General features: G+C 46.7%; 12 protein-coding genes, 2 long non-coding RNA genes and 1 pseudogene across 33 annotated transcripts; 11 read left to right on the forward strand and 4 right to left on the reverse strand.

Annotated features, from left to right (window-relative positions):
- The first annotated feature begins 33,949 nt into the window (after positions 1–33,949).
- On the forward strand, positions 33,950–36,930 carry LOC138812486 (eukaryotic translation initiation factor 3 subunit J-like; annotated as a pseudogene).
- A 36,669-nt stretch (positions 36,931–73,599) lies between these two features.
- On the reverse strand, positions 73,600–83,419 carry LOC138812844 (uncharacterized protein ZSWIM9-like). Of its 5 annotated transcripts, none has more exons than XM_070001062.1 (5): positions 83,332–83,419; positions 82,615–82,756; positions 81,599–81,882; positions 79,214–79,526; positions 73,600–75,913 (listed from the first exon to the last, which is right to left on the reverse strand). In XM_070001062.1, the coding sequence occupies exons 1-5, from the start codon at positions 83,337–83,339 to the stop codon at positions 74,213–74,215; spliced, it is 2,448 nt and encodes an 815-aa protein (XP_069857163.1). In that variant the 5' UTR covers positions 83,340–83,419; the 3' UTR covers positions 73,600–74,212. The 5 variants fall into 5 exon arrangements, with proteins under 5 accessions (XP_069857163.1, XP_069857165.1, XP_069857164.1 ...); XM_070001064.1 differs by lacking the exon at positions 83,332–83,419 and adding an exon at positions 83,132–83,196; XM_070001063.1 differs by lacking the exon at positions 83,332–83,419 and adding an exon at positions 83,128–83,181.
- A 22-nt stretch (positions 83,420–83,441) lies between these two features.
- LOC138812843 (DNA ligase 1-like) lies at positions 83,442–109,211 on the forward strand. Of its 2 annotated transcripts, none has more exons than XM_070001059.1 (28): positions 83,442–83,632; positions 88,624–88,689; positions 90,600–90,698; positions 91,071–91,206; positions 92,674–92,800; positions 93,904–94,002; positions 96,911–97,009; positions 97,618–97,905; positions 98,016–98,088; positions 100,266–100,346; positions 100,566–100,622; positions 101,045–101,217; positions 101,703–101,869; positions 102,214–102,290; positions 102,892–102,983; positions 103,066–103,165; positions 103,485–103,570; positions 103,878–103,993; positions 104,133–104,228; positions 105,482–105,592; positions 106,025–106,096; positions 106,726–106,870; positions 106,948–107,030; positions 107,702–107,854; positions 108,107–108,160; positions 108,436–108,579; positions 108,873–108,965; positions 109,059–109,211. In XM_070001059.1, the coding sequence occupies exons 2-28, from the start codon at positions 88,673–88,675 to the stop codon at positions 109,140–109,142; spliced, it is 2,922 nt and encodes a 973-aa protein (XP_069857160.1). In that variant the 5' UTR covers positions 83,442–83,632; positions 88,624–88,672; the 3' UTR covers positions 109,143–109,211. The 2 variants fall into 2 exon arrangements, with proteins under 2 accessions (XP_069857160.1, XP_069857161.1); XM_070001060.1 differs by having other exon boundaries at positions 96,914–97,009.
- A 6,923-nt stretch (positions 109,212–116,134) lies between these two features.
- LOC138812559 (cytosolic phospholipase A2 gamma-like) lies at positions 116,135–134,029 on the forward strand. Of its 5 annotated transcripts, none has more exons than XM_070000522.1 (16): positions 116,135–116,227; positions 117,433–117,527; positions 118,329–118,440; positions 118,614–118,750; positions 121,846–122,035; positions 123,510–123,630; positions 124,560–124,700; positions 125,036–125,089; positions 126,270–126,317; positions 127,393–127,524; positions 128,136–128,270; positions 128,954–129,049; positions 130,533–130,696; positions 131,160–131,358; positions 131,946–132,100; positions 133,761–134,029. In XM_070000522.1, exons 2-15 carry the CDS (start codon positions 117,481–117,483, stop codon positions 132,098–132,100), a joined length of 1,731 nt encoding a protein of 576 aa, XP_069856623.1. In that variant the 5' UTR covers positions 116,135–116,227; positions 117,433–117,480; the 3' UTR covers positions 133,761–134,029. The 5 variants fall into 5 exon arrangements, with proteins under 5 accessions (XP_069856623.1, XP_069856620.1, XP_069856625.1 ...); XM_070000519.1 differs by having other exon boundaries at positions 131,946–132,096; XM_070000524.1 differs by having other exon boundaries at positions 131,187–131,358; positions 131,946–132,096.
- Positions 134,030–135,378: 1,349 nt separating this feature from the next.
- On the forward strand, positions 135,379–139,896 carry LOC138812560 (calcium-binding protein 5). Its single transcript, XM_070000525.1, has 6 exons — positions 135,379–135,447; positions 137,320–137,350; positions 137,904–138,047; positions 138,656–138,765; positions 139,004–139,151; positions 139,638–139,896. Exons 1-6 carry the CDS (start codon positions 135,385–135,387, stop codon positions 139,661–139,663), a joined length of 522 nt encoding a protein of 173 aa, XP_069856626.1. The 5' UTR covers positions 135,379–135,384; the 3' UTR covers positions 139,664–139,896.
- A 1,658-nt stretch (positions 139,897–141,554) lies between these two features.
- LOC138812561 (epididymal sperm-binding protein 1-like) lies at positions 141,555–150,429 on the reverse strand. 6 transcript variants are annotated; one of them, XM_070000530.1, is made up of 9 exons: positions 150,269–150,429; positions 149,626–149,773; positions 149,037–149,189; positions 146,596–146,685; positions 145,209–145,367; positions 143,745–143,891; positions 143,176–143,334; positions 142,383–142,569; positions 141,555–141,859 (listed from the first exon to the last, which is right to left on the reverse strand). In XM_070000530.1, exons 4-8 carry the CDS (start codon positions 146,660–146,662, stop codon positions 142,412–142,414), a joined length of 690 nt encoding a protein of 229 aa, XP_069856631.1. In that variant the 5' UTR covers positions 146,663–146,685; positions 149,037–149,189; positions 149,626–149,773; positions 150,269–150,429; the 3' UTR covers positions 141,555–141,859; positions 142,383–142,411. The 6 variants fall into 6 exon arrangements, with proteins under 6 accessions (XP_069856631.1, XP_069856628.1, XP_069856630.1 ...); XM_070000527.1 differs by having other exon boundaries at positions 149,493–149,773; XM_070000529.1 differs by lacking the exon at positions 149,037–149,189 and having other exon boundaries at positions 149,493–149,773.
- Positions 150,430–151,018: 589 nt separating this feature from the next.
- LOC138812562 (binder of sperm protein homolog 1-like) lies at positions 151,019–157,218 on the forward strand. The gene is made up of 5 exons (XM_070000534.1): positions 151,019–151,166; positions 153,774–153,794; positions 155,181–155,210; positions 155,712–155,843; positions 156,997–157,218. Exons 1-5 carry the CDS (start codon positions 151,097–151,099, stop codon positions 157,134–157,136), a joined length of 393 nt encoding a protein of 130 aa, XP_069856635.1. The 5' UTR covers positions 151,019–151,096; the 3' UTR covers positions 157,137–157,218.
- A 1,415-nt stretch (positions 157,219–158,633) lies between these two features.
- On the forward strand, positions 158,634–162,677 carry LOC138812846 (binder of sperm protein homolog 2-like). 4 transcript variants are annotated; one of them, XM_070001069.1, is made up of 5 exons: positions 158,634–158,755; positions 158,996–159,146; positions 159,998–160,156; positions 160,821–160,968; positions 162,389–162,677. In XM_070001069.1, the coding sequence occupies exons 2-5, from the start codon at positions 159,119–159,121 to the stop codon at positions 162,561–162,563; spliced, it is 510 nt and encodes a 169-aa protein (XP_069857170.1). In that variant the 5' UTR covers positions 158,634–158,755; positions 158,996–159,118; the 3' UTR covers positions 162,564–162,677. The 4 variants fall into 4 exon arrangements, with proteins under 4 accessions (XP_069857170.1, XP_069857169.1, XP_069857168.1 ...); XM_070001068.1 differs by having other exon boundaries at positions 159,058–159,146; XM_070001067.1 differs by lacking the exon at positions 158,996–159,146 and having other exon boundaries at positions 158,636–158,755.
- Positions 162,678–162,938: 261 nt separating this feature from the next.
- Positions 162,939–175,712, forward strand: LOC138812848 (3-beta-hydroxysteroid sulfotransferase-like). Of its 3 annotated transcripts, none has more exons than XM_070001072.1 (3): positions 162,939–163,983; positions 166,376–166,418; positions 167,092–167,935. In XM_070001072.1, the coding sequence occupies exons 1-3, from the start codon at positions 163,848–163,850 to the stop codon at positions 167,162–167,164; spliced, it is 252 nt and encodes an 83-aa protein (XP_069857173.1). In that variant the 5' UTR covers positions 162,939–163,847; the 3' UTR covers positions 167,165–167,935. The 3 variants fall into 3 exon arrangements, 1 of the variants encoding a protein (XP_069857173.1); XR_011367644.1 differs by lacking the exon at positions 162,939–163,983 and adding an exon at positions 175,556–175,712 and having other exon boundaries at positions 165,926–166,418; positions 167,092–167,276; XR_011367645.1 differs by lacking the exon at positions 166,376–166,418.
- On the reverse strand, positions 166,120–173,364 carry LOC138812850 (uncharacterized). The gene is made up of 3 exons (XR_011367646.1): positions 173,060–173,364; positions 168,569–168,746; positions 166,120–166,888 (listed from the first exon to the last, which is right to left on the reverse strand). It is a non-coding gene; the product is annotated as an uncharacterized lncRNA (long non-coding RNA).
- Positions 175,713–187,169: 11,457 nt separating the features above from the next.
- Positions 187,170–205,680, forward strand: LOC138812849 (sulfotransferase 2A1-like). Its single transcript, XM_070001073.1, has 8 exons — positions 187,170–187,274; positions 187,432–187,537; positions 187,831–188,044; positions 188,438–188,649; positions 194,187–194,310; positions 194,792–194,886; positions 203,487–203,664; positions 205,063–205,680. The coding sequence occupies exons 2-8, from the start codon at positions 187,442–187,444 to the stop codon at positions 205,173–205,175; spliced, it is 1,032 nt and encodes a 343-aa protein (XP_069857174.1). The 5' UTR covers positions 187,170–187,274; positions 187,432–187,441; the 3' UTR covers positions 205,176–205,680.
- Positions 205,681–211,022: 5,342 nt separating this feature from the next.
- Positions 211,023–223,821, forward strand: LOC138812847 (3-beta-hydroxysteroid sulfotransferase-like). Its single transcript, XM_070001071.1, has 7 exons — positions 211,023–211,323; positions 212,372–212,772; positions 218,948–219,074; positions 220,136–220,230; positions 220,935–221,112; positions 222,693–222,806; positions 223,449–223,821. Exons 3-6 carry the CDS (start codon positions 219,020–219,022, stop codon positions 222,803–222,805), a joined length of 441 nt encoding a protein of 146 aa, XP_069857172.1. The 5' UTR covers positions 211,023–211,323; positions 212,372–212,772; positions 218,948–219,019; the 3' UTR covers position 222,806; positions 223,449–223,821.
- A 5,307-nt stretch (positions 223,822–229,128) lies between these two features.
- Positions 229,129–237,698, reverse strand: LOC138812852 (sulfotransferase 2A1-like). Its single transcript, XM_070001074.1, has 6 exons — positions 237,510–237,698; positions 235,435–235,646; positions 233,872–233,998; positions 233,274–233,368; positions 232,021–232,198; positions 229,129–229,915 (listed from the first exon to the last, which is right to left on the reverse strand). The coding sequence occupies exons 1-6, from the start codon at positions 237,643–237,645 to the stop codon at positions 229,803–229,805; spliced, it is 861 nt and encodes a 286-aa protein (XP_069857175.1). The 5' UTR covers positions 237,646–237,698; the 3' UTR covers positions 229,129–229,802.
- Positions 237,699–238,160: 462 nt separating this feature from the next.
- Positions 238,161–245,268, forward strand: LOC138812563 (uncharacterized). The gene is made up of 4 exons (XR_011367609.1): positions 238,161–238,290; positions 239,127–239,235; positions 243,433–243,569; positions 244,844–245,268. It is a non-coding gene; the product is annotated as an uncharacterized lncRNA (long non-coding RNA).
- An 11,631-nt stretch (positions 245,269–256,899) lies between these two features.
- On the forward strand, positions 256,900–265,012 carry LOC138812853 (sulfotransferase 2A1-like). The gene is made up of 6 exons (XM_070001075.1): positions 256,900–257,085; positions 258,916–259,127; positions 260,567–260,693; positions 261,196–261,290; positions 262,364–262,541; positions 264,218–265,012. Exons 1-6 carry the CDS (start codon positions 256,953–256,955, stop codon positions 264,328–264,330), a joined length of 858 nt encoding a protein of 285 aa, XP_069857176.1. The 5' UTR covers positions 256,900–256,952; the 3' UTR covers positions 264,331–265,012.
- The last annotated feature ends 3,424 nt before the right edge of the window (positions 265,013–268,436 follow it).

Raw genomic sequence — 268,436 nt, forward strand, 5'->3', positions numbered from 1 at the left:
CTTGAAAAAAGTTCAACAAGACTTCATTTTTTTTTGTCATCATGGGGCTGAACTCCAGGCCGGGGCACTGTCCCTCAACTCTTCAGCTCAAGGCTAGTGCCCTATGACTTGACCCATAGTGCCACTTCCAGCTTTTTCTCCTTTTGTAGTACTGAGGTATCAAACACCAGGGCCTCATGAATGTGAGGCAAGCACTCTACCATTCAGCCACCTTGACAGCCCAGCAAGACTTTATTTAAAAAGCTCTGAAGGGATCAGGAAGAGAGTGGGACATGCCTCAACTTCACAAAGCTTATGTGTAATAAATCTATAGTTCACACTGTCCTAAATGGGGAAAATTGAAAGAAGTCTGCATAAGGAAGGAAGGTGAGGGAACTCAATGATCTCCACTCTCTGATGCTATGAATAGGGACTTGATCTTTCTCCCTCTATTTCTCTGAGAAGTTTGATGAGTACCAGTATTAAACTTGAAAAGTCTTGCAGAATTCAGCCATGAATCTTCTCATTCCTGGGCTTTTCCTTTTTGGAAAACTGCTGATTATTTCTTCAGTCTCATTGCATATTATGGGCCTGTTTGACTGGTTTATAATTTCCTGGTTCAGCTTTAGCAATTTGTATACATTTCTACTTGATTTTCCATCTTATATAGTTTTTGAAAGTATTCCCTCATATTCTTTTGGATTTCATGGGTGTTTTGTTTTTTTTGGGAGGGGGGTCTGGGTATGGGGTCTGAACTCTGGGCCTGGGCGCTGTCCCTCAGCTCTTCAGCTCAAGGCTAGTGCTCTACCACTTGAGACACAGCGCCACTTCTGACTTTTTTCTTTTTGCTTATGTGGTACTGAGGAGTCGAACCCAGGGACTCAGGCATGCAACGCAAGCACTCTACCAGTGAGCCAACTTCCCATTCCCTTCTTCTTTGTTTTTTGCAATATTTCTATTAGAATTTCTAATTTTGTTAATTTGAGACTCATCTTCACTGATTCATGTAGTGGTCTGTTAAGTGTATTGATTTTTTTTCAAATGTCACCTTTTGGTTTGTTGATTTTATGCAAGAGTTCTTTCTTTGCCAGTACTGTGTCTTATACTCAGGGCCTGAGCACTGTCTCTAAGCTTCTTTTGCTCAATGCTAGCATTCTACCACTTGAGCCACAGCAGCACTTCCCACTTTGTTTGTTTATGTGGTGCTGAGGAATTGAATCCAGGGTTTTATGCATGCTAGGCAAGCACTCCACCACTAAGTGACATTCCCAGCCCATATGTACAGTTCTTTTAGTCTCTAGTATATTTAGTTCTCCCCTATTCATTTTTTTTCTCATGGGGTCTGAACGCTGGGCCTAGGTGCTGTCCTTCAGCTCTTCAGCTCAAGGTTGGGGCTTTATCACTTGAACCACAGCACCACTTTTGGGTTTTTTCTGCTTATATGGTACTGAGAATCAAACACAGGGCCTCATGCAAACAAGGCTAGCACTCTACCCCTGAGCCACCTTCCCACAACCCCTATTCTTTACTGTCTCTCTCCATCTGGGAGTTTGGTTTTTGGTTTGTTCCTGTTTTTTAAGCACCATTAGTTGCATCATGAGATCATTCATTCGTACTGTCTGTCTGTTCTTTATTTGCACAATTTGTGCTATGAAGTTTCCTCTCAATGCCGCTTTTGAAGTATCTTTAAGGCCCTGGTATGGTGTGTTTTCATTCTCTTGAATTGTAAGACCTTTCTGATTTCCTCTTTTATTTCTTCAGTGACCCACCTGTTGTTCATATGTTTGAGAATTTTCTGCAGTGTTTTGTTATTGAGGAGCAGTTTCATTCCATTGTGATCACATAGGATACCAAGAGTTATCCCCATCCTTTTGGTTTTGCTCAGGCTTGCTGTGTGTCCTAGGATATGGCCAGTTTTGGAGATTGTTCCATGCACCACTGAGAATATGAATTGTGTGGTTGTTGGGTGATATACTCTGTAGATGTCTACATGGATACTGTGGTCATTTAATTCAGAAGCTTCTTTGCTGATCTTTTGTTTGGTTGACATATCATTTGGTGAGAATGAGATATTAGTCTCCCACTATTGTTGAGTTGGGGTCTGTCATGTTCTGTAAGTCTAAGAGTATTTCTCCAATGTATTTATGCCCTCCATTGTTTAGTGCATATAAGTTTTAACCATTATGATTACTTCTTTGTGGATGATGTCATTTGTTAATATGTAATGGCTTTCCTTGTCTCTTCATAGTGATGTTAATGGGAAGTCTATTTTGTCAGAAAAAAATATGGCTACATAGCCTTTTTTCCAAGATGCATTTTCATGAAATATCTTTGTCTAAGTTTTTACTCAGAATTTGTGTTTATCTTTTGACTGTGAAATGACTTTGTGGGAGACAACAAAATTGAAATGAGCTAGGTGCTGGTGGCTCACACCTGTAATCCTAGCTACTCAGTAGGCTGAGATCTGAGGATCCTGGTTCAAAGGCAGCCTGGGCAGAAAAGTCCATGAGACTCTTATCTCCAATTAACCCCCAGAAAACTGGAAGTGGCACTGTGGCTCATCTTGAGTTGAAGAGCTAAGGGATAGTGCCCAGGCACTAGTTCAAGCCCTATGACTGACAAAAATAAAAAAACCAAAACTCAGATGAATTCTTGGGTTTTGTGTTTTGGTCCAATCTACTACTCTACATCTTTTGGTTGGGGAGTTGAGCCCATTGGTGTCTATAAAGAAACGTGTCTCAATTCGGGCTCCAGTGACACATGCCTGTAACCTAAGGTACTCAGGAGGCTGAGATCTGAGGATCGAGGTTCAAAGCTATCCTGGGCAAGAAAGTCCGTGAAGCTCTCATTTCCAATAAACCACCAGAAAACCGGAAGTCGTGCTGTGGCTCTAGTGGTGGAAGGCTAGCTTTGAGCTGAAGAGCTGAGGGACAGCACTCAAGCCCAGAGTTCAAGCCCCATGACCATTAAAAAAAAAGGCTCATTTCCTGTGATTTTATTGTTTTCCTGCAGTATGCTTTCTTCTTCTTCTTGTATTTATTAGTCTTCAAGAGCTTTTTACTCAGAGCTTTGTTTCCTTGACTTTGACTATTCTTTTCAGATTGTCAGCTTTTCTTTATTACGATTTGTAGTGCTGGCTTGATGTTCATGGATTCTTGGTCTATGTTTTTCATGGGAAAAGTTTCCTTACTATTACATTCTTTGGTTACCCCAGTTTGGGTTTCCATTACTTTCCTTCAAAACTTCTAGGGGCTCTCCTTGAATTCAGAGTTGGTGTGGAGAAATCTGCAGTAATACTATCTTCTTTGCATCGTAATAATGTTCTTCCTTTGGTTTTTGCTTCATTTAAAAATAGTTCCTTGTTCTTGAAGTGCAAAGGTTTCACTCTACTTTGTATAGAGATATTCTTCTGGGATCCTGACTGCTACAAGTTCTACAAGTCTCTGTTAGGTGAGTGAGATTCTGTCTGTTGAGACAGGAGATATTTTCTGTTCTTATTTTGTTACCTAGTTTTTCAATGTGTATCCAGAGACTTTGAGGAAAAAAACTTTCTAGCATATCCTCTATGCTAGCTTATGAGCCCTGTGCTGTGGGGTCCTGGAGTCCCCGAGCCCTATGCCAGATGCTGTACCAGATGCTGTACTCTGCAGAGCCAGGGCACAGGGTCTCCCATGGTGGCAAAGTCCAGTGGGAAAGGCAGAGAGCATTCTGGGTTCTGCTCCAAGCTCAGGATGCATCCAGGGCTGTAGGAACCAACTTTTAATAACCAACTACATCCTGAATTTTACTTTCTGATGAGTTTGACTTGTATTATTCTGATCCATGAACATAATATGTTCTCTAAGCAATTCCATCTGCACTTGGGAGACTGATTGCCTCTCCTGTGGTGACATCAGATTGATGCCCCATAAACAAGGCCATCCAGACAGCAGGTGACACTGATTGAGGGCCACTGGGAGAAGCCTCATCACCCTGATATGGTACATAGATGAGGCTGAGCACAGTCAGCCTATCCACAATGCCAGACTGCCTCCAGGAAGCTATGCCCAGAGAATGAGCATTGCGAAGCTCTCAGCTTTGAGAAAGAACATGAGGTAGGAAAAAGTAAGAAGACTTCATCATCCTCTTACGCCAACCTTACAACATTGCCTGCTATACATGTTGTGATTTGAAACCGGGTTGCAATAATGTTTCCTGAATGGAACGTATAAACTTCAATGTTTTCTAGATTGACTATATCTGCAGTAATGCAGGAAAGGGCTAAACTCTATTTATAAGGTATTGATTGAACTGCAGATGTGATTTATGTATGTATGTATGCATGTATGTTTACTTGATTATCAATTGCCTGTCTTGTGGCTTGAATCAGGGCCTGGGCACTGTCCCTGAGTTTTTGTGCTCAAGGCTAGGACTCTATGACATAAGCCACAGCTCCACTTCCAGCTTCATTGGTAATTTATGAGAGATAAGAATGTCACAGACATTTGAAGTCTGTTGACTTCAAATCATGATCCTCATCTCTCAGCTTCCCGAGCACCTAGGATATAGCAGAGAGCCACTGATGCCAATTTACAGATGGTTTCTTTTCTCTTTCTTTCTTTCTTTCTTTCTTTCTTTCTTTCTTTCTTTCTTTCTTTCTTTCTTTCTTTCTTTCTTTCTTTCTTTCTTTCTTTTTTGGTCATTCATGGGCTTGAATTCTGGGCCTGGGCACTGTCTCTAAGCTCCTCTGCTCAAAGCAAGCACTCTACCACTTGAGCCACAGCACCACTTCAGGTGTCCTGGTAGTTGATTGGAGACAAGAGTCTCACAGACTTTCCTGCCCAGACTAACTTTAAACTGTGTTCCTCACATCTTAGCTTCCTGAGTAGCTAGGATTACAAATGTAATCGACTGGCGGCCTGCTCAGATATTTTTCTTATACCTTATCAACTCTGTGAAATGACAGATGTTAGAATTGCACTCTTCCAAATTTTTATCATTTTAATTGTCATTATTTTGTATTTTTATTATAAAGCTAATATACAGGATTACTATTTCATAACTCAGAACAAGAGAATAAATATCTGTCAGGTGTGAGGCTTCAACTCAGGGTGCACATGCTGTCCATGAGATTTTAAGCTCCAGGCTGCACTCTGCTACTTTGAGCCACAGTGTACCTTCTACAGTACATATCTTTTTGGGTAATGTCACCTTTACCTCTGCCCTTCCCAGTTTTCCCAATCTGTTCTAACCACAAGTTATTTAGTTCCTTTTCCATATAGTGTCTACTGAATACCACTGATGCATTTGTTCACCCTTTAACTGTCATAATGACCACCAGACTCTCCAAACAGTAAGTGACTTTATTCCTCCAATCTCAATGGAAAAATTTCAGTACCCACAGATACAATGCTAGTGAAATCATGGATTTTTTTAACATGATAATGATAACAAGATCTCTGCATGATCAAAACATTCATCGTTTATATATAGGGAATCTACTGCATGGTAGATTTCCTAGGTCTTTTGCTATATATAGCTCACTTTCAGTGATCACTGCATAGAGGAAATAGATGAGCTGAAGCCTTCTTTGAATCTTAGTCTCCTGTTCCATTGCCCCAGTGTTTTATCATACTGAAAGACTGGTTTGTGTAGATTTTTGTGTCATTTCCCTCCAGAAATACACTGGCATTTCATCTCTGAAGTCACATGATAATGATTGTATTTCATATCAAGGAATGCTAAAATAATGCCATGGTCAGTACAATGCTTCATTGAGTGTTCAGGGGGTGGGTGAAACCATTTTCACATCTGGTATATTTGGCCCAGTCCTCTTTTGAAGTTTAGTTTGTAAAGATTTTACCCAGAAATTTTCCCCACTTTGTAATTTCTCCACAGGAAGCATGCCACCTGGAAATCTTCCTGGGATGGTAAGCATTTCTTTGGGGATGCTGGAGCTTGAACTAATAGTCTGTCCCTTACCTTTCACATGCACTACTGATTAGATGTGTTTTCAAATGAGACATTTTAGCTGGACACTGGTAGCTGGTGATTGTAATCTTAGCTACTCAGGGAGTTGAGATGTGAGGATCATGATATGAAGCCAACCCAGGCAGGAATGTCTCTGAGACTTATCTCTAATTAATCAGCATAAAGATGGAAGTGAAGCTCTTAGCTCTGAAGAAGAATAAAACACCACAAGGATATCATTCAAACACTGATATCAAGCTGCAAGATTTCAAATGCACATTTGCACACACACACAGGCACAAAGCAAATTTGGAGAGCAAAGAAAATTTCTGATAATATGCCAATTTCTATGTACCACAGGCCCACAGCTCTCCTAGCAAAGGCACTAGGACCCATGGTGTCAGCCAGGGTTTGCCTCCAATAATCTCATCTGTTTCTGTACTCAAAGATCCTCTCTAACTTTTGTGATTCCATTCCAGAAGTACCACTTCTGGGCCTGAAACTGATTTTCATCGTCCTCATATTCTTCCTGAAGTACCATTTAGAATGGATCGATAATCTAGTGCACTGATTTTTCATTCTGATATCAACTGTCTGGCTGTTCTATACATCAGACCTTACAATGCCATTCACAATGTTCTCCGGTGAATCAATATGGGGCCTTTTCCTCATAGCCCAGCTGTGCATAGATGTCATGGGGAAATCCCTGCTCTCCATGCTCTATCTGTACATGTTTTCATTCCAACATCATCTGAAGAACCCCATCAATGCCATCTTCATACATCTGACTGTGGTCAACATCCTGAACCTCACCTTCACACTTGTGCCAAATATCATGGCATCCTTTGGAGTCCAATTTTTTCTGGACAATGTGGGCTGCAAGGTGGTGGTGTAACTCTTCAGAGTCACCCAAGGACTGTCCATCTGTACCACCTCACTCCTCAGTGAGTTTCAGGCCATCATCATCATCTCCAGCCGTGCCCAGTGCATGTGGCATAAATCTAAGTCTTCAGTGTGGATTTTCCCTTCTTTCTTGTTCTTCTGGGTTGTCAATATGCTCATCTATGTCCAAGTCATTAAGGTTATGAAAGCCAAAATCAATTTCATTCTTGTTGCTTCTGGGTTTTCCATACTCCGCAGCTTGAAGACAATAAATCAGGGTATTATATCTCTATCTTATTATTTCAAGATGTTGTGTTTGTAATCCTTATGTTCATCACCAGCCTCTACAGGGTGAGGCTTCCATACCAACACCACCAGATAGCTCAGCACCTACATAATTTTAGCCTTGCCACTCAGCCAGCACCCAAGATCAAGAAAGGCCACCCACACCATCCTGCTGTTGATTAGCTGTTTCGTGTGTTTCTATTGCTTCAACAACATCACCAACTTCTATTACTTTTACACAGCAGTGAAAATCCCTACCCTGGAGGTGATGATTAGTATTCAATCAGCATGCGACCCAACAGTGTTCCCTTTTTTCCTCATGAAGAATAATAAAATGCTTTCCCCATGTGCCCTGTCTCTTTCATGGAGAACTATCAGTTGTCCCAAAGCATTCAGTGGCTGATTGGAAAGCCTCATGCATGCAAGGAAAGCACTCTACCACTGAGCCACCTTCCCAGCCCCATGAAGGATCTTTTTCTCTCCTTGCACACCGTAGTTGTAGTTTTCTTTGCCTGCAAAATGAGTTTCTGGGAGACAACAAATGGTTGAGTTTGGTTCCCCGCTCTCCGCCTTTTTTTTTCTGGTTATGTGCTGCTAAGGAATCAAACCCAGGGCCTCATGCATGCAAGGCAAACACTGTACCACTGAGACACCTTCTCAGCCCTTGAGTCTTGTTTTTTGATCCATCTGTGGCTCTATATCCTTTGGTTGAGCAATTGAGCCCATCAATACTTGTTACTCTGGGTCCAGGCCTGTGAGAATCAAAGTTGAGCGAATTTGCACACTTGAAGTGAAATCATCTTGCTCATCATGTGTGAACTTTCTAATATGTTATCACATGCATTTGTGAGCCTTTCGTATGTGTGTTATCTCAGGTCCATTCATTAATCATTTTCTGAGTTTCTTGATACTCATAGTCACCTTACCATGTTTTGGTAGCTTGTTTTGCTTCTATAGGCTGAGTTCTCAAGAATTCCCTCTCTTTTATGAATTTGTTGAAGGAGCATTTTCATGGATTTGTTTTTGTTGTTGTTGCTTTTGTTTCTTTGGTTTTGTGCTGGTTCTGGGGCTTGAACTCAGGACATGGACGCTTTTCCTGAACTGTTTTTGCCATTGCTGGAGCCACAGCTCCTTATCTGGGATTGTTGCTGGTTAATTGGAAATGAGAGTCTCACCATCTTTCCTGCCCAGGCTGGCTTTGAACTGTGATCCTTCTATTTCATCCTTCAAAATCTCTGGGACTGCAGGCATGAGTCACCAGTATCCGGCTCCAATAAATTTTGTAGACATACTAGAATCTACCAAAAATGAGCAAGGAGTATACAAGTGACTTATGCAGAAGTGTAATGTGTGAGAAGACAGAGGTAGTGATTATCTCCCCAAAATGCAGAATGAACTGTGAACAAAAGCAGCAGTGAGATTCACTGCTATGTGGAAAATGAACTGTACAACTAGTGGGAAGCTTCAAGACTCATTGTCATCATGTACAATTTTTGTTTGGTTGGTTGTGGGTCTTGAACTCTGGGCTTGGGCGGTGTCCCAGGGCTTTTCAGCTCAAGGGGAGCACTCTACCACGTAAGCCACAGCACCACTTCAGGTTTTCTGGTGGTTAACTGGAGATAAGAGTCTCATGACTTTCCTTCCCTGGCTGGCTTTGAACCGTGATCCTCAGATCTCACCCTCTTGAGTAGCTAGGATTACAGGCCTGAACCACTGGCGCCAGGCCATGTACAAATTTTTTGAACAACAACTCCTCTGCACAACCAATTAAGGGTTAAAAAATAAATAAGATAAAACAAAATAAATAAGATAAAACAAAATAAATATTACAGAAATCAATTATATAGCTCTTAAAGAGACAGGATCTGAAATCAAATCCTAACATCAACTGAACCCCTCAAGAGCATTTATAAAAGAGAACAGAAATAACCTGATCATATCAATGCCTGAACAAAAGCCCTTGGACAAAAGTCAATATCACTTCATAATAAAAGCGCCAAAGAAACTAGGAAGAGAAGGGAGGGCATGCTTCAACATCAGAAAGGCTCTGTGTGATCATCTATAGTTCACCCTGTACTTAATGAGAAAATCTGAAAAAGCCTACATAAGGGAGAAAGGAGGCCATGTAGGCTCTCCATCTCTGATGCTATTTACTTTGTGCCTGGACCTTTAACCACAGCAATGTCAAAGAAACCAAAAGGACCAAAATAAACTCAAAAGAGAAATTAATCCTATTTGCAGATGTTATGATCCTGTACATAAAACATGAAAAACTCCAGTTGAATGAGGCTTTTGTGCTACATGAACTCTAATGGCAAAGCAGCAGGAAACAAGCTAAATATATACTTATTGGAAGCTTTTCTATGCACAAAGAACAAACAGTCTACTGAGTAGCAGTGATTATAACAATCTCACTGAAACTGCTCTCCAAGCTGATGTCATAATCATCAGCCCCGTGCCAGTGGCTCACAGTAGTCATCCTAGCTATTCAGGTTTCTGAGATCTAAGAATCAAGGTTCAAAGGCAGCCTATGCAGGCTTATATCCAATACGCCACCAAAAAGCCAGAATTGGAACTGTTGCTCAAGTGGTAGGAGACCAGCTTTGAGCACTAATACACAGAGAGAGCACCCAGGCCCTGAGTTGAAGCCTTAACACACACACACACACACACACACACACACACACACACACACACACACACACACACACACACACACACACACAGAGGTTTCCTACAAATGCATGTTAATTTCATTTATTTCTACTCTAGGCTAGGGCGCTGTCCCTTAGCTCTTCAGTCAAGGCAACACTCTACCACTTGAGCCACAGCACCACTTCCGGTTTTCTGGTGTTTTACTGGAGATAAGAGACTCAAGGATTTTCCTGCCCTGGCTGGCTTTGCACCATGATCCTCAGATCTCAGCCTCCTGGGTAGCTAGGATGACAGTCATGAGCCACTGGCACCCGGCAATCTCATTTCTCCTTAAAAACAGCATCTTCCAGTGATAAGTTAACCCTTAACACAGTTCTATTTCATTTTCTGTCTTTCTTTTTTTTTGTGGAGTTGGGGGTTCAAGTCATAGTGCCTGAACTCTGGGCTGGGGCGCTATCCCTCAGCTCTTCAGCTCAAGATTACTGCTCTACCACTTGAGCCACAGCACCACTTCGGGCTTTTGTCTTTTTGCTTATGTGGTGCTGAGGAATCAAACCCAGGGCCTCAGGCATGCAAGGCAAGCGCTCTACCACTGAGCCAACTTCCCAGCCCCCATTTTCTTCTTTCTGTGTTGGTCACCATTTTATACAAAGAAGAACGAATTCTGATCATGATATCCCAACTTTGGATGATCAATCAGTGAGCCAAGAAAGAGACCATATGGAGCTCAGTGCCAAGCCATGAATGCTGGGGGCTCAGTGCTTCCCAGTGGAGGGCACAGTGCTCTCTGAACTCTGCCCTGTGGTGCTCAGGTTATTTCCTCCCAGTGGTGTGAGAAGTAACTTTGAATGAGCTCTTAGCATCTCCATTTGACTTTCTTGACACTGCTGGGACTGGGAGTACAGACAGACCTGCATCAGGAGACATGCTGTGCACGTGGGACAGGGCACCTGACTGCTCTGGTCCATCACAATGACAAGAAATAAACAGGGTCAGAGTGACAGCAGCAGGGGACGAGCTGAGCAAACACCATGGGGAACCCCCCCCCCGACCTCCTCTAGCTGATAGGGGCACCCATGATCAAGCCAGGCTTCCAAAGACACTCTGTGTGTCTGCAGTCCAGACAGCCAGAAGAAGGATTCTGCAACTCTCAACCTTGGTTCAGAGCCAGGGGTGGGATGAAGGCCCAACACTGCCCATCCCAGGATGAGCTGTGGTTTGCAGATTCACTTCTCTCCCTATTCTTTTTTGGTGCCAGTCCTAGGGCTTGAAGACAAGCCCTTGGTGCTCAGATTTTTTTTGGCTGTTTTGCGTAAGATTAGTTCTCTACCACTTGAGCCACAGCTCCAATTGTGGGTTTTTTTAAACTTACTTAGTTTTTGTAAAGATAAGCATCACCTGAACTTTTCCTGCTCTCACTAAATTTGATCCCCAATCCTCACATCTCAGATTCCTGAGTTGGTAGGCTTGCAGGAGTGCATCACTGGCCTGTCTTCATTTCTCTCACTTGTGTTTGTGGTTGCATACACATCTTTCTTCTTTCTCTCAATGCTACCCTTTTTGTTCAGTTATTTGCTTGCTTTTTATTCTTTTGGGTGTGCAAACTTATGCCGCTGTGGCACAACACTGCTCAGTTCCCTCCTAATGAGTCCTGTACAACTGCCAACTCACCTGTGGTAAGTTCCATTTTCTAGGCATATTAGGAGTACTTTCAAATGTATTTACAAGGGGAATCACAAAATCATGCAGTGTGTGTGTGTGTGTGTGTGTGTGTGTGTGTGTGTGTGTGTGTGTGTGTGTGTGTGTACATGTGTGATTATGTGCCAGTCCTGGGGCTAGGACACTGTTACTAAATACTTTTGGTCAAGGCTAACACTGTACCATGTGAGCTCTAGCTCTGCTTCCAGCTTTTGGTGATTCTGTGGAGACACAAATCTCACAAACTTTCCCTTCTTGAGCTGGCTTTGAACTGGGATCCTCAGATATCAGCTACCTGAGTAGCATGTGAGCCACAAAATCTTCTTTCCACAAGGGCTTGCATTTGCTCTATTGCTATCTCTAAAATTCCCATCTTAAATTAGCTTGCCAGCTACTACTTTAATGGTGAACATTTCCCCATCTTATTGGACACTGAGTGGTGGGTGTGTGAATCGTGGGCTTGTTCACAAGGAGCTGACTTGTTCTGTGTTTTCTCCCATAAGGGCTGTCTGCTCTCCTTGTCCTCATCCCAGCACCCAGTCTGTAATGTTGGGGCTCCTTTCTGACATTGTTCTCTTGATCTTTGTGTCTGAATCATCTCTTTGATTTCTGTGGCAGAAATTTCATAGTGCATCTTCATAGTAGCAAGTTTTCACAGCAGATTTTTATCTTTTAAGTGTGTGGAGAGAGCGTTTTTCTAGGGCTGTTTTCATTCCATTTGTAAAGCACAATAATTGTGTTGGGAAATGTTGTTCTTCTAAAACAACTCTATGCCCTTGTCATTTCTCTGGGCAGTGAATTGGCTTCATCAGTGTCTGAGAGAGAATAAATGGAATTTTATTCTGACTGGGTTAAAGCTGGCATTTAAGAAAGACTGGGTGTGCAGTTTCTCACGGCACATTGGTCAAGAGTATGAACTTCCTTGATCAGGTTTTTTTATATCTTTTCCATCTTTCCTTTTTTCCCCGTTATTTCTGCGAATTGCTAAAGCCTTTGTGTAAAATAATGCATTGCAACTGTTGATTCTAGTAACGTCAGTGATAAACTGCCCAGTGGGTCATGGAATGAGAATCAGAGCAGAAAGCCTTATGGAAAATACGCAACCCAAGTCAGTTCTTTGTGAGTGAGCTGCATTTAATACTCTCACTTCACACTGATCTTCTGTCCAATAAGAAGGGAAAATATAAAATAACAAGCTTCACTGTAAAGTTCTACCAGTGGGGCTGGGAAGGTGACTCAGTGGTAGAGTATTTGCCTTGCATGCCTGAGGCCCTGGGTTCTATTCTTCAGCACCACATAATCAAAAGAAAAAAGCTGGAATTGGCGCTCTGGCTCAAGTGGTAGAGCCCTAGCCTTGAGCTCAAGAGCTGAGGGATAGCGCCCAGGCCCAGAGGTCAGGCCCCACAACCGGACGCCCCTCCCCCCCGAAAAAGAAACAAAGTTCTAGATATCATGTTAATTAAATTGAAAAGTTTAGAGATAGCATTAGAGCAAAGGCAAGCACTTGTTCAAAGATGATTTAGGTGTCTGTGGTTTACGCCTGTAATCCTAACTACTCAGGAAACTGAGATCTGAGGATAACAGTTCAAAGCCAGCCTAGGCAAGATAGTCCATGAGACACTGATCTCCAATTATGCACCATAAAGCCAAACATGGAGCTGTGGCTCATGTCATAGAGTACTGGTCTTGAGTAAAAATTTTCAGGGACCATGCTCAGACCCACAATCAAGCCCCATGACTAACACACATAGAAAAAGACAATCTGGAAAGATCCTGATTACACATATTACCAATATGAGAATATGATGGACATTTGTGAACCATAGCCAATATCACAATTCCTAAGAATTCTAATTCATAAAAGTTAAACTGTCTCTGGAAGGCACAATGGATGCTGAGGAGAGCAACACACAGAGTTGTCATGCTCAACAATTTGGCTGTTGCTTCTGGCCAGGGAATGGTGAGAATACTTCCATGTAGCAGCAAAGAGGGCCAGAGTGAAACTGTTGTGCAGGAGATTGTTCAGGAGAATGGGTTGAAAATGCTCCTACAGACTTAATCAGGAAAAATGGGATACTAATTTAATTCAGTGCAAGTTTATTGAGGAACAAAAGATTCTATGTGATGTGAGAGAAAACACAAGAACAGTAATGAGTGAGAATGATACAGGAGAAAACTCTCAAACGTACAGAAAATAAGCCAGGCGTTTGTGGCTCACCCCTGTAATCTCAGCTACTCAGGAGGCTGAGATCTGAGGGTCATGGTTCAAAGCCAACCTAGGCAAAAATGTCTGGGAGACTCTAATCTCCAAGAAACCACTACAAAACCAGAAGTGGTGCTGTAGCTTAATTAGTAGCGCTTGCCTTGAGCTGAAGAGCTCAGGGACAGCACTCAGACCCTGAGTTCAAACTCCACGACTGACAGAAAAAAAATGTACAGAATATATTGGTTAGATATTTATCTTCTAGTATCTCTACACACCATGAAAAAGGTCATATTGTACTGGGTACCAATGGCTCACAACCATAATACTAGCTATTTAGGAGGCTGAGATCTTAGGATTGAAGTTGAAAGCCAACCCGGGCAGGAAAATTCTTGAGACTTTCATCTCCAATGAACCACAGATAACCAGAAGTGGCTCTGTGGCTCAAGTGGTAGAGTGTTTACCTTGAGCTGATGAATGGATACAGCACCCAGGCCCAGAGTTCATCCCATGACCAACCAAAAAAAACAAAAGTCATGTTGTAGCTATCCCCACAGGTATTTTACATGGATGTGCTATTTGTGTAACAGGTGTACAAAAAATGAAGATTTTACAAAAAGTGAAGCCAATCAGATGAACGGGCTCCCCGAGCTCCTTGTACCATCCACTGCCAACCATGATGGAGCCCCAGGGACCACAGAAAGAGACAGCCAGTGATCTTCCTTCCTAACACCCCAGCCCAGTGTGGTGCCCTTGAATTCCCTCCTGATTCTAACAGGTGTCTCCAGAGGTCCTTCCAGGCCCTGCATCCCAGATTCAAAGGTCACAGCACATTCATGTCTGAAATACCGAGGTCAGAACACTTCTAACCCTCCAGAACTGGCAAATGGAACATTTTTCCCAGACTCCACTTATAACAATTGTATGGGCCAGCCCCTGGTGGCTCACACCTGTAATCCCACCTGCTCAGGAGGCAAAGATCTGAGGATCCAGGTTCAAAGTCAGACCAGAAAGGGAAGTCCTTGAGACTCTGATCTCCAGTGATCCACCAACAAGCCAGAAATGGAGCTGTGGTTCAACTGGGATAGCACCAGTTTTGAGTAAAAAAGCTCAGGGACAGTACCTGGACCCTGAGTTCCAATTTCATAAGCAGTATGACCCCCCCCAAAAGAAACTATTTTTAAATCATTGTTTAACACTCTATCTTTTGGCATTCATTCTAAACCTGGCTTACCTGATCAAGAAGTGGAGCACCGTGAAGATTCCCACCTGTGGGACTCACAGTGTTGTCTAGAGCTTTCTCACCTTCCTGGCTGGACAGCACTCTTGCTTTGATGCTCAGCAACACACACATACACACTCACACACACACACACACACAATCACATGCTGAAACACATTAATTCATTCTTGTACATATTCTCACAATTAAACTCGCACACTCTCAGGCACTCACACAGACACACAGACACACACACACGCACACACACACAATGACAGCCACCGCAGGCAACACCGTGTTCAGGCTCCTCCTTGTGTCTAAGGTGTGTCTGGGCGTCCTGGGGAACTGTATCCTCTTCCTGTTCTATGGGTACAGCTCCATGTGCAAGCCCCGGCTCCGGAAGCCCATCACCATGGTTTTCATGCACCTGACCCTGGTCAATGCCTTGACCATCATGTTCCATTCCATGCCTTACATCATCTCCTCATATGGAGTCCTGTGTTTCTGGGATGATGCCACGTGTAAGGCGGTTCTGTTCCTGTTCAGGGTCACTCGGGGACTGTCCACCTGCACTACCACCTTCCTGAGCGCCTTTCAGGCCCTCACCATCAGCCGCACCCCTGCCCAGTTGGCTTGGCTGAAAAGCCGATCCTCCACCTTCATCCTGACCTCGCTGCTCTCCTTCTGGATCTTGAATCCCATCATATATTTCAACGTCATCACAGATGTGGAATCCAATTGCAATTCCACAGTCATGAGCCTGGGATTTTCTCATCCCTACTGTCAAACGAAGTTTGGAAGGGAAAACTCAACGCCCATTATCAGCTCCATTGTGCTGCGAGATGCTCTATTCTTGGTCCTCATGGTGGCCCCCAGCCTCTACATGGTGACGCTCCTCTACCGACACCGCCACAGAGCCCTGCACCTCCAGAGTCCCAAACTTGCCTCCCAGCCGGCGCCCGAGAACACAGCCACCCACACCATTCTGCTGCTGGTCAGCTGCTTTGTGTTCTTCTATTGCTCCAACAACATCGTGATTGTGTATTCCTTGTACACACTGGAGAAATTGAACAAATCCAAGGGTGTGCTACTGATTTTGTCCTTCAGCTACCCCACCCTCTGCCCATTCTTGCTCATGAAGAATAACAGAATGGTTTCACGATGGATCACTCACTCATGTTATACCAAGAATGATACATTGTGAGAGGAAGTGAAGTCCAGTCCATGATGGCAATCCCACTCTGCTCACATCATCCTTGCTGTTTATAGCATGATAGAAACATCACAGAGGCCAGGAGCAGTGTCTCAGGCCTGTCATTCTACTATTCAGGATGCTAACATCGGAGGATAGAGGTTCAAAGCTAGCCCAGGCAGGAACATCCATGAGACTAGAATATCTACTTCACCACCAAAGGACCTAGAGTGGAGCTGAGGGGATCTAGCACTAGACAAGTTACTCAAATTCTGACATGCTGCAATTTTAAAACACTGACCTAGACTCCCTACCCCAACATCCGGACCACAGGACCCAGTAAACCTGGGAACTGTTCGAGAGCTCCACCAGCCCGTGGATCACACTCCGCTGGCCAGGCTACATTAGAAATGATAAAAATAATGGCATTCGCAGGGAAATGGATGGAGCTAGAAGGAATCATGTTGAGCGAGGTAAGCCAAGAGTGAAGAGACAAATGGTACATGGTCTCCATGATAAGTGGATGCTAAATCCAAAATGTTAGGTGATACGACAAAACTAAGAGGACTTAAGAAACAAAGAACTCCCACTCATCTGGTCGAACCACTACTAAATATCCCCATGCTGCTGATCACATATATGGTGTATAACATGTGAGCACCCTTATATGTTACAGACTGTGATAGACAATTTGCTCCAGGAAAGTTAGAATGAACTTGTGACTTTAAATGAGCATCATTATTCCACCATACTGTGAAATTCCGGAATTTATGTAATCACTTAATCACAATCAAAAAAAGAACCTCAGGGAAGGTAGGGAGGGAGGGGATGATAGGGGGAAAACAATGGAGGGGGTAACAATGTTTAAGAGGACGTGTACTCATTATCTCACTCATGTAACTGTAACCCTCTGTAAAATATCTTTACAATAAAAAATAAATAAATAAATTAAAACACTGAGGTTTTGAAGTCTTAGTGAATGTGCCTCTCTCTCCCTCTTCCTTTCCTTCTCCCTCTCCCTCTCCCTCTCCGATCTCTCTCTCTCTGCTCTCTCTCTCCTCTCTCTCTCTCTGTCTCTGTCTGTCTCTCTCTGTCTCTCTGTCTCTCTGTCTCTCTGTCTCTGTCTCTGTCTCTCTCTCTCTCTCTCTCTCTCTCTCTGTCTGTCTGTCTCTCTCTGTGTTTCCATCGAAGTTTTTTGGGGGTTTTGTTGCTTAAAATATACTTGTTGGGACGAAGAATGTATTTTCTGGTCTGGGAAGGTGGCTCAGTGGTAGAGTGCTTGCCGTGCATGCATGAGGCCCTGAGTTCAATTCCTCAGCACCACATAAGCAGAAAAAGCCCAAAGTGGTGCTATGGCTCAGGTGGTAAAGTGCTCGCCTTGAGCTGAAGAGCTGAGGGACAATGCCCAGGTCCAGAATTCAAGCCCCATGACCGACAAAAAAAAAAGTATTTTCTGTACATTATTAAAATTAACAAATTGATTCTATTTTTATGAAGACAATGGCTAGACATCTCATTTCTATTTCTTACATTCTATTTCTACTAACAGTGCTGTTTGTTAAAAGAAATTTTATTAAATCATCCAATGAATACTTGTATGCCAATGAAGATTCAGGAGTCAGTAGACAGCCAATGAGGGAGCAGGATACAGCCAATTAGAAAGTGGGATGCAGCCAATGAGAAAGGGTACAGCCTAGGACAAAGCAACATAGAGGCCATGAGACCAGTATTTAGATCCTACAGCCTCCATGATTCTACACTGTGACAAGCAGCATGGTACTGGGACACAATGGAGAACATCAGTGTTCAGGATTCAGGCAACAAATTGGATAGCACTGGGGAGAGTGTATGGCTCTGGGTATATAGCTGTAACCATGGGACATTCTGGAAAGTGTCCTAAGAGACAGAGCCTACTTCTCTACTTTAGAGGCTGTTGCACTTTTGTTAGTTCCTTTTCCTTTTTTTTGCTCAGAGACCAGGACTCCAACTTGGTATGTGACACAATTGCTCATTGGCTGATGCACTGCGAGCGTAGAATCCCACCACTGGACATTGAGCCTAATTGGAAGTGTATTTCCATTGCTATTTCCTGTTTATAAGGCTCTATACTGGCTGGGAAAGTGGCTTAGTAGTACAGTGCTTGCCTAGCATGCATGAAGCCCTGGGTTTGATTCCTCAGTACCACATACACAGAAAAAGCCAGAAGAGGCACTGTGGCTCACGTGGTAGAGCACTATCCTTGAGCAAAAGAAGCTCAGGGACAGTACCCAGGCCCTGAGTTCAAGCCCCAGCTTAAGCTTGGTCTTTATAAATCCTGTGCAGATCACAGTGTGGTGGTGGGATGTCCCATTCTGGAGGTCTGTTTGGGGTTCTAAAGGTTTCTTGTATCTGAGTGGACCTATCATTTGGATGTTCAGGAATTTCTCTGCTATGATTCTGAACTGAATCTGATATATTTTTAATTGGACTTCCTTTCCTTTGGTTGGAATTATGTTTTGTCTTTTTTTTTTTTTGGTGGTCATGGGGCCTGAACTCTGGGCTGGACACTGTCCCTCAGCTCTTCAGCTCAAGGTTAGCGCTCTATCACTTGGCCACAGCACCACTTCCAGCTTTTTTCTTTTTGCTTATGTGTTGCTGAGGAATCAAACTCAGGGCCTCATGCACGCTACACAAGTATCCTATCACTGAGTCACCTTCCCAGGCCTTCTGGTTGGAATTAATACAGCTTTTTTTGTGGATTCCATGAATTCCTCTATTAATCTTTGGTTAGCCTCATCATGCTCAAGTATAGCCTCATGCAGGCTTTCAGTCTTTTCATTCAGCATGTTTACAAGTACTGTTTGTAGAGCTTGAGAACTGTCCTCTAGGTTTTTCATTGAATGCTCTGTTGCCTATTTATTTTGAGTAGAGGTTGAGGTTCCTTGACTTGCCATTTTTCTTGTGTTTCTATGGCTAGTTCTGCCCATTTATAAATGAGAGCAAATCCAGTACCATACCAGGAAACATTTTTTTTTAATTTTATTTTATTTGAGAACATACTGTACAGAGGGGCTACAATTACATGGGCAGGATAATGCATACATTTCTTACCAAGCATTGCAGCCTCCTCCTTTGTTTACCCTTCACCTCCCTTCCCAGCCTCCCCCCTCCCCCCACCCAATTATACCCCCCTCCCCCCCCACACCGACATTGTAAAGTTGGTTTTGACATGACATTTTGTACTTCTCATTGTTGCAACAGGTCCACCTGAATCCTTAAACGACTTGTTTGTCCCCATCTCCTCAACATGTTATACTGACATCAAATATAGTGAAAGCGGGGGTTACACTGTGGGGGAGGGACATACAAAGCAACAAAGAAATAATCTTATAAATGCGTTAGAAACACATGCATGAAAGAAATGAAAACATTAAAATACATATTTAAGGGTTCATTTTCCTAACATCACATTATCTGACCTTTTCTGCTTGACTCATACCTATACTAGATATTGCAAATAAGGGAAACCATGGGACCTATGCTTCTTTGGGCCTGGCTTACTTCACTTAATATAATTTTTTCCAAACCTTTCCATTTCCTAACAAATGGGGAAATGTCATTCTTTCTGATGGAGGCATAGAATTCCATTGTGTATATATACCACATTTTCTTGATCCATTCATCTACTGAGGGGCATCTGGGTTGGTTCCATATCTTACCTATGGTAAATAATGCTGCAATGACCACACTAAAGCTACCAGCACAACTATGTTTATTGCAGGAAACATTTTTAAGACAACAACCAACCCAGAACCTGTAGCTGCACAGACTTTAAAAGTTAACAATCATAGGCAGGTATTTAACTCTATCTTTCCTTTTAGGATATGAAAGCATTTCCAGTCCCTCCACACAACACACTTTTAAGACAAAAACCTACCCCAATCCCAAAACTAAACAAAAGTAACTATAAAGTACTATTGTTCATGCCTTTCTGTTCAGCACCTTGCCCATATGCCCTGGTTAATGGTTAATAGGTGATAAACATCAAAACCAATTGTATTTCTTAAAAATAGAGGTAAAGCTGAAAACAAGTGCCTATCGTCATAACTTGTCATCCAAAAAACAAGATCAGGCGACCAGCTGGTGACCACCCAAGAACGAAGCCTTGCAGCAAGATTGTGTAACCTTTTGCCCTTTTTCATAGAGACTTTTGCTATAAAAGCTTGTAAACCTCTGCAATAAATCACACTCAGCATTCACTCCTCTTGTGTGTGATTTGTCTGTTTGCCATCTCCCCACCTATTCAAGTTACCTCCACTAGGTGTCCTCAGTCGTCCTGACAGAGCCAGTCCACAGCATAACTCTGGAGAACTCAGCATATAGAAGCAAAACATGCTACCAAACATTGTAGGTGACTATCAGTATCAAGGAACTAGGAAAATGATTAATAAATGTACTTGATATAACACAGATTGGTGTGTGTGCCTCTGTGTGTGTGTGTATGTGTTAAATCCTGGAGCTTGATCTCAGGGCCTAAGTGTTATCCCTGAACTTTTTTTGTGTTGTTCAGTACTAATAGGTACATTTCCATCTTTATGCTGGAGATAAGTCTCACAGACTCTTCTGAATGGGCTGGCTTTGAATCCTGATCTTCAAATCTCAACTTTCTTTTTTTGATTTCCCAGGAATATTTATTCATTTTTTTATTGTGAAAATATTGTACAGAGGGGTTACAATTACATGGGCAAGATAGTGAGTACATTTCTTATCAAGCATTGTAGCCTCCTTTGTTTACCCTTCCCATCCCTTCCCATCCTCTCACCTCCCCCACCCAATCCTCCCCCCCCCCACGTTGTAAAGTTCATTTTCGACATGACAACTTGTACTTCTCATTGTTGCAACAGGTCCACCTGTATCCTTATTTAAATGACATGTTTTTCCCCTTCCCCTCCACAAATTATACTAACATCAAATAGAGTTAAAGCAGGGGTTATGCTGTGGGGGAGGGACATACAAAACAACAAAGAAATAATCTTATAATTGTGTTAGAAACAAATGCATGAAAGAAAAAAAACACTTAAAATACATATCTTAGGGTTCATTTTCCTAACAGACGTAAATTTCCTAGCAGAAGTAAAACCAGAAATAAAATTTTCAGAAAAGAAAGAAAAATAATGGAGAAAATAAAAGAAAAAAGAAAGACAACAGAACAAAAGGCAAGAAGAAATTAGAAAGAGATGAGAAGAACCTGAAGGACCTCAAGTGCTAACACCAGAAGAACTATTAGCAAATAAACTGTGTCTACAGAAACTAGAGGAAGAGTCAGACCTTGTTCTAGCAAAAGAAACGTTTGGTGGTGTGAATGATACAGTTTGTGGGATAGATGCTATGAACCCATCTTCAAGAGATGATTTCACAGAATTTGGGAAGTTACTAAAAGGTAAAATTACACAGGATGAAAAGTCATTCTATTATGGCAGGTTTTTGAAAGCCTTAGTTTGAGATGTGTGAATTTCGTTGGAAATTGATGACTTGGAAAAGATGACTAACTCATTGACTATGCTTTGTGGTGAGAGCACAGAAGCAAGCAAAGCAAAGCCAAAAAGAAGAAGAAAGGCATGGTTCCTGCAGAGGGATTAAAGGCCACTTTGGAAAGTGATCTGGCAGATGTACCACAATGTGGGGAACGCCTTCTCGACCAGCGAGGAAAAACGACCACCACACCAGGAGTCTTCTCAGATCACACTTTATTGGAGAGCCTTTTAGTTGTAGGAGAGCTTGGGCGCGAGAGAGCGAGCACAGAAAAAATGGCCGCTTATATAGGGAATAGGGACACGTGTCGTCCTATCATTGGTCGTCTGCCTTTCACCGTCACCAAGTGCCACGGGATTGGCTGGGGACTCTACGTGGCTCGCGCATGCGCAAAGCCCAGGACCCACCGTCCCGCCAAGCACTGCCTAATATGGAGTTGTTTACCTCAACGCTGGAAGGGAGTGGGCGGTGGGCGGAGTCTAATTGCGTTCGCCCCCGCTCCCCACACCACAACTTCTTTTCCTTTCGCTTCTCCCAAAGGGAAAATCAGAAATATATATCTTTGGTGCTTGTTATTCAACCCATTGACACTTAGGTGCTAATGTGCCAATGAGGGAATTTGGATCTTGCTGCCCAGTTTGACTTCCAGCTTGTGTTATAGTTTATTGGAGATAAGAGTCTCACAGTCTTCACTACCATGTTTGGCTTCCAACCATGATCCCCATATCAAACCCTCCTGAATAACTAGGATCACAGGTGTGAGCCACCCACACCCAACTCCATATCAGATGTCTTTTTTATATCTTATAGATTCTGTGAATGATAGAAATTAGTATTGCATTCTTCCCAGTTTTTATAATTTTAATTGTCTATAGATACAGATATAGATATAAGCACTGTATCACTAAGCCACATTCCCAGGGTTTTTATTTTATATTTTCAGGGACTGTATTTTAAAATAATTATTACAACAATGCTCAACAACAAATTTACTCATTACATGACTCATGTAACCGTAACCCCTGTGTACAACATCTTTACAATAAAATAAAATTTAAAAATTATTATATAGGTCATGTGCAAAAGCTTAGGCACACAAACTTGGTCTTCCCTTCCAGCCCCAGAACCAACACAATGACAAAGAAAAGTCAAACAAAAACTCTCAAACCCTTAATGAAGAGGCTTTTCCAAAATTTCATAACAGAGAGGGGACTCTTGAGAACTTAGGTGATGAAAACAGAATTTCCCTAATATCAAAACATGGTAAGAACACTGTCAGTGTCAAGTAAAATAGAAAACAGTAAGGAAATGTAAAGATCACACATGATAATCAAATGGATTTCACTCCAAAGATCCAAATTGGCTACAGACACACAAACAGTAAATATTAAGGTCTAAACTATAATCAAGGATCAATACTTACTATCAGGAGAGCCAACTATGTATAGCAACCATGAACAGGAAGTATAACAGGGGGAATAGATTTCAAACTAGGTTGAGTGTCCAGAGGCGGGATAGGGGACTTGTGGAGCATCAGATGATGAGAGAAAGCATCAGATACTGAGTTCCAGTCCTGGTCTCTGACCAAAAAATAGAATAGAATAAAATACCCAATGTCCAGTGGGCTCCAGACTGAACAGCACCCCTTTTCCTCATGACACTTCTTCAGAAAGTCCAGTGGTGATGGATGACGGGACCTGCAGGGACTTACTCTCTCCACGACCCTATCTTGGAAGGTTTCCTTTGTTGTCTAAATCAGGAGACTGATCTCCGTTGTGCCTTTGCCACATTGCTTGTCACAGAGTACAGTCATGGAGATGACAGGATGGAAGAATTTGTGTCATCTTGTATAGACATCTCTGCGATAACTGCATCCTGATTGTCATTGGTTGCCTCCTGCTTTATTATAGGCTACAATTTTCTTTGTCATTGACTGCAAGATCCACTTTTTTTGCCTGACCTGGGGCTTGAACTCAGGTGCTGGGCACTGTTCCTGGGCTGCTTCTGCTCAAGGCTAGCATTCTACCATTGAGCCATAGCACTATTTCTGGTTTTCCTGTGATTAGTAGAAGTTAGGGTCTCACTAACTTTTCTTCCCAGAGTGCCTGAGAACCGGGGTGGCTTCTGACTAGCTAGGATTATGGGCATGAGCCACCTTTGTCTGGCTCTGGCTGTGTCCTTTGGCCACATGCTGTTTCCTCGGTGGCTAGATGCTGCTCTGTCATTGGAGAACCAGCATTCTTAGAGTGATTTAATAAAATTCCATATAACAAACAGCACTGTTATTAGGAAGGGAAAGCAAGGTAGAAATAGACTGTCTAGCTGCTGTCTTTATTAAAAAACTGAAATTATTTTTAATTTTAATAGTGTACAAGAAATGTATTTCTTTTATCCCACCAATAATCTTTTTTTTGTTGGGGGGGCCAGTTCTGGGTCTTGAACTCAGGGCCTGGACAGTGTTCTCAGCTCTTCAGCTCGCAGCAAGCATTCTGCCACTTGAGCCACAGCACCACTTATGAATTTCTTAGTGGTTTAGTGGAGATGAGTCTCACGGAGTTTCCTGCCTGGGCTGGCTTTGAACTTCCATCCTTAGATCTCAGCCTCCAGAGCATGAAGTGTTACGGCGTGAGCCACCGATGCCTGGCTTGTTCCTGAGCTTCTTTGGCTCAAGGCTAGCACTCTACCACTTGAGCCACTACACCACTTCTGGCTTTTTATGTGTATGTGATTCTGAGGAATTGAGCTCAGGGCTTCATGCATACTAGGCAAGCACTCTACCACTAAGCCACATGTCCAGCCCCCCACCCAATAGTTTAAGCAACTAAGCAATATGAACATTTTTTTTGAGTTGGGCACTGGTGGCTCACGACTGTAACCCTAGCTACTCAGTAGGCTGAGATCTAAGGATCAAGGTCAAAGCCAGCCTAGGCAGGAAAGGCTGTGAGACTCTAATCTCCAATTAACCACCAGAAAACCAGAAGTAGTGCTGTGGATCTAGTAGTAGAGCGCTTGCCATGAGCTGAAGAGCTGAGGGAGAGCACCCAGGGTCAGAGTTCAAGCCCCATGAAATGACAAAAATGAAAAAAAACTTTAAAAATTATTGTCAAGGACTGGGAAGTTGGCTAAGTGGTAGCGTGCTTGCCTTGCATGCATGAGGTCCAGAGTTTGATTCCTCAGCACCACATAAGCAGAAAAGGTAGGAAGTGGCACTGTGGCTCAAGTAGTAGAGCACTAGCCTTGAGCTGAAGAGCTAAGGGACAGCACCCAGGCCCAGAGTTCAGGCCCCACGAGCAACAAAAAAAAAAAAAAAGAAATGTATATATATTTTCAAGGTAATGTACAGAGGGGTTACAATTACTTTAGTAAGGTAATAAATACATTGTTTGACAAACTTGTTACACTTTCCCTCATTTTTCTCCTACTTTCTACTCTCCTCCCTCCTACATCCTAACCACCCAAAATTTGTACAGATCATTTCCAACATATTGTCTTCTGTATATTGATGTCCCATTGGCTCAGCCCTTGTCCTTTATCTCACCATTCTGTTGTTCCCCTTCCCTTCCCTAATTCAAATAAATGTATATGCAATATTTTGGTGCTCCATTTCTTTATCAGGTAAGCCAGGCTTAGAATGAATGCTAAAAGATAGAGTGGTAAACAATGATTTTAAAATAGTTTCTTTTTCGGGAGGTGGGTCATACCGCTTATGAAATTGGAACTCAGGGCAGGGGTACTGTCCCTGAGCTTTTTTACTCAAAGCTGGTGCTATACCACTTGAACCACAGCTCCATTTCTGGCTTGTTGGTGGATCACTGGAGATCAGAGTCCCAAGGACTTCCCTTTCCGGTCTGACTTTGAACCTGGATTCTCAGATCTTTGCCTCCTGAACAGTTGGGATTACAGGCATGAGCCACCAGGGTCTGGCCCATAATATTGTTTTAAGTGGAGTCTGGGAAAAATGTTCCATTTGCCAGTTCTGGAGGGTTGGAAGTGTTCTGACCTCGGTATTTCAGACATGAATGTGCTGTGACCTTTGAATCTGGGATGTTGGGACTGGAAGGACCTGGGGAGACACATGTTAGAATCAGGAGGGAATTCAAGGGCACCACACTGGGCTGGGGTGTTAGGAAGGAAGATCACTGGCTGTCTCTTCCTGTGGTACCTGGGGCTCCATCATGGTTGGCAGTGGATGGTACAAGGAGCTCGGGGAGCCCGTGCATCTGATTGGCTTCACTTTTTGTAGAATCTTCATTTTTTGAACACCTGTTGCACAAATAGCACATCCATGTAAAATCCCTGTGGGGATGGCTACAACATGACTTTTGTTTTTTCTGGTTGGTCATGGGATGAACTCTGGGCCTGGGCGCCATCTCCACTCATCAGCTCAAGGCAAACACTCTACCACTTGAGCCACAGAGCCACTTCTGGTTTTCTGTGATTCATTGCAGATGAAAGTCTCACGGACTTTCCTGCCCGGGTAGGCTTTGAACCTCAATCCTAAAATCTCAACCTCCTGAATAGCTAGGATTACAGGCATGAGCCACCGGTACTCAGCATAGTATGACTTTTTTCATGGTGTATAGAGATACTAGAAGGTAAATATTTAACCAATATTGTCTGTACATTTTTTCTGTCAGTTGTGGGGCTTGAGCTCAGGGTCTGGGTGCTGTCCCTGAGCTCTTCAGCTCAAGGCCAGCACTCTACCGCTTGAGTCACAGCACCACTTCTGGTTTTGTAGTGGTTTCTTGGAGATGAGAGTCTCACAGACTTTTCTGATTAGGTTGGCTTTGAACTGTGACCCTCAGATCTCAGCCTCCTGAGTAGCTGGGATTACAGGCATGAGCCACCAGCGCCTGGCTTATTTTCTGTACCTTAGAGAGTTTTCCCCCTGTATCATTCTCACTCATTACTGTTCTTGTGTTTTCTCTCACATCACATAGAATCCTTTAATCCTTAATAAATGTGCACTGAATTAAATTAGTATCCCATTTTTCCTGACCAAGTCTGTAAGAACATTTTCAACCCATTCTGAAAACTATCCTGCACAACAAAGTTTCACTCTGGCCCTATTTGCTGCTGCACAGAAGTATTCTCACCGCTTCCTGGCCAGAAGCAACAGCCAAATTGATGAGCATGACAACTCTGTGTGTTGCCCTCCTCAGCATCCATTGTGCCTTCCAGAGACAGTTTAACTTTTATGAATTAGAATTCTGAGAAATTGTAATATTGGCTATGGTTCACAAATGTTCATCATATTCTCATATTAGTAATATGTGTTATCTTTCCTATATAATCAGGATCTTTCCAGATTTTCTTTGTCTTCGTGTGTTGATCGTGGGCCTTGATTCTGGCTGGGTCTGATCATGGTCCCTGAAAATTTTTCCTTAAGATCAGTACTCTATGACTTGAGCCACAGCTTTGTGTCTGGCTTTTTGGTGCATAATTGGAGATCAGTGTGTCATGGAATATCTTGCCTAGGCTGGCTTTGAACTGTTATCCTCAGATCTCAGTTTCCTGAGTAGCTAGGATTACATGCATAAATCACACACCCAAATCATCTTTTAACAAGTGCTTGTCTTTTCTCTTCTTCTATCTTTAAACTTTTCAATTTAATTAGCATGAACTTTAGAACTTTCTTTCTTTCCTTTTCTTTTTTGGTCCCATCGTGTGGCCTGAACTCTGGGCCTTGGTGCTGTCCCTCAGCTCTTCAGCTCAAGGGGAGCGTTCTACCATTTGACCCACAGTGCCACTCCTGGCTTTTTTCATTTTGCTTATGTGGTGTTGAGGAAGCGAACCCAGGGCCTCAAGCATGCAAGGCAAACACTCTACTACTTAGCCACCTTCCCAGCCCCACCTGTAGAACTTTCTAGTGAAGCTTGTTATTTTATATTTTCCCTTCTTATTGGACAGAGGAGCATTATGAAGTAAGAGTATTAAATGCAGCTCACTCACAAAGAACTGACTTGGGCTGTATATTTTCCATAAGGCTCTCTGCTCTGATTCTCATTCCATGACCCATTGGGCAATTTTAGGACTCATGTTACTAGGATCAACCATTGCAATGCATTATTTTACACAAAGACTTTAGTAATTAGCAGAAATAACGGGGGAAAAAAGGAAAGACGGTAATGATATAAATAAACTTGATCAAGGCAGTTCATACTCTTGAGCAATGTGCCGAGAGAAACCGCACACCCAGTCTTTCTTAAGTGCAATCTTTCACCCAGTCAGAGTAAAATTCCATTTATTCTCTCTCAGACACTGATGAAGTCAATCCACTGCCCTGAGAAGCCATAAGAGTGCGGAGTTGTTTCAGCTGAACAACATTTCCCAACACAATTATTGTGCTTTACAAATGGAATGAAAACTGCCCCAGAAAAACGCTATCTCCACACACTTGAAAGAAAAAAATCTGCTGTGAAAACTTGCTACTATGAAGTTGCTTTGTGAAATTTCTGCCACAGAAATCAAAGAGATGATTCAGATACAAAGATCAAGAGAACAATGTCAGAAAGGAGCCCCAACATTACAGACTGAGTGCTGGGATGAGGACAAGGAGAACAGACAGCCCTTATGGGAGAAAACAGAGAACAAGTCAGCTCCTTGTGAACAAGCCCCTGTTTCACACACCCACCACTCACTGTCCAATAAAATGGGGAAAAGTTCACCATTAAAGTAGTAGCTGGCAAGCTAATTTAACATTGGAATTTTAGAGATAGCAATAGAGAAAATGGCAAGCCCTTGTGGAAAAAAGATTTTGTGGCTCACCTGCTACTCAGGTGCTGATATCTGAGGATCCCAGTTCTAAGCCAGCTCAAGCAAGGAAAGTTTGTGAGATTTGCGTCTCCACAGAATCACCAAATCTGGAAGCAGAGCTAGAGCTAACATGCTACAGTGTTAGCCTTAAGCAAAAGTATTTAGTGACAGTGTCCTAGCCCTAGGAAGGGCACAATATCAAACACACACACACACACACACACACACACACACACACACACACACACACACACTGCATGATTTTGTGATTCCCCTTGTAAATACATTTGAAAGTACTCCTAATATGCCTAGAAGATGGAACTTACCACGGGTGAGTTGGCAGTTGTGCAGGACTCATCTGGAGGAAAACGAGCATTGTTTTGCCACAGCGGCTGAGGTGTGCACACCCGAAAGAATAAAAATTAAGCAAATAACTGAACAAAAAGGGTAGCATTGAGAGAAACAAGAAAGATGTGTATTCAACCACAAACACAAGTGAGAGAAATGAAGACGTGACAGTGATGCACACCTGCAATCCTAGCTACTCAGGAATCTGAGATGTGAGGATTGGAGATCAAATCTAGTGAGAGCAGGAAAAGTTCAGGTGATGCTTATCTTTACAAAAACACCTAAGTAAGTTTTAAAAAACCCACAATTGGAGCTGTGGCTCAAGTGGTAGAGAACTAATCTTGGTCAAAACAGCTAAAAAAAATCTGAGCACTAAGGGTTTGTCTTCAAGCCCTAGGACTGGCACGAAAAATGAATAGGGAGAGAAGTGAATCTGCAAACCACAGCTCATCCTGGGATGGGCAGTGTTGGGCCTTCATCCCACCCCTGGCTTTGAGCCAAGGTTCAGAGTTGCAGAATCCTTCCTCTGGCTGTCTGGACTGCAGACACACAGAGTGTCTTTGGAAGCCTGGCTTGATCATGCGTGCCCATATCAGCCAGAGGAGGACAGGACGGGGGTGGTGGTGTGAGGGATTTCCCCAGGGTGTTTACTCAGCTCGTCCCTTGCTGCTGTCACTCTGACCCTGTTTATTTCTTGTCATCGTGATGGACCAGAGCAGTCAGGTGCCCTGTCCCACGTGCACAGCATGTCTCCTGATGCACGTCTGTCTGTGCTCCCAGTCCCAGCGGTGTCAAGAAAGTCAAATGGAGACCCTAAGAGCTCATTCAAAGTTACTTTTCACACCACTGGTAGGAAATAACCTGAGCACTGCAGGGGAGAGTCCAGAGAGCACTGTGCCCTCCACTGGGAAGTACTGAGCCCCAGCATTCATGGCTTGGCACTGAGCTCCATGGGGTCTCCCTCTTGGCTCACTGATTGATCACCCAAAGTTGGGATGTCATGATCACAATGTGTCCTTCTTTGTATAAAATTGTGACCAACACAGAAAGATAGAAAATGGGGGCTGGGAAGGTGGCTCAGTGGTAGAGTGCTTGCCTTGTGTGCATGAGGCCCTAGGTTCGATTCCTCAGCACCACAGAAGCAAAAAGAAAAAAAGCCGGAAGTGGCACTGTGGCTCAAATGGTAGAGTACTTGCCTTGAGCTGAAGAGCTCAGGGACAGCGCCCAGGCCCAGAGTTTAGACCCCATTCCCTGAAACTTCCGCCCCCCCCAAAAAAAGGAAGATAGAAAATGAACTAGGACTATGTTAACTTATCACTGGAAGACGCTGTCTTTAAGGGGAAATGAGATTGCGGGTCGCCAGTGGCTCACACCTGTCATCCTAGCTACTCAGGAGGCTGAGATCTGAGGATGGTGGTGCAAAGCCAGCCAGGGCAGGAAAATCTGTGAGACTTTTATCTCCAATAAAACACCAGACAACCGGACGTGGTGCTGTGGCTCAAGTAGTATATTGCTCGCCTTGAGCTGAAGAGCTGAGGGACAGCACCCAGGTTCAGAGTTCAAGCCCCATGACTGACAAAAAGAGAGAGAGAGAGAGAAATGTAATTAACATGCATTTGTATGAAACCCATGTGTGTGTGTGTGTGTGTGTGTGTGTGTGTGTGTGTGTGTGTGTGTGTGTGTGTGTGTTTCCTAAGGCTTCAACTCGGGGCCTGGGTGCTCTCTCTGAGTATTTGTGCTCAAAGCTGGTCCCCTACCACTTGAGCAACAGTTCCAATTCTGGCTTTTTGGTGGCTTACTGGATATAAGCCTGCATAGGCTGCAGGATAGCTGAATATCTAGGATGACTAGTGTGAGCCACTGGCACGGGGCTGATGATTATGATATCAGCTTGGAGAGCAGTTTCAGTGAGATTGTTATCATCACTGCTACTCAGAGTGTTTGTTCTTAGTGCACAGAAAAGCTTCCAATAAGTATATATTTAGCTTGTTTCCTGCTGCTTTGCCATTAGAGTTCATGTAGCACAAAAGTGTCATTCAACTGGAGTTTTTCATGTTTTATGTACAGGATCATAGCATCTGCAAATAGGATTAATTTCTCTTTTGACTCTATTTTGGTCCTTTTGGTTTCTTTGACATTGCTTTGGTTAAAGGTCCAGGCACTAAGTAAATGGCATCAGAGATGGAGAGCCTACATGGCCTCCTTTCTCCCTTATGTAGACGTTTTCAGTTTTCCTCATTTAATACAGGGTGAACTATAGATGTTCACACAGAGCCTTTGTGATGTTGAAGCATGCCCTCCTTTTTCTTCCTAGTTTCTTTGGCGCTTTTATTATGAAGTGATGTTGACTTTTGTGCATGCATTGATATCTTCATTTTATTTCTGTTCTCTTTAATAAATGATCATGAGGGATGCAGTTGGTGTTAGGGTTTGATTTCAGACTCTGTCTCTTTAAGAGCTATATTATTGATTTGTGTATATTTATTTTGTTGTATCTTATTTATTTTTTAACCCTTAAGTGGTTGTGCAGAGGGATTGCTGTTCAAAAAGGTGTAAATGGCCAAGCGCCAGTGGCTCAGGCCTATAATCCCAGCTACTCAGGAGGCTGAGATCTGAGGATCAAGTTCAAAGCCAGCCAGGGAAAGAAAATCGTGAGACTCTTATCTCCAGTTAACCACCAGAAAACCTGAAGTGGTGCTGTGGCTTAAGTGGTATAGTGCTCCCCTTGAGCTGAAAAGCTGAGGGACAGCGCCCAGGCCCAGAGTTCTAGAAGCACAACCGACTGAACAGAAATTGTACATGATGACAATGAGTCTTGAAGCTTCCCTCTAGTTGCATAGTTCATTTTCCACATAGCAGTGAATATCACTGCTGCTTTTGTTCACAATTCATTCTGCATTTTGGGGAGACTATCACTACCTCTTTCTTGTCACACATTACACTTCTGCATAAGTCACTAGTATACTCCTTGCTCATTTTTGGTAGGTTCTAGTATGTCTACAAAATTTATTGAAGCTGGACACTGGTGACTCATGCCTGCAGTCCCAGATATTTTGAAGGATGAAATAGGAGGATCACAATTCAAAGCCAGCCTGGGCAGGAAAGATTGTGAATCTCTCCTCTCTAATTAACCAGCAAAAATCCCAGATAAGAAGCTGTGGCTGCAACGATGGCAAAAACAGTTCAGGAAAAGCATCCATGTCCTGAGTTCAAGCCCCAGAACTAGCACAAAACTAAAGAAAGAATAGCAACAACAACTAAAAACAAATCCTTAATGAAAATGCTCCTCCAACAATTTCATAAAAGAGAGGGAACTCTTGAGAACTCAGCCTATAGAAACAAAACATGCTACCAAAACATGGTAGGTGACTATCAGTATGAAGGAACTCAGAAAATGATTAATGAATGGACTTGAGATAACACACATATGAAAGGCTCACAAATGCATGTGATAACATATTAGAAAGTTCACACATGATGAGCAAGTTGATTTCACTGCAAAGGTACAAATTGGCTCAACACAAACAAACAGGAAATCTAAAAGTTCCTGAAGACAACCAAGGATTGAAAAATACTCACAGGGGAGCCAAGGGAATATACAGATTTATAAACAGGAAAATAATAGGGGAAATAGACTTCAAACCAGGTCCAAGTCCAGTGGTAGGACAGAAGGCTTGAGAAGCATCAGTCAGTGAGCAAAAGGGTCTGTTACTGAGTTAGAGTTATATTCTCTGACCAAAACAGAATAAAACAACCAGTCCCTAGTGGTCTCCAGACTAGACAGGGCCCCTGTTCCTTAGGATATTTCTACAGAATGGGGGTACAACTGGACATTCAGTGGCTTACTCTCTACACAGCACAACCCTGGAAGGTCCAGTTTGTTCTCTCAATCAGGAGCACTGATCTTCCTAATTGTGTCCCAGTGTAAAGCTGCCTGTCACAGAGTAGCCTCCCCCTGAAGTGGGAGGACCCAGGAGTATATGTCATTGCCTAGATTCTGTTCTGTCATTGGCTATAATATCCTGCTTTGCCATTGGTGGAATCCTTTTCCATTGATTATATCCTGCTTTGCCATTGGCTGAATCCTTCTTCATTCACTAAATCTTGCTTTGTCATTGGCTGTATCCATTGATTTTTTTTTTCGCCAGTCCTGGGGAATGTACTCTGGGCCAGCACAGTGTCCCTGAGCATCTTTTGCTCAAGAGTAGCATTCTACCACTTGATCCACAGCGCCACTCCTGGTATTTTTTTGTGATTAATTGGAAATAAGACTTTCATAAACTTTCCTGCCCTGGCTGGCTTTGAATTGCAATCCTCAGATCTCACTTTCCTGAGTAGGATTACAGATTTGAGCCACCAGTGCCTAGCTCTGGCAGTATCCTTTGTCACTGGATACCTCCTGCTTTGTCATAGGTCGCATCCTGCTTCCTTATTGGCTGGATCCTGGTTTGTCATTGGATGACTAGCATTCATAGGGTGATCTACTAAAATTTCTTATAACAAACAGCACTGTTAGTAGAAATAGAATGCAAGGAAGAAATGGATTGTTCAGCAGCTGTCTTTATAAAAACAAGTCATGAATTTTAGCAGTGTACAGAAAATGTATTACATACCAACAATAATATTTTAAACAAACAATATAAAACTTTTGTGCACACACACACACACACACACACACACACACACACAGAGAGAGAGAGAGAGAGAAGGGTACATCAAGTAAGACTTCAAAGCTTCAATGTATTAAAATTCCGGCATATCTCTGGGAATGTGGCTTAGTGGTAAGAGTGCTCGCCTTGCATTCATGAAGCCTTGGGTTTTATTCCTCACTACCACCTAAAGAGAAAAAGCAAGAAGTGGTGCTATGGCTCAAGTGGTAGAGTGGTAGCCTTGAGCAAAAGGGACAGTTCCCAGGCCCAGAATTCAAGCCCCAGGATTGGCAAAAACAAAGACAACAACAACAAAAATATAATCTGGCATATCTTCATTCAAATACATTTCAAGTGCTCCATACCCACACAGTTTTTTCCCATGTACATAAGTAGAATCTTCTCTGCTTTTGAAGAAAGATTTTGGCTGTCCAATCAGCCACTGAATGCTTTCTGACAACTGGTAATTGTCATCAATGAGGGGGAGGTGCTACATTGGAAAGAATTATATTATACTTCATGAAGAAACAAGGGAACACGATTGGGTAGCATGATAAAATACAAATGATCATGTCCAACGTTGGCATTTTATCTACTGTGTAAAAAGAAAAACATTCATGATGTTGTTGGAGCAACAGAAACACAAGAAGCAGCTGACGAGCAGCAGGGTGATGTGGGTGACTTTGGCTAGGCTAGGTAGCGATGGCTAGGTGATGGCTAGGTAGCGATGCTGGGACTGTAAAGGTACATGGCTCTATTGGGGTGTCGGGAGAGGGGTGTCAACATGTGGAGGTGGGTGGTGAGCATGAAGATTACAAACATAAGGTCTCAGAATAAGAAGATGTCATGATCTATTTTCTTCTCTCTGTCAAGTATGACAATATGCATTGGAAAACCCAGAACCAACAACAGTAAAATGACTTTGGGCTTTCAGAGCCTTAATGACCGGGACCTACATGAGCATATTGGCAACCAAGAAGAAGAGAAAAGAAGGGGAAATCCACACTGAAGGTTTAGATTTAAGCCACAAGCTCTGGACACAGCTGAAGCTGATGGTGATGGCCTGAAATGCATTGAGGAGCGAGGTGGTACAGATGGAAAGCGCCTAGGTGACTCTGAAGAGGTACACCACCACCTTATAGCCCACGTTATCCAGAAAGTGCTAGACTCTGAAGGACACCATGATATCTGGCACCATTGTGAATATGGTGTTAGGCAAGTTGATCATAGTCAGATGCATGAAGATGGCATTGCTGGGCTTCTTTAGATGACGTTGGAATAAAAACATGTACAGATAGAGCATGGAGGGCAGGGAATTCCCCATGACACGATGTGGAGCTGAGCTATGAGGAAAAGACTCATATTGATTTACCCGAGAACATCACTGACAGTTTTTGTGATTTTTTTTAATTTTATTTTATTTTATTTTTTTGTGAACATACTCTACAGAGGGGTTACAATTACATGGGCAGGATAATGCGTACATTGCAGCCTCCTCCTTTGAGTTTTTGTGATGTTTTCATATATAGAGCAGCCAGACAGTTGATACAGGAGAGAAATATCAGTACACTGGTTATGGATCCATTCCAAATTGAGCTTCAGGGAGAATATGCAGAAGATGAAATTCTCTTTCAGGCCCAGGGGTGGCACTACTGGAACAGGATCCCAAGACTTCCTCAGGATCTAAGGAGACAGTAATGGCTGCGATTATGGCAACGTGGTGTTCATGATATACTTCCTAGTTCCTCAGCGAGGAGGAACTGTGAGCTTGTGTGACAAATTTGCCTGTGAAAAGGAGTTTTCTTTGTTCTTCAGATTGGTGTGTGTGCCTTTGTGTGTGTGTGTGTGTGTGGTGTGTGTGTGGGGGGGGTGAAATCCTGGGGCTTGATCTCAGAGTCTAAGTGTTATACCTGAACTTTTTTTTGTATTGTTCAGCGCTAATAGATACATGTCCATCTTTATGCTGGTTCTTTGGAGATAAGTCTCACAATTCTTCTGAATGGGCTGGCTTTGAATCCTGATCTTCAAATCTCAACTTTTTTTTTTTTTTGTCAGTCATGGGGCTTGAAGTCTGGGACTGGGCGCTGTCCCTCAGCTCCTCAGCTCAAGGTGAGCGCTCTACCACTTGAGTCACAGCAGCACTTCTGGTTTTTGTGGTGGTTAATTGGAAATAAGAGTCTTACGGACATTCCTACCTCGGCTGGCTTTGAACCATGATCCTCAGATCTCAGCCTCTTGAGTCCCTAGGACTACCGGCGCGAGCCTCTAGTGCCCAGATAGAGCCTCTCATTTTTAAAACACATCATATCCCAAATACAGGGTAAATCAACGGAACAAGTCCTGAGTTCAAACTCCAGCACTAGAAACAAAATTTAGAGCACCCTAGGAATGGTTCAAAGTGCAATAGTACCTATGGTGAAATTCCACAGTGGGGGAAATTACTGGGTAAGGAATCAAAATCTGCTTCAAAGGAGGAGTGTGCCAAACACACCAGAGGTGGAAATGCCTTCCTGCTTTTCTGAAAAGCTCCAGAGAGCCTTGCATTAACTCTGCTTTTATTTGAGACATGCCTTGATAGAAAATGCAATCAGAATAACACAGCCAAAATGATGGAAGACAAATGTATTTCTAGAGGTAAAAGACAAAACCAAAATGGACACTAAGTCAATGTACAAATGAATCTCCCACAATGATAAAACACTAAGGCAACAGAACAGGAGATTAAGATTCAAACTAGGGACGGTCCCAGCGTGCCCTTGTGGGCCAACGAGAGCCAGCCTGGTGATTGACCTCACCACCCCACCTCTTGGCGGCTCCCAGGCTATTTCATCCACAAGCTCGCCACCTGGCCGGTGGGGACCACTGGGAAGGCGAGGATAAGGACCTCAAAGGTAACTGGGATGATGATGATGATGATGATGATGATGATGATGATGATGATGATGATGATGATGATGATGATGATGATGATGATGATGAAGAAGAAGAGGAATCAAAAGAAGCAGCAGAAGTAAAACCAGAAATAAAAATTTCAGGAAAGAAAGAAAAATAGAGGAGAAAATAAAAGAACAAAGAAAGACAATAGAAGAAAAGGCAAGAAGAAATTAAAAGGAGATGAGAAGAATATGAAGAACCTCAAGTGCTAACACCAGAAGAACAATTAGCAGATAAACTGCGGCTACAGAAACTACAGGAAGAGTCAGACCTTGTACTAGCAAAAGAAACGTTTGGTGGTGTGAATGATACAGTTTGTGGGATAGATGCTATGAACCCATCTTCAAGAGATGATCTCACAAATTCGGGAAGTTAGTAAAAGATAAAATTATACAGGATGAAAAGTCATTCTATTATGGCAGGTTTTTGAAAGCCTTAGTTTGAGATGTGTGAATTTCGTTGGAAATTGATGACTTGGAAAAGATGACCAAATCATTGACTGTGCTTTGTGTTGAGAACACAGAAGCAAGAAATGCAAAGCAAAGCCAAAAAGAAGAAGAAAGGTGTGGTTCCTGGAGGGGGGTTAAAGGCCATCTTGGAAGATCATCTGGCAGATGATAGTGGTTTTGATGGAGGATATGTACAAGACAATGAAGATTTCATGTGACAGTTTCCCTCTCCTAGTGTCTTCTTTCTGTTGCCCACAATCCCTTCAACATCTAGCACAACTTCTTTTCCTTTCACTTCTGCCAAATGGGACAATCAGAAGTGCCCTATCTTTGGTGCTGGTTATTCAACCCCTTGACCCTTAGGTGCTAATGTGCCAATAAGGAAACTTGGATCTTACTGCCCAGGGGTTAAAATTGGGAACTTTAGTTGCTACTAAATCATAGTTTAAAAACAAAACAAACCTAATAATGTTGTCATTTTTGCTGTCTAATCCCATAGCAACAGTCACTAAATTGGAAACAAAGGTTGCAACATGATAATAAATTGTGTGATTTTTACCAGCACAGTTCAGTAATACAGCTGTAACCATACCTCCTTGAAGGACTTCATCCTTGTCAAGAAAAGCAGTTTGCAGCCAGGGCATGTGGTGTGCATCTCGTATTCAAATTGCATTGTCTTAGAATTGAGCGTGAGGATATTAAGTTCACTGTGAAGAAGATTATCTCAGAGTGAAGATACTGTGGCTGAAAAGTACTGGTTTGATACTTAAAATTTTAATGACCAAAACCACCTCTGAAGCTGAAGAAGGTATACCTCTCCGTTATCACAGGACAAGTTATGGAATCTCAGTGTACAGACTGTCTAAGTTTTTATTTATCAGACTATTTCTACTGAGGGAGGGAAACTACCTGTTTTTATTTGCTTGACTCAAGTGTCTGAGAAACAAATCTCTTGTCTCCTAGGCTGCAAAATCACTACTGTGAGAACTTAAAAAGAAGGTTCAAACTAGGCATAACATCACCCATTTCCCCTATTCAGTGAGGACAAGAATAAAAGTGAGGAAAATGCCAGAGCACCTCAACAGATCCAGAAAATTGATCATGCGATAGGTTCAGTCGGCATAAGTGATGAATGTTTTTATCATGAAGAAATGGTAAGGTTATCCTTGCCATGATAAAGAAAATCTCTATGATGTCCAGGTAAGAATGTCAGGTAAGTACTGAAAAACTTCCATTGTGGTTGGATGAGTACAATGACTTTCTGTTTGGACAGTTTGATTGTCCATTATGAAAATTATAATGTGAACAAATGTAACAGTGGTACTCAGTAGACTCTGTGGATAATGCAGTATGCAATTTGTGGGTGGTAATGGGATGAATAAACTTGGAGGGAAGGGATAACATTGTCAAAAAAGAAATATACTGATTACCTGAGTCGTGAAATGGTAACCCGTCTGTACATTACATGTATAATGACAATAAAAAATAATAATGAAGCCTGGCACCAGTGGCTCATGCCTGTAATCCTACTCAGGGGGCTGAGATGTGAGGAATGAGGTTCAAAGCCAGCCCAGGCATTAAAATCTGTAAGACTCTTATCTCCAATAAACCACCCAGAAAACCAGAAGTGGCCTGTGGCTCAAGTGGTAGAGTGCTTGCCTTGAGCTGAGGAGCTAAGGGACCACGCCCAGCCCCAGAGTTCAAGACCCACGACCGACTACATATATATATATATATATATATATATATATATATATATATATATATATATATATATATATATATATATATAAAATGACAATTATAAAAATTGGGAAGAATGCAATACTAATTTCTATCATTCACAGAATCCATAAGTTATAGGACAGACATCTGATATGGAGCTGGGTGTGGGTGGCTCAAACACCCGAGATTCTAGTTATTCAGGAGGGTGAGAGCTGGTGATCATGGTTGGAAGCCAAACTTGGTAGTGAAGACTGTGAAACTCTTATCTCTAATAAACTATAACACAAGCTGGAAGTGGAACTGGGGCTCATGTCATAGAGTCCAAGCTTTGAGCATGACAGCACGGAGACAGTGCCCAGGCCCTTACTTCAAGCAACAGCACCAGAATAAACAAACAAACAAACAAACAAATGACACCTGTAGATCACTCTCTAAGTTATGAGTAAAATATTTTTAGGGTTTTCTAGGTCACTGCAGAGAGTCAGTCCCAATTAGGTTTCTGTGTTCCTGGATGAAAGCATTTGTGTAACTTCATTTCAAATCACAACACATATAGCAGACAATAGCCAGGGGAAATGGAATAATGAAAAGTTTTCTGACCTCTTCCTACGTCGTGGTTTCCTCAGGGCTGAGAGCTGGTTCACAAGGCCCAGCTTCCTTGAGGCATTCTGGCATCATGGAAAGGCTGAGTCTGGCCAGGCTGGACTATAGAGAAGGCTTGGGATAAGGAGGCTTCTTGTCATTGATATCTGGATGTCAACCAGCGTCACCTGCTGCCGGGCTGGCATTGTTTACTGGGCATCCATCAAATCTTCCCACAGGAGCTGCAAACCATTCTCCCCAGGTTCAAGGAGGAAACACTAAGTTTATTAATTAGATGAACACATTTGCCATTTGAAGACGTGTTTTTTGTTTTATCCAAGTCAAACTCATCAGAAAATAAACTTCAGGGTGCAGTTGGTTATTAAACTTTGATTCTCAGAGCCCTGGACCCAGAGTAACAAGTATCGATGGGCTCAATTGCTCAACCAAAGGATATAGAGCTGCAGATGGATCAAAAAGCAAGACTCAAGGGCTTGTAAGGTGGCTCAGTGGTATAGTGCTTGCCTTGCATGCATGAGGCCCTGGGTTTGATTCCTCAGCACCACATAAACAGAAAAAAAAAAAGTTGGAGAGCGGGAAACCAAACTCAACCATTTGTTGTCTCTCAGAAACTCATTTAGCAGGCAACAAAAACTACAATTTCAGTGTGCAAGGACAGAAAAAAATCCTTCATGGGGCTGGGAAGGTGGCTCAGTGGTAGAGTGCTTGCCTTGCATGCATGAGGCCCTGGGTTCAATTCCTCAGAACCACATAAACAGAAAAAGCCAGAAGTGGCGCTGTGGCTCAAGCGGTAGAGCGCTTGCCTTGAGCTGAAGAGCTGAGAGACAACGTCTAGGCCCAGAATTCAGGTCAACGACTGGCAAAAAAAGAAGAAGGAGGAGGAGGAGGAGGAGGAGGAGGAGGAGGAGGAGGACGAGGAGGAGGAGGACGACGACGAGGAGGAGGAGGAGGAGGAGGAGGAGGAGGAGGAGGAGGAGGAGGAGGAGGAGGAGGAGGAGGAGAAGAAGAAGAAGAAGATCCTTCATGAAACTGAAAAGAAGAAGAAGAAGAAGAAGAAGAAGAAGAAGAAGAAGAAGAAGAAGAAGAAGAAGAAGAAGAAGAAGAAGAAGAAGAAGAAGAAGAAGAAGAAGAAGAAGAAGAAGAAGAAGAAGAAGAAGAAGAAGAAGAAGAAGAAGAAGAAGATCCTTCATGAAACTGAATTTTCTTCAACACTAACAGTCTACCACAGAACCATTTAGAGATTTTTCTGTGAGTAATTGAGCTAAGAGTCTCAATTACTTTCCTGCCCAGAGTGGTTTAGAATGATGGACCTCAGAGCTTAGAGCTCAGATTCCTGATCAGCTAAGATTTTAGGCATGAGCCACCCATGGCTGGCTGTGGCTCTATGCTTTCTCACGGATTACATCCTGGTTTGTCATTGGCTGTATCCCTCTTCCTCATTGGCTGGGTGCTGCATTGTCATTGTATGACCAACATTCATAGGATGTTCTAATACAATTCCTTGTAACAAACAGCACTGTTAGTAGAATTAGAATGTAAGGAAGAAATGAACAGTGTAGCATCTGTTTTTATGCAGCAGAAATACCTTTTTACTTTTAAGAGTGTACAGAAAATGTATTCATTTATCCCACCAATAGTACTTTAAGCAACTAAATAAGATAAAACTTTTTGTAACATCCCCGCACCAATACACACACCTTAGTACCTCAGTGGTTTGAAAGGTACCTCAGTGTTTGAAAGTTACAGCATATCTAAATTTGAACAGCCCTTCCAGTGCTCATACCCACACAGTTGCTTCCATGTACATTACTACACTTTACTCTTCTTTTGAACAAAAATTTCAGCTTTCCAATCACCCACTGAATGCTTTATGACAACTGAGAGTTCTCCATGAAAGAGACAGGGCACATGAGGAAAGCATTTTATTATTCTTCATGAGGAAAAAAAGGGACACAGTTGGGTAGCATGCTGACAGAATACTAATCATCACCTCCAGGGTAGGGATTCTCACTGCTGTGTAAAAGTTATAGAAGTTGGTGATGTTGTTGAAGCAATAGAAACACAGGAAACAGCTGACCAACAGCAGGATGGTGTGGGTGGCCTTGCTCTTGGGTGCTGGTTGGGTGGCAAGGCTAAAACTATGTAGGTGCTGAGCTAGGTGGTGGTGTTGGCAGAGAAGCCTCACCATGTAGAGGCTGGTGATGATCATGGGAATTACACACACAAAATCTCGAAATAATAAGATAGAGATATAATACCCTGATTTATGTCTTCAAGCTGTGGAGTATGACAATATACATTGGAAAACCCAGAACCAACAAGGGTGAAATTGATTTTGGCTTTCATAACTTTAATGACTGGGACATAGATGAGCATATAGACAACCCAGAAGAACAAGAAAGAAGGGAAAATCCACACTGAAGACTTAGATTTAAGCCACACTCACTTGGCACGGCTGGAGCTGATGGTGATGGCCTGAAACGCACTGAGGAGTGAGGTGGTATAGATGGACAATCCCCGGGTGACCTGAAGAGGTACACCAGCGCCTTGCAGCCCACATCATCATCCAGAAAACATTGGACTCCAAAGGATGCCATGATATTTGGCACAAGTGTGAAGGTGAGGTTCAGGATATTGACCACAGTCAGATGTATAAAGATGGGCTTCTTCAGATGACGCTGGAATGAAAACATGTGCAGATAGAGCATGGAGAGCAGGGAGTTCCCCATGACACCGATGCACAGCTGGGCTATGAGGAAAAGCCCCATATTGATTCACCCGAGAACATTGTGAACAGCATTGAAAGGTCTGATGTATAGAGCAGCCAGATAGTAGATACCAGAATGAAAAATCAGTGCACTAGATTATTGATCCATTCTAAATGGTTCTTCAGGAAGAATATGAGGTCGATGAAAATCAGTTTCAGGCCCAGGAATGGCACTTCCGGAATGGAATCTCAAAGGTTCCAGAGGATCGTTGAGTATAGAAACGGATGAGATTATAGGAGGGAAACCCTGGCTCTTACCACGGGTCCTAGTGCCTTTACTAGGAGAACTGTGGGCCTGTGGTATAGAAATTGGCATATTATAAGAAATTTTCTTTGCTCTCCAGATTATATTTGCTGTGTGCCTGTGTGTGTGTGTGTGTGTGTGTGTGTGTGTGCACATGCACGCACGTGTGTGCGCACGCATTTGAAATCTTGCAGCTTGATATCATTGTTTGAATGATATCCTTGTGGTGTTTTATTCTTGCTCAAAGCTAAGAGCTTCACTTCCATCTTTATGCTGATTAATTAGAGATAAGTCTCAGAGACATTCCTGCCTGGGTTGGCTTCATAGCATGATCCTCACATCTCAACTCCCTGAGTAGCTAGGATTACAGGTGCAAGCTACCAGTGTCCAGCTACAATGTGTCATTTGAAACCACATCTACTCAGTAGTGCATGAGAAAGATAAGGACAGACTATTAGTTCAAGGTCCAATATCCCCAAAGAAATGTTAACCATCCCAGGAAGTTTTACAGGTAGAATGCTTCCTATGGTGAAATTATAAACTGGGGGAAATTTCTGGGTAAAATGTTTATAAACAAAGCTTCAGAAGAGGAGTGGGCCAAATATACCAGATGTGAACATGTTTTCACACACTCCCTGAAAACTCAATGAAGCATTGTGCTGACCATGGTTCTATTTTAGCATGCCTTGATATGAAATGCAATAATTATCATGTGACTCCAGAGATGAAATGCCAATGTATTTCTGGAGGAAAATGAAACAAAAATCTACACAAACCACTCTTGCACTATGATAAAACACTGGGGCAATGGAACAGGAGACTCAGATTCAAAGTATTCTTCAGCTCACCTATTTCCTCTACACAGTGATCACTGCAGGTGAGTAATGTATAGCAAGAGACCTAGGAAAACTACCCTGCAAGAGATTCAGTATATGTAAACGATGAATATTTTGATCATGCAGAGATCTTGTTATCATTATCCTGTTAAAAATCTATGATTTCCCTAGCATTGTATCTGTGAGTACTGAAATTTTTCCATTGAGATTGGAGGAATAAAGTGACTTGCTGTTTGGAGTGTCTGTTTGTCATTATGACAGTTAAAGGGTGAACAAATGCATCAGTGGTACTCAGTAGACACTATATGGAAAAGGAGCTACATAACTTGTGGTTCAGACAGGATGGGAAAACTGGGAAAGGCAGAGGTAGGGGTAACATTACCCAAAAAGAAATGTACTGTAGAAGATACACTGTGGTTCAAAGTAGCAGAGCGCAGCCTGGGGCTTAAAATCTCAGGGACAGCATGTGCACCCTGAGTGGAAGCTTTACAACAGATAGATATTTATCCTCATTTTTTCAGTTATGAAATAGTAACCCTATATATTAGCTTTATAATAAAAATACAAAATAATAATGACAATTAAAATTATATAAACTGGGAAGAGTGCAATTCTAACATGTCATTTCACAGAATTGATAAGCTATAAGAAAAACATCTGAGCAGGCTGCCAGTGGCTTACACCTGTAATCATACCTACTCAGGATTCTCAGATCTGAGAATCATAGTTTAAAGCCAGTGTGGGCAGGAAAGTCTGTGAGACTCGTATCTCCAATTAACTACCAGGACACTGGAAGTGGTGCTGTGGCTCAAGTGGTAGAGTGCTTGCTTTGAGCGGAGGAGCTTAGAGACAGTGCCCAGCCCTAGAGTTGAAGCCCTATGACTGAAAAAAAAAAAGGCTGGATAAGCTGGATAGCCTGCCCGTGACCAGCCTTGACTATAAACCATACCAGGGTGATGAGGCTTCTCCCAGTGGACATCAATCAGTGTCACATGCTGTCTTGACGGCCTTGTTTACAGGGTGTCAATCTGATGTCCCCACAGGAGAGCCAATCAGTCTCCCAGGTGCTGAAGGAATCGCTTAGAGAACACACTATGCTTATGGAATAAAATAATACAAGTCAAACTCATAAGAAAGTAAACTTCAGGACGTAGCTGGTTATTAAAAGTTGGATGCATCCTGAGCTTGGAGCAAAACAGAATGCTCTCTGCCTTTCCCACTGGGATTTGCCACCATGGGTGACCCTGTGCCCTGGATCTGCAGAGTACAGCATCTGGTGCACCAGAGCTCGGGGACTCCAGGAACCCATAGCACAGGGGTCATAAACTAGCACATAAGATATGCTAGAAAGTTTTCTTTTCACAAGGTCTCTGGTTACACATTGAAAAACTAGGTAACAAAATAAGAACAGAAAATATCTCCTGTCTCAACACACAGAATCTCACCCACCTAACAGAGACTTGTAGAAGTTGTAGCAGTCAGGATCCCAGAAGAATATCTCTAGACACATCACAGTGAAACCTTTGCACTTCAAGAACAAGAAACTATTTTTAAATGAAGCAAAAACCAAAGGAAGAACTTTATTGCAACGGAAAGAAGATAGTATTACTGTTGATTTCTCCATACCAACTCTAAATGCAAGGAGAGCCCCTAGCAGTTTTGAAGGACAGTAATGGAAACCCAAACTGGGGTAACCAAGGAATGTAACAGTCACAATGGATGGTGTAAGGAAACTTTTCCATGAAAAACATAGACCAAGAATCCATGGACACCAAACTAGCACTACAAACCGTAATAAAGAGAAGCTGACAATCTGAAAAGAATAATCAAAGTCAAGGAAACAAAGCACTGAGGAATGGAACCCAGGGCTTCATGCATGCCAGGCAAGCACTCTATCAATAAGCCACATTCCCAGCCTGTTTATTTTATTTTTTAAGTTTCTATAATTTAATTATTACAACAATGATCAACTAGAAATTTACCCATTACCTTACCATGTTACCATAACCCCTGTGTACAACATCTTTATAATAAAATAAAGTTTAAAATTATTATATGGTTCATGTGCAAAAGCTCAGGCACACAAACTTGGTCTTCCCTTCCAGCCCCAGGATCAGCACAACGACAAAGAAAACTCAAACAAAAAACCTCAAACTCTTAATGAAGAGGCTCCTGCAACAATTTCATAACAGAGAGGAGACTCTTGAGAACTCAGGTGATGAAAACAGAATTTCCCTGCTATCAAAGCATGGTAAGAACACTGTTACTGACTAGTAAAATAGAAAACCGTAACAAATGTAAAGATCACACATGATAATCAAATGGATTTCACTCCAAAGATGCAAATTGACTAAACACACACAAACAGTAAATATTAAGGTCTAAACAATAATCAAAGATTAATACATACTATCAGGAGAGCCAACTGTGTATAGCGGCTGTGAACAGGAAGGATAACAGAGGGAGTAGACTTCAAACTAGGTTGAGTGTTCAGAGGTGGGATAGGGGACTTGTGGAGCATCAGATGATGACTGAAAGCATCAGATACTGAGTTCCAGTCCTGGTCTCTGACCAAAACATAGAATAGAATAAAATACCCAATGTCCAGTGGGCTCCAGACTGAACAGCACCTCTTTCCCTCATGACACTTCTCCAGTAAGTCCAGTGGTGATGGACGACAGGACCTGCAGGGACTTACTCTCTCCACGGCCCTATCTTGGAAGGTTTCCTTTGTTGTCTAAATCAGAACACTGATCTCCATTGTGCCTTTGCCACACTGCTTGTCACAGAGTAGAGTCATGGATATCACAAGATGGAAGAATATGTGTCATGGTGTATACACATCTCTGCATTGACTGCATCCTGATTGTCATTGGTTGCCTCCTGCTTTGGTAATGGCTACAATTTTCTTTGTCATTGGCTGCAAGCTCCACCCTTTTTTCTTTTTTGCCAGACCTGGGGCTTGAACTCAGGGCCTGGGCACTGTCCCTGGGCTTCTTTTGCTCAAGGCTAGCATTCTACCACTAGAGCCATAGAATTATTTCTGGCTTTTCCTGTGATTAGTTGAAGTAAGGGTATCACTAACTTTTCTTCCCAGGGTGCCTGAGAACCGAGGTGTCTTCTGACTAGCTAGGATTATGGGCATGAGCCACCTGTGCCTGGTTCTGGCTGTATCCTTTGACATTGGCTACATCTTGCTTCCTCATTGGCTAGATGCTGCTTTGTCACTGGATCACCAGAATTCATAGAGCCATCAAATAAAAATCCATATAACGAACAGCACTGTTATTAGGGAGGGAAAGAAGGGTAGAAATAGACTGCCTAGCTGCTGTCTTTATTAAAAAACAGAAATTATTTTTAATTTTAATAGTGTACAGGAAATGTATTTCTTTTATCCCACCAATAATCTTTTTTTGGAGGGGCAGTTTTGGGTCTTGAACTCAGGACCTGGACATTGTTCCTGAGCTCTTCAGCTCACAGCAAGCACTCTACCACTTAAGCCATGGCTCCACTTACGATTTTCTGAGTGGTTTATTGGAGATGAGTCTCATGGAGTTTCCTGCCTGGGCTGGCTATGAACTTCGATACTTAGATCTCAGCCTTCGGAATATGAAGGATTACAGGCGTGAGCCACTGACGCCTGGCTTGTTAATGAGTTCTTTGACTCCAGGCCAGCACTCTATCACTTGAGCCACTACACCACTTCTGGCTTTTTCTATGTATGTGATTTTGAGGAATTGAGCCCAGGGCTTCTTCAATGTTAGGCAAGTACTCTACCACTAGAGCACATTTCCAGCCCCCCACCAATAATAGTTTAAGAAACTAAGCAATATAAAACTTTTTTTTTGAGCTGGGCACTGGTGGCTCACGACTGTAACCCTAGCTACTCAGGAATCTGAGATATGAGGATCAAGGTTCAAAGCCAGCCCAGGCAAGAAAGGCTGTGAGACTCTAATCTCCAATTAACCACCAGAAAACCAGAAGTAGCGCTGTGGCTCAAGTGGTAGAGTGCTCGCATTGAGCTGAAGACCTGAGGGACAGAGCCCAGGGTCAGAGTTCAAGCCCCATGAAACGACAAAAATGAAAAAAAAAAAAAAAACTTAAAAAAATTATTGTCAAGGACTGGGAAGGTGGCTTAGTGGTAGAGTGCTTGCCTTGCATGCATGAGGTCCAGAGTTTGATTTCTCAGCACCATATAAGCAGAAAAAGCAGAAAGTGGCGCTGTGGCTCAAGTAGTAGTGCGCTAGCCTTGAGCTGAAGAGCTGAGGGACAGCGCCCAGGCCTAGAGTTCAGGTCCCACCACCGACAAAATATATATATATATATATATATATACATATATATATATATATACATGTATACATATATATTCTTTTCAAAGGAATATGCACAGGGATTACAGTCACATCAGTAAACAAATAAATACATTTTTGGAGGGGTCTGGTCATGGGGCCTGAACTCTGGACCTGGGTGCTGTCCCTCAGCTCTTCAGCTCAAGGCTAGAGCTCTACCACTTGAGCCACAGTGCCACCTCAGGCTATTTTTCTCTTTGTTTATTTGATGCTGGGGAATTGAACCCAGGACCTCAGGCATGCAAGGCAAGCGCTCTACCACTGAGCCACCTTCCCAGCTCAATAAATACATTTTTTGACAAACTTGTTATACTTTCCCTCCTTTTTCTCCTACTTTCTATCCCCCCCTCCTACCTCCTCACCCCCCAAAATTTGTACAGATCATTTCCAACATATTGTCTTCTGTATATTGATGTTGCATTGGCTCAGCCCTTGTCCTTTATCTCACCATTCTGTTGTTCCCCTTCGCTTCCCTAATTCAAATAAATGTATATGCAATACTATGGCACCAAACTCAAATACAGCAACAACAGGGGATATAAATATAAAATGTTTGAGAAAACATACTCCCTCAATGTTTAAGAATTACAACATGTCTAAAGTTGAATAAGACTTCAAGTGCTCAATACACATAGTTTATACACACAGTTTTATTCCCCAGGTACATTACTAAAAACTTCACTGCTTTTGAGCAAAAGATCTGGCTGTCTAATTAGCCATTGAATGCTTTATGACAACTGGTACTTCCCATCAATGAAAGGGAGAGTGTACATTTGGAAACAATTTTATTATTCTTCGTAGGGAAGAAAACAGACGTGGCTAGGTAGCCTGATGATAAAATACAAATGATCACTTCCAGTGTTGGAATTTTCATTGCTGTGTAAAAGTAATAAAAGTCCACGATGTTGTTGGAGCAATAGAAGAACATGAAACAGCTGACCAACAGCAGGATGATGTGGGTGGCTTTGTTCTCAGGTGCTGGCTGTGAGGCAAGCCTGGGACTATGGAGGTGCTGGGCTGTCTTGTGTAGGTACAGGAGGGTCACCATATAGAGGCTGGTGATGATCATGAGGATTACAAACACAAGATCTCAAAATAAGAAGATAGAGATGAAATACCATGATCTATTGTCTTCTATCTGCTGAGTATGACAATATACATTGGAAAATCCAGAACCTGCAAGAGTAAAATTGCTTTTGGCTTTCATAACCTTAATGACCAGGACATAGATGAGTGTTATTGACAACCCAGAAGAAGAGGAAAGAAGGGAAAATCTACACTGAAGACTTAGATTTAAGCCACACACACTGGAGCAAGGTGGTGCAGATGGAAAGCGCCCAGGTGACTCTGAAGAGGTACACCACGGCCTTGCAGCCCACATTGTCCAGAAAACCATGAACTCGGAAAGATGCCATGATGTCTGGCAACATTGTGAACGTGAGGTTCAGGATGTTGACCACTGTCAGGTGCATGAAGATAGCATCGATGGGCTTCTTCAGATGACGTTGGAATCAAAACATGTACAGATAGAGCATGGAGAGCAGGGAGTTACCCATGACACCGATGCACAGGTGGACTATGAGGAAAAGCCCCCATATTGATTCACCCGAGAACATTGTGAATGGCATTGTGATGTCTGATGTATACAGCAGCCAAACATTTGATACCAGAATGAAAAATCAGTGCGTTAGATTATTGATCCATTCTAAATGGTTCTTCAGGAAGAATAGGAGGAAGATGAAAATCAGTTTCAGGCCCAGTGTTGGCGCTTGTGAAATGGAATCCCAAGGGCTCCTGAGGATCTTAGAGGACAGAAATGGATGAGATTTAGAATCGTAATATCCTCCTGAAGGAGAGATCCCTTAATTAATATGTAGCAACCTTCTTTGTCTCTTCTCACAAATTTTAATTTGAAGTCTATTTTATCTAATATTAGGATTGCAACTCCCGCCTGTTTATGGGGGCCATTTCCTTGGTAGATTTTGTTCCAGCCTTTAACATTGAAAATGTGTTTGTTTTTACGGGCAAGATGTGACTCCTGAAGGCAGCAGATAGAAGGACCTTGTTTTTTAATCCAACTAGACAGTCTATGTCGCTTAATTGGAGAGTTAAGTCCGTTAATGTTAAGAGATAGGACTGAGAGGTATTTGGGAGTTCCTGCCATGTTATCTACCTTCTTGGGGGCTGCGAAAATTGGGTTCTTCCTATGGTTCTTGGATTCTCAGTTTGGGTGCAGTTTCTTGGCCTTTATTGTGGTCTTGTTGGTTTTCTATGTGTAGGACATCTTTAAGAATCTTTTGTAGGGCTGGTTTGGTGGAGATGTATTGTTTCAATTTTTCTTTGCTATGAAAGGTTTTTATTTGGCCTTCAGTTATGAAGGAGAGTTTAGCTGGGTACAGTATTCTTGGTTGATAGTTGTTTGTTTTTAGGGCATGGCATACATCATTCCAGGCTCTTCTTGCTTTGATTGCCTCTGCTGAGAAATCTGAGGTGATTCTAATTGGTTTCCCTTTATAGGTGATTAATCTTTTTTCCTTCACAGCTTTAAGGAACTTTTCCTTGGTCTGAATTGATCCTGTGTGGATTATAATGTGACAGTGGGATGTCCTATTCTGGTCTGGTCTGTTTGGAGTTCTAAAAGCCTCTTCTATGTGAATAGGCCTATATTTTTGCATGTTTGGGAAGTTCTCTGCTAGGATCCTGTTAAACAAATTTCCTAGACCATTAACTTCTGTTTCTAGCTGCTCCTCTACACCCATTATCCTTGGATTAGGCCTTCTTTTGTGTCTTCCAAGTGTTGGATAGATCTCTCATATTTCTTGGATTTGTATTGGATGGTTGTATGTTCTTTCTCTATAATATCTAGGCTGTCTTCAGTCCCTGAGATTCGATCTTCTTCATGGTCTAACCTGCTGTTAAGACTTTCTAGTTTGTTTTTATTTCTTTGCCTTCTAATTGGTCAGCTTTGATGGCTTCAAATTCTTTGTTAAAGCTTTGTTTTAGATCTTGTATGAACTTCTTTACTTCCTTAATTTGGTGTTCAGTGTTTATTCTCAAATCACTTAGTTGATTGGTTATGGTTTCCTTGGACTCCCATTCCTTCTGTTGGGTTCCATTCAGCATTCCCTTCGTGTTCTCCCTGACTTCCTTAAGCCCTTTGTTAATGGTTCCCATGAATGCCTTTAGTGATCTTTGTGTATTCTCATCCTGCTCTCTCAATTCCTGTATTACTCTTTGCTTAGCTTCCTCCCGCTCCCGTTCATGCCATTCCTGTAGTTCTCTCTGAGTGTTCTCAGCCTGTTGATTACTTAGAGAACAGAATTACAACTTCAAGATGTGTGTTTTTTCCAAGACAAACTCATAAGAAAGTAAACTTCAGGATGTTGCTGGTTATTAAAAGTTAGTTCTCACAGCCCTGGGGACATACTGAGAGGAACCCAGAGCACTCTTTGACTTCCCTGCTGGGGTCTTGGCTCTGCAGAGCTTGGAATCTGGTGGGCCAGCTATGTAGGGCTCCTGTACCCCATAGCACGGGAGTCAGGATTCTAATGCACAGGCTGTGCTACAAGGTTTTCTCCTGTCCAAAGCTCTGGACACACATTGATAAGCCATTTAACAAAATAAGAACAGAAAATTTCCCTAACTCAACGTGGAATCTCATCCACCTGGTAGAGATATGTAGAACCCATACCAGACAGGGTGACAGAAGAAATACCACTAGACACATCAAAGTGAAAACACTGAAGTCCTAAAGCAAGAAACCATTTTTAAATGCACCAAACTAAAGAAGGAACTTTATTACAACAGAAAAAAGATGAGAATGACTGCAGATTTCTCCATACCAACTAAATTCAGAGAGAGCCTGGAGTGGTATACTTCAACCCACAAATGAGAAGAATTGGCAACCCAAACTAGTGTAACCAGCCTGGCTAAAAATCACAATGGATGGTGAAACTCAAACCTTCCACGACAAACAACAACAACAAAAAGAATCCATAGAATTACATCAGAACTACAAGACATAATAAAGGAAAGTCTACAATTAGAAAAGAGAAAACAATCAAAGTAAACACAGCATTATATAAAAGCACTACACTATGAATAAATACAAGAATTCAATATATAGACTTGAATAAAGATCATTAGAAGTTTAGTAACTACCTAAGAGGAAAAAAGCACACGAAAGGAAAATAACAAGATGGCAGGAACAATGACATAGTTCTCCATAGTGACATTCAACATCAATGTGTAAACTCCCCAACCTAAAGATGTAAGCAGTATATTGGGAAAAAATACAAAACAACTATAACAACAGAAACTCATCGCACCAGGAAAAATAATTCAGAGCTATAAGATGTACAAAATTCATCATGCAAATACATCTTGCAAGAAGGGCAGAGTGGCCACATTGTCATCTGATAAAAATATATTCCTCATTAAAATCAGTACAAAGAGACAAATAAGACCATCACATCTTAACAAAGTACATGATCCACAAAGAGGAAATCATAGTGGATAATATTTGTGCACCAAACCATGGAAGACATAAAGACATTAAACAAATACTCTTAGCCTCACAGAACCTCATAGACCCCAACACAATAATAGTGGGAGATTTTAACACCCCACTTTCATCAACCAAACAAAAAACAGCAAAAAAGCTTCTGAATTAAATAACTCCATTACTCAAATGGACATAGAAGCCCTCTAGAAAGTATTTTACCCAACAAGCACACAACTCACATTCTTTTCGGCAGCACATGGAACATTTTCCAAAATTAACCATATTCTAGGACACAAAGTCAGCCTGAGCAAAAACAAAAGGATGGAAATAACTCTTGGTATCTTATCTGATCACAATTCAACTGCTCCTAAACAACAGAACACTACTGAAACACTCAAACATACAGTGACTGAATAGGTGGGAATTCACTGAAAAATATAACACTTCAAACCAGACCCTCTGGGTGCAGCAAAAGCAGTATGGAAAGGAAAGTTCTTAGTGTAATTGTATACATATAGATAAGACAAACAGTGTGAGTGAAGTTACTAGGAAAATAGCTGTACACCAAACCTCAAACAACCAGATGGAGAGAGTAGTAAGGAACAGGGGATAAATTAAGTAGAGACTAAAAATACAGTTTATATAAAATCAACAAAACAATAAGTTGCTCTTTTAGGAAAAAAACAATAAAATTTACAAATGACTACCTAAATTAATGAAGAAAAGAAGAGACTCAAATGAACAAAATCAGAGATGCTAATGCAAACATTGCAAAAAACCACCAAGAAATCCAAAAGATAATGAAGGCCTCTTTTCAAAACCTACATTCTAACAAGATGGAAAATCCAGTAGAAATGTATGTATGCAAACTGCTTGACCTCCACCAAGAAGATTAAAACAATTTGAATAGGCCCATAACACCCAATGACATTGACAGTCCAAACAAGGAAAATCCCAGGAATCAGGGGGTTCATGGCTGATTCTGTAATACTTTTCAAGTTGAACTAGCAGTGGTACTCATCAAACTCATCCATGAACTAGAAGCAGAAGGATCATGTCCAAACTCATAACATCAGAGAGTGGAGATCGCTGATTTCCCTCACCTTCCTTCCTTATGCAGACTTGTTTTCAATTTTCCCCATTCAGGACAGCTTCAACTGTAGATTTATCATGCCTAAGCTTTGTGATGGTGAGGCATGACCCACTCTCTTCCCAATGCCTTCAAAGCTTTTTTTTTTTTAAATGAAGTGATGTTGAATTCTGTCAAAGTCTTTTTGTGCATGTATCGATACAATCATGCTACTTCTATCCTCTTTTAAAAATATTTTGGAGGGGTGTAGTTAATGTCAGGGTTTAATCTCAGACTTTATTTCTTTAGTTTCTCTATTTCTGATGTGTATATTTGTTTTATTTTTGGTTTTATTTTTGATGTTTAAGTAGTTGGACAGAGGAGTTGCCTTCCCACAAAGTACTATAAGAGTGAGATAATTGACCAATGTCATCTTTCTTCTCCATTTGTCATAAGGTATTTGTAGAGTTGCTCCTCTTTGTATTTGAGGGCACTAGTGTTTGTTCCTTCTGAAAGTCCTGACCACCTTCGGTACTGAGGGTTTTTATTTTAGAGAAGACTGTCTTTTCATTTTATTTTTTAAGTGAGTATATTTATTTTATTTTATCTTTTTTGTTGTTCATGGGGATTGAACTCTGGGCCTGGTCGCTGTCCCTGAGTTTTTCAGCTCAAGGCAAGTACTTGAGCCACAGCGCCACTGCCAGTTTTCCAGTGGTTAATTCCAGATAAGAGGCTCATGAACTTTCCTGCACTGGCTGGCTTTGTACTGGGATCCTCAGATCTCAGACTCCTGAGTAGCTAGGATTATAGGCATGAGCCACTAGTGGCGCCCGACTAAAATTGTTATGTTGTAGATGATGTGCAGAGGGGTTCATGTTTCACATTACAGTTAATTAGAACAGTTCGTTTTGGATAATGTTACCCCTTCCCACAATCTCTCTCAGTTTTTTCTCCCATTTCCAACCACAAGTTGCATAGTTCAGTTCCACACATTGTCTAATGAGTACCACTGCTGGCTTTGTTCACACTTTGGAGAGACTACTATGACTTCAATCTCCTTGCACATCACAATTCGGTTGTAAGTAGTTCTTGTCCTCCTTGTTCATATTTCAGAGGTTCTATTATATATCCAAAACTTATTGAAGTTGGGTGCCAGCTTCACACTGTTATGATAGCTTCTCAGAACCTGTGATATGAGGATCACAGTTCAAAGCTAGACTGGGCACAAACACTGTTGTGAGTCTCTTACCTGCATTTAATCAGCAAAAAGCCACAGGTGGAGCTGTGGCTCAAGTGGGAGATTGCCAGCATTGATCAAAGAAAGCTCAGGCACACAGCCTTGGTCCTCAGTTCAAGCCCTAGGACCAGTACAAGAACAAAACAACTAAACAACAGCAACAAAGAAAACAAAAAATAAACAAACAATACAAAACCCAAAAACGGGGGCTGGGAAGGTGGCTCAGTGGTAGAGTGCTTGCCTTGCATGCATGAGGCCCTGGGTTAGATTCCTCAGCACCACATAAGCAGAAAAAGCTGGAAGTGGCACTTTGGCTCAAGTGGTAGGGCACTAGCCTTGAGCTGAAGAACTGAGGGACAGTGCTCAGGCCCAGAGTTCAGGCCACATGACCGACAAAAAAAAAAAAAAAAAAGAAAAGAAAAGAAAAGAAACCCTAAAACGTTCATGAAAAGGCTCCTCCAACAATTTTGGTAACAGAGAAGAAACATGTGGGAACTCAGCTGATTGAAGCAGAATTTCCCTGCTAACAAAACATGATAAGGACACTATTCTTGTCAAGCAAACTAGAAAATGGTAAAGAAATGTAGTTGAGATACTCATCCCAAAGTCTCAGAAGTACATGTGATAATATACTAGAAATATCACACATGATAATAAGGCTGATTTTATTCCAAGGATGCAAATTGGCTCAACACATACAGACAATAAATATTAAGGTCCAAAATAAAATCAAGGAAAAAACACTATCAGGAAAGCCAACTGGCCAACTGTGTATAGTGACCATGAACAGGAAGGATAACAGAGGGAGGAGACTTCAAACTAGGTTGCGTGTCCAGTGGTGGGATAGGGGACTTGTGGAGCATCAGATGATGAGCAAAAGTGTCAGATACTGAGTTCCAGGCCTAGTCTCTGACCAAAACACTAGAATAGAATAAAATACCCAATGCCCAGTGGGCTCCAGACTGAATAGCACCCCTTTTCGTCATGACACTTCTCCAGTAAGTCCAGTGGTGATGGACGACAGGACCTGCAGGGACTTACTCTCTCCACGGCCCTATCTTGGAAGGTTTCCTTTGTTGTCTAAATCAGAACACTGATCTCCATTGTGCCTTTGCCACCACACTGCTTGTCACAGAGTAGAGTCATGGATATCACAAGATGGAAGAATATGTGTCATGGTGTATACACATCTCTGCGTTGACTGCATCCTGATTGTCATTGGTTGCATCTTGTTTTGTCACTGGCTACAATTTTCTTTGTCATTGGCTGCAAGCTCCACTCTTTTTTCTTTTTTTGCCAGACCTGGGGCTTGAACTCGGGGCCTGGGCACTGTCCCTGGGCTTGTTTTGCTCAAGGCTAGCACTCTACCACTTGAGCCATAGCACTACTTCTGGCTTTTCTTGTGATTAGTTGAAGTAAGGGTCTCACTAAGTTTTCTTCCCAGGGTGCCACCTGTGCCTGGCTCTGGCTGTGTCCTTTGGCCACATGCTGTTTCTTCGGTGGCTAGATGCTACTCTGTCATTGGAGAACCAGCATTCTTAGAGTGATCTAATAAAATTCCATATAACAAACAGCACTTTTAGTAGGAAGGGAACACAAGGAAGAACTAGATTGTCTAGCCACTGTCTCATAAAAACAGAAATGCTTTTAATTTTAATAGTGTACAGATAATGTATTTCATTTGTCCCACTAATAATCTGTTAAGGAACTAAGCAACAGAAAAGTTCTGTGCAAACACACACACACACAAGTACCTCAGCATTTAAGAATTACAGTATCTCTGAACTGGAACAACACTTCATGTGTTCAATATACACAATTTCTTCTCTAGATATATTACTAGGAATTTAACTGCTTTGAAGAAAAGTTTGGCTGTCCAATCAGCCATTGAATGCTTTATGACAACCGGTACTTCCTATCAACAAGAAGGAGAGTTTACATTTGGAAAGAATTTTATTATTCTTCATTAGGAAAAAAGGACACACAGTTGGGTAGCATGATGATACAATGCAAATGATCACATCCAGCGTTGGGATTTTCACTGCTGTGTAAAAGGAATAAAAGTTTGCGATGTTGTTGAAGCAATAGAAGAACACGAAACAGCTGACTAACAGTAAGATGGTGTGGATGGCTTTGTTCTCAGGTGCTGACTGGGAAGCAAGCCTGGGACTGTGGAGGTGCCGGGCTGTCTTGTGGTGTCGGTACAGGAGGGTCACCATATAGAGGCTGGTGGTGACCATGAGGATAACAAACGCAAGATCTCGAAATAATAAGATAGAGATTAAATACCATGATCTATTGTTTTCTATCCGCGGAGCCTGACAATATGCATTGGAAAACCCAGAACCTACAAGTGTGAAATTGCTTTTGGCTCTCAGACTCTCAGTGATTGGGAAATAGATGACCATATTGATGATACAGAAGAAGAGGAAAGAAGAGAAAATCCACACTGAAGACTTAGATTTAAGCCACACCCAGTGGGCACAGTTGGAGCTGATTGTGATGGCCTGAAACGCACTGAGGAGTGAGGTGGTACAGATGGACAGTCCCCGGGTGACTCTGTAGAGGTACACCACTGCCTTGCAGCCCACATCGTCCAGAAATTGCTCAAATCTGAAGTATGCCATGATGTCTGGCAACATTGTGAAGGTGAGGTTCAAGATGTTGACCACAGTCAGGTGCATGAAGATGGTATTGATGGGATTTTTCAGATGACTTTGGAATAAAAATGTATACAGATGGAGCACGAAGAGCAGGGAGTTCCCCATGACACCAACACACAGCTGGGCTATGAGGAAAAGCCCCCATATTGATGCACCTGAGAACATAGCTAAGGTGTTTGTGATATTTGATGCATAGATCAGCAGGGAGTATACAGGAGAGAAAAATCAGCGCACTGGATTATGTATCCATTCCAAATTAAGCTTCACAAAGAATATAGAAAATCAAAGTCAGTTTCAAGCCCAGGGATGGTCCTTCTGGAGTGGGATGCCAAAGACAAAAGATCTATAGGATCTAGAGGACAGAAATGGTTGTGATTATAGAAAAGAACCCTGTCTCACACCATGGGTCCTAGCGCCTTCAGTAGGAGAACCATAGGCCTGTGGTACAAAGGAATTTGTAAATTATGTTTTCTTTGATCTCTAGATTATTATATATGCTTTGTGTGTGTGTGTTTGTGTGTGTTTGAAGTCTTGTAGCTTGATCTGAGGGCCTGAATGGTATGCTTTTGCTAAAAGCTAAGAGCTTCACCTTCATCTTTATGCTGACTAATTAGAGATAAGTCTCAGAGACATTCCTGCTTGGGTTGGCTTCATATCGTGATCCTCACATCTCAACTCCCTGAGAAGCTAGGATTACAGGTGTGAGCCACCATGTCCAGCTACAATCTCTCATTTGAAAACACATCTAATCAGTAATACGTAAGAAAGGTAAGGGACAGACCACTAGTTCAAGCTCCAGCATCCCCAAGGAAATGTTTACCACCCAGGAAGATTTCCAGGTGGAAAGTTTCCTATGAAGAATTACAAACTGGGGGAAATTTCTGGGTAAAATGTTTATAAAATAAGATTCAAAAGAGGAGTTGGCCAAATATGCCAGATGTGAAAATTGTTTCACACACTCCCTGAAATCTCAATGAAGCATTGTACTGACCATGGTTCTATTTTAGCATGCCTTGATATGAAATGCAATCATTATCATGTGACTCCAGAGATGAAATGCCAGTGTATTTCTGGAGTGAAATGACACAAAAATCTACACAAACCAGTCTTGCACTATGATAAACACTGGGGCAATGGAACAGGAGACTAAGATTCAAAGTACGCTTCAGCTCACCCATTACCCTATGCAGAGATCACCGGAGTAGAAGTGAGGAAAATATAGCAACAAATACAGGAAATCTCCTATGTGATAGATTCAGTATATGTAAGTGATGAACAATTTTATCATGCAGAGATCTTGTTACCGGTACCATGTTAAACAATATCTACAATGTCACTAGCATTGTATCTGTGGGTACTGAAATTTTTCCATTGAGGTTGGAGGAATAAAGTCACTTGCTGTTTGGAGAGTTTGATTGTCAATTATGACAATCAAAGTATGAATGAATGAATCAGTGGTACTCAGTAGACATTATGTGGAAAAGGAAATATACTGCTTGTGGTTAGGACAGGATGGGAAAACTGGGAAAGACAGAGGTAGGAGCGACATTGTCCAAAAAGAAATGCACTGTGGATCAAAGAAGCAGACCGCAGCTTGAAGCATAAAATCTCAGGGACAGCATGTACACCCTGAGTGGAAGCCTTACAACAGACAGATATTTATACTCATTACCTGACTTATGAAATAGTAACCCTTGCGTATCAGTGTTATAATAAAAATATAAAATAATAATGACAGAATTCTAAAAACTGGGAAGAATGGTTTGCTAACATCTGTCATTTCACAGAATTGACGAGTTATAAGAAAAACATCTGTAGCTTGGTGCCAGTGGCTCTCTCCTATAATCCTAGCTACTCAGGAGGCTGAGATCTGAGGATCATGGTTTGAAGCCAACAGACTTCAAAACTTTGTGAGACTCTTATCTCTTATAAATTACCAAAGAAGCTGGAAGTGGTGCTGTGGCTCATATGGTAGAGTCCTAGCCTTGAGAACAGAAACTAAGGGACAGTGCCTCAGCCCTAATTCAAGCCACAGGACAGGCAAAAATAATTAAATAAACACATACATACGTATGTACATGCATGCATGCATGCATACATACATACATACATACATACAAGACATCTGTGGGGGGATGGGAAGGTAGCTCAATGGTAGAGTGCTTGCCTTGCATGTATGAGGCCCTGGGTTCGATTCCTCAGCACCACATGAGCAGAAAAAGTTCAAAGTGTGGCACAAGTGGTAGTGTCCCAGGCCCAGAGTTCAGGTTCCACGAAAGAAGAAAAGAAAGACATCTGTAAATCAATGAATAAATTATGAATAAAAGAATTTAGGTCTGTTCCAGGTTATTGCAGATAAAGTCAATCTAGAAAACAGTGAGAGGGCTGGGAAGATGGCTCAGTGGTAGAGCGCTTGCCTTGCATGCCTGAGGCCCTGGGTTCGATTCCTCGGCACCACATAAGCAAAAAGAAAAAAGCCGGAAGTGGCGCTGTGGCTCAAGTGGTAGAGCACTAGCCTTGAGCTGAAGAGCTGAGGGACAGCACCCAGGCCCAGAGTTCAGGCCCCACGACCGGACCCAAAAAAAAAAAAAACAAAAAAAACAAAAAAAGAAAACAGTGACGTTTCTATGTTCCCTTAAGGAAACATTATTGCCACCCCGTTTCAAATTACAACATGCATAGCAGGAAATGCTGTAAGGCTGGGGGTAAAAAGGATGATGAAGTCTTCTTACCTCTTCCTACCTCATGTTCCTCTTAAGGCTGAGAGCTGCACAATGCTGGCTCACGAGGCACAGCTTCCTGGAGGCAGCCTGGCATCGTGGATAGGCTGCCCATGTCCAGCCTTGACTATGAACCATACCAGGGTGATGAGGCTTCTCCCAGTGGACATCAATCAGTGTCACCTGCTGTCTGGTTGGCCTTGTTTACAGGCTTCAATCTGATGTCCCCACAGGACATGCAAAACTCTCTCCCAGGTGCCAAGGCAATCTCTGAGAGAACATATTAAGTTGATTACTTAGAAGAACAGAATTACAACTTCAAGATGTGTGTTCTTTCTAAGTCAAACTCATCAGAAAGTAAACTTCAGGATGTTGCTGGTTATTAAAAGTTCTCACAGCCTTGGGGACATACTGAGTGGAACCCAGAGCGCTCTCTGTCTTCCCTGCTGGGGGCCGTGGCTCTGCAGAGCTCAGAATCTGGTGGGCCAGCTGTGGAGTGCTCCTGTACCCCACAGCACGGGGGTCAGGATTCTAATGCACAGGCTGTGCTACAAGGTTTTCTCCTGTCCAAAGCTCTGGACACACATTGATAAGCCATTTAACAAAATAAGAACAGAAAATTTCCCTAACTCAACAGAGGAGTCTCACCTACCTGATAGAGATATGTAGAACTCGTACCAGACAGGGTGCCCGAAAAAATACCTCAAGACACATCAAAGTGAAAACGCTGAACTTCTAAAGCAAGAAACCATTTTTAAATGCACCAAACTAAAGAAGGAACTTTATTACAACAGAAAAAAGATGAGAATGACTGCAGATTTCTCCATACCAACTGAATGCAAAGAGAGCCTGGAGTGGTATAATTCAACCCCCAAATGAGAACAATTGGAAACCCAAGCTGATGTAACTAGCCTGGCTAAAAATCACAATGGATGGTGAAACTCAAACCTTCTACGACAAACAACAACAAAAAGAATCCATAGAATTAAATCAGAACTACAAGGCATAATAAAAGAAAGACTACAATCAGAAAAAAGAAAACACAGCATTGAATAAAAATCACCAGAAGGCTGGCAAATACTAGAAGAGAAAAGAAGCACACTAAAGTTAAATAACAAGATGGCAGAAACATGATCTACCTCTCCATGGTGACGTTCAACACCAGCAGGTAAACTTTCCAACCAAAAGATGTAAAGCAGTAGACTGGAAACAAAACAAAACAACAAAAAAAAACCCAGAACCTCATCTGGGTTTTGTTGGTTCCCAGAAACTCTTCACACAAAGAAAAATAAATTCAGAGCTAAAGGATCGACAAAGCCTTCATGCAAATACACCTTGCAAGAAGGCCAGAGTAGCCACATTGTTATCTGATAAAGTACACTTTTCATTAAAATCAGTACAAAGAGACAAGTAAGACCATCATATATTAATAAAGGACACGATTTACAAAGAGGAAATAATAGTGGATAATATTTATGCACCAAACCTTGAAAGACATAAATACATTAAACAAATACTCTTAGCCTCAGGGAACCTGATAGACCTCAACACAATAGTGGGAAATTTTAACACTTTACTTTCAACAAAGCGTAGGTCAACCAAACAAAAATCAGCAAAAAACCTTCTGAATTAAATGATTCCATTATTCAAATGGACATAGAAGACATCTAGAAGCATTTCAACAACCACACCACTCACACTCTTCTCAGCAGCACATGGAACATTTTCCAAAATTAACCATATTCTAGGACACAAAGTCAGCCTGAGCAAAAACAAAAGGATGGAGATAACTCTTGGCATCTTATCTGACCACAATTAAATTAAACTGCTCCTAAACAACAGAACACTTTAGAAGACACTCAAACATACAGTGACTGTTTAACACATTACTGAACAACAGGTGGAAATTCACTGAAAAATATACCACTTCATACCAGACACTCTGGGTGCAGGAAAAGCAGTACTGAAAGTTCTTAGTGTACATTGTACACATATAGACAAGACAAACAGTGTGAGTAAATAATCTCATGCACATCAAACCCCAAACAACGAGATGGAGATAGATAGTAAAGAACAGGTGATAAATAAATTAACTAGAGACTAAAAGCACACTTCACATGAAATCAACAAAACAAAAAGCTGCTCTTTTAGAAAAAAATTAATAAATTTAACAGACCACTATTTCATTAATGAAGAAGAGACTCTAATCAACAAAATTAGAGATGCTAATCGAAACTGCAAAAATCAACCAGGAAGTCCAAAGGATAATGAAGGACTCCTTCAAAACTTACACTCTAACAATCCAGGAGAAAATGTATGCAAACTGCCTCAGCTGTACCAAGATAAAAACAATTTGAACAGGCCCATAATACCCAATTAAATTGAGGAAATAATCAGCAGATTTCCAACAAGGAAAATCCCAGGAACCAGGGGATTCATGGCTGATTCTGTAAGACTTTTCAAGTTGAACTAACAGTGGTACCCATCAAACATGTCCATAAACTAGAAGCAAAAGGATCATGTTCAACTCATAGGATCAGAGAGTGGAGATCTCTGAGTTCCCTCGCCTTCCTTCCTTATTCAGACTTGCTTTCAATTTTCCCCATTTAGGACAACGTGAACTGTAGGTTTATCATGCATAAGCTCTGTGATGTTGAGGAATGCCCCATTTTCTTCCTAATCCCTTCAAGGCTTTTTAAAAAATGAAGCGATGTTAAATTTTGTCAAAGTCTTTTTGTGCATGTATCAATATGATCATGCTACTTCTGTAGTCTTTTTTTTTTTTGCCAGTCCTGGGGCTTGAACTCAGGGCCTGAGCACTGTCCCTGAGTCTCTCTTTGCTCAAAACTAGCACTCTACTGCTTGAGCCTTAGCACCACTTCTGGCTTTTTCTGTGTATAGGGTACTGAGAAATCAAACCCGCGCTTCATGCATGCTTCGCAAGCTCTCTTCAACTAAGCTACATTCCTAGCCATACTTCTGTATTCTTCAAAAAATGTTTTTGAGGGGTGAAGTTAATGTTAGGGATCTCAGAACTTGTTTCTTTGTTTTTTTCAATTTTTTTATTGTGACTGAGTGGTTACATAATTTCCCAAATTTCACAGTATTGTGGGTTAGTGATGCTTAGTTAAAGTCACAAACACATTCTAACTTTCATGGGGCAAATTGTCTATCATGGTCTATAACATTTATGAGTTCTATGAGCTTTGCAATACAGTTATTTCTTCTGCATTGGGTGATATGTACATTTCTTTTGTTTTGCATAGCATCAGCTATTCCCTCTTTCCGACTTGTTCCCTCCCTCCCATCGCTGCCATTGTGTTGCTTAGTTCATTTTGGTCAATGACCAGTGCAGCTGATGGGTCCCGCTGTTGTATGTTTTTCCCTGATTCCCTCTAGTTCTGTGCTGTCCTCCTGTTTTCCCTCCAGTGTGCACATATATACCATATATGTGATCAGCAGCATGGGGTTACTTAGTAGTGATTCGACCAGATGAGTGGAAGTCCTTTGTTTCTTAAGTCCTGTGAATTTTGTCATATCACCTAACATTTTGGATTTAACATCCACTTATCAGGGAGACCATGTGCTGTTTGTCTCTTTGCACTTGGCTTACCTCACTCAATATGATTTCTTCTAGCTCCATCCATTTCTCTGAAAATGCCATTATTTTGTCCTTTCTAATGGCTGCATAATATTCCATTGTGTATAGATACCACAATTTTTGGATCCATTCATCTGTGGTGGGACATCTGAGTTGTTTCCATATCCTGGCTATTGTGAACAGTGCTGCAATAAACATAGAGGTGCATGTGTCCTTGTATACTGGTTCCTGTTGTTCAGGATAGATGCCTAGAAGTGGTATGACTCGGTCATAAGGGAGGTCAATCGTTAGCTTTCCAGACTGTTTTCCAAAGTGGTTGTATAACTGTACATTCCCACCAGCAGTGTAATAGGGTTCAAAACTTATACTGAAATAAGATGGAAAAATCTAGCAGAAATGTATAGAAACTGCCTAAGCTGAACCAAGATGTTATAAATGACTTAAACAGGCCCCTAAAATAGAATGAAATAGAGGAAGTATTCTGCGGTGTTCCAACAAAGAGAAGCCCAGTTCCTGAGTGATTCATGACTGAGTTCTGTAAGACTTTCAAAGTTAAACTAATACTAGCATTAAATAAACTTTTCCATGAAGTAGAAGCAGATGGATCGATTCCAAACTCACAGCATAAGATTGTGAAGAATGTGATTCCCTTACCTCCTTCCTTCCTTCTTCAGTCTTGCTGTCAATTTCTCCCCACTGAGGCCAGAATGAACTATAGATGTATCATACAGCCTTTGTGAGGTTCAGGCGTGCCCTTCTCCTAGTCCCTTCAGGGCTTTTATTACGATGTGATGTTGAATTTTGTCATAGGCTTTTTTGAACATATGTTGATATGATCGTGTTACTTCTGTTCTCTTTTTAAAATGTTTTTGTGGGGAGCAGTCAAGGTTAGGTTTGATATCAGATCATCTCTTTAGGTGTTGTATTACTGATATGTGCTTGCTTTATTTTATTTTAATTGAATTATGTGTGAGTAGTTGTACAAGGGAGTTGCTTTTCCACAAAGCAGTATATGAATACAATGAGTCTTGATTAATGTCACTACTGTCTTCAATCTCCCCCATCTGTGGTACAATATTTGTGAGTTCCTCTGCTTTTGATTTAATGAGGTTTGAGGAGCCTTAGTGTTTGTTCCTTTTTAAAGCCCTACAAGTCTTCAGCACTATGTCTGGTCTTGGGTTTTCTTTTTGGGGACATTGGTATTTTTTAATTTCTAATGAGAATATATTTTAAAATTTGTTATTACAAAGGTGAGATACAGGGACTGGGAATATAGTTTAGTGGTAAAGTGCTTGCCTAGCATGCATGAAGCCCTGAGTTTGATTCCTCAGTACCACATAAACAGAAAAAGCTAGAAGTGGTGCTGTGGCTCAAATGGTAGAGTACTAGCCGTAAGCAAAACAGACTCAGGGACAGTGCTCAGACCTTGAGTTCAAGCCCCAGGACAGGCAAAAAAAGGTGATGTTCAGAGGGGTTTCTGTTTCATCTATCAGGCAATGAGTACATTTCTTTCTGGTCAGTGTCATCCTTTCCCACACTCTCCCTGTTCATTGCTGCCTTTGTTCACCCTTTGTCCTCCATTTTGGGGAGATTATTACTATTTCAATCTCCTTGCACATTACAACTGTACAAGTTGTTTATCTTCTCCTTGTTCAATTTTTGGTAGATTTTGTTATGTATTCAAAATGTATCAAAGGTGGACACTAGTGGCTCACATCTATAATGCCACCTGCTTACAAGGTTCAGATCTGAGGATCACAGTTCAAAGCCATCCAAACAGGAATGTCCATGATATTCTGATCTCCAGTTAACCAGCAAAAGAGCCAGAAATGCAGCTGGGTTCAAGTGGTAGAGCTCCATCCTTGAACAAAAAGAAGCTCAGGGATTAACCCAGGCTATGAGTAGAAGCTCCAGGATCAGCACAGAAACAAAGAAACAAGAACATCAACAACAACAAATAAAAAAAAAACTTACAGAAAGGCTCCTGATACAATAATAATAAAAGAGAGGAAATAATAATAAAAGAGCTGAGCCTATGAAAGTAGAATTTCCCTGCTATCAAAACATGGTAAAGACACTATCAGTATCAGGAAAAATAGAAAAATAAAGAAATGTATTTGATATAACACACATCCAAAAGTCTTGAGAAATACCTATAATATATTAGAAAGATCCCACATGATGAGTAAGTTGATTTCACTCTAAGGATGAAACTAGTTCAATACCCACAAACAGTAAATATGAAAGTCCATAAATATAATGAGGATTAAAACTTATCCGGGGCTGGGAATGTGAGTTAGTGGTAGAGTGCTTGCCTAGCATGCAGGAAGCCCTGGGTTCAATTCCTCAGTACCACATAGAAAAAGTCAGAAGAGGTGCTGTGGCTCAAGGGGTAGAGCACTAGCCATAAGACAAAGAAGCTCAGGGACAGTGCTCAGGCCCTGAGTTAAAGCTCCAAGACTGGGAAAAAAAATCAACAATGGAGCCAACAACAATAGAGGTTTATGAATAGGAAAAATATCAGGAGAAATAGACTTCACGCCAAGTCAAATGTCCAGTGGTGGGATTCTAGGTTTCCAGTGCATCAGCCAATGAGTGAAATCATCAGATACTGAGTTTGAGTCCAGAAAGAAAGAACTAACCAATGTACAATGGCCTCTAATATAGACAGGGCCCTGTTCCTCAGGACACTTTTCCAGAAAGTCCAATGGTTACAGCTGTATATCCAGAGGCTTAGTCTCTCCACAACACTATCCTGGAAGGTCCAATTTGTTGTATGAATCCACAACACTGATCTTCTCTATTGTGTCTCCGTGCTAAGCTGCTTATCATGGAGTATAGTCATGGAGTTTGGAGGACCTAAGAATAAATATGTCATTGCCTATATCTTTTTGTCATTGGCATTATCCTGCTTTGTCATTGGCTGTATCCTTTGTCATTCTGTAATCCTGCTGTCATTCACTGCATACTGCTTTGTCATTGGCTATGTCCTACTTCCTCATTAGCTGTATCCTGTTTCCTCACTGGCTGTATGCTGTTTCCTCATTGGTTGTATCCTGCTCTGTCATTCATACGATAAATACCTTATAACAAACATTACTGTTTATAGAAGTAGAATGCAAGGGAGAAAACGACTGTATAGCAGGTATCTTTATAAAAACACAAACAAACTAGGCCCCAGTGGCTCATGCCTATAATCCTAGCTACCTGGGAGGCTGAGATCTGAGGATCACAGTTCAAAGCCAGCCCTGGCAGGAAAGTCCATGAGACTCTTATCTCTAAATAACCACCAGAAAACCAGAAGTGCTGCTGTGGCTCAAGTGATAGAGCACTCGCCTTGAGCTGAAGAGCTGAGGGACAGTGTCTCTTCAAGCCCCACGACGGACAAAGGCAAAAACAAAAAACACAAACAAGTGGTTAATTTTCACAGTTTACAGAAAAGACGTTCTTTTTATCCCAACAATTACATTTTAAGCAACTAAACTATAATATACAGAAAATATATTCTGAGCAAGTTAAATAAAAAATATATGCTTAGCAAAATATATTTTAGGCAACTAAACAATTTAGATAGAAATACATTCTTTTTATCCCAGCAATTATATTTTAAGTAGCTTTTATGCAAACTCACACAGAAGAGTAAATTCACTAAGACTTCAAACCTTCAATGTTTAATGGACCTAGAATAAATCATGTTAAGTGATGTAAACCAAGCTCAGAGAGACAACTGATTCATATTTTCTCTCAAATTTGGAAGCTAAATGTATAATACACTGGGACCTGATAAATTATGCAGGACTCCATGCATCCACACACAAAGAAGGATACCTTTAGGAGAGGAAACAAAAAGCTCAATGTCTGTTCACTTCTGATCATATAAAATAACATTCATCATAGCTGGGTGCTGGTGACTCACATATGTAATCTCAGGAAACTGAGATATGAGGATTACAGTTCAAAGCCAGCCCAGTCAGAAAAGTCCCTAACACTCTTATCTCCAACTAACCACCAGCAAACCAGAAGATGAGCTGTGGCTTAAGGTAATAGAGTGCTAGCCTTAGCAGAAAATGCTCAGGGACAGCACCCAGGCCCTGAGTTCAAGCTCCATAACCAAGAAAGAAAAAAATCAAAATAAATTCCAGAATATGGAAACAAGAGGAATTTTGTTGTTGTAAAACAACAATAACAAGAAGACTAGGCAGTGGTAGCTCACAACTATAATCTGGCTCCTCAGGAGGCTGAGCTCTGAGCATCATAGTTCGAACCCACCCAGACAAGAATGTCCATGAGACTATTAATTTCAATTAACCACCAGAAAGCCAGATGAGGTGCTGCGGCTCAAAGTGGGACAGTGCTGTCCTTGAGCAAAAAGACTCAGGGCCAGGCCCTGAGTTCAAGGCCTACAATCAACCAAAAAAGAAAAAGAAACGAAAGGAAAACTCATTGTTTAAAAATGACAGCATATGCTGATCACATGTATGGTGTATATGTGTACACCATTATATGTTATAGACTGTGATAGACAATTTGCTCCAGGAAAGTTAGAATGAACTTGTGACTTTAAATGAGCATCATTATTCCACAATACTGTGAAATTTGGGAAATTATGTAATCACTTAATCACAATTAAAAAAAAAAAAAAAAAGAACCTCGGGGAAGATAGGGAGGGAAGGGATGGTAGGGGGAAAACAATGGAGGGGGTAACAATGCTCAATAGGAAGTGTACTCATTACCTTGCTCATGTATCTGTAACCCTCTGTATAGTATCTTTACAATAAAAAAATTTTTTTAAATGACAGCATATATGAATTTAAACACTTCAATTATTTTTCCATGTACACTAGTAGACTCTTCCCTACTCTTGAACAAAATTGTCCACTGTCCAATAGCCACTACGTGCTTTTTTGGAATTTTTACTTTTTATTGTTATTAAAAAGTGATGTACAGAGGGGCTAAAGTTACTTAACAGGTAATGAGCACATTTTTTTTTTGTCAGTCATGGGGCTTGAACTCTAGGCCTGAATGCTGTCCCTCAGCTAAAGGCTAGCGCTCTACCACTTGAGCCACACACCATTTCCAATAAGTACATTTCTTTTAGGACAAAGTCACCTCTTCCTTAACTCTATCCCAGTTTTTCCATCCTGTCCCACTTCCCCTTCCTACCTACAAGTTGTATGGTTCATTTACAACGTAGTGTCTAGTGAGGATCACTGCTGCATTTGTTCCCGCTTTGTCCCTCTATTTCCACACCAGTGGATGCTTCCTGACCAGGGGTCATTCTCATCAAAGAAAGGGAAAGGGTTATTTGGAAAGAATGTTATTATTCTTCATGAGGAAAAAGGGGACATGGTTGGGTAGCATGATGACAAAGTACAAACTATCACCTCCAACACTGGGATTTTCACCACTGTGTAAAAGAAAGAAAAGTCCATGGTGTTGATGGAGCAAGAGAAAAACGCCAAACAGCTGACCAGCAGCAGGATGGTGTGGGTGACCTTGTTCTCAGGTGCCAGCTGGGAGGCAAGATTTGGGCCTATGGATGTGCCCGGTAGACTATGGATGTGCTGTTGGTAGAGAAGCATCACCATGTAGAGCCTGGTGGCAATCATGAGGATTACAAACACAAGATCTCAAGACCCTAAAATACACATGTAAACCAGGTACTGGTGGCTCACTCAGAAGGCTGAGATCTGAGGATCCAGGTTCAAAGCCAGAACAGGCAGGAAAGTCCGTGAGACCCTTTTCTCCAATAAACCACCAGAAAATCGGAAGTGGTGCTGTGGCTCAAGTGGCAGAGCGCTAGCCTTGAGCTGAAGAGCTGAGGGACAGCACCCAGGCCCAGAGTTCAAGCCCCACAAACGACAAGGAAAAAAGAAATCCAAACAAATCACATGTAATACCACAATTCTTCAATCTGTTGAGTAGGACAATATGCATTGGAAAACCTAGAATCAATAACACCAAAATTGCTTTTGTCTTTCATAGTTTTCATGACTGGGACATACCAAAAGAAGAAGAGGGGAAAATACACACTCAAAACTTAGATTTAAGCCACTGGGCATGGGTGGAGCTGATGGTGATGGTCTGAAATGCACTCAGGAGTGAGGTGGTACAGATGGAAAGCGCCTGGGTGGCTCTGAAGAGGTACAACACCGCCTTGCAGCCCATATCAGCCAGAAAACGCTGGACTCCATAGGATTAGAGCAGGGAGTTCTCTGTGACAGTGACGCACAGATGGGCTATGAAGAAAATACCCCACATGTATTCACCCCCAAACATCATTAATGGTGTTTGTGATGTCTGATATATAGATCAGGCAATTGGTCAGTTCAGGAAAAAATCATTGCATGAAATGATCAATTCATTTGAAATTGAGCTTCAGGAAGAATATGCAGAAGATGAAATTGTTTCAGGCCCAGCGGTAGCACCTGTGGAATGGGATCCCAAGGGTTCCCGAGGATCTTAGAAGACAGAAATGGCTGAGATTACAGGAGGGAAACTTTTCCTTATACTTTGTTCCTAGTGCCTTAACTAGGGCCTATGTGAATCACAAATTTGCATGTTACAAGGCATTTTCTTTGATCTTCAGATTTTATTGTGTGTGTGTAAGAGACAGAGAGAGAGGGAGGGAGGGAGGGAGAACTCCTGGGGCTTGATCCCAGGGCCTAAGTGCTATCCATGAGCTTTTTTTTTTTTTTTTTTTTTTGAATTGTTGTTCAAGGGTAACAGCTCCTCTTCCATCTTTATGCAGGTGGACTTGAACTGTGTTCCCTAGATCTCAACTTGCTGAGTAGCTAGAATTATCAGATGTGGAAATACCCTCCTGCACTTCCTAATGACTGGATAAAGCATTGTATTAACCTTGTTTTTATTTGAGCATGGCCCTGATCTTTTTTTTTTGTCAGTCATGGGGCCTGAACTGTGGGCCTGGGCTCTGTCCCTGAGCTCTTTAGCTCAAGGCTAGCGCTCTACCACTTGAGCCATAGCACTACTTCCAGCTTTTTCTGCTTATGTGGTGCTGAGGAATCGAACCCAGGGCCTCATGCATGCAAGACAAGCACTCTACCACTGAGCAACCTTCCCAGCCATGGCCTTGATATGAAATAAAATCAATATAGTGTGACCAAATGATGGAATGCAAGTACATTTCCGGAAGTAAATAACAAAAAGAAAACCTACACAAAATAATTGTACAAACGAATCCTACACTATGATAAAACACAGGCAATGGAACAGATTGATTCAATCTAGGTTTCATATCACACATTTTCCCTCTGCAATTATCCTAGAACTAGACAATTGAAAAATACAGGAGTATTTCAATAGTTCCAGGAAATCTACCATGAGATAGATTCAGCATGGGTAAGTGATGGACATCATTATGCAGAAATGGTAAGGTTATTGTTAAAATGATTTAAAAAACACACTACAATGTTCAGAGCATCTTATCTGTAGGTAATGAAAAATTTCCATTGAGGTTGGATGAATAAAGTCATCTGCTGTCAACTGCTATTTGGAGAGTTTGATTGTGAATAATGAGTTAACAAAGGTGAATAAATGAGCAGTGGTACTTGGTTGACACTCTGTAGAAAATGAGCTATGCAACTTGTGGGTAGCACCAGGATGGAAAAACTGGGAGAGAGTGAAAGAAGGGGTAACATTGTCCAGAAAAAAATGTACTCATTACTTGACTTAAAGAATGTTAGCCCTGCTGGGCGCCAGTGGCTCATGCCTGTAATCCTAGCTACTCAGGAGGCTGAGATCTGAAGATCACGGTTCAAAGCCAGCCCAGGCAGGAAAGTCGTGGTTTATCGCCAATAAACCACCAGAAAACCAGAAGTGGTGCTGTGGCTCAAGTGGTAGAGTACTCTCGCCTTGAGCTGAAGAGCTCAGGGACAGCGCCCAGGCCCAGAGTTCAAGTGCCACAACCAATAAAAAAAAAAGTTAGCCACATTGTACATCATCTTTATAATAACTATTTAAAAACTAAAATGAGAAAAAGTGGGACAGGGCCCAGGCCTGGAGTTCAAGCCCTATGACCAACACCAAGGGAGGGAGGGAGGGGGGGGAGGGAGGAGAGAGAGAGAGAGAGAGAGAGAGAGAGAGAGAGAGAGAGAGAGAGAGAGAAGGGAGGTGAAGGGGGTGGGGGAGAATCGCAGGAAAGTCTGTGACTTCTTATCTTTAATAAACCATAAAAAGTCTGGAAATAAAGCTGTGGCTCAAATGGTAGAGCATTAGCCATGGGCATAAAAGTGCTCAAAAAGCATGAACAGCTTTCATGCTCTTAATTCAAGCTCCAGGACCAATAAAAACATAACAAAAGATTTCAGTAGATCACTCTGTAATATCAAATTTCTTTTTTTTTTTTTTTTTGGTCTGGTCGTGGGGTCTGAACTCTGGGCCTGGGCACTGTCCCTCAGCTCTTCAGCTCAAGACTAGCGCTCTAACCACTTGAGCCACAGCCCCACTTCCAGCTTTTTTCTTTTTTGCTTATGTGGTGCTGAGGAATCGAACCCAGGGCCTCAAGCATGCAAGGCAAGCACTCTACCACTGAGCCACCTTCCCAGCCCCTGAAATAAAATTTCTTAGGGTTTTTCAGGGTTACTGTCGATAAACTCAGTCTACAAAACATTTAGGTTTCTGGACCAGGATGAAAGTATGTTTGCAACTCCATGTCAAATCACATGTTTAGCAGAAAAATATTGTAAAGTTGGTGGAAAAGGGATAATGAAAAGTATTCCAACTTCTTCCTCTCTAGGTTGGGTCCAGCCCAGCTGCATTTGCTCAGCTAGGACTGTGTAGCAGGCTCCTCATGATAGGGCCTCTCCCAGGAGACATTATGTCTCCTGCTGCCTGGCTGGCCTTGTTTACTGGGCATCACTCTGATGCCCCCACAGGAGCTGTAAACTGCTTTTCCCAGGTGCCAAAGGAAGCTCTTGGAGAGTGTATTAAGTTGATTAATTAGAGGAACAGAATTACCGTTTTAAGATGTGTTTTTTCCAAGTCAAACTCATCAGAAAGTAAACTTCAGGATGTGACTGGTTATTAAAAGTTGGTTCTCACAGCTGTGGATACATCCTGAGCTCTCTGCCTTCCCCACTGGGACCTGGAGCTACCTGTGACCCCATCTCCTGGCTTTCCAGAGAATAGGTTCTAATGGGCACAGTGTGAGGGGCTCAAGGACCCCACAGCACGGGGGTCAGTCTTAGTTCTAAGGAATAGGGTGTATTAGAATGTTTTCTCATTTCTAAATCTCTGGCAGATTTAAATGGTTATAAAGTTGTACTCCTGCATGCCTGGAATGCCCAGGAGGTGGGGATCTGAGGATCATAGTCCCTGAGATTATTATCTCCAATTAACCACCACAAAGCCAGTCTGGAGTGAAAAAACTCGGACAGTCCCCAAGCCTTGAGTTCAAGTCCAAGGTCTGGCATACACAGAAAATATGGGTATGTCTGCAATCTAAATAAAACAAACAAACAAAAAAACTAATCCTACATAATAGATTTTTTTAACTTTTAATATGCAAAAATATGTACTTCTAAGGTTAATATCCCTGTTTTCCCTGCCTAGTGAGAGCCATATGGCTTTCCTTCTTCATTTTGCCAATATGCTGGTTTGCTAACAGATGCTAAGGCTTATATATAAGCTTATGATGACCACCTTTAATCTAGATTGTAGTTGTTAGCTGGGGCCTCCTTGGTCCTCCTGTTGAGAAAAACCCCAAACTTTAAAATATTATATTTCTATTTAATTATTTGTAGAAAGGACTTGCCATTCTATCAAGCTGTTTATGAAAACAATATGTCTCCACTGATGTCCTCTTAAGATTTTGATTGACAGCTTTGGTGGGTGGGACCAAAGAGCATTTGGTCTGCCTTAGTCATCCATGTCCAGTGTAAAAGATGAAGAGGAAAACCAGGCCATCACACACGATGGGATCTTCAAGGTCAGTGGAGCTGGTCTTTGACTCCTCAAATGACTCCTCACACTTGACAGCCTCGTCTTTTACCTTGAAACCTTTTCACTGCTATTCAGTGTGCCCCACAATCAATGCTACTCTATCAGAGAACTTTCTAGAAATTCGGATCCCTACACGTATCCTCTGAATGCTACTCTACCTGGACAAGAGGCCTTTAATGTACGTGAGACTCCCCATGGATTCTCTAAGTTGCTACAGACTGAAGTCCCCTTTGTCAGGTATAACTGCAGGAAGCTCCATGGGAGCCGTGGAGATGGTTTACTCCAGAAATCTCATGGGGGCGAGGGGCCAGCCAAGCAAGGACCAGATTGCCATGTGGTCCTCACATCTGCACTGGCCCAGGTGGTTTCCATGCGAAGCCCTTTGCAACCTTGGCAGATTTCATAGGTCAGGACAAGGGTCAAGGGCACGAGCTGTGAAGTTGCCACGTTGGGCACTGGCCCAGGCAGGGACGGTGTGGCACCTCCCTCCACTCACCTGGCCCCAGGAATCCTGGCTGACGGGAAGGAGGGAATCTGAGCTGTCTCTCTTTTCCTTGGCCTGTGGTTCTTCCACCCTCCCCTAGAAGCTATGAACTCAGCACAGAGACCAAAATAATACTGATTTATTCCAATCGCGAAGCACAGTAGTTCAAAGAATTCCCTTCCCCAGAAGTCTCTGCTTCAAACAAACCGCCAGTGTCCTCTCCCTCCGCCGGGGGGAGAAAAAGGAGGCAAAATCTCAAATCACTGCTCATTCCTCCCCAGTCCGTCTCCTTTTCAAAATTTTCCCCTCTGCATTTCCCCTCAAGTGTCAGCTCCTGATTCCTGTTGCCATTGCTCTCCACCCCTTTCATCTCCAGTACTTGTCCTTCTCCCTCTTCTGGCTAGACAGCCTGTTCACCCCGCCACGCTGCACAGCCCAGTGCCCCCCATCCCGGCTCTGCCCCTTTCCTGCCTGCCTTCCTCCAGCACCACGTCGACCCTTTCTCTTTGGCCCCAGGAAGTCCTTGGAGGCATCCGGACCATCGCACTTCCCTCGGCTGGGGATCGTGGAGACCATGTGCTCTGGGGGGAGGGAGAGGTCACCGACCACCGTCTGCTCTTGTGGCCTTGGATCCGGAGGAGGTGGCTGGCTGAGAACTGGGGTCCGGCCGTTTTCTTTGGGATGGACGGACACCCTCCCTCCGCGGCGCGGGGCCGAGAGGTGGTGGGGGGGTCAGAGCGCCGGGGCCTTCCCCCAGCAATCCCTGAGCAGGTCGGCGTGGAACAAGGGTGCGCCGGTGAGCAGGCGGGCGGCGAAGAGGTGGCGGCAGGGCAGGCGGCGAGCGGCATAGATGGTGCAGCTGCAGTGCGTCAGCGCGCGGTCCAGCACGAAGTCGGAGCTGCCGTCCTTGAGGGCGAAGCCGGCGCCGGTCCAGTGGAAGCTCTGCGCGCCGTGCTGCCGGGCGAACGCCAGCTCCTCAGCCACCAGGTCGGCCAGCTCGGGCCCGCAGGCGGCTCGGAACCGGGCCAGCGGCTCCCAGTCCGTGGCCTCCTCTTCCAGGGGCTCGCCGGGCCTCTTTGGTTCCTGGCCGGCCTCGCCACTGCCGCCGCTGCCGACCTGATGCTCGTGCCCCGCGGGCCCGGGGTCCGCGTCCACACCGCCGCCGTCCTCCTCGGCCGGCTCGGCCCCTGCCGGGTCCCCGCACCCCACCGGCCCGCCGTCTCCGTTCGCCATGTCGCTTGCCTTCGTGTCTCCCAACCGCACCACGACGATGTCCTCCAGGCCTCGCCTCCTCTTTGGCCCCGGCCTCCCCCCGGCCGGCCTCCCTCCGGGCTCCTCTGCGCTCCGGAGCCCTGGCCGCTTCCGGCCCTCCACGCCCCCGGGCCTCGGCTCCCCGGGCTCCTCCTTCACGTGGACGCCACTCCCCGGACTCCCTTCCCGGCTGCCCCGTTCGCCCAGGGCGGCTTTGAGCTCGGGTCCCGCACGGGGCTCCGGCCGGGGCCCCCGCCAGTCCCTCACCTCGGGCCCCCCCTCCCTGCGGGCACCCCTCACCTGGTTCTCCAGTCGCGCCCCCTTCCAGTCTCTGGCCAGCGGCCCCTTCCCCTTGTCAGCGTCCCCGCGCGGCCGGCGGCTGGGGCCGGACTCGGGGCCCGGCGGCCCGGGTGGCTCGGCCGCCTCGGGCGCGGCGTCATCGGCCGCCTCGCGGGCCGCGTCGGCCCACTGCATGGCCACCAGGTCGCGCAGGCACTGGGCCACGCCGTGCGGGGGGCTGAGGCGGCGCAGCAGGCGGCGGCGGTGGCCGTGCACCAGCGCGAACGAGTCGAGGTCGCGCGCCGCCTCGTAGGCGCGGAAGTGCACCCACAGGTCGTGCCGTGGCGCCCAGTTGTGCTCGAAGTAGCGCACGAAGGCGGGCGGCGCCTGCGCGCGCAGCTCGGCCAGTGCCTCGCTGTAGGCGGCGTAGGACGATGCCCCCGCCAGGCGGCAGAGCAGCGGCCAGAGCCCCGGGTCCTCGCGGCTGGCGCCGCCCAGCTCCTGCGCCTTGCTGAAGAGCGTCTCCAGGCCCTGTGCGCGGCAGATCTGCACGCGGGCGCAGGGCAGGAGCTGGCGCACGGCGCGCAGCTGCCCGGCCACCTCAGGCCCCGCGATCAGGCAGCGCACGCGGCCCTTGATGTCGGGCGCGCTCTGCAGCAGCGACGCCAGCGCGAAGCGCAGCAGGCTGGGCGTGCCGGGCCGGGCCACACAGCAGGCCGCCTGCCGCGCGCGCCCCGCGCTGTCCACGCACAGCACTGACACCAGGTCCAGCGCTCCCTGCAGCCCCGGCAGCCGGTCCACCAGCAGCAGGCGTGGGAAGCGGCGCAGCAGCGCACGCGTGCGCGACGTCAGGAAAAACACGGTCTCCACGGCCGCCTGGTCCTCTACGAACACCAGCTTCACCTGTGGGCGGGGCGAAGGTCACACAGAGGTCAAGGGACACCCGAGGTCAGGGAGAGTTTTGAAACAGGGTCAGGGATGGGTCTACCTGACTGATCCCTTCCTTGGTGATCAGGACCTGAAGGGGGTAGAGGGTGCCTGCCCAAACCATCCCTGGATGGGCAGAGGTCAAACAGAAATTAGGGACGTGGGGGGTGCACATCCCTAGATGGTCAGAGGTCAAGGGGCAACCAAAGGTCCGGGTGCGCTCATCCCTGGCCTTGAGCAGTCAGACAAGGTCAGGCAAGGGTCAGGCGGTGCTCACCCTTGCAAAAATGAGCCTGCACTTTCCCCTATGACCGGCAGGGGGCAGTGTGGGCACCAGTGGCTCACATCTGAACTCCTAGCTACTCAAGACACTGAGATCTGAAGATATAGCTTCAAAGACAGCCCAGGCCGGAAAGTCTGTCAGATCCTTATCTCCAATGACGTTTGCTGTGGTTCAAGAGGTAGAACACTAGCCTTTACCACAAAAGCCCAGGGACAATGCCCAGGCCCTCAATTCAAGCCCTGGGGGCTTGTGCCCAAGCATGTATGCAGGCACACACACATGAACCCGCGCTGCTTAATCTATGGCAATTTGTCCCACAGTAATAAGAAAAATTACCCAGAGGTCATTAGGGATCCAGCCCTGCAGAAAAGCTAAGCAACAGTGAAGGCCCCAAGTTCAAGCCCCAGGGCTGACTCATATACATACTCAAACGCACACTCACACAAAGATCTGTCTCCTCACAAAAGTACTAAGCAGCCAGAGGCTGAGACTCCCAAAGCCAGACCCTGTGAGAGCTGACTCACAGTAGTGGAAACAGAATTGGAATCCGATTTAATCATAAATCTCCCCACAAAGCCTTTTGTCATAATCCAACCAAATCCTGTAACTCCATCTTAAAAGCACTGCACCATGCTGAGCTTGCAAAAAAAAAAAAAAGCAAAACAAAACACCTATTAAAAAGTCTGGTAGAATCCAGAGAGGAAAGATTTTGTCTTCCTAGCCCAGAAATCATATATTCAGTACTCCAAAGTATATTGAAACTCAATATAGGTCATGAAAACAAAAATCGGGTAAATTTATCGCTGAATGAGTTAACAATATCACCAAGCACTCACCACTGCATCACTTTCTACTAAGAGTTTAATTGAACTGACCCATCTTCAGTTGAGTTCTGGTCTGTCCTATATGGTAGTTCATTTTTCTATGTAGAATGTAAACTATGAAGGGCGTGGTAGCTTTATGCCTGTAATACTAGCTACTTAGGAGACTAAGATCCGGAGGATCATGATTTGAAATCAGCCTAGGCAGAGAAGGCCAGGGGATTTGATCTCTAAAAGAACCAGCAAAAAAGCAGAGCTGGAGGCATGGCTCAAGTGGTAGACCACAGGCCAAGCAAGCAAATGAAGGAAGTGTAAGGTCCAGAGTTCAAATCCTAGTACCGGTGAGAGAAATAAATGGGTGTAGCACATTGGTAGTCTTCATTACTAATAAATAAAAATTCACCATTTAAATATGGGAAAGTTCACATGGTTCAAAATTCAAATATGACTAAGCTGTATTAAAAGCCTTAGTCTCTTTCTTAGTATATGTGGCACCTGCTGGCCTTGACATTTATAATTCCTATTTTCTTATTTTATATGTAATACAGCATAGGATATACAGTGTTTCGCAACTCGCTTTAAGTTAAAAATGCATCTAGGATATTGGACCTCTGTGGCTCACACCTGTAATCCTAGCTGTCACACTTGTAATCCTAGGTGGAGGTAGCGATCAGGAGAATAGATTTGAGGCCAGTCTGGGGTGGTGGTGTGGGGGGGAGGTCAAGAGATCCTATTTGGACATAAAAAAGCCAGGTGTGGTGGCATCTGTCATCCAGGGCTACACAAGAATTGTAAATAGGAGGATTATGGTCCAGGCTAGCCAGAGCAAAAAGACCCTAACACAAAAATGAATTGAGTTGGGAACACTGCCATGCATGAAGAATCCAGGTACTTCCAGGTGGAGAAATAAAACCATCCTGCCTGCTAGCCAGCCTCCCTCTCCTTTTCCTCCCCTCTCTTCTTGGAGTAAAACAGCAGAGCGACATGCTAACACAACCAGCCTGCTCCAACCTCCACACCTTCTCACTGGCTGCTCACTGCGCCTGAAACTCTCCCCATCCCGACAGCAGAATGGGGTTCCCTTTCCTCCAGCTTGTCCTCTCTGCTTCACCACTAGCTCCTCACATGTTCCTTCCCGGACCACTCAAAACAGCACCCTAAACACAATACCAACATTAAATGGCAGCCTTCTATCTGCTCCTCTGGATCATACACTCCTCCCTCCATGGATCGCAGATCATGGCATCCTGGTGCTGAGGTGGGGTGGTGATGGTGTGTGGCCTTGTGCGCATTCATACATTTGTCATTTGGGCATTTTCTATTTGTGTAGGTCACTTTGGAGAAAAAAATTAGATGTTACCTTCCATCTTTATGCAGCCTATAACTTAAGAGGCCAGCTTATCTTATCTGGGTGTGGCTTCTCCCAATAGCACTGCAAGGTGGAACTGGGTATGGTAGCATACTCCTGTAACCCAAGCTATTCACACTGGTGAAGACCTGGGTAAAATTAGCTTGATTCTATTTAAAAACAAAACAAAACAAAAAACCCCAATACAAACAGAAAAGGCTGGGAGAGTGTATTATGTGGTACTGCTTGCCTAACAAATGTACGGAGGCTTTGGATTCCACCACCACTATCAAAACAAAAAACCAAACCAAAACTTAAAAGGTGGTTCCAGCAGGTATCTCTAAGGGAGCCAACTGCCATATAACAGGTGCTGGTCCTGAACACAGGGTTTGGATGCTGTCACTTAGCTTTTTCACTCAAGGCTGATGCTCTACACTGGAGCCACAGTGCCACTTTTGGTTTTCTGGTGACTCACTGGAGATAAGAGTCTCCTGGACTTTCCTGCCTGGGCTGGCTTCGAACTGTGATCCTCAGATTTCAGCCTCCTGAGTAGCTGGGATGATAGGTCCAGGGGAATTGTCTAGGGGTAAATTGCAGTTCCTTGAAAGGAATTCACTTCCTGGTGCTCATTTCCAGGCCACCCGTGCAAGAGACAAAGTATTCCCAAAGGACAAAAAGCCTGTGGGGGCAGCTGCACTGGACAGGACCAAGGGAGGGCCCATGAGGCTATGGCCCAATAGGTCCATGTTGACTGAATGATGAAGTGATAGATGGGTGGAGGAATGAATGTGAGCCAGGGACCACCTGGCTCCCTCCTCCCCTACCTTGGCCTCAGGGTCGGTGCGGAAGAGCCCCTCGAGCACATGCAAGGCATCCAGGACCCCGTGGTCAGGACCCTTGCAGTGGGACAGCAGGCGGCGCACATCGGCTGGGGCCACGAACTGCTTGGAGATCTGGTTGGTGACTCGCACGGGCAGGCAGGCGTTGCCTAGCAGGTGCCCGGGGCGGAAGTGGCAGGCAAACTCGTGTGGGCAGGGGGGGTGGGAATGCGTGAGCTGACATTCCGACACCACCAGGCGGTCCCGCAGCGGGCTCAGCTTGACGATGATAAAGGCCGGGCAGCTGGGCTGGGAGGGCCTGCAGGAAAGAATGAGCTCCATCACCCCATAACCCCGCATATGAGACCAGGGGCTCTGTACGTTATGCCAGCTGGGAAAAATAGCTGCCTCAGTTTCCCCATATCGTAATCATCAGCCCTTCTTTTGAGGGCTGTGGTAAGAATGGATACGTAAAACTTGCATGGCTGAGAAAATTCTGTACCTACCACAGCCACCTGTCAAAGTGAACAGAGCCGAGTCTAGTGGCTCCTACCTATAATCCTAGCTAGCACAGGAAGTGGAGACCCAGATGATTAGATGCCAAAAAAACAGGCCATGGGCAGGCTCCCTTCTTAGCAAGTGTGAAGTGTAAGCGCTGAGTTCACAACCTACTACAAAAAAAACCCAAAGTTAATTTTCTTCTAAAAGCGCTAGCGCTACTTCCACTGTAAAAGTTCTGGGGAAGGTGGGGCAGTCTCAGCAGGTAAAGGGAGGGGGAAGGGACAGGTGCTAGAGGTGGTACCGTGCCACCTAGAAAGGGGAAGAATGAGGGCGACACCTTTACCTATGTTCCTGGACCCCAAAACTCATCTCACCCCAAAGGACTTTCCTATCCCAGCACCCACTCTGCTCAGCAACACCCCCTAGACACAGCACCACAGGGTCCAGGCTTCAACACCATTATGGCCTCATCCTCTGCCTTCTTTTACCCTAATTCTCCAGCCTGAGATCTCAGCCTATGTGTGGCCTGTGACACTGGAGAAGCCGAAGTTGGAGCAGCTGGGAAGACTGAGTTACAAGAGCTCATTCCGGATAAAGCAGGACAGGATAGGACAGCACACGCCTGTAACCCAGCTATTCAGGAGGCTGTGATCTGAGGACCCGAGGCTGGAAGCCAGCTCAGGCAGGAAAGCCCATGAAACTCTTCTTTCCAATGAACCAGCAAAAAGCTGGAAGTGGAGCTGTAGCTCACCAGCCTTGAGTGGGAAAAATAAATGAGCCCTCAAGGCCCTGAGTTCAAGCCCCAATACTGGTGCAAAACAAAGCGACAGAAAACCCTGAGATGCTTTTATGTCCCCCCGCTAAAAATGAGGAAACTGAGGCCCAGAAGGGGGGGGTTGCCTGCTCCATACAACTGACTAGTCCAAAGGCTGAGCACCAACCAGCACGGGTTCTGTGCTCCAAGTTCCTACAACAATTACCACTTAGTTCTGGATTCAGCTATTCAGAGCTCCAGGAGCACATCCATCCTCCCAACGGCTCTGTGACAGTGTGGAAACTGAGGCAAAGACCACTGCCTAAGCTGTATTCATGTAGCCCACCTTGGCTAAGGACTACAATCAGCAGCCTCAAATTCCTACAGGAGTCAGCAAGGAGGGATGGGGAAGGGGTAGCACCCAACACGAGGAAGCAGACAGGTAGAGCCTGGGGAATGAATGGGAGCTCCAAACCTTATCTGATGGGGCGCACATGGGCAGGCACGGATGTCCTTCCCTGTTCAGAGGCAATACTGCCTGAGGAGTGAACCTTGTCTCTCTCGCATTCTCCCCCTTCTCCTCCCTGATAGCTGTAGAAGTGGTCTTATAGTTTCACCGAAAAAAGATTAAGCCTTAAAAAAATTTTTTTTTTGCTTTGGGTGGTACTGGGGTTTAAGTTGAGGAGTTGCTTAGGGGAAGGGCTCTACTAGGGTGAGCCCCACCTCCAGCCCTTTTTGCTTTGGTTAATGGTGAGATGGGCTTTTGCTCTACCCTCTTCTCTAGAAGGCTATCAGGGACAGGGGTTCCTATTTACCCTGGCTACAAGTATTATCTATGAGGGATAGTGTTTATGGGTTTTCTTTTTGGCCTTGGTTCTGTTTCACTAGTTCTGTCTCCCTCAGGGCTTCTGTCCAATCTTATTGTCTGGCAGTGTGAGCTCCTCTCCCTCTGCCTTCCAGACTCCTCTCTCATCTCCCTTTCTCAGTAAGGGTCCCCCTTCTAGACACCCAACCTCATTGTAGTGATCATTCTCAAGCAGCCTCTCTGTCCCCTACAAGTGGGTAGGTGGGGCTCACTGCCCTCCCCCGCCCTTTTTTTTCTTCCCACATCAGGGCATAGTCCCAGGGTCACGCACCACGCTGAGGACTGGTCAGGCGAACGCGCATCTTTGCACACCAGCAGCACGTAGCTGTACTTGAGCACGTGGATGAGCCGGTAGAGTGGGGGTGTGCTGGCCCAGGGGCTGCGTGCCACATGTGTGGAACTCTTCACAGAAAAGACCACCAGCCGCTGCTGGCACCATTGGTCGAAGAAGCAGCTGAACTCTGCCCAGGAGAAGAAGGCTTTGTCCAGCAGCTCTTGCTCTTCTTTACCCACCACTGTGCCTTGTGGGGGCTCCGACAACTCCAACCTGGAGTCCTGAGTGGGAAGGTGGAGAAGAGCTGGATGTCAGATCCTTCCTCACCTGGGTCTTAGTATTTGGATTCCTTGTTCTCAGCCTGCCCGATGGGTGCCAGTGCCTCTATACAGGTGGCACTGGAGGCCCACCCAGAATCTCGCCCCATCTGGCTTTTGTGCCAGTTCTGGGCCTTGAACTCAGGGTGTGGGTGCTGCCCTTGAGCTAACTTTGCTCAAGGCTATAGATCTATCACTTGAGCCACAGCTTCACTTCCCACTTTTTTGGTAGTTTCAGTTGGAGATTAGGGTCTCACAGGCTTTCCTGCCTAGATTGGCTTCAAACTGAGATCCTCAGAACTCACTCTCCAAAGTAGATAGGATTATAGGAGTGAACCAGCAGCCCCTGGCTGTTCCACCCAATCTTTGTTCTTTCAGACCCTCATTTTTCCCTTTTTTAAAGTTGGAATTTAATTCCATTTCTTGGCTACATCTCTCTTGAAGAGACCCCTAAGTACAGGTGAAGTTTCTTTGCCCCCAGATAACCCTGAAACTCAGCTGTGGTGCCTCATAACTTGTAGTGAAGACTTGCGCCCCCCTTCCCCCCCTCCCGTCCCCACCTCCGAAAACTTCCAGGGCCCAGGTTCGTCTGGAATTCCACCTTCCATGTGCCTAGGCGTGGCTGTCAGCCATCTGCGGCCGTACCCCGCAACCAAGCTGGAACCCCTCAACTCCAGGCCGGAATGCAGGGCGCACCTGTGGCTCCTCCTCTCCAGGAAGCGGCGGCTCCTCCCACATCTGCGACCCTTGGGGTTCTCCAGAATCATCGCTGGCGCCCGCTTCCGGAGAAGCGCTCATCTCCAGGGGTGCTTCCCGCGTCGGGGCGCGGGTCGTTCGCCTGCAGGTGTGGGGGGCCCACTTGTGGGAAATCCAACTCGGAAGTGTCCCCAATACTCGTCTGGGGGAGCACTTCCTCCTAGGACGCACCTCCCCGGGGCCGGGTCGAGTCGCGGCCCCCTCCTCCCGGTCGGAGCTCGCATCCTCCCGGTGCGTCTCCGCTCTAGGCGCGGTCCCGGGGCGCCCGTCAGATGGGGTTCGGCACTCCAGAGCGTGCCCCCGCCACCCCCGTCCGGCTGCACCTTCTCCTCCCTCTCTCCCTCGCGCGGCCCCTTCCGGCGCCGGCCCCCTTCCCCCGAGCTCGCCGCCCCCCCCTCGGCTCGGCCTCGGCGCCCCCCCAGCCCCGCGCCCCTCCCGCCCCCCCCAACTCACCTACCCAACCCGGAGCGGCTCCCGCCTCCCACAATGCCGTGCGCCGGGGCCAGCCCGGCCCTTGTTCCCGGGATGCTCCGCGCGGCCTCCCGCCTCTCTTCCCGCCATGCTCCGCGCGGCGGTTCCGTCAATCTTTCCTCGGTCCCCGACCAGTCTATTCCCTCTCCCCGCTTCCCCCACCCACCCTGGAACCCGCAGTCTCACCTGCTCATCCTGGGCGAGGGCCGATTCGGGCCCTCTTCCCAGCATGCTGTGCGTCAAGGCCGGCCTCAGCTCCTCCTGTTTTCAGGTTGCCGCTTGCTAGGGAAGACTACAACTCCCAGAATCCTTTGAGTGGCGGCGGCCGCCGCGGCGCGAACAACACCCTGACCCCGCCTCCGGACGGCCCCGCCCCCTGACCCCCGAAGTCTGCGCGCGAATTCCGTGGCGCGAATCTGGGACTGCCGGGTACTCGGAGCTGAGCGACTGAGGCGTCCCGGAGCAGCGGCTCGCGGGGAGGCGCGAGGCAAGTGGAGCCGCCTAATGCGAGGCTGGGGCTGGCGAGCGTGCAAAGCGTTCTGGGCCCGTGGGTTTCCCGGGTTCGCGGTGGCGGCCAAGGAACGGGCGCGGGGATGCTGAGGGGCCGAGGGCGCGCGCAGGCAGCGGGCCCCGGGCCGGCGGCCTGAGAAGGGGCTGAGGACCCGAGACCCTGGCAGCTGAACGTAGTTAAGAGGTCTAAAGAGGCTTGGAGGGGCCGGGCCGCGCGGGAGGGGGAGGGGCCAGAGGGCTGGGGGCGGGGCCACCTGGGGAATTATCCTGGCGCTGCGGGTGGGCTCGGGAGGTCATCGGGAAATTAGCATATCCTGGGGAGGCGGGGCCGACTTGGAAGCTGTGGCCGCTTTAGGGCGTGGCAGGACGCCTCACGTGAGCTGCGAGGGGCGTGTCCCTCTGGGGGTTGGGGCCTAGGCGGGTTCTGTGGTCTGCCTAGGTAAAGGCCTCCTCCTGAAGGATCCATCCTGCTGGGGAGAAGTCTGGTCTTGTCTATGGCCTGATGCATGCTGGAGCTGAGCCGATCCAAGGGAGCGCCTGACAGCCAGAAAGAGAACAGTCAAGCCATAGCTGGGGAGCACGTAGGGGAGGCTTAGGACTTATTGATGCTTTATCTTCTAGCTTTTTGATGATTAATTGGAGACCAGAGTCTCACCGACTTTTCCTGTCTGGGGCTGTCTTTGAACCTTGATCCTCAGAGCTCAGCCTCCTGAGTAGCTGGGATTACAGGTGTGAGCCACTGGCACCTGGATTCAAATGATAACCTTATTCCTAATTTTAGGTTGCTCCTTTTCTCTTGGGTCGTGAAACCTTTCAAATAAGTAACTTAGCATTATATTGCCTCCTCTCCGTTTTCCTTTTCCTTTCCCCTGCCTCGTGCCAGAGATAGAATTTAGAGCTTCCATGTGGTACTGTGTAGCCCCAGCTGTCTTTGGACTCAGAATCTTCTCGTGTCTCAGATTCTGAGAGTACCAGCCTGGTACTACCACACCCAGCTTGACTTATTTTTGTATTTTTGAGGGGGAAAGGAAAGTAAATTTTTATCATGGGACATTTGAGTAGGAAAGTAGACAGCAGTGTCAAAGCAGTATGTTCCCTAACACCCTCCCCCCTCCCTGTAGTTAACAGAATGTAACTTGAAGCAACAAAAAAACCTGGGTAACTATAAGTAGGTACCAGGTGTAAAAATATCCTTTTGTGCAAGTCAAGCAGAGTGGTTCTCAGAGCTCCCATTGAGTAACAGTGTCTCTCTTCTACATTCCCTTTTTTTTTTTTTCTTAATTTGGTTTGCTTCTTTCAGGTTTGGTTCTGGGTGGTCTGAGCCTCCACAGCTGTATAGTTTGTAGTGCTTGGCTCACTAGACCTTGAGCAAATGTAGAGCAGTACAATAGGCCTGGACTTGGCTTGGCCATTGGGCCTGGTGTTCAGCAGCCATCTCTACCTGGAACTTAGCGACCTGTTCTGTTCTTTGTGGGGCTGTATTCTGCTTCTGCAGAGGCATGCTTCTGTCTAGAGGGATGAAAGATGGGTCTTTGTTTACTCAGTGCAGACTGGAGTCAAATTACTTGGATTGAATTCCCCTGTACCATAGATGAGCTCTGAGTTCAGTGACTCAAGGCAAGCCAAGCTAGTAGTAGTAGTGTGTGTGTGTGTGTGTGTGTGTGTGTGTGTGTGTGTGTGTGTGTGTGTGTGTGTGTGTGTGTGTGTGTGTGTGTGTGTGTGTGTGTGTGTGTGTGTGTGTTCAGAATCTGGGCACTGTCCCATAGCTTTTTTACCCAAGGTTAGCACTCTACAACTTAAGCCACAGTTCACAATCCTCCTGTTTCATCTTCCTGAGTGTTGGGATCACAGGCATGTATCACTACACTTGGTGCTTCTTTCCTTGTGGGTGAAATAGGATGGAAATGAGCAGTGCCCTGTTAAGTTGTTGAGAGGCACAGGTAACATTATGGTTCTGGCTCATGTCACCTCTATAGCCCTCGGATCTAGAGCCACCTGCATCCTAATACATCCCAGTGCAGAGAGACCCTTCCTTTCCTCCTCAAGTTGGATGGTGGTCAAGGACATGGCTGCTGGAGCTCCACACCTGACTCTGCAGCCCACGAAGCTGTGTGACTTTGAACAAATTATCTAACCTGTCTGGGCCTCCATTCCTTATTTGTAAAATAGCTATAATAAACCAGAGTAGGATTTTTAAGCACGTGTAATAGTATCACCTAGTAAATAAATACCTTGGTTAGTTGTTTTTTTTTTTTTTTAAGGAGGGGGGTTGGGAAGGTGGCTTTGTGACAGAGTGTTTGCCTAGCATGCATGGTTTGATTCCTGGGTTTGATTCCTCAGTACCACATACACAGAAAAAGCAGGAAGTGGCACTGTGGCTCAAGTGATAGAATGCTAGCCTTGAGCAAAAGAATCTCAGGGACAGCGCCCAGGCCCTGAGTCCAAGCCTTAGGACTGGCAAAATAAATAAAATAATTTTTTTAAAAAGAGAGCTGGCACTGGGGCTCATGCCTATAATCCTAGCTACTCTGGAGGCTGAGATCTGAGGATGGTGGTTAGAAGCCAGTCCAGGCAGAAAAGTCCCCTTGAGACTCATCTCCAATAAACTACTCAAAGCCAGAAGTGGTACAATAGCTCAAGTGTTTAGCCTTGACAAAAGAAGCTCTTGAGTTCATGCCCCAGGACTGGGTAGGAGGAAAAAAAGAAGTTGTTTTTTTTTGTTTGTCATGGGGCTTGAACTCTGGGCTTGGGTGCTGCCCATACACTCTTCAGCTCAAGGCGAGCACTCTACCGCTTGAGTCACAGTGCCACTTCCAGTTTTCTAGTGGTTTATGGGAGATAAAGAGTCTCACGGACTTTCCTGCCTGGGCTGGCTTTGAACCGAGATCCTCAGATCTTTGCCTCTTGAGTAGCTAGGATTACAGGCATGACCGGTGCCTGGCAAAAGAAGTCTTTTATAAGAAAAGTAAGTAAAAACATTCAGGTCATGTGCAGTAGTGGTGGAAATCACCAAAGTGTTGGTGTCTGGGAAATGGGTTTGGAAGAAACAGTTGGGGGGGGGGGTGGTGAATCGGGCTCAGCCCTGTCTCTAGCATTCCATGTGCCCTTGGAAGGATGGACTCCCTGAACACTTCATCACCAGGGCACAGGGTCCCCATAAGATGGTAACGTATGGCAAGAGAAGTACAAAACTACTGCATAGATGGTCAGAAAGGGTCTTAGAGCCAGTGCCTGATGAAGCTTAGGAGGGGAGGGGAGGGATTGGACACAATACTGTGGATGGAGCGTGGGGGCTGTGGACTAGGGTGATGTCAGGCAGTCCTCAGAGGGAAGATTCAGAAGGAAGTGTGTGTGGGGGGGGGGGGGGGAATAGAAAAGTTATTTAGAGCTTAGATTTACTAGTTCTTAAAAGGTTGAACCGGTAATACAAGTGTATAGTTCACACTAAAATCCGGCCTTACCTCTATCCATAGAAAGACTGGGCCAAGCTGGGTGTTGTGGTACAGGCCTATAATCCCAGCCTTTTGGCAGGCAGAGGCAAGGGATTGATAGTTCTAGGCCAGCCTGGGCAGAGTTAGTGAGGTATTATCCAAATAGACACAAGGGCTGGAATATGGCCAAAGTGAGTTCAGTACTGAAAAGGAAGGAAGGAATGAAGGAAGGAAAAAAAGAAAAAGAAAGTTTAGGACACACCCTGTCCCTACCTGATCTGCCCTTTACACTTTCGTGGGTTTTTTTCGGTGGGTTTGCCAATGCACGCAGAATTATTTTCCCCATCTAGCAAAATTGGTAACAGATGGCCTAAATACCATCTTCTGAACTCTTGACTGTTACTTAAATTTTTAGTATGTCTGGGATTTTAGGCAATATTAGTACCCAGGGAGAATTCTTTTGTTCTGTTTTATTGTTCATCTTTTCAGGGTTTTTTCTTTGTGAGGTGTTTTTTTTTTTTTTTTTTTTTGGTCAATCTGAACTCTGGGCCTGAGCTCTATCCCTCAGCTCTTCAGCTCAAGGCAAGCGCTCTACCACTTGAGCCACAGCGCCACTTCCAGCTTTTTCTGGAATTGAAACCAGGGCCTTATGCATACAAGGCAAGCACTCTACCACTGAGCCACCTTCCCAGCCCCCTCAACTTTTCTTTTTCTCAGAGTTGCTAGGATGGAACCTAGGGCTTTGTGCATGCCAGGGAGAGCAGTCTGTCAATGCATCTCCAGCACTGTTTTTATTTTTGTCATGATTGTAGCTTATAGAAAATTGTAAAACTCTTATATCCAGCCTCCCCATCAGTGGCCTCTTATCACAACCAGGAAATCGGCACCAGTGCATTACCAGATCTGGATTCACAACTTAACTGGGCAAGCCTGTGTGTGTGTGTGTGTGTGTGTGTGTGTGTGTGTGTGTGTGTGTGTGTGTGTGTGTGTGTGTGTGTGTGTGTGTGTGTGTGTGTGTGTGTGTGTTTAACTGGGCAAGCCTGTGTGTGTGTGTGTGTGTGTGTCTTGATCCTTTGTACAGATCTGTGTAATCACAACAGTTGACCAGTGTCACAAAATTGCCATGGTTCCTGTCACTTTTAGGACTTCATATGATCACCCAAGAACAATTTTTTTTTGGCCGGTCGTGGGGCCTGAACTCTGGGCCTGGGTACTGTCCCTCAGGTATTTAGCTCAAGGCTAGCATTCTACCACTTGAGCCACAGCGCCACTCCAGAAAAACTGGATAAAAATCTTAAGAGGTCTCAATGAATCCTTCATATTGAATGAAAAGTCTGTGTATGCTAAAGGCGACATCTTCCCTTTTTCTCCCATTTGGAACTTTTACACTTCATTCTGGTTTATAAAATTGAGAGTTTCTGGTTGTAGTTTTTGTTCTTTCGGTGTTTTTTCCTTTGAGGAAGTGATTTTTTTTGTGTGTGGGGGGGGTGTCTTTGCATAATCAATATCTTCAGGGGTCTTTGGATTTGTGTTTCAGGAGAAGAAAGACCAGGAAGGAGAGAGGACGGGAGCATTTGGACGCCATCATGCAACGAACTATCAGGTAAGGACCCCACATGCCCCATGCTCACGCTCCATACTTGCACCATAGCTGTGCCTTTCCTTAGAACTTCCTGTGTCCTCACACTGGCATTTCCAGGATGACCAGCCTGGAAAAGAAGAGATGTTATGAGGAGACAGGTAGAATTGTCAGTTGTGGGGCTTGACCTCACAGCCTAGACAATACCCCTGAGCTCTTGCTCAAGGCTGGCACTCTTACTTTGAGCCATAGCACCACTTTCCAGTTTTTGGGTGATTAATTGGAGATAAGAATCTCATGAACTTTACTGCCTGAGCTGGCTTCCAACCATGATTCTCAGATTTCAGCCTTCAGACTAGCTAGGATTACAGGTATGTTCCACCAGCACCCAGCTTAAAGTATTATTAATTTTTTTTAATTTTATTTTTTGTTCTAGTTCTGGGGCTTGAACTCAGGGCCTGAGTGTTGTCCCTAAGCGCTTTTCTCTCAAGGCTAGTGCTCTACCACTTGAGCCACAGCTCTACTTCTGGCTTTTTTCTGGTTTATTGGAGATAAGAGTCCCATGGACTTTCCTGCCCTGGGCTGGCTTTGAACTTCCATCCTCAGACCTCAGCCTCCTGAGTAGCTAAGATTATAGGCATGAGCCATCAGCATCCAGCTTAGAGTATTAGTTTTAGTTACTATTTCTCATTGGGGGGGATGGAGAACTTAACTCTGGTCAGCAGTTGTTACAACCTAGGGGTGTGGGGGCTTGCTGGCGCCATCTAGTGGACAGAAGCAAGACAGAGCCTACTCAACTCCAGTGAATACCTTCCCCATGTGCACACATATGTGCACTTGGTGCGTGCGCGTGCGCACACACACACACACAGAGGATGGCCCAGCCTCCTGTCAGTTTTACCTGGGAGAACAAGCCTGGAGTCTTGGGAAGGGAATTGCTTATCATAATGGCTTCAGGCTTAGTTGGGTCTAGCTGTCAGATTTTATCACTGGAAATCTCTCTCTCTCTCTCTCTCTCTCTCTCTCTCTCTCTCTCTCTCTCTCTCTCTCTCTCTCTCTCTCTCTCTCTCTCTCTCTCTCTCTCTCTCTCTCTCTCTCTCTCTCTCTCTCTCTCTCTCTCTCTCTCTCGTCAGCCCGGTAGTCTTTGATGTTGTTACAAGTCACTCTGGCTTCCCAAAGGAGGGAGTGTCTCTTTTTCCAGCAGTATTTAAAGTCAGGTTTAGCCAGGTACTGGTGGCTCACATCTGTAATCCTAGCTACTCAGGAGGCTGACGTCTAAGGATAGTTGTTTGAAGCCAGCAGAGGGGGCGGGGAGGGCTGGGGAGTCAGCCAGCGGGGGAACGTCTGTGAGACTCTTTATCTCCAACTAACTACTGAAAAAATTAAAAATTGGTAGTGGAGTTGTGGCTCAAATAGTAGATCTCTAGCCTCGAGCATAAAAGCTCAGAAACAGTGCCCAGGCCCTGAGTTTAAGCCCTAGAACTGGCACCAAAAAAAGGGGAAAAAAAAGTAAGTAAAGTCATATTTAAACTAGGAGCGCATCCTATCCCCAAGCCAGCTGCTTTGGCCCCAGGCAGACAGTGTACTGATTGGGCCAGACTTAAGTCTTGTATCCGTGGTGGGTCATCAGTGATGTCATATGTATAGAGAGGATTCTGGAAAGGGCCATCTCAAGAGGAAAATGGAGTGTGCTAGCAGAAGGGGAAGGGGGGGCTATGCAGCTCAGGAACCTGGGAGGCAGGAGGAGCCCAGAAACCGGGGAGATAGATGAGTGGTCTGGGGACAGCTGGTCCTGGATGGCCAGTATCTTTGGCTGCCCACCAGTTCCCCATAAGAGTTGCTCTGTGTCTTTTCACACGTCGCTTCCTTATGCATGGTAACTGGGTGGCGCAATGCTGTCAGCATTTCCCTTCTGCACCCCTGTGTTTGTCCAGGTCATTTTTCCAACCTGCCAATGAAGGTAAAGTGAAGAAGCCTGAAAAAGAGGCTACAACCAAAGGCAGCAGAGAGACGGAGGCCCCTGCACCTCCCAAGTAAGGGGCCTGCAGGCAGGTGGGGGAAGGGCAAGGGCTTCTCTAACCCTTTTCTGCCTTGTGTTCTACTTAACTCACCTACTATAGAAATTAGCATCGGTAGATACTGAGGAGGTTTCCAGTTTGCTGGCATAAGGGCTCCTTGCTCTGGGGATTAAGCTGTGGCCTCTTGTGTGTGTTCTGAGAGAGATGGTATGGGGCCTCTCCCAGGCTCACAGCTGCTTCGTCTTTACACCGCAGATGGATGAATGGTACCCAGGTGCTAAAAAGGAGGGGTGGAGGCTTGGCTTAGCAAGAGCCTGCCTAACAAGTGTGAGGACCCAGATTGGACATGGTGGTGGCTATTGTCACAGCCGCCTGGCCTCCCTGCAGGGCGGCGCTGAAGGAGCAGAATGGAGTGGTATCTCCAAGTGACTCTCCAGTGAAGAGGCCGGCGAAGAAGGCAGCCCGGGTTCTGAGCAGTGAAGGGGAGGAGGAAGATGAAGCCCTCGATACCCACAAAGGCCAGGTAGGCCCCTGAGGCCCCTGCCAGCACAAACCTACTTCCTCTTTACCCCTGGAGCCCAGGGCAGCAGCTGCTCAGGACTGTGGAGACTTCCTGGAATGTGGGCAAGTCGAGTGCTTGTGCCTAGACTACAGGGTTCCAGTTCCCACTCTGCCCAGGTTGTTACATGTGTTCCCCAAACTCAAGCAATGTGTACCTCACAGTAGGAGGTCCTACAAATGCCTTGCCACTGATCCACACCCCAGCCCTTGAGCAACCTGTTACCCCTGCCCATGTAATACAATGTATCATAGATTTGAGAGACTGGAACACAGATGTTTCTAGAAGCCTAGGCTTTGCTCTGAAGATGGTAGGAAAATAAAATTATGAAGCCCATGAAAAACAGTAAGATAAGAAAAAGAGGGTGATAAGAAAGTAACAATGAACATGATCAAAATGTTTTATGTGTATGTATAGAACAAAGAGGCTCCCGTATACAGTTCATATGTGCTAATAAAAGTCTTTTAAGAAAGTATTCTGAGTAGGATCAAGGCAGGTGTAGCTTTGGTCAGGGCAGAATTCCAAATATCCCTTTGAGGCTTCCTGCCTGAGGGATCCAGATAGGAGATAGGAGCTACTCCTGTGACTAAGAAAGAGTAGAGAACTGTTGCTCAGATAGGTCACTGTTATCTAGGTGGCTGAAGGGTAAAACAAGCCTGAATGCATCCTGGAGGTAGAAATTTTTGTAGGCAGCTTCTACCTTTAGCTTGTGATCTTCCGTGCCTGGGGGTGGGAAGATCTTGGTCTCACTACCAAAGCTAAACCTAGTAGCTATCAGCATGAGGATTTGTGGGCTCTTGAGTCTTTGGCCCGGCATCCAGTGGAGAGGAGAGCAGTAGGCTTGAACTCCGCAGCTGGTCCAGGGCCCTTTGTGGTTGGTTAATAGCACACTCACAAAGAACATTGGCTTGGGAAAGATTTATTTTTCTCTCTGATGAGCACAGAAAGCTCCAGATCTGCTAGAAGCCTCAGAGTCAGAGCTTTGCAGCCTGCTGCCCCCAGATGTCTGTCTTCGGGAGTGGCAGTGTGCAGCCCCTCCTTTCCAAGTGAATGTTGTTAGAAGGAGAGAGTGCTTCATTTCCCCTCCTGCTCCATTGCATAGAACTGAAGTTCAGGACCTCCCTTAGCAGCAAGGGAGGCTGGGAAATGTAGTCCTTAGGACCAACCCCACACTAGCTGTGAGGGGAGCTGGGAAATGTAGTCTTCTGTTGGGTGATCATATGCATAGTTACACATGAAAGGTGCTGTTACTGTAGACCACAGAATTGTGACTGGGGTTCACATTGGGAAGAATCTGGAAGCAGGAAGTGACCCTGGGAGATGGAGCACTTGTGGGGGTAGGACCCTAGGGCAGGCTAGAGTTGGTGAGCTGATGAAGCCACATTGGCCCGCCCCTTTCTATTCACCCAGAACTGCTCTTTCCTTTTCTAGAAGCCTGTGCCAGCCTCCCCAAAGTCCTCACCTTCCAGCTCTGGCACAAGTCCCGAGAACAGCCCTTCTGGCCCAGATACCTCCCCCATGGACACTTCCCCATCCGGATTCCCAAAGCGGCGCACAGGTAAGGGCCTGAGCCTTCTCAGCTCCTGGACTTAGACAAGGGTGACCGGCGAAGAAGACCACCTCTAGGAGAGGAGGGAGGGTGGGTTGGGAAGGCCACTGAAGCTGAGTGGCGCTCCATGTACACGCCAAGCACTGGGTTAGGAACAAGGGGACGACAGCTCAGTCCTAGAAAGCCCACCTGTGGGGATGCCCTTGTCCTTGGATTTGGGAAGGGAAAGTTTGCTGCAGGGAAGGACAGGACGGGGTCCACATGTGACCCAGAAACCCCTGAGCCTGCCTGCCACGTGCTCACAATGGCTCCGCTATGGCTGAGGAACTGGCTTTCTCCTGTGACGTCATTTTAATTGAGCTCACATTGGAAAGTAGACCCACATGGAGCATGCCTAACCCGTGATCTGAAGTCTGTAACGCTTCGGACGCAGACACTTTTGTGAACCCCATTAGTCCGCTTGGCAACTGTGCAGCTGTTCCACAGCTATAAAGTTCTGCCCTTTTATCTCCTGGTGCTAGCATCATCCGTGCCCGCAAAGGTTCTCCCGCTTCACCCCAGGCTGCATCTGTTTGAGGTGTTTCCTCATGGCTTCTGCCACCCAGAAGCAGAGGGTCCCCGTGCCAGATTATTTCCTTGGGTGTGTTGCCATCCAACTGCTACAATGGGCAGCCAGAGCTTGCTTTGTAAGGATGCCATGGCCATGAAGCATGCCTCAGTGTCTCCACTCCCCCCCTCCAAGTTTTAGGGAGCCAGCCTGCATCAGTCATTGAGGTTTGGTTTCCGTCTGTTGGAGACCTTTCCAGGGGTGCAGCTAGGGCACAGAGAGCACCCACTGGAGTCAGGCGCCACTGAGAGAGCATGTGGCATCGTCATCAATTATTCGGGGTTACTGCCATTCTTCAGAGGCAGGGGAGATGGGCACCAAGGGCTTAAATAGCCTGCTGAGGTCACCCGGCCAGTTCCCAGCAGGGCTCGCGGGCTGAGGCTGGTGCTGGAACAGTTGGCTGGCTGAGGGCCAGGTAGGGCGCAGCCCACTCGGGAGGTGGGGGGGGTCCCCCTCAGCTTGGCCTGCCCTCTGAGCTCAGCCACCGATCCCTCTGCCTTCCCAGCTCGGAAGCAGCTCCCAAAGCGGACGATCCAGGATGTTCTGGAAGATCAGAGTGAGGAGGACAAGGACAGAGAAGCCAAGAAGAGGAAGGAGGGAGACGGTAAGGCACCAGAGGACAGGGCGCATGTGTGTGAGCGGGCACACAGGGTTTGGGCCCTGTGATTCGATGCCTGTCGGCAGTGGCTATCTCAAATCCCTATACAGCCCCCACCACCATGGAAGCGTCTGGATTCGCCTGTTGTCAGTCTCCATTCAGGGTTCATCACACAGCTTCCTGCCTTTGTCTTCTACAAGTATTTTCCTTTTTTTTTCTTCTTTTTTCGCCAATCCTGGGGCTTGAATTCAGGGCCTGGGCACTATCCCTAAGCTGCTTTTGCTCAAGGCTAGCACTCTACCACTTGAGCCACACCGTCATTTCTGGCTTTCTTTTGTGTGTATGTGGTACTGAGGAATCGAACCCAGGACTTCACGCATGCTAGGCAAGCATTCTACCACTGAGCCACCTTCTCAGCCCTTAGAAGTATTTCCTTTTAGACAGTTTCCAGTTCCTTTTTAAATAAACTTTTCCCTAGACCTGAGGATCCTGAGCGCTGTGGTCACAGGTGGGGTCGGGGAGGGGCTTAGTGTCTTGGTGAAATTTTCCTGGTGCCCCTGGTATAACACCTGGGGCACATCCCAATAGTAAGCAGTTGTGGTTGGCAACAAAATAGAAATATTATACAGGTGTATAATAGCTCCTAATGGAACTGTTAAGGTCTTACAAATCATCAGACATTCTGCCCCACGATGACATTCTGCCCCACACGAATTTGGGTTTTAAAACACACGATCTTGGGTTTTTATAACTTCTGAAGTCAGCAGAGGACCCTTCTTCGTGAGGAATATGATGGAATTGCCGGCCCCAGGACTCCCCAGGGTCTAGATTTAGGGGTGCTCAAGTCATTACGTAAATGATGCAGGACTCATGCGCCTTAGTTCTCTCTGGGTGACAAACTGTCCCTGGTGCGGTGCGGGCACTGAGGAGGTAGCTGTTGGTCTGGGCTGACTAGGGAATGGTGACCAGAAGAGAGGTCTGAAGCTAGGCTAGGTAGCTCATGATCAAAACTTGAGGTCAACATGGGTAAGGTAGATACCCTGCTTTGGAAAACCAAAATGGAAACGCTTCACACATTTAGTGCATACTATATGGTTTTGGATAACTTTCATTTGTAGTTGGTGAGACTGGGCACTGGGAACCCATGGGGACTTTGGGCTAACTGTCCTGGAAGTTTTAAGTATCTTGAGCTTGTAGTTCAGATCGTGTCCAGCAGGTGTCACTGCGTTTCCTTTGAGGAAGTAACTGTGGGCCTCTGCCCTAAAGTTTTCCTGCTTCTCCCACACGTGACAGGAGAAATAGCCATAAAGAACCAGATATGGGCGCCGGTGGCTCACGCCTATAATCCTAGCGCTTCTCCCACATGTGACAGGAGAAATAGCCATAAAGAACCAGGTATGGGTGCCCGGTGGCTCACGCCTATAATCCTAGCTACTCAGTAGGAAGTTGAGATCTGAAGATGGCAATTCAAAGTCAGCCTGGGCAGGAAATTCCGTGAGACTATTCTCTCCAATAAACTACTCAGAGAAAGCAGAAAGTAGAGCTGTGGCTCAAGTGGTAGAGCACTAGCTTTGAGCACAGAGGCTCAGGGACAGCGCCCAGGCTCTGAGTTCAAAGCAAAACCAAAACCAGATCTATTATCATTTGAGGCCTGAGATTTTTGCCATTCACAACCCTGTTGGACAACTGGGCTTTTGTTTGTTTAGTAAAAGGTTTTCAGTGAGCACAGGTTTCCCTTGGCAGGTTTTCACTGCTAGAAATTCAATTTCCTATGGCAGTTTCTGGTGAGCTACACATCACATGGGACTGTGAGTTGGGGTTCTAGGTGTTGCTGATACACAGGTGGATAGGGCAGAGTGGTTATCCTCTTTCTACCAAGGTGATTCTTTTCCCAAGTTAAGAGTTGGCAGTCTTTGCTGAGGAACTGGGGATCGAACCCATGGCCTCACACATGCTGTGCAAGAGCTCTAGTGCTGAGCCACGCGCCCAGCCCTTTGTTTGGAGGGGAAGTCTCTCAGACTTTGTCTGAGCTACCCTTTTTTTTTTTTTTGGTCGGTCGTGGGGCTTGAACTCTGGGCGTGGGCACTGTCCCTGCGCTCTTCAGCTCAAGGTGAGCATCTACCGCTTGAGCCACAGTGCCACTTCCAGTTTTCTAGTGGTTTATTGGAGATAAGAGTCTCATGGACTTCCCTGCCGGTGCTGGCTTTGAACCGCGATCCTCAGATATCAGCCTCCTGAGTAGCTAGGATTACCGGCGCCCAGCCTGGGCTACCCTTATACTCAAGGTGTCTCTGTCTCTGCCTCTCGAGTGGATGGGATTACAGGTGTGCATCACCACACTTAGCTCATTTTGCAGTTATTTCAGTTATCTTAGAGAACTTTCCAGTTTGTCTTCCTTCTATAAAGTGAAATAGTGACATGGCCAGCATGCCCTCCCATGGGTGGCTGATGTGGATTATTAGTGGTGTCTCTAGTATCTGTGCCAGGGACATACACAGAATGCTGTGTTGATTCAGCATGCTCCGTGCCAGTCCTGGGACTTGAACACGGGGCCTAGGCACCCTCCCTGACCTTTTGTTCTCAAGGCAAGTGCTCAATCACTAGAACCACAGTGCATTTCCAGCATTTTTGGTGGATAAATGGAGATGAAGAGTTTCACAGACTTTCCTGCCCAGATTGGCTTTGACCCTCAATCCTCAAATCTCAGCCTCCTGAGTAGCTGGGATTACAGGTGTGAGCACAGGCACCTGGGCAGATGACATTGTTTTTATTTAAAATCTGTCCATGGCTGCTGGAATCTGCAGGTATGGAGCCCAGAGATGTGGAAGGTCGAGCCCCCCTACAGTAGACAGAAATGCCCTAGGCTAGTGGAGTGGCCAAGTGAGTTTTTGCCCATTTTTCTCTTTATCTCCAGAAGCAGAGACCCCAAGAGACAGCCCCACAGAGACCAATGTGGTAAAACCAAAAGGAGAAGAGGAAGAGGACCAGCCCGCGACACCCCCGAAGTCCCCCAGTGAGTGCCTCACCTTGCCCCAGTCCCATGGCCCTGATTTGGTGTTCAGATGTCTTTGAGGAGGGAGGGGGGAAAGTCCTTTGAAACAAGTTCATGTTTAAGGGAGACATGGAGGCAGTGGTAGGTTAGGTTGTGAGTGTCATTTATTGCCGTGCATGGGGTCGCAGGAGAGCTGTTCACCCCGCAGCACGTTGTTTGCGACCCAGCCTGGCACTGATTGTTCAGTGGTGCCCAGGCTGAGTTCTAGAACTTGAGAGACAGTGTGGTCACCCTACATCTCACGCTGGGGTGTCTGCCACCCCTGCGTTGTCCTCACACAGGCGGCTTGGGTGCAGCCAGCAACTGCTAGAGACCTAGAGACTCTGCTCTGTGGGGAGCTTTGTTCATTAAACCAACAGTTCTAAGCGTTGAAGCCCAACGCGGCCATCACCTTGGTTAGCAGTGTGTAAGCATCCTGCTGTGGAGGCATTGTGTCTGGCTGCCCAGAGGAGAGGGCACAGCTGGCTAGGTTTCCTGCCCACAGGACATGGTTACCTCGGGGTTAAGAAAGTCTAGAGGTAGAAATAGGCCCTGTGCCTGTAGAAGCCCTGGCTGCCCTGTGCCTGTAGAAGCCCGGACTCCAACCAAGACAGAAAGCAGCCCTGCGCCCAGGGCGGCGGGCAAGCGGAAGCGGCTGGAAGAGGAGAAGCAGCAGCAGGAAGAGAAGCAGCCAGGGGAGGAGAAGCAGCCAAGAGAGGAGAAGCAGCCAGGGGAGAAGAAGCAGCAGCAGGAAGAGAAGCAGCCAGAGGAGGAGAAGCAGCAGCGGGAAAAGAAGCAGCCAGGGGAGGAGAAGCAGCGGCAGGAGGAGCCAAGCAAGCCCCTTCCCAAAGCCCCCCGCACGCTCAGCAGCTTCTTCAGTGAGTCCTCTCCCCCCCCCCCACCCCCAACTGTGCATCTAGAAGATGGGTGCTGGATGGAGAAGGGCTGTGGGGAGGAAGGACCCACCATTTCCTGGCTTCCTCCCCAGCCCCCCGGAAGCCCGTGGTCAAGGCGGAAGTAAAAGGAGAGGAGTTGGGTGCTGCGAAGAAAGCGGCCAAGGGGTGAGTGTGACCTGGTGTGCTCCCTTTTTCCGTACCTGTGTCCCACTGCCCACAGGGTTCGGCCAACTTTTTCTGTAATGGGCCCCATCGTGAGCATCTGAGTGGGAGGGGTGCAGCTGGCGGGTCTCCATCCAGGGCTGGAGTCTGGCTGATGTTCATCCCCGGCCTAACTTTCCCCTCAGCAAGGGCTGGACGACACAGACAGTCAGGTGTTTATAAGGCCTTTCTGCCATGGACCGGCTCTGTCGGGACGACGGAGGACACCTAGTGGAGGAACTGGAATAGGCGGGGAGATGGCAAACAGACAACTCACACACAAGAGGAGTGGATGCTGAGTGCGATTTATTGCAGAGGTTTACAAGCTTTTATAGCAAAAGTCTCCAGGAGAAAGGGCAAAAGGTTACACAATCTTGCTGCAGGGCTTCATTCTTGGGTGGTCACCAGCTGGTCGCCTGATAGGCATTTGTTTCCGGCTTTACCTCTATTTTTAAGAAATACAATGGGTTTCGATGTTTATCACCAATTAACCATTACTTTTTTTTTTTTTTTTTGGTCCAGTCGTGGGGCCTGAACTCTGGGCCTGGGCACTGTCCCTCAGCTCTTCAGCTCAAGGCTAGCGCTTTACCACTTGAGCCACAGCGCCACTTCCAGCTTTTTTCTTTTTGCTTATGTGGTGCTAAGGATTCGAACCCAGGGCCTCATGCATGCAAGGCAAGCGCTCTACCGCTGAGCCACCTTCCCAGCCCACCATTACTTTTTTCTATAGAGGCCTTAACTGTCCCATAAGATCTTTCCTGTTCCTTCTTTAATAGTAAGCACCAAGGAGGCCTAGATCTAGCAAGTTTCTTAGTAAATGAAAGAGAGTAACAGGAAATTCTTTTTCCTAAGTAGTTCTCCCAGCAATTGCCATACATTCTTTCTGTTCTAGCTGTGCCTACAGCTTCTTGTAAATCTCTTACAAACAATTCCTTCTGCTGAAGTGTCGTTATGAAACCCCCAATACTTTTATATTTACTTATGACTTGTCTACTAGCCTCCATAAGAGGGGCTTTCAGGGTAGCACTTAACTCTGGTGAGTTAGTCATATTTTTAAGGCACTCATCAGATGTTGGAGTCGTCAACATTCTTAAGAAAGAGCTTTGAATAAGGGAATGTTGAGCATGAGTAAGTACAATGAGCAGCAGAAACAGTAAAAGATTAATAGGCACTCTTATACACTGAAGAAAAGAAAAGCAGGGACAGAAACACATCTTTCCCAGGGGCTTGCCAGCCTTTCCAGGAGGTAGGCCTCTTTGAAGCCCCATTCTCTGAGGTACACTTTGGTGAAGTCCCATTCTCAGAGATAGGTCTCTGTGAAGCCCCATTCTCAGGTCTGAAAGCAGGTTTCCCATGCTAAGCAGACTCCACCGGAGTAGGCGTGGCACCTTTCTCCTTAGTTGGTTGAGATAAACCTATTTATTCCACTGATGACTGAGAACCATGTGGTGGTACACAGTGGCTTTAGCTGCTGGAGGTTGTACATGAGTAAGCAGCACAGAGTCCTTGTTTTCTAGAAGTAAGCGCTGGGGCAGGGAATTGTGTGGGGGAGGTGGGAAGTTGCAGGTCTCAACGAAAAGGTCCAGAGGCCTTCACTGGGTAAAGGCTGGATTTGAGTGAACAATCTAAAGCAAAGGAGGGAGGGAGTTTGGAGGAAAAGAGCAGCAAGTACAAAGGCCCTGAGGCTGGAGGACTTGGGCTGGAGGCGAGTGAGGAAGGGGGACTTTATGAGCTTGTTTGGAGGTTCTAGCAGGGGAGCGCAGCTACTCGTATACCCTTGACCGAAGACCGGTCCTCCTCTATCGGGGATGGTCGTCCTCTTCGACCAAGCGCGCAGCTTCGGGAGGGACGCACATGGAGCGGTGAGGGAGGAAGGGGACACCCGCCTAGCCAGCCAGATCAGCCGAATCAACCCTGGCGATCAATGGGGTGACATGTCGCAGCCAGATCGCCCTCACATCCGGAAGGGGGACTTTATAAGAACATGCGTGGAGTCAGAGGTGACGACACACAAGACCCAGTGCTGTCCTTGTTCCTGATCGCAGCCTGGCACTCAGTGGGTACTCAGGAAACACTTGTGGGACAATAACTTGTCTGACTCAGAGATCTACCCAGGCTCATCTCCCTTGTGCCTCCCACAGACCCCTGGACCCGATGAGCTACAATCCTGGCAAGAACAACTACCACCCCATCGAGGACGCCTGCTGGAACCCTAGCCAGAAGTGAGCTTCCTGCTTTTCACCCCGCCCTGGATACTGGGTCTCATGGGGACACCATTGTTGTGGAGGGGGGCAGGGGGAGCCGTGCTGTGTCTCACTGTTTGGGGGTGTGGCAACGTGGAAAGGGGTAGCACAGGGCAGCGTGGGGTGCAGGGAGGCCACCCCCCCAAGTGCGGGGTGCAGGGTGGTCTGTTGAAGGGCTCTGTGTGTCTCCCTTCCCAGGGTCCCTTTCCTGGCTGTGGCGCGGACATTTGAGAAGATCGAGGAGGTGTCCGCTCGGTGAGTGGCCAGGCCTGGGGCCGTGGAGTGGGCCTCACGTCTCGTGCATTCTAGGCAGGCCCCAGAAATGGTTGAATTCCCCGAGCAGCGTAGCAGTGTGTGAGTGTGTTCTCGAACCTCAGACCGAAGCCCTAGGCTGGCCCCACCATCTTTCTGTGCTTCTTTTTTTTTTTTTCTATCCATTGTGGGCCTTAATAAGGACGAGCCTTGTGGGGGGCGGGGGGGGGGGGGGATTCTCAGTGCGCATGCGTGAGCTCAGGGCCAATCCCCTGTACCTTGCTGAGAAGCTACCCCGGGGAGGGGAGTGCTCATGGCCCTGGGATGGTGCCCATGGCCCAGGCCCTTCCTGCCTTTCCCCTGCTCGCTCTGCTCCCCACTCTGCCCCTGAGGACCCCCATGGTCGCCCCCGTTCCCTCCTCCAGGCTCCGCATGGTGGAGACACTGAGCAACTTCCTGCGCTCCGTGGTGGCCCTGTCACCACCAGACCTGCTCCCGGTCCTCTACCTCAGCCTCAGCCGCCTGGGGCCTCCGCAGCAGGGCCTGGAGCTGGGCGTTGGCGACGGCGTCCTCCTCAAGGCCGTGGCCCAGGCCACAGGTGGGGGGGGGGGAGGGGCGGCGGGATGTGAAGGCTTTGAAGGGAGGTGAAACCACTGTGGGTGCACCCAGGGGCGGTGGGGGGGTGGGCAGGGGAAGGGGGGTTGAATGGGTGAGAGGCTGAGATTTGCAGGGGAAGGGGGAAGGAGGGCAGGAACAAGGACCCCGCTTCTTCTAGCTGCTAGAGTCGCTGTGGAGCCAGGTGTGAGAACAGTCGAGGCCCGGTGGAGGTTGGCAATCAGAGAGGGTGTCGGTGGCCAGCTAGGATGAGGGTCCAGTCCTCCCTGCTCCCCGCGACCCCACCTCGCCCCTGCCCTGCTGGTGATGGCCGCCACCACCTCCCCACTCACCCTCGTGTGCGCCTCACACCTGACCACAGGCATCGGACACCTGGCAACAGGAGGAGGTTCCCCCCACACACACACCAGGGAATGGACACACAGCCACCCTGCCCTACTCACCCCCACCTTGCCTTCCCCCCACCAGGCCGGCAGCTGGAGTCCATCCGTGCCGAGGCGGCCGAGAAGGGCGACGTGGGGCTGGTGGCCGAGAGCAGCCGCAGCACGCAGCGGCTCATGCTGCCTCCGCCGCCGCTCTCCGCCGCCGGCGTCTTCAACAAGTTCCATGACATCGCCAGCCTCACCGGCAGTGCTGTAAGTGGGGGGGAGACTCGTCCCGGCACCCCCATTATCTTGGGGCCTAAAGCCAGCCATGGCAGGACATCTGCTTCCTGGACTGGATCTCTGGTTCACCCCTCTCCACTCTCAACACTGGGAGCTCCAGAGATCCCAGGGCTCCATGCGCCCCTGCTGGTGTCAGGACTGGGCACATGCTCACTGGACAATGAGGGAGGGAGGGTGACAACGAATATGAATTTCTTTTATCACCCCAAGACAAAGGTCCTGGGAGTCAGGAAGCGTGGGTGGGGAGGAGGGAGGACGGGGCGCTGGACCCACAGTGAGATGACTGCCAGGTCCCCGCTCTCCCTCCTCTCCAGTCCACTGCCAAGAAGATAGACATCATCAAAGGTCTCTTCGTTGCCTGCCGCCACTCGGAAGCCCGGTACATCGCCAGGTGTGTGTGTGGGGGGGGGGGGGGGTGGCAGGTGAGGGGTGGCCTTGGGGCCGGACAGGGGCCTAGGAACCCAGCAAAGGAGAAAAATTGGGGGAAGCTCAGTCCTTTTCTTTGCCTGGAGAAGGGTCCTGTGGTGGATGGGTAACGCGTGCTGTGATTGATAGGTGACGTCTGCCCTGGCCTGAGCTAGGCAGTGGAAAGAGCATTTTTAGGTGATGTGCCCTGTGTGAAGTGGGCCATGCTATCAGTTTCCCCAGCTGCTCTGAGGTGCATTCTGTGCTCTTCACCCCCTTGCCAGAGCAGGTGAAGGCAGGGACATTAAGCCACTAGTGCAGGCCAGGTGGGGCCGTATCACCACGCCCAGTGGGGAGCCACATTTCAGTTCCTTACACCCACCCTGTCTCAGCAGCTGGTGTTAGGGGTGCCTGCGTCTACCCCCAGGAAGGCCAGTGGTCAGTTTCCACATCTGTGGAATGGGGTCACTGACCTCCAGCCCCCCCAGGATTGTTGTGATTGCTGAGTGGGTCAGGAGGGGACTGGATGGGGGGAACTAGAACAAGGCAAAGGGGCCGCCGGCCTACCTCACACTGCTCTCTCCCAGGTCCCTGAGTGGACGGCTGCGCCTTGGGCTGGCGGAGCAATCGGTGCTGGCTGCCCTCGCCCAGGCCGTGAGCCTCACGCCCCCAGGCCAAGGTGAGTCCCCTGGCTACACCTTGATGGGTCCCGGGAGCCAGGGGCAGCTGAGCCGCCCTAAGCCCTGGTGAATGTCCCTTAGGATTCCCCCCAGCTGTGGTGGATGCTGGGAAGGGCAGGACGGCGGAGGCCCGGAAGACATGGATGGAGGAGCAGGCCCTGGTCCTGAAGCAGACGTTCTGGTGAGACACAGCGGGGAGCAATGGACAACAGCTGGCCCACAGTAGTGATGCCACGGCCGGCTGGCAGAGAGCAAGAGGGCAATCTAGACAGGACTGGTACCAAGCTCAAGGCTACTGACAAGGCCTTGGCCAGGATTTGACAGTGAAGGCATGAGGGCGGCAGGGAGGGGGCAAGTGTGAAATGAAGTCACTGGGAAATGGTCTCCAGCAGCTGACAGAGGCAGGCGGGTGTCCCACAAACACCCTGGCAGTGGCCCTTGCCACGGGCACCAGCGAAGCTGTGCAGGCTCTGCAGCGTGTACCCTCCCCCTCCCCCCAGCGAGGTGCCCGACCTGGACCGCATTGTGCCCGTGCTACTGGAACATGGCCTGGAGCGGCTCCCGGAGCACTGCAAGCTGAGTCCAGGTACCCCCTCCCCCACTCACTGGGACCCTCTGAGACTCAGATGCCCCAAAAGGCAGCAGACTGGCCCATAGTAGCCTGTGACACACCATAGGTGTCCATGGCCCATTGTGCAGAGCTGTGCCCAGCCATCCCCGGGATAGGGGGCAGTGTGGATGTCTTAGATCTGCTTCCCCGAAGGTGCTGACCTTTGTCCTTCCGGGTGGAAAGCGGACACACAACACTGTGCCACCGGGCAAGGCAGGGCTGTGGGGACCGCCTACCCTTCCCCCTGCCTCAGTCTCCCCTAACTTGCCTCCCTCCCTCCCAGGGGTCCCGCTGAAACCCATGCTGGCCCACCCCACTCGAGGTGTCGCCGAGGTCCTGAAACGCTTCGACGAGGCGGCCTTCACCTGCGAGTACAAATATGACGGACAGAGGGCGCAGGTGTGCAGCAGATTCACCAGATTCCTCCTCTGGAGCATTCCAGAGCCTTTGAGCAGTGGCGGTGGGATGGAAGGGACCAAAAGGGAGCTGCATGGGGGAGTGCGCCTCTGATTCCTTCCCTCTGCCCACGCCATGGCAGATCCACTTCGAGGAAGGCGGGGAGGTGAAGATCTTCAGCAGGAACCAGGAGGACAACACGGGGAAGTACCCCGACATCATCAGCCGCATCCCCAAGGTGCGGGATCCTCCACGCCCCCGCCCCCCTCCACTGCCAGGGCAGTGCGGGATCCTCCCCCCCACACACACCTCCACATGAAGGGTGGGGTTAGCTGCAGCGTGAGCAGATGTGACTCACTCCCTACATCCGAAGGCTGGCACAGTGTGGCACCAGCGTCCCCTGCACCCAATCCGCTGTGGCCTCCACCACCCCTGGCTGACCTATCCCAGCCTGTGCTCTGGTGGGGAAGAACTCTTTCTTAGCTGTCCCCCTGCCCACGGACTCCCCACTTGGGTCCTGTGGCCAGCTGTGCAGCTGAGGCTGGGGGCCTGGATGGGACGGGACAGGACCTGGTGTCTCAGAAGCCACAGGCGGGGTGGACAGGGCTGGGCGTGGAGCCGGGGCTTTCTCTGCACCCAGAGGGCCCTGGGCCACTCTGGAAAGTTCCTGTGTCCCTTTGTCTGCCCTTAGTCAGTTAGGCAATGGCTTCCTGCACGCAAGGAATTGTGCCTGGTGCAGGCGCCACGCAGGGGGTGCAGTGGGGTGTAAGGGTTCTGATTTAGCAAGTATGGTACGTGGTTTGCTGAGTTCTGACAAGTTGAATCACCATGTGGTCTCGTCACCTAGAAGTGTCTTCTCAACCAGGTGCTGGTGCTCACGCTTGTAATGCTAGCTACTCAGGAAGCTGAGATCTGAGGATCAAGTTCAAAGCCAGCCTAGGCAGGAAAGTCCATGAGACTCTTTATCTCCAATAAAGCACCAACAAAGCTGGAGTGGAGCAGTGGCTCAAGTGGCAGAACACCAGCTGTTTGATCACAATAGTATCCAGGTCCTGGGTTGAAGCCCCAGGACTGGCACACACACACCAGTGTCTCCTGCCTCAGCCCAGCATCCTGTCCCCTCTGCCCTCCACGTACCAGAAGTGGCATATGCTTAGGCACTTGCCTGTGCAGAAATTCCTGCACGCTGTCTCGGTCAGGAATTCCCGCTGCTGCATGGGCCCGTGGAGGAAAAGCTGACTTACACAAAGGAAATAGGAAAGAGGGCAGGCACCATGAGACACAGGCTGAGGGGAGGGGGGATAGTCGAGCCAGGCCACGGTGGCACAGAGGCTCCAATGTCCAGCCCTGGGCAGGGGTGATCGTGCATGGCTCTTGACGTCACCTGCTTTGTCAGGGAATTGTGGAGATTGCAGGAGAAATGGTGGCTTCCCTTCTATCTCTCGGTCATCCTGCAACGCCCCCAGCTGGGTCTCCTCCTTCACCATGCAGATTAAACTCCCTTCGGTCACGTCTTTCATCCTGGACACCGAGGCGGTGGCTTGGGACCGGGAAAAGAAGCAGATCCAGCCATTCCAGGTGCTCACTACCCGCAAACGCAAGGTACGGTCAGCTTGTTCTCTGCCTGTCACAGCCCCACACGGTCTGTTTCGTCCAGTTCCCACGTCCTAGAAGGAGAATGTTGGTCTGCATGCAGACGTCCTTCCTTTGACAAAGTGGCTGCTAATGCTACAGCCCTCACATTCTAATCCCAGCATCCCAATGAGAAAGGGCACAGGTCTCTTCTGCATCTCTGTCCTTTTACACCCAGGAGCCCCTGCAATCTGTACCCCAGCAGGTTCCCCTTTATGTCTGAATGAAGGGGGCTGGTGAGGGAGTAAAGGTAGGATTATCAGAGCCGTCCTAATTTGTCAGGCCTAGGGCCAGCTGTGTCTCAGCTCTGCCTGGTGTACACCCTTAGCTAAGACATGGTGGGCCGGGACTCAGCAGAGCACCTCACCTCTCCACTCGTGATCTCTATTCTGCCCCATGCAGGAGGTGGAAGCGTCAGAGATTCAGGTGCAGGTGTGCTTGTACGCCTTCGACCTCATCTATCTTAATGGCGAGGTGAGCACCCAGGCTGGGGCAGGGCTGGGGGGCAGGGGGTGGAGCCAGAAGATGAGGCTCCTCCCCTGGTTTTCTGGTCTCCTCCCTTGTCTTACCGAGTGGCAGCGCTGCAACTGGGCTGGGCTGCTGTGAGCATGGACGGATGGCTTGGGAAAGGCCAGTGGCTACTGTCAGAGAAGCCGGGGCTCCGTTCCCCAGAGCTGAAGCCACAGGTGCCGAGCTTGGCACACTGGGTTTTCTGGTGGCTCATTGGAGATAAGAGTCTCATGGTCATTCCTGCCTGGGCTGGCTTTGAACCGCCATCCTCAGATCTCAGCCTCCTGAGTGGCTAGGATGACAGTCACGAGCCACCGGCGCCCGGCTTTTCTGTGGGCCTTTTTCTAGGAGGATTGGGGTGGGGGTGGGGGGCGTTTATTTGGTGGCGACAGAGTCTCACTGTGTAGCTCAGGCTGGAAGTAGAGAGCTCCCAGCCTCAGCCTCCCAATGTGCCAGGACTACAGGTGTGCACTACCCCACCTAGCCGTAGGGTTTGCTCAGAGCACAGCCCCAGAGTTGGGGCAGAGCGTGTATTCCAGCCTGGTGGTCATGGTCATCGTGTCCATCCTCCCCTCCGCCCATCCTCTCTGTAGTCCCTGGTCCGGGAGCCGCTGTCCCGGCGCCGGCAGTTGCTCCGAGACAACTTCGTGGAAATGGAGGGCGAGTTCGTCTTCGCCACCTCCTTAGACACCAAGGACACAGAGCAGATTGCTGAGTTCCTGGAGCAGTCAGTGAAAGGTGGGGAACCCCTCTGCCACTCCCCCCACCCCAACCCTGTCCCAGGGCATTGTGGGTCATGCTGCCTGTCCCTGCAGACTCGTGCGAGGGACTCATGGTGAAGACGCTGGATGTGGATGCCACCTATGAGATCGCCAAGCGCTCGCACAACTGGCTCAAGGTGACCCCATGCTGCCTGCTCACGGGACAGCGAGGGCCTAGGGTCTCTGCGTTTCCAGAAAAGTCCCCTGTGGGCCACGTCCCAGCACTAGGACAGGGCTGGCCATCAGGCTGGAAGCCAGCAGGATCTGGACCACCAGGAGACATAAGAATTTTCTAGAAGTTTTAGGGCATCAGCAGCATCCTTCACACAGGCCCTGGGTGCAGTTGTTTCTGCAGTGGCTCTCCAGTCACCCTGGAGTGAGGCGCAGGTGTCAGTGGGGACGGGCAAGGGGCGTGCAAGGCCACTGGGCCTTTGTGTTTCCCCTGTCCTGTGGACCAGAGGCCGCCGTGGGTCCATACCCTGCCTCACGTTTTTCCTTGGGCCGGTGATGGCCCCTGTAGCCTGTGCAGCTGCGCACCCACTACCCAATCTCACACCCACAGCCCCTGCCTGGCACAGTGGAGTGAGGGAGAGAGAGCATCCAGGTGATGCCCGCCAGGCACCCTGGGGTGCTCCTATAATCCCAGCACTGGAGAGGCAGAGGCTGGGAATCTCAAGTTCCAAGTCAGCCTGGGATACCAAGCAAGGCAACAAAAGCAAAACAGGGATGATTCCCCAGTCCCCCAGGGCTGTGTCCCCTCCTGGGGCAGTGCCTCTCACCCCTCCCCCATCCCCCATGCCCTTCCCAGCTGAAGAAGGACTACCTGGATGGTGTGGGGGACACCCTGGACCTCGTGGTGATTGGTGCCTACTTGGGCCGGGGGAAGCGGGCCGGCCGCTATGGGGGCTTCCTGCTGGCCGCCTACGACGAGGACAGCGAGGAACTGCAGGCCATATGCAAGGTGCTGGGGGCTGGGTGCTCCCTGCAGAAGTGGGAGGGAACGTAGTTTAGACTCCTAGGGGGACCTCCTGCCATGCAGACCGATCAGCTCCTCTCCTCCACGCAAAGGGCTCCCCTTTCCTAGTGTTGTGTCCGCAGGGGTGAGGTAAGTGAAGGATGCGTCCACCTCCCTCATCCACCCACGTCCTCCCTACCTGCCCCCTCACCCCCTGCCTCACCCAGCCACGTCCTTACCCATCTGTGCCCTCCACAGCTTGGGACCGGCTTCAGCGACGAGGAGCTAGATACACACTACCAGAGCCTCCGGGTGAGCCACCCCCCCCCCTCCACCCCCACAGGCTGGGGCTCCACAGGCACAGTGGGCTGCCAGGGTACCCAAGCCAAGTGCCAAGTATCACCGGGCAACGCCCAGGGAAGGGTGCCCTGCAGGCCCCACCACTGTATTCCTCCTCTCACCACCTCCTCTTGTGCCCAGCATTGCCACTTTAAGGCCTTTCGCCCTCTTCCCGTACCCTCCCCCTCTCCCACCCCAGACCTGGGATGTGAGACCTGCCCCTTTCCTGTGACCCCCCCTCACCACAGGAGCTGGTGCTGCCCACCCCGCGCCCCTATGTGCGCGCCGACGGCGCTGTGGCCCCTGATCACTGGCTGGACCCCCGCGCCGTGTGGGAGGTGAAGTGTGCGGACCTCTCCCTCTCCCCCATCTACCCCGCCGCCCGAGGCCTGGTGAGTGACTCGGCCCGGACCCCGGTCTAGCTTAGCGCTTGAGAGGAGGCCTCACGGATGGTTTGCTGAGGCCAACCTCGAACCACGCACGGTCCTCACTGTCTCAGCCACTAGAGTAGCTGGGATTCCAGACAAGGAGCCACTGCTCCCCACAACGCCCTCTTCAGTCCTTCCACACCCCATCGCTCAGCCCCCATGGTACAGATCAGGAAACTGAGGCTGGGGTAGACTGGGCATGAGGAGACTGGGCGGCCCCTGTGGAGCCCCCCCCCCAACACTGGCACCTCCCGCAGGTGGATAGCGAGAAGGGCATCTCCCTGCGCTTCCCTCGCTTCGTCCGTGTCCGCGAAGACAAGGAGCCTGAGCAGGCCACCACCAGCACCCAGGTGAGGGGCGGGAGGGTGGCTGGGCTGGGCTGGGGGGAGGGCCTGGCTGAACACCCCCACACATACATACCCCACCATCCCTGCACTCTGCAGGTGGCCGCCCTGTACCGAAAGCAGAGTCAGATCCAGAACCAGCTAGGCACCGACTCGGACTCTGATCCTGAGGGTTTCTACTGAGTGCGAGCTTTGCGCTGGCCTGGGCCTGGTAGGCGTTCCCTTGTGTCCTCAATAAATCACTGCTAATCACCCGCAGCGTCCCTTCACTTCTTCCAGAACCTTCCAGAACCTTCCACCTCTACTACTTTGGGAGCTTTGGGAGTGGGGCCCTGTCCTCCTGTGGGTGTGGCCTGTGAGGGCCACACACAGCCCAGTGCAGGGTGGGTGAGGTACATAAGATGGAGATGTGAGGAATCTGCCCAGTGCAGTGTGACATCGCTTGGTACAAGGGAGAGTAATCTTCTAGAAAAGCTTGTTTCCCTGTAATGGCATCTCTGGGATCTGTGCTGGCCTCTGGCCACTCGCTGGCGGGAAGATGAGCAGGAGTGAGGAGATGGGGGACTTGTGGGATTCTCCCAGCCCAGCCATCGTCTCACGCCTGTATTCTCACTCAAACACATGGGGACACTGAGGCACAGGGACAAGCTACGCTCACTGTGTCCTCAGCCTTGGCAGTGGCAAGCCAGGAGTTGGTGTGGCCACAGACGGTCACAGCTGGTTCCTTGTCCCACAGGAAGGGTCATGTCTGTTGTGTGTGGGTGATGGGCTGGGGGCCCCATTATCAGTTCTCCCCACCCTGTTAAGGTGTGCCATGATGGAGCTAGGGTTGTGGATGGGGTACCCCAGGAAATGCGCCCCCCCCCCATCACACGGCATTCTGAAATGACTCATATGATGAGGTGTCTCCCGGAGGCTCCTGGGAAATGATGGGAAGAGATGCCCATCACTTGATCAACTCTGCGCCTGATTCCTGAGAAAGCTACCCAGATCAGGAGGAACATTATCTGCTAGCATACGGCAGTGACCTCTAGTCTAGCCTGGGGTGAACTGAGATTTGGCCTTGGTTCCTAACCTTAGGGTGGGGGGGCAGGTTCTGAAGATAAAGGTGGGCGTGTGGCCACTTCCTAGAAATGTGATTCTGCAGGCTATGCTGTCATGTCCTCTCCCTAACCCTTATCAACACCTGCCAGAGGCCCAGAAAGTGCCAGAGCCACATTGGGCACTACTTCTCCTCCTCCTCCTCCTTCTTCTTCTCCTCTTCCTACCTTCCTCCTTCCTTCTTCCTCCTTCCTCTTCTTTCCTTTCTTCCTTCCTCTCTCTCTCTTTCTTTCTTTCTTTCTTTTTTTTTTTTTTATTGGTCCAGTTGCAGGGCCTGAACTCTGGGCCTGGGCGCTGTCCCTCAGCTCTTCAGCTCAAGGCTAGCACTCTACGACTTGAGCCACAGCGCCACTTCCGGCTTTTTTCTTTTTGCTTATGTAGTGCTGAGGAATCGAACCCAGGGCCCCAGGCATTCAAGGCAAGCGCTCTACCACTGAGCCACCTTCCCAGCTCTCTCTTTCTTTCTTTCTTTCTTCCTTTCTTTGTTGTGGGGCTTGAACTAGGAGCCTGGGCACTATCCCTGAGCTTTCTCCATCAAGATGAATGCTCTACCACTTTGAGCCACACCGCCACTTCCAGTTTTCTGGTGGTTCATTGGAGATCAGAGTCTCACGGACTTGCCTGCCCAGGCTGGCTTCAAACCCCAGTCCTTAGATCTCAGCCTTCTGGAGAGTTGACAGGATGTCACTCCTTGCCAGGCAGATGTCCTTGCCTGCAGTTTGCTGCCACCCAAGGCCAGGGCCTTGTGAGGAAGGAAGCAGCAACATCAGTATCTGACATAAGAAGCTGAACTATGGCTTCCAAGTGGGCAGAACACCTCCTGTGCGTTTGGGAGGAAGCAAAAGTCAGGGATGGTAGGGGGTGGCACGCAGGGGTGTCTGAGCTTGGTGGGTGAAATCCCTGGAACATGGCTGGCTTCCAGGTGCATGGCCAAAGGTGTGACACGGTATTGTGTGAGTTTAGAAGCACAGGTGGGTTTGACGGGCTCACCATTTGGATGGCCATCAGGGCTTGGACTAGTTGGTACCAAGCTTTGAAGTAATACACTAGCAGGCAGAATAAGGCCAAAGGAGAAAGGTTTAATTCACTCGAGACTATGTGTGTGTGTGTGTGTGTGTGTGTGCGTGCGTGCGTGTGTGTGTGTGTGTGTTAATTCACTCGAGACAGTGTGTGTGTGTGTGTGTGTGTGTGTGTGTGCGCGCGTGCGTGCGCACACGCGCACGTGCGCGCTGGTCCTGGGGCTTGTACTAAAGCCTAGGCACTAACCCTATACTTTTTTCCACTCAAGGCTGGCACTCTACCATTTGTGCCCCAACTCCACTTCTGGCTTTGTTTGGGTAGTTCATGGAAGATCAGAGTCTAGGGAATAAGCACAAAAACCTCCAACTTCACTTTTGCCTGTAGTTGCCTGTAAGAATCACTAGTTTCCTGGGTGGGCATGGGGATGCATGCCAGTGATGTGGAGGGTGGAGATAGGGGCATTGCAGTCTAATGCCAGCCCTGGGGGGGGGGGGAACTTATCTGAAAAATAAACTAAAACAGGATTGGGGGTGTAGCTGAGGTAGTTTGCTTTTGAGCATGACTAAGAGGCCTTGAGTTCAAGAGTTCTAGAATGGAAAAACAAGCCGGTTTTATACTTGAGTAACACCTTAAGAATGTCCCCATCAATTTTTCTGCAATCCTTTCCTGGAAAATGGTGCCACTCACATTAATCATCATGTGTTCTAAGTAAGCAGACTCCTCTAACTTTTCTCCTTACCCTTCAAGACCAACTGTGTGTGTGTGTGTGTGTGTGTGTGTGCGCACGCGCGCGCACGTGCGCGCGCCAGTCATGGGGCTTGAACTCAGGGCCTGGGCACTATGCTTGAGCTTTTTTTTTTTGCTCCAGGCTGGCAGACACTCTGCCACTTGAGTCCCACCTCCACTTACAGCATCTTTTGCTGGTTCACTGGAGATAAGAATCTCACAGACTTTCCTGCTAGGGCTGGCTTCAAACTATAATCCTCAGATCTCAGCCTCCTGAGTAGCTGGGATTACAGACGTGAGCCTGGCATCTGACGCCAAGGATGTTTTTAAATACAGGGGCATTGTGACCTGAGCCTTCAGTAGTGGTCTGACAGCTGGCAGATCATTCCAGTTTGTATCCACAGTCAGCCCCCCGGGGCTCCCTTGCTAGAGACAAGAGGAGCTGTGTGCTGAGGAGTTGTGTACAGAGAGAAGAGGGGCAGACAGATGTCAGCACTGTACTACGGCCTTACTATTAACAGCTTTCAACCCCCAATTCCTCAGCTCTCCCCAGCCCCCCACTTAGTGGTATCTGGTGGCACAAAGTTGACAACCAGACAGTTTATGGCAAAAGCATGCCGTAGATTAGGCACACATAGACACAGTCACTGTCTCTGAACACCCAAAAGGAGTCACCAGAGGTGACAAAGGGGAGACAGGAAGGTCTGGTCACCCCACCCTCACCCCAGGTTCCTCTTGGAGGTTTTATAGGAAGGGGAGCAGAGGCATGTGTTACTTGGGCCCCATTTTCTGCAGAAGACATTATTTCTGTTGCTTGGCCAACATGCCCGTGTTCAGGGCCGGCATCTGACCTTTTCTTATCTTAATGCTGGTTTTGCAATGAGTTGCTGAGAAACTCTACAGTTGAGCCTTGGGTTTGTTTAAATTACCCTGTTAGAATTTTGCAAGGATTTCTAGAGAAGTCCTTTGACGGTTGGGTATCGTTCTTCTTAGTTCTAGTTTTTGCTAGGAGCTCTTCAGAAGTCGTTGGTTTGGGGTAATCTTTTAGGTGACCTCAGCTATGGGGGCCGGGGGAGAGTGTGGAAAGGGAGGGTGTAGAAAATGGAGTTGGACCGCAGACCTCTCTCATGACAGAAATAGGAAAAAGAAAAATTATTTATTAGGCATGGCGGGAGGCCCACGGGTCATGGTGATATTTCTATACATGCATCCGTTATCCCATCATCAGGCTTCCTCATTCCCTTCCCCTTCCTTAAAATAATCCCAGCTGGACCCTGGTGACTCACACCTGTCATCCCAGCTACTCAAGAGACTGAGATCTGAGAATCATCATTCAATTCCAGCCCAGGAAGGAACGTCCATGAGACTCTCATCTCCAATGAACTGTGGAGCTGTGGCTCAAGTGGTAGAGCGCTAAAAAGTGATAGAGAAAAAAATCCCCATGACAAACAATCCACAGGTTTCATTGTCCTATTTCTATACGTGAATATAAACTAATGTGCCCCTATGTAAATATGATCTTCACTTATCCTCTCCTTTGGTCCTCTCCCTTCCCCTTCATCTCCCCCAAATAGGCCACAGTTACAATAATGTTTATAGGTTTGTAGATCTAGATAGATAGGTAGGTAGGTAGATAGATAGATAGATAGATAGATAGATAGATAGATAGATAGATAGATAGATAGATAGATAGATAGATAGATAGATATTAGTATACCTGTATATGTCTTTTAGGTCTAGATTTCACAAATGAGTGAATCTATGCAGTATTTGGCTTTATCTCATGATGATGATCTTCCACTGTATCCATCTTCCTGTCAATGATGTAACATCTTCTTTATGGCTGTATGATATTCCATGGTATAGATGTCCCATCTTGAGGCCAGCTCTTTCTCCTGTGACAAACATTTCCAAGCTGCATTTGGGCCAGAATAAGGAGGATGGAGGAAGAGAGAGGAGAGAGAAAAGGAAAGGGAGCAGAATGAAAGTCTTAAGAAGAAAGGCCAGGTGTGGTGAAGAAAAGGAGAGGGAGCAGAATGAAAGTCTTAAGAAGAAAGGCCAGGTGTGGTGATGCACTTCATTAATCCCAGCACCTAGGAGGTGGAAGCAAGAGGATTGTGAGTTCCAGGGCAGTCTTCCCTCTCCCTCCCTCTCCACCCCCCTCCAAAAAAGGAGAGAGCCCTTTGGTGAAGGGGAAGAGCACATGTGGTATTGATGTTTCTTTACCTGGTACTGGCGGCTCCTGGCTGGATTCCACGTTGTTCTGTTTGGACATCCTAATCATTTTGATCCTGTTTTCCCAATGAAGGAGTTGAACTGAAATTAGGGGGTTGGCAGTGGTTGTCCACCTATTCTCAGGGTTCCATTGAAGACAGGAAAACAAAATGGAGACATTGAAAGGATGGTGGGGAGGGAAGAGAGGGAAGAGGACAGAGGAACTGAGCAGATACTGGATGCTTCCAAAACCATAAAAGTATGCCACAGACCCTGGCAATCCATCCGTTTACACTTCCAAAGAGACGGCCATTGAAAACCAACTGCGCATGCTCAGGATGCAGATGTTTTCCGTGCAGTAATGCAGACACTTGATGGACAGTTCCCAGAATGCCACCCAGCCAGTGCTCTTCCACTTGAGCCACAGCTCTGGACTTTTGATGGTTAATTGGAGAGGCCCATGGCCTTTCCTGCCCGGGCTGGCTTTGAACTGCAATCTTCAGATCTGAGCCTTCTATATTCTAGCTTTTTATCTTCCTGTTTGGACACAGTTTTCTCCAGGGTAGGCAGATTTTAAGGCAGGAAAATGCATATCAGCTCACATGATGTAAACCAATTTCTAGTAACTCAGAACTGACACTGCACCTATGAAAATCCACAAGGTGTGGTTTTGAAATTGGATTTATTTTTAAACCACCTTGGTCAAAACTATATGTAATAAATTCCTGAAGTCTGGCAGGCTTCCTGTATCAGGAAAGAAACTTGAAGGGAAGGGGTGAAAAGATGTGACATGGAGAGACTGGGAACAGAAATAGAAAACGTGATGAGCCAGGTACCAGTAGTTCATGCCCATAATCAGCTACTCAGGAGGCTGAGATCTGAGGATCATGGTTTGAAGCCAGCTGGGGCAGGAAAGTCCATCAGACACTTATCTCCAATTAAAAAAAAAAAAAGGGGGGGGGTGCTGGGAAGGTGGCTCAGTGGTAGAGTGCTTGCCTTGCCTGCCTGAGGCCCTGGGTTCGATTCCTCAGCACCACATAAGCAGAAAAAACTGTAAGTGGGGCTGAGGCTCAAGTGGTAGAAAGCTAGTCTACAGCTGAAGAGCTGAGGGAGAGCGCCCAGGCCCAGAGTTCAGGCCCACGACTGGACTCAAAAAAAAAAAACTACTGGCGGGGGGATGGGGGGGGAGGAGGAAAGGGATGGTAGGGGAAAAACAAAGGAGGGGGTAACAATGCTTGATAGGAAATGGATATTACTTTGCTCATGTAACTGTAACCCTCTGTATAGTATCTTTACAATAAAAACATATTTTTTTTAAAAAAACCTGCCTGGTGCCTATGGCTCATGCCTGTCATCCTAGCTACTCTGGAAGCTGAGATCTGAGGAACGTGGTTCAAAGCCAGCCCAGGCAGGAAACTCCATGAGACTCTTATCTCCAAAAAGCCATTAGAAAACCGGAAGTGGCGCTGTGGCTCAAGTGGTAGAGTGCTTGCCTTGAGGTGAAGAGCAGAGGGACAATGCCCAGGCCCAGAGTTCAAACCCTATGACTGACAAAAAAGGGGAAAAAAAAAACAGAAGTAGAGCTTTGGCTCAAGTAGTATAGTGCTAGCCTTAAGCAAAAAGCTCAGGGACAGTGCCCAGGCCCTGAGTTTAAACCCCACCACTGATGGACCCCCTCCCCTCCCATAAAAACAATAAAAACAAAAGAACCCTTAGTGCCCTGAGTTCAAGCCCCAGGACCAGCACCACACACACAAACACACACACACACACACACACACACACACACACACACACACACACACAAGCAAGATCATTTTGATGCGCCATTCATTGCATGATGTTGTGGTTGGAGCTCAGAATTAAACCCAAGGCTGTGCCTGCTAAACACGCGTGTGTTTACGTCCATGTATAGGACGTAAGGTAGACACTTCCCACAAGCCACACCCAAAGGCCCAGCTTGTGCCAGAGGTGATAAAAAAAAAATAATTAAAAAATAAATTAATCTTACACCAACCTCTCCCCCTCCCCACGGGCTGAGTTCCCAGCCACTTCCTTTAAACGCCCTATATAAAGGGCACTTGACAGGACTGGCCCACACACATGAAGGGACCCACACCTTAGCGCTCCTTGAGACAGTGCTTATAGCTGTTCCTTCCTGTCTCTGCCTTCTGACCCATTCAGGACTGCAGGAGACCCCCAGCATCGTAAGTAGCCAGATCTTCTCAACCAATTCCCTCCTGTCTGGTCCTGTTCTTGGAGCTCTGATGCAGGCACAAGCTTCAGACAGTCTCCTTCCAACTTCAGACTTGTCCCCTGTTGGGGGACAAGGCAGGAGTCTGGGGGAGGGGGTGGGATCAAGAAGATACTGGGGGGTGCCATTCTAAACAGGTACTGCTGTAGGAATGGATAGGTGGATAAATAGAATAAAAGCAATCTTAGAATATGGCTTTTTTTCTTCTTCTTTTGCTTGTGCCAGTAATGGAACTTGAACTCAGAGCCTCATGGTTTCCCCCTTAAGCTCCCACCCCCTCCCCCAAGCCTGGAGCTCCATGTGAGCCACAGCTCCACTTCTGGTATTTAGGTGGCATATTGGAGATAAGAGTCTCATGGACTTTCCTGTCCGAGCTGGCTTTGAACTGTGATCCTCAGATCTCAGCCTCCTGGGTGGCTGGCCCAAGCATGAATGCCAGTACTTTACAAGATGTGTGTAGGGAGTGTGAATCGCTTTCTCCCCTGCTGCTTACCAACAATTGTAACTTCTTCCCCGGAGTTAATTCTGCCTTGCAGAATTTCAGCTCTTTTATTCCAAATCCTTGCAGAGAGGGAAGGAAGAGCAGATGTGGACTGAACACCTGGGAAGTCTGGGGATGTCCCATTGTCAGGGGGAGTCTCTCCTCCAGCCAGTCTCCTAGCAATGGCCCCAGGACATTGGGATGTCCCAAGCTCTGGCACGGATGAAGAACTTTACTATTAGAGCAGAGAAAAGATTAATCTGGGGGATCACAGCCAACCCTAGAAGAAGTCACCATTCTCCATTGCTTGGCAGCTGGTCACAGAGAGACAACCTCCCTGCACCCAGTGCCCACCCAAGAATCAGGCCTCATGGGGAGGAGGGAAAGGGCACATATCAGGGCTGGATGATATTTTCAGCGTTGGTCATTGTCCCCTGATTTGGCCTCGATCCCTGAGATGGCTATGAAACCAGAGCTAAATTTGAGGGGAGCCACGGCCTCTGGGATGGGAGGGGGAGAGGTCAGGTGAAAAGAATGACAAAGAACACAGTTGATCCAATTCCAAGAAACCAAACAGCCAGTTCTACCAATGGGTTTCCAGAAAACAAGCCCAAGGCCTTCAAGCAGGCCCCAGCTCAGGCCTGAGCTGACCCAAATAATTATCTGCTTGATTGCAGCCAGGAAGGGCAACAGTTGAAGTAGAATAAGTGGAGGAGATTTGGAAGATGAGCCACGAGCCATCCTCCAAATCACTGATGGCCGAAAACACAAAGTAAGCTAAATGTATGATTGTGTGTGTGTGTGTATGTATGTGTGTGTGTGTGCGTGCATGTGTGTGTGTGTGCGTGCGCGTGGGGCCTGAGTCTTGAACTCAGGGCCTGGATGCTATCCCTGAGCTTTTTCATTCAAGTCTAGTGCTCTACTACTTGAGCCACACCTCTACTTCTGGCTTTTTGTTGGTTAATTGGAGATAAGAGTCTCATGGATTTTCCTGCCTGGGCTGACCTGGAGCCCCTATTCTCAGATCTCAAACTCCTGACTAGCTGAGTAGCTGGGATTATAGGTGTGAGCCACCGACTTCCGGCTTGCCCAATTTTTTTTACAGGAGGTAGTGGGGTTTGAACTCAGAGCTTCATGCTTATTAGGCAGGTGCTCTTCTGCGGAGCCAAATTCCTGCCATTTTTTTGCACGGGTTACTTTGAGATACAGTCTTAGTTTCTGTCTTGGACCACAACCCACCTATTTGAAGCTCCCTATCGTAGCCGGGATGACAGGCATATACCACCATGCCCAGCTTCTCCATTGAGACAGAGTCTAATGGACTTTTCTGCTTGGGTTGGCCTGGCACCAGAGTTTCCCATGATGGAGAAGGGCTGAGGGTCTCATAGGTTTGCCTGGGCTGGCCTCCAAATGGGATCCTTCCCATCTCAGCCTCCCAAATGGCTAGGATGACAAGCATGAGCCACTAGCACCCCCTGAATGGCAGGTGCCACTGGACACATGCTGTATTTTTATTCTTCCTCTCACTCACCACCCACTGTCTGGCTTTTGTTTTATGTTCTGCCTTGGGAAGTCCTCAAGATGGCCTCACTCAGGAGGGCGTGAAACAAGAGAAGGCGTGTGTGGAAAAACGCAACCCCTGGGTGTTAAAAGCTCTGGAGGTCCAGGGCATCAAGGCCACTCAGGTGAGGGATGGCAGAAGATAACCTTGGGGGTTCCTCCATTGTACCCCAGGATCTGAAGCCTCAGCTGAGCCAGAGTGAGGGCAGGGGGCACCAGGGGCCCAAGCACTGAAGGGGAGGGCTTAGACTCCCACCTGAGTCCTTAACCTCTCACCACCTTCTGCCCCAATGCCCAGGCTCCACTTATCGCCGTGTTGGGTTCAGGTGGCGGAATGCGTGCGCACATCGGCTTTCTCGGGGTCCTGAGTGAGTTGAAAGAACTCGGCCTATTGGATGCCATCATGTACCTGGCCGGGGTCTCAGGTTCCACCTGGTAAGTACTGAGTTTCTGAATCTGAAAGTAAAGAGTTTTTTCCAACACCAAAATGACGATGAGCTGGGCATTGGTGGCTCTCGCCTGTAATCCCAGCTACTCAGGAGACTGGGATCTGAGGATCATGGTTCAAAGCCAGCCCCAGGGCAGGTAAGTAGGAGACTCCAATGAACAACCAAAACACCAGAAGTGAAGCTATGGTTCAAAAGGTAGAGTGCCAGCTTTGAGCAAAACCTCAGAGACAACACCCAGGCTCTGAGTTCAAGCCCAGGACTGGCAAAAAAAAAAAAAAAGAAAGAAAAAAGAAAAGAAAGGATATCAAATACTGATATCCTTTTTCTTTCTTCAGTGTGGGTGGGTGGGTGGGTGGTTGTGCATGTGCATGCATGCGCATGCGCACACGCACACGCACACATTTTGAGATAGGAGTCTCACAGGCTTTTCCTGCCCAGGTTGGCCTTGAACCTCAATCTTCAGATCTTGACCTTCTGAGTTGCTGGGATTACAGGCATGAGCTGCCAGTTCCAAGCAAGGCCTTCTTTCTTTCTTTTTTTTTTTTTTTTGGGGGGGGGGGTCCGGTCGTGGGGCCTGAACTCTGGGCCTGGGCGCTGTCCCTCAGCTCTTCAGCTCAAGGCTAGCGCTCTACCACTTGAGCCACAGCACCACTTCTGGCTTTTTTTCTTTTTGCTTATGTGGTGCTGAGGAATCGAACCCAGGGCCTCATGCATGCAAGGCAAGCGCTCTACCACTGAGCCACCTTCCCAGCCCAGGGCCTTCTTTCTTAACTACAGTGCAGCAGCAGGAGCAACAGAAGGGAAAGATTCAATATCCTTCCCTAATATTGGAAACTGAGCAGCCCTGCCAAGCCACATACCTCAGGAACTGCATGGGTGACTGTTCAAGAGCCACTTCACCCCTAAGGTCTGAGTTTCTGCTCTTTGTTTCATTAACTCTGTTAGCCATTAATCTCATTTTCCATCTCTGCCCAGGAAAAAGTCATGCCAAGATTGATTAGCAATGTCTGCCCTGGGTGTGGAGGTGGGTTCATAGGCACGGGTGCCTTGGCCCTGCCACCTATGGACTTTGGAATGAGAATGTCTTTAGTAGGCTGAGTACAACACACTGTCCCCAAACCAGGAAATCACAAGGCCCGGGTTCCAATCCCTGCACTGTGAACATAACATGGGGCAGGCCAAGGCTCCAAGTGGTCAGTCAGGGCTCTTGTGTTTTGTAGCAGATTTTTTTGTGACCCAAGAAACAGGGGGTATGGAGAGGTTCCCAGTTCTTGGAAGAGCTGGTTGGTGCCCTCTGATAGTGATGATGGTGGCAGGGACACACTTGGTTCTAAACTAGGGTGATATTCTTGGCTGAGGAGGTGCTACATGCTTCAGGAGGGGAGAGCTGGTCACTCAGTTGAAATCATGGCCAGACAAGATGGCAGGAGGAGCTGGTGCTGGAGTTGCCAGTGGCCAATGATTGAAGCAACTATGTCTAGGTCATAAAACCACTCAAATTGGATGCAGTAGTTTATGCCTACAATCCCAGCTACTCAGCAGGTTGAGATCTGAGGATTGTGGTTGGAAGCCAACAGGGCAGAAAAGCCTTTGAGACTCTTTATCTCCACTAAATTACCACATACAAAAAAAAAAAAGCCAGAAGTGGAGCTGTGTCTCAAGTGAGTAAAGCACCAGCCTTGAAATTCAGGGACAGTGCCCAGGCCCCAGGACTGGCGCACGCACACACACACACACACACACACACACACACACACACACACACACACACACACACACACACACACACACACACACACACACACACACACACACACACACACACACACACACACACACACACACGACAGGCCTTTCACCCAGTAGCTTTGTTCAGTTCCTAAAGCTGTCCTCTGACCCTCTGTGTGCTTTTAGAAGCCCAAAACTATTTCTGCTGCTGCTGCTGCTGCTGCTTCTAGACTGAGATTTAAACTTCGAACCTCAAACTCTCACTTCTGGATTTTTGCTGCTTAATTACAGACAAGAGTCTCAGGAACTTTCCTTCATGAGCTGGCTTTGAACCATGATCCTTCCATCTCAGCCTCCTGAGTGGCTGGGATTACAGGTGTGAGCCGAGAGCCGCTGACGCCTGGCTTTCCAGGGGTGATTTTACTGGCCAGCACAAATGTAAACAGTTAGCACTTCATACCCAGGAACAGGAACGTCAAAAGTCCCTTCTGAGTTCTTACATAGGAAGCAGCAAGCTATTCCTCTAAGAGAAAAATGCCCGGGCTTGTTCTCCGTCCCTTCGGCCTCAGCACAGCATAGAGAACTAGATGTGAAGATGGTGGATGATCTGGAAACAAACCCAGTGCAGCTTCTGTCCTGCCTGCTTGAGGTTGGGGAAGTTGCTCAACACTCTGGGCCTCGGTATCTACCTCTATACAATGCAAGATGAGCTTCCTCTTCTTTTTCTTGGTTGGCTGTGAAGACAAGGTGATGGCCACATCTCTTGTCTAGAAAAATAGCAACAAAACTTGGCTCTCAGGAGTCATTCGTTCTACCTTTGCTCTTTTTTTTTCTTTTTTTTTGTCGGTGGTGGGGGCTATCCCTTAGCTCTTCAGCTCAAGGCTAGTGCTCTACCAATTGAGCCACAGCACCACTTCCGGTTTTTTGATGGTTTATTGGAGATAAACTTGGTTCAGACTTTCCTGCCCAGTCTGGCTTTGAACCGAGATCCTCAGATCTCAGCCTCCTGAGTAGTTAGGATTACGGGCGTGAGCCACCGGCACCTGGCTTTTGCTCTCTTTTTTATTTCCTCCTGCTTATAAAATGGAAGAATCATTCCAGCAGGTGCTTAAATCCTTTCCCAAGTTTTAGCATAAATTAGTTAAGCACTTTCCCTGAGTTAATTAATGTCCTCATGTTGCTCACCTTCCCTGGCTTTCCACACTTCTGATCTCAGTCTGATAGTAAAAGAAGGCCCAAAGCACCCACACATATAAGTCTACTTCTTAGCCCAGGGAAGACATTCCTATTGGATCTGGGCACATTTTCCGTGCAGAAATCACATCTATCACCCCACACTTTCTCTCCCCACAGGGCCATGTCTTCCTTCTACAGCAACCATGGGGACATAGCCCATGTTGAGTCCGATCTGAAACAGCGATTTGAACATCCAGAGTGGACTATGTCAGTCAGCATGCAGAAAGCCATCGAATCATCCAGCTTCAAAAATTACTCTCTCACTGACTTTTGGGCCTACTTAATTGTCTCTAGACAGAGCAGAGAGGTAAGTCTGGCTGAGGTCTTCACCACATTGCCCTTATAGATGTCCCCCTAAGCATCTTGTCTAACAACTCTACCCCTCCCTACCCTGTCTCTCTCTTTCTCCAATCTCTCAGTTCCTGTCAGCTGTGGGACTTGAACTCTGGGCCTGGGCACTATCCTGGGCTTTTTAGCTCAAGGCTAGTGCTCTACCACTTTGAGCCACAGTTCCTCTTCTGGTTTTCTGGTGGTTGACTGGAGATAAAGAGTCTCACAGGGCTTTCCTGCCCAGGGTTGGCTTCGAACTGTGACCCTCAGATCTCAGCCTCCTGACTAGCCAGGATTACGGCCACTGGCACCTGGCAACTTCTCAGTTCTTTGATACTGCTTGAGAAGACAGACCCCAGTTCTAGACAGGGAACCCCCTGTTGGGAGGGGACCTGATGACATCTTTGTGCCCCCTAGAGCTCACTCTCCTTGGAAAAAGGAAAAGGCCGGACTCGGTCTCAACAGGCTAGGACTGTTTATTGAGGAACAGCAAGGGGCAACAACCTTCCCTAGGGATCAGAGGTTGTGCAAGGAGGTAGGGTTGGAGTTAGGCTTTTATGGGGTCTGAGCAAGGAGACAGAGGTTACTTGAGTTCAGTACAGAGGAGTAATTCATTACCTTATGGTTAGGGAGCAGAGGGAATCATCCTACTTCCAAGGTCTCAGGCTTTTGGTGGTGGTGGTGGTCATGGGGCTTGAACTCTGGGCCTGAGCACTGTCCCTGAGCTCTTCAGCACAAGGTGAGTGCTCTACCATTTGAGCCACAGCACCACTTCTGGTTTTCTGATGGGTCATTGAAGATGAGAGTCTCATGAACTTTTTCCTGCCTGGGCTGGCTTTGAACCATGATCTTCAGATCTCAGCCTCCTGAGTAGCTAGGAGGACAGGTGTGAGCCGCTGGCACCTGGCTTCTCAAGCTTTTTTAATGTTCAAACAGCTCCACATCTGCCTTGCCTTGATGGTTTTACTTTCTCAGGATCTAATTCTCAGCCTTCTGCCATTCTAACCTCTTAACCCATTCCTGGGCTTCAGAGTTCCCTATAGGTTAGGCCCACACTGAAAAGGTTTTGTTGTTGTTGATGGTCATGGGGCTTGAACTCTGGGCTTGGGCACTGTCCCTCAGCTCAAGGCAAGTGCTACCGCTTGAGCCACAACTCCACTTCTGGTTTTCTAATGGTTTATTGGAGGTAAGAGTCTCACCAACTTTCCTGCCCAGGCTGGCTTTGAACCTTAATCCTCAGATCTCAGCCTCTTGAGTAGCTAGGATGACAGGTGTGAGCCACCAGCACCCCGTACCACACTGAAATGTGTATAGCCAGACTCAGGTCAGATTTTCCTGCCTACATCAAACATGTCTCACCATGCATACCCGGGGTTTTGCCTGACATCAGTCCCTGTGCACCTGGGATAATAGGGTGGGGTCAGTCCTCCACTCCTCGTCTCCTGCCACAGTTCCAGGACTCCTGTCTGTCCAGCCTGAAGAAGGATGTGGAGGCCGGGGCCCTGCCCTACCCCGTATTTGCGGCCATCGACAATGACCTTCATCCTGAATGGGTAAAGAAAAAAAACAAGAGTAAGTGAAAATTTGGAGGTCTGGGGAGGGAGGGAGGGAGGGAGAAGGCAAGAAAGAGTGTGTGCTGACCTTCCTGTCAGGAAGGTGAGGAGAAGATGAGTGCCAGAAATCACCCAGGGGTACAGGCTGATGGTGTGTGCATCAAGAGAATTACAAGACAGTATGCTTGTGAGACAGTCAAAGTGGAGGCAGGGACAGGTGTGTGTGTGGTGCGTGCATGTGTGCATGCATGTGTGCATGCATGTGTGTGTGTGTGTGTGTGTGTATGTGTGTGTGTGTGTGTGCGTGCGTGTGCCAGTCCCGGGGCTTGAACTCAGAGCCTGGGCACTGTCCCTAAGCTTTTATGCTCAAGGTTAGTGCCTTACCACATTAACCACAGTGCCACTTACAGTTTTCTGGTGGTTTATTGGAGATAAGAGTCTCACAGACTTTCCTGCCTGGGCTGGCTTTGCACCAGGATCCTTAGATCTCAACCTCCGGAGTAGCTAAGATGACAGGCGTGAGCCACCAGCGCCTGCCTTACTTCCAGCTTTTTGCTGGTTCATTGACATAAAAGTCTCATAGACTTTCCTGCCTGGACTGGCCTTATACCACGATCCTTAGATCCTAGCTTCTGAGTAACTAGGATGACAGGTATGCACCTGGGTACTCTGCTCTTTTTTTATTTTTATTTTTTATAGCCATCTTCCTCTATAGCTCCATTAACCACCAAATAGCTGGGGAACCTGCTGGAAAATGGGTGAACTTTATCCAGCTGATCAAAGGGTCTCAGAAGCCCGGAGAGGAGACCCCAAGATTATTTTTGAGACCGCACAGGATGTCTCTGCTATGCCTGCGTCTTCACGCATCCCTTCCTGAGCACCTGTTGTGATTCGAGGCTCTGTGCTAGGCTCCATGCTTGCGCTTACCCTTGTGTTGCCTCCTCACAGATTCCTGGTTCGAGTTCACTCCTCACCACGCCGGCTACCCAGCTCTCAAGGCCTACATCCCCATCACCCGATTCGGAAGCCAGTTCAAGAATGGAAACCTGAGTAGGCCTCAGTCTGAACGAGACCTTTCTTTCCTGAGAGGTCAGTACTGAGGTCAGATCGGGTCCAGTGGGGGTGGGAAACAGAGGTGTCCATACCCTTCCCCTAGCCTCTACTCTCCCCCCCCCACCCCCGTCAAAGGTCCAGCTCTACACAGGTCCTGTGTTGCAGTCTACCACTTGAGCTACAGGCCCACTTTTGGAGTTTTTGGTGATTAACAGGAGATAAGAGTTTCACAGACTTTTCCTACCTGGACTGGCTTTGAACTGACGACCATGATCCTCAGATCACAGCCTCCCGAGTAGCTGGGATTTATAGGCATGAGCCATTGGCACCTAGCCAATAGAGCTTCGGTTTTATTTCTGTTTTCTCTGCAGGTTTATGGGGAAGCGCTGTGGCTAATGCAGAAGAAAATAAGAAATTTATATGGGGTGAGTCTTGGGAGACCAGAGAGAGTACTTAGAAACATCTGGTGCCAGAAAAGTCACCATCTTTAACCTCTCTGTCTCTGCAGACAGAGATAACAAAAAAAAAGTGATTCTGAGAATTTGGTGACTTAGTTCCTTCATGGCTTGCACAGGACAGAGCCCAGGAGATAAGAATACTAAATGACTGATGGGTTCTAGGTGCTTAGACTACAGCCTGGCACAAGTAATATTCCATTAAATGCTAGGCTAGTAATGATCATCACTGAACAGCTGACACACCAAGCTCTTCATTGGTTCAGTGCTGTTCTTCATTGTGTACTCTCATGTGACCCTAACCTTCCTTTCTCTTTCCTTTCCTTCCCTTCATTTTCCTTTTTTTTTTTGTCGGTTGTGGGGCTTGAAACTCTGGGCCTGGGCGCTGTCCCTCAGCTCTTCAGCTCAAGGCGAGCACTCTACCACTTGAGCCACAGAGCCACTTCCGGTTTTCTGGTAGTTCATTGGAGATAAGAGTCTCACTGACTTTCCTGCCCAGGCTGGCTTTGAACCTTGATCCTCAGGTCTCAGCCTCCTGAGTAGTTAGGATTACAGGCGTGCAACACAGGTGCCCAGCCATTTTCCTTTCTTTTCCCCTTCTCTCTTCCCTCTTCCCCTTTTCCCTTTCCTTCTCCCCTCACCTCCCCTCATCTGTTGAGACCAAATCTCACTCTTATAGCCCAGGCTGGCCTCAAATTCACCATCCTCCTGCCTCTGCCTCCTGAGTGCTGGAATTAAAGGCATGCATTATCACACTTGGCTTAACAGTGTTTTTTGGTGCCCATATTTGCCAGCTGTTGGCTAAAAAATCAATTCTAAAAGGAGAATCTGTCTCATTCCAGCCTGGCCCCCTCTTTCCCTTGTGGGTATGCTTTGTGCTCTTGCTTGGCAGTGATGGCAGATTCTCGTGGCATAAATGTGCCCACCACTGACCATCTTGAGTTCAAAATGGTAGTTCCCTCAAGGCAGGGTTGGAAGAAAAGTACAAGTTCAGATCTTAGAGCTGAAATGGGGTCATCTCCAGCCCATCCTGACATCTGTTCAGTCAGTATGACCAAAGGTGTTTGTGGTTGCTGTAGAAATACTGGGCCGGGTGACTTGGGGGCTGTACTGTGCGCATCCACACTCTCCCTCCTCTGCTGTCTTGCAGATATGATTTTGAGCCTGAAAGATAAATTGTGGCGCTCATCCAAGAGAGGTAAGCGTCCTGCTCAGGGAGATGGAGTCCAGTGTCACGGGCGGCCACTCATTCGGTGCTGCCTGCTGCCCTGCCAGTGCAGGCTGCTTCTCACACTGCATTCAGAACCACTGTGCATGTGCACCTCAGCACGCATGCGCTGCACACAGGCCGTCTTTGACAGAGGCTAGGCATGGGGGAGGCGGGGCTCTGCCTTCATGGATGGCCCTGTGCCCTCATCACAGGACTACGCTAATGATCCCAGGGGCAGCTTGGCCAAACAAAACAATAGCCTATCTGCAAGATAACTAGAGCCCAAAAAAGAAAGAAAGGAAAAGGCCAGGCAGCACGGCAGGGCGGCTGCACCGCCTCTGGGGTCTCATGCAGGGATGGGCGCTCCCACCCTCAGCCTCTTTGTGAGTTTGGGTCTTTGTGTGTGATGGTGAAAGGTGTTTGTTTGTTCAGTTTGATTTGTTTTGGACAGGTCTAGAAAGGAATGATGAAGAAGAGATATACGCTCAGTGTCCCAGATTGGGAAGGGGCCCAGGCAGTGTGGCACTCACTCTCCCTGGTGTCTGGGTCCCTGGAACGAAATGGGAAGAGAGTGAAGGGGAAGGGAGGGGTTGGGGCAGGGGTGAGAGGAAGAAGGGGAAGTTGGGCAGGGGTGGGAGGAAGAAGATATTGGGCAGGGGTGAGGGGAAGAGGGGACCCTGGACAGGGGTGAGGAGAAGAGGGAGAAATTGGGCAGGGGTGAGGGGAAGAGGGAGAAATTGGGCAGGGGTGAGGGGAAGAGGGGGGAATTGGGCAGGGGTGAGGGGAAGAGGGGGAATTGGGCAGGGGTGAGGGGAAGAGGGGGAAGCTGGGCAGGGGTGAGGGGAAGAGGGGGAACCCTGGGTAGGGGTGATTTCCCAGCCTGGTCCCTAGAGCTCTGACCTAACTGAGGGAGGTTGCTGGGCTTCTGGTCTCAGTCAAGACAATCCTGGGCAAGCTGGGCAGGGAGAGGGTGTCCCTCAGCCACCTCCCAAGGAGGGGGCCGGGGCGAGCTGGCGATGGCCTCTGGGTGTCCTCACCGGGAGAACCTCTTCCGTCTGAACAGAGGTGGCTAGAGAAGCATTAGACGTAGAAGGTTTGCTCCTGGACTTCCTGGTGACTTACAAAACAGACCCAAAGGTGCCGGGCCTTCCGGAGATGATCCAGGCTCTGAGTCAGGCCCTGAATGCCATCCCAGGTTTGTGCACTGGCTTGAGACTTCGGAGGCCCATGGGGGCAGAGATGGAGATGGCGGGGGGCAGGAAGGCATGGTCTGAGGGTGACCCAAAGGAAAAGCGTAAATAAAGGATAGGAGGACTAGGGCGGGGGGGGGGGGGGGCGGGAGAAGCGTGGCTAGCCCAAATTTGTTGAACATCCATAGTCAAAGCCATATGCAGTAGATCTGTGCATAAGATGGGCTTGTGTGCCCAACAGGGGATGGGAGGTGGTCTGTGGGTTGCTGCTTGTTGCTGTAGGTTATCTAAGGGAGGCATGTGATCTTTCTGTGCCCCCCCCCATAGTTCTCCATCCATATGATGATAAAGAATCCATAGACCCTTCTAGAAATGTGGCCTTGGTGCTAAGCACTGAGAAGTGAGTGGGGTCTCGAGGCCCAGCAGCAGGCAGAGGAAAGAGGAAAGTCAAGACTTCTGTGCTGGGGAAAAGGGGAAGGGAGCCTGAAGAAGGCCCCCATGGCAGGAGGAAGAGCTGGGGCATCATGGGAGATGAAGTAGAGCAGGCTGGGTGAGGGTTGAAGCTGGTGACCTGGACCCTAGTCTGTCCCCAATCATCTCTGTTTCTTGGGGACAGAGGATGGGCCTGAGTATGCGGAGAAGATGCTGAAGTGGGAGACCATGTCTGAGGAGGAGCAAGGCCAGTTCCTGCAGTTAGTGGTACATTCTTTGACACGGCTAGGAAGGCAGCCTTCCCAGGACATGAACCGGGGTAAGTGCCCCCCCCCATCCTCTTTCTTCCCCTCTCTCAGCCCCACAGGGGAGGGGAGCCTACTGGGGGGCAACCAACTGTCCCTTTTTGTATGTGTGGCCATATTGGGGCTTGAACTCAGGGCTTGGGCGCTGCCCCTGAGCTCTTTTGCTCCCTAACCAGGCTGGTTTCAAACCACAATTCTCAGATCCTCAGCCTCCTGAGTAGCTGGGATTATTGGCGTGAGCCACTCAGAGCCCAGCTCAGGACCACATTTTTTTTTTTTTGTCAGTCATGGGGCTTGAACTCTGCGCCTAGGCGCTGTCCCTCAGCTCTTCAGCTCAAGGCTAGTGCTCTACCACTTGAGCCACAGCACCACTTCTGGTTTTCTGAGTGGTTTATTGGAGATCAGAGTCTCACAAACTTTCCTGCCTGGGCTGGCTTTGAACTGTGACACTCAGATCTCAGTCTCCTGAGTAGCTAGGATTACCGGCATGAGCCACCAGCACTGGCTAAGACCACATTCTAAGTTAGGATCAGCCTACATTCTTCTACCAAAAGGTGTTGTGTCCACATCCAGTCCCCCTCTCCCCCCCCCCATCAGTATTTCAGAGCTTCCCCTGAGGGCCTTGGGGTTGGAGTAGGGGGTTGGGAGATATTTAATCCATGACACTCACCTTAGCCCTATCCATTTCTCTCTCTAGGATCATGGATGGACACTGTATCTTTTCTGAACAAAACCATAGCGTGCTTTTGGAATTGGGAATGGGGAACAGTTTACAACTTCCTCCATGAAGGTGGTGAGGAAGCCTTCTCCCTGTCTCTTGTTGGGTTGAGTTTAAGGGATCCAGGTAGCAGGTAGCAGGACTTCCTGGATGGGTCTGAATGGAGTGGCTTCCCTGGGGGGAGGGGGGAGGTTGGGAGGTTGAGGTGGGGTTGCTTAATAGAGACCTGAGGCTTCATTGGCATTGATTGATACCATCAAGAAAGGCCCAATCTCTGAAGGATGGGTGGTTCCTATATCTGAAAGACCCAATCCCTGAAGAGTGGGTGGTTCCTAACATTGGAAAGGCCAAATCCCTAAAGGGTGGGTGGTTCCTGACATTGGAAAGGCCCAATCCCTGAAGGGTGGGTGGTTCCTGATATTGGAAAGGACCAATCCCCGAAGGGCAGGTGGTTCCTGACATTGGAAAGGCCCAATCCCTGAAGAATGGGTGTTTTTCCTCTGTCCCCAATCTGAATTCCTTGTTGGCAAGCCCTCAAATCTGTCTTTGTAGGGTAGTTTTTCTTTCCTTAGCTGACCTGTTTGTCAGGAGAGAATTGACTCTGGTCTCTAGAGTGTCCTGAGGCCCATTTACAATCTCCATTGTTCTCATAGCTGACAACCATGCCTCTGAAGGCCTGCCAAGCCCTGCACCCTGGTTTGTGATAAGAGGAGCCTGGGCAATTTGGGTCTGGTGCCTTGTTGCTTTTATGCCACAAAGGGTGCAATGCCAAACTGTCCCACTGGGTCAAGGCTGGGCACGGCTTGAGAAACTGCATTAGTCTGCCCTGTGTTTCTATAACAAAAGACTTTGTAAAGAAAAGAGGTTTGAAAGTCTTCTTTTTTTTTCTTATTATGAAGGTGAGGTACAGAGGGGTTATAGTCACCCCTTCTCTTGCTCCCTCCCAGTTTTTCCCTCCCATCCTCACCCACAAGTTGTATAGCAGTTCATTTTCCACATAGTGTCTAGTGAGTTCCACTGTTGCATTTGTTCACCCTTTGTCCCCCCTCCTCCATTTCTTTGTGGAGGCTGAAAGTCTTAAGATTGGGTGCCCCCTGTCCGCTTGGCTTCTGGTGAGGGTCTCCTTGGATAAAACAGCAAAGCAGCGGAAAAGGAGACAGCAGTGTGCAGAAAGGGTTTGGTGGGTGGCATGAGCAGCTTGCTTTTCCAGGAGCTAATCCACTCCACCAACCAGCTCAAGTCCCTTCCAATGCAGGCTCTTCCGGTGCTTCCACCCCCTCTCCCCTTCCCTGGGGATCAAGCTTCCAGGACATGAGACTTATTTCTTTTTTTGGGGGGGTCACAGTCATGATACACCCAAACCACAGCAGGGTTGCACGCTGGCTGGACCTCAACCCTCCCCTTCCTTTCCTCCCCCGCCCCTGCTTGTCTTGTGGCATTTCTGGCTGGGCAGGAGGTTGTCTGGCTCTGTTTATGCACAAAGCTGTTCGTGTATATCCAGGCTCTGGCCTTAGCATAGATCTTGGGGGTACAGAATCACCAAGATGCTTCCTCCTAGTCTCCGCCGATGACAAGATAGCCCAGGAGATGTATAACCGGAAGCTCCTTCACCTGGTGGATGCTGGCTTGGCCATCAACAGTGCCTATCCCCTCGTCCTGCCCCCGGCACGGGACATCCAGCTCATCCTCTCCTTCGACTTCAGCGCTGGGGACCCTTTCGAGGTAACAGGGAACAGTCTGAGAAGGATCTGGGCCGGGGTAGAGGCAGAAGGCTGGTGGAGAGATGCTGGCTGAGGGCCCAGAAAGTAAATCCCCTCATCATCAGGTCTGAAGGGATCTTGATATCACCACCCCAACAGCCTAAACCTAAGTCCAGCCAACCAGGGCCTTCCTGGACCCCTCCTCCAGGCAGGAGTTCTGCCACTGTTGGGGTCCTACCTCTACACCCACAGTAGTTTGGTCTGTCTCTGCTCCATGGAGATAATCAGCCCTTGGTCCCTTGGGGTCAGGCCTGTGGACACTCAGCATCGTCCCACAGAACCTGGGGGATGTGATCTGTTGCAAGAAACATGAACCCCACTTCCTAGCCCACTCCCCCCAACTCTGCTGTGGATCTGAACTCTTTCCCTGAGGCTCCAGTGAGGGCCACAGGCCTCAGGGAACTGAAGGACCACCCCTGACTCAGGTCCTTGCGGCCGGCCCCCTCTTGCAGACTGTCCTGGCCACAGCTGACTATTGCAAGCAGCATGGGATCCCCTTTCCCCCTGTGGACAAGGCCAAGCTGAAGCAGTGTGCTGAGGCCCCTGATAGCTGCTACATCTTCAAGGGGGACACTGGACCCACTGTGATGCATTTCCCCCTCTTTAACCAATGCAACTGCAAAGGTGAGAAGGCCTTTGCTTGGCTTCTAGGGTTGTGTTATGCCTTGGGGACATCTGGTCGACCTTCAACATGTAAAGGTCAGAGAGCAGAATGCCTTCCTCCTCCACCTCATCCACATCTGGTTCCCCCATCTTATGTGTTTCTTCTGCCTGTGATTGTCTCCCCCTTCCACCTTCAACATGAGGTTCCAGGTGAACAGGTGATAGAGGCAAGTTCTTCTTCTACCTGCCCTCCCCCGCCCCATGGCCTCCTCTCCTCCAGACTCCCGAGAGACCCCCAGTAGGAGATGAGCATGTCTATGGTTGCCTTTTTTGTCATGCATCTTTCTGGGCCACCTGCTCTGTGTCCGCCCACCATGGTTAATAATTGAGTCTCAACAGACCAACATAGAAAATGGGCTCACCCGTCAGGTGGAGGCAGGCACTTTGGGTTATGAATATAGAGCTAGTCATAATGGAAGTTTGATTTGTGAAGTAGGGGCCAGATCGGTTTGGTCCTCAGAACTATATACCAGTCTCCAGTTTAAATGGACACCAGTTTAAATTATCCACCCTATTGAGGAGACATTGTCCCTCCCACTTTAATGTAGATGATATTGAGGCTTGGAGAAATAAATACGGCACGTTCAAAATCTCTGACACCTACACGCTGGAGCTGGTGCAGGATCTTCTGGACAAGGCCAAAGAAAATGTGCGGAACAGCAAGCAGAAAATCCTTGACATGATCAAGGAGATGATGGAGTAGGTATGAGTCCACAATGGCTCCTCCCCCTGTGCTTACAAGAAGTCATCTGTCAGAGGAGAACTTGGTTGGTTTTGTTTTGTGCTGGTCTTGGAGCTTGAACTCAAGGCCTGAGTGCTGTCCCTGAACTTTTTTTTTTTTTTTTAACTCAAGTCTAGCACTCTATGAGCCACAGCCCTACTTCTGGCTTTTTGCTGGTTCATTGGAGATAAAGGTTTCAAGGACTTTTCTTGCTGGTCTGGCTTTGAATCACGATCCTCAGATCTCAGCTTCTTGAGTAGCTAAAATGACAGGTGTGAGCCACTAGCACTAGGCTTTGCTTGCTATTTTGTGCCAGTACTGGGGCTTGGGGTTTGAACTCAGGGCCTTCTGCTCTCACTCGGCTTTGTGTTTTTGTTTTTTTTTTCCCCTCAAGGCAGGTGCTCTACCACTTGAGACACATCTCCACATGGGCTGCTTCTTATTTCTCCACAGTAATGGGACTTGAACTCAGAGCCTTGCACTCCACTCACTGAGCCCATTCACTGTAGTTGTGGTTTTCACATAGGATCTTGGCCCTTTGGGCTGAGTTGAGTTCACTGCCTTCAGTTCAAGCCCCAGTACCAGCATGCACACACACACTGTAATAACCCATGAGTGAGAAAACCCATGGAGGTACAGCTAAAGGTGACAAGGGAATTTTATTAGTTCATCTGCAACCCTGTCTTGAGTTACCTCAGAACTAGGAGTAGCTGCAACCTCCAAGGGGGCAAGTTTATTTTTTCCTTTTGACTCTTTCCCATAGGCCTCTGATTCTCCAACTCTGCAGGCCTCCTGGCTCTTCACAGGCCTTTCCACCTCTCTTCTGGCCCAGGTCTTTTCTCAGGCTGGCCCTGGCTTCCCTGGGCTTCTCTTCCAGCCTGGGTCTGTCCTCAGGCCAGCCTAGGTCCCAGGCCTCTCTGCCAGCAAGAGTGTCCTTGGGCCTTGCAAGCAGGCCCAGGCCTCTCCATGGGTCCAGGTCTCCTCTCAGGCCAGCCCGGGCTTCCCTAGGCCTCTTCGGGCCCAGGTCTCCCCTCAGGCTGTCCCAGGCTTCCCTGGGCCTCTCCACTGGCCTGGGTCTCCTCAGGCCTCTCTTCTGGCCCAGGCCTCTCCACTGGCCTGGGTCTCCTCAGGACTCTCTTCCAGCCGGGATCTGCCCTCGGGCCAGCCTGGATCTCCTTAGGCCTCTTGGCCGGCCCAGGTCTCCGTTCAGGCTGGCCCAGGCTCTCCTCTGGGTTGAGGAGAGTAAGGTACTGCTCAGCTCCTGGGGACTCGTCTCTCCCTACGTGTCTCTTGCTGCCTTTCTCTTCTCTACCTCCTCCCCAGAAGCCCCTTTTCCCAAGCCGCCCTTTGACGTCCAGCCCCCCAGCGGCCTGGCATGCATGGCAGTGACATCAGCATAGAGCGGGACTTCCCGCCCCACAGGTTCTCCCAATACACACACAATACAAATAGACCTGTGTGTGTGTGTGTGTGTGTGTGTGTGTGTGTGTGTGTGTGTGTGTGTGTGTGTGTGTGTGTGTGTGTGTGTGTGTGAATTAGTGTAAGTATTTGCCTGGCATTTTTGATCGACTTGGTTCCATCCCTAGTTCTGTGCCAAAAAGAAAAATGTCCAAGTCCTTTTTCTCCCTCTCTTCCTCCCCAGATCCTGCTCTAAATCATCCTAACCCCTCCCAGCAGCGCTCCAAGAACATCTGGGCCCAGGAGCTCTGATTCAGACCCCCATCCCCCTCCCAAACCCAACCCCCCCCAACCCAGCTCCCACCCACCCCAAACCCAGAGCCCTCTCCCCTCCCAAACCCCTCCCCCTCCTAAATCCAACACCCCTTGCTTCTCTCGCACAGCCCCACCTCTGCTTTCAAGATGCTGTGACAAGCTTGGTGAAAAGCTAATTAAAGCTAGTTCATAATCATCTTTCCTTTGGTGTCATGGTGTTTTTTGCTCCCCTCCCCCATCCCCCTACTCCGTTAATTCCTTTGGGTTCTCATGGATTTTTGCCCCCTTGGATTCCCCACCTGCGGGATTTGCTGCTAGCTTCATGGTGGACGGCCCCAGCACCCAGGCCCTGTGCTAGGCCAAGCACCTCCTCCCACCACTCCCCAGCAGTTGGGTAATGAAGGGGTGGAGTCAGAGTTGCACAGAACCAGGGCTACAAGCCTGGGCCCACCCTAGCCTCTGCTTCCTATTTCACCACAGAGGCCCTATCCAGTGTGGGGACCTTGGCAGTATGACTTCCCCAGAAACCAAGCAGGGATGTCCCCATGGAAGTGTATTTACCACCTCCAGGGGGCTGCATCCCTGTTGATTTCCCATTGAGCTCCACATCGCTGAGGACCAAGTTCCCAACATGGTCCTCAACACTGAAACCATGTCCAGAGCACAGCACCCTCAGGGCTGTCACCCTGAGTGGGAATATGGTTCCTCCCATGTCAGATTGCTCCCTCCACTCCACCCCCCACATTCCCCCCTGCCCCCAGTATGGACACCCTCCTCACACTTCTGTGCTTCACCCCCTATCCTCCTCTGCCACGTTGCTCTTCCCTCTAAATTATCCAGGAAGACCAGAAGAGAAGCTGGGTACCAGTAGTTCACGCCTATAATCCCAGCTACTCAGGAAACTGAGATCTGAGGATCCAGCCAGGCAGGAAAGTCCATGAGACTCTGATCTCAATGGACCACCAAAAAGTCAGAAGTGGAGCTGTGGCTCAAGTGGTAGAGCACCAGCCTTGAGTATAAAAGCTCAGGGACAACGCCCAGGCCCTGAGTTCAAGCCCCAGGATGGGAACACACCCCCCCACACACACACACACTCACAAAGCAGAAGGGAAGGGCTGGGCAGTGAAGGGAAGCACACTCACACCACTTGGCTGAGTCATGGTTCTTTGAGGCCAGAGGTCTGATCCTGTCCATCTTTTGTGGCCCAAAGTCTAGGCTGAGTGGAATGTGGCTGCTTCAGGGAGGTGGGGTGAATGGGGATGTGCCCTTACCCTCGCTCTAATCCCTATCATTTCTGTACAAGCTCCCCAATTCCATCCTGGGGATAAAAGAATCTCCTAGCCTCACACTGGCTCCCCCGCCTCCACCCCACTCCCCCGCCCCCATCCTCCTTCTAGCCAGATGGGGAGGCCAGGGCTCTGATCCCGCCCTGAGATTTCTCACCCAGCTGTCACAGCTCTGTCACACAGGGACCCACACAACCAGGCCAGCAGAGGCCAGCGGGAAGGAGGATCACCCTGGACCACAGCCTCCGCCCAGCCCGCACATCCTCCATGCAGATCCCCATGGGCCCCGCCTGCATCTTCCTGAGGAAGGGCATCGCAGAGAAGCACCGGGTAAGGAGGCCCGGGGAGGGGGCCGCAGGGGAACACCAAGGGGGGGGGGGAGGGGGCCGTGGTAGTGTCCCCGTGGAGATGTTGCCATGGTAGTGATGGCCCTGCCGCCTGGCCTGGCCCTGGGTTTTCTTTTCCTACAGAACAACTCCTGAACTTGGAGATTGTTTCACTCCCATTCTACTGGGGGCGGGGGGGGGGGGAGGGGGACTGAGTCATGAAGTCTTTGCTTTGAGCTTATGCAATGCATGAGTAGCAGGACAAGGTTGGTTTGTATCCCAGGTGAAGCTTTGAGGTCCCTGAAAAAGAGAGGAAAAGGAAGGAGGAGGGATGGGATGGTGTGGGAGACGGAAAGGCCGGAGAGCTGGGGCCAGGCTCCGAGCACAAAGGGAGTCAGTGCGAGGAGGACAGGGGCTGGCCAAGTACGGTGGGTTGGTCTGTCATCCCACCCACTCAGAAGGCAGAGATTGGGAGGATCATGGTTTGAAGCCAGCCTAGGAAAAATGTTAGGAAGATCACCTCCGCCTTCCCCCATCTCAAAGACTAAGGCAGGTGTGTTGTGAAGGCCCTAGCTGGAACAGAATCAAAGCAAAAAAAAAAGGTCTGGGGTGTGGATCATGTGGTAGAATGTTTGCATAAATGAGAAACTCTGAATTCTATCTGAGGAGGGAAGGAAGGAAGGAAAGGAGGGAAGGAGGGAGGAAGGAAAGAAGGAAGGAAGGAAGGAAGGAAGGAAGGGAAGAAGGAAGGAAGGGGGGAGGGAGGGAAAGACAGAAGAAAGGATGGAAGGAAAGGAAGGAAGGAAAGAAGGAAAGAAGGAAGGGAGGGAGGGAGGGAAGAAGGAAGAAGGGAGGGAGGAAGGAAGAAGGACAGGGAGGGAGGAAAGAAGGAAGGAAGGAAAGAAGGACAGGAAGAAGGAAGGAGGGAGGGAATGAAGTAAAGAAGGACATGGAAGGAGGGAAGGGAAGAAGGAAGGAAGGGAAAGAGGAAGGAAGGAAGGAGGGAAGGAAGGGAGGGAGGAGGGAGGGAAAGAAAGAAGAAAGGAAGGAAGGAAGGAAAGAAGAAGGGAGGGAAGAAAGAAGGAAAGAAGGACAGGAAGAAGGAAGGAAGGAGGGAATGAAGGAATGAAGGACATGGAGGGAGAGAAAGAAAGGAAGGAAAGGAAAGGAAGAAGGAAAGAAGGAGGGAGGGAGGGAAGGAAGGAAAACAGAAAGGAGACAGGAAAGAAGGAATACGGAAGGAAGGAAGGAAGGAAGGAAGGAAGGAAGGAAGGAAGGAAGGAAGGAAGGAAGGATTTATAGAATTTCTTGGGGGCAGTAGTCTGGAGGCCCAGCCATTGTGGTGCCAGAAGCAGGTAGAGCACTGATGGCTGGAAGTTGCCTGAAGTTTCTGGGTGCCATGCACACTAATCCCACTCGGGGGCTGAGGCCTGGGGAGCAGACGTAGTCTGAGGAACCCAGTGGGACACCAAGGGGACAGCGGTGGCTGGGTGTCAGGACCATGGGGTTCTCTGGCCTGGGCTTGGTCTAGGAAGAGAGCAATCTGTGGTGAGTCCCCTCAGCCCTCTACCCTGCCTTCCCTGCTGTGAGGCAGGCATAGTGGCCTTTATCAGCCCTGGGGAGGCCAGAGGGCAGAGACCGTCTGGAAGGGAGGCTCGGACTCCACCGGGCCTTTGATCCACTCAGTGCAAGGAGAGTTGTTGGCCTGGGAAAGGCAGAGGGAGGGATTGGGGACTCAAAGATGGGGGACGAGGAAATGCCAGGGAGGGGGTTGGGGAGGGGGGAGGGGGGTTGGCAGGAGGAAGAATGATAGAAGCAGGAAAAAGGTGAGCTGGGATTTCTGATTCTACATATTCCTCCCCTGCCTTCTTTCCAGGAGAGACCCCTGGGGCAAGATGAGATCGAAGGTAAACCCTCCCCGCTCAGATGTCCGCTGCTTAGTCTATCCTCTGTCTCAGTGTAAAGTCCTTCCTGGGAAAATCTCCCATCCCTCTGTCTCTCTCTTCTCACCTGCAGGTTTGTAGATCTTGTTCTACAAAACCGATTTATTTGCCAGGCACTAGTGGCTCACGCCTGTCATCCTAGCTCCCAGGAGGCTGAGATCTGAGGATCGCAATTCAAAGCCAACCCTGGGCAGGAAAACCCATGAGACTTTTATGTCCAATGAACCACTAGAAAACCGGAAGTGGCACTGTGGCTCAAGTGGTAGAGTGCTAGCCTTGAGCTGAAGAGCTGAGGGACAGTGCCCAGGCCCAGAGTTCAGGCCCCATGACTGAGAGACAATTGTTTTTCTTCTTCTGATCCTTAAGTAGTTACACTAAGGGGTTTTAATACAGCATGTCCACTGTGAAACATAATGCATCCTAGGCAATGTCACCATTTTTTTTTCAACATTGAAAAATTAAAAAATCCCCTCTGATTGTGCTTGTGACCACCCCATTCTTCTCCCTGAACCTGCAGAGCTCCGGGAAGCCTTTCTGGAGTTTGACAAGGACCGGGACGGCTTCATCTCATACAAGGACTTGGGGAATCTCATGCGGACAATGGGCTACATGCCCACCGAGATGGAGCTCACTGAGCTGGGCCAGCAAATCCGCATGAACTGTGAGGCCAGGGGCCGGGGGGGGGGGTGTCACAGAGGGTAGGATTGGAGGGCAGGCGTTGTAATCCATCCCAGCTACTCAGGAGACTGAGATCTGACAGCTGAGATTCTTCTCTCCAATGAATCACCAAAAATAAAGCCAGAAGTGGTTCTGTGGCTTAAAGTGGTAGAGCGCCAGCCTTCAGTATAAAAACTCAGGGACAGCTCCTAGGCCCTGAGTTCAAATCCCAGGACTGGTTCCTCCTCCCCCTTGAGCTACCCCCCCCAAAAAAAAAAAAACAAAATAAGAATGCCGTGACAAGAAGATGGGAGCTTTTTCTTTTTTTGCTGGTCCTGGGGCTTGAACTCAGGGCCTGGGCACTGTCCCCGAGCCTCTCTGTGCTCAAGGCTAGTGCTCTACCCCTTCAGCCACAGTGCCACTTCTGGCTTTTTCTGTGCCTGCGATACTGAGGACTCGAACCCAGGGCTTCATGCATGCTAGGCAAGCACTCTACCACTGAGCCACCTTCCCAATCCTGGGAGCTATTTCTTAAACTGCCCTGAAGGGCAGAGCGAAGGGACAGAAGACTGAGGCAAGGAACCCTTCTGACCTCACCTCTGCTGTCCCCAGTGGGTGGCCGCGTGGACTTTGAGGACTTCGTGGAGTTGATGACCCCCAAGCTGCTGGCAGAGACAGCCGGCATGATCGGCGTGCAGGAGATGCGAGACGCCTTCAAGGAAGTGAGCGAGTGGGGGTGCACACGTGTGCCCGGGTGTGTTGGGTGTGTATGCTTGTGCACACATGGGGATGTGCATGAGTGTGGTGGTATGTACATGAGTGCACACACACGTGTGTGTTACGTGCGGGTATATATGGGTGTGCACTCCTGTTTATATTGTGTGCTGGCCCTGGAGTTTGAACTCAGGGCCACCTTTGCCACCACCGCTGCTCCTGACCCAGCCCTCTGGTTGTGTCCAGTTCGATGCCAATGGAGATGGGGAGATCACACTGGGGGAGCTGCAGCAGGCCATGCAGAGGCTCCTGGGGGAGAAGCTGACCCCCCGAGAGATCGCCGAGGTGGTCCAGGAAGCTGACATCAATGGTGACGGCACCGTGGATTTTGAAGGTGATCAGAGGGTGAACCAACCTGAAATCCACTTCTAACTCCTGTGTGACTTCACAAGTCACCCTGTCCCGGTATGAGTGTGCGTGTGCATGCACATGCGTGCATACTCACCAGTCCTGGGGCTTGAACTCAGGGCCTAGGTGCTGTCCCTGAGCTTTTCTGTACAAGGCTAGTGCTCTACCACTTTGAGCCACAACACCACTTCCAGTATTCTGGTGGTTCACTGGAGATAAGTCTCATGGGCAGGAAACCATGACCCTCAGATTTCAGCCTCCTGAGTAGCTGGGATTACAGGTGTGAGCCACCGGTCCTGTCCTTGATTTTCTCCAAGTGAGCACTTGGAATTGGGAGGCAGATTTGAGAAGCATTTTCTGTATCGGTCTTGGACCTCGTCATCCCTAAGAGCTCAGTGCTGGCCATGTCAGGTTTTGTGCAAGGAAGCAACTCATCTCACCTCACACACCTCCCTGGGGGTTCTCTTTGCAGAGTTTGTGAAGATGATGTCTCGCTGAGGAGTTCCCACAAGTCCCCTCACCCGAGCAATGTGGAAAGAACACCAATGGAGGATCCCTGAAAGATGGTGGAGGGGGGCGGGGCCTGGCAGTAGTGTGGACTGAGCTTAGACTGTCAGCAGTCGCTTTGCGTGGTGGCCAGAAGGGGTGTCTTCAGGACTCGATGCAGAAGGACAAGATTGTGTGTGGAATATACGGGGTCCTCGGGCCCAGGGCCATTCCAAAACTACAAAGCTTAATGGTGTCTTTTTTTTTTTTTTTTTGCCAATCCTGGGGCTTGAACTCAGGGCCTGGGCACTGTCTCTTGATTTCTTTAGCTCAAGGCTAGCACTCTACCACTTGAACCACAGCACCACTTCTGGCATTTTCTGTGTATATGATGCTGAGGAATCGAACCCCAGCTTTATGCGTGCTAGGAAAGCATTCTACCACTAAGCCACCTTCCCAGCCCTTAATGGTGTCTTTTCCTTCAGAGTCCTAAATCCCAGACCTGCCCAAGTTGCTTTCCCTGTGGTGGGAAAGCGGGGAGAAGTCCTGTGGGGAATTTTTGGGCAAAAAAAAAAAAATCTGGCCAGAAATAGTTTCAGTCTCTCTCTCTCTCTCTCTCTCTCTCTCTCTCTCTCTCTCTCTCTCTCTCTCTCTCTCTCTCTCTCTCTCTCTCACACACACACACACACACACACACACACACACACAGAGTCTGCCCTTCTCTTGCCAGCTTCAACCTCAGATTCCTCCCCCTCAGTAAGAATGGGGGCCACATCAGCTACAGATCCAGCAATGGGAATCTTGAGAAACTGGGTAAGAGTAGGGGCCTTGGTAAGAGAGGGGGCTGCATCAGCCACAGATCCAGCAATAGGAATTGAGAAACTGGGATGTGCACAGGGCTCATGGAGTCTTCAGCTGGGCGTGGTGGCACCTACCTGTAGTTCCAGCTACTCAGGAGGCAGAAATAGGAGGATGAAGAGTTGAAAGCCTGCCCTGACACAGGTAGTAAGACTAACTCAAAAAATAACAACAATAACAACGACAAACTCTAAAGTATAAACAAAAGGAAAAAGGGCTGGGAGTGCAACTGGAATGCTGGAGGAGCATTTTCCTAGCTGTGTGTGTGAGGCCAGGGTTCAATATAGTGTCACAGAAAAACAAAAACAAAAAACAACAGGCGTTCGAGGCCATCACGCTGACTTCCAGGAAAACAATCTATGCTTTTCCCTTTTGACCTCAACATCACCCTGGTGTGAGATATTGGGGGGTGGTAGGTTGGATTAAATCACAAACCTGGATTATAAAGGCTTAGAGCAAGCCGATCCCAGGGCACTAATCCCCTACAAAATATCATGATACAGAGACAGGGGAGGGGGGGACAGACAGACAGAGACAGACAGACAGACAGATAGACATAGACAGACTTACAGAGATACATAGAGACATAGAGACATACTAGAAGAGACAGGCAGAGAATGACAGAAAGGGACAGAGACAGAGATCCCAAGAAAGTGACAAAGAGAAAGAGACAAAGAGTTAAAGAGACAAAGAAAGAAAAAGACTGAGCCGGAGAGACAGACAGAGACAGAGAGATAGACAAATGGAGACAGAAAGAGACAGAGAGAGGAGGGAGGAGGGTCTCAGATCTGGGGCCAGCAGAGCCGGTGGAAGCCCCGCCTCCCCACCCCAGCCTGTCCTTCAGACAGTCAGTCCATCCGTCTGTCCTTCTGTCTGTCCATTGGGCAGGCCACAGCCCCACCTCTGCTGTCCTGGTGTGGATGTGCGGGCATCCCCTTGGCCTCCAGCCTCTGCTGGGGCCACCCCTACTCCTGCCCAGGTTCCAGACGTGGAGACGAGGGGGACAGAAGGCCAGGGTCGCAGACGCACCCCCTCCTTGCTCACTTATTCATTGCTCATTTATTTATTCATTAGTGATCTGATTAGATGCTGACCACATGCTACCCCAGGCCTCTTCTTCCCGGGCCCTGCAGCGTCCATGCAGGGTGTAGGCAGGGTCTCCTTCAAGGAAGCGGCAAGGTGGGTATGGGTTGGCGGTGGGTTGGGAGCCGTTTTCTGGGTGTCTGTGCTCTTCTCAGAAGATGGTATGATCCCATAGGGTGATAATTTGGTGTTTCTATAGGTGACCATCTAGGCCCGGAAGGCACAGGTGCGAGCCCAGGGCAGCCTTCTCCAAAGACTGGCTTCTCTCTGAAAGGATAATAATAATAATAATAATATAATAGACTTTGAGCCTAGCACCATAGCTCATGCCTGTCATCTCAGCTACTCAGAAGGCTGAGATCTGAGGATTACAGTTCAAAGCCAGCCTAGGCAGCAGGAAAGTCCAAGAGTCTCATCTCCCATGAGCCAGCAAAAAGCCAGAAGTGGAGCTGTGGCTCAAGTGGTAGAGCATCAGCCTTGAGTGGAACAAACAAAAAAGTCAAGCCAGAGTGTGAGGCCCTGAATTCAAGCCCCATCCCCAGCACAAAAACAAAACAAACACACAAGAACCTTCCTCCCATCTTAGCCTCCCAAGTGCTGGGATTACAGGCATGGACCACTATACTCGTCTTAAGTCATTATTCTCCCTGCCCCACCTTCATAAGGCCAGACCTCCACCTGCCTCCTTGTAAGTTCCAATCTTCCCCTAGCTCCACTCCATCTTGGAAAGTGGGGTCTACCTTGCAGTGAAGCTCAGGGGGAGCAGCACCCCCACACCTGCACCCCTCACCTTCTAGGCCTCTTCTGCCCTGCTGGGCATCAGCAGTACACCCACGTGTGGTCCTGGTCGTAGTTGTAAGATGTTGCACACCACAAGCGCTTCTGTTTTGACCCTATCTTGGTGCAGTTAAAATAATTCTTGTTTTTATAGTTGAACGGGAAGTGGCAGGGGAAGCCGGGTGACAAGGCAGAAATTCCTTAGGGGGAAGAAGGGGACAGGATGAAGGCCATGATTCCCTGGGGGTGTCCGCTGGGAGATGTGTGGTAGAAAACCAGGTCGGTGCTAGTGGCTCATGCCTGTCATCCCAGCTACTTGGGAGGCTGATTATAGGACTGCGGTTCAAAGCCAATCCTGAGACGGGAAAAGTCGGTGAGACGCTTAGTTCCGATTAAGCAGCAAAAAGCCCAAAGTGGGGCTGTGGCTCAAGTGGTCGAGACCCTCACATCTCAGCCCCCCGAGTGGCTGGGATGGCAGGCGTGAGCCACCAGTGCCCGGCAATGCGTTACAATTTTCATATAACATCATGACTGTTCGCTTGCAGCGCAAAGCCAGTCGTGGTAATGCAATTCTTTTGTTTCCTTGAGACCTGAGTCTCTCCATGAAATCTAGGCTGTGGATTCCCCATCCTCCAGCCTCAGCCTCCCAGGTGCCGGGATTACAGGCATGCACTACCTCACCTGGCTGGGTGATGTGTTCTCCCCCGCCCCCCCTTCACCCCACATTCCCGGGGCTCCTACTGCGCATGGCACACAGCAAGGCCTCGGGGAGGGGGAAGCCGCCCAGGCCCTTCGTCCCCCATTACTGGTGTCGGCGCAGACGCTCCATTTGCCGTCCCTGTCCATGTTTTCCGTGGTGGGGCACCACAGCTTGCTGTCCTCGTCCTCGATGCACTCGGAGACCACGCTGTTTCTGTAGGTGGAGGGGAAGATGCACGGCTTGCTGAAGGAGTTGCCGCCGTACTCTGCGAACGACCGGGAGGGGGAGAGGGGAGGTGGTGTCAAAAAGAGGGGACAGACACGGCTGCCATCCACCACCCGTGTGCGATGCGTGCGTGCGGCTTGAGCTCTGGGCCTGGCGCGGTCCCTCAGCTCTTCAGCTCAAGGCCAGCGCTCTCCCACGCGAGCCACAGCGCCACTTCCGGTTTTCTGCTGATTCACTGGAGATCAGAGTCTCACGGTCTTTCCTGCCCGGGCTGGCTTTGAACCGCGATCGTCAGATCTCAGCCTCCTGAGGAGCTGCGATGGCAGGATGAGCCGGTGGCTGCCTGACCCTGACGGGAGGAAAGTGCTGTCCGGCGTCCTCCATGCTTCCCACCCTGGCTCCTGAGGCTGCTGGTTTCGCAGTACTTACGCCCGGCTCCGCGGTGCTTACCGTTGGTCTCGCAGTACTTCCACTGGCGCTTCTGGTCGAAGCTGGAGGTGACGGAGCACCAGGCCCGCCGCACCAGGCTCCCTTCCAGTGTGCAGCTTTCGTAAGGCCTCCCGCGGAAGACGAAGGGGAAGATGCAGCGCGGGTAATCTGTGCCGGGCGGGGTGGGGCGGGGCTGGGCCTCTGGATCCAGGACCCACCTGCCCGCCCCCCCCCCCCCCCCCCGCGTCCGCCTCCATAGGCCCCGCCCCATGCCCTCAGGCTCCGCCCCACACCCGCAGGCTCCGCCTCCACAGGCCCTGCACCACGCCCGCAGGCTCCACCCACACCCGCAGGCTCCGCCTCCACAGGCCCCTCCCCATGCCTGCAGGCTCCACCCATACCCACAGGCTCCGCCTCCACAGGCCCCTCCCCATGCCCGCAGGCTCCACCCATGCCTGCAGGTTTCCCCTCTGCAGGGCCCACCCATATCCGCAGGCTCCACCCACACCCGCAGGCTCCACCTCCACAGGCCCCGCCCCATGCCTGAAGGCTCCACCCATGCCTGCAGGCCCCGCCCATGTCCGCAGGCTCCTCCCACAGCTCCGCTCTGCAGGCCCCGCCCCCTGCCCCTGCAGGTCCCACCCTAGGCCCACAGCTCCTTCCCTCCCCCGCAACTCTTCAGGCCCCGCCCCACGTCCACAGGCCCTGTCCCATGCCCTCAGGGCCCTCCTCTCCGCAGGCTCCCCCCATGCCCACAGGCCCGCCTCCACAGGTCCCCGCCCCACATCTGCAGGCCCCTCCCCACGTCCACCCCCTGCAGGTCCTATATCTCCACATTGGGGAGCAGCACTGGGCCTCTGACCCCACCCAGGTGCCCACACTGCACATATCATCTGGTTGCGAGCATGTACATGTGCAAATGTGCATGTATATATTATGCATGTGCACGTGTATTGTGTGCACATGTTGTGTATATGTATGTGTGCAAGTGTGTGCATGCCTGTGTGTTTGTATATATGCTTGCATGTGTGGTGTGTACAAGTGTGTGCACATGTGCATGCATATACTAGTCCTAGGGCTTGAACTCAGGGCCTCATTTTCTCTTAGCTTTTTCATTCAAGGCTGGTGCTCTCCCACTTGAGCCATAGTGCCACTTCCAGCTTTTTGCGGGCTAACTGGAGATAAAAGTCTTACAGACTTTCCTTCCCCAGGATGGCTTCAAACTGCCATCCTCAGACCTCAGCCTCCTGAGTAGCTGGGATGGCAGGCGGGAGCCACCAACCCCGGGTCTCGCATTTGCACTCAGTGCTCAATGGAGCATTGTCCACACGTTCTCCTGTGTCTGTGTGCGTGGCTGTGCTGCTCATGCTAGGAAATCTACCCTGCTTTCCCAGCAGACCATGGGGGACACAGCCGAGGGGGACAATCAGGGGACAGAGACAGGGATTGGTAAAGTTCCAGTGTTCTGGTAATGTTCCCACTCACCTTCCACCTTGCAGTACTTCCACCTGCCATCATATACCGCCCTGGTTGCACACCATGGGAAGAAGCTGTTGATCTGGATGCAGGTAAAGAAGGTGGTGCCCTTGTAGGTGAAGGGGAAGACACAGGCCTCCTGGCCCTCTGAAAGACAGGTGGCCGGGGCTGAGGGCCACAATCACCAGCAATTCATGACCCGCCTGCCTCCAGAGCCAATCCTTTAGCTCTTTGTTTAATCCCATTAGAGTTGAGAGAAAGTCTCACTTTTTACCCAACTGAGCCTAGAGTATGATCCTCCAATTTATCTTTCCTCCTGGAATGACAGGCATATGTCACCAGATTGTGAATAATAGGAATAGAAAAGGCTGGGGGGTTGGGTCTAGAGTAGAGGCTCAAGGCCCTGGGTTTAGATATTTTAAAAAAACAAACAAAAAACCTAGCCAGGCCCTGGTGGCTCACGCCTGTCATCCTAGCTACTCAGGAGGCTGAGATCTGAGGATCTCAGTTCAAAGCCAATCCTGGCAGGAAAGTCCGTGAGACTCTTATCTCCAATGAACCACCAGAAAATCGGAAGTGGCTCAAGTGGTAGAAATCTCACCTTGAGCTGAAGAGCTGAGGGATAGCGCCCAGGCCCAGAGTTCAAGCCCCATGACCGACATAAACAACAAGAACAACAAAAACATAAGCTTCCAACTGGGTAGGGCCTCTGCCAGTTCACCATGCACCCTGTCCTCAGGTCTGCTCTGGGTTGGATTCTCACCCTGTGTGACCTGACATAGGTTGGGAGGTGAGGGGCCTGGCAAGCAGAGAGAGGAGAGGACAGACACTTCCCCCTCACAGCCTCACCAATGGAAAAAAAAAAAAAAATCCTTACATAGCCAGGTTCTGGTGCTCACACCTGCAATCCCAGCCACTCAAGAGGCTCCCAAGTGAGGATTGCAGTTGGAAGCCACCCCAGGCAGGAAATTCTGTATAAGATTCTGAGCTCCAAAAGCTGGAAGTGGAGCTGTAGTTCAAGTAGTAGAACCCCAGGCTTAAGCACAAGCCCTAGGACTGGCAAAAAAAATACCCAAACCCACAAACAAACAAAAAACCAAACCTCCACCATCCATACCCCTTTTGCTCGGCCTCACCCCTCTTCACTTCTTTTTGACCTTAGCGTGTATGCACTCTCGACCTTGGGCCTGCTCACGTCCTGCCCTCCCGTGGCCAAATCTATATTCCCACTCCTTGTGCCTATAACATGGCTTGGCCCAGACTTCAGATCTTGGGGTATAAACCCTGGGGAGGTCTGAGGTTTTTCCACCTCTGTGTGCCCAGAAATCTTGACTTGGGCTCCATTCCCAGTTTCCACACCTCTCAGGACTGTCTCCCACACACACCCCCAACTCACCTCCACTGGTCTGGTAAGCGTGGAGGAGGAAGGCCATCCACCCCAGCACATAGCTGCACTGCTGCATCTTTGCTGCCTCCACTCAATGCCCTGAGAGAACACAGAAACTTTGCTTCATCTAGTTCCTTTGCTTTGCCAGCTAAAAAGTAAACATTTTTGCTGGACACATACATGATGTCCTGGCTAGGTATACTATATATTATGTGATTGTGTGATTATATCATTAGATAATATATGACGTAGATATCATATCTATGACAGATGGATAGAAGGTTGGGTGGCTGAATAGATGGAAGCTTGGATAAATGGAGGATGGATGGATGGATGGATGGATGATGGATGGATGGGTGGATAGATGGATGATGGATGGATGATGGATGAGTAGACGGCTGGATGGGTGGGTGGGTGGGTGGAGGAGTGATTGGCAGGTAGATTGATGCTGGATGGACCAAATAGTAAGAATGAAGAGCATCCTTAACCATGGAAGAGGCTGCCAAAAAGCTACCATGTTCAGAGCAGTTCAGAAGACAATAAAAAACAAACATGAAAGGAGAGAAGAGAATCAGCACATTCTCAAAATACATTTGCTCTTTTTTTTTTTTGCTAGCTAGTTTAGAGCTAAGAGTCGAATGGACTTGTTTGTGCCCAGGCTGGCCTTGAACCATGATCCTCCAGACCTCAACCCTCGGAGTAGCTAGGATTATGGATGTGAGTCGCTGACACTCCATCTGCCCGTCTTTTAGAGGTAGCATTTGTATGTGAGAGAAGACGTGTGACATTTGTCGTAAGATCTGGAGATGGATTTTCTCTTTCTCTGGCGTGATGTCTGGGAAAAGCCCACCCATGTCAGATGGCAGTGCTCTCCAAAGCCACAGCTCCCCCCTTTTTCATCCACCGACAGCGCCACTTCTGGATACCCGGGCCAGGGGCCAGCCCCAGTCATCCCGAGGCTCAGGGCACAGGGTGCCTAGGCGCTTAACTGTCTCCATGCTCAAAAGAACTTGGGTCTCGCCTGCGTGTTCCAGACACGGTTGTCTGGCTGGTCTGCTCATTGACTGGAACCACCCCCAGAGATCTTCTATTAATAGCCATGACCTGATCAAAATGCTCACTAATGTTCTCCACGGTCCCTCGCCATCACCTTTTTCATGCTCACATAAACTCTCTGTATGACACAAAGGAACAAACAGTGAGGAGGATGGGAAGGGGGAGCGGGGAGAGAAGAGCAAGTGCAAAGGCCCTGTGGTGGACACAAGCTTGGTTCAATGCCCTGTGCATCCAAGGCCGAGGGAGGGAGGGCCAGAGATATAAGAAATGAGAGGATTCGTAGCCTTCCCTCCCCACTTCAGGAGCTTTTGGCTGCCCTGGGCACACAGGGAGCTGGCTTTGCAATGCTAGCTCCATTTTTATACCATGCATCCTCTGGCCTCCAGCCTGGTGTGAGCCGATGGCTTGTAGCTTCTCCAGGCTGCTTCCAATTATTTATTGAACACATCTGTTCCTTTCTACCCAATCTTTTTGCACATCAGCCACTTCTGCGAGGTGAGCCCAAGGACAATACATGATAGACATTGTTCTATTATATACATCACATAATATGTACATACGCTCCATCTATTCAGCCATCCAACCTTCTATCCATTACCCATCCATCCATTGCCCATCCATCATCCATCATCCATCCACCATCTATCCATCATTCATCCATTATCTATCTGCCCATCACCTATGCATCCAAACCTCCATCCATTTAGCCTTTCTTCCATCTCCCATTCATCCATCCATACCACTCATCTATAATTTCATCATCATCCATCCATCCATCCATCCATCCATCCAACCCTCCACCCATCAGCGTCCCTCCCACCATCACCGATCCAATGACTTCAAGAGCTCTACCGTTGACCAGACACCACGGTGAGGACCCAGAGGAACCAGCCACCGGGAGGGCGCGGCACGGCCTGAGATGGATGGCGCTGGCTGGGGCCTCATCCTCCCCGAACGATTGCCGCAGAGCAGGGAGACAGAAATGGCACTGAGTGCTCCAAGCCCGTCCTGCCCACGGTGCACCTCGATGGCGGCCTGCCATCTGCTCAGTGAGGATGACAACCCAGCCACGGATGGAGGGGTGGCCACTGCAGCCCTCAGGGGGGTTCTCCACAGTGTGGGGCCCCCTGCTGCCCGGCAGATGACTGCATGCGACACACGCATGCACACACACAAGATGACCGCACGGGACACACACATGCGCACACGCACACAATGACTGCATGGGACACACAAGATGACTGCACATGTGTGATGATTGCATGGGACGTGCATGTGCACGCACAAGATGAACACATAGGGCACACACACATGTGCACACACACAGATGACCACATGAGACACACATGTGCACACACAGGAGGATTACCTGGGACACACACGCACACACGCACCTGCGCCCCCTCTATTAGAAATGTTGGCCTCTTTGAAGCAGACAGGACAGAATCTCAGGAAGGAAGGTCTCTTGGGAATCTCAGCTCTCTTCCAACTTGGAGCCTTGTGCTTCCCTCGGGGCCACAGACAGTGAACACTCGGGCCCTGAGGATCTGACAACATGGCCATAAAATGCTAAAGGCAAATCAGTCCTCCAGCCCCTTTGCTTCTTGCCTTCCTCCCCAAACCCGAGAATCACGAAGACTCCCTCAACATGGTAATGTCCAAATAATCCACCTTCATCATCCACCCCCGGAGCATCTCAACAAGACAAGGAATCCACCCCCAACCCCTCCCCTTTCTCATTTCCCTTGATTTGTTTTGTTTTGTTTTTTAAACTCCCAGAGTCTGTGTGTCTGTCTGTCCCCATCCACTCTTGTCTCTGAGGTAGTCCAGGCTGGGTCCTAGACACTTACCCGATTCTGAAGGTGAGGTACAGCCACAGAGTCTAAATGATCTCAGGAATATTTTAAATGCATAATGTGTTTTTCTTTGAAATGGTAATAAGGCCGGGTGCTGGTGCTTGTGCCTGTAATCCCAGCTACTCACGCCTGTAATCCCAGCTGCTTGGGAGACTGAGATCTGAGGATCGAAGTTCGAAGTCAATCCTGGGCAGGAAAGTCTATGAGACTCTTATCTCCAGTGAAGTACCCAGCTGTCAGAAAGGTAGCTGTGGCTCCAACAGTAGAACACCAACCTTGAACAAAAAAACTCAAGGATAGTGCCCAAGCCCTGAGTTCAAGCCCCAGGACTAGCACATGCACAGGTGCACGCATACACACACATACACACACACACACACATATACAGGATAAGCCTGTGTATCATGGGTTCCACTAGTCATATATATATATATATAAAAATATATATAATACTCAATATTATATATATATAATACTCACTACCTGATTTATGAAATGGCTACAACACCTTAATAAAATTATATTAAAAAATCAGTTACACTGTTTTTTCCCTTTTAAATATAAACCTATTAGGAAATGTACATAGATCTATCTTAAGATACATATATATATATACACATAGCTATATAAATATATCTGTAGATGTTTATATATATATATATATATATATATATATATATATATATATTGAGTTCCATTCCTGTTATATCAGAAAGTCTGGAACCCCAGACTCCATTCCTCACAACCCCCCCATACCCAGATATCTATACCTTTAGAAGAAGAATCCTTCTTGGGCCTAGTGCATGTTCTCTCTCTCTCTCTCTCTCTCTCTCTCTCTCTCTCTCTCTCTCTCTCTTTCTTCCCCCCCCCTGCACTGATCCTCTTTGAAGTTGTGCTCACAAGATCTGCAGGTTGAGTGGGAATAGGCCAGGCCAGGCCAGGCTATGAACAAGAGGCTCATGCCCCCCACCCCCACCCCCGCTTCCCGAATGTGGCCAGGTCAGTGCAGGCTCTGAGGGCGTCACCTCAGGGCCGATCCACCATGGCCCCAGGTGAGCCACAGTCCTCCTAGGACACCATAAACCGGTCACGGTGGGTGGAGGCCCGGCGGGGGAACGTGTCCTGGAGGCCGTGGCCTCCTCCTGGCCAGGTTCTGGCTGAGTAATGACAGCCAAGTTCTCTACTTCAAAGGACCTATGTCCAGGCATCGCCCATTTGTCCCGAGGCCCCGAGGGGGACTCGATGCTTGTGTGAGCCCCCCCGGCTTGAGGTCTCCTAAAATTGAGGAAAGTAGATGGGGAGAAATGGGAGGAGGCGAAGCAGAAGGAGGAAAAGGAGGAGGTGGAGGGGAGGATGAAGAGAAAGGAGGGAAGGGGAGGAAAGAGAAGATGGAGTGGAGTGAGAAGAAGGGGGTGGAGGATTAAGAAGAAGAGATGCAAAGGGGGAGGAGAAGGAGGAGGAGGAGAAGACTTGGACCGAGGAAAGGGGAAGCTACAGGGCAGAGGCTGGAGTGGGGGCGATGGGAGGAGACAGAGGCTGAGGTCGGTGTCTAGGACTGTAAGGCATCCAGGGTGGGCGGCTGAGCACCCGGGAGGGCCATGGTGAGCGGAGGGCTCCTGCGGCTCTGGGTCTGCCTGCTCCCTTGCATGCTGGGAAAACAGTACGAAGGTGAGGACCCAGGTCAGGGGGCTGGGGGAATGGTACTGAAGGGGAGAGGCCCCCAGGGCAGGTGGTATTGTGTCAACGTCTAGTGCATTGGGGTCCCTGGGTAAGGGTCACGAAATCACCACGACACAGGGGATGCAGCGTGCAAACAGCAATTGCCACTGCATGCTGTGCTTTATTGTTAGTGGGTATTTAAAGACAAGCAAGCATGATCTTGCCAAGATTTGGTCAGAAAACATTCACACAAAAAATTTCCACAGATACATTTTTACTTAACCTATGAGACAATGTCTAGGTATATTACTATCTAAACTATTTTAGAGCAAGCTCAAACCACTTCTCCAATCTCAGGAAAATGCTTGACCAGTTGTTATCTATGCTTAAGCAAGCAGAAGAGCTACTTCCTCAGCTCCCAGGAGTCTGTGACATGTGTTTTGAGATAGGGAGAGAGAACATTTTCCCTCTCTAGCCTGGTGTTCCAAGAGCTTTCCTAATCCCAAACACAGTCCTCAGATAATCCCGAGGCTGGAGCCTGCATCATTCTGCCCACCCCCCCCCCCAGACCCGTAGTCTTCACAGTATTGGGCTTGATTGGGCCTCTATTGGAGGCTGCAGTCACCCCTACTTCAGGAGCCCCTCAAAAAGGGGAAGATGCTCCTCATCCTCAGGAAAAAAAATGGGGGAGAATCAACAAAGAAAACAGAAGGAGCCAGGATGACTAGAATGACTATTGGAATATTACACAGGCAGGAAGCAGGAGACAGGAGGGTCAATGGTCCTGGGGGCGGACACAGGGCCTTCTCTCTCACAGATGTTTTAACATCCCGATGGGGATGTCCTGTCCGTTCGTTTTTATTCCTGGACTAACGTCACATTGCCTTGAACAGTTCTCAGGGGCCATTGGAAAGTGGGGCTGAAGTCTGGATGCTTGCCTTAGTGATGTTGATAAGTACTGTGCACAGCTGTGCGAATGATTGATTGATTGATATTTTTGTCGGTTGTGGGGCTTGAACTCTGGGCCTGGGCGCTGTCCCTCAGCTCTTCAGCTCAAGGGTAGCGCTCTACCTCTTGAACCACAGCACCACTTCCGGCTTTTTCTGCTTATGTGATGCTGAGGAATTGAACCCAGGGCCTCATGCATGCAAGGCAAGCACTCTACCACTGAGCCACCTTCCCAGCCTCAGAAAAAAAACATTTTTATAAGTATATGTTATTAGCATATGTTAGTGGCACAGAGGGTTTCATTGTGATCTTGCACTAGTTTCAACAAGTTTTATTTTTCTACAATCTCATTTTTTAAAATTTGGCTATTAAGATATTCTTTCCCTCCTTCCCTCCTCTTCTCTCTCTCTTTCCTTTGCTCTCTCTCCCTCCCTCCCTCCCTCCCTCTCTCTTGGCAGTACCAGGTTTGATCTCATGGCCTTCTACCTGCTAGGCAGAGACTCTCCCTACCCCTTCAGCCTGCCTATCCCTGCAACCTGGCTTTGTGTAGGTTATTTTGGAGATGGAAGTCTAGAGAAATTTTCTGCCTGGGCTGGCCTTGAACTGAAATCCTGTGCAGCTAGGATGACAGGCTTGAGCCACCAGCACCTGACAAGCTTATTTCTCTTTTCATATGTACAGGAAAACCACAGTGTTAAGCCAGGCACCGGTAGCTCACACCGGTCATCCTAGCTACTCAGGAGGATGAGATCTGAGGACCATGGTCACAACCCAGCCCCGGCAGCAAAGTCTGTGAGACTCTTATCTCCAATTAACCACCAGAAAACTGGAAGTGGTGCTGTGGCTCAAGTGGTAGAGCTCTTGCCTTGAGCTGAAGAGCTGAGGGACAGCGCCTAGGCTCAGATCAAGTCCCACCACCAAAAAACAAAAACAAACAAACAAAAAAAACACAGTGTTTTTGAGTAAGACATCCTGGTGCCCAGTTCCGGGACTACTATGGCATTCTGTGCTTGTTCCTGGCATCATGTCTGTGTACCCAGATGTACCCAGATGATCCCACCAGATGTCTGTGTCTGCATTGTCTGTCCTGAATACTGAAAATCTCCCCATATCCTCTCACCCCTCCAGCCCCAATCCTGTCAATCAGATCAAGCTACTTTTCTTAAGAAGCTTCTTTGAGTCTCATTACAACTAGAGTGAATTAAAAGCCCTACCAAAGCGGGCACTGACTGGTAGCTCACGCCTGTAATCCTAACTACTCAGAAGGCTGAGATCTGAGGATCGTGGTTTGAAGCCAGCTCTGAGCAGGAAAGCCCATGACACTCTAAGCTCCAAACCAGGAAAAAAAAAGCTGGGGTGGTACAATGCCAGCCTTGAGTGAAAAAGCTCAGGGACAATACCTAGGCCTTGAGTTCAAGCCCCAGGACTGGCCACAAAAGGTGGGGAGGGGGCGCTTTTGCACAATTTCTTTATCAGAATGAAAGTAGGTGAGATATTTTGGTTCCTTTTACTTTATGATCATCCTTAAGTATTTGTAAAAGAGAGTTTCCATTCAACATGTCAGTTTAGGGTTTACAATGTATCTTCTATCACCTTCCCTCCCCAGTTCTTTTATTTTAAATATCAAATGTAGTGAAATAACTGCTTGTTTAACTTTGTTTCTTTCAGATGATTATCTACCGACTATAGGTGAGTTGATTTAAAAAACAACAATAAAAAACCTCTTACTTGAATTTCTTTTTAAATGTAATAAAATAGGCACTCATTGAATTAGTTCTTACCTTGATAAGAAACCATACTTCCTTATATCAGGTAAATACTGTTTCAAAACTAGTTAAATAAGATGAAGAATAAAATTATCATTTTGCTATTGGTATGTTTAGGAAAGTACTTTTCTTAGAAATTATCATCTTATTCTTGGCACAAAATTTTCATTTTGCTGCTAGTACTTTTGAAGGACTAAATGTTTGGTTACTTTAAAATGTTACTTTCTTTTCACAAAAATTGAGTGTTATAGGATAGAAAGAAACAAAAAATTAGACCAGGCACCAGTGGCTCACAGCTGTAATCCTAGCTACTCAGGAGGCTGAGATTTTAGGATTGCGGTTCAAAGCCTGCCTGGTCAGGAAAGAGTGTGGGACTCTTATCTCCCAACCAAAAATCCAGAAATACTGCTGTGGCTCAAGTGGTAGAGCTCTACCCTTGGGCACAAAGAGACTCAGGGATAGCACCCAAACCCTGAGTTCAAGCCCCAGGATTGGCACAAAAATAAAATAATGTATAAGCTGGGCACTGGTGGCTCATGCCTGTGATCCTAGCTACTCAGGAGGCTGAGATCTGAGGATCACGGTTCAAAGCCAGCCTGGGCAGGAAAGTCTGTGAGACTCATCTCTAATTAACCACCAGAAAACTGGAAATGGTGCTGTAGCTCAAGTGGTAGAGCGCTAGCCTTGAGCTGAAGAGCTGAGGGACAACACTCAGGCCCAGAGTTCAAGCCCCAGGACCGACAAAATAAATAAATAAACAAATAAAAATAAATAAAATAATGTATAAACTTTGCTTGTCTATTTCTGTGCTCATCTTTGTAACAGTATAAGAAGGAATTGGTCTGTAAACCAATTTGCTTATCAGGTAAAAATAGTTTATGATTCTAGACTTTAAAACCTATCAGAGCACCAGCAAAAATGATTTGTTTTTGTAAGACAACATAGCTTTGTGGCTAGGTATAAAATAAATACATGATGATTGCTAGTTTGTTTTTTCCTCTAGACCAAGTAACATGGGAGTGCTTGTTTAGCAAAGGTGAAAACATTCTATTTTACACAAATAGCCAAAACTCTTTTGGGATGCAAACACTCATAAATGTGTAGGGTTTATATAAAGTAATTGGCAAAACCAAATTGAAGAATACAAAACCAGTTCAGGCAAATAAAACATCATGTCATGTTCCTGGCAAAACGCAGTAACACTGGATTTTCCTGAAACTGATTTTTGGTCTGTCATTTTATTGTCAGAGCCTACTTCAGTACCTCAGACTAAACGGTAACAATTGACTTCACCAATTTTATTTTCCAGATTCTGAGATTAAATTTCCAGAGATAGAAGGCAAGTTGATCAGAAAAATTCACGGCTAATGTATGTTCTCTTTTTATTAGGTAAAGAGATGGGGAAATTAGCAACCTTCTTTCTGGTCATCTTCTCTCTCCCACCCCTTTTTATAGTTCCTCACCTGGTATAAAAATATAATATAAGTCAGGCTCTGATAGCTCATACCTATAATCCCAGCCACTCAGGAGGTTGAGATCTGAGGATCAAGGTTCAAAGACATCCTGGGGAAGGAAAGTTCATGAGACTATCTCCAATGAACCACCAAAATCCAGAAGTAGAGGTGTGGTTTGAGTGGTAGAGCACCAGCCTTGAGCCAAAGAAGCTTAGGGATGGTGCCCAGGCTCCAAGTTCAAGCCCCAGGACTGGCACAAAGCTAACTATGAATTCTAGGTGGTCCTCCTGCCATACTACACTTTGGGGTCCCCCCATGGGGGGCAGAGCCTGGGCAGCACAGGGAGGAGGCCCTGGATGTGATGCTGAGAGGTCTGTGTTCTGTAGATGGCGAGTGTGTCTTCCCATTCTGGTACAGAAAGGAAAAGTACTATGACTGTGTGAAACTCAACTCCAAGCACAAGTGGTGCTCCCTGAACACCACGTTCAGCGGGTACTGGAAGTACTGTGCTATGTCGGGTGAGTAGCCAGGGCTGCAGGGGGGTGGAGGGAGAGAGGTGACTGGGGCTTTGTCCATCTCTGCAGTGTACGGTGGTCTTCTGGGGAGAGACATGAGACATCACAAACCAGAGGCTGTTCTGTGATGCTAATAGGCCACACACAGCGTCTCCTTCAACTCATCAGGAGCAATTCGATCTTTATGTTGTTGTTGTTGTTATTGTGTGGGGGTCCTAGGGCTTGGACTCAGGGCCTGGGCGCTGTCCCTGAGCTTTTGTGTTGAGGCTGGCGTTCTACCACTTGAGCCACAGCACCACTTCTGGCTTTTGGGTGGTTCTGTGGAGAGAGGAGTCTCACAGACTTTCCTGCCCTGGCTGGCTTTGAACTGTGATCCTCAGATCTCAGCCTCCTGAGTAGCTGGGATTACAGGCGTGAGCTACCAGGTCCTTGTTTTGCATGATGGTGATGATGATGGCACTGTGAGTGAAAATGTGCAATATGTGATTTGTTGGTTTTTTGTTTGTTTGTTTGTTTTTGTTTTTTTTGGGGGGGTGTCTTGTCATGGGGACTGAACTCTGGGCCTGGGCGCTGTCCCTCAGCTCTTCAGCTCAAGGCTAGTACTCTACCACTTGAGCCACAGCGCCACTTCCGGCTTTTTTTTCTGCTTATGTGGTGCTGAGGAATCGAACCCAGGGCCTCAAGCATGCTAGGCGAGCGCTCTTCCACTGAGCCACCTTCCCAGCCCCTTGGTTTTTTTTTTTTTGAGCTTGGCTTAGTTTATTCCCATGACAAGCTCACATTCCATCTGTATTCCTGCAAAAAACTACCTAGCACATTTTATTTACTCCATTCCTCGGCACCCCATGGACAACAGGCAGCATGGGGTGGGGGGCGGTAATTGGTTCAAAGAAACCAATCAGTAGACACTGACACAGTTGGGGGAATGGCAGGCCCCCCGATAGTCTCATTGGCACAGAAGTATGTCCACGCGTGCCCATGTGTGGGTGTGCATGTACATGCGCATGTGTGTAGGTGTGATCGTTTGTACACACGTGTGTGCAGGTGTGTGCCTATGTGTGCATGCACATTCATGCATTGTGTGTGTGGGTGCGCACTGTGTACATGCGTGCTACTAAGAACCTCCCCTCCCCCACCCCGCCCCTGTCCCGTGCAGACTTTGCGCCCTGTGCCTTCCCCTTCTGGTACCGGCGCCTGATCTACCGCAAGTGCACAGAAGATGGCGAGGTGTTTGGGAGGAAGTGGTGCTCGCTGACCCCTGACTACAACCGGGACCAAGTGTGGAAGTACTGCTGAGAAGCAAGGCAGGGGGGCCGGGGTGGACGAGGCCTGGAATCAATGAACGAATGAATGAATAAATGAAGGCATCTCCTCTTGTTCTTTCTTTGTTCTTTCCGAGCAGGGTGGAGATGGTCGAGGCTGTGATCACTGGGGTTCAGCGCCAGCTGCTGGGGTTCAGTGTCTGCTTGCCTAGCAGCTAAGTGCCGGTGGGGTCACAGCTGCTGTCACCCCAGAGACTGTCACCCCGGCCACGGGTCACTTCCTGTTGCTGCCCTGGTTGTCAGCTCCCATCGGAGCCATCTAGGCTGACAGGGCGCCACAGAGGGTCGGGGAGGACCTGCACACCTTGCTGCAGACACTCAGCTCACAAAGGCAAATGAAGCTGGGCACTGGGCTCACACCTGTAAACCCCTAGCTACTGAGGAGGCTGAGATCTGAGGATCGCGATTCAAAGCCAGCCCACGCAGGAAAGTCCGTGAGACTCTTCTCTCCAATGAATCACCAGAAAACCGGAAGTGGAGCTGTGGCTCAAAGTGGTAGAGCTAAGCTAGCCTTGAGCAAAAGAGCTCAGGGACAGCACCCAGGTCCCATGTCTGGGACCAAAAAAGAAAGAAAGAAAAAAGAGCAAGGGCTGGGGTGTGGCTGAAGAGGCAGAACACCTTCCCAGCATGCACAGGCCTTGCATTCAAGCTCCACACTACAAAACAATCAGAAAACAATAATGGGGCACTGCATGGCACTCTGCTCCTGAGCATCAGGACCAGCTTTGTGACGTCACATACATGAGCAACTGTGGCATTGGCTTCACCCCAGCCCTGGCCAGGAAAACCAGGTGGCCAAATGCCAGGACCTATCCCAACTCCTGAGCCAGGCTATGAAGGAATAGAGTGTTCTCTCCCATGCCTTCTGTGATCCTTCTAGAAGGCCGTGTTCTGGCCCCTTTCACAGGGCTATGCACACAGGCTCCCCAGGGGGAAGGGAATATGCGTCTCATGAATGTTCCCACACAGCTCCCACTGCCTTGTCAAGGCGCAGCAACTAGCCGGAACATCTTTAAAGTATTCACAGGAAAAACAACAACATAAAACAAACCAAATAATACTAGATTAGTAATAATAATGATGAGGATGTTGCTGGTAGCTCACGCCTGTAATCCCAGCTATTCAGGAGGATCAAGGTTTGAAGCCAGCCCGGGCAGAAAAGTCAAGGAGACTCTTATCTCCAATGAAGCACCAAAAAGTCAGAAGTGGAGCTGTGGCTCAAAGTGGTAGAGCCCCTTGACCTTTCTGCCTGGGCTGGCTTGGAAACCACAAACCTCAGATCTCAGCCTCCTGAGTAGGTGGGATTACAGGCGTGAGCCACTGGTGCCTGGCTAGTGCTATTTTTTGGTTTTGTAGGTGGTTTTGATGTGTGCGTGCGCGTGTTTTGTTTAAGCACTCTGACACAGAAAACCAGAAGGCCTTTCTGGGGAGCAGGGATGCGTGACAGGCCAGAAGGAGGGGCAGAGAGGGGGAAGGGATTATAAATGAGCCAGAGCCAAGAATGGTTGTGGCTGGACACTTTCAGGGCCTTGGAAGTGATGAGACATTCAGTGGTCTGGATGTTGCTGGCTGGTGGCCTGTGGGGACTGGACGGTAAGTCTGCTATGGAGGCTGGAGGGAGGTTGGGAGGGAGGGAGGCCAGGATGGAGACTGGGGGGGAGAGGAATCCAGAGCAGGGTGAGACTGACCCAGTCTGGAAATCAATGATGCAGGATTTGTTCTGCAGATGGCATAGCAGAGTGTGGGGTGAGCAACCAGCTTTCAGCCCTGAGTTGCCTTCGGGGGTTTGGGGACCACGGGGACACTTGACGTCACCCCCTGACTGTGCCTCAGCCTTCACCTCAGCCTTTGAGAGCCGGACACCGCTGCTCACCCTTGTCATCCCTGCTACTCAGGAACTGAAATATGAGGGCGACAGTTTTGAAGGCAGTCTAGGCAAGAAAGTCTGTGGGAGCCATGGACCACCAAAAAACCACAAGTAGAGGTGTGTTTCAAGTGGTAGAGTGCTAGCCATGAGCACAAAAGCTCAGGGACAGTGCCTGGGCCTTTAGTTCAAACCCCAGTACTTGGAGGAGGGATGGGCGGGAGGGGGGGAAGGGGGGGAATTCTCTTCTCCATTGCCACTAACATCAGCCACCATATTAGAACATTTTCCTCTTTGTTCTTTGTTTTCTTTTGGCTGGGATTCTTACGGGCTGGGATTTGAACTCAGGTCCTTGTACTTGCTAAGCTTGAGCACTCTACCACTTGAGTCATGCTTCCAGCCTCACTGTTTTTTCTTTTTTTTTTTTTTTTTGTCAGTTGTGGGACCTGAACTCTGGGCCTTGGGCGCTGTCCCCCAGCTCTTCAGCTGTAGACCAGCACTCTACCACCTGAGCCTTAGCCCCACTTCCAGCTTTTTCTGCTTATGTAGTGCTGAAGAATCGAACTCAGGGCCTCATGCATGCAAGGCAAACACTCTACCACTGAGCCACCTTCCCTGCCCCCTCACTGTTTTTTCTTGCTGCTATCAAAGCTTGAATTCAGTGGCTTCGCACTTGTCCCGCTTGCTTGTTCCCAACTGACATTCGACAATTTGAGCCACATCTCCAACCCGGCTTATGATTATTTTTTTGCTGACTAATTAATTGATGATGGAGTCTCCTCACAGACTTTTCTGCTTGGGTCGGGCTCAGTGTCTTGATCCTGTGGTAGCTGGGATTTACAGGTGTGAGCCACCAGCACCAGGCCAAGGCCTCTTTGGGCTTAAGAACATCCAGTTGGTTGGCAAGGCTGTGTGCTATATTGGGGACATCCAGGATTGGCCTTCAGGAGTCTCATGAGTTCTCTCTGCAGTGTGCTTTGTCCTGGCAGTGCTTTCCAATACCTCCTGCATCTTCCCCTTTTCCTATTTGGATGGCATACACTTCTCCTGCACCTCCATCCACAGCGACTATGACTGGTGCTCCCTGGACAGCACCTTCCGAGGCCGGTGGCGCTACTGTACAGCCAAAGGTGAGTGTCTCCCAGATACTCGGGTGCCCAAGAGCAGGAGGATCGCAGTTCCAAACCTGCCTGGGCAGGAGAGTCCATGAGACTCTGATCTCCGATGAACCCACAAAAAGCCAGAAGTGGCACTGTGGCTCAATTGGTAGAGCACCAGCCTTGAGTGAAAAGGCTCAATGATAGCTCCCAGGCCATGAGTTCAAGCCCCAGGACATTCTTACAAAGGTATATTGGATGCCTAGAATGCTAGGGGTCAGTAGAACGCTAGATTCTGGAATTCAGGTCTCAGAAAGGTGTTGTTTTCTATTTGACATGTGTTCTCACTTGGAAAACAATGGGGTAGAAAAAGTTTGGCTATGTGTGAGTTGGGTGATGGCGTCTGAGGATGACCTTTTTTTTTTTTTTTTCATTGTGGGGCATGAACTCTGGGCCTGGGCGTTGTCCCTGCTCTCTTCAGCTCAAGACGAGTGCTCTACCGCATGAGCCACAGCACCACTTCTGGTTTTCTAGTGGTTTATTGGAGATAAGTCTCACAGACTTTTCTGCCTGGGCTGGCTTTGAACCATGATCCTCAGATCTCAGCCTCCTGAGTAGCTAGGATGACAGGAGTGAACCACCAGTGCCCAGCTGAGGATGACTTTGTACGACCTTGTGTACCCCCTCCCTCCCACAGATCCCCCAGTGTGTGTATTCCCCTTCACCTACAAAAAATGGTGCTTCCGCCAGTGCACCAAGAAAGGCTATGTCCTCGGCCGGAGCTGGTGCTCACTGACGCACAACTTCAACAAGGACAGAAAGTGGAAGCAGTGCTCTCCTCAACAGTGAGAGCTGGGAAGAGTGGAGCAGGGGCTTGAAGAATGGTGGAAATGGGGAGTGCTGTGGGTGGATGGATGGTATGTGGGTGGGTGGACTGATGGATGGATGAATGATGGATGGATGATGGATAATGGATGAATGGATAATGAGTGGATGGGTCCTGAATGGATAGTGGATGGTAGATAGATGATGCATGGATGAAAAGTGGATGGATGTTGGATAATGGATGCTGGATGGATGCTGGGTAGATGGGTGCTAGATGGTAAATAGATGATGAATGGTTGACAGGGAGATGGATTATTAATGAATGGATGGATGGAGGATGGATAAAGGGTAAATAGGTAATGAATGAATGGATGGAGGATGGATATATGGTGTATGATGTACATAAGGATGTATGAATGATGGGTGGATGGATGACAGATGATGAGTGGATATAGGGATGATGGATGGATGGATGATGGATGGTAGATCATGATGGATGCATGGATGAGTGATGGATGGATGATAGATGATGAATGGATGGATGGATGGATATAGGATGTATGGATCATAGGTGGATGGATGATGAATGGATGGATGATAGATTGATGATAGGTGGATGGATGATTAGTGAATAAATGGGCAGGTGATGAATGGATGATGGATAATGGATGGATAGACAATGAATGGAAGGATGGATGGATGGGTAGATGGATGGATGGATATAGGATGAGTGGGTGGGTGGATGGATGGATGGATAGATGGATGGGTGGGTGGATGGATGGGTGGGTGGATGGATGGGTGATTGGATGGGTGGTTGGATGGGTGGGTGGATGGATGGATGGGTGGGTGGATGGGTGGGTGGATGGGTGGATGGATGAGTGGATGGAAGTTCAAGGCTTAGACTGGTCATTTCTTAGACCAGGGGTTGACAAACATCTGAGCAGGACCTGATGTGAAATATTGCAGGCTTTGCAAGTTACTCAGTCCATGCCACACAGACTCAATGGTGCCATTGTGCCATTCATCCACATGCAGCAAATGTGTGATCACTCTTCACTTTTAATCTGCTCTTGATTTGCAAAATCCATACACTATACCATTAAAATGCAATCAGTAATAGTATATCTAATTGGAAAAGGAGACATATGTTCACTTCTGGCTGGCTGCTGATCTAGAACATTCCCCCGGCCCCTCCTTTCCCCCAGGGCCCCAGGCTAAGGAGCACCTAGGGGAACAGAGCAGCCCCCCTCCCACCAAGGATGGGGAAAGATGGCACACAGAGGAGGGACCCCTGTGGGACATCTATCCTGGAGCGTGACAGAGTCGGACCTGCTCTTCTAATCTCTCTTTCCTCCACAGTACTTAGATAATCCAGGTGGTTTAGAAGAGTCTGAAGTTGTAGATTCCTCAGCTGCCTCTCCAAATATCATCCCACCGCAGGGTACCTGTGGCTCACACCTATCCTCTCAGCTCACGCCCATCATCCCAGCTACTGCGGAGGCTGAGATCTAGAGGATCACAGTCTGAACTGAGCCTGCGGAGGAAAGTCCGTGAGACTCTTACCTCTAACAGACCAGCAAAAGAACCGCAATGGAGTTGTGGTTTCAAGCCATAGAAATGCTAACCTTGAAGGAAAAGGCTCAGGGACCCATGTCTAGGCCCTGACTTCAAGCCACAGGACCAGCACCAAAACATAAAACAAATAAATAAAAACAAATCCTTGCCAGAAGTCCTTTGTGCGAGTAGCAACATTTGCTTTTCCAGGATCCGTATCTGTCTTGATGATGTCTTTGTCCATTGTCAGAGCACTTGAGTTACTGAATTGAGGGGTAGCTGGTGAGGTCACAGGTAGAGAGCTGCTCTAGCTCTCTTCCTGTTCCTTGCGCTTTTACCGCAGTTGGTGAAGGAAGGAGCGTGTGTCTAAAGCAAAGCAGAGATTTGTTTCTCTGTTCCTAAATACACTTTCTGGTTACTGTGTGCCATACCTGTTCGTTCCTGATTCATCCGGCTTCAGTGGCCTGGGGGCCACTGACCACCATCTGTCTTTCACATGGAATGTGGACTTGTCCTAATAAGTTCGTAGTTAAGTGACAGTTAATTTTTCCTGTTGTCCTGATGTGGCCTGGAACCGGTGACTCACCCCTGTAATCCCAGCTCCCCAAGAGGCTAGGATCGAAGGATTATGGTGATCAATTCTAAGCCAGCCAGGGCAGGAAAGCCTGTGACTCATTTATCACCAATGAACTACGAGAAAACTGGAAATGGTGTTCAAAACAGTAAACCACTTAGCCATGAGCAAAAAGTGCTCAGGGACAGTGCCCTGAGTGCAAACCCTAGGATTCACATACACACACACACACACACACACACACACACACACACACACACACACACACACACACACACACACACACACACAGAGCATGGCATCTGATATTACACAAGTATTTGGTGGTTCTCAAATCTGCAAGGTCAGGACAAGGAAAGGAAGTCTGAGAAACTCTCCATGCGCCAGGAGCCTGAGGAGCCATGGAGACCATGACACCAGGGTCATGGCTGAGATCCTGGGGGAAGCAGAAGACACTGGAAGAGAAAAGCAGTGTGAGGACTCCGGGCGATCTTCTGAACCTCTACAGCCAGGCTCACAGCACCGCTAGTTACCCTCCATGCTCGCGGCTCCCTGCTGAAGCCCGGCTTCCTCTGCCAGAATTAACTCTCAGCTTGCCACAGGCACCTGGCAAGAAAGCCAGCCAGCCATGGTGGGAGAGCAGGTTACTTTCACAGTGAGATGAAGACAGTTAATGACCACCTTCAGTACCTGGATGAAAACCCAGATTCTGCCACCCCCTCCCCAGGGGCACTGGCCCATGACCAATAGCCAGGCACACAGGGATCCGCCATGGCTCAGGACTATGTGTGGTACCAGGGCATTCCTTTCCCTGCTGTGGGTTATAACCCTGAAGTCACAAAAGCAGCTTACGAGAAGCTGGTGCTGAAGGACGAGGACATCATCACGGTGACCTACCCCAAATCAGGTGAGCAGAGGGGGCTGCGGCTGTGTGGGAAAGGCCAGAGCTGCGCCCCACTCCCTCAAGCCTCCACATGGGGATGGTATAGTTGCTCATTTGTTTCTTTCCCTTCTTGGAAGAGGATCTCGCCAGCCCATTTCACAGGGATTTCTGTGTGCATGGTGTGTGAACGTACTGGAGAAATGCAGTAGCAAGGGGCCTATGGCAGAAGGTTTCCTGGGAGCAGGGGTAAGGAAGGGAGGGTGAATGCTGCAGATCTCAGAGACAATCACATCCAGTTTTGTTTTGTTTTGTTTTTTAATATGAATCTGAATGTAGTTGATTTGTTGATTTAGGCTTTTAAACATGATCTTTCAGCAGTTGTACCAAAGGTCTTTAGTGCCACGCTGCCCATTTCCCAGGGCCCAGTGCCTTGATCAATGCCACCCCTCCACGTACATTTTGGGACAAGTGTTTTACACCATCAACACGTGTGCACGCACCACCTACAGCCCAGGTGTTTTCATCAGGATTGCGTTTAATGATGGAGCTCCATTGGAGGCTGGCATAGGAGACGTCCTGGCTTTCTCAGTCCATGCATATGGGGGAGAGCTTTTTATTCTAGTATTTTATTTTTCTCAATATGTTTAAAGTCCTGTATGTAGCTCTCGTGGACATTTTTTTTTGTACATCCTAACATTTTTAATTTAGTACATGCTAAACACTATAGGATGTCACTTTTCAATTATTTACTTTGTGGGGGGGGGGGAATTTGCACTCAGGGTCTTGTACACGTTTGCCTCGCAGAACTATTTAGCTGGCACTTTACTATTTGAGCCAAATCTCTCATGTGGTACAGAGGGTGACCATTTCATAAGTCAGCCAATGAATACATTTGGTTTTGTTTGGTTTTTGAGAAGTACTCAGGCCTTGAGTTCAAGCCCCAGTACTGGCACAATAAGAAAAAAAAAAAACTCTCTTTAGGCAGTAGTTGGGAACCGGAAACTTCCAGCAAATACAAGGCAGTGGCAGAACAGGCCCTAATTGGGGGGGGGGGGGTGCGGCAAGGGGAGGAGCATCAGGATGGGGCGGAGCCAGCACGGAGCACACACTGCAAGGGAAATGCACTGAAAATCAGGCGCCAGGGCCGCACTGCAGGGATTTCAGGAACAGCCACGGGGTGGATCCATCCCAACTATCCACAGAGACTCGCTGCTTAACCCCAATAGGCCCCCAGGGGATAAATGGAGAGTGACGCCGATTACCAATGCAGAGCACTCAGACCCACACTGCCGCATGATTGGAGGACATATTGCTATTAGAAGCACACTAGGGCAGGCCGTCATGAGAAGACAGATGGTATGTGATTTGTACCATGTACAAAGCCCACAGCCGCCACAGCCTAAAGAGACAAGAGAGCTGTGGGGGCCTGGACAGGAGACAGGGGCAACTACATGTGTGTGCACAGCGTAGGTTTATAAGATGTTAAGATACTGTGGTAAGCCAGGCTCTGTGGTTCATGCCTGTCATCCCAGCTACTCAGGAGGCTGAGATCTGAGGATTGCCATTTAAAGCCAGCCTGGGTAGGAAAGTCCATGAGACTCTTCAAGAAACCACTCAGAAAACCGGAAGTGGCACTGTGGCTCAAGTGGTAGAGTACTAGCCTTGAGCTGAAGGGCTGAGGGACAGCGCCCAGGCCCAGATGGATTCAAGCCCCAAAACAACAGCAAAGAAAAATAAATAAGTTACCCGGGCATCCTGGCTCATGCCTGCAAGCTGACGAGGCTGTGCCTTTAGGGCTGGGCACAATGTTTGTCCTCATGCAAAGGGGGCATCTTTGTAGCAGTAGCCAGGGTGAAGTTTACTGATCACAGCGTTGCGGTTGGGTCTGGGCTGGAGGCAGGCTGCTACTGCAGCCAGAAGCTACCAGGCGCCTGGGTGACAGTTCACAATTGCAGTCAGGTCTGGTGTGCTCACGTGATTTCAGGGAAAGGGCTGAGGGCCTAAGATGGAGGTTGTTAAGTCACAGTGGAGGAGGACATAGTAACTTACACTCTTCGATGTTCAGTTCCTGGCAGAACACAGAACTACAACAGGAAAGAAAAGGAGATAGGCTTCCGCCCAGGTTTTTCTTGACAAGATTTTAATTTTACGAATCTTTTATGTTGAGAATAGGTGTAGATGCCACAAAACTTCAAAGAGGGCTCGAGGCCCTAAGTTCACTTCAGCAATATTGCCACCAAATCATTTCCCAAAGTACTCAATGCATTTTTGCTTCCGTTCTTTTTCTCTTTCCCCCAGGATCTCCATGCTCTAGGATTTCAGCCATGATTCTCCAGGTCATGATCTCCATGGCTCCTCAGGCTCCTGGGGGCAGGGAGAGTTTCTCAGACTTCCTTTCTTTTTCCTGACCTTGCAGATTTGAGAATCACCAGATACTTCTGTGACATCACAGGGAAAAGGTGTGTGTGTGTGTGTGTGTGTGTGTGTGTGTGTGTGTGTGTGTGTGTGTGTGTGTGTGTGTGTGTGTGTGTGTGTGTGTGTGTGTGTGCCAGTCCTTGGGAGGCCTGGGTACTGTCCCTGAACTTTTTTGCTCAAAGCTGGCACTTTACCACTCTGAATCATGGCAGCACTTCCAGTTTTCTAGTGGTTCATTGGAAATACGGATCTTGTGGACTTTCTGCCTGGGCGGTCCTCAAACCTCAATCTTCAGGTCGTAGCCTCTTGAGCAGCTTGCTTACCAGCATTAGCCACAAGCTCCTGCCTTTGTAAGATTTGTTCATAGCTGGGATGCTATAAATGGAAGAATAAGTCAGGACATAGTCCCACAGGAACAGCTCCAGAGGAAATCTTGCCATCTTCTCCTGGAATGTTTTGTCGAATTCTTCAGCCTGGGCTACGGTGAAGTGGTTTTTCCAGTCCCCTACAATGCCTAGAGGCAGTGGAGAAATGCTGAGATCAGACCATGCAATGGGTATGAATGGTGCAGGCAGGCCTCTGGCTCCCTGCTCCAGCCCTACCACGTCCTTGCTGTGGACTTTGGAGCTCAGAGAAAAGAACTCCCAGAAGAACTCTGTGTCTGTGTGTCTGTGTGTGCAGAAACAGAGGATTTCAATGTAGTTTCAAACTCTTCAGTTTCACAGGGAAATCTCTGGATCATAGAGCTACAGATTGCCTAGACTCTAACGTGTCAGCCAACAAGAAATAGAAGGAGTGAACGAATATGACTACATAAAATTAAAGAATGTCTGCTCACCAAAATCAAAAACCCAATGTGGGAGACATCGGCTTGTGTGACCCCATCTGAGCTCCTGTGTGTGGTAAGGGTGCATGTTGATATGCATTTCCTCTGGGGGAGGAAGGGGAGCCCACCCCCAGCTCCTCCAAGCCAAGGTCCAATGCCTGGCACCAGACTCAGGTGAAGGTTTGCGGGAAGTGCTATGCGTGCTCCTGCTAATTAACCCCATGGAACAACGCGTCCAGACTCCTTTCATGTTTTTTAACAGAGCGCCACCTGCACTTTGCTTCCTCTTTATTAATCTTTAATCACATGGAAATGTTCCACCTTTGACAACTCTTCCCACTCACTGATTAAAGGTTACCAACTTTTAGTATCCACATACCCCCCCCAAATTGTTTAAGGTCAACTTTCTGTCCCATGATTGTCCCGTGACTGTCTCATAACAGTCCCATGACTACAGACTTACCTTCTATGCCCCTATGCCATAGATAAGCATGTGATATTTTGTTGAAGTTGGTTTTTGTTTTTGTTTTTGGTCATGGGGGATGAACTCTAGGCCTGGGCACTGTCCCTCAGCTCTTCAGCTCAGGACTAGCACTCTACCACTTGAGCCACAGTGCCACTTCGGGCTTTTTCTGCTTATGGGGTGCTGAGGAATTCAACCCAGGGCCTCATGCATGCAAGGCAAGCACTCTATCACTGAGCCAACTTCCCAGATGGTGTATGATGTTTTAATAAACTTTGTTTATACCCACATGGTACGGTCCCTTTCTGCCTACAAGGCACGTGTTCCCACATTACTGCTGAGGAATCAGCAATAACCCAACAACAAGAAAACAAAACCAGTTTCAGTGGGGGAGAGAATCTGCAGCAACTGTTTGTTGGATGCAGGGCAATCATACAGAAAGTACAAAGAGCTTAAAGTTGTACAAGAACCAAACACTGCCCATTCTTAGATGGGCAATGGAATTGAAAAGCCTTTCTAAGACAAAGAAATAAAAAATGTCTAAAAGATACATAAAGCCAGCTGAGTGCTGGTGGCTCATCCTCGATATCCTAGTAACATAAGAGGCTGAGTTTTGAAGTGAGCTCTGGGCAGGAAAGCCCATGAGACTCTTATCTCCAATGAACTACCAAAAAGCTAGAAGTGGAATTGAGGCTCAAGCCTTGCGTAAAAATTTAAACAACAACAACAACAACAACAACAGAAAAACCCACTCAGCAATAGCATTCAGGCCTTCTGTTCAAGTCCCAGGATCAATACACACATTAAAAAAAAAACCATAAAGCCCTATTGATGGAGCAAGGGTCTGTTAAGGATTTCCTCCTTCTTGATCTCTGACAGATGTTTAAACCACAGTCATTCCATACCTCTCCCGGTCATTAGGACTGCAGCAATGTTGTAATTCTCACTCAGCAGGCTGTAATTGTACATCATGTTTTCTTTCATGGCCTGGAAATATCTGTTCTCTAGGACCAAGTTCAGCTCTTTGGGGTCCAGCTTCTTCCCCAGGAACTGACAGATCTTCTCCACAGTGCTCCTCGTGTCCTGCAAGAAGGAAAAGCAGGACAAGGAGAACACAGAGCGGCTCTCAGGAGGAGGGAGCTGTGGAGGGAGGACAAGAAGGGACAGACAGCCAAGCACTATGACAGACTCCTATGACAGAGGCTGAGCTGGGAGCAGGGAGGGAGGAAGGGATGAGAGAGGGATAGGAAGGAGGACTGGAAGGATTTGATCCAAGCACCGAGCACCGGGATGTCATTTTATGGTTTGTGGCAGCACAACCAGAGCACAGAGGCTGGAGATGTCCCAGACCTAGAGAAAAGCATCTGAAGTGGGGCCCTGGTGACTCCCATTTGTCATCCTATCTACTCAGGAGGCTGAGATCTAAAGATCCTGGTTCAAAGCCAGCCCAGGCAACATAATCTATGAGACTTTTATCTGCAATTAACCAGCAGGAAAGTGGAAGTGGAGCCATGGTTCCAAGTGGAAGAGACAAGCCTTGAACAGAAAAGCTCAGAGACACCATACAGTCCCAGAGTTCAAGCCCCAAGACTGACTGAAAAAGAAAGAAGCGAGAGAAAAGCCTAATTTGAGAAATATCAAAAGGAAGATCAATACACTAGTTACTACAGTGCCCCACAGCTAATCTCAGTACACCCCAGACTTCTCTAAAGTCTTTTGTGTTTGTCAGTTGTGGGTCTTGAACTCTGGGCCTGGATGTTGCTGTTGAGCCTTTGAGCTTAAGGCTAGCACTCTATCAACTGAGCCAGAGTTCCACATCAGCTTGTTGCTGATTCACTGGAGAGAAGAGTCTCATGCATTTGCCTGCTGGTGCTGGCTTTGAACCACAATCCTCAGATCTCAGCCTCCTGAGTAGCTAGGATGGTGAAATCTGACAGGTGGCGTGGGGTCTTTGAAGAAAGGGAGACCCATGATCAGGAGGTAATAATGGGGTGGAGTGCATGGAAAATGGATCGTTGCCTTCTTCAGTGCCTCATAGCTGAGCACCAGCACATTCTCCCTCTCCCTCGTGGACATCCAGCCTCAAACATGTGCAAACCATGACCCATACAGCACTGCAGGGTGGGTAATGAAGGACAAATAATCAACTCCTGGACGTCCAGATGTGGTCTATGATCTCCACATGTTTCCCCTTGTCCCCATAGCTTCCTCCAGGTAGAACTGACAAAAAATTCTCGTGCATATTTGTCCTGACCCGCAGGACTTCAACGAGGGCAGTGAACCTAAGCGAGAAGGAATGAAGGGACAAGAGACACGAAGAAGGACAGCAAGACAAGGATTCTGATCAAGCTGCCAAATTTTATTTTTTACACTGGGGTATTTATATGCTTAGAATAAGGAAGCTTTTTCATTGGGCGTAGCAGCTGCAGGATGCTTGCTTAGGGCAGTGAAAAGGTGGTTGTTAGCAGCTACCGGGTGTTTGTATGGGGGGTGAAAAGGTGGTCCTTAGCAGCTACTAGGGGGTGAAAAGGTGGTTGTTAGCAGCTACCGGTATTTGTATGGGGCAGGATGAAAAGACCGGATTCTGTGAACAGCCTCCTGATGTTCCAGTGAGATAGTCAAGCTTATCATGCAGATAGACTCCCTGCAGGGCTCTCGACATCTTCCCCTTTCTTATTTAGAAAACTGACCATCAATTGTTTTTTTTTTTTTTTTTTGTCAGTCATGGGGCTTGAACTCTGGGCCTGGGCGCTGTCCTTCAGCTCTTCAGGTCAAGGCGAGCGCTCTACCACTTGAGCTACAGCGCCACTTCCAGTTTTCTGGTGGTTTATTGGAGATAGGAGTCTCACGGTCTCTCCTGCCTGGGCTGGCTTTGAACCGCGATCCTCAGATCTCAGCCTCCTGAGTAGCTAGGATTACAGGCATGAGCCACCAGCGCCCGGCTGACCATCAATTGTTGGCTGCTCTTTTTAAGGGGGTGACAGAGGCTCTGTTCCTCTAAGGGGCCAGGGTTTTTCCTCCGCTCCGAGCAAGCGTCCTCACTCGGGGAGGGGAATTTTACAGGCCTTGGCATGTTTTTTGAGGAGACGGCTTGTGGGTATGCATGCCAACCGTCATGCACCAGAGCTTGCCACTCAGGGGTCTTGGGTTTTGGGATCTCGCAGATCCATCCCCCTGCAGTCTTACCTGCACCCTTGATTTGAACATTTTTTCTTCCTCCCATAGGTGCATCCTCCCCCAAGCGGAGGGGCCTATAGGAGGAGGGGCGAACCTATCCCTTATGGCAATAGGTCTTGCCCGTTGAATGGTCAGGAGTTATGAATAAGGAGGGTTTTCTAAATAAGAAAAAGAAGGGGGGCTGTTTTCCACTGGAACAAGCTCATGGCAAAAACACTAATTAAAAGCCTGGGGTAAATCCTAGATCTCAATGCCGCAGTCTGCCATATCAAGGCGATGGTGATGAACCTGTATGGGCTTAGAAACCAAGAGATTAATCTGTTATTTAATAAATTCAAACAGGAAGGTCCACGTCTGGAGTTCTAGCGGCATCTGTAAGAGAAAAGTCATCATCCTCAGGGGGAAGGTTTCCCCTGGGTTGTGGTAAGCCATTAACCTGTTTTATCAAACATTCTGGCAGCCACCTTGGGGCCGCTTGTTCTTGATCTAAAAGACAAAGAGTGGCAGGGAGTGGTCTACCTGTAGCTTGAGAGGGCATTGCCCCTTGGCTTTGTTTGCCGAAAGTATGCGAGCTGGGGACTGAACCCTGAAATGCCTTGGTAAAGGCAGCACCTATGGCGAGTCCCATGGCATGAGCAGTTCCTATTCCAGCACAAAGCCTGAGGAACTCAGAGAGGTCACCCTTGTTTTTATGTGGTTGGAGGACATCTTGAATGCCGGATTAGCATTTTCAAAGGCAAGATGTTTAACAAAGGCACTTTCACTTTTACTAGGCCCAAGAAGCCTTTCTGCAGCCAAGTTAAGCTGCAAGACAAAGTCACTGTAGGGTTCCTCTGGCCCCTGTCTAACTTTTGCCAGGGAAGTAGTAGCCGATCCCTTTTGAGGGAGATGCTTCCAAGCATGAAGGCCAGCATTTTGAATTTGTGCCAAAAGTCCGGTAGGAAAGCGCGCCTGTTTAGCATTGGTATCAAAGGGTGCATTACCCAAAAGTTTAGTATAGGTCCAGGTTTTTGAAGATGTTTTAGCCAAATTTTTTTGCGCGGTCTCTCTACATTGTTCCTTAAAGTCCGCATTCCATAAAACAAAATCACCCCCACTAAGGGTGGCACGGGCCAGGAACTTCCAATCATTAGGGGTGAGCCAGCGCGCACTTTGGTTTTCTAACAAGGCTAACGTATAAGGCGCAGTCGGGCCATATTGGGCACATGAATTTGTAAGCTTTTCAACAAACCGGAGGCTAAGCCTCTTATACTCTTGTTGGCCTTTTCCCTGAGTGAGTAGTTCCTCTTCATCCCCAGTATCCTGCTCTTCATCCTCCTTTTCCTCCTCTTCTGATTCGTCCTCCTCACTCTCTGAGATCCTATCTGTCTGGCTCCGAGTTACTGGAAAGGCGAGAACTGATTGATGGCCTGATCTAACCTCAATTTTATCAGGCGTTTTTGGCGTATCGGCCAAGGCCAGTATGCGGAGTTCATAATCAAGGGACCGCAGTTCTTTTAAAAGTTGAAGGTGTTCTCGCCTATGTTGAAGAGTCTCGCGTAAAGGTGCCAGGTTAGGTAAAGGGGGGGGAGAAAAAACATCTGGATCTGGAGGGGCAGTGGGCCCTTGAAAGGCTGGGTCACAAAAGGGAGGGGGAGCATAGGAGGAATGCGGAATATTTGAGGTAGAGGGTTTAGTCTGAGGTAGGGGGTTACTGAGTAAGGGGGGCCAATCAGGCTGATGATATTGGGCCGCCTCCTCTTCCAGGGTGGCCTCCTCCTCGGGATTTAAATTATTCTGAGGGGAATGGGCAGCCTGGGGTACAGGATAATAATGTTCATCTACCTTTTGAGAAGGAGTTTCAAGATCTAATACAACCGATGGGCAAGCCGCGGGGGGCCGAGAGGCATTTTGGAGAACCTCCTCTCCTGTTTTTACAAGTTTTAAAATTCCACTATCAAATAGAGAACCTTTTAAAACTTCATTAATCAAATTCCAATAGGAAAAGGCGGTAGCAGGAACCTTTTCCGGACCAAAGGTTTCATAAACAATCTTTTAAACAATCTCCTACTCTTTGCCATCTTTTTGCATCTATGATTCCTACAAGTCCTCTATGAATGAGAAAAATAATTTTAAATCCTTTTTCTTAACCCGCGTTCCCCGTGTCTTGAAGGCCTCCCTGAGGTCTGACAGAAATAGATCATGTGACGACATTGCTTGTCCCATGGTGGGTCACTCACCTTGCGCCATCCCCACTCTCCTCCTGGATCTGTCTCTCGGTGGGGTCTGTTGAGGCAATCTCTCGATCTCGGACTGTACTTGGCCAAGTTTTCCTGGAGGACGGCGTTCCTTCCTTAGTCAGAGGCTCGAGCCCCACGTTGGGCGCCAGTTGTCCCGACCCACAGGACTTCAACGAGGGCAGTGAACCTAAGCGAGAGGAATGAAGGGAAAAGAGACACGAAGAAGGACAGCAAGACAAGGATTCTGATCAAGCTGCCAAATTTTATTTTTTACACTGGGGTATTTATATGCTTAGAATAAGGAAGCTTTTTCATTGGGTGTAGCAGCTGCAGGATGCTTGCTTAGGGCAGTGAAAAGGTGGTTGTTAGCAGCTACCGGTATTTGTATGGGGCAGGATGAAAAGACCGGATTCTGTGAACAGCCTCCTGATGTTCCAGTGAGATAGTCAAGCCTATCATGCAGATAGACTCCCTGCAGGGCTCTCGACACATATTTACCTGGGTGCCAGTGGCTCACACCTGTCATCCTAGCTCCTGAGGAAGCTGAGTAGTGAGGACCTTGGTTCAAAACCAGCCTTGACAGAAAAGCCCCAGAATATCTCTCTGTCTCTATCTCTGTGTCTCTCTCTGTTTCTCTCTGTCACTGTCTGTCTGTCTGTCTGTCTGTCTGTCTGTCTCTCTCTCTCTCTGTCTCTCTGTGGTCATGGTGGTGCTTGAGTTCAGGGCCTAGCCCCTGTCCCTGAACATTGTACTGAAATCTAGCACTCTATGCAATGAGCCATCGCTCCACTTCCGGCTTTTTTTCTGATTCATTATAGATGAGTCTTGTGGACTTTTCCTGCCTGTGCAGACTTCAAGCCACAACTCTCGGATTGCAGTCAGCTGGCTGGGTAGCTAGGATTACATTCCTGAGCTACTGGCACTTGATTCATGAGAGTCTTATGGACAATTATTTGCCAAAAAGATGGAAGTGGAGCTGAGAATCCAGAGGTAGAACACTAGCCTTGAGAGAACAAGTAAGGGAAAATGCCCAGGCCCAGAGTTCAAGTCCCAAGACACACACACACACACAATTTTTATATCCCCTCACTTCACAACCTACTCACCACTGTCTTGGATGAACCATTCATAATACTGCTGCAGTGACTGCAGATTCTTCATGAGCTGTGATTGACCCCAGAAATGACAGCCAGACACAAGGACATCCTTTGGATTTCTTTTTTTTTTTGGGTCCGGTCATGGGGCCTGAACTCTGGGCCTGAGCGCTGTCCCTCAGCTGTTCAGCTCAAGGCTAGCGCGCTACCACTTGAGCCACAGCGCCACTTCTGGCTTTTTTCTTATGTGGTGCTGAGGAATCGAACATAGGGCCTCATGCATGCAAGGCAAGCACTCTACCACTGAGCCACCTTCCCAGCCCCCATCCTTTGGATTTCTGATGACATAGATCACCTTGAAGGGAGAAAGGAGAAGACTAAAAAATCATGACCATCTTTCCCACATGTAGGTCTTGATCTCCCCTCAGCCAAGGTCTACATGATGGGACAAGCATCAAAGGATCAACCATCTGCCAGTGTCTTACTAGAACACTAATTTATTTTTATTTGTTTGTGACAGTCCCGGGGCTTGAACTCTCAGCCTGTGCACTAAACCTGAGCTATTTAGCTCATGTTTAGGGCTCTACCACTTTGAGCCCCAGCACCACTTTCTGGTTTTCTGCCGGTTCTTTGGAGATATTAGTCTCATTCACTTTTCTGCCTGGGCTGGCTTTGAACCATGATCCTTAGATCTCAGCCTCCTGAGTAGCTAGGATGACAGGCATGAGCCATGGGGTCTGGCTTTGGCACTGGCTTTTGATGGGGTGAAGATCAAAGAAAGGACAGGCAAGTGGTTCTGCCTAAAGTTTATCTGTAAACCCTGGTTGAGCTTAAGGTAGATTTGGAAGACTCTGGCCTCCAGGTCATCTGTGAGGGCCCAACTGCACTGGTCCACATTTTGGGCCTGAGGTCTCTCCACTGGTGAATGTGATCCCAGGACCACGGTGAATGACTGCAGGTGAATGCAGCTTGCTCTCATCTCCAGGTCTCTATTATGAGGTCAAGATTGAAAAGCATCGATTGAGCCGGTGGCTCACATCTGTCATCCTAGCTACTCAGGAGGCTGAGGATTGTGGCTCAAAGCCAGCCCAAGCAGGAAAGTCTGTGAGACTCTTATCTGTACAAGTAACCACCAAAAGAGGATCAGTGGCTGAATTGGTAAAGCTCTAGACTTGAGCAATAAAGCTCAGGGATAGGTGCCCAGGCCTTGAGTTCAAGCCCCAGAACTAGAACTCCATCCTCCCCCACAAAAAAAGCATTTACTGAACATTTATTGAGCACTGAGCACTGACCTTGGCCTTGGAAGTGAAGAAAGACTTGGGGAAGAGTTGGATGGGGAGGTGGGAGGTGAGGAGCTGGGGCCCCTCCTTCCTGTCCTTAATGATTTTGGCTCTACTTTTAGCCTGGATCCATGAGGATTCATCCCAGATGGGCACAGACCAGATCCACTCCGGATCCCCTTGCTGTGAATGAGACACAGGATCTCAATCATCCAGTTGGTTCCTGGAGACAGAAGGAAAGTGAAGGTCACTCATTTCTGCCTGAATTATGTTAAAAAAAAATGACAGTAAAATATACATAAACCTTACTGTTATCAACTTTGTTCAGCATACATTCCTTTGTCCCAGAAGGCCTGTGTGTGTGTGTGTGTGTGTGTGTGTGTGTGTGTGTCCACCCATGCCAGTCCTGGTACTTGAACTCAGAACCTGTGCGCTGTCCCTGGATTTTTCTGCTTCATATTGGTGCTCTCTATACCTTGAGCCACAGTTGCACTGAACAGTTTTTCTTCATTCATTGGAGTTGAGAGTCTCACAGATTTTCATGCCAAGGCTGGCTTTGAACCTCGATTCTCAGATCACAGCCTCCTCAGTAGCTAGGATGGCAAGAGATATCCACCAGTACCTGGCCTATGCTGGTATTTTTACAGGTAATAAATGTACACTGTCCACACGTGTGTAGTTGCCCCCCCCCCCACCGTCTCCTGTCCAGGCCCCCACAGCTCTCTTGTCTCTTCTAGGCTGTGGTAGCTGTGGGCTTTGCACATGGTGCAAATCAAACACCTCTTGCCCTCTTGTGTTTCCAATCACAATATGTCCTCCAATCATGCTGTGGAGTGGGTCAGAGTGCTCTGCATTGGTAATCAGCATTAAGCTCCATTTATCCCTTGAGGCCTATTGGGGTTAAGCAGCGAGTCTCTGTGGATAGTTGGGATAGATCCACCCCGTTGGCTGTTCCTGAAATCCCTGCAGTGCGGCCCTGGCACCTGATTCTCAGCGCATTTCCCTTGCAGTATGTGCTCTGTGCTGACTCCGCCCCATCTGGTGCCCCGCCCTTCACCCCCACACACACCCAATTAGAGCCTGTTCTGCCACTGCCTTGTATTTGCTGGAAGTTTCCAGGTCCCAACTACTGCCTAAAGGGAATACTTTTCTTTCTTTTAGTGTCAGTCCTGGCACTTGAACTCAAGGTCTGGATGCTTTCCAAAAAGAATGCCCCAAACAAATGTATTCATTGGCTGACTTATGAAATGGTCACCCCTCTGGACAACAGTGCAGATTTGACTCAAGTGGTAGAGTGCCAGTTAAATAAGCAAGCCAAGCACGTCCAAGACCTTGAGTTATAATCCTAGTACTGCCTTCCACCAAATTAATGATTGAAAAGTTATATCCTTAAGCGCTTAGCATGTATTAAATAAGACATGTTAGCATTTATCTAAAAGATGTCCACAAGTGCTAGATATAGATCTGCAAAAATATTGAGACAAATACTAGAATAAAAAGCTTTCCCCCATATTCATGGACTGAGAAAGCCAGCACGTCTCTTATGCCAGCCTCCAGTGTAGCTCCAATATTAAACACAACTCCGATTAAAAACACCTGGGCTGTAGGTGGTGCGTGCACACGTGCTGATGGTGTGAAACACTTGTCCCAAAATGTATGTGGAGGGGTAGCATTGATCAAGACGCCAGGCCCTGGGAAATGGGCAGTGTGGCACTGAAGTCCTTTGGTACAACTGTTGAAAGATCATGTTTAAAAGCCTAAATCAACAACTACATTTAAAAAAATGAATGATTACAAAGGAAAAACTGGATGTGATCCTTCTATGAGATCTATAACATTTAACCTCAGACACCCACCTCTTCCCACTAGGCATTCTCGAAGGCCTAATTCTGCCATAGGCTCAACTCTACCAGTACCTTCACCAGCCCACCATGCACACGGGAGTCCCTGTGACATGGGCTGGTGAGATCCTCTTCCATGAAGGGAAAGAAACAAATGAGCTACTCTTCCATTCCCACGTGGGAGGCAAGATGGAATGGGGCACAGGCCTGGCCTTTCCCACGCAGCTGCAGCCCCTGTTTGGGGGGTAGGTCACTGTGATAATATCCTCATCCTTCAGCACAAACTGCTCATGGGCTGCTTTTATGGCTTCAGGGGTGTACATCTTGGAAGGGAAAGGAATGCCCTGTTACCACACATAGTCCTGAGCCATTGCGGAACCCTGGGTGCCTGGATCTTAGTAGCAGGTACTGTCACTGCCACTGGGGAGGGGGTGGCAGAGTCTGGGTTTTCATCCTGGGTGGTGGAAAATCATTAATCCTCTTCATTTCATTCTGCAATTAACCTGCTCACTCACCATGTCTGGCTGGCTTCATTCAAAGGTGGTCTGTGACCAACTGAGATTTAATTCAGGGGAATGAAGCCAGGCCATGGAGCCCGATGTTTGTCAAGGGTCATAGCTCTCTATTCTGAGCATGGCGACAGAGGTTAAGAAAGTTGCCAAGAGTCCTCACACTGTATTTTTCTTCCCATTTCTTCTGCTTCTTCCAGGATCTCAGCCATGACCCTAGCGTCTTGGATCTCCATGGCTCCTCAGGCTCCTGGGGGCAGGGAGAGTTTCTCAGACTTCCTTTCCTTGTCCTGACCTAGATATGTTTGAGAAACCCCAAATACTTCAGTCACATCACTCATGATGATGATGATGATGGTGGTGGTGGTGGTGGTGGTGGGTATGTGGGTGGGTATGTGTGCCAGTGCTGGGGCTTGAACTCAGGTCCTGGCTACTGTCTCTGAGCTCTCTTGCTCAAGGATAGCACTCTACCATTTCGAGCCACAGTGCCACTTCCAGTATTTTTGGTGGTTCATGGCAGATAAGATTCTCACAGACTTTCCTACCCAGACAAGTGTTTCAATCTATCAGCATCTGTGCCCCTGCCACCTACTTCAAACCACAATTCTCAGATTTCAGCCTCTGCATCGCTGAGATGACAAGTGTGAGCTCAGTACCTGGCTGTACGTGCCCATGGGCACCTTGTCAGCCTACAAGGTGCCAACCAGCAGCCACAGGTGATCACACACCACTGGAGTGACAGTCCCCAAGATGACACACTGCTGGGGGTGACAGGAGACCACAGTGGTCCTCAACCTGCTGCAGATTCAGCTAAAATCATGGGCAGATGTGGCCCTCCAAAACCAGAGGGCCCTAGAGTTACATTTTACATTTTACAATTGCTAACTGCTGGTTTTGCTTTTGTAAACTTGCTCGCCCTAGCACTAACCCCCCTCCCTTCTGGAAATAAGTAATGGAGTAAAAAGTCTCTCGGAGCCCAGATGCCGGCCCAGATGCCGGCCCCTGGGACAAGGTTTGTGGTCATAGATAAAGAACAAACAGGTATGTTTTTCTGGTTCCTGTTTGAAAATTCCCTAAGTGGCCAAATGGAACCCAAGATAGGGACCCAAGATAGGGACCCAAGATAAGGACCACCTGGCAAGTCCAGCAAACTAGGCCAAATGTTAATCAATCACAAGCCTGTAATTATGTAAACTACCTGACCCTTACCTCCCAGAGTGACTATCTCCATTTGAGCATCCATGCCAATTGTTTTATTACAAAGAGTGTTATAAACTTCCCCGTGTAGTAAAAAATGATTGCTAGGGTGTATAGTGACCTCTAATTACCAGACACCTTGTGTTATGTGTAAATCTTGGGGTTTCTGCCTTTAAAAATGCCTGTAACCGCTGCTCAGGGCTTCCTGTCTGCCCTGGACAGAGAGCCCGTTTGCGCAAACGCCAAATAAACTCCTCTTGCTTATTGCATCTCCCGGCCTGGAGTCTGAGTTTTCTGGGGCGCCCCCCCTCTTGACGAAAGTATCCCAGAAGTCTGGGGTCTTTCAGAACCCACCTTTTCTTGGGAAAAGAGTGTTGCTACTATATTAACAAGACTGGCAGAATAAAACAAAGCATAAAAGCTATAAAAAGATAGCTGCTAAACTAAGAAGCAATTGGGAATCTCAAGTGGTTGACAGCTCCTTCTTGGGATCAGTCACTCCCTGGCCTATGCTTCTCTTGGGTCCGCTGGCAGCAATTTTTTTTGTCTTTTACTACAGAATATTCTCACAGAAAAGACGAGGACCTTTACCAGTGTGTCTAGCAAATACTTCTTGGATGGTACCTGATTGAGCAACCATTTACAAACAACCTGTTGACTCCTTTGCTCCTTCTCAGCAGGAAGTAGCTCCAGAAGAAATGCCCTCCATCCTTACTCTCCACCCAGGACCCATACCTATTAAACAACAAAGGGGGGAATGTTAGTATGTCCTCTTCCATGTGGAGCTGTACTGTCTCCATCCTAGGCCCTCAGCATGAATCTCTAGCCCCCAGCTGAATCAGTGGAAGGGGCTCCAACCAGACCTGAACGCTATCCTGCCCATCCCAAAGAAAAGAGAACTCTTCCTGGGACCCCTGCAGGTTTCTTAGCCATCAGTCCACATTCCTGCTCTCTGCCCAGATCTAAACTCTGCCCTGCCTACACACTATCTTCAGTGACCTGGTGCGTACACAGAGCACCTTCCCCCTCTAGTCCTGGGACTGTATAAGGATGTCCCTGGTGGGGCTGGGAAGGTGGCTCAGTGGTAGAGCGCTTGCCTTGCATGCCTGAGGCCCTGGCTTCGATTCCTCAGCACCACATAAGCAAAAAGAAAAAAGCCGGAAGTGGTGCTGTGGCTCAAGTGGTAGAGCGCTAGCCTTGAGCTGAAGAGCTGAGGGACAGTGCCCAGGCCGAGTTCAGGCCCCACGACCGGATCCAAAAAAAAAGGATGTCCCTGGAAAAAGACAGGTGCCCTTTCTCTCTCTCCCTTGAGGGAGGTAGCCTTGTCAACACCGGCTGACAATAAACTCCTTTGTTGTATGTGACTACGTCCGTCCAAGTGATCTTCTGGGATGGGTGATTTCAGGGGTTGTGTTTAATAATGGAGTTAAAATAGAGGCTTGTATATGAGATATGTTGGCTTTCTGAGTCTGTAAGGGTCGAGAAGCTTGCCACACAAAAGGAAGACTCCAAGAGACGTTCTCTCATGCAAAAAGCAAGGGGATTTATTCACCAAGCATGCATGGGACTCACTGAACACGCAGGAGCAGAGAGCCCCGAGCATAGAATCAGCACAGTTTTTAAAGTATTGAACAAACAACTTTAAGGAACTTTTACATAAGAAATTACATGATTGGTTGACCTTTACAGAAAAATGTCCTTGGCCCATAGCTTGACCGAAAACGGTTACGAGTCACACCCGGACCAACAGAATGCATGGCATGTCTCGCCCCGGGCTCTGAAGAATGGGTTGGTTAACAACTCTTAGTCCTAGGTGGGTGGGGGGCAACACCACTTGGGGGCTAACACCTGCCTTAAGCAAACGCCATCTATGGCTCCAAGAATTGTGCATGGCTTTCTGTCATAAATTCCTAGCATTGGGGCTAAAGTGGATCACGAGTCAAGTCGCAGAACTGAGATGGAGTGTTAATGGAGTTGCTTAGGTTTCTTAAAACATTATATTTCTTCCCTAGGGCCTTACTGCCCCGGCCTTCCGGGAATGGCGTTGCAGCTGTGGGGGGATGATTCTGAGGAAAACCCATAAAATCATCTAGTGAAGAACGCAAAAAAAATCATATATATATAATATATATATATATTATATATAATATATATATATATATATATATATATATATATATATATAATGACAGCACCTAACAGCCATTTTTGCTTCTGTATGAATTGCTTTGTACTAGATGATTGTATGGTTTTTGTATGATTTTAACTGTGACTGGTTTTAGTTACTTAGTAGTGGAATGTCAGCCTGGGAGCCTAGAGTTGCTTAGTAAAAGACTTCAAAGGGTTTACAGCTCTGACCAAGGGGGCAAAGTCCTCAGAATCATCCCCCAAAGCTGCAACGCCCCTCCCAGAGGCCAAGGCAGTAAGGCCCTAGGGAAGAAATATAATGTTTTAAGAAACCTAAACAACTCCATTTTTGTTTAACACTCCATCTCAGTTCTGCGACTTGACTCGTGATCCACTTTAGCCCCAATGCTAGGAATTTATGACAGAAAGCCATGCACAATTCTTGGAGCCATAGATGGCATTTGCTTAAGGCAGGTGTTAGCCCCCAAGTGGTGTTGCCCCCCACCCACCTAGGACTAAGAGTTGTTAACCAACCCATTCTTCAGAGCCCGGGGCGAGACATGCCATGGTCCGGGTGTGACTCGTAACCTTTTTCGGTCAAGCTATGGGCCAAGGACATTTTTTCTTTTTTTTCTTTTTTTTTTTATTTTATTTTATTTGAGAACATACTGTACAGAGGGGTTACAATTACATTGGCAGGATAATGCATACATTTCTTACCAAGCATTGCAGCCTCCTCCTTTGTTTACCCTTCACCTCCCTTCCCAGCCTCCCCCCTCCCCTGCACCCAATCATACCCCCCTCCCCCCCCACACCGACATTGTAAAGCTTGCTTTGACATGACAGGACATTTTTTCTGTAAAGGTCAACCAATCATTATTTGCCCAGTTTAGCTTGCTTTAAATGTAAATGTTAACCAATCATGTAATTTCTTATGTAAAATTTCCTTAAAGTTGTTAGTTCAATATTATAAAAACTGTGCTGATTCTATGCTCAGGGCCTCTTAGCGTCACTGGTTACCATGTGCGCAGAGGACCAAGCTCGAGCTTGCAATAAAGCGGCTCTTTGTTGCTTACATTGATCGTGGTCTCTGGTGGTCTTCTGGGGGTCCCCGAATTTCGGTATAACACTAGCACAAAGTATAACACTAGTACAGAAGCAAAAATGGCTGTTAGGTGCTGTCTATATATTTTTACGTTCTTTATTTTACGTTCTTTAAAGTTCTTTATTCTAGCTTTTTATTTCTCTTAATAGTTTTAAAGTTCTATTCCTAGCACTTGTGGATATCTTTTTGATAAATTCTAATGTTTTATTTATTTAGTACATGCTAAATACTTAATGACATTACTTTTCAATTATGTACTTTTTTGTGGGTACTGCAATTTGACCTCAAGGCCTGGCACTTGCTTGGCTAGCTTATTCCACTGACAGACTACACTTGAGCTAAATCTCTCATGTTGTACAGAGAGGTTACAATTTCATAACTCAGGTAATAAGTACAATTGTGGCATCATGTTTTTGTTTTGGTGTTGTTTGTTTGTATTTTTTGAAAAGCACACAGGCCCTGAGTTCAAGCCCCAGGATTGGCTCTCTCTCTCTCTCTCTCTCTCTCTCTCTCTCTCTCTTGCTCTCGCTCTCCCTCCCTCCCTCTCCCTCTCCCTCTCCCTCTCTTTGTCTTTCTGTCTCTCTCTCACACACAAACTGACTTTTTTGACCAAAGATTGTATGATAAACTAAGTTTATATCAGTAAGGTTTATGTTATTCATATTTTACCATCATTGTTTTTACATAGTTCAGATAGAAAGGAGTGACCTTCACATTTCCTTCTGTATCCAGGAACCAACTGGCTGGTTGAGATCTTGTGTGTCATTTGCAGCAAGGGGGATCTGGAGTGGATCCGGTCTGTGCCCATCTGGGATTGATTCCCATGAGATCAAGAGTGAAAATGGATCCAAAATAACAAAAGATATGAAGGAGAGCCCCCACCTCCTCTCCTCCTACCTCCCCAGCCAACTATTCCCCAAGTCTTTCTTCCCTTCCAAGGCCAAGGTCTGTGTTCAATGCCCAATAACTGTTCAGTCAGGGCATTATCTTTTTGTTCTGGGGCTTGAACTCACAGCATAGAAACTCACCTTGAGCTTTTTAGCTCAAGGCTAGTGCTCTAACACTTGAGCCACAGCTCCCCTCCTAGTCTTTGGTGGTTAATTGGAGGCAAGGACCTTGAGCAAAAGAGCTCAGGGACAGCATAAAGGTCCTGAGTTCAAGACCATGATTGGCAACAATAAAAAAGAGAGATAGCAAAGGACTGGGGTGTGGCTGAAGAGGCAGAATGCCTTCCCAGCATGCACAGGCCTTCCATTCAATCTCCACACTATAAAACACTCAGAAAACAATAGCAGGGCATTGCATGGCACCCTGCTCCTGGGCATCAGGGCCTTGTGAGCAGCTGAGGCATTGGCTCCATCCCAGCCCTGGCCAGGAAAACTAGATGACCAAATGCCAGGAACTATCCCAACTCCTGAGCCGGGCTATGCGGGAATAGAGCGTTCTCTCTCATGTCCTCTGTGATCCTTCTAGAAGACCATGTTCTGGCCCTTTCCACAGGGCTATGCACACAGGATCCCCAGAGTGACAAGAATACGCCCTTCCTGAATGTTCCACACAGCTCCCACTGCCTCCTCAAGATGCAGCAACTAGCAGGAAAGTCTTTAAAGTATATACAGGGAAACAAACATAAAACAAGCCATTTAATACTAAATTAGTAATAATTATAATAATAACAATGTCACCGGTGGCTCAATCAATGCTTTTGAATCTTGAATCCTCATAATATAGCCCTGGAAATAAGGCCAAGCTGCATTCACCTTCAGCAGTTCACTGTGGCCCTGGGGTCACATTCACCAGCTGAGAGACCTCATACCTAAGATGTGGACCAGTGCAGATGGGCCCTCACAGATGACCCGGGTGCCAGAATCTTCAAAAACACCATTTAACTGCACTTATAAATCTCCTTTATACAGATCTACTTGCCTGTGAATTCTTTGAACTTTACTCCATCAAAAATGAATAAATAAGCTGGGTCATATGGCTCACTACTGGAATCTCAGCTAGTCACTCAGGAGGTTGAGATCTGAGGATGGTGGTTCAAAGCCAGCTTAAGCAAGAAAGTCCATGAGACTTTTATTTCCAATGAACCATCAAAGCTGGAAGTACACTTGTGGCTCAAGAGACAGAGCATTAGCCTCTCACAAAAATAGGTCAGGAATGGTGCCCAAGCTGTGAGTTTAAACCCCTGAACTGACACATACAAACACAAAAACAATTTGTGTTCTAAGCGAGACACTGAGCAGACCCTGGATCCGTCAATATTCATCCCATTGTGTAGAACTTGGCCAAGGGGAGATTAAGACCTCACGTGTGGGAAAGATGGTAATTATTTTTTATTTTTTTCCTTTCTTCCTTCAAGGTACTCTACATCGGAAGGATGTCCTTGTGTCCAGCTATTATTTCTTAAGTGGATCAAAGTTCATAAAGAATCCACAATCACTGCAGCAGTATTTGCGAGTGGCTTATAAAGTGAAGGGATCTAAACATCCTCTGTGTGTGTGTGTGTGTGTGTGCACGCACGCGTGTGTGCGTGTGTGTGTGTGTGTGTGTGTGTGTGTGTGTGTATGTCTGTGTCTGTGTTGGTCCTGGCCTTGAACTCTGGGCCTGGGCACATTCCTTTAGGTTTTGTACTCAAATCTAGCAATCTGCCACTGGAACTACAGCTCCAATTCCATCTTTTCAGTGGTTTATTGGAAATTAGAGTCTGTCAGACTGGCTTTGAACCATGATCCTCAGAAGTCAGCCTCTTGAGTAGCTAGGATGACAGGCGTGAGTCACTGGTGCCCAGCTAAATATAATCTTTTAACCTGTAAATATGCACAACATTTTTCTTTGCCATTTATACCTGGAGGAAGTTGATAGCAACAAAGGAAACATGTGGCGATCATAGACCATGTCCAGGGTTCAATGTCCATGGGGGAGAGGGAGAATGTGTTGGTGCTCAGTTATGAGGTGCTGAAGAAGGTAATGATCCATTTTCCATGCACCCCACCCCCACTGCCACCCCCCTCTCACTTCTCTAATATCCTTGATTCTTTTATTTTTTTATGTCAGTATGGGACTTGGACTCAGGGCCTGGATGCTGTCCCTGAGATTTTGGTGTTGAAGGCTGGTGCTCTACTACTTGAGCCACAGATCCACTTCTGGCTTTTTGCTGGTTCATTGGAGATAAGAGTCTCACAAACTTCCCTGCCTGAACTGGCTTCAAACTACAATCTTCAGATCTCATTCTCCAAAATAGCTAGGTTTACAGGCCTGAGGCACTGGGCTGGATCTTCCCTTCCTTCTGCTTTTTCTTACAATTTCCTCCTTCACATCTATTGTGTGTGGTCTTTCCTTTCCACATCACCTCTTTTGCTTTTCCTTTTTGCAGGACACAAGGAGCACTGTGGAGAAGATCTGTCAGTTTCTGGAGAAGAAGCTGGACCCCAAAGATCTGCTCCTTCCAGGCCATGAAAGAAAACAAGATGTCCAATTACAGCATGGCGAACAGGAATAACTCTCCTGCTGGCGTCGTAATGTCCGGAGAGGTGTGGAACGGCTGTGGTTTAAACATCTGTCAGAGACCAGGAAGGGAATTCTTAACAGATCATTGCTTTGTGAACATGGCTTTATGGTATTGTTGTTGTTTCTGAAAACAAATTTTATTTTATTCAAATAAGGGTGTATATACACTGCATAACACTAAAACCGGGAGAAGACCAAAACCCAGTCAGTTACTTCAGGTAGCACTGGGCAGCTGTTACTTAAGTTGCAAACTCTGCAGCTAGCTACATGGCAGATGACTCCAGGCTGATGCTCATTCCCTTGTTAATACTTTAATTGTTATTAGGCTGGTCTCGTATCTTTTTTCTTTTGGGCACCTGCTACCTAGGCTATGTCTGGTCAACTCAAGGTTCCCCCAAGTGGCACAGCTGCTGTTGTTGGCTGCCTTACCCCAGGCTCTCTGGAAATATCATGGGTCTTTCTTTCTTTTTTCTTTCTTTCTTTTTTCTTCCTTCCTTCCTTCCTTCCTTCCTTCCTTCCTTCCTCTCTCTCTTTCTTTCTCTCTCTCTTTCTTTCTCTCTCTTTCTTTCTCTCTCTCTCTTTCTCTCTCTCTCTCTCTCTCTTTCTTTCTCTCTTTCTTTCTTTCTCTCTTTCTCTCTTTCTCTCTTTCTCTCTTTCTCTCTTTCTCTCTTTCTCTCTCTCTCTCTCTCTCTCTTTCTCTCTTTCTCTCTTTCTTTCTTTCTTTCTTTCTTTCTTTCTTTCTTTCTTTCTTTCTTTCTCTCTTTCTTTCTTTCTTTCTTTCTGTTGGATGTGGGGCTTGAACTCTGGGCCTGGGCATTGTCCCTCAGCTCTTCAGCTTATGTGGTGCTAAGGAATTGAGCCCAAGGCCTCATGCATGCAAGGTAAGCACTCTACCACTGAGCCATCTTCCCAGCCCCTTCGTTGCCTGTACTAATGCACCTCCCCGATCCCTGAGCCCTAATGATCTGCCTTCAGTTTGACTCTCTATCAAAGGATTTTCCTCAGAGGTTTTAGGGCTGGTGGAATTCTTGGCTGGCCACTCTGGGGGATCACACGTGTAATACCAGTTACTCAGGAAACTGAGATCTGAAGATCAAGGCTGAAAACCAGCCCAGGCAGGGAAAGTCTATGAAGCTCTTAGTACCAGTTCACCAGCAAAAAGCCAGAAGTGGGGCTGTGACTCAAGTGGCAGAGCTCCAGCCTTGAGGAAAAAAGTTCAGACAGTGCCAAGGCCCAGTACCTGCACACACACATACACACACACACACACACACATACACACACACACATACACACATGCACATAAATGCACATACATCTGCACACACAGATCTCCCCCACAATTCTTCCCTCTGAGGTCCAAAGGCCATGGCAGGGCTGGCACCAAGAGTTGGTGGGCTGAGCCTTTCCTACCCATTGCTCTGTCTGATCTCAGCGTTTCTCCATGGCCTCCAGAAGAACCACATCACTGTAGCCCAGGCTGAAGCCTTCCATAAAATATCCCAGGAGAGGATGGCAGGACTTCCTCCAGAGCTGTTCCCGTGGGACTAAGGTGAGACTTATGTCTGTGTCTGTGGAGATGAACACTTATGCCCCCTTGGGGTCAAGGTGTAGATCTGTCACTTGATTCTGATGGTTAGAACGCTCATGTTGTATGTTTGATCCCTTGCCTGATACAAATCTCCATGGTGTCACTCTTCCATTTATAGCATCTCAGCTATGAACAAATCTTACCAAGCCAGAAGCCAGCTCAAGGCAAGTGCTCTCCTACTTGAGCCACAGCACCACTTCCAGTTTTCTAGTGGTTTATTGGAGGTAAGAGCCTCATGGATTTTCTTGACCAGGCTGGCTTTGAACTGCAATCCTCAGATCTCAGCCTCCGGGGTAGCTAGGATTACAGGCTTGAGCCCCCGGCAGCCTATTTCCTTCTATTTCTTCTTGTGGTTCTGTTCCCTGCCATGAGCTGAAAATTGATGAGCGCAGTTTACCTTGAATGAGTTCACAGTTGTCCAATAAAAATCCTCCAGTGATGATCACACAGTGTTCTGTTTTCCCTAAATTAGTTTCACAGTGAAAGCAAAAATGTTAATGATTGCTTCATCACCCAGGATAAAAACCCAGACTCTGCCACCTCCTCCCCATTGCCAGTGGCCTGGGACCAAGAGCCAGGCACACAGGGCTCCACCATGGCTCAGGACTATATGAGGTACCAGGGCATTCCTTTCCCCTTCCTGCATCACGACCTTGAAATCATAAAAGCAGCCCATGAGAAGTTTGTGGTGAAGGATGAGGCCATCATCACAGTGACCTACCCCAAATCAGGTGAGCAGACAGGACCGTGGCTGCATGGGAAAGGCCAGGCCTGTGCCCCACTCCCTCCAGCCTCCTGCATGGGGGTGGTGTAGTAGCTTATTATTGAAGACCTGTGGCTCAAGTGGTAGAGTGCCAATCTTGAGCAGAAAACTTCAGAGACAGCACACAGGCTCTTAGTTCCAATCCCAAGATTGGTGCATGCACAAACACACACATACACACACACACACACACACACACACACACACATACACACACACACACTACCAACATTGTGTGAACAAAGATTATATGCTAGACAAAGTTTCTATGGGTAAGGCTTGTGTTATGTATATTTTACCATCACGGTCTTTATACAATTCAGATAGTAATGAGTGACCTTCACTTTCCTTCTGTCTCCAGGAACCAACTGGATGATTGAGATCCTGTGTCTCATTCACAGCAAGGGGGATCCGGAGTGGATCCGCTCTGTGCCTATCTGGGATCGCTCCCCATGGATCGAGACTATACGTGGATCCAAAATCATTAAGGACAGGAAGGAGGGTCCCCCCCTCCTCTCCTCCCACCTCCCTATCCAAATCTTCCCCAAGTCTTTCTTTACTTCCAAGGCCAAGGTCAGTGATCAGTGCTCAATAACTGTTCATTAAATGCTTTTTTTTGGGGGGGGGATGGGGTGCTAGTTCTGGGTATTGAACTCAAGGCCTGGGCACTATCCCTGAGCTTTATTGCTCAAGTCTAAAGCTTTACCACTGCTCCCCTTCTAGCTTTTTGGTGGTTACTTGTACAGATAAGAGTCTCACAGACTCTCCTGCTTGGGCTGGCTTTGAACCACAATCCTCAGATCTCAGCCTCCTGAGTAGCTAGGATGACAGATGTGAGCTACTGGCTCAATCAATGCTTTTGAATCTTGAATCCTCATAATATAGACCTGGAGATGATAGCAAGCTGCATTCGCCTTCAGCTGTTCACCATGGTCCTGGGGTCACATTCGCCAGCTGAGAGACCTCAGACCCAAGATATGGACCAGTGCAGTTGAGCCCTCACAGATGACCTGTAGGCCAAAGTCTTTAAAACTACTTTAAGTTCAACTAGAGATCACAAATCTCCTTTATACAGAACTACTTGCCTGTCTGTTCTTTGAACTTTACTCCATCAAAAGTAAGTTCCCCAGGCACCATGGCTCATGCCTGTCATCTCAAGTAGCTGCTCAGAAGGCTGGGAGCTGAGGATCATAATTCATAGCTAGGCCAGGCAGAAAGGTCTGTGAGACCCTTATCTCCAATGAACCAGCCAAAAAGAAAAACCAGTGGTGCTGCAGCTCAAGTGTTAAGAGTTGCCAGCCTTGCTTGGAAGAACTAAAGGAGAACAATGCTCAGTCCCAGCACTGTCCTCCCAAATGAACGAATAATGAACAAATAAAAGGAAAGATAAGTTCTAGAATCATTCCCCAAAACACAAAATCGGACTCTGGAGTCCAAAGGCCAAGACATCTATCTGTGACTACCAGCTTAAGGGCAGTTCAGGGTCACTGCACCTCGGCTCTGGCTTGGAAGGCAGCTTTAGTGCATACACAGCTAAGCACTCACCGGGGCTGACAATGAGAGGATAAGTCCAGGAGTTTGTTCTCTGGAGAGAGATCCCAGTTTGGGCTCAGCAAACACTTCCTGGGTTGAACTCCAGCTCAGATTCACTGCTTCCTGGCTCTTAGTCCTGAGCCTCTGTCTATCAGGGCCACATCCTGGTGGCTTTCTATGGGTCAGCCATGTGTGTGGCTCTACCTGACTATGTTTTTCCATTTGCCTCTTGAGCTTTCTACAGAAAGGCTCAGAAATCGCACGCCAGTCTATAAATATTCCACAGTCTCTGGCAATTCTCCTTCCATTGCTTTATCCTAAGCCAAGCGATTCCTTCATAGGAACTTGGAAATGCGTTTAAAAATCGGTGTCCTGCCCGGTGCTGGTGGCTCACACCTATAATCCCAGCTACTCACTCAGGAGGATGAGTTCTTGTTTCTTTTTATTATTATTATTGTGAAAATACCGTACAAAGGGGTTACAATGACATGGGCAAGGTATTTTTTTAATATATACTAAAAAAAAAAAAAGAAAGAAATGCTTTTTTTGGAAGTGGAGCTGTGGCTCAAGTGGTAGAGGGCACACAAGCTCAGGGACAAGCCTAGGCCTTGAGTTCAAACCCCAGGACTGGCACAGAAAAAAAAGAAAGAAAAATGAAACCCTTCTTTAGGTAACAAAGTAAGATTTTTTAATTTCCTCATTATTATTATTATTTATTATCTTTAAGTAGGTGCACAAAGAAGTTCCCATTCTACAAAACAGTATATGAGTACAAAGTGTCTGACAACATTGTCACCCATCTCTCTTAACCCATCCCTTCTCTTACTTTTTGTCTTTAATTGAGATGAGGTGATTACATAAATTTCACATATTTCACAGTATTGTGGAATACTGATACTTAGAGTCACAAACACATTTTTAACTTTCACAAGGCAAATTGTCATTATCATGGTCTGTACAGTTTGTGAATTCTATGAGCTTTGATAATACAAGTTATTTTTTCTACATCAGATGATGTTGACATTTATTTCCTTTTGCTTAGTGTGGGCTGTTCCCACTTATTCTGTTCCTCCTCCTGGATTCCCTCTGTTGCGTGCATATATCTACCTCGAACATGGAGTCATTTAGCAATGATATGACAAAATGGGTGGCTGTCCTTTGTTTCTTAGTCCTGTTACTTTGCCATATCTTCTTGTATTTTAGCTTTAGCATCCACATATCAGGGAGACCATGTGCCATTTGTCTCTTTGTTCTTGGCTTACTTCACTCAAAATAATCTGCTCTAGTTCCATCCATCTCCCTGCAAATGCCATTATTTTGTCCTTTTTAGTGGCTGCATAATATTCTATTGTATATAGGTACCACAATTTTGGGATCCACTCATCAGTGGCGGGACATCTGGGTTGTTTCCAAATCATGGCTATTGTGAACAGTGCTGCAATAAACATGGAGGTGCATGTGTTCTTGTACACTAGTTCCTATTGTTCAGGATAGATGCCTAGAAGTGGTATGACTGGGTCGTAGGGAAGGTCTATATTTAGCTTTCTGAGGTATCTCCAGACTGTTTTCCAAAGTGGTTGTATTAGTATACATTCCCACCAGCAATGCAGTAGGGTTCCTCTTTCTCCACATCCCCTCCAACATTTGTCGTTGGCTGACTTTAGGAAGTGGGCCATTCTGACTGGGGTAAGGTAGTATCTCAGGGTTGTTTTTACTTGCATTTCTTTTACAGCCAGGGATGATGAACATTTCCTCATGTGTTTCTTTGCCATTTTTATCTCTTCTTCTGAGAAGTCTCTCTTTAGTTCCCTTGCCCATTTCATGATTGGTTTGTTAGATTTGTGAGGGGTTAGTTTCTTGAGTTCCCTGTGTATAATGGATATTTGACCCTTGTCTGATATTTTGCTGGTAAATATTTCCCCATTAGTTGACTGTCTTTCTAGTTTGGTTGCTATTTCTTTGTCTGTGCAGAAACTTTTTATTTTAAGGTAGTCCCATTTGTTGAGTCTCTCTCCAATTTGTTGTGATGCGGGACTCTGTTCAGGAAGTTCCTGCTTGTGCCTATAAGTTCAAGTCTCTCTCCTACTCTGTCCTGCAGTAGTTTCAGAGTATCAGGTTTGATGTTAAAGTCTTTAATCCATTTTGAGTTGATGTTGGTGCATGGTGATAGGCTGGGGTCCACTTTTAGTTTTCTGCATGTGGCCTCCCAGTTTTCCCAGCACCAGTAGTTGAAGAGGCTGTGTTCTTCCACTGTATGTCTTTGGCTCCTTTGTCAAATATCAAATGACTGTACATATGCAGTTTTATTTCTGGGTCCTCTAATCTGTTCCGTTGGTCTTCGGGTCTCTTTTTGTACCAGTACCAAGCTGTCTTTGTTATTATGGCTCTATAATAGAGCTTGAAATTCAATATTGTGATCCCTCCTCCTAGAATTGCTTTGGCTATTCTAGGTCTTTTGTTGTTCTATATGAACTTTTGGACTGTTTTCTCTATTTCAATAAAGTACTTCATTGGGATTTTAATGGGAATTGCATTGAATGTGTATATCGATTTTGACAGTATAGCCATTTTCACTATGTTAATTCTGCCTATCCAGGAACATGGGAGATCTTTCCATTTCTTGGTATTCTCTATAGTTCCTTTTTTAGCTTTTATGGTTTTCATGAAGTAGATCCTTTACATCTTTGGTAAGGTTAATTCCTAGATACTTTTTTTAGGTTATTATGAATGGGGTTTTCCTTGATTTCCCTTTCTGCTTGTACGTTGTTGGTGTACAGAAAGGCGACTTATTTTTGTGGGTTAATTTTGTATCCTGCTACTTTGCCAAAGTGGTTTATAAGTGCTAAGAGTTTGGGGATGGAGCCTTTGGGATCCTTAAGGTATAAAATCATGTCATCTGCAAAAAGAGATAGTTTAACTTCTTCCTCCCCTATGCGGATCCCTTTAATGTCTTTTTCCTGACTTATTGTTCTGGCTAAGTGTTCCAGAACTATATTGAAGAGGAGTGGAGACAGTGGGCATCCTTGCCTTCTTCCTGATTTTAGGGGAATTGATTATAGTTTTTCCCCATTAAGTATGATATTGGCTATTAGTCTGTCATATAAGGCTTTTATTGTTTTAAGGAATGTTCCTTCTATTCCAATTTTTTCCAGAGCTTTTAACATGAATGAATGTTGTATTTCATCAGAAACCTTTGCTGCATCAATGGGGATAATCATGTGATTCTTGACCTTGGATCTGTTGATGTGATGGCTTATACTTATTGACTTATGTATGTTAAACCATCCCTGCATCTCCGGGATGAAGCCTACTTGGTCATAATATATGATTTTTTTTATATGTTTCTGTATTCTGTTGGCTAGAATTTCATTGAGGAGCTTTGCATCTGTGTTCATCAAGGAGATTAGTCTGTAGTTTTCTTTTTTTGTTAGGTCTTTGCCTGGTTTGGGGATGAGTGTGATATTGGCATCATAGAATAAGTTTGGAATTACTCCCTCTGCTTCTATTTCTCTGAAGAGCTTGAGGAATATGGGTATTAGTTCCTCTTTAAAGGTCTTATAGAATGCCATAGTGAATCCACTTGGTCCTGGGCTTTTCCTTGTTGGAAGGCTTCTGATTGCTTCCTCTATCTCAATGTAGGTTATTGGCATATTTAATTGATTTATTTCTTCATGATTCAGTTTGGGCAATTGGTATTTCTCTAGGAATTCATCCATTTCTGCTAGGTTTTCCTTCTTTTGTGAGTATAGAGTCTGGCAATAGTTCTTTATAATTGTTTGGATGTCTTGGGTGTTTGTTGTAATTTTTCCTGTGGCATCTCTGATCTTATTGATTTGAGTCTCCTCTCTTTTTTTTTTAGTTAATCTTGCCAGTGGTCCATCAATTTTATTGATTTTTTTAAAAAAATCAGCTTTTTGTTTTATTAACCTATTTATAGTTTTCTTAGTCTCTATTTCATTAATTTCAGCTCTGATTTTGGTTATCTCGCTCGCTCCATCTAGCAACTTTTTCTTGTGTCTCTAACAGTTTTAGTTGCATCATGAGATTGTTTATTTGGTCTGTCTCTGTTTTCTTGATGTGAGCACTGAGAGCAATAAACTTGTCCATCAGGAATGCTTTAGCTGTGTCCCATCGGTTTCTTTGTGATGTGTCTTCATTTTCATTGAATTGTAGGAACTTTTTAATTTATTCTTTAATTTCTTCTGTGACTCATGTGTTGCTCAGCAGTGTGCTGATAGGAGGCAAAGTTCTGAGGATCCCAATCCAAAGCCAGCCTGAACAAGAAAATCCATGAGACTCTCACTTCCAATGAACCACCAAAGTTGGAAGTAGAGTTGTAGCTCAAGTGATAGAGCACTAGCTTTGAGCAAAAAGTTCAGGGATGGTGCCCAGGTCATGAGTTCAAGCTCCAGGACTGGCACATACAAACAGAAAAACAATTCATGTTCTAAGTGAGACACTGAGCAAGATTGTTGATCCTTTGATATTCGTGCCATCGTGTAGACCTTGTCTGAGGAGAGATTAAGACCTCATGCGTGGGAAAGATGGAAATTTTTTTTCTGCTTTCTCCTTCCAAGGTGATCTATGTCAGAAATCCAAAGGATGTCCTTGTGTCCGGATATCATTCTGGTAGTGGATCAAAGTACATAAAAAATCCACGGTCACTTCAGGAGTTTTTGGAATGGTTCATCGAAGGCAACTGTGAGTGGGTTTTGACATGAGACGATCTAAACATTGTGTGTGTGTGTGTGTGTGTGTGTGTGTGTGTGTGTGTGCACATGCGCACACGCCCCTGCACGCATGCACATGTGCACACACCAGTTCTGGGGCTTGAATTGGGCCTGGACACTTTCCTTCAGGTTTTTTACTCAAATCTAGCAATCTGCCACTTGAGCCACAGCTCCACTTCCATCTTTTTAGTGGTTTATGGGAAATAAGAGCCTCATGGTCTGGCTTCAAATCATGATCTTCAGATGTCAGCCTCCTGAGTAACTAGGATGACAAGCATGAGCCACTGGTGTCCAGCTGAATATGATATTTTAATCTGTAAACATGCACAAGAATTTTCTTTGTCAATTATACCTGCAGGAAGTTGATAGCGACAGAGGAAACGTGTATAGATCATAGACCACATCTGGACGTCCAGGAGTTGATTATGTATCCCTCATTACCCACCCTGCAGTGCGGTATGGGTCATGGTTTGCACATGTCCAGGGCTGGATGTCCATGAGGGAGAGAGAGAATGTGCTGGTGGTCAGTTATGAGGCTCTGAAGAAGGTAAAGATCCATTTTCCATGCACCTCACCCCACAGCCCTCTCAACACTGACACACATCTCCCTTTCTTCATAGACCCCGCTCCACCAGTCAAATTTCCCCATCCTAGCTATTAGGAGGCTGAGATCTGAGGAAGAAGGTTCAAAGCCAACCTGGGCAGGCAAATCCATAAAATAATTACCTCCAATGAAATGAAGCTATGGCTCAAGTGGTAGAGTGCTAGCTAACCTTGAGCCACAAAGGCTCAGGGATAGCACCCAACCCTGAATTCAAACAACTCACACACACACACATGCACACACGCGCACACACACAGAGAGATAGTAAAGAAATCTGTGTTGCTCAAACATAAGCTTTGGGACACTATAATACCTGATCTTTATAATTGTCAAATTATCACTTCATAATTGTACAAATGTGCCCACCCCTCTCTCTTTCTTTCTTTTTTTTTTTTTAACTGTATTTTATTTTATTTGGGAACATACTGTACAGAGGGGCTACAATTACATGGGCAGGATAATGCATACTTTTCTTACCAAGCATTGCAGCCTCCTCCTTTGTTTACCCTTCACTTCCCTTCCCCGCCTCCCCCCTCCCCCCACCCAATTTTACCCCCCTCCCCCCACCCAATTATACCCCCCTCCCCCCCCCCCCCACACCGACATTGTAAAGCTGGTTTTGACATGACATTTTGTACTTCTCATTGTTGCAACAGGTCCACCTGAATCCTTAAACGACTTGTTTGTCCCCATCTCCTCCACATGTTATACTGACATCAAATATAATGAAAGCGGGGGTTACACTGTGGGGGAGGGACATACAAAGCAACAAAGAAATAATCTTGTAAATGCGTTAGAAACACATGCATGAAAGAAACGAAAACATTAAAATACATATTTAAGGGTTCATTTTCCTAACATCACATTATCTGACCTTTTCCGCTTGACTCATACCTATACTAGATATTGCAAATAAGGGAAACCATGGGACCTATGCTTCTTTGGGCCTGGCTTACTTCACTTAATATAATTTTTTCCAAACCTTTCCATTTCCTAACAAATGGGGCAATGTCATTCTTTCTGATGGAGGCATAGAATTCCATTGTGTATATATACCACATTTTCTTCATCCATTCATCTACTGAGGGGCATCTGGGTTGGTTCCATATCTTAGCTATGGTAAATAATGCTGCAATAAACATAGTTGTGCTGGTAGCTTTAGTGTGGTCTTGTTTGTAAACATTTGGGTAAATGCCCAAAAGTGGGATTGCTGAATCATAGGGGAGATCTATGTGAAGTCTTTTGAGGAACCTCCATACTGCTTTCCAAAGTGGTTGAACAAGTTTACATTCCCACCAACAATGAAGTAAGGTTCCTTTCTGTCCACATCCCCTCCAGCATCTGTTGTTGTTAGAGTTCTTGATTTTTGCCGTTCTAACTGGAGTGAGGTGATATCTCAATGTTGTTTTGATTTGCATTTCTTTTATGGCTAGGGATGTTGAACATTTCTTCACGTGTCTATTGGCCATCCTTCTTTCTTCTTCAGAGAAGCTTCTCTTTAAGTCTTTCGCCCACTTATTTATTGGGCAGTTGTTTCTTTGAGGATTTGTTGTTGGGTGGTTTAATTTTTTGAGTTCCAAGTATATTTTAGATATGAGACCCTTGTCCGTTGTATGGCTAGTAAAGATCTTCTCCCAATCGGTGGGCTTTCTATTGATCTTGCCAGCTATGTCATTTGCCCTGCAGAAGCTCTGCAATCTTATGCAATCCCATTTGTCCAACCTTTCTTTGATTTGTTGTGCTTCCGGGTCTCTATTCAGAAAATTTCGACCTGAGCCAAGGAGACCTAGGGTTTCTCCTATTCCATCCTGTAATGTTTTCAGAGTGTCTGCCTTGACTCCAAGGTCTTTGATCCATTTGGAGTTGATTCTGGTACAGGGTGATATATAAGGATCTAGCTTTAGTTTTCTACATGTAGTTAACCAATTTTGCCAGCACCATTTACTGAAGAGGCTGTCTTTCTTCCATTCTATTGTTTTAGCTTCCTTATCGAAGATTAGATGGCTATAGGTCTGTAGGTTCATTTCTGGGTTTTCAATTCTATTCCATTGGTCCTGAGGTCTGTTCTTATGCCAATACCAAGCTGTTTTGATTACTATGGCTTTATAGTAGAGTTTGAAATTTGGTATTGATATTCCTCCAGCAGTGTTCTTTCCGTTGAGGAACGTTTTTGCTATTCGGGGTCTTTTATTGTTCCATATGAATTTTTGGATTGCCTCCTCTATTTCCTTGAAGAATGAGGGTGGAATTTTGATAGGTATCGCGTTGAATTTGTAGATAGCCTTGGGAAGTATTGCCATTTTCACGATGTTAATCTTGCCAATCCAGGAGCATGGGAGGCTTTGCCATTTTTTAAGTTCTGTGTTGATTTCCTTTTTCAAGATTTTAAAGTTTTCATCATAGAGGTCCTTCACTTCTTTGGTTAAGTTAATTCCTAGGTATTTTATTTTTTGTGGGGCTATTACAAATGGAGTTGCTTTCCTAATTTCAGCCACACTTTTCTCATTGTTGGCATATAGAAAAGCCATTGATTTTTGGGGATTAATTTTATAACCTGCTACTTTGCCAAAGTTTTGAATCAGCTTGAGTAATTTGGGAGTGGAGTCTATGGGATTCTTTAAATACAAGATCATGTCATCTGCAAAGAGGGAGAGTTTTATTTCTTCTTTCCCTATTTGGATCCCCTTTATGTCTGCATCTTGTCTTATTGCTGTAGCTAGGCATTCTAATACTAGATTGAAGAGAAGTGGAGAGAGTGGGCATCCTTGTCTTGTTCCTGAGTTAAGAGGAAATGGCTTTAGTTTTTCACCATTGAGTATAATGCTGGCTGTAGGTTTGTCATATACAGCCTTTATTGTATTGAGGAATGTTCCATGGATTCCTAATTTTTCCAGAACCTTCATCATAAAGGGGTGTTGGATCTTGTCAAATGCTTTTTCTGCATCTATTGAGATAACCATGTGGTTCTTATTCTTGCTCCTGTTGATGTGATGAATAATATTAATTGATTTGCGTATATTGAACCAGCTTTGCATCCCTGAAATGAATCCTGTTTGATCATGGTGTATGATTTTTTGGATGAATTGTTGAAGTCGATTGGCCAAAATTTTGTTGAGAAGTTTTGCATCAATGTTCATCAAAGAAATGGGTCTGTAGTTCTCTTTCTTTGATGAGTCCCTGCCTGGTTTTGGGATGAGGGTTATGATGGCTTCATAGAATGTGTTCGGTAGTGAGCTTTCTCTTTCAATTTCATTGAAGAGTTGGAGGAGTATTGGTGTGAGCTCTGCTTTGAAGGCCTTGTAAAATTCTGCTGTAAAACCATCTGGTCCTGGACTTTTCTTAGCTGGGAGGTCTCTTATTGCTGTTTCTATTTCAGTGCTTGATATGGGCCTGTTAAGCTGGTTTAACTCATCTTGGTTTAGTTTTGGCATGTCAATATTTGCTAGGAAAAGGTCCATTTCTGTCAAGTTCTCAAACTTATTAGCATAAAGTTTTGAGAAGTATTCCCTTATAATGTTCTGAATCTTGGTTGTTTCCGTGGTGATGTTTCCATTCTCATCTCTGAGTTTATTAATTTGGGTGTGTTCTCTCCTTTTTCTGATAAGGTTTGCTAAGGGTCTGTCAATTTTGTTAATTTTTTCGAAGAACCAACTCTTTGTTTTGTTGATTCTTTCTATAGTTTTTTTGGATTCTAATTCATTTAATTCTGATTTAATTTTGATTATTTCTTTCTGTCTACTGGATTGGGGTTTATCTTGCTGCTCTTTTTCAAGGAGGTTTAGATGTGTCATTAAATTGTTAGTTTCCGATCTCTCCAATTTGTTGATGTAGGAGCTCAGAGCTATAAACTTGCCTCTGAGTACTGCCTTTGCTGTGTCCCAGAGGAGCTGGTAATTTGTGTGTTCATTTTTGTTGAATAGCATGAACATTTGAATTTCCTTTCTAATCTCTTCCATGACCCACTCATGATTCAGCAGTGTGTTGTTCAGCCTCCATGTGATACTGGACTTTCTTTGGTGGCTTTTGGTGTTGAGATCTAATTTTATTCCCTTGTGGTCAGAGAGAATGCAAGGTATAACTTCAATGTTTCTGAATTTAGACAAGTTTGCTTTGTGGCCTAAAATGTGGTCTATTTTAGAAAACGTTCCATGTGCTGCTGAGAACGTGTATTCTGTTGCTGCTGGGTGAAATGTTCGGTAAATGTCTGTTAAGTCTAGTTGATCTATGCAGCTGTTTAGATCTGCGGTTTCTCTGTTGAGTTTTTGCCGGGTTGATCTATCTAGTGGGGAGAGTGGTGTGTTAAAATCCCCAACAATTAATGTCTTTGGATCTATATGGGATTTGAGGGAAAGTAGTGTTTCTTTGATAAATTTGGGTGCTCCATTTTTTGGCGAATAGATATTTAGAATTGTAATATCCTCCTGAAGGAGAGATCCTTTAATTAGTATGTAGCGACCTTCTTTATCTCTTCTCACGAATTTTAGTTTGAAGTCTATTTTATCTGATATTAGGATTGCAACTCCCGCCTGTTTATGAGGGCCGTTTGCTTGGTAGATTTTGTTCCAGCCTTTAACCTTGAAAATATGTTTGTTTTTACGGGCAAGATGTGACTCCTGCAGGCAGCAGATAGAAGGGTCTTGTTTTTTAATCCAACTAGATAGTCTATGTCGCTTAATTGGAGAGTTCAGTCCGTTAATGTTAAGAGATAGGACTGAGAGATATTTGGGAGTTCCTGCCATGTTATCCACCTTCTTGGGGGCTGTGAAAACTGGGTTCTTCCTAAGGCTCTTGGATTCTCAGTTTGGGTGCAGTTTCTTGGCCTTTGTTGCGTTCTTGTTGGTTTTCTATGTGTAGGACATCTTTAAGAATCTTTTGCAGGGCTGGTTTGGTGGAGATGTATTGTTTCAATTTTTCTTTGCTATGGAAGGTTTTTATTTGGCCTTCAGTTATGAAGGAGAGTTTAGCTGGGTACAGTATTCTTGGTTGATAGTTGTTTGTTTTTAGGGCATGGCATACGTCATTCCAGGCTCTTCTTGCTTTGATTGTCTCTGCTGAGAAATCTGAGGTAATTCTAATTGGTTTCCCTTTATAGGTGATTAACCTTTTCTCCTTGACAGCTTTAAGGATCTTTTCCTTGGTCTGGGTTGATCCTGTGTGGATTATAATGTGACGGTGGGATGTCCTATTCTGGTCTGGTCTATTTGGGGTTCTAAAAGCTTCTTGTATCTGAATAGGCCTATCTTTTTGTATGTTTGGGAAGTTCTCTGCTAAGATCCTGTTAAACAAATTTCCTAGACCATTAACTTCTGTTTCTAGGTGCTCCTCTACACCCATTATCCTTAGATTGGGCCTTCTGATGGTGTCTTCCAGGTGTTGGATAGACCTATCATATTTCTTGGACTTGTCTTGGATGGTTGTATGTTCTTTCTCTATAATATCTAGGCTGTCTTCAATCCCTGAGATTCGATCTTCTGCATGGTCTAACCTGCTGTCAAGACTCTCTACTTTGTTTTTTATCTCTTTTCCTTCTAATTGGTCAGCTTTGATGGCTTCAAGTTCTTTGTTGAAGCTCTGTTTTAGGTCTTGTATGAATTTCTTTACTTCCTTAATTTGGTGTTCAGTGTTTGTTCTCAAATCACTTAGTTGATTGGTTATGGTTTCTTTGGACTCCCATTCCTTCTGTTGGGTTCCATTCAGCATTCCCTTTGTGGTCTCCCTGACTTCCTTCAGCTCTTTGTTAATGGATTCCATGAATGCCTTTAGTGATCTTTGTGTATTCTCTACCTGGTCTCTTAATTCGTGAATTACTCTTTGATTAGTTTCCTCCCTTCTGTGGGATTCCTGCAGTTCTCTTTGAGTGTTCTCTGCCTGCTCACGCCATTCCTCCCTTTCTCTTTGGGTATTCTCAAGTTGTTCACGCAAATCCTGTATCAGTTTTTGAGAAGCTTCCTCACGCTTATGATATTCCTGTATAAACTTCTGGGATGCCTCCTCTCTCTCCCTATCACGCTCATACAGAGTCCTTTGTACATTGTCAAACTTCTCATTTATCATGTTTGCTATTAGTGTTTGTAGAGCTATTTGGGAACTCTCCTCTGGATTATTCTTTATCTGTTCTAATCCCTGATTATCAAGGTTGGGAATTGAGATACCCGAATTTGCCATTTTTCTTGTGTTTTTCCGGCTTACTCGGCCCATTTGAGATAAAGATTGCACCAGTTTTGTGCTAGAACACTATCTTAAGGCAACCATCAACCAAAGTTTGCATTTGTACAGTCAATAGTCTACAGATACAATCTAGTTCAACAGATACATCTATTCAACATCAAACGACTATATGTTAAAGGACTTCGAACCGCAGAAAAGAATTTGGAAAACCAGAAATTATTAGGATTAGGGAGAGATGTGGGTAAAAAATAGGAATAGATTGGTGTGGGGAGGCACAGGGAGAGTTAACTATGTCCTAATCACAATGCAGGAAATGAGTTGGGTAGGATGCAAGTTGAGAGAGAGAGAAAAAGAAGAGACGGAAAGGGGAATAAAGAGAGACCAGAAAAAGAATAGAAACATAAAAATTAATGTTATTATAGAGGTTAAAAGACCGTCTATTTAGAGAGGAATGTGAATATGTTCAGAGAAGGGGAGGGACATAGAGGAGATGTGAAAAGCTTTAAGGATGGGAACGGGAGAAGAAAAGATCAGAAGTTCAGTAGAGCTAGATAAAAAACAAAAAGATAATTAAGAAAGAAAGAAAAAGAGAAAGAAGACAAGAAAAGAAAGGAAAACTCTCATTCACGTATTCCTAAAATAAAAATTATAAGATGAGAAAAAAAAGTTACTGGAAAACAATTATTTTTTCAGAAGAGGCAAAAATTAAAGATTAATAAAAGTTTTAGAAGGGAAAAAAATTTATATATATATATATATATATATATATATATATATATATGGTAACAAAAAACAAAAAACAAGCAAAAAAAAGAAAAGAAGAAGAAGAAGAAAAAAAGAAAAAAAAAAAGAAAAAAAAAAGTCTTTTGATTTTTTTTTTTGGGGGGGGGGAGGAGTGGGAAGAATCCTGTATCTCCCTTTTGTCTGCAACCAGTCTCTTGTTGGAGTCTCTGGTCAGCTTGAGGTCCTGTGGCTTGATTGGTTTCTTAAGTCGGTTGGTTGGAAGAGGCAGAAAAATGCTCTGCTTTACCCAAGATTTTGATATCCCCCTCCCAGGTTAGTTTTCTGGGAGGGTGGTCTGCTTTGAGAGTCACAAAAGAGGGGGATGTGGTGATGAGGCTAGGTTCTGGGTAGAGTTGAGGCCTTTCAACAAACAGTAGCTTTTCCCTGGGGCTATTTTGTGATAAAGCTCACAGCGCCCAGCCTGGAGCCATTCTCCGGGTTTCTGTTTTTCAATTGATTGTGGGAGGGAGGGGCAGCCTCTGGCTCTGGCTCTGGTTACCCAGTGAGGGAAGGCACTCCGATGGCTGGCGCCTGAGCTGGGTGACTTTTCCCTGGATGGAGCTGAGTCTGGCAGGTCACTTCGCCGTTAAGTTCTTGTGACCTGCTAAATGACTCATTTTATTCCAAGGCCTGAGCTGGAGCTAGCAGCTCCTCCGAGCTTTGTCGGTATCCAAGATGGAGATCACTGGTGCTGGGCGGGGAGGGGTGGCCTTCCCTCCTCTGCTCCCTGAGGAGTGAGGATGTCGGGCTTGTACTCACGCCGAGTCTTGGATACTGGGTCGTCTCTGGTCTGCAAACAGCAGGATGAAGATGTTCGCTCCTTGTCGGTTCTTGTTGGTGTTGAGTAGAATCCGCTCGTCCGCTGCGTCTGGCTCCTTTGTCCCCGACTCTCTGTGTCTCAGGTATGACTCCGCGGTCGCCGCCGCGGCCCCGCCGCCGCCGGAACGGCAGCTGGTGCGTTTCCTTGGCTTCCCCTCTCTTGTCTAACTCTCTGTCCTGTGATGACACACTTGGTGTGATTCTCTGGCTTAGGACTGTTCACTGGAACTCTAAAACTCCTTTCTATGCGAGAGCTTGTTCAGATTCCAGCTTCTCCTCCGCCATCTTCCGTCACAGCACCTCTCTTTCTTTCTTGTCCATAGTAGGGCTTGAACTTTGGGCCTGTTCACTTAGATTTTTTTGCTCAAGGCTAATGCTCTACCATGGTGAACCACGGTGCCCCTTCCTGTTTCCTAGTGTTTTTTTGGAGATAAGAGTCTCTCAGACCCTCCTGCCCCCCAATAGCTTTGAACTGTAATACTCAGATCTCAGCCTCCTGAGTAGCTAGGATTATAGGAGGTAGACACCAGGTCTTGGCTCCATGCCACCAACCATAAAATGACATCCCGGTGCTCAGTGCTTGGATCAAATCCTTCCAGTCCTCCTTCCTTTCTTGCTCTCAATCCCTCCCTCCCTTCTTGCTCCCAGCTCAGCCTCTGACACACGAGTCTGTCATGGCACTTGGCTGTTTGTCCCTTTTTGTCCTCTCTCCACACCTCCTTCCTCCTGAGAGTCGCTCTGTGTTCTCCTTGTCCTGCTTTTCCTTCTTGCAGGACACGAGGAGCACTGTGGAGAAGATCTGTCAGTTCCTGGGGAAGAAGTTGGACCCTGAAGAGCTAGACTTGGTCTTGGAGAACAGCTCCTTCCAGGCCATGAAGGAAAACAAGATGTCCAATCACAGCCTGCTGAGCAAGAATTTCTCTTCTGCTGAAGTCTTAATGACCAGGAAAGGTATTGAATCGCTGGGGTTTAAAGATCTGTCAGAGACCACAAAGGAAATTTTTAGTATATCCTTGCTTTGTAAATACGGATTTATGGGCTTTTTTTTCTTCCTTTTTGGTTTGTTTTTAAGGTGTATGTCAATCCTGGTGCTTGAACTCAGGGCCTGGCTGTTGTCCCCCTTTTTAAAATATTTACTGAAGGCTGGCCCTCTACCACCTGAGCCACAACTCCACTTCTGGATTTTTGGTTGTTCATTGGAGATCAGAGTCTCATGAACTTCCCACAGCTGGCTTCAAACCTCCATCCTCCAATCTCAACCCTTTGAGTCACCAGGATGACAGGTGTAAGCCACCAGCGCCCAGCTGGCTTTATGTATCTATTAGACATTTTTATTTCTTCATCTCAAAATAGCTTTTCAATTTCATTGCCCATCTAATAATTGTCTGTACAACATTAATCTCTTTGTCCATTCTAGATATTTGCCCTCCATCCACTGAACAGCTGGTGAAGATTCTCTCCCATTCTGAAAATTGCTTTTGTTTTCCTGTTGGTATTGTTTCATCTTTGTTTTTTGAGCAGAAACGTTTTAATTTTATGCAGCCATATTCATTTATCTATTCTATTTCTTCTTGGTTGAAGCCTTAGAGTTTTTGGCAGAAAATTACCACCTGTGTCTCTATTATCCAGAGATTTCCCTGAGAAATGGAAGGGCTTGGGGACCACATTGAAATCCTCTGTTTCTGCTAGGCCTGTGTTTCTTAGGTTTGGTGTCTTCATTATGGCCCATTGTTTTGTTTTTGCTTACTCATGTTCCATTTTTACTTCTTTCTACCTTCCTGTTTCTTCATTGCCTGTTTGAATGCACCTCCCCGACCCCTAAACCATGATGTTCTATCTTCTGTTTGCTCTCCTCTATGGAAGGATTTTCCTCAGAGATTTTAGGGCTGGACAACACCAAATCCATCATTGAATTCACTGAGATCTTGGTAAACTTCTTTGTTGGTCAGGTACTAGTGGCTCATGCCTATAACCCCAGCTACTTAATATCTGAAGATCAAGGTTCAAAGCTAGGCCAGGCAAGGAAAGTCTGTGGAACTCTTAGCTCCAATTCACTAGCAAAAAGCCAGAAGTGGAGCTGTGACTCAAGTGGCAGAGCACCAGTGTTGCACAAAAATGCTCAGAAACAGCCCCCAGGCCCAGTGTTTGCACACACACACACACACACACACACGCATATGTACACACAAATGTGCGTATGCAAATGTGCACACCTACAAGCAAACACACATAATTGCATGCTTCCATGTCCATGACAGATGGAAAGCAGGGCCGGGACAGGGAGGTGGTGGGCTGGGCCCTGCATACCCAATTCTCTGTCTGATGTCAATATTTCTCCATGGCCTCCAGGCATCGTAGGGGACTGGAAGAACCACTTGACCGTAGCCCAGGCCGAAGCCTTCGACCAAATATTCCAAAAGAAGATGGAAGGATTTCTTCCAGAGATACTCCTGTGGGACTAAGTCCAGACTTCTCCCTGTGTCTGTGGAGATGAAGACTTGTGTCTCCTTGGGGTCAGGGTGTAGATCTGTCACTTAATTCTGGTGGTTAGAATGTTCACATTGTAAATTTGATCACTTGTCTGATACAAATCTCCATGGTGCTACTCTTCCATGTATAGCATCCCAGCTATTAACAAATCTTACAAAGCTGGAAGCTGGCGACTCATGTCTGTCATACTAGCTACACAGGAAGCTGAGATCTGAGGATTGAGATTCAAGGTCAGCCTGGGCATGAAAGTCCATGAGACCCATATTTCCAGAAACACAGAAGTAATGATATGGATCAAAGTGGCAGAGTGTTAGCCTTGAGCAAAAAAGTTCAGAGAAAACACCCAGGCCCTGAAATCAAACCCCAGGACTGGCAGAGACACACATATCCTCACACGCATACACATACACATAATCACTCACACACACACACACACACACACACACACACACACACACACACACACACACACACACACCACATCCCAGTGGTGTTAGAGAAGTATTTGGTTTTGCTCAAATCTGCAAGGTCAAGACAAAGAAAGGAAGTCTGAGAAACTCTCCCGGCCTCCAGGAGCCTGAAGAGCTATGGGGATCATGACACAAGGATCATGGCTGAGATTCTGGGGCATGGAGATCCTGGGGGAAACAGAAAACATGGAAGGAAAATACATTGTGTACTTTGGGCTAGGATTTTGTGGCGACATTACTGAAGTGAACTTAGGGCCTTGAGGCAGAAGTCCAGCCTCCTCCTTTGAGTTTTTGTGATATATACACCTATTCTCAACATAAAAGAGTCAAAAGTTTTCTAAAAAATTAAGAAAAACCTTTGCTAAAGCATATTTCCTTCTAATTCCTCTTGTAGTTCTGTTCCCTGCTGTGAGCTGAAAATCTACAAGCATAGATCGCCCTTGAATGATTTCACAGTTGCCCAATAAAAATCCCCAGGTGACAATCGTGTATGTTTTGTTTACTTTATCCTCATTAGCTTCACAGTAAATGAAAAATTGTAATGATTGCCTTCACCACCCAGCTGGGATGAAAATCCAGACTCTGCCAAGCCCTCCCGGGTGGTAGTGGACCGTGATCAATAACCAGACACGCAGGGCTCTGCCATGGCTCAGGACTACGTGTGGTACCAGGGCATTCGTTTCCCTGCTGCGTATTTCTACCCTGAAGTCATAAAAGCAGTCCATAAGGAGCTGGTGCTGAAGGATGAGGACATCATCACGGTGACCTACCCCAAATCAGGTAAGCAGACGGGGCCACGGCTACATGGGAAAGACCAGGCCTGTGCCCCCTCCAGCCTCTTGCATGGGAACAGTGTAGTAGCTCATTATTGAAGACCCAGTGGTAGAGCTGGGTCCGTGGTAGAGCTCCAGCCTTGAGCGTAACAGCTAGGGACAGTATCCAAGACTGGCACACACACACACACACACACACACACACACACACACACACACACACACACTGGTTTTTGAGGAGCTCTATGGTATATTAAAATGAAAAGGATGAATTTGATGTTACTTGGAGGCATGATTTCAAAGAGAAGAATTGTCATGGAACATGGCTGGGAACCAAAAAGCTTCTGGTGAATACAAGGAACTGGCAGACCAGGGGATCATGTGTCAAGGAGAACACTGGGAATGCAGAGCATGCATGTGTGCGTGTGTGTGTGTGCACAGGCATATGCTCATACACACAGCTAAGAAGCACTGCCAACCTCCATGGGCATCACGCCCTGCATCTTCCCCTTCTGGCACCGGCATGTGATCTACAGGAGTTCACTGAGGGCGACCAGGTATTCAGGAGGAAGTGGTGCTTCCCAACCCCTGGCTGCAGCCAGGACCTGGTGTAGAAGTACTGCTGAGTGGCAAGGTGGGGCAGGGACCACTCACAGTGAATGAATGAATGCTTGCATGCTTGCATGAATGTGTGCATGCATCACCTCTGGTCCTTTCTTTGTTCTTTCCTGGCAGGGTAGAGGGGGACACAGCTGCCACCCCCAGGATCAGTGCTGGCTGCAGGGATTGGGTGTGTACCCACCTGCCAGCTGGAAAATGTGCATGGGGACATGGGGTCACAGCGGCTGCCACCTCAGACTTGTCACTCCCCAGGGACAGTCACGCCAGCGGTGTGTCACTGCTTCTCCTTGCTGGTTGTCAACTCCCAGCACTCTCTAGGCTGAGTAGCCCCTCAGGAGATGGGGGGGGGAAAAGGGGGGATCTTATACAGCTCAGCTCTCAAAGGTGCCTGAAGCCAGGCAATGAGCTCACGCCTGTCATACAACAACCCGGGAGGCTGAGATCTGAGGATTGAGGTTGGAAGCCAGCCCAGGCAGGAAAGTCTGTGGGCCTCTGATCTCCAAGAAACCACCAAAAAGCCACTGTGGTTCAAAATGGTAGCGTTTTAACCTTGAGCAAAAGAGCTTAGCACAGCCGGGCGCTGGTGGCTCACGCCTATAATCCTAGCTACTCAGGAGGCTGAGATCTGAGGATCGCGGTTCAAAGCCAGCCTGGGCAAGACAGACCGTGAGACTCTTATCTCCAATAAACCACCAGAAAACCGGAAGTGGTGCTGTAGCTCAAGTGGTAGAGCGCTTGCCTGGAGCTGAAGAGCTGAGGGACAACGCCCAGGCCCAGAGTTCAAGCCCCACGACCGACAAAAAAAAAAAAAAAAAAAAAGAGCTTAGCACAGTGCTCAGGACCTGAGATCAAGCCCCAGCCCTGGCACACACACACACACACACACACACACACACACACACACACACACACACACACACACACACACACACACCATCCCATTGATGTTACACAAGTATTTGATGGTCCTCAAATCTGCAAGGTCAGGACAAAGAAAAGAAGGCTGAGAAACTCTCCATGTGCTGGAGCCTGAGGGAAGCAGATGTTCGTCTTGACCTCCGCTACCCTCCATATGCGTGGAGTTCTTTGCTGAAGCCCCACTTCCTCTGCCAGAATTAACTCTCAGCTCCTCACAGGCACCTGGCAAGGAAGCCAGCCAGCTTGGTGGCTGGTTACTGGTGGCCAGGAAGCCAGCCATGGTGAGCAAGCGGGTTACTTTCACGATGAGAAGAAGACAGTAAATGACCACCTTCAGCACCTGGATGAAACCCAGACTCTGCCACCCCCTCCTGGGTGGTTGTGGCTGTGACCTGGGACTAAGAGCCAGGCAGGCAGGGTCATCTTTTTTTTTTTTTTTGTCAGTCATGGGGCTTGAACTCTGGGCTCTACCGCTTGAGCCACAGCACCACTTCTGGTTTTCTGAGTGGTTTATTGGAGATAAAGACTCTCATGGACTATCCTGCCCTGGCTGGCTTTGAGCCACAATCCTCAGATCCCAACCTCTTGAGTAGCTAGGATTACAGGCTTGAGCCACCAGTGCCTGGCTTTTCTCAGTATTTTTAAATTTCCCTATGGAGCACTTGTGGACACCTTTCAAATTCTAACACTTTTTATTGAGTCCAGGCTAAACGCTTAAGGATGTAACTTTTCTTTTTTATTCTTTTGTTTCTTTATTGTTTGTTTGTTTCAAATTATTTATTGTGATTAAGTGGCTACATAATTTCCCAAATTTCACAGTATTGTAGGATAGTGATGCTTAGTTAAAGTCACAAACACATTCTGACTTTCATGGGGCAAATTGTCCATCGTACTCTATAACATTTATGAGTTCTATGAGCTTTGGGATACAGTTATTTCTTCCACATTGGGTAATATGTACATTTCTTCTGTTTTGCATACGGTCAGCTGTTCCCTCTTTCCTGCTTATTCCCTCCCTCCCATCACTGCCATTGTGTTGCTTGGTTTATTTTGGTCAATGTCCAGTGCAGCTGATGGGTCTGGCTGTTGTATGTTTTTCCCTGATTCCTTCTAATTCTGTGTTGTCCTCCTGGTTTCCCTCCAGTGTGCACATATATACCATATATGTGATCAGCAGCATGGGGTTATTTAGTAATGATTCTATCAGATGAGTAGAAGTCCTTTGCTTCTTACGTCTTATTAATATTGTCATATCACCTATGCTTTGTATTTAACATCCACTTATCAGGGAGACCATGTGCCGTTTGCCTCTTTGCTCTTGGCTTACCTCACTCAACATGATTTCTTCTAGCTCCATCCTTTTCCCTGCAAATGCCATTATTTTGTCCCATCTAATGGATGCATAATATTCCATTGTGTATAGATACCACAATTTTTGGGTCCATTCATCTGTGGTGAGACATCTGCATTGTTTCCATATCCTAGCTATTGTGATCAGTGCTGCAATAAATGTGGAAGTACATATGTCCTTGTATACTGGTTCCTATTGTTCAAGATAGATGCCTAGAAGTGGTATGACTGGGTCATAAGGGAGGTCAATATTTAGCTTACTGAGGACCCTCCAGATTGCTTGCCAAAGTGTTTGTATAAGCGTACATTCCCACCAGCAGTATAATAGGGTTGCTGTTTCTCCTCATCCCCTCCAGCATTTGTTGTTGGCAGACTTGTGGATATGGAACATTCTGACTGGGGTAAGGTGGTATCTCAGGGTTGTCTTTATTTGCATTTCCTTCACAACCAGGGATGGTGAACATTTCCTCATGTGTTTCTTTGTCATTTTTATTTCTTTATTTGAGAAGTCTCTCTTTAGTTCCCTTGCCCATTTAGTAATTGGTTTGTTAGGTTTGGGAGAGATTAGTTTCTTGAGTTCCTTGTGTATACTGGATATTAACCCCTTGTCTGATATATTGCTGGTAAATATTTTTTCCCCAATTAGTTGGTTGTCTTTCTAGCTTGGTTGCTATAGCTGTAGCTGTGCAAAACCTTTTTATTTTAAGGCCTTCCCATTTGTCCAGTCTCTCTCTAATTTGTTGTGGCCCTGGGACTCTGTTCAGGAATTTCCTGCGTGTGCCTATAAGTTCAAGTGAGGATGTAACTTTTCAATTATTAATTTGGTAGGGGGAACTACTGGGATTTGAACTCAGGGCCTTGTAATTGCTTGGCTTGAGTATCCAGCTGGCACACGACCACTTGAACCATATCTCCACTGTTGTATGGGGAAGGGGTGGAAGGTGTTAACATTTCCTAACTATGGAATACATTTGTTTTTGGTTCTTTTTTGTTTAATTAAAGTCCCCAGGCCCTGAGTTCAAGCCCCAGGACTGACACAAAAAGAAAGAAAATGTGGGCAGTCATTGGCAACTGGAAACCTTACAATAAACACTAGAACCTAGCAGAACAGGCCATAATCCAGGGGATTGTGTGTGACTCAGGCCTGGGATGGGAGCAGGAGGTGAGCACCCAGCACACACTCAGAGCACTGAGTAAAGGAAATGTGCTGAAAATCAAGAGACAGGAGGATGAACTGAAGGGATTTCAGGAACAGCCAAGTGGTGGAGTAGTATTCCCCAGTATCCTCAGATAAACAGCTGCATAGTCAGAATAGGCGTAGGAAATAAATAGGATATTATGCTGATTGCCAGTGAAGAAAACACAAAATTGGTAAACACACACACACACACACACACACACACTAAAGTTGAGTGACCAAAGATGTATGCCAGCCAGACAGTCTATGGGTAAGGTTTATGTTGTGTATATTTTACCATCATGGTTTTTACATAATTCAGATATAAATGAGTGACCTTCACTTTCCGTCTGTCTCCAGGAACCAACTGGATGAGTGAGATCCTGTGTCTCATTCACAGCAAGGGGGAGCCAGAGTGGATCCGGTCTGTGCCCATCTGGAATCGAACCCTGTGAATCGAGACTAATCATAGATGTAAAATAATACTAGACATGAAGGTGGGGCCCAGCCTCCTCTCCTCCCACCTCCCCATCCAACTCTTCTCCAAGTCTTTCTTCACTTCCAAGGCCAAGATCAGTGCTCAGTGCCCAATAACTGTTCAGGCAATGCTGATGTTTTGAAGCTTGAACTCAGGGCGTGGGCACTGTGCCTGAGCTTTCTGTTCAAAGCTGAATCTCTACCACTTGAGCCACAGCTCAGCTTCCAGCTTCTTGGTAGTTAATTGGAGATAAGAGTCTCACAGAATCCCTGCTCAGACTGGCTTTGAACCCCAATCCTTGGATTGCAACCTCCTGAATAGCTAGTATGACAGGTGAGAGACCTGTTGCCAGGCTCAATCAATGCTTTTTCTCTGTAATTCTAGAAATGTGCATCTCCTGAACAGCTGAAGATTCTCTCTCATCCTCAAACTGGTTTTGCTTTCTTCTTGTTGTTTGCTTTTGGTTTTTGGAGGGCAGAAACTTTTTTTCAATTTTATGCAGGCACATTCATTCATTGGTTCCATTTCTCATAGGCAGAGGCTTGATAGCCAAAGGCAGAAAAGTATTACCTATGTCTCTATTATCCAGAGATTTCCCTTCATGAAATTTTAGGATTCAAGGATACACTGAAATCCTCTTTCTGCTAGGCCTGTGTTTCTTAGGTTTGGTATTTTCATAGTGGCCAGGTGGGGTGTGTGTGTGTGTGTGTGTGTGTGTGTGTGTGTGTGTGTGTGTGTGTGTGTGTGTGTGTGTGTGTGTGTGTGTGTGTGTGTGTGTGTGTGTGTGTGTGTGTGTGTTTGTGTGTGTGTGTGTGTGTGTGTGATCCACTTTTACTTCTTTGCATTTTCCTGTTTCTTCATTGCCTATACTAATGCATATCCCTGATCCCAGAGCTGTGGTGTTCTATCTTCAGTTTTGTCTCCTCTATGAAAGGATAGTCCTCAGTGATTTGAGGCCTGAACAATACCAAATCCACCATTGAATTCACTGAGATTCTGATAAAGTTCTTGGCTGGCTAAGAACTCACCCCTGTAATCCCAGCTACTCAGGAAACTGAGATCTAAAGGATCAACTTCAAAGCCAGGACAGGCAGGAAAATATGTGAGCCTCTTACTCTAATTCAATGGTCGCCTTCAGCATAAAAGCTCAGTCCCAATGTTCAGTGTCAGTACTGGTGCATGTGCATGCGCGCACACGTGCGCGCGCACACACACGCACACGCACACACACACACACACACACACACACACACACACACACATTTCTCAGCAATTCTTCCCTCTGAGACCCAGTGGCTGTGGAAGCACCAAGATGGCGAGTCAGGTGGGGCTGGTTCCTTGGGGTGTGCTGGCTTCATATGATCTCAGAATTTCTCTCCAGCCACCAGGCATCGCCAGGAAATGGAAGAACCACTTCACCTCATCTAGAACAAAGCCTTGGAGAAAATACTCTGGGAGAAGGTGGCAGGACTTCCTCCGGAGACGTTCCCATGGAGCTAAGTCCAGATTCTTCTCTCCAATAAACCACCAGAAAACCGGAAGTGGCGCTGTGGCTCAAGTGGTAGAGGCAAGCCTTGAGATGAAGAGCTGAGGGACAGTGTCTAGGCCCAGAGTTCAAGCCCCATGACCGACAAAAAGGAAAAAGAAAAATGCCTTGAGTGCTCTTTCCAATAGCTTTTGTGTGATATGAGTAGATTGAACCTAGGACCTTAAGCCAGAAGTCCAGACCTCACTCTTGACCATTTTTGTGATATCTACACCTATCTCCAAAATTCAGCATTTGTAAGTTTCCAAATTAAATTTAACCTTGCTCTCAAGCCTGCTTCCTTCTATTTCCTCTTGTAGTTCAGGTTCCCTGCCAAGAACTGACAATCTGATGAGCACAGATCGCCCTTGAATGAGTTCACAGTTGCCCACTAAAAATTCCGTGTGACCTTAGCATTGAATTTTTCTTTATCATCTGATTTGTTTCAAAATGAAATGAAAAATGTTAATGATTGCCTTCACCACCCAGAATGAAAAACCAGACTCTGCCACCTCCTCCCTGGTGGCAGTGCCAGTGGCCTGTGACCAAGAGCCAGGCACGCAGGGCTCTGCCATGGCTCAGGACTATTTATGGTACCAGGGCATTCCTTTCCCTGCCGTGGGTAGCAACCCTGAATTCATAAAAGCAGCCCATGATAAGATGGTGCTGAAGGATGAGGACATCATCACGGTGAGCTACCCCAAATCAGGTGAGCAGATGGTGCCACAGCTGTGTGCCCTACTCCCTCCAGCCTTCCATTTGGGGATGGTATAGTAGCTCATTTGTTTCTTTCCCTTCTGAGTAGAGGATCTCTCACAGGGATTTCTGTGTGTGTGATATGTCAGTGAAGGTGTTGGAGAAATGCAGTAGAGTTGGGCCTATGGCAGAATTAGGTATCTGTGCCTGTCTGGGGCTAGGGGGTGAGTGACAGAGGAGGAAGGCTGCTGATCTCCTCGAAGAATCACATCCAGTTTTTCCCCTTTATTTTTTTCTAATTTACTTTATTGTTAGAGAGGTGATATACAGCTGGGTTACACTTACCTACATCAGGTAATAAGTACATTTCCTTTCACACAGCATCTTCTGTTCCTTCGTTCTCTCCCATTCCCTCCCTCCTCTGTCCACCAGAGAGTTGCACAGCTCACTTTCATAGTGTCTAGAGCACTCCACCACTGTACTTTTTCATCATTTGTGCTCTAGGTCTTTCTACCCTTTCCCTACCATCCAATAGATGTGGGTGTGAATACATAAGGTAAAGAATACAGATCCATCACAAAAAGAAATGCCACGTTTAAAAAAAAAAGTCATTTGTTCCCATATCTTTAGGGTTCATTTCAGTATGCATATCATTGTATATTCATATGAAGAGGGGCTTTGTGATTCTCTCCTACAGCTCTTTTGATCTCACTGTACAGGAGTATCTAGAATGTTGTGCAAACTGACATATTCCAGAGTGTTTTTGATCTAACTTCTGCATGCCAAGGAGATCATGTGTCGTTTGTCTCTCTGATCTTGGCTTCCCTCATTCAACATGATTTGTTGTGGTCCCATCCATTTCCCTGCAAGTTACATAATTTTATTCTTTCTAAAGGCTGTGTAAAATTGCATTGCACATAGCTACACATCTATGTGGGGCATCTGGGCTGTTTCCCTCTCTTGGCTATTGTGAATAGTGCGGTGATGACCATGGATGTGCAGGTGTCCTTGTCATATCCTGGCTTATGATGCTCAGGGTACCTGCCTGGGAGTAGTATGGCTGGGTCATAAGGAAGATCTATGTTTAGTTTTTGAGGAATCTCTGGACTGATCTCCAGAGTGGTTGTACTAGTTTACATTCCCACTGGTGGTGCCGGAGGGTTTCATTCCCCCATATCCCTGCCAACATTAGTTGTTGTTAGAATTCAAAATGTTGGCCAATCTAACTAGCATGAGATGGCATCTCAGGATCCTTTTGATTCGCATGTTTTTTCAGGACAGGGATGCTGAGCATTTCCGCATGTGCTTCTTTACTCTTCTTACCTCTTCTTCTGAGTAGTCTCTCCTTAATTGCCTTGAGCTCCTTGTATGTTATTGGCTATTAGGCCATTGCCTGATGTATTCCTGGAAAAGATCTTTTCCCAGTTGTTTGGCTGTCTTTCTAGTTTAGTAACTATATCCTTAGTTGGGCAGAAATGACTCACTTTCATGTCAGTTTTTCCTTTTTAAATTTAAAATTTGGTTTCCATGTGATTAATTTATTTAGGTATTTTTTTTATAAATGATCTTTCAATTTGGATGAGGTGGCACACAGCTGCAAATGGTTAAGATCTGAAGATTGCAGTTCCAAACCAGCCTAGGCAAGAAAGGCTGTGGGACTCCAATCTCCCATTAACCCCCAGAAAACTGGAGGTGGTGCTGGGGCTCAAAGTGGTAGAGAGCTAGCCTTGAGCAGAAGAGCTCAGGGATGGCACCTTGACCCTGAGTTCACACCCCACAGCAGCTGTACCAAAGGATTCAATGCCAAGCTGCCCATTTCCCAGGAGGCATCTTGATTGATGTCATCCCTCCACATACATTTTAGAACAAACATTTCAGACTATTGGCCCGTGTGCACATGCCAACTCAGTCGAAGTGGTTTTCACTGAGGCTGTTTTTAATCGTGTAGCTACATTGGAAGCTGGCATATGAAGACATGCTGGCTTTCTCTGCCCCTACATACCTGGAAAAAATTTTTTTGCCATTTTTTATTTTTTTATCTTATTTTATTTGTGAACATACTGTACAGAGGGGTTACAATTACATGGGCAGGATAATGCGTACATTTCTTACCAAGCATTGCAGCCTCCTCCTTTTGTTTACCCTTCACATCCCTTCCCAGCCTCCCCCCTTCCCCCCAATCCCAATCCTTCTCCTTCCTCCCCTTCCCCCCCCACACCGACGTTGTAAAGCTCATTTTGGACATGACAACTTGTACTTCTTATTGTTGCAACAAGTCCACCTGTATCCTTAAACAACTGGTTTTTCCCCATCTCCTCCTCAAGTTATACTGACATCAAATATAGTGAAAGCAGGGGTTATACTGTGGGGGAGGGACATACAAAGCAACAAAGAGATAATCTTATAAATGCGTTAGAAACACATGCATGAAAGAAAAAAACATTAAAATACATATCTAAGGGTTCATTTTCCTGACATCACATTATCTGACCTTTTCCGCTTGACTCATACATATACTAGATATTGCAAATAAGGGAAACCATGGGACCTATGCTTCTTTGGGCCTGGCTTACTTCACTTAATATAATTTTTTCCAAGTTTTTCCATTTCCTAACAAATGGGGCAATGTCATTCTTTCTGATGGAGGCATAGAATTCCATTGTGTATATATACCACATTTTCTTGATCCATTCATCTACTGAGGGGCATCTGGGTTGGTTCCATATCTTAGCTATGGTAAATAATGCTGCAATAAACATAGTTGTGCTGGTAGCTTTAGTGTGGTCTTGTTTGTAAACATTTGGGTAAATGCCCAAAAGTGGGATTGCTGGGTCATAGGGGAGTTCTATGTGAAGTCTTTTGAGGAACCTCCATACTGCTTTCCAAAGTGGTTGAACAAGTTTACACTCCCACCAACAATGAAGTAAGGTTCCTTTCTGTCCACATCCCCTCCAGCATCTGTTGTTGTTAGAGTTCTTGATTTTTGCCGTTCTAACTGGGGTGAGGTGATATCTCAATGTTGTTTTGATTTGCATTTCTTTTATGGCTAGGGATGTTGAACATTTCTTCATGTGTCTATTGGCCATCCTTCTTTCTTCTTCAGAGAAGTTTCTCTTTAAGTCTTTCGCCCACTTATTTATTGGGCAGTTGTTTCTTTGAGGATTTGTTGTTGGGGGGTTTAATTTTTTGAGTTCCAAGTATATTTTAGATATGAGACTGCCGCGGACCGGGTTCTGTCGGGACGACGGAGGATACCTAGGGGAGGAACCTGGAATAGGATGGGGAGATGGCAAACAGACAACTCACACACATTAAGAGTGGATGATGAGTGCTGAGTGCGATTTAATGCAGAGGATAACAAATTTTTATAACAGAAGTCTTCATAAGCAAAGGGCAAAGGTTACACAATCTTGCTGCAAGGCTTCGTTCTTGGATGGTCACCAGCTGGTTGCCTGAAAGGGCAAAAGTTTACACAATCTTGCTGCAAGGCTTCATTCTTAGTGGTCACCAGCTGGTCGCCTGAAAGACACTTGTTTCCGGCTTATCTCTAAGAAATATAATGGGTTTCGACGTTTGTCACCATCTCACCATTACCTTATTTCTATAGAGGCCTTAATTATCCCATAAGATTTTTCCTGTTCCTTCTTTAATAGTAAGGTCGCGGAGGCCTAGATCTAGCAAGTCTCTTAGTAAATGAGAGTACCAGGAAGTTCTTTCTCCTAAGTAGTTATCTCAGCAATTGCCATACATTCCTTCTGTTCTAGCCGCGCCTACAGCTCCTTGTAAATTTCTAACAATTCCTTCTGCTGGAGTGACTTTGTGAAACCCCCAATACTTTTATATTTACTTATAACTTGTCTACTAGCCTTCATAAGAGGGGTTTCAGGGTAGCACTTAACTCTGGTGAGTTAGTCATATTTTTAAGACACTCATCAGATATTGGAGTCGTCAACACTCTTAAGAAAGAGCTTTGAATAAGGGAACATTGACAATGAGTAAGTACAATGAACAGCAGAAACAGTAAAAGATTGATAGGCACTCTTATGAGGAGAAGAAAGACAGAAACACATCTTTTCCCAGGGGTTTTTCCAGCCTTTTCCCAGGAGTAGGCCTCTTAGAAGCCCTATTCTCCGAGGTAGACTTCGGTGAAGTCCCAAAACTCAGAGATAGGTCTCGAAGCCCCTATCATGGTCTGATAGATGGTTTCCCATGCTAAGCAGACTCTACTGGGGTCGGCGTGGCATGAGACCCTTGTCCGTTGTATGGCTAGTAAAGATCTTCTCCCAATCCGTGGGCTTTCTATTGATCTTGCTAGCTATGTCATTTGCCCTGCAGAAGCTCTGCAACTTTATGCAATCCCATTTGTCCAACCTTTCTTTGATTTGTTGTGTTTCCGGGTCTCTATTCAAAAAATTTCGGCCTGAGCCAAGGAGACCTAGGGTTTCTCCTATTCCATCCTGTAATGTTTTCAGAGTGTCTGCTTTGACTTCAAGGTCTTTGATCCATTTGGAGTTGATTCTGGTGCAGGGTGATATATATATCTGGAAAATTTTTTTATTCTGATATTTTTGTTTTCTCATTATTTTTAAAATTTTATATCTAGCACTCATGGACACCTTTCAAATAAAGTGTAATGCTTTTTTATTTAGTACATGATAAACATTTAAGGAGTAAATGTTCAATTATTTATTTCTGTGGGAGACAGTACTGGCATTTGAACTCAGGGCATTCTACTTTCTTGGCTTGCCTATTCAGCTAGCAATCTATGACTTGAGCCATATCTCCAGCACCTCTTTTTTGTTCATATAATTTTATTTGTTCTTATTAAGGTGTTTTACAGAAGTCAAGTAATAAGCACATTTGTTTTTGGAAAGTGTGCAAACCAAGCCCCAGGACTGGCACAAAAAGAAAACAAATATTCTCTTTAGGCAGTAGTTGGGAACTGGAAACTTCCAGCAAATACAAGGCAGTAGCACAACAGGCCCTAATGGGGGCGGCCAGGCGAGGAGCACCAGGATGGGGCAGAGCCAGCACAGAGCACACACTGCAAGGGAAATGCGCTGAGAATCAGGAGCCAGGAGCAGTGCAGGAATTTCAGGAACAGCCACAGGGTGGATCCATCCCAACTATCCACAGAGACTAGCTGCTTAACCCCAATAGGCTCTGGGAATAAATGGAGAGTGACGCTGATTACCAATGCAAATGGAAGCACACAAGGGCAGGCCTTCCTGAGAAGACAGATGTTGTTTGACTTGTACCATGTGCAGAGCCCACAGCCACCACAACCTAGAAGAGACAGGAGAACTGTGGGGGCCTGGAGAGGAGATAGGGCCAACTATGCGCATGTGGATGGCATAAGCTTATAAGATGTTAAGGTACTGTGGTGAGCCAGAATCTGTGGCTCATGCTCAGGAGTCTGAGATCTGAGGATTGCAGTTCGAAGACAGACTTGGCAATCAACAACCAAAAAGCAGGAGGTAGAGTTGTGACTCAAGTGGTAGAACACCAACCTTGAGCAGAAAAACTCAGGGATAGCCCCAGGCTTGGAGATCAAGCTCTCGGATTCACACACACACACACACACACACACACACACACACACACACACACACACAGAGCAGATCATTGATATTTCCATACTGGTCACATCATGTAGAACTTGGCTGAGGAGGGGTGAAGACCTTGTATGTGGAAAGATGGTCAAGATCTTTCGGTTTTCTTCTTTCTCCCTTCAAGGTGATCTACATCATCAGAAATCCAAAGGATGATCTTGTGTCCGGCTATCATTTCTGGAGTAGATCAAGGTACATGAAGAATCCACAGTCTCTGCAGCAGTATTATGAATGGTTCATCCAAGGCAGTGGTGAGTGGGTTGTGAAATGAGAGGATCTAAGCGTGTGTGTGTGTTGTGTGTGTGTGTTGTGTGTGTGTGTGTGTGTGTGTGTGTGTGTGTGTGTGTGTGTGTGCTGGTCCTGGGGTTTAAGTCCTTGGCCTGGGCACTTTCTCTTACTTTTTCACTCAAGGCTTTGGCTTTACCACTTGTGCGACACCGCCACTTCCATCTTTTTGTGATTAATTGAAGATAAGGATCTCATAGACTTTCCTTCCTGCAGTGGTTTAGAATCAAGAGCCTCAGGTGGCAGTTTCTTGAGTATCCTGGATGACAGGCATGAGCCACCGACGCCCAGATAACTATGAGATATATATATATATATATATATATATATATATATATATAAAATATGTATACACATATATACATATATGTATATGTATGTATGTATGTATGTATGAGTATTGTTGGTAGAGGAGGTTAAACACTGGGCGTGGGCACTATCTCTAATCTTCTTTTGCTCAAGGTTGACCACTCTCCCATCCAGGCCCCACCCAGCTTAGCTTCTGAGATCAGAGGAGATTGAACATGTTGGGTTTGGTATGGCCATAAACTCAAGGTGACCACTCTAACACTTGGAGATAAGAGTCTCACAGAGTTTCCGGCCCAGGCTGCTTTGAACGGAGATCCTCATATCTCACCTTCCTGAGTAGCTAGGCCCCTAGCTGAAATAGGAAATTTTAACCTGTAAATATGCACAAGAAGGGCTGGGAAGGTGGTTCAGTGGTAGAGTGCTTACTTCGCATGCATGAGGCCCCAGGTTCGATTCCTCAGTATCACATAAATAGAAAGAGCCAGAAATGTTGCTGTGGTTCAAGTGGTAGAGCACAAGCCCTGAGCTGAAGAGCTGAGGGGCAGCGCCCAGGCCCAGAGTTTAAGCCCCATGACCAACCAAAAAAATAAATATGCACAAGATTTTTGTCAATTATACCAGGAAGAAGTTTTGGGGACAAGAGGAAACATGTGGAAATCATAGACCACATCTGGACATCCAGGAATTGATTATGTATCCCTCATTACCCACCCTGCAGTGCCGTACGGGTCATGGTTTGCACATGTCCAGAGCTGGATGTCCATGAGGGAGAGGGAGAACATGCTGGTGCTCAGTTACGAGGAGCTGAAGAAGGTAACGATCCATTTTCCCTGCACCCCACCCCACTGCCCCCTCACACTGACACACATCTCTCCTTCTTCATAGACCCCATTCCACTGGTCAGACTACACAATACCAGCTACTCAGGAAGATGGCATCTGTGGATTACAGTTCAAAGCCAGCCTGGGCAGGAAAGTCCATGAGACTCTTATTTCCGATGAACCACCAAAGAGCCAGAGTGGAGCTGTGGCTCAAGTGGTAGAGCTAGCCTTGAGCACAAAGGCTCAAGATAGTATGCACACACTGAGTTCAACCATACAACAGACACACACAACTCTCTCTCACACACAGCCATTAACAAAATCTGTGTTGTTCAGAAACCAGCTGTGGTTCACTGTAGTACCTGGTGCATTGATCTTCCTGTGGTTAACTGTCAAATTATCACTTGATCACTGTCCAAATGCCTTGCTCTAGGTCTGGGACATCTCCAGCCTCTGTGCTCTGGTTGTGCTGCCACAAACCATAAAATGACTTCCCGGTGCTGGGTGCTTGGATCAAATCCTTCTGGTCCTCCTTTCTATTCCTCTCTCATTCCTTCCTCCCTCCCTGCTCCCAGCTCAGCCTCTGTCATAGGAGTCTGTCATGGTGCTTGGCTGTCTGTCCCTTCTTCTCCTCCCTCCACAGCTCCCTACTCCTGGGAGCCGCTCTGTGTGGTGTCCTGCTTTTCCTTCTTGCAGGACACAAGGAGCACTGTGGAGAAGATCTGTCAGTTCCTGGGGAAGAAGCTGGACCCCGAAGAGCTGGAGTTGGTCCTGGAGAACAGCTCCTACCAGGCCATGAAGGAAAACACGATGTCTAATTACAGCATGGCAAACAGGAATAACTTTCCTGCTGGCGTCCTAATGACCAGGAAAGGTGTGGAACCGCTGTGGTTTAAACATCTGTCAGAGACCCAAAAGGGAATTCTTGACAGATTGCTGCTTTCTGAATTTGGCTTTATGACTTTTCTTTTTTGTCAGTTGTAGAGCCTGAGATCGGAGCCAGGGCGCTGTCCCCGAGCTTTTTTACTCAAGGCTCACACTGTGCCACTTTGAGCCACAGCGCCACTTCGGGTTTTCTGGTGGTTCACTGGAGAAAAGAATCTCATGGACTTTCCTGGCTGGGCTGACTTTGAACCACCATCCTCAGTTCTCAGTAGCCTGAGTAGCTAGGATGACAGATGACAGCCCACCAGTGCTTGGCTGGGTTTTGAAAATGTGTAACAAGGGCTTGAACTCAGGGCCTAGGCACTGTCCCTGAGGTTTTGTCGTTTTTTTCTTTAGAAATTTTTGCTCAAAGCTGGCCCTCTACCACTACAGCCACAACTCCACTTCCGGATTTTTAGTGGTTCACTGAAGAGAACAATCTCTCCGACTTTTCTGCCCAGAGCTGACTGCAAGCCTCTATCCTCAATCTCAGCCTTTTGAGTCACCAGGATGAAAGGTGTGAGCCAACAGAGCTGAACTGGCTTTATGTATCTACTAGACATTTTTATTTCTTCATCTCAGAATAGCTTTTCAATTCCATTGCCCATCTAATAATTGAAAGATTTTTTTTCTTTGTCCATATACCTTTAAGCTCTGTGTCCATTCTGGATAATTACCCTGCATCCAATGAACACCTGCTGAAGATTCTCTCCGAGTCTGAAAATTGCATTTGTTTTCTTGTTCTTGTTTTTGTGACTAAGAACTTTTATGATTTTTTCCAGTCATATTCATCCATTTGTTGTATTTTTTATTGGCTTAGGCTTTAGAATCCCGTACATCTCTACTATCGAGACATTTCCCTGTGAAAAGGAAGGCTTGGGGACCACAATGAAATCCTCTGGTTCTGCTAGTCCTGTGTTTCTTAGGTCTGGTGTCTTGCTTACTCGTGTTCCATTCTTACTTCTTTCTACCTTCCTGTTTCTTCATTGCCTATTTGAATGCACCTCCCTGACCCCTGAACCCTGGTGTTCTGTCTTCAGTTTGATCTCCTCTATGGAAGGATTTTCTTCAGAGGTTTTATGCCTGGGGAAAGCCAACACCATTGTTAAATTCAGTGAGATCCTGGTAAACTACTTGGCTTATCAGCCTCTGGTGGATCATACCTGAAATCCCTGACACTTAAGGACTTTGAGATCTGGAGATCATGGCTCAAAGCCAGCCCAGTCAGGAAAAGTCTGTGAGACTTTTATCTCCAATTCACCAGCAAAAAGCCAGAAGAGGAGCTGTGACTCAAGTGGCAGAGTACCAGCATTGAGCAAAAAGGCTCAAAGATAGTGCTTAGACCCACTATTGGCACACAGAGACACAGACGCACACACGCATGCACACACACATGCACATACAGTTCTAGATGATTCTTCCTTCTGAGTTCTAGTGTCACAGCAGGTGCATGGCTGGGCCCAGATGGGGAGCTGGTGGGCTGCGCCATTCCTGCCCCAGCTGATCTCAGCATTTCTTCATGGCTTCCAGGCATTGTGGGAGACTGGAAGAACCACTTCACTGTAACCCAGGCTGAAGACTTTGACAAAATACTGTGGGAGAAGATGGCAGGATTTCCTCCAGCGCTGTTCCCATGGGACTAAGGTACAGACTTACCCCAGTGTCTGTGGACACAAACATTTGTGCCTCTGTGAGGTCAGGGCAGAGATCTGTCACCTGATTCTGATGGTGGTACAATTGATCCCTAGCCTATTAAAAATCATTATGGCACAACTTTTCATTTATAGCATCACAGTTATTATCAAAACTTATAAAGCCAGGAGACAGTGGCTTCTGCTTTGACATTGTAGCTACTCAGGGGGCTGAGATCTGAGGATCCAGGTTCAAAGCCAATAAAGACAGGAAAGTTAGTGGGCCTCTTATCTCCAAAGAATCAACAAAAGTCTGGGAGTAGAACTGTGGCTCAAGTGGCAGACTGCTGGCTTTGAGCAAAAAAAGCTTAAGTACAGTACCTAGCTCCTGAGTTCAAATCCCAGGACATTCTCTCTCTCTCTCTCTCTCTCTCTCTCTCTCTCTCTCTCTCTCTCTCTCTCTCTCTCTCTCTGTCTGTCTGTCTGTCTCTGTCTCTCAAACACACATGCACACACACAAACACATACATACACACACACACACACACACACACACACACACCATCGCAGTGATGTTACAGGAAATATTTGTGTTGCTCAAACCTATATCAGTCAGGACAAGGAAAGGAAGTCTGAAAAACTCTCCCTGTCCCAGGAATTTGAGGAGCAATGGAGATCCATGACCTGGGGGATCATGGCTGCCATCCTGGAGTAGAGAGAGATCCTGGGAGAAGCAGAGGAAATCAGAAGAAAAATGCAATGAGGATTCTTTGCAATGATTTTTGGTTGATATTAGTGAATTAAACATAGGCCCTTGAGCCAGAAGTCCAACCTCTCTCTGCAATTTTTGTGATATCTACACTGCTTCTCAAAATAAGTATCTGTAATTTTTTTAATTAATGAAACCTGCATTCAAGCCTATTTTTCTTGTAGTTCTGGTTTCTTGCTGTGAAGTAAAAACTAGATGAGGACAGATCACACTTTGAATGATTTCACATTTGCCGAATAAAAATCCCTGGTGACAATCACACTGTGTTGTTGTTGTTGTTGTTGTTTTTGTTAATTATCAAATTATTTTTTGCAGCAAAATGAAAAAAGTTACTGATTTCCTGAACCACACAGGATGACAACGAAGACTCTGCCACCATCTGCACAGTGGCAGTGGTCTGATACCAAGGGCTAGGCACACAGGACCTGCACCATGGCACAGGACTATGTGTGATATGAGGGCATTTTTTCTCATTTGGGGGTTTCAAACCTAAAGCCATAGAAGCAGCCCATGAGAAGTTCATGCTGAAGGATAAAGCATCATTATGGTGACCTATCCCAAATTAGGTGAGCCGATAAGGTCGCGGCTTTGTGAGAAAGGCCAGGCCTTGGCCCCTTTCCCTCCTGTTTTCCCCATGTGAACTATGTACTAGTAGCTCATTATTGAAGACCTGTGGCCCAGGTGGTAGAGTGTCAGGTTTGAGCACAAAAGCTCAAGGACAGCAGCCAAGGCCCAAGGTCAAGCCTCTGGATTGGTATGCGCACGTACACCCACACACACATACACACACACTCACATACACAAAAGTTTTAAGGAACCTCCATTGTATATTAAAATGAAAAATATGACTTTGAGGTTACTTTGAGGGATGATTTCACCTAAAAGAATCATCTTGGTCCATAGTTTGGAACTGCATAGCTTCTGGTAAATACAAGGAACTGGCAGGCCAGAGATCCTGTATGAAGGATCATTCACTTGACCACAGGCAAGTCAGTCAAACCTTGGCTTAGCTGGAAGTTCCCTCACCCCAGGTGGAGCATTCCATTGTAAGTCTGGTCAAAGAGGGAGAACAGGGGACTCCCTTGGCCCCTAAGAGATCATAGCCTGGTTTTTTTAATTATTATTTTCTGCTTCCTTGTAAGACCCATATAAGCCCAACCCCAAATCCCCCTCTCACACAACCTCCAATTCCATGGGCAGGTGGGCACAAAAAGTGTCCTGGAATTACAGTGGTGACAGATACTTCTGCCCATAGCACTATAGAATCATGTGATCAGCATTTATCAAAACTTAATCTTAAAACTGAATACTTTTGCTAACAAACAATCTCTTAGAGATAACCAAGACATAGACAATTAGACCAACTTTGATAGCAAAGCACATTAGCATACGAATGGACTGTCCAATATTTCTTAGATGGAACTCAGTCTCCAGTACCTGCTGAAGAGACAACTTTTGCTAGCAAGGCACATTAGCATATGAATGATCTTTGAATACTTTCTAGATGGCTGGAGGAGGAGAAAGCTTGGTGGAAGGGTGGAGATTACATGAAGCTAAACTCTTAACCTACCATATGGCCTTACTTTGTCACCCATTTTAAGACTAGAGCACTTTACATCCCAAATTCCAAACTACCAGGGCTAACTTGGGGTCAAAAGAGACTTGGTTTAGCCAGCCAACCCCAAATGTGAGCCACTCTACTGTACAAATTTGTTTTTAGTTTAGATTTAGAAAGTTTACCCCATAGTCCTCTGAAAATCCCAATTTAAAATTATCCAATATACACTGGAGGGATACAAGTGGAACTTTGGCTCCTACCCCCAATTAGATATATAAAGCATTAAGCCAATTCCACAGACAACAAGGATCCATATTACAAACTGGTGCCAATTCTTAAGAAAATAGAATGAGACAAGACAAAGAGAGAAACAGAAAAACACAAAATCCTCTACTGTCATCACAGCCTGAAAAGGCCCATCTGTGAGGCCTGGTCCCATCTGACCTCCTCCCACTTTACATGCAAATGGATAGATCTTCAGCAGAAACATAGACAAACAGAAAACAAGAACAGAGAAAAACAGAAACTCACTCACCTCCAGATGATTCCTGAGTGACTCCAAAAAACTGGACCCCCAAAAAGATTTAGTGGAATGTCAGACATCCATGATCCTGGCACTCAGAGTAGCAGAAGACCCATCAGGCACTAAGAAACCTTTCAGATGTTCCCTGTTCTATGGAGTCTCCCATCGTCCGGCAACCAGTATCGCTGAGGCCATTTGCCAGTGGCTTCAAGGAACCCAGCTGCCCCCATTGGCACTGAGATCTAGGTGGGAACTCCAAATGTTATAAAGGAATATGATCACGAGATAACAGAAGAGCAACATTTTTTGGGGGGTGCGGGTCCGGTTGTGGGGCCTGAACTCTGGGCCTGGGCACTGTCCCTCAGCTCTTCAGCTCAAGGATAGTGCTCTACCACTTGACCCACAGTGCCAATTCTGGCTTTTTTCTTATTGCATATGTGGTGCTGAGCAATCGAACCCAGGGCCTCAGGCATGTAAGGAAAGCACTCTACCACTAAGCCACCTTCCTAGTTCAGAAAAACCACATTTTGAGAGGTCAAATTGGGAGTCTATTATACAGCCAGCCATTGTGAGCAGACACATGTTCCCCCAAAACTTGCAGGCTCAAAACTGAGTTAAGAAACTCTGTTAGGAAACTGAGACCTGAGGGTAGTAAAAAGAGAGCAGAAAAGCTATCTCAACAAACCAGATCATATCTAATGGAGAGCTGAAGAAGAACGCCATGGTGAACTGAAGAGAGTCAAGAGACATGAGACATGGTACAAAATGGCAGCTGAACTGATCTGGGCAGAACAGGGTGATGGTTAGCATCACTGGGAGATCAAGAGTTGGAAGAGTCTTGAAGTTCATGGCCCTCTGGTGGACAAAAAGACTCCTGACAGCAGATTCTCCCTTTAGGGATGTAGACATACCACTTCCATAGAGAAATCTATTACTTTATTCATTGTGCAAGTTCTGGGGCTTGGAATCAGGGCCTGTGGGCTGATCCTGAGCTTCTCTTCCTCAAGACTAGTGCTCTAACACTTGAGTCACAGCCCCATTTCCGGAATCTACTTCTTTTATTTTTACCCAAGCTGGAAGTGAACAGCTAGCCTGTCCTTGGCTGACCTCTGGTCAGCAGCCAGGCATGGGAACACCAGATTTCCCTTCCCTCGCCTCCAGCACTTCCTCCCCCAGAGCACTTCCTTGCATGCCTTCCCTGGTGATTTTGACAGTGGCAGGAACAAGCTCCTCAGACATGTGGCTGAGATTGGACATCTAGTTCTCCTTCATCGTCTGGAAGGAACTGCTCTCCAGGACCAAGTCCAGCTCTCTGGCTTCAGCACCTTCCCCAGGAACCCCCAGATTTTCTATCATGCTCCTCGGGTACTAAGGAGAGGAAAACAGGGGCCACGGGTATGAGAGGGGACAACACGGAGCAGGTCTGAGGAGGAAAAAGCAGAAGAAGAGAGAAACAGCAGAAGGCACTGGCAGGAGAAAGGGTGACTGGAATGCAGGGTTGGAGGTGTTGGTCAGTGGGTAAAGCACCAGCCAGAAAGCAAAGCATCAGGTACTGAGTTCAAGACTCCATCTCAGAACAAAAATAAAGAAAAGGAGGCTGAATTATTTACCATAGCTAAGATATGGAACCAACCCAGATGCCCCTCAGTAGATGAATGGATCAAGAAAATGTGATATATATACACAATGGAATTCTATGCCTCCATCAGAAAGAATGACATTTCCCCATTTGTTAGGAAATGGAAAGGTTTGGAAAAAATTATATTAAGTGAAGTAAGCCAGGCCCAAAGAAGCATAGGTCCCATGGTTTCCCTTATTTGCAATATCTAGTATATGTATGAGTCAAGCGGAAAAGGTCAGATAATGTGATGTTAGGAAAATGAACCCTTAAATATGTATTTTAATGTTTTCGTTTCTTTCATGCATGTGTTTCTAACGCATTTATAAGATTATTTCTTTGTTGCTTTGTATGTCCCTCCCCCACAGTGTAACCCCCGCTTTCACTATATTTGATGTCAGTATAACATGTGGAGGAGATGGGGACAAACAAGTCGTTTAAGGATTCAGGTGGACCTGTTGCAACAATGAGAAGTACAAAATGTCATGTCAAAACCAGCTTTACAATGTCGGTGTGGGGGGGGGAGGGGAGTATAATTGGGTGGGGGGAGGGGGGTAAAATTGGGTAGGGGGAGGGGGGAGGCGGGGAAGGGAAGTGAAGGGTAAACAAAGGAGGAGGCTGCAATGCTTGGTACGAAATGTATGCATTATCCTGCCCATGTAATTGTAGCCCCCCTGTACAGTATGTTCTCAAATAAAATAAAATACAATTAAAAAAAAAAAAAAGAAAAAAAAGAAAAGGAGGCTGAGAGGAATGCAGGAAGGAATAACACACAACAGGATGTAGAAAGTTGACATAGAAGGTGGTATGGAGACTGGCGGGGGGGGGGGAGTAGTGGTAAGAAGATACTGGAGAATCAGGGGAGATGGCAGAAGGATTGAAGAGGGCCGTGGTGGGGTGCATGTAAAATCAATCATTACCTTTTTCATCTGCTCATAACTGAGGACCAGCACGTTCTCCTTTTCCCTCATGGACATCCAGCCCCGGACGTGATCAAACCATGACCCCTAAGGCACTGCAGGGGGAACAGTGTGGGCAGTGTGAATAGTCTCCACCATTCCCCATCTGCATGGTGATCTCAGCACTGTTCCCTCTGGTCCCTGTCACCTTCACCAGGGTGTAACTGAGAAATAAGTCCTGTCTCTTTATAGCCTCAAAGAGAGAGCACTGTGGAGCCAGGACATGGCTTTTCAAATAATTTTCTTTTCTGGTGGAGCTACCTTTGCCCATGTGAGGCAGGTCACCAAGGGCCGCACCAACAACTCTGACCAGGACAAGGAGTTCCGCGGGCCCTCACAGAACCCAAGCTGATGGGGAAACAACGAGGAGGCAACAATGCTTGATAAGAAATGTACTCATTATCTTGCACGTGTAATTGTAACCCCTCTGCACAGTATTCTCACAATAAAAAAAAAACCCAAGCTGAGTGCCTTCCACACCACGTTGGCCCAAATTCATCATTTGCACAACAGAGCAGAAGTCCAAGCGCAAGATCTGAGCCGTGACACACACACACACACAAACACACACACACACACACACGAGGTGCCTTCCATCCCTGCCCAGGCTCCCAAGCAGGTCAGTCTGCTGAGACTCCATGGCAGAGCCCTGCGTGCCTGGATCTGTTCCCAGGCCACTGTCATTGTGGAGGGAATGGCAGAGTTGGGTTGTCAAACTGGGTGGTGACCAATCATTGACTTGTTTCGTGTGGTTATGAAGCACGTGTAATGATAAAGAAAAACACAATGTGGTTTATTTTGGGCCACTGTGAACTGATTCAAGGGCAATCTGTGCTCGTCTGATTTTCAGTTCGTGGCAGGGAACCTGAACTACAAGAGGAAATAGAAGGAAGCAGGCTTGGGAAGAGCATTTTTAAAATGGTTTTAATTTTACAATTCTTTTATTTTTGAGAATTGGCGTGGACATCATGATTGCATAGGGGGGAGACTGGACTTCTGACTCAAGGCCCTAAGACCAATCTGCTATTATCACCCAGAACTCATTGCCCAGAGCACGCAATGCGTTTTTCTTCCAATTTCCTCTGTTGACCCCAGGATCTCTCTCCATTCTCAGCTATGACCCTGGTATCATGGATTTCCATAGCTTCTCAGGCTCCTGGGGGCAGGCAGAGTTTCTCAGACTTCCTTTCTTTGTCCTCGCCTGGCCAAGTTTGTGAAGCAACAAACACTTAAAGTAACATCAGTGGAATGATGTGTGTGTGCGTTCGAGTGCGTGCACATGCACGCTGAATCATTGACGATAACAGGCTCACAGACTTTCCTGACTGGTTGGCTTTGACTCTGGGTCCTCATTTCTCAGCCTTCTGAGAAATGTAGATAACCATTGGTGCCTGGCTTTGAAAGATTTCCGAATAGCTGTGGTGCTATAAATGCAAGGGTGATAGCATGGAGATATGTATCGAGCAAGGAATCAAATGTACAGCGTGAACATTCTAACCATCAGAATCAAGTGACAGCTCTATGCCCTGACCCCGAGGAGACACAAATCTTTGTCTCCACAGACACAGGCAGCAGTTTGGACTTAGTCCCATAAGAACAGCTCCACAGGAAGTCCCGCCATCTTCTCTTGGAATATTTTCTCAAAGGCTTCAGCCTGGGCTACGGTGAAGTGGTTCTTCCAGTCCCCTGTTATGCCTGGAAGCCAGAGAGAAATGCTGCAATCAGAGGGGGCCAGCACAGAGAGGGCCCAGCCTACAGCTCCCTCCCTGTCCCATCCCTGCTGAGCAACTGTGGAGGACCCTGGAGCTCAGAGGGGAGAATTGTCAAGACTTGTATGGTGTGTGTGTGTGTGTGTGTGTGTGTGTGTGTGTGTGTGTGTACACTCATGCATGTGTGCCTGTGCCTGCATGAGTGCACATGTGTGTACACATGTGGGTGTGTAAGGGTGTGTGCCTACCCATGTGTGGCGTGCACATGAGTGTCAGTGTGGCGTAGGTGTGGTGTTCCCTTACATTTGTGTGTGTGCATGCATGCGCACATGCCCATGTGTGTAGGTGCAGGAGGGTGTGCCATTACTGGGCCTGGGGGCTATCTCTGAGCTGTTTTCCTCAAGGCTGGTACTCTGCCATTTGTGTGACAGCTCTACTTCTGGCTTTTTGCTGGTGAATTGCAGATAAGAGTCTCATAGAATTTTCCTGCCTGGGGGACTTTGGACCATGATCCTCAGATTCCAACTCCCTGAGTAGCTGGGATGACAGGCGTGAGCCATTGGCACAAGGCCAAGCAAGAACTTCTCCAGAATATTAGTGAATTCAATGATGGATTTGGTGTTGTCCAGCCCTAAAAACAATGAGGAAAATGCCTCCATAGAGAGAACCAAACAAGACAGAACACGGAGGAGGGGGGCCGGGGACACGCTGGGAATGTGACTTAGTGCTAGATGCTTGCCTAGCATGCATAAAGCCCAGGGTTTGATTCCTCAGTACCACATAAACCGAAAAAGCCGGAAGTGGCTATGGCTCAAGTGGTAGAGTGCTGCTACCCTTGAGCACAGAAGAAAGAAGAAGAAGAAGAAGAGGAAGAAGAGGAAGAAGAGGAAGAAGAGGAAGAAGAGGAAGAAGAGGAAGAAGAAGAAGAAGAAGAAGAAGAAGAAGAAGAAGAAGAAGAAGAAGAAGAAGAAGAAGAAGAAGAAGAAGAAGAAGAAGAAGAAGAAGAAGAAGAAGAAGAAGCAGCAGCAGCAGCTGCAGGACAGTGCTCAGGCCATGAGTTCTAGCCCCAGAACCGGAAAAAAAAAAAGAAAGAAAGGAAGGAAAGAAGAAGGAAAGAAAGTAGGAAAGACAGAAAGAAAGTAGGAAAGAAAAAAAGAAAGAAAGAAGGAAAGAAAGAAAGAAAGAAGGAAGGAAAGAAAGAGAGAGAAAAGAAAAGAAAGAAAAAGAAAATAACACCAGGAATCTGAGATAGGGGAGATGCATTAGCACAGACAATGAACAAACAGAAAACAGAAGTGCAAATGGAGCACAATAAAGCTAAACAAAAACACAGGCCACAGTGAAGACACCAAAGTTAAGAAACACAAGCCTAGCAGAAACAGAGGATTTCAATGTAGTCCCCAAACCTTCCATTTCATGCCGGTATCAAGAGAAATCTCCCAAAAATAGAGACATAGTGATCATTTTCTGCCTAGGATTCTAAAGCCTCAGCCAAGAAGCAATAGAACAAATGAACAAATTTGACCGCATGTAATTAAAAAGATTCCACACACCAAAACAATAGCAATAACAACAAGAAAACAAAGTCAATTTCAGAATGGGAGAGAATTTTCCCCAGTGTTCAGTGGAGGCAGGACGATTGTTCTGAATGTACAAAGAGCTTAAATGGTACCAAGAACAAATCATTCAATGATGAGATGGGTAATGGAATTAAAAACAGCCATTCTGATATGAAGAAATAAAAATGACTAATAAATACATAAAACCCACTGGGTCCTGGTGGCTTAGAGCTGTTATCCTGGCATCTCAAAAGGTTGAGATTGGAGGGTCAGGTTTGAAGGGAAGACTGTGAGACTCTGTCTCCAAGGAACCATGCAAAAGCCAGAAGTGGAGTATGGCTCAAGTCTGGAGCACCAGCCTTCAAAATTAAAAAAAAAATTAAACACTACCCAAGCCCTGAGTTCAAGCCCTAAAACTAACAAACATTTATAAAATAACAACTATAAAGCCATGCTCATGAAACAATAATCTGTCAAGAATTCCCTTCCTGATCTCTGACAGATGTTTAAACCACAGTGAGCGATTCCACACCTTTCCTGGTAATTAAGAATCCAGGATAAAATAGATCCCCGCTCAGCAGGGTGAAATTGGACATCGTGTTTTTCTTCATGGCCTGGAAGGAGCTGTTCTCCAAGACCAACTCCAGCTCTTCGGGGTTCAACTTCTTCCCCAGGAACTGACAGATCTTCTCCACAGTGCTCCTCGTGTCCTGCAAGAAGGAAAAGCAGGACAAGGAGAACACAGAGCGACTCTCAGGAGGAAGGAGGTGTGGAGAGAGGACAAGAAGAGACAGACAGCCAAGCTCCAAGACAGACTCATGTGTCAGAGGCTGAGCTGGGAGCAGGGATGTAGGTAGCCGATGGTAAATCTCAACAGGAAAGGTCATCTGAACCCTTGTGCTTGCTCTAAGGCACATAAAAACAACTGGCTTACTTAAAAAACACTAGGTGCCCAGGATTGTTTTAGGATGTCTGTAGAGTCTGTTTTATATTTAACCAGTTTACCTTTTCATGTTCTTATTGCACTCTGTTTTTACTAAGCCTAAACATTCCTTGTTTTGCTGGACTATAGCAACCTTATGTTACTTCTTGACTTCTAACAGTATATATAGGAGGAAACTAAAAATCAATGATGCTGAGGTCTTGAGCTGAAAACCTCCCCACCCCATCCTTTGTCTTCTGTCTTTTTTTTTTGTCATCCTTGCCCCCTAAATCAGGATTCCCTTTCGATGCCAGCAGGCTCTGGCACAGGGAGGGGGAAGGGATGAAAGCAGGATAGGAAGGAGGACTGGAAGGATTTGATCCAAGCACAACCAGAGAACAGAGGCTGGAGATGTCCCAGACCTAGAGCAAGGAATTTGGACAATGATCAAGTGATAATTTGACAGTTAACCACAGGAAGATCAATGCACCAGGTACTACAGTGAACCACAGCTGGTTTCTGAACAACACAGATTTTGTTAATGGCTGTGTGTGAGAGAGAGTTGTGTGTGTCTGTTGTATGGTTGAACTCAGTGTGTGCATATTATCTTGAGCCTTTGTGCTCAAGGCTAGCTCTACCACTTGAGCCACAGCTCCACTCTGGCTCTTTGGTGGTTCATTGGAAATAAGAGTCTCATGGACTTTCCTGCCCAGGCTGGCTTTGAACTGTAATCCACAGATGCCATCTTCCTGAGTAGCTGGTATTGTGTAGTCTGACCAGTGGAATGGGGTCTATGAAGAAGGAGAGATGTGTGTCAGTGTGAGGGGGCAGTGGGGTGGGGTGCAGGGAAAATGGATCGTTACCTTCTTCAGCTCCTCGTAACTGAGCACCAGCACGTTCTCCCTCTCCCTCATGGACATCCAGCCCTGGACATGTGCAAACCATGACCCGTACGGCACTGCAGGATGGGAAATGAGGGATACATAATCAACTCCTGGACGTCCAGATGTGGTCTATATTCTCCACACGTTTCCCCTTGTCTCTGTCAGCTTCTTCCAGGTATAACTGGCAAAAATCTTGTGCATATTTACCAATTAAAATATCATATTTAGTTGGGCACTGGTAGCTTACACCTGTCATCCGAGCTACTCAGGAGGCTGAGAGCTGAAACTCTCTTTTAAGGCAGTCAAGGAAAGGAAGTCCTTGAGAACCTTATACCCAATTAATCACTAAAAAGATGGAAGTGGAGCTGAGGGTCAGCAGCAATAGAGCCCTAGCCTTGAGTGGAAAAAAAAGGGAAAGTGCCCAGGGCCAGAGTTCATGCCCCAGAACCAGCACACACATGCAGGTGAACACACACACACACACACACACACACATACACACACATACACACACACACACACACATACACACACACACATACACTGTTTATATCCCTTCACTTCACAAGCCACTCACTGCTGCCTTCAATGAACCACTCATAGTACTGCTGCAGAGACTGCGGTTTCTTCAGGAAGGTTGCTCGAGCAGAGAAATAATAGCCAGACACAAGGACATCCTTCGGATTTCTGATGACGTAGATCACCTTAAAGGGAGAAAGGCAAAAACTAAAAAATCGTTACCATCTTTCTGACATTCAAGGCCTTGATCTCTCCATATCCATGTTCTATATGATAGGATCCATATCAAAGGATAAGCCATCTATCTGTTCATTGTCTTAATTAGAACTCTAATTGATTTTGTTGTTCATGCCAGTCCTGAGGCTTGAATTCATGGACTGGGCACAGTCTCTGGGCTTGTTCACTCAAAACTGGCACTCTACCACTTGGAGCCATAGCTCCATTGACAGGTTGGCAGTGGTTCTTGGAGATAAGAGTTTTCGAACATTTCTGCCCAGGTTGGATTTGAACTCCAATCCTCAGACATCCTCCTCCTGAGTAACTAGGGTGACCGCTATTAGCCATTGGTGTCTGGCTCATTTATTCACATTTCCCTTTTTTCTTGGTCGATCATGGGGATTTAACTCTGGTCCTGGACGCTGTCCCTGAGCTTCTTTTGCTCACTCTACCACTTGGAGCCACAGCTCCACTTCTGGTTTTCTTGTGGTTAATTGGAGTCTCATAGAATATAACACCTGAGCTGACTTCGAACTACAACCCTCAGTTCTCAGCCTCCTGAGCAGCTAGCCAGGATTGCAGGTGTGAGCCATGGTACACAGGTAACATATTTGCTTTATTTTTTCCGTTCATGGAGCTTGAACGCTGGACCTGGGTGCTGTCCTTCAGCTCTTCAGCTCTTCAGCTCACACTCTACGACATGAGCTACAATGCCATTTCCGGATTTCTGGTGGTTTATTGGAGACAAGAGTTTCAGAGACTTTCCTGCTTGGGCTGGCTTTGAAACGTGATCCTCAGATCTCAGCCTCCTGAGTAGCTAGGATGACTGTCATAAGCCACTGGTGCCTGGCACGTATTCATTTTTGATGGAATAAAGCTCAAAGAACAGACAGGCAAGCAGTCGTGTATAAAGGGGATTTGTGAGTTCTGGTTGAGCTTAAATGGTGGTTTTGAAGATTCTGGCACCCAAGTCATCTGTGAGGGCCCATCTGCACTGGTCCATATCTTGGGTCTGAGGTCTCTCAGCAGATGAGCACAACTTCAGGACCATGGAAAACTGCTAAAGGCCAACACAGCTTGGCCTCATCTCCAGGTCTATATCTTTAAGAATTCAAGATTCAAAAGCATCAGTTGAGCCTGGAAACGTGGCTCATACCTGACATGCTAGCTACTCAGGAGGCCAAGATCTGAGTATTTCAGTTCAAAGCTAAGCCAAGCAGGAGATTCTGCAAGAAATTTAGTCTCCAAATAACCAACAAAAACCAAGAAGCTGAGCTCAAGTAACAGAGCTCTAACCTTGAGAAGAAAATCTCAGGAACAGGGCCCAGGCCCTGAGTTCAAGCCCCAGCACAGGCACAAAAGAAAAGGAGCATTGATGTAGCAGTTATTGAGCACTGAGCCTGACCTTGGCCTTGGAAGTGAAGAAAGACTTGGGGAAGAGTTGGATGGGGAGGTGGGAGGTGATGAGGGGGGGAGCCTCCTTCCTGTCTTTTATGGTTTGGAATCCCACTTCAGTCTCGATCCATGGGGAGCGAGTCCCGATAGGCACAGAGCGGATCCACTCAGGATCCCCCTTGCTGTGAATGAGACACAGGATCTCAATCATCCAGTTGGTTCCTGGAGACAGAAGGAAAATACAGGTCACTCATTTCTATCTGAATTGTATAAATTCCGTGACGGTAAAATATACATAACACAAACCTTACCTATATAGACTTTGTCTGTCATACAATCTTTGATCATGTAATGTTCATATCCGTGTGTGTGTGTGTGTGTGTGTGTGTGTGTGTGTGTGTGTGTGTGTGTGTGTTAACCTATACATGCATATGTGCCACTCCTAGGGCTTGAACTGCTGCCCCGGCACTGCTCCTGGCTCCTGATTCTCAGCACATTTTCCTTGCAGTGAGTGCTCCATGCTGGCTCCTCCCCATCCCAGTGCCTGGTGCTCCTCCCCTGGAGGCCTCCTACCCCCATTACAACCTGTTCTGCCAGTTCCCAACTACTGCCCACAATGAATATTCTTCCTATTGAACTCAGGGCCTGGACACGTGCTCAAAAGCCAAATATACTGTGTACCTGACCTATGAAATGGGAAGCCTTCTGAACAACACCTTATTAATAACGATGAAAATATAAGAGCAAGAAGAGGTGCTGGAGATATGGCTCAAGTAGTAGAGTGCCAGCTAAATAAGCAAGCTGAGCAAGTACAAGGCCCTGAGTTTAAATCCCAGTACTGTACCCACCACAAGAATTTCTAAAAAATGAAAAGTGTTTGGCATATACTAAATGAAAAATTTTACCATTTATCTAAAAGATGTCCATGACATTGTGGCTCAAGTTTTAGAGTGTTAGCCTTGAGCAAAAGAAGCTTATGACAGTGTCCAGGCCCTGAGCTCAAGCCCCAGAACTGGGGGGGATGGAGGGGAAGGATGTCAACAAGTTCTTGATGTAGAATTTTTTTAATATTGAAAAAACAAAATACCAGTATAAAAAGCTTTTCCCTGTATGCACGGATTGAGAAAGCCAGTATATCTCATATGACAGCCTCCAATTTAGCTCCATTGTTAAATACCACCCCAATTAACAACACCTGGGCTGTAGTTGGCACATGCACACATGCTGATAGTGTGAAACACTCATCTGAAAATGTATGCAGAGGCGTTGGTATTGATCAAGATGCCTCATTTGGGAAATGGGCAGTGTGGCCCTGAAATCTGTTGGTACACCTGCTGAAACGACTTTTAGGTTTGTTTTTTCTTTTTTGTCCATCATGGGGCTTGACCTTGGGGCCTGAGCACTGTCCCTGAGCTCTTTGCTCAAGGCTAGTGCTCTACCACTTTGAACCACAGCTCCATTTGTTAATTGGAGAGAAGAGTCTCACGGCCTTTCTTGCCAAGATGGCTTTGAACCAAGATCCTCAGTCTCCTGAGTAAGATTACAGACAGGAGTCACCATCAGACTGTTGGAAAAATCATTTTTATAACCCTAAATAAATTAATTACATTAAAACAAAGGGTAAGGGGCTGGGAAGGTGGCTCAGTGGTAAAGCGCTAGCCTTGAGCTTAAGAGCTGAGGGACAGCGCCGAGGCCTAGAGTTCAAGCCCCACAACCCAACCCAAAATAAATAAATAAATGAATAAATAAAAATAAAACAAAGGATAATATTTAAAAGTGAAATAAAACTGGATGTGATTCTTCTATGAGCTCTGCAGTGTTCACCGTCCATCATTCACCCCTGGCCCCACAGACAGTCACAAATGCCTGATTCTGCCATAGGCTCAACTCTACCACATTGTTCCAGTACATTCACCAGCCCACCTTGCACATGGCAATCCCTGTGAAATGGGCTGGGGAGATCCTCGTCCAGGCAGGGAAAGAAGCAAATGAGCCACTAAACCCCCCCCCCCCCCATGGAGGAGGCTGGAGGGAGGGAGGCACAGGCCTGGCCTTTCCCACAGAGCCGCAGCCCCAACTGCTCACCTGATTTGGGGTAGGTCACTGTGATGATGTCCTCATCCTTCAGCACAAACTGCTCGTGGATTGCTTTTATGGATTCAGGGGTGTACAACTTGGAAGGGAAAGGAATGCCCTGGTACCACATGTAGTCCTGAGCCATGGTGAAGTCCTGTGTGCCTGGTTATAGATCACAAACCACTTCCACTTGGACAGGTGGTGGTAGCCTCTGGGTTGTCATTCTGGGTGATAAAGTTAATCATTAACTTGTTGTTTCATTGCAAAACTAAGTTCTTGGTAAAGGCAAACACAGTGTGATCATCACCAGGGGATTTTGAACTGTAAAATCATTCAGGGTTGTGATTTTCAGTTCACAGCAGGGAACCTGAACTAGATGAGGAAGAAGAAGGAAGCAAGCTTGGGGGAAAATTATTGTTTTTGTCTTAAATGGACAAATCCTTTCTTTTGGGAATAGGTATAGATATCACAACAATTGCACAGGGGTAGGCTGGACTTCTGGCCCAACGTCCTAAGTCCAATTCACTAACATCACCCAAAACTCATTGCTAAGAACACTCAGTAAATTTTTCTTGTGACTTTCTGTTTCCCCCAGGATCTCTCTCGGCTGTGGGATCTCAACCACGATCTCTGGTGTCATGGATCTCCATGTCTCCTCAGGCTCCTGAGGACAGAGAGAGTTTCTCAGACTTCCTTACTTTGTGCTGACCTTGCAGGTTTAAGCAACACCAAATACTTCTGTAACATCACTGGGATGGTGTGTGCTCTGTGCATGTACCAAAATGCACAGGTGAGTTTGTACCTGTGTGTGTGTGTGTGTGTATTCGCACCATAGGAGTCCATTCCTGTGAGGTTCAGGAGCAAACAAATCTAGGTAGCATTACCCCCAGGCAACTGTGTGCATTGTGTCTGGTGTGGGCAGGCAGGGCAGTAGGGACCTCTGTCTGGAGGACAAAGGCTCCTGGTCTGACTGAACCATGAGCACCAGGTGTTTATTCACTGCACAGCATTCAATCGGACCACAGACACCAGGTCACATGACGCTGAAGCCACACAATCTCACTCTGATGTATATATATATATCTTTCTCCCCTTTCTGGAGCTTAAACTCAGGACTATGTCTTTGCACTCAAGGCTGGTGCTCTACCACTTTAGCCACAGCTCCACTTCTGACAGTTGTCTTGGTTCATTTGAGATACCAGTCTTTTGGCTTTTATTCCCTGGGCTGGCTTCAAACCTTGATTCCCCAGACCTCCAGCCTCCTGAGTAGCTAGGATTACAGACATGAGCCACTGGTGCCTGGCTCCAAAGACAGTTGTTAATCTTAAACTCTAAAAACAAAAACAAAAAACGAAAAGAGCCCTCAAGCCTATTTCCTTGTATTTCCTCTGGTAGTTGAGATTCCCTACCATGAACTAAAGTCAGAAGAGCACAGATGGCCTTGAATAATTTCACAGTTGCCCCCTGTGTTGTTTTTTTAATCATCAAATCACTTTCATAACAAAATGAAACAATTAATGATTGGCTTCAGTCAGTGGTGTCACCACCTCCCCAGTGCCAGTGGCCTGGGACCTAGAGCCAGGCACACAGGGCTCCGCCATGGCTCAGGACTCCGTGTTGTACCAGGGCATTCCTTTCCCTGCTGTGGATTGCAACTCTGAAGTCATACAAGCAGCCCATGAGGAGCTGATGCTGAAGGACGAAGACATCATCACAGTGACCTACCCCAAATCAGGTAAGCAGATGGGGCCACGGCTACATGGGAAAGACCAGGCCTGTGGCCCCTCCAGCCTCTTGGGTGGGAACAGTGTAGCAGCTCATTATTGAAGACCCAGTGGTAGAGCTGGGTCCGTGGTAGAGCTCAACCTTGAGCGCAACAGCTAGGGACAGCACACAGGACTGGTGGGCTCACACACACACACACACACACACACACACACACACACACAGAAAGAATGGTTTTTTTGAGGATCTCTATGGTATATTAAATTGAAAAGGATGACTTTGGTATTACTTGGAGGCATGATTTCAAGGAGAAGAATTGTCATGGAACATGGCTGGGAACCAAAAAGCTTCTGGTGAATACAAGGAACTGGCAGACCAGGGGGTCATGTGTCAAGGAGAACACTGGGAATGCAGAGCATGCATGTGTGCGTGTGTACGTGTGCACGGGCATGTGCTCATACACACAGCTAAGAAGCACTGCCAACCTCCATGGGCATCACGCCCTGCATCTTCCCCTTCTGGCACCGGCATGTGATCTACAGGAGTTCACTGAGGGCGACCAGGTGTTCAGGAGGAAGTGGTGCTTCCCAACCCCTGGCTGCAGCCAGGACCTGGTGTAGAAGTACTGCTGAGTGGCAAGGTGGGGCAGGGGCCACTCACAGTGAATGAATGAATGCTTGCATGCTTGCATGAATGTGTGCATGCATCACCTCTGGTCCTTTCTTTGTTCTTTCCTGGCAGGGTAGAGGGGGACACAGCTGCCACCCCCAGGATCAGTGCTAGCTGCAGGGATTGGGTGTGTACCCACCTGCCAGCTGGAAAATGTGAATGGGGACATAGTTCACAGAGGCTGCCACCTCAGAACTGTCACTCCCCAGGGACTGTCACGCCAGCGGTGTGTCACTGCTTCTCCTTGCTGGTTGTCATCTCCCAGCACTCTCTAAGCTGAGTAGCCCCTCAGGAGACCAGAGGAGGTGGGGAGCCCTTGTAGATCTCAGCTTTCAAAGGCACTTGAAGCCAGGCAATGAGCTCACACCTGTCATCCCAACTACCCGGGAGGCTGAGATCTGAGCATTGAGGTTGGAAGCCAGCCCAGGCAGGAAAGTCTGTGGGCCTCTGATCTCCAAGGAACCACCAAAAAGCCACTGTGGTTCAAAATGGTAGAGTGTTAACCTTGAGCAAAAGAGCTTAGCACAGTGCCCAGGACCTAAGACCAAGCCCCAGCCCAGGCACACACACACACACACACACACACACACACACACACACACACACACACACACACACACACACACACACACACACCATCCCATTGATGTTACACAAGTATTTGATGGTCCTCAAATCTGCAAGGTCAGGACAAACAAAAGAAGGCTGAGAAACTCTCCATGTGCAGGAGCCTGAGGGAAGCAGATGTTGGCCTTGACCACCGCTAACCTCCATATGCGTGGAGTTCTTTGCTGAACCCCAGCTTCCTCTGCCAGAATTAACTTTCAGCTCCTCACAGGCACCTGGCAAGGAAGCCAGCCAGCTTGGTGGCTGGTTACTGGTGGCCAGCAATCCAACCACAGTGAGCAAGCGGGTTACTTTCACTATGAGAAGAAGACAGTTAATGACCACCTTCAGCACCCGGATGAAACCCAGACTCTGCCACCCCCTCCCGGGTGGTTGTGGCTATGGCCTGGGACTAAGAGCCAGGCAGGCAGGGTCATCTTTTTTTTTGTCAGTCATTGGGCTTGAACTCTGGATCTGAGCGCTGTCCCTCTGCTCTACCGCTTGAGCCACAGCACCACTTCTGGTTTTCTGAGTGGTTTATTTGAGATAAAGACTCTCATGGACTTTCCTGCCTGGGCTGGCTTTGAGCCACGATCCTCAGATCTCAACCTCTTGAGTAGCTAGGATTACAGGCTTGAGCCACCAGTGCCTGGCTTTTCTCAATATTTTTAAATTTCCCTATGGAGCACTTGTGGACACCTTTCAAATTCTAACACTTTTTATTGAGTCCAGGCTAAACGCTTAAGGATGTAACTTTTCTTTTTTATTCTTTTGTTTCTTTTTTGTTTGTTTGTTTCAAATTCTTTATTGTGTTTAAGTGGCTACATAATTTCCCAAATTTCACAGTATTGTAGGATAGTGGTGCTTAGTTAAAGTCACAAGCACATTCTGACTTTCATGGGGCAAATTGTCTACCGTACTCTATAACATTTATGAGTTCTATGAGCTTTGCGATACAGTTATTTCTACCACATTGGGTTATATGTATATTTCTTCTGTTTTGCATAGCATCAGCTATTCCCTCTTTCCTGCTTGTTCCCTCCCTCCCATCACTGCCATTGTGTTGCTTAGTTTATTTTGGTCAATGTCCAGTGTAGCTGATGGGTCTGGCTGTTGTATGTTTTTCCCTGATTTCTTCTAATTCTGTGTTGTCCTCCTGGTTTCCCTCCAGTGTGCACATATATACCATATATGTGATCAGCAGCATGGGGTTATTTAGTAATGATTCTATCAGATGAGTAGAAGTCCTTTCTTTCTTACATCTTATTAATATTGTCATATCACCTACGCTTTGTATTTAACATCCACTTATCAGGGAGACCATGTGCCCTTTGTCTCTTTGCTCTTGGCTTACCTCACTCAACATGATTTCTTCTAGCTTCATCCATTTCCTTGTAAATGCCATTATTTTGTCCTTTCTAATGGATGCATAATATTCCATTGTGTATAGATACCACGATTTTTGGGTCCATTCATCTGTGGTGAGACATCTGCATTGTTTCCATATCCTAGCTATTGTGATCAGTGCTGCAATAAATGTGGAGGTACATATGTTCTTGTATACTGGTTCCTATTGTTCAAGATAGATGCCTAGAAGTGGTATGACTAGGTCATAAAGGAGGTCAATATTTAGCTTTCTGAGGACCCTCCAGATTGCTTTCCAAAGTGTTTGTATAAGTGTACATTCCCACCAGCAGTATAATAGGGTTGCTGTTTCTCCTCATCCCCTCCAGCATTTGTTGTTGGCAGACTTGTGGATATGGAACATTCTGACTGGGGTAAGGTGGTATCTCAGGGTTGTCTTTATTTGCATTTCCTTCACAACCAGGGATGGTGAACATTTCCTCATGTGTTTCTTTGTCATTTTTATTTCTTTATCTGAGAAGTCTCTCTTTAGTTCCCTTGCCCATTTAGTAATTGGTTTGTTAGGTTTAGGAGAGATTAGTTTCTTGAGTTCCTTTTGTATACTGGATATTAAACCCTTTTCTGATATATTGCTGGTAAATATTTTTCCTAGTTACTTAGTTGTCTTTCTAGCTTGGTTGCTATAGCTGTAGCTGTGCAAAACCTTTTTATTTTAAGGCCGTCCCACTTGTCCAATCTCTCTCCAATTTGTTGTGACCCTGGGACTCTGTTCAGGAATTTCCTGCGTGTGCCTATAAATTCAAGTGAGGATGTAACTTTTCAATTATTAATTTGGTAAGGGGAACTACTGGGATTTGAACTCAGGGCCTTGTAATTGCTAAGCTTGAATATCCAGCTGGCACATGACCACTTGAACCATATCTCCACTGTTGTATGGGGAAGGGGTGGAGGGTGTTAACATTTCCTAACTATGGAATACATTTGTTTTTGGTTCTTTTTTTTTTTTAATTAAAGTCCCCAGGCCCTGAGTTCAAGCCCCAGGACTGGCCCAAAAAGAAAAAAAAATGTGGGCAGTCATTGGCAACTGGAAAGCTTACAATAAACACTAGAACCTGGCAGAACAGGCCATAATCCAGGGGATTGTGTGTGACTCAGGCCTGGGATGGGAGCAGGAGGCGAGCAACCAGCACACACACAGAGCACCGAATAAAGGAAATGTGCTGAAAATCAAGAGACAGGAGGATGAACTGAAGGGATTTCAGGAACAGCCAAGTGGTGGAGTAGTAATAATCAATATATTCAGATAAACAGCTGCATAGTCAGAATAGGCGTAGGAAATAAACAGGATATTATGCTGATTGCCAGTGAAGAAAACACAAAATTGGTAAACACACACATACACACACACACACACACACACACACACACACACTAAAGTTGAGTGACCAAAGCTTGCATGCCAGCCAGACAGTCTATGGGTAAGGTTTATGTTGTGTTTATTTTACCATCATGGTTTTTACATAATTCAGATAGAAATGAGTGACCTTCACTTTCCGTCTGTCTCCAGGAACCAACTGGATGAGTGAGATCCTGTGTCTCATTCACAGCAAGGGGGAGCCAGAGTGGATCCGGTCTGTGCCCATCTGGAATCGAACCCTGTGAATCGAGACTAATCATAGATCTAAAATAATACAAGACATGAAGGTGGGGCCCAGCCTCCTCTCCTCCCACCTCACCATCCAACTCTTCCCCAAGTCTTTCTTCACTTCCAAGGCCAAGATCAGTGCTCAGTGCCCAATAACTGTTCAGGCAATGCTGATGTTTTGAAGCTTGAACTCAGGGCGTGGGCACTGTGCCTGAGCTTTTTGTTCAAAGCTGAATCTCTACCACTTGAGCCACAGCTCAGCTTCCAGCTTCTTGGTAGTTAATTGGAGATAAGAGTCTCACAGAATCCCTGCTCAGACTGGCTTTGAACCCCAATCCTCGGATTGCAACCTCCTGAATAGCTAGTATGACAGGTGAGAGACCTGTTGCCAGGCTCAATCAATGCTTTTTCTCTGTAATTCTAGAAATGTGCATCTCCTGAACAGCTGAAGATTCTCTCTCATCCTCAAACTGGTTTTGCTTTCTTCTTGTTGTTTGCTTTTGGTTTTTGGAGGGCAGAAACTTTTTTTCAATTTTATGCAGGCACATTCATTCATTGGTTCCATTTCTCATTGGCAGAGGCTTGATAGCCAAAGGCAGAAAAGTATTACCTATGTCTCTATTATCCAGAGATTTCCCTTCATGAAATTTTAGGATTCAAGGATACACTGAAATCCTCTTTCTGCTAGGCCTGTGTTTCTTAGGTTTGGTATTTTCATAGTGGCCAGGTGGGGTGTGTGTGTGTGTGTGTGTGTATGTGTGTGTGTGTGTGTGTGTGTGTGTGTGTGTGTGTGTGTGTGTGATCCACTTTTACTTCTTTGCATTTTCTTGTTTCTTCATTGCCTGTCCTAATGCATTTCCCTGATCCCAGAGCTTTGGTGTTCTGTCTTCAGTTTTGTCTCCTCTCTCAAAGGATAGTCCTCAGTGATTTGAGGCCTGAACAATACCAAATCCACCATTGAATTCACTGAGATTCTGATAAAGTTCTTGGCTGGCTAAGAACTCACCCCTGTAATTCCAGCTACTCAGGAAACTGAGATCTAAAGGATCAACTTCAAAGCCAGGACAGGAAGGAAAATATGTGAGCCTCTTACTCTAATTCAATGGTAGTCTTCAGCATAAAAGCTCAGTCCCAATGTTCAGGCTCAGTACTGGTGCATGCACGCATGCGCGCGCACCCACCCACACACACACACACACACACACACACACACATTTCTCAGCAATTCTTCCCTCTGAGACCCAGTGGCTGTTGAAGCACCAAGATGGCGAGTCAGGTAGGGCTGAGTCCTTTGAGTGTGCTGGCCTCATCTGATCTCAGCATTTCTCTCCAGCCACCAGGCATCGCCAGGAAATGGAAGAACCACTTCACCGCAGCCCAGAACAAAGCCTTGGAGCAAATACCCTGGGAGAAGGTGGCAGGAATTCCTCCGGAGATGTTCCCATGGAGCTAAGTCCAGACTCTTTTCTCCAATAAACCACCAGAAAACCGGAAGTGGCGCTGTGGCTCAAGTGGTAGAGGTGAGCCTTGAGATGAAGAGCTGAGAGACAGTGTCTAGGCCCAGAGTTCAGGCCCCATGACCGACAAAAAGAAAAAAGAAAAATGCCTTGAGTGTTCTTTCCAATAGCTTTTGTGTGATATGAGTAGAATGATCCTAGGACCTTAAGCCAGAAGTCCAGACCTCACTCTTGACCATTTTTGTGATATCTACACCTATCTCCAAAATTCAGTATTTGTAAATTTCCAAATTAAAAATAACCTTGCTCTCAAGCCTGCTTCCTTCTATTTCCTCTTGTAGTTCAGGTTCCCTGCCAAGAACTGACAATCTGATGAACACAGATCGCCCTTGAATGAGTTCACAGTTGCCCACTAAAAATTCCGTGTGACATTCGCATTGCATTTTTCTTTATCATCAAATTTGTTTCAAAATGAAATGAAAAACGTTAATGATGGCCTTCACCACCCAGAATGAAAAACCCAGACTCTGCTACCTCCTCCCTGTTGGCAATGCCAGTGGCCTGCGACCAAGAGCCAGGCACACAGGGCTCTGCCATGGCTCACAACTACTTGTGGTATCAGGGCATTCATTTCCCTGCCTTGAGTTACAACCCTGAAATCATAAAAGCAGCCCACGAGAAGATGGTGCTGAAGGACGAGGACATCATCACGGTGAGCTACCCCAAATCAGGAGAGCAGACAGGGCCGCAGCTACATGCCCTACTCCCCCCAGCCTCCAGTGTGGGGACGGTATAGTAGCTCATTTGTTTCTTTCCCTTCTGAGAAGAGGATCTCTCACCAGCCCACTTCACAGGGATTCCTGTGTGCGTGGTGGGTCAGTGAAGGTGTTGGAGAAATGCAGTAGAGTTGGGCCTATGGCAGAATTAGGTATCTGTGACTGTCTGGGGCTGGGGGGTGAGTGACAGAGGAGGAAGGCTGCTGATCTCCTAGAAGAATCACATCCAGTTTTTCCCCTTTATTTTTTTTCTAATTTACTTTATTGTTAGAGAGGTGATATACAGCCGGGTTACACTTACCTACATCTGGTAATAAGTACATTTCCTTTCACACAGCATCTTCTGTTCCCTCGTTCTCTCCCATTCCCTCCCTCCCCTGTCCACCCGTGAGTTGCACAGCTCACTTTCATAGTGTCCAGTGCACTCCACCACTGTACTTTTTCATCATTTGTGCTCTGGTTCTCTCTACCCTTTCCCTACCATCCAATAGATGTGGGTGTGAATACATAAGGTAAAGAATACAGAGCCATCAAGTATGAAGAGGGGCTTTGTGATTCTCTCCTACAGCTCTTCTGATCTCACTGTACAGGAGTATCTAGAATGTTGTGCAAACTGACATATTCCAGAGTGTTTTCGATCTAACTTCTGCATACCAAGGAGATCATGTGTTGTTTGTCTTTCTGATCTTGGCTTCCCTCACTCAACATGATTTGTTGTGGTCCCATCCATTTCCCTGCAAGTTACATAATTTTATTTTTTCTAACGGCTATGTAAAATTGCATTGCACATAGCTACACATCTATGTGGGGCATCTGGGCTGTTTCCCTCTCTTGGCTATTGTGAATAGTGCGGTGATGACCATGGATGTGCAGGTGTCCTTGTCATATCCTGGCTTATGATGCTCAGGGTACCTGCCTGGGTGTGGTATGGCTGGGTCATAAGGAAGATCTATGTTTAGTTTTTGAGGAATCTCCGGACTGCTCTCCAGAGTGGTTGTACTAGTTTATATTCCCACTGGTGGTGCCGGAGTGTTTCTTTCCCCCATATCCCTGCCAACATTAGTTGTTGTTAGAATTCAAAATGTTGGCCAATCTAACTGGCGTGAAATGGCATCTCAGGATCGTTTTGATTCGCATGTCCTTGTAGGACAGGGATGCTGAGCATTTCCACATGTGCTTCTTTACTCTTCTTACCTCTTCTTCTGAGTAGTCTCTTCTTAATTGCCTTGAGCTCCTTCTATGTTATTGGCTATTAGGCCATTGCCTGATGTATTCCTGGAAAAGATCTTTTCCCAGTTGGTTGACTGTCTTTCTAGTTTAGTAACTATATCCTTAATTGGGCAGAAATGACTTATTTTCATGTCAGTTTTTCCCTTTTAAATTTAAAATTTGATTTCCAAGTGATTAATTTTTTTAGTTTTTTTTTTAATAAATGATCTTTCATATTGGATGAGGTGGCTCACAGCGGCAAATGGTTAAGATCTGAAGATCACAGTTCCAAACCAGCCTAGGCAAGAAAGGCTGTGGGACTCCAATCTCCCATTAACCCCCAAAAAACTGGAGGCGGTGTTGGGGCTCAAAGTGGTAGAGAGCTAGCCTTGAGCAGAAGAGCTCAGGGATGGCACCTTGACCCTGAGTTCACACCCCACAGCAGCTGTACCAAAGGATTCAATGCCAAGCTGCCTATTTCCCAGGAGGCATCTTGGTCGATGTCACCCCTTCACATACATTTTAGAACAAACGTTTCATACTATCGGCATGTGTGCACATGCCAACTTGGTCGAGGTGGTTTTCATTGAGGCTGTGTTTAATCATGTAGCTACATTGGAAGCTGGCATATGAAGACATGCTGGTTTCTCTGTCCTTACATATGTGGAAAAGTATTTTATTCTGGTATTTTAGTTTTCTCAATAATTTTAAAGTTCTATATCTAGCACTCATGGACACCTTTCAGATAAAGTCTAATGCTTTTTGATTTAGTGCATGCTAAACATTGAAGGAGTAACTGTTTAATTATTTATTTCTGTGGGAGGCAGTGCTGGGATTTGAACTCAGGGCCTTCTACATTCTTGGCTTGCCTGTTCAGCCATATCTCCATCACCTCTTTTCTAATCATATCTGCAGCTGTTCAGGGGATGCAAGGCAATCATCCAGAATGGACTAAGAGCTTAACGTTGTACAGACAATTATTCAATGGTCAATGGAATCAAAAAGCCATTCTGAGATGAAAAAATAAAAATATCTAATACAGAAAGAAAGACAGCTGGGTGCTGGTGTCTTGTACTTACCCTCCAAGCTAACTAAATGGATAACATTGAAGGATGGAGGTTTGAAGTCAGTTCTTGGCAGGAAAGTCCATGAGACTCTACTCTCCAATAAAGCAACAAAAGGCTCAATGTGGAGTTGTGGCTCAAGTGGTAAAATACCAGCCTTGAGGAAAAAGTAAAATATGAGTTTAGGGACACCACCCAGGCCCTGAGTTCAGGGTGGAGTCTTGAAACCATGATCCTCAAATCTCCTCTGGAGTAGCTGGGATGACAGGTGTGAGTCTTTAACACTGGGCAGGACACTTATTTTTAAGTGTATTTTAAAGTTCCCATGAAATAGCCAGGCTCTGGTGGCTCACAACTTTCATCCTAGCTTCTCAGGAGGTTGAGATCTGAGGATTGTGGTTCAAAGCCAGCCCGGACAGGAAATTTTGTGAGATTCTTATCTTCAAGGAACCACCAGAAAACCGGAAGTGGTGCTGTAGTTCAAGTGGTAGACCACTAGCCTTCAGCTGAAGAGCTGAGGGACAGTGCCCAGGCCCAGAGTTCAAGCCCCACAACCTACCTAAAAAAACAAAAGTTCCCATGAAACAATCACTTGAATTCAAATAAAGGAAAGGAAAGAAAATGCATCACATGATGTCTATGGAATATTTATGGACCACGGAGAGGTTTCTAAGCCTTTCTGTAGAAAACATCAACAGGTGATTGGAAAAATACATCTGGGTAGAGCCACATGTGTGGCAAACAATGTAGAGGAGCTGCAGGGTCTTGGCCCTGAGTGACCATGGCTCAGGAAAAAGTGCTCACCTCTGGAGCCAAGAAGCATTGAATCCAAGCTGGAGTTGCACCCAGAAAGTGATTGCTGGACACAAAACAGGACCTCTCTTCTGAGAACAAACTCCCGGACTCATCCACTCCTTGCCAGGCATGGGGAGCCCATAGCTGTGTATTCACTAAACCTGCCTTCCAAGCCAGCGCTCTAGATGTGAGATGCAATGACCTTGAACTGTCCTTGAGCTGGTGGTCACAGCAAGATGATTTCGCAGACGCCAGAGTCTGATTCTGTGTTTTGGGGCATTACTTGGGAACTTCTCTTTCCTTTTATTCATTTATTCATTCATTCATTTTTCTTGGTGCTGGTGGTATAGCTGGGCATTGTTCATCCCTATGTTGTTTGGATCCAGGCTGGTAACGCTACCACTTGAGCCACAGTTCCACTTATATTTTTTCTGTTGGTTTATTGGAGATAAACATCAGGGGGACTTGCCCAGCTCAGCTGGCTTTGAACCACAATCTTAGATCTCAGCCTCCTGAGTAGCTAGGATGACAGATGGGAGCCTGGCTCATTTATTTACTTTGGATGGACTAAAGTTCAAAGAACGGGTGGACAAGTTGTTCTGTGTAAAGCACGTTTGTACGTTCTAGATGAGTTTAACGGTGGTTTTTGAAACTCTGGCATCCAGTTCCTCTTTGAGGGCCCATCTGTACGGGTCCACATCTTGAGTCTGAAGACTCTTACCTATCGAACACAAACCTCAGGCCAAGTTGAATTGCTGAAGGCAATTGCAGCGTGGCCTCAGCTTGAGGACTACAATTTCGAGAATTACAGATAAAAATCATTGATTGAGCCTAGCAACAGGTCTCTCACTTGTCATACTAGCTATTCAGGAGGCTGGGATCTGAGGATTGGGGTTGAAAGCCAGTCTGAGCAGGGATTCTGTGAGCCTTTTATCTCCAATTAACCACCAAGAAGCTGGAAGGTGAGCTGTGGCTTAAGTGGTAGAGATTCAGCCTTGAACAAAAAGCTCAGGCACAGTGCCCACGCCCTGAGTTCAAGCTTCAAAACGTCAGCATTGTCTGAACAGTTATTGGGCACTGAGCACTGATCTTGGCCTTGGAAGTGAAGAAAGACTTGGGGAAGAGTTGGATGGTGAGGTGGGAGGAGAGGAGGCTGGGCCCCACCTTCATGTCTTATATTATTTTAGATCCATGATTAGTCTCGATCCACAGGGTTCGATTCCAGATGGGCACAGACCAGATCCACTCTGGCTCCCCCTTGCTGTGAATGAGACACAGGATCTCACTCATCCAGTTGGTTCCTGGAGACAGACGGAAAGTGAAGGTCACTCATTTATATCTGAATTATGTAAAAACCATGATGGTAAAATATACACAACATAAACCTAACCAATAGACTCTGTGGCTGGCATGCAATCTTTGGTCACTCAACTTTAGTGTGTGTGTGTGTGTGTGTGTGTGTGTGTGTGTGTGTGTGTGTGTGTGTGTGTGTGTGTACCAATGTTGTGTTTTCCTCAGTTGTAATCAGCATAATATCCCATTTATTCCCTACAACATATTCTGACTATGCAGCTGTTTCTCTGTGGATTTTGGGGGTTACTCTGCCTCTTGGCTGTTCCTGAAATCCCTTCAGTTCATCCTCCTGTCTCTTGATTTTCAGCACATTTCCTTTACTCAGTGCTCGGTGTGTGTGCTGGGTGCTCACCGCCTGCTCCTATCCCAGGCCTGAGTCACACACAATCCCCTGGATTATGGCCTGTTCTGCCAGGTTCTAGTGTTTATTGTAAGTTTTCCAGTTGCCAATGACTGCCCACATTTTCTTTCTTTTTGTGTCAGTCCTGGGGCTTGAACTCAGGGCCTGGGGACTTTAATTTAAAAAAAAGAACCAAAAACAAATGTATTCCATAGTTAGGAAATGTTAACACCCTCCACCCCTTCCCCATACAACAGTGGAGATATGGTTCAAGTGGTCGTGTGCCAGCTGGATACTCAAGCCAAGCAAGTACAACGTCCTGAGTTCAAGTCCCAGTACTGCACCCTACCAAATTAATAATTGAAAAGTTACATCCTCACTTGAACTTATAGGCACACCCAGGAAATTCCTGAACAGAGTCCCAGGGTCACAACAAATTGGAGAGAGATTGGACAAGTGGGACGGCCTTAAAATAAAAAGGTTTTGCACAGCTACAGCTATAGCAACCAAGCTAGAAAGACAACTAAGTAACTGGGAAAAATATTTACCAGCAATATATCAGACAAGGGTTTAATATCCAGTATACACAAGGAACTCAAGAAACTAATCTCTCCCAAACCTAACAAACCAATTACTAAATGGGCAATGGAACTAAAGAGAGACTTCTCAGATGAAGAAATAAAAATGGCAAAGAAACACATGAGGAAATGTTCACCATCCCTGGTTGTGAAGGAAATGCACATACAGACAACCCTGAGATACTACCTTACCCCAGTCAGAATGTCCCACATCCTCAAGTCAGCCAACGACAAATACTGGAGGAGATGTGGAGAAAGAGGGACCCTATTACACTGCTGGTGGGAATGTACACTTATACAAACACTTTGGAAAGCAATCTGGAGGGTCCTCAGAAAGCTAAATATTGACCGCCCTTATGACCCAGTCATACCACTTCTAGGCATCTATCCTGAAAAACAGGAACCAGTATACAAGGACATATGTACCTCCATGTTTGTTGAAGCACTGTTCACAATAGCCAGGATATGGAAACAACCCAGATGTCTCACCATAGATGAATGGACCCAAAAATCGTGGTATCTATACACAATGGAATATTATGCAGCCATTAGAAAGAACAAAATAATGGCATTTACAAGGAAATGGATGGAGCTAGAAGAAATCATGTTGAGTGAGGTAAGCCAAGAGCAAAGAGACAAAGGGCACATGGTCTCCCTGATAAGTGGATGTTAAATCCAAAATGTAAGGTGATATAACATAATTAATAAGAATTAAGAAACAAAGGACTTCCACTCATCTGATCGAATCACTACTAAATAATCCAATGCTGCTGATCACATATATGGTATATATGTGCACACTGGAAGGAAACCAGGAGGACAACATAGAACTAGAAGGATTCAGGGAAAAACATACAGCAGTGGGACCCATCAGCTGCACTGGTCATTGACCAAAATAAACTAAGCAACACAATGGCAGCGATGGGAGGGAGGGAACAAGCAGGAAAGAGGAAATAGCTGATGCTATGCAAAACAAAAGAAATGTACATACCATCCAATGTGGAAGAAATAACTGTATCGCAAAGCTCATAGAACTCATAAATGTTATAGAGTACGGTAGACAATTTGCCCCATGAAAGTCAGAATGTGTTTGTGACTTTAACTAAGCATCACTAACCCACCATACTGTGAAATTTGGGAAATTATGTAACCACTTAATTACAATAAAGAATTTGAAACAAACAAACAAAAAGGAAACAAAAGAATAAAAAAGTTACATCCTTAAGTGTTTAGCCTGGACTAAATAAAGTGTTAGAATTTGAAAGGTGTCCACAAGTGCTCCATAGGGAACTTTAAAAATAGTGAGAAAAGCCAGGCACTGGTGGCTCATGCCTGTCATCCTCACTACTCAGGAGGCTGAGATCTGAGGATCGTGGCTCAAAGCCAGCCCAGGCAGGAAAGTTCATGAGAGTCTTTATCTCCAATAAACCACTCAGAAAACCAGAAGTGGTGCTGTGGCTCAGGTGATAGAGCACTTGCAATGAACTGAAGAGCTGAGGGACAGTGCCCAGGCCCAGAGTTCAAGCCCCATGAATAACAACAACAACAACAACAAAAACAAAAAACAAAAAAAAGATGACCCTGCCTGTCTGGCTCTTAGTCTCAGGCCACAGCCACAACCACCCGGGAGGGGGTGGCAGAGTCTGGGTTTCATCCGGGTGCTGAAGGTGGTCATTAACTGTCTTCTTCTCATAGTGAAAGTAATCCGCTTGCTCACTGTGGCTGGCTTCCTGGCCACCAGTAACCAGCCACCAAGCTGGCTGGCTTCCTTGCCAGGTGCCTGTGAGGAGCTGAGAGTTAATTCTGGCAGAGGAAGCGGGGCTTCAGCAAAGAACTCCACGCATATGGAGGGTAGCGGGGGTCAAGGCCAACATCTGCTTCCCTCAGGCTCAGGGGCATGGAGAGTTTCTCAGCCTTCTTTTCTTTGTCCTGACCTTGCAGATTTGAGGACCATCAAATACTTGTGTAACATCAATGGGATGGTGTGTGTGTGTTTGTGTGTGTGTGTGTGTGTGTGTGTGTGTGTGTGTGTGTGTGTGTGTGTGCCAGGGCTGGGGCTTGATCTCAGGTCCTGAGCACTGTGCTAAGCTCTTTTGCTCAAGGTTAACACTCTACCATTTTGAACCACAGTCGCTTTTTGGTGGTTCCTTGGAGATCAGAGGCCCACAGACTTTCCTGCCTGGGCTGGCTTCCAACCTCAATGCTCAGATCTCAGCCTCCCGGGTTGTTGGGCTGACAGGTGTGAGCTCATTGCCCGGCTTTACATGCTTTTGAGAGCTCAGCTGTACAAGTCCCTCTTTCCCCTAGTCTCCTGAGGGGCTACTCAGCCTAGAGAGTGCTGGGAGATGACAACCAGCAAGGAGAAGCAGGGACACAACGCTGGCGTGACTGTCCCTGGGGAGTGACAAGTCTGAGGTGGCAGCCGCTGTGACCCCATGTCCCCATGCACATTTTCCAGCTGGCAGGTGGGTACACACCCAACCCCTGCAGCCAGCACTGATCCCTGGTGGTGGCAGCTGTGTCCCCCTCTACCCTGCCAGGAAAGAACAAAGAAAGGACCAGAGGTGATGCATGCACACATTCTTGCAAGCATGCATGCATGTATGCATGCATTCATTCATTCACTCTGAGTGGCCCCTGCCCTACCTTGTCACTCAGCAGTACTTCTACACCAGGTCCTGGCTGTAGCCAGGGGTTGGGAAGCACCACTTCCTCCTGAACACCTGGTCGCCCTCAGTGAACTCCTGGCAGATCACATGCCGGTGCCGGAAGGGGAAGATGCAGGGCCTGATGCCCATGGAGTGTGGGGGTGCATCTTAGCTGCACATTCGAGCACATGCCCGCGCACACACACACGCACACTGCCATGCCAGTAGAGTCTCCTTAGCATGGGAAAACATCTATCAGACCATGATAGGGGCTTCAGAGAACTATCTCTGAGTTTTGGGACTTCACCGAAGTCTACCTAAGAGAATGAGGTTTTACAGAAACCTATCTCCAAGTTTTGGGACTTCACCGAACCTCAGAGAATAGGGCTTCTAAGAGGCCTACTCCTGGAAAAAGGCTGGCAAGCCCCTGGGAAAGATGTGTTTCTGTCTTTCTTTCCTTCATAAGAGTGCCTGTTAATCTTTTACTGCTTCTACTGCTTTATGTACGTGCTCATTGTCAACGTTCCCTTATTCAAAGGTCTTTCTTAAGAGTGTTGACAACTCCAATATCTGATGAGTGTCTTAAAAATATGACTAACTCACCAGAGTTAAGTGCTAACCTGAAACCCCTCTTATGGAGGCTAGGAGACAAGTTATAAGTAAATATAAAAGTATTGGGGGTTTCACAAAGTCACTTCAGCAGAAGGAATTATTTGTAAGGGATTTACAAGAAGCTATAGGCTCAGTTAAAACAGAAAGAATGTATGGCAATTGCTGAGATAATTATTTAGGAGAAAGAATTTCCTGATATTTACTAAGAGAATTGCTAGGTCTCCTTAAAGTTTACTATTAAAGAAGAGACAGGAAAGATCTTATGGGAAAGTTAAGGCCTCTATAAAAATTGGTAATGGTTAATTGGTGACAAACATCGAAACCCAAACCCATTGTATTCCTTAGAGATAAGCCGGAGACAAATGCCTATCAGGTGCCCAGCTGGTGACCACCCAAGAATGAAGCCATGCAGCAAGGTTGTGTAACCTTTTGCCCTTTCTCATGAAGACTTCTGTTATAAAAGTTTGCTATCCTCTGCATTAAATCACACTCAGCATCCACTCCTCTTGTGTGTGAGTTGTCTGTTTGCCATCTCCCCACCTATTCCAGGTTCCTCCCCTAGGTATCCTCCGTCGTCCCGACAGAACCCGGTCCGCGGCAGCACACATGCATGCTCTGCATTCCCAGTGTTCTCCTTGACACATGACCCCCTGGTCTGCCAGTTCCTTGTATTCACCAGAAGCTTTTCGATTCCCAGCCATGTTCCATGACAATTCTTCTCCTTGAAATCATGCCTCCAAGCAACATCAAAGTCATCCTTTTCATTTTAATATACCATAGAGCTCCCCAAAAAAACTAGTGTGTGTGTATGTGTGTGTGTGTGTGTGTGTGTGTGTGTGTGTGTGTGTGTGCCAGTCTTGGGTGCTGTCCCTAGCTGTTGCGCTCAAGGTTGAGCTCTACCACTGACCAAGCTCTACCACTGGGTCTTCAATAATGAGCTAATACACGGTTCCCACACAAGAGGTTGGAGGGGGCACATGCCTGGTCTTTCTCATGTAGCTATGGCCACATCTGCTCCCCTGATTTGGGGTAGGTCACCGTGATGATGTCCTCATCCTTCAGCATCAGCTCCTCATGGGCTTCTTTTATGACTTCAGAGTTGAAACCCCTGGCAGGGAAAGGAATGCCCTGGTACAACACGTAGTCCTGAGCCATGAATGAGCCCTGTGTGCCTGGCTCTTGGGCCCAGGCCACTGGCACTGGAGAGGTAGTGACACCACTGACTGAAGTCAATCATTAACTTGTTTCATTTTGTTATGAAAGTGATTTGATGATTAAAAAAAAAAAACACAAAGGGCAACTGTGAAATTACTCAAGGAGATCTGTGATCTTCTGACTTTAGTTCATGGTAGGGGAATCTCAACTACCAGAGGAAATACAAGGAAATAGCCTTGAGGGCTCTTTTTGGTTTTTTGTTTTTGTTTTTAGAGTTTAAGACTAAGAACTGTATTTGGAGCCAGGCACCAGTGGCTCATGTCTGTAACCCTAGCTACTCAGGAGGCTGGAGGTCTGGGGAATCAAGGTTTGAAGACAACCCAGGGAATAAAAGCCAGAAGACTGGTATCTCAAATGAACCAAGACAACTGTCAGAAATGGAGCTAAAGTAGTAGAGTGGCTAAAGTAGTAGAGCACCAGCCTTGAGTGCAAAGACATAGTCCTGAGTTCAAGCTCCAAAACTGGGGGGAAATAGAGCAGAGTGAGATTGTTTGGCTTCAGAGTCATGTGACCTGATGTCTGTGGCCTGACTGAATGCTGTGCAGTGAATAAACACCTGGTGCTCATGGCTCAGTCAGACCAGGAGCCTTTGTCCTCCAGACAGAGGTCCCTACTGCCCTGCCTGGCCACACCAGGCACAATGCACACAATTGCCTGGGGGTAATGCTACCTAGATTTGTTTGCTCCTGAACCTCACAGGAATGGACTCCTGTGGTATGAACACACACACATATGCAGGTACAAACTCACACGTGCATTTTGGTACATGCACACAGCACACACCATCCCAGTGATGTTACAGAAGTATTTGGTGTTGCTCAAACCTGCCAGGTCAGCACAAAGAAAGGAAGTCTGAGAAACTCTCTCTGTCCTCAGGAGCCTGAGGAGTCATGGAGATCCATGACACCAGAGATCATGATTGAGATCCCACAGCCGAGAGAGATCCTGAGGGAAACAGCAAGTCACAAGAAAAATGCACCGAGTGTCCTTACCAATGACTTTTGGGTGATGTTAGTGAATTGGACTTAGGACATTGGGCCAGAAGTCTAACCTCCCTCTGTGCAATTGTTGTGATGTCTATACCTATTCACAAAAGAAAAGATTTGTCAATTTAAGACATAAACACTAATTTGCCCCCAAGCTTGCTTCCTTCTTCTTCCTCATCTAGTTCAGGTTCCCTGCCGTGAACTGAAAATCAAGCCACCGAATGATTTTAGAGTACAAAATCCCCTGGTGACAATCACACTGTGTTTGTCTTTACCAACAACTTAGTTTTGCAATGAAACAACAAGTTAATGATTAATTTTATCACCCAGAATGACAACCCAGAGGTTACCACCACCTGTCCAAGTAGAAGTGGTCTGTGATCTATAACCAGGCACACAGGGCTCCACCATGGTTCAGGACTACTTGTGGTACCAGGGCATTCCTTTTCCTTCCAAGTTGTACACCCCTGAATCCATAAAAGCAGCCCAGGAGCTGGTGCTGAAGGATGAGGACATCATCACAGTGACCTACCCCAAATCAGGTGAGCAGATGGGGCTGCGGCTCTGTGGGAAAGGCCAGGCCTGGGCCTCCCTCCCTCCAGCCTCCTGCTTGGGGACGGTGTGGTAGCTCATTTGTTTCTTTCCCTTCATGGACGAGGATCTCGCCAGCCCATTTCACAGGGATTGCCATGTGCATGGTGGGCTGGTGAATATATTGGAGCAATGTGGTAGAGTTGAGCCTATGGCAGAATCAGGCATTTGTGACTGTCTGTGGGACCAGGGGTGAATGATGGAGGGTGAACTCTGCAGAGCTCATAGAAGAGTCACATCCAGTTTTTTTTTCCCCTTTTAAATATTATCCTTTGTTTTATTTTTATTTATTTATTTTTTATTTATTTTGGGTCCGGTCGTGGGGCCTGAACTCTGGGCCTGGGCGCTGTCTGCAGCTCTTCAGCTCAAGGCTAGCGTTCTACCACTTGAGCCACAGCGCCACTTCTGGCATTTTTTTTTTTTTTTGCCTGTGTGGTGCTAAGGTATTGAACCCAGGGCCTCATGCATACAAGGTAAGCACTCTACCACAGAGCCACCTTCCCAACCCCTTATCCTTTGTTTTAATGTAATTAATTTATTTAGGTTTATAAAAATGATTTTTCACACAGTCTGATGGTGGTTCCTGTCTGTAATCCTACTCAGAAGACTGAGGATCTTGATTCAAAGCCATCTTGGGCAAGACAGGCCATGAGACTCTTCTCTCCAATTACCAAGTGGAGCTGTGGTTCAAAGTGGTAGAGCACTAGCCTTGAGCAAAGAGCTCAGGGACAGTGCTCAGGCCCCAAGTTCAAGCCCCATGATGGACACACACACACAAAAAAAGCCTAAAAGACGTTTCAGCAGGTGTACCAACGGATTTCAGTGCCATGCTGCATATTTAGCAAGATGAGGCATCTTGATCAATACCATCTCCTCCACATACATTTTGGGACAAGTGTTTCACACTATCAGCATGTGTGCACGTGCCAACTACAGCCCAGGTGTTTTTAATTGGGGTGGTATTTAATAATGGAGCTAAATTGGAGGCAGGGTCTGGACACTGTCATAAGTTTCTTTTGCTCAAGGCTAACACTCTAAACTTGAGCCATAATGTCATGGATATCTTTTAGATAAATTGTAACATTTTTCATTTAGTATATACCAAACAGTTTTCATTTTTTTTATTTTTGTGGTGGATGCAGTACTGGGATTTGAACTCATGGCCTTGTACTTGCTCAGCTTGCTTATTCAGCTGGCACTCTACTACTTGAGCGATATCTCCAGCACCTCTTCTTGTTCTTATATGTTCATTGTTACTAAAAAGGTGTTGTACAGAAGGCTTCCATTTCATAGGTCAGGTACAGAGTACATTTGGTTTTTGAGCACGAGTCCAGGCCCTGAGTTCAATAAGAAGAATATTTATTGTGGGCAGTAGTTGAGAACTGGCAGAACAGGCTGTAATGGGGGAGGGAGTTTCAAGGGGAGGAGCACCAGGCACTGGGATAGGGAGGAGCCAGCAAGGAGCACTCAGTGCAAGGAAAATGGGCTGAGAATCAGGAGCCAGGAGCAGTGCCAAGGCAGGAGTTCAAGCCCTAGGAGTGGAACATATGCATGTACATGTGCGCGCGCGCACATACATACACACACACACACACACACACACACACGCACACACACACACACACACACACACACACACACGAATATGGACATTACATGGTCAAAGACTGTATGCCAGACAAGTCTATATTGGTAAGGTTTGTGTTATGTATATGTTACTATCACGGTCTTTATGCAACTCAGATAGAAATGAGTGACCTTCATTTTTCTTCTGTTTCCAGGAACCAACTGGGTGATTGAGATCCTGTGTCTCATTCACAAAAAGGGGGATCCCGAGTGGATCCGCTCTGTGCCTATCTGGACTCGCTCCCCATGGATCGAGACTGAAGGTGGATTCCAAACCATAAAAGACAGGAAGGAGGCTCCCCCCCTCATCTCCTCCCACCTCCCCATCCAACTCTTCCCCAAGTCCTTCTTCACTTCCAAGGCCAAGGTCAGGCTCAGTGCTCAATAACTGCTACATCAATGCTCCTTTTTTTGTGTGTGTGCCTGTGCTGGGGCTTGAACTCAGGACCTGGGCCCTGTTCCTGAGCTTTTCTCCTCAATGTTAGAGCTCTGGCACTTGAGCTCAGCTTCTTGGTTTTTGTTGGTTATTTGGAGACTAACTGTCTCGCAGAATCTCCTGCTTGGCTTAGCTTTGAACTGAAATACTCAGATCTCGGCCTCCTGAGTAGCTAGCATGTCAGGTATGAGCCACGTTTCCAGGCTCAACTGATGCTTTTGAGTCTTGAATTCTCAAACACATAGACCTGGAGATGAGGCCAAGCTGTGTTGGCCTTTAGCAGTTTTCCATGGCCCTGAAGTTGTGCTCATCTGCTGAGATACGTCAGACCCAAGATACGGACCAGTGCAGATGGGCCCTCACAGATGACCTGGGTGCCAGAATCTTCAAAACCACCATTTAAGCTCAACCAGAACTCACAATTCTCCTTTATAAACAATGCTTGCCTATCTGTTCTTTCAGCTTCATTTCATGAAAAGTGAATATGTGCTAGGCACCAGTGGATCATGCCTGTCACCCTAGCTACTCAAGAGGCTGATATCCGAGGATCATGGTTCTAAACCAGCCTGGGCAGGAAAGTCCATAAAACTCTTATCTCCAATAAACCACCAGAAATCCAGAAATGGCACTATGGCTCATGTCTTAGAGCACTAGCCTTGAGATGAAGAGCTGAAGGACAACACCCAGGCCCAGAGTTCAAACCCCACAACCAGAAAAAATAAAGCAAATACATTACCTGTGTACCACGGCTCACATCTATAATGCTGGCTAGCTGCTCAGGAGGCTGAGATCTGAGGGTTGTAGTTCGAAGTCAGCTCAGGTATGGAATGTATGAGATTCCAATTAACGACAAGAATACCAGAAATGGTGCTGTGGCTCCAAGTGGTAGAGTGAGCAAAAGAAGCTCAGGGACAGCGCCCAGGACCAGAGTTAAATCCCCATGATCAACCAAGAAAAAAAGAAAATGTGAATAAATAAGCCAGACACCAATGGCTAATAGCAGCCACCCTAGTTACTCAGGAGGAGGATGTCTGAGGATTGGAGTTCAAATCCAACCTGGGCAGAAAAGTCCAAAAAACTGTTATCTCCAAGGAACCACCACCAACTTGGCAATGGAGCTATGATTCCAAGTGGTAGAGTGCCAGCTTTGAGAGAACAAGCCCAGAGAGAGTGCCCAGTTCATGAGTTCAAGCCTCAGGACTGGCATGAACAACAAAATCAGTTGGAGTTCTAAGTAAGACAATGAGCAGATAGATGGCTTATCCTTTGATATGGATCCTATCATATAGAACTTGGATATGGAGAGATCAAGGCCTTGAATGTCAGAAAGATGGTAACGATTTTTTAGTTTTTGCCTTTCTCCCTTTAAGGTGATCTACGTCATCAGAAATCCGAAGGATGTCCTTGTGTCTGGCTATTATTTCTCTGCTCGAGCAACCTTCCTGAAGAAACCGCAGTCTCTGCAGCAGTACTATGAGTGGTTCATTGAAGGCAGCGGTGAGTGGCTTGTGAAGTGAAGGGATCTAAACAGTGTGTGTGTGTGTGTGTGTGTGTGTGTGTGTGTGTGTGTGTGTGTGTGTGTGTGTGTGTGTGTGTGTGTGTGTGTGTGTACCCGCACCTGCGTGCTGGTCCTGGGTCATGAACTCTGGCCCCAGGCATTTTCGCTTGTTTTTTCACTCAAGGCTAGGGCTCTATTTCTGATGACCCTCAGCTCCACTTCAATCTTTTTAGTGATTAATTGGGTATAAGCTTCTCAAGGACTTGCTTTCCTTGACTGCCTTCAAAGAAAGCTTCAGATCTCAGCCTCCTGAGTAGCTAGGATGACAGGTGTAAGCTACCAGTGCCCAGCTAAATCTATTTTAATTGGTAAATATGCACAAGATTTTTGCCAGTTATACCTGTGAGAAGTGGACAGAGACAAGGGGAAACGTGTGGAGAATATAGACCACATCTGGACTTCTAGGAGTTGATTATGTATCCCTCATTTCCCACCCTGCAGTGCAGTTTGGGTCATGGTTTGCACATGTCCAGGGCTGGATGTCCATGAGGGAGAGGGAGAACGTGCTGGTGCTCAGTTACGAGGAGCTGAAGAAGGTAACGATCCATTTTCCCTGCACCCCACCCCACTGCCCCCTCACACTGACACACATCTCTCCTTCTTCATAGACCCCATTCCACTGGTCAGACTACACAATACCAGCTACTCAGGAAGATGGCATCTGTGGATTACAGTTCAAAGCCAGCCTGGGCAGGAAAGTCCATGAGACTCTTATTTCCAATGAACCACCAAAGAGCCAGAGTGGAGCTGTGGCTCAAGTGGTAGAGCTAGCCTTGAGCACAAAGGCTCAAGATAATATGCACACACTGAGTTCAACCATACAACAGACACACACAACTCTCTCTCACACACAGCCATTAACAAAATCTGTGTTGTTCAGAAACCAGCTGTGGTTCACTATAGTACCTGGTGCATTGATCTTCCTGTGGATAACTGTCAAATTATCACTTGATCATTGTCCAAATGCCTTGCTCTAGGTCTGGGACATCTCCAGCCTCTGTTCTCTGGTTGTGCTTGGATCAAATCCTTCCAGTCCTCCTTCCTATCCTGCTCTCATCCCTCCCTCTTCCCTGTGCCAGAGCCTGCCAGCATCGAAAGGGAATCCTGATTTAGGGGACAAGGATGAGAAAAAAAAGACAGAAGACAAAGGATGGGGTGGGGAGGTTTGCAGCTCAAGACTGCAGCACCGTTGATTTTTAGTTTCCTCCTATATATACTGTTAGAAGAAGTCAAGAAGTTGCATAAGGTTAGTATAGTCCAGAAAAACAAGGAATCTTTAGGCTTTTTAAAAACAGAGTGCAATAAAAACATGACAAGGCCAACTGGTTAAATATAAAACAGAATCTACAGACATCGTAAAACAATCCCGGGCACCTAGTGTTTTTTAAGTAAGCCAGTTCTTTGTCTGTGCCTTAGAGCAAGCACAAGGGTTCAGATGACCTTTACTGTTGAGCTGTACCATGGGCTCCCTACATCCCTGCTCCCAGCTCAGCCTCTGACACATAAGTCTGTCTTGGAGCTTGGCTGTCTGTCTCTTCTTGTCCTCCCTCCAAAGCACCCTCCTCCTGAGAGTCGCTCTGTGTTCTTGTCCTGCTTTTCCTTCTTGCAGGACACGAAAAGCACTGTGGAGAAGATCTGTCAGTTCCTGGGGAAGAAGTTGAACCCCGAAGAGCTGGAGTTGGTCTTGGAGAACAGCTCCTTCCAGGCCATGAAGAAAAACACAATGTCCAATTTCAGCCTGCTGAGAGGGGATTACTTTTCTCCTGAATTCTTAATTACCAGGAAAGGTGTGGAGTCACTCACTGTGGTTTAAACATCTGTCAGAGATCAGGAAGGGAATTCGTGACAGATTATTGTTTCATGAGTATGGCTTTATAGTTTTTTTTTAAGGTTTGTTAGTCCTAGGGCTTGATCTCAGGGCTTGGGTAGTGTTTAATTTTTTTTTTTTTAATTTTGAAGGCTGGTGCTCCAGACTTGAGCCATACTCCACTTCTGGCTTTTGCATGGTTCCTTGGAGATAGAGTCTCACAGTCTTCCCTTCAAACCTGACCCTCCCATCTCAACCTTTTGACAAGCCAGGATAACAGGTGTAAGCCACTGGGACACAGTGGGTTTTATGTATTTATTAGTCATTTTTCTTTCTTCATATCAGAATAACTTTTTTTACTCCATTACTACATTGAAATCCTCTGTTTCTGCTAGGCCTGTGTTTCTTAACTTTGGTGTCTTCACTGTTGCCTTTTTTTTTGTTCAGCTTTATTGGGCTCCATTTGCACTTCTGTTTTCCTGTTTGGTCATTGCCTGTTCTAATGTATCTCCCTGATCTCGGAATCCCGATGTTCTTTTCTTTTTCTTTCTTTTCTTTCCTTCTTTCTTTCCTTCTTTCTTTCTTTCTTTCTTTCTTTCTTTCTTTCTTTCTTTCTTTCTTTCTTTTCTTCTTGCTTGCTTGCTTGCTTGCTTCCGTTCTTGCTTTCTTTAATTCTTGTTTTCTTTCTTTCTTTTTTCTTTTTTGCCAGTCCTGGGGCTTGAATTCAGGGACTGACCACTGTCCCTCAGCTTCTTTTTCTCCATGTTTTTTTTTTTTTTTTTGCTCAAGCCTAGCACTCTGCCACTTGACCCACAGCCACTTCCGGCTTTTTCCGTGTAGGTGGTACTGAGGAATCAAACCCTGGGCTTTATGCATGCTTGGCAAGCATTCTACCACTAAGTCACATTCCCAGCGTGTCCCCGGGCCCCCCCCACTCCGTGTTCTGTCTTGTTTGGTTCTGTGTATGGGAGCATTTTCCTCATTGTTTTTAGGGCTGGACAACACCAAATCCATCATTGAATTCACTGATATTCTGGAGAAGTTCTTGCTTGGCCTGGTGCCGATGGCTCATGTCTGTAATCCCAGCTACTCAGGGAGTTGGAATCTGAGGATCATGGTCCAAAGCCCCACAGGCAGGAAAATTCTATGAGACTCTTATCTGCAATTCACCAGCAAAAAGCAAGAAGTGGAGCTGTGTCACAAATGGCAGAGTACCAGCCTTGAGGAAAACAGCTCAGAGATAGCCCCCAGGCCCAGTAATGGCACACCTACCTGCATCTGCACATATGGGCATGCGCGCATGCATGCACACACACACACACACACACACACACACACACACACACACACAAATGTAAGGGAACACCACACCAAAGCCACACACTGACACTCATGTGCACGCCACACATGGGTAGGCACACACCCTTACACACCCTCATGTGTACACACATGTGCACTCATGCAGGCACAGGCACACATGCATGAGTGTACACACACAAACACACACACACACACACAGAGTTCTTGACAATTCTCCCCTCTGAGCTCCAGGGTCCTCCACAGTTGCTCAGCAGGGATGGGACAGGGAGGGAGCTGTAGGCTGGGCCCTCTCTGTGCTGGCCCCCTCTGATTGCAGCATTTCTCCCTGGCTTCCAGGCATAACAGGGGACTGGAAGAACCACTTCACCGTAGCCCAGGCTGAAGCCTTTGAGAAAATATTCCAGGAGAAGATGGTGGGACTTCCTGCAGAGCTGTTCCTATGGGACTAAGTCCAGACTTCTCCCTGTGTCTGTGGAGACGAAGATTTGTGTCTCCTTGGGGTCAGGGCATAGAGCTGTCACTTGATTCTGATGGTTAGAATGTTCACGCTGTACATTTGATTCCTTGCTCGATACAAACCTCCTTGCTGTCACCCTTGCATTTATAGCACCACAGCTATTCAGAAATCTTTCAAAGCCAGGCACCAATGATTATCTACGTTTCTCAGAAGGCTGAAAATTAGGACCCAGGGTCAAAGCCAACCAGTCAGGAAAGTCTATGAGACTGTTATATTGAATGATTCAGCGTGCATGCACACGTGCTCATACACACACACACATCATTCCACTGATGTTACTTTAAGTGTTTGTTGCTTTACAAACTTGGCCAGGCTAGGACAAAGATAGGAAGTCTGAGAAACTCTCCCTGCCCTCAGGAGCCTGAGCAGCTATGGAGATCCATGATACCAGGGTCATAGATGAGATCCTAGAGTGGAGAGAGATCCTGGGGTCAACAGAGGAAATTGGAAGAAAAATGCATTGCGTGCTCTGGGCAATGAGTCCTGGGTGATATTAGCAGATTGGTCTTAGGGCCTTGAGTCAGAAGTCCAGTCTCCCCCTTTGCAATTGTGATGTCCACGCCAATTCTCAAAATAAAAAAAATTGTAAAATTAAAACCATTTTTAAAATGCTGCTCCCAAGCCTGCTACCTTCTATTCCCTCGCGCAGTTCAGGTTTCCGGCCACAAACTGAAAATCAGGAGCACTGATTGCCCTTGAATCAGTTCACAGTGGCCGAATATATACCACATTGTGCTTTTCTTTATCATTATTTGCGTTTCATAACCAAATGGAACAAGTCAATGATTGGTCACCACCCAGTTTGACAACCCAACTCTGCCATTCCCTTCACAATGGCAGTGGCCTGGGAACAGAGCCAGGCACGCAGGGCTCTGCCATGGAGTCTCAGCAGACTGACCTGCTTGGGAGCCGTGGGCAGGGATGGAAGGCACCTCATGTGTGTGTGTGTGTGTGTGTGTGTGTGTGTGTGCGTGTGTGTGTGTGTGTGTGTGTGTGTGTCTCGGCTCAGACCTTGCGTTTGGACTTCTGCCCTGTTGTGCAAATGATGGATTTGGGCCAAATTGGCGTGGAAGGCACTCAGCATTTTTTTTTTTATTGTGAGAATACTGTGCAGAGGGGTTACAATTACACGGGCAAGATAACGAGTAGATTTCTTATTAAACATTGTTGCCTCCTCTCTGTTTCCCCATCAGCGTGGGTTCTGTGAGGACCACGGAGCTATTTGTTCCAGTCCTAGGCATTGGTGCTGCCCTTGGTGACCTGCCTCACATGGGCAATGGTAGCTCCACCAGAAAAGAAAATTATTTGGAAAGCCATGTCCTGGCTCCACAGTGCTCTCTCTTTGAGGCTATAAAGAGACAGGACTTATTTCTCAGTTGCACCCTGGTGAAGGTGACAGGGACCAGAGCAATCGGTGCTGAGACCATCATGCAGATCGGGAATGGTGGTGACTTTTCACGCTGCCCCACTATCCCTGCAGTGCCATGTGGGTCATGGTTTGATCACAGCCAGGGCTGGATGTCCACAAGGGAAAAGGAGAACGTGCTGATCCTGTTATGAGCAGATGAAAAAAGTAATAATTGATTTTACATGCACCCCACCACGGCCCTCTTCACCCCTTCTCCCATCTCCCCTGTTTCTCCAGTATCTTCTTCCCAGTGTCCTCCCCCCAGTCTCCATCCCACCTTCTGTGTCAACTTTCTACATCTTGTGTGTTATTCCTTCCTGCATTCCTCTCAGCCTCCTTTTCTTTATTTTTGTTCTGAGATGGAGTCTTGAACTCAGTACCTGATTCTTTGTTCTCTGGCTGGCGCTTTACCCACTGAGCAACACCTCCAACCCTGCATTCCAGTCACCCTTTCTCCTGCCAGTGCCTTCTGCTGTTTCTCTCTTCTTCTGCTTTTTCCTCCTCAGACCTGCTCCGTGTTGTCCCCTCTCAGACCCGTGGTCCCTGTTTGCCTCTCCTTAGAACCCGAGGAGCATGAAAGAAGATCTGCGGGTTCCTAGGGAAGGTGCTGGAGCCAGAGAGCTGGACTTGCTCCTGGAGAACAGTTTCTTCCGGACATTGAAGGAGAACAAGATGTCCAATCTCAGCCACATGTCTGAGGAGCTTGTTCCGGCCACTGTCAAAATCACCAAGGAAGGCATGCAAGGAAGGGCTCTGGGGAAGGAAGTGCTGGAGGTGAGGGAAGGGAAATCTGGTGTTCCCATGCCTGGCTGCTGACCAGAGGTCAGGCAAGGACAGGCTAGCTGTTCACTTGCAGCTTGGGTAAAAATAAAAGAAGTAGATTCCGGAAATGAGTCTGTGACTTAAGCCTTAGAACCCTAGTCTTGAGCAAGAGAAGGATCAGCCCCCAGGCCCAGATTCCAAGCCCCAGAACTTTCACAATGAATAAAGAAATATATTTCTCTATGGAAGTAGTATGTCTACATCCCTAAAGGGAGAATCTGCTGTCAGGAGTCTTTTGTCCACAAGAGGGCCATGAACTTGCAAGACTCTTGAACTCTTGAGCTCCCAGTGATGTTAACCATCACCCTGTTCTGCCCAAAGCTGCCATTTTGTACCATGTCTCATGTCTCTTGACTCTCTTCAGTTCACCATGGCGTTCTTCTTCAGCTCTCCATTAGATATGATCTGGTTTGTTGAGATAGCTTTTCTGCTCTCTTTTTACTACCCTCAGGTCTCAGTTTCCTAACAAAGTTTCTTAACTCAGTTTTGAGCCTGCAAGTTTTGGGGGAACATGTGTCTGCTCACAAGGGCTGGCTGTATAATAGACTCCTAATCTGACCTCTCAAAATGTGGCTTTTCTGTTACCTGGTGATCATATTCCTGTATATCATTTGGAGTTCCCAGCGAGATCCCAGCACCAATGGTGGTAGCTGGGTTCCTTGAAGCCGCTGGCATATGGCCTCGGTGATACTGGTTGCCAGAGGATGGGCGACCCCATAGAACAGGGGACATCTGAGTTTTCTTAGTGCCTGATGGCTCTTCTACTACTCCAAGTGCCATGGATGTCTGACATTCCACTAAATCTTTTTGGGGGTCCAGCTTTTTGGAGTCACTAAGGAATCATCTGGAGGTGAGTAAGTTTCTGTTTTTCTCTGTTCTTGTTTTCTGTTTGTCTGTGTTTCTGGCAAAGATCTATCCATTTGAATGTAAAGTGGGAGGAGGTCAGATGGGACTAGGCCCCACCGATGGGCCCTTAAAGGCTGTGATGACAGTAGAGGATTTTGTGTTTTTCTTTGTTTCTGTCTTTGTCTTGTCTCATTCTGTTTTCTTAAGAATTGGTTCCAGTTTGTAATATGGGTCCTTGTTTTCTGTGTCAATGTCTTTGTTCTTTAGACATCTATTTGGGGGTAGACGCCAAAGTTCCACTTGTATCTCCCTCCAGTGTATATTGGATAATTTTAAATTGGGATTTTCAGACGACTATGGGGTAAACTCTCTAAATCTAAACTAAAAACAAATTTGTACAGTAGATTGGCTCATATTTGGAGTTGGCTGGCTAAACCAAGTCTCCTTTGACCCCAAGTTAGCCCTGGTAGTTTGGAATTTGGGATGTAAAGTGCTCTAGTCTTAAAATGGGTGACAAAGTAAGGCCATATGGTAGGTTAAGAGTTTAGGTTCATGTAATCCCCACCCTTCCACCAAGCTTACTCCTCTTCCAGTCATCTAGAAAGTATTCAAAGATCATTCATATGCTAATGTGCCTTGCTAGCAAAAGTTGTCTCTTCAGCAGGCACTGGAGACTGAGGTCCATCTAAGAAATATTGGAAGGTCCATTTGTATGTTAATGTGCTTTGCTATCAAAGTTGGTCTAAAGGTCTAGGTCTTAGTTATCTCTAAGTGATTGTTTTTTTAGCAAAAGTATTCATTTTTATGTTTAAGTTTTGAGAAATGCTGATCACATGATTCTAGAATGCTATGGCAGAAGTATCTGTCACCACTGTAATTACAAGACACTGATAGCTGATATTCATTTTAAAATGTAAGTGTACTTTAAGCTTTTTGTGCCCACCTGCCCATGGAATTGGAGG

The sequence above is a fragment of the Dipodomys merriami genome, unplaced genomic scaffold, assembly GCF_024711535.1.
Source record: "Dipodomys merriami isolate MVZ:Mamm:240054 unplaced genomic scaffold, mDipMer1.0.p SCAF_57, whole genome shotgun sequence".
NCBI lineage: Eukaryota > Metazoa > Chordata > Mammalia > Rodentia > Heteromyidae > Dipodomys > Dipodomys merriami.

What these genes read in the sequence shown, in the direction of transcription:
- LOC138812852 (XM_070001074.1), bottom strand. Translation starts at nt 237,645, where the DNA reads ATGGCTCAGGACTACATGTGGTACCAGGGCATTCCTTTCCCTTCCAAG. An exon ending in AGTGACCTACCCCAAATCAG is followed by an intron (nt 235,647 to 237,509) that starts GTGAGCAGTTGG and finishes TTCTGTCTCCAG; the next exon opens with GAACCAACTGGATGATTGAG. An exon ending in ATTCTTAATTACCAGGAAAG is followed by an intron (nt 229,916 to 232,020) that starts GTGTGGAATCGC and finishes TCTGGCTTCCAG; the next exon opens with GCATAACAGGGGACTGGAAG.
- LOC138812562 (XM_070000534.1), top strand. Translation starts at nt 151,097, where the DNA reads ATGGTGAGCGGAGGGCTCCTGCGGCTCTGGGTCTGCCTGCTCCCTTGC. An exon ending in TGATTATCTACCGACTATAG is followed by an intron (nt 153,795 to 155,180) that starts GTGAGTTGATTT and finishes TTTATTTTCCAG; the next exon opens with ATTCTGAGATTAAATTTCCA. An exon ending in TAAATTTCCAGAGATAGAAG is followed by an intron (nt 155,211 to 155,711) that starts GCAAGTTGATCA and finishes TGTGTTCTGTAG; the next exon opens with ATGGCGAGTGTGTCTTCCCA.
- LOC138812853 (XM_070001075.1), top strand. Translation starts at nt 256,953, where the DNA reads ATGGTTCAGGACTACTTGTGGTACCAGGGCATTCCTTTTCCTTCCAAG. An exon ending in TCTTCACTTCCAAGGCCAAG is followed by an intron (nt 259,128 to 260,566) that starts GTCAGGCTCAGT and finishes TCTCCCTTTAAG; the next exon opens with GTGATCTACGTCATCAGAAA. An exon ending in GTTACGAGGAGCTGAAGAAG is followed by an intron (nt 261,291 to 262,363) that starts GTAACGATCCAT and finishes TCCTTCTTGCAG; the next exon opens with GACACGAAAAGCACTGTGGA.
- LOC138812843 (XM_070001059.1), top strand. An exon ending in TGCTGGAACCCTAGCCAGAA is followed by an intron (nt 100,347 to 100,565) that starts GTGAGCTTCCTG and finishes CTCCCTTCCCAG; the next exon opens with GGTCCCTTTCCTGGCTGTGG. An exon ending in AGGCCACCACCAGCACCCAG is followed by an intron (nt 108,966 to 109,058) that starts GTGAGGGGCGGG and finishes TGCACTCTGCAG; the next exon opens with GTGGCCGCCCTGTACCGAAA.
- LOC138812848 (XM_070001072.1), top strand. Translation starts at nt 163,848, where the DNA reads ATGGCTCAGGACTATGTGTGGTACCAGGGCATTCCTTTCCCTGCTGTG. An exon ending in GGTGACCTACCCCAAATCAG is followed by an intron (nt 163,984 to 166,375) that starts GTGAGCAGAGGG and finishes CTGACCTTGCAG; the next exon opens with ATTTGAGAATCACCAGATAC. An exon ending in TGTGACATCACAGGGAAAAG is followed by an intron (nt 166,419 to 167,091) that starts GTGTGTGTGTGT and finishes CAAACTCTTCAG; the next exon opens with TTTCACAGGGAAATCTCTGG.
- LOC138812846 (XM_070001067.1), top strand. Translation starts at nt 158,647, where the DNA reads ATGAGCCAGAGCCAAGAATGGTTGTGGCTGGACACTTTCAGGGCCTTG. An exon ending in TGGCCTGTGGGGACTGGACG is followed by an intron (nt 158,756 to 159,997) that starts GTAAGTCTGCTA and finishes TTCTCTCTGCAG; the next exon opens with TGTGCTTTGTCCTGGCAGTG. An exon ending in GCGCTACTGTACAGCCAAAG is followed by an intron (nt 160,157 to 160,820) that starts GTGAGTGTCTCC and finishes TCCCTCCCACAG; the next exon opens with ATCCCCCAGTGTGTGTATTC.
- LOC138812844 (XM_070001061.1), bottom strand. Translation starts at nt 82,898, where the DNA reads ATGCGAGCTCCGACCGGGAGGAGGGGGCCGCGACTCGACCCGGCCCCG. An exon ending in CCTGACCAGTCCTCAGCGTG is followed by an intron (nt 79,527 to 81,598) that starts GTGCGTGACCCT and finishes TCTTTCCTGCAG; the next exon opens with GCCCTCCCAGCCCAGCTGCC. An exon ending in GCACCGACCCTGAGGCCAAG is followed by an intron (nt 75,914 to 79,213) that starts GTAGGGGAGGAG and finishes CCCCGCCCACAG; the next exon opens with GTGAAGCTGGTGTTCGTAGA.
- LOC138812561 (XM_070000531.1), bottom strand. Translation starts at nt 146,662, where the DNA reads ATGCAGCAGTGCAGCTATGTGCTGGGGTGGATGGCCTTCCTCCTCCAC. An exon ending in GAAGTACTGCAAGGTGGAAG is followed by an intron (nt 143,892 to 145,208) that starts GTGAGTGGGAAC and finishes CGCCCGGCACAG; the next exon opens with ATTACCCGCGCTGCATCTTC. An exon ending in GAAGTACTGCGAGACCAACG is followed by an intron (nt 143,335 to 143,744) that starts GTAAGCACCGCG and finishes GGTCGTTCGCAG; the next exon opens with AGTACGGCGGCAACTCCTTC.
- LOC138812847 (XM_070001071.1), top strand. Translation starts at nt 219,020, where the DNA reads ATGAAGAATCCACAGTCTCTGCAGCAGTATTATGAATGGTTCATCCAA. An exon ending in ATGGTTCATCCAAGGCAGTG is followed by an intron (nt 219,075 to 220,135) that starts GTGAGTGGGTTG and finishes CCCACCCTGCAG; the next exon opens with TGCCGTACGGGTCATGGTTT. An exon ending in CGTCCTAATGACCAGGAAAG is followed by an intron (nt 221,113 to 222,692) that starts GTGTGGAACCGC and finishes CATGGCTTCCAG; the next exon opens with GCATTGTGGGAGACTGGAAG.
- LOC138812559 (XM_070000519.1), top strand. Translation starts at nt 117,481, where the DNA reads ATGAGCCACGAGCCATCCTCCAAATCACTGATGGCCGAAAACACAAA. An exon ending in CTGATGGCCGAAAACACAAA is followed by an intron (nt 117,528 to 118,328) that starts GTAAGCTAAATG and finishes TGCCTTGGGAAG; the next exon opens with TCCTCAAGATGGCCTCACTC. An exon ending in GCGCTGGGGACCCTTTCGAG is followed by an intron (nt 130,697 to 131,159) that starts GTAACAGGGAAC and finishes CCCCTGACTCAG; the next exon opens with GTCCTTGCGGCCGGCCCCCT.
- LOC138812849 (XM_070001073.1), top strand. Translation starts at nt 187,442, where the DNA reads ATGAACAAATCTTACCAAGCCAGAAGCCAGCTCAAGGCAAGTGCTCTC. An exon ending in TCTTTACTTCCAAGGCCAAG is followed by an intron (nt 188,650 to 194,186) that starts GTCAGTGATCAG and finishes TCTCCTTCCAAG; the next exon opens with GTGATCTATGTCAGAAATCC. An exon ending in ATGGTTCATCGAAGGCAACT is followed by an intron (nt 194,311 to 194,791) that starts GTGAGTGGGTTT and finishes CCCACCCTGCAG; the next exon opens with TGCGGTATGGGTCATGGTTT.
- LOC138812560 (XM_070000525.1), top strand. Translation starts at nt 135,385, where the DNA reads ATGCAGATCCCCATGGGCCCCGCCTGCATCTTCCTGAGGAAGGGCATC. An exon ending in GCATCGCAGAGAAGCACCGG is followed by an intron (nt 135,448 to 137,319) that starts GTAAGGAGGCCC and finishes CCTTCTTTCCAG; the next exon opens with GAGAGACCCCTGGGGCAAGA. An exon ending in CCAGCAAATCCGCATGAACT is followed by an intron (nt 138,048 to 138,655) that starts GTGAGGCCAGGG and finishes TGCTGTCCCCAG; the next exon opens with TGGGTGGCCGCGTGGACTTT.